The sequence below is a fragment of the Saccostrea echinata genome, unplaced genomic scaffold (assembly GCF_033153115.1).
Source record: "Saccostrea echinata isolate AGI-Se365-2 ecotype Australia unplaced genomic scaffold, CSIRO_AGI_Sech_v1 ptg000059l, whole genome shotgun sequence".
NCBI classification, from domain to species: domain Eukaryota; kingdom Metazoa; phylum Mollusca; class Bivalvia; order Ostreida; family Ostreidae; genus Saccostrea; species Saccostrea echinata.
This window is the reverse complement of record NW_026889808.1, coordinates 1,502,501-1,757,500: the sequence shown is the minus strand read 5'-3', so window position 1 is coordinate 1,757,500 and position 255,000 is coordinate 1,502,501. Positions and strand designations below refer to the sequence as shown.

Below are 255,000 nucleotides of genomic sequence, written 5' to 3'. Positions count from 1 at the left end.
AGGGAAACAACTGTAAATTTTACTATATTTTCTGGCAACATTATTGCATTATTTGCATTACATTATGGAATTGTATTATTTGGAGAAGGATCGATCAGTTTGCTAAAATGTATTCTAGAGATACTTTACTTTGAATAAAGCCGCCTTATCTTGCTCAGTGTCACGTGATACGGCGAGCTACTTATAGAACATAAATTTCTTGGTTATATATATATTTCAACACATTAAAGAGGTTTTTTTTAAATTTCTTTTTGTTTAAGTTTATGCAATTTTCCAAATTGTTTTAAAACTGTTGTTAACTCTAAAATAAAGTTCCTGAAGTTTTCCATTTATCATGTTCATCAATCGATGTGATTGTAACGGTTTGGCCTAATGATGTTAGCTGCAACTGATAATTCCTGCATTAAGGCTGTGTGAAAATTAACTGAAATGTCTGAAAAATTTTGAAATCCGTGAAATATGGGAGAAAAATATAAACAAACAAAAATTTCAAACAAACAAGTATTTAAATATAAAGCAATTTACAATTTTACATGAATCAAACTACTGTGCATATTTGAGTGACATGTAAGGTGTTTGACTTGTTTCTTTTATAAGTCTTTATTTTTTACTTGTCTCATCAACATGATCAAGTATCTCAAAAATACTTCAGCAATCAAAGTGTAGCACCTGACTAGTAATGCAGGGGTCCCAGGTTCGATTCCTGGTCCAGTCATATATTTTCTTGATGCATTTCTCCTTTCTTTCTACATTTGGTGGCCATTGTGTGTGTGTGTGTGGGGGGGGGGGGGGGGGTTGTTCAATTTATTTGTGAATAAGTAATTCCTGACAGGGCCTGTGAACTTGTGTCTTCGAGGTCAAAGACTGTTTAAGGAGGGAGGAATGTAGCAGTTCAGGCTATACGGACTGTGGATATCGGCCTGGGTAGCTCAGTGGTAGAGCACCTGTCTTGTAATGCAGGGGTCGTCCCGGGTTTTATTCTTGGTCCAGCCATATATTATCTTGATGCATTTCTCCTTTCCTTCTACATTTAGTACATGTATGCAGATAGCTTAGTTGGTAGAGCACCTGACTGGAGATTCAGGGGGCCTGGGTCTAGTCCATCACATTTTTCTCCTCTCTTGCTACATTTGGTGCTGTGCCATGCCCTGGAAGTGACAGGTGAAAGACCTGCTAGGGAAGAGCCTGAGTTGGTGTCTTTGGGGGCCGATGACCTTTAAGGAAGGAGGAATGTGGCGGTCAGACAGGTTTGAGATAGTTCAGTTGGTAGAGCACCTGACTGGAGATTCATGGGGCCTGGGTCTGGTCCATCACATTTTTCTCCTCTCCTGCTACGTTTGGTGCTTTGCCATGCCCTGGAAGTGACAGGTGAGAGGCCTGCCAGGGAAGAGCCTGAGTTGGTGTCTTTGGTGGCCAATGACCTTTAAGGAGGGAGGAATGTTGCGGTCAGAGAGGTTTGATCGCTGGTGGCCAGATAGCTCAGTTGGTACAGCACCTGACTGGAGATTCTGAGGTTCTAATCCCTGTCGGGTCCATAGCATTTTTTTTCTCTCCCATTACAAAAGATCCTAATTTAAAATGTTTTCTTTGAATTCCCTATATTGGCTATAAAATTTGATTTCTAGTTGCCTAAATAGAAGCAAACTAGAAATTAAAAATATTAATCAAAATTATATAACTTTTCAATATGGACTAAGACAATTTCTGAAAATCCATGCATTATGAATACTGACCAAAGAAATTTACATTTATTTGCAAGCACATACTGATTCAATCCTTTAACTGGTTAGACAGTGACTGGCAATATTCCCTGTCCAGTGAAGACACTTAGATCCTGTGTAATGTTAGGCCTACATCGCTTTCAATCAGAATGCAGTATGTAGTGGACTGTTTTTTTCCTCATTTTTAAATAATGAATTATTTGACTGTTTAAATATTAACACCGACATCTTTATCAATGATTATTGACTTATTATAATAGTTTACTGATTATCCTGTAGGGTAAGCAAGTATTTTATTTGTAATTGTCTTGGGTTTGGTGAATGAGTTTCTTCTACAAAGGCAGACTAATTTACATTTGGATTGATGTCATTTGCTAGCTTGCTGATCTGTATCATTCTTTTTCAGATATGAGGATGACAAATATACACAGAAACTGGTAACAAAAAACAGAAAATGTCACAGACCTGAAACAGCATCAGTGCCCAACACCTTATCTACAGTGCCACTGGCAGATTTTCAACTGTAAGTCTGATCAATGTTATGTTATGTCCGTCTTCCGTCCTTCCTTCCATCACGCTTTGCGTTTAGCTCAGTTCAAAGCTTAGTTTCAAAGAAACCATACAAGATATTGTTGTCAAACTTTATATGTGGATACATACTGATGTAAACTATTCAACTGCATCAACAATTTTTGACCTTGATCTTTTCTTTGACCTTGCATTTACTTTTTGTGCCCCGCTTTCACTGAAAGTGGGGGATATTAATTTGGGTCTGTCTGTCTGTCCATCCGTCTGTATTTTGTCTGTCTGTAACATTTTCGTTTCCGCGCGATATCTCGAGAACCCTTTGAGTTTTTGTGATGAAATTTTGAATAGAAAATTCCTGTGGCCCAAAGAAGAAAACTATTTTTTTTTAGGTCAAAAGGTCAAAGGTCAAGGTCATAAATTCTGTCTGTTTTAACACTTTCGTTTCCATGCGATATCTCGAGAATCCTTTGAGCTTTTGCAATGAAATTTTACATAACAACTCTCTGTGGCCTCTATTGATTTTGAGGTCAAAAGGTCAGAGTTCAAGGTCGTACATTTATACATTCCGTCTGTGGGTAACACTTTCATTTCCGGGCGATATCTCAAGAAGCTTTTGAGCTTTTGCAATGAAATTTTATACCATAACTCCCTAGGGCCTCTTTCACCCCTCTCGAAGTGTCCCGCCCCGTTTTTTAATTATTATCTATTTACATGTATTGTATTAAAAGTCGCATCAATCTAATTAAAATTAGATGTTCCGAATCCGCTAACAACCTGTATTATAGGTAATAACTCTCCACATGCCCCTGTGTTAAAAATAGTGCCATGCGACTTCAATCTTATTAAAAATAGATGTTCTGAATCCGCTACCGCTTCTCAAACATCGTACAACATCCCATTAGGGGTCACGTCAGAATGACCTTTTGATTATGAATAAACATAAAAATTTTAGCCAATCAGATTCAACCTTCTGTATACGATTCTAAAATTAGTTCCACGGCTACATCTTTACATTATTGATGCTCAGTAGACTGTCTTACATTGAATTAAAGTAATTTTGGTATAAATTAAATGTATAGTCTGCCAATCTGGCATTCTTACCTGAATAACGCAAACGAAAATGCACAAACTACTATATATCCTGCACGTCACATTCATATATAGCACAGTCTTTACCATGCATATTTTGTTTACTACGAAACCCCTCGGGCATTTAGGTTTGGCAGTAAAAAAAGAAACGCATCCGAAATATAAGCCAAGATTTCTGAGACGGCAATTTCATTGGGTAATCAAAAGGTCGCTCTGGCGTGACCCCTAATGGGATGTTGTTAGATGTTTGAGAAGCGGTAGCGGATTCGGAACATCTAATTTTAATTAGATTGTTTTAAAGATACCATTCAATATAGTGTTATCAAACTTCATATGCTGATACATACTGATTAGAGCTATTCAACTGCATCAACTTTTTTTGACCTTGATCTTGCCTTTGACCTTGACCTCACTTTTCTTAAATTAGTGTCAAACTTCATATGCTGATACATACTGATGTAAGCTATTCAACTGCGTAATTTTTTTTTTTTTTACCTTGAACTTATCTTTGACCTTGATGTCAATTCTCTCAATTTGTGTTTAACTCAGTTTTAAAGAAACCATTCATAATATTTTTATCAAATTTAATATGCTGATACGTATTAGTGAGAGCTATTCAACTGCATCAAAAACGTTTGACCTTGAACTTTCCTGTGACCTTGACCTCACTTTTCTTAAATTTGCATTTTGCTTAATTTAAAGAAACCATTTAAGATATATTTATGTAAGCTTATGCACTTGTCCATAACTTGATGAGAATTTATCATCTATGTCTAACTTTTTAGATTTCAATTTCAGTTTTAAAGAAACTATTCAAGATACTCTCATCAAATTTCATACACTAATACAGATTCATGTTGCATTACTAATATGCCCTCGGTGGGGCATTCATGTCCTATGGACATATTTCTAGTTTGTCTAGCTGTCCAGCTGTTGTACAATCTCATCCTATCTATTCTATTAATGAAACATCATTGAAAGTCCATGCCTCACACATAGTTTGCTTAAAGCTTTAAGGAATGTCCTGACCTAGGCACAAGGCATTTAAATAAGTTGATTCAGAAGGTCACTTAAAGATAAATATGTAATTCCTGTCTTGATTATATTTTGCAGTGGAGAACATAAGTTTAAAGGTTCTTATTACAAATATTACTTTTGACCTTGAGGAATGTGTTGACCGTGATTCAGTGTCATACCAAGGGCACGGGAAGAAAAGGCAAATTATTTGTGTCTGGTCAATAAATTTCAACTAGTATCCAATTAGAAGTTGATACTTGATACAAAAATTATGATTAAGACATGATGATCTGACCCAAGCTAAATTTGGCAAGTTCAAGGTCAATGACTGGAAAATTGTCAAATAAAGACTCAAATTAGTGTCCAATCTTAATTTTTTGATGGAAAATCATTGAAAGTTTATGCTACCAATATGCTACAAATATCACTTATTTCTTGATGGCGTGTTTTTACCTTGATCCAATGTTAACTCGACAAGCTCAAAGTAATGGTCAGGAAAAGTATAAATTCTCTGTGGTGTACATTATTCCCATATAGTTAAGTATTTAAGTATTGGAGATTGAAACTTTCAAACAGAAATTCTTGAACTGAAAAATAACCTTGACCCAAGTTCACTGTGGCAAGTTCAAGGTTACTGGAAGACAAAAACATAAAATTTATGTCTAGTCCATTATTTTCTGATACATATTGGAGGTTGGTAAGTTAATCAAAGACTATTATTTATTAAGGTAGGTCCGGGTTTTCAAAAATTTCTGTCAAATTAATATTTTTTTTGATTTAAATATCTTAAATGCGTGTCTAAGAGAAAACCATGCAAAATCCAAATTTTATTATGAAAGGCATTGTGATCATTTTGACTGATTTTATTGTTTCTGATTAGCATCATGTGTCCTCTAATAAATCCCAGTATCAAAACTGTCAGGTACCTTTGGGGATCCCTATTATAGCCCTATATTCTATTTTTAGCACATTTTATGAAAATATTTTGAAAAACACCCATAGATTAAGAGAAAAAAATTGCAGGAAAAAATGCACTTTTATTCAAATGTTACATATTAAATAAATTTAAAGGAAGTGCTCTAACTAGAAATATTTTATTTAATTTCATTTATCAACACTGATTCTGTAAAAGTGGGGTCTAAAATTAGATTAAATCAATGTGTTTAAAATACCACTATCTTTAGAATGCTGTAAAAACCCAAGAAACGCTTAAAACATTATAAATATCAGTTTAATTGCAAAAATCCTTCTAAATCAATATATAGTTAAAAGGAATTTGGTTGCAAATGGCATTATGCTAATTTAAAAATAGATTGAAGTTGGCTGAAACTATTAGAAAAATTATCTCCCTTAGTGGAACTCTCCTTATTTAAAGGAATTAAAAGTGTGATGTCTTAATGGCAGACGAAAAGATGAAGTGTTGATTTGAGGACAATATTATGATAAAAGATCTCTAGCTTTGTTGAAAGATTGTAAAATAGATTCAGCTGAATATACAAGGTATTTTAAATGCAGCACATAAGACATTTCTGTCCGTGAAACGCTTCTTATCGTTAACCATCTTGAACCATACAGCTGTTATGGGACTTGGACATTCTAATTTCTGTAAACATACCTACATGTACATGTATGTGTCAAACACAGAAATATACTTGGTCTACACTGGAAAAGGAAAAAAGAACATGTTGTCACCCATACCTGATAGGGGAGACGCTATTATGCAAACCCGTTAACCGAGAGGGTCAAGCTGAATGAGGTTTTGCCTGTTGGAACTGGTAAGAACATTATGCAGTTTAAAAACTTAAGGAATTTTGCTAAACCATTGAAATTAACTTAATTTCTGACCTTAAAGTTTTCAGAGAGACACTGTACATGATATTTGGGTTGTCAATAAGAAATGAAACAGATTTATAAAAAAAAAAAGCATGTTGGGGGTTCCTCCCCTTAGTGAGGGTTGAGAGGGCAATACCAGAGTAATTGGGGAATTATGTCATTATAGGTGAAGAAATTCCCCAGTCCCACAGGTCTTAAGGACAACCCTATACATGTAAATATAATATCACAAAGTGATATCATAATTGGAAATATTTACTGACTTTGTGTTTATAGTTGTGAAAACCTATTGATATCAAGTTTATACAACTTACATGTCCAATCTATAATGATTTATATCTATCAACTAATTTGATTCCTAATTGTTACAGGTATATGCAAAAGATGTATAGAAACACACTTTAAAAAATCAGTATGGAAGTAAAGCTGAAGGAAGAGCTTAAAGGTACATATACATATACTGTGTGTTTATAATTATATGTAAAAGTTTTATCAAATTATTTCTAAAATTTACTCAGTAGCTTATACATCAAGTTTCACTTATGAAGCAAAATTACCTGCTTTTATTATGTTATAGCTGAAATACATGTAAAAAGTGAAAACTCTTGAGCAGCAGTCCACTTGCTAATTCTTGTTCTCATTCGAGTATATTTAGTACTCACATAAATTAAGGATTCTACAGTAAATGTTGATGAATGGCTTTTACACTCAATAGTTTCATAATATTGATCATTTCACATGTAAATGATCCAATCCTGTTTGGAAATAAAATTTCAATTGCATATTGTTTTGAATTAGTTCTAAAAATAAAATCTCAAGTGTGATTTCTGTTTCATTTTATGTGTACATAACTGGTTATAAGTATTCATGTAACTATGAGGATTATTAAGTATTGTATAGTTAATATTAAAATTAATGTTTATTCTTTAGCAGAAATGTGTTCCTATTGACAAGGCAACAATTGAATCAAACCAAACAGGTGATCACTTACTGTAATATAATATAATATTTTTAAGGTACTACATAATAATAAAGATAATGTCAATGTTTAATATCTCAAAAAATAAAATTAACAAATATGTTTCATTTCCACACTGAAAAATATAACCAAGTGGACATTGTTCTCATGCAGTTCAATGACATGAACCAGAGTTTGTACATGTGGTTAACATTTTATAATGTATACATACAAGTTACTATAATCATGATAATATACATGTAACTGCTCATTCACATTACTGATAAGTAAAGTAACAAAGAACAATTTATGTGAAGTTAGGTCTAAATGGTGAAGATGCCTGAATATGTGACTGATAAACTGAAAAGTCCAGTTCATATAGTTCAAGTTTTGAGCTTTAAAATTATTTAATTATGATTCATTCAAAATGTTTCAGCATTAGCATTTTTAGCATTAACTGTAATGTATAAGGGTATATATACTTCATGGCTTTTTCAATTATTTTACAGAGCAAAGAATGGAGGAAAATGGAAGAAGTCATGGACTTAACAGAAAACATATGACCTAATACCTGCAGGTAACAGCCTCCAACCCCCCAACCCCCCCAATAAATGTTTATTGGTCTGTCCATTGGTCATTCTGTCTGCACATGTATGTACTATAACACTTTAATTTGGGAACAATATCTCTTAAAGCCTTTGAGCTTTTGCAATATCATTTCATATCACAACTCCTTACAGCCTAGAGAAGATCCCTATTGATTTGAGGTCAAAAGGTCAAGGTTGGAAATTCCTACAATACAAAAAAAACTCAAATAATAACTTTAGTTTCCCTTGAGCTTTTTCTGTTAAATTTTATATCATAATTCCCAATGACTTAAAGAAATCCCCTTTGATTTCAAAGTTAAAAGGTTTAGTTGAAAAATTCATATCTTGCAATAAATAATGTCCTGGTGATAACTTTGGTTCTCTTTGAGGTCTTGAATTTATTTCTTTAATAAAAAAAGACACCAATTGACTTTAAGGCCAAAAGCTGAAAGGTTAAGGTTGACCTTTTTCTTTTTCCATCTGCATTTTTTTTTTTGGTCCAGTTCTTCCATCCTCATTTTTTTCCATAATTGGGGGCCACAATTCTCTGAATTAGCTTGTTTTATATTTGGATCATTTGCAGGTTTGCATTAAACTCAATTAGCCATTTAAGGCATTTGGATCTCTTACAAAATAGGAAATAAAGGTGATTCAGGCTAGCATTGCCAAGGTCCCTTTGTTGTAAAATTGAAATTATTCCCTAATTCCCAATGTCATTTAGAACATCAAAATACATGCTCTTTTGCTTTTGGGTATAAATGAAAATTTACTGTACAAAAATGTCTTCTTTGATTATCATAATTATTGCAATATCAATTATGAACTTTAATTCAAACATCAATTTGTCATTGCTTTTACAGATTTTGAATTCATATCATCAGTGCATATAAATTGGTCAAAAGATGAAAGATCTCAGCATAAATTGTTCAATCATGCAAAGCATATCCTGTCAAATGGAGATTACCCTTCCTTAAAGTGTCAAGTATCTCAGAAATTGGACTATTTGCAATACTGTTCAGGAATATTTTACAGTCAGTACATTTAGCAATAGGGCCTGTTGCACCATGCCAAGGTACAGAGTTGATGCTTCAAGCTGTCGACGGCATTCCAAAGGAAAAGGATGAAACTTTTTTTTAGCTCACCTGAGCCGAAGGCTCAAGTGAGCTTTTCTGATCGAAATATGTCCATTGTCTGTCGTCGTCGTTGTCGTGGTTGTAAACTTTTCACATTTTCATCTTCTTCTCAAGAACCACTGTGCCAATTTCAACCAAACTTTCCACAAAGTATCCTTGGGTAAAGGGAATTCAAGTTTGTTCAAATGAAGGGCCACACCTTCTTCCAAGGGGAGATAATCATGAATTTGTGAAAAATTGATGGCATCACCTAAAAACTTGTCAAGAACCACTGTGCTTGAAAATATGAAACTTATATGGAAGCATCCTCAGGTAGTGTAGATCCAAGTTTGTTCAAATCATGACTTCCAGGGGTAGGGTGGGGCCACAATGGGTGATCAAAGTTTTACTTAGGAATACATAGGAAAAAGCCTTTAAAAATCTTCTTCTCAGAAACAGCAAAGCCATGATTGATCATATTTAAAAGGAAGCATCCTCAAGTAGTGTAGGTTCAAATTTGTTCCAATCATGACCCCCGTGAGTAGGGTGGGGCCAGAATGGTCGATAAAAGTTTTGCATATAATACATGTACATAGGAAAAATTTGTAAAAATCTTCTTCTCAAGAACAGCAAAGCCATGATTGGTCATTTTTATATGGGTGCATCCTCAGGTAATGTAGACTCAAATTTTGTTCAAATCATGACACCCCCCCCCCCCACCCAAGAGAATAGGGGGGCCATAACAGGGGATCAAAGTTATACAAAGGAATACAAATGTTATATCAATAAAAATTGTCTTGTTAAGAACAACATAGCCATTATTTGTCATATTAATTCAAATATTATTATTTTGCTTTATTTCAGTGTAGTAGCTTCAAATGAGTTTTTAATTTTTTTGTTGTTTTTTTGTTGTTTTTTTTTTTTTTTGACAATTTAAAATTAGAGATCATCTTAGTAATAAAATTTTTTATAATGTTGCTGTCTTTAAATTTTCTCTGTAAAAGTAACATGTACATGTACATGATACATTTGGTATTTTTCAAATGCAGTTGAAGGAATTTAATTGAGCATTGTCAAATATTTCATTTAAATACTAGTTGTGTTTTTATGACTTTATGGTATTAAAAAAGACATAAACTTTGTTCTGTTCATTCATTTGTATAATTTTAGGGCAAACAAAATCAGCATTTGTATAAAATGTTTTGCATGTTTAAAAACAACTTTTGCAATGAAGAACTGTATGAAATTTGGGCAACACTGTGAAAAAGTGGATTTTATTTACTGATGTGTTCACACTTTTGAACACTCTCTCTGTTAAACTTGCAATTTTATGTATTTGCAGTTTTTGCAATGTGCATTTTCATGCTAAGGGATCCTGTAAAATGAGCCCCATAGCTACATGTATAGCCAGTTCATTGCTATAATACATTAAGCCTTGTCAAAAACTCATGATTTTTAGCTCTACTGGTTAGAGACCAGAAGAGCTTATGCGATAGTAAGGGGTTGGTCGTCTGTCTGTCCGTCAACAAAAGCTACTCCTCCTACAGTTTTGGTCTGATTCCAATATTACTTGGCACACAAGTAAAGTACACTGAGATACATAATTTTTTTTATCGGATTTTGATTTTGATGAACGGTGTTGCTATGGTTACTGAAATAGAAATTTCTGTAAAATTCTTTTAAAATCTACTCCCCCTTTAGTTTTAGTCAGATTTCCATGAAAAGAGACCAAATCAAGGATCATTATTCTATTTATTTCTGTTGCAAAGTTTCAATTCCAACTGCTACTTATCTCTTCCTTTGTTAGAAGTACAAACCAGTAGAGCTACAGTCTCGAAAAAGACTTCTGGTTAAACAAATATTCAAATCATGCATCTTTGTGACATTCTGGATAAATATGAGCTAATTTCAGTCATGAAGATTGAAGGTCATGTGCCTGAAATGATTTAACGTTCAAAATGTAATCACTCTAGTAGTCCAGTATGCCTTTCTACCCAGATATTGTGTAATTTTGCTAGGGTGAAAAAATCAACTAATTCAAATGTGCCACCAAATTGCCTGTTATTTTTACTTAAATATCTTAAAACAAATACTTCTTGATAAAAAATATAATCACTGAAGTGTCTCTTAAAATTCTATGCCTGTTTTTTCTACAGAATATCCCTTAGAATTATTGTGACCTTTTTGCACTTGCAGTTCTGCACTTACAAGAGTGAAAACTCCATTAATTTAAATTTGCAACCAAAATCCCATTAATACTAAATAATATATTTAAAAAACAATCACTTTTTAAAAATATGAAATCAATGGAAGCGTTTCTTGGAATTTTATAGCTGTTTTTCTGCAGACTATTCAAATATCTTTATTTCTTACAATTATCGTGACCTTTTTGCACTCGTAGCTCTTCACATTCAAAAAGGTATGTGGAAAAAATTCTGTAAATATTTTTTTCAAAGGTTTTATTTCCTTAAATCCATTAGTTATGAAGATATTATGGAAATTTTTTATATACTAACAGAATATGTACAAAAGGTGTTATTTTTCCATACTGGGTATAGAAATAGGCTGACGATAAACTAATTCTCCCTGTATCCATGGTAACAAATCAAATGACGTCACCAAACTTACGCAGTAAGTAAGTGACCTTGATCTCACTTTGTATGCAAAGTTTCAAGAAATTTTGAGAAACTTGCTTTCATAGCATTCTGCATGGTTTTCTCGTAGACACGCATTTAAATAACTTATAAACTAACTAAAAAGCTCATAAAACACATGCCTTTGCATGCTTATTTTCATACAACCTGTCTCAGAGTACATACCTCTCAAAATTCAACAGCCAAAATTTAACATAAAGAAGTATGATCTCGTATCTTATTTACTTATGCATCAAAACACATCATATTTAGACTAAAACTTACGTAAATCAAGAATTTTCATTTGCTAAGTGAATTTTTGAAGATTTTCACTGGTAAATATTAACAAATTGATGTTGACTCTGCCCATGTCCTTCAGAAAAAAATGTCAAAATACCCTAATTTTGAATAATTCTCAAAATTCAAACTGATTACATGCCATTTTTTCCTTAAAATTATTAAGAATTATATCTTATATTAACAAAAATACAAATTTTATCATGGTTGACCACATAAATTTTACAAAACAGTCATTTGAACATGTATACTCCCATTTTTAGGATATCAAGTTTTACAATCATTCTTTGCAAAATTTGAAAAAATAGTAAATATGATCCTAAATTCGCTGTCAAGGAATTTTCGTTACGTCTATCTAAAATGCCTTTTATTTCTTTTTCTTTCACAACTTTGATGAATAAACTTATTTAATAATTTTCTGATGCTCATATTTAATAACTAATGATGTTTAAATGATTGTCAAGCGAATAATCAAACTTGTAATGATTGTTTTTGATGCAATTCAGTGGACAATCTCTGTGACATTTTTTCATATGGTCCGAAGAAATGAAGGAATAGCAGCAGTAAATAAAATCATTCCACCTAATTTTCTTGATTCGTTTATTATATACAAATTTATTTATTAAATTTACTGGGTTTGTCAAAAAAATATTGAATATTTTCAAAATTAAACAATGGTTAAATTTTATGCTTGGGGATGTAACATTTCGTGTCAATTTTGTTACGTCTCGCGCACAGCCGCTTTCAGATACAATCGAAGGAAACTTCGATCGATATGTTCTATTTATAGCAATTAGAGACGTCGTAAAAGATTTACGAACTATGGCTGTGTTCAAATGTGACAGTATTATTTCAAAAATAATCATCATAATTTTATCTGTATTTTCGTGTCAAAACGTTACGTCTGTATACACGTGTCATACATCAAATACTCGGGTGACCAGAGTACGACATCCTTTTGTATGACATTTTCTGGTCTCTACTTTCATTTTTGGTGAGACCCGTGCACGTGTTGGATCAGTTCCAAGAAAAAGATGACAGAAGACGCGAGTAGTAGGTAGGTCATTTACATGTTACGTCTCTCATTTTTTGGGGACCTCATCTTTTTCGGCGATTTAAGGATGTATTTTGAAACATATATAATGCCAGATTTGCGTGTTTGCAAAGAAATAAGAATTAATTTTCTAATAAACTGTAAATATTGAACTATGCTACATTAATATAAGAATTATGCTTATTTATTTTCACACTATGGTTGGACTGATTGTGTCCACAGTTACATCACGCCCCCAATCAAGTATTACCTAAATCTTTTAATTCAAAAATGTTAATTTACATGTGATTAAATTTCAACTGATTGAGCTTAATTTAATTGTATCAAGTAATAACCATTGTAAACTCAATTTTAGAAAATTTTAGAAAATATCTGAAAATTTATAAAAGATGTAACTTTGACAAGATTATTAAGCCACAACAGAATGTGTCATTGTTACATCACTATTTATGAATGTGCATATTTTTTTGTTGATTGGCTTCTGACAACAATACCTAATTGGTGTTTTAAGAAGTGCAAAACACACAATAAACTTGAGTGAAATAGTATGTATTTTACATTGTTCTGTCATTCTTTAACTTCATTACATGATGTAACATAGGACACCAGTTTTTGTGTCCAAGTTAAATTTGTGAAAATATCATGAGATCAGTGTTACATCACTATCAAAGTACGAGTATAGATCTTAATATCCTTGTCAAACTACCTTTTCACCATTTTTTTCTTTTCTTTTCAGGTCATAGAAAGGCCACTGATCACTTCTGTGACTCTTTAACTTGGAAAAGATCAAGATTGATCTCTTGACAGAAGATAAAATGACATTTGTGTAGAAAGGGGTATATACAATACAATGTATATTTTTTAAATAAAACTGAAAATTTGTTCAATTGTTGACTTATTTATTAAGTTAAAATTTTCTTAAAGTTTCCTGTGATTTGATTCAAAGTAAAAACTTAACAATTAAGTAAATTAAAAAAAAAAGTTTGTTGGAAGGCTTCAGTGTCCAGTGTTACATCTCTATATGTTGAAATGAGGTATATAATTTTCTTCCTTTGCCATATGATTATGCAAACTTGGCCAAAAATGCCCAAATGTAAGTGCAACTCCTTTAATAAAAAATTTGTTCAATTAATTTTAATTTTGGAGGAAATTTTCTTTTCTGTGTGCTGAAGTTTGTGTCCTGTTACGTCTGAAACAGAAGGTGATCTTTTTATGTATTAGTCTTTAGATTTGAGTGTAAATGAGAACAATGGACAGAAATTTTGTTTATAAAGGGGCAAAAATAAGTGTCACAAGTTAGATATAATTCGGTGGTAATTAATTAATTTGAATTAAACTTGAAGTGTCTCCGTTACATCACTCAATATTAATGAATTAAATTTTAATTGTATTTTAATTGTTTCAAGTGCAACTATCTCGGCCTTCCTAGGTGACTTGGTCCTGATACCAATCTTCAATTTGCAACAATTTTTAGAGTGATAGCTTAAGTCTGAAATATTGGACACAAAGCTTTGAGTGATGTAACAAAAATTCCTTGACAGTGAATTTAAGATCATATAAAAAGATGGAACAGTCTAAAAATCAATAAAAAATAGATATCAAGTCAATTTGTATGAAAAATGCATAATATTTTGATCCATACAGGCAATTAAGAATTTTAAGTCTGTGTGTGTGCATACAGTGACTTATAGATCCATCGGGCAGAGTCCAGTCTTAAGTTCCATAAATAGTGTACATTATATGTCTTGTATGCTCAGTGACACAATAATAAATACATACTTGCTGTATTGTTAACTAACATTTAAGAAAATAATTTCGATAGACAATTGATAAACTGAATTTTAATTATAATTGGTGTATAAAATTAAAACCGGATCTGTAAAAGTATGGACCTTCCTTAATTGAAGTTTACATATTTGAAATACAGCTGAACTTCGGTATCTCGAACACTGTTATCTCAATAACCATGGATATGTCGAATTGATTTGTAAGTCTCCACCACTAATTCTTAAAGTATTTTACCCCTGATATCTCAAATCCTTGGATATTTCGAAGTTTTTTTATTGGTCCCATCGAGTTTTAGACAAGGAGGTTTGACCGTATATAGGAAAAAATCTTTAAATATCTTCTTCTCAAGAACAGCAAAGACATAGACATCGTCAGTCATATTGATAGGGAAGCACCAAAGTAGTGAAGATTCAGTTTTGTTTAAATTTAAAATATCTCCTTGAGGAGATGAGGGATAGAGTATGACCACAATTGGTGATAAAGTTTGTAGCTCTACTGGTCAGAGACCAGAAGAGCTTATGCTGTAGTAAGGTGTTCATCGTCTGTCCAGCTGTCTAGCTGTCCGTCTGTCTATAAACAATTATTCAGTACGCTACTCCTCCTACAGTTTTAGTCTGATTTCAATGTAAATTGGCACAAAGGAAGACTATCCTAAGATACACAATTTATTGCATCAGTTTTTTTAATTTGATGAATGGTGTTGCCATGGTTACTAAAAATAGAAATTTCTGTAAAATTTCTTTTAAGCGCTACTCCTCTTAAATCTGTTTTGGTCTGATTTAAATATAACTTGGCATACACGTAGACTACACTAAGATACATAATTTAATGCATTGGTTTTTGATTTTGATGAACTCTGTTGCCATGGTTACGAAAAATAGAAATTTCTGTGAAATACCTCGAAAACGCAATTCCTCCTACATTTTTAATCTGATTTTAATATAACTTGGCACACAAGTAGAATACACTAAGCTACATGATTAAGTGCTCAGTTTTGGATTTCCATGAACAGTGTTGCCATGGTTATAAAAATTTATAAAAATAAACATTTGAAAAAAACAATTCCTCTTACAGTTTTAATCTGATTTAATTGTAACTTAGCACACAAGTAGACTACACTAAGATACATAATGTGATGCATTGTTTTTAGTGCCATGGTTACTAAAAAGAGACATATCTGTAAAATTCCTTTAAAACATTACTCCTTCTACAGTTTTGGTTTGATTTCAATCTAATTTGGCACACAACTAGACTACTATACGATACATGATATTATTTATCAGTATTTGATTTCAGTGAATGGTGTTGCCATGGTTACTAAAACAAAAGAAATTTCTGTGAAATACTTTCAAAACGCTACCCCTCCTACAGTTTTTGTTTGCTTTCAGTATAACTTGGCAGACAAGTAGACTACATTAAGATACATAATTCTGTTTATTGCTGTATGTTTAGGGCTGTCACGGTTCCAAAATTTATCGGGTCGGTTCTGCAAATTTACAGTTTGGTTTCAGGTTTTTAGGTTCAGTTATTTTTTCATCCATTTTAAACCTTAATTTCATGAATTTAACTTGAAAAATCTTTATTTGTTACATTAAAATCACCTTAAAAACAAGCCCTTACCATGTTAACGTTTTGATATTTGTGTTTAAGACTTCTAGGCCGACTACAACATGTAGCTACATCCAGACCATTCTTGCTGGTTTTGATTGTTAACTAATCCTTTTATGACAAGTGTTTTGTCACAGAATGAAGCAGATTTTAGTTATGATGTTTATTTATCACTGTTAATGTCATCATTCTTTTGATTTCAACGCCATTTTTTGTATAAAACAGATTCTAATATATATACCAGACCCGAACTGAAATCCAGAAAATGGAACCGAAACCGAACTGAACAACTTGGATTGCGGTTTTTGGTTGTTTTTGGAAACCGTGATAGCCCTATGCATGTTGCAAAGTTTCAAATCCAATTGCTACTTTTCCTTTGTTATACATACAGACTGGTAGAGCTACAGTTTCATCAGAGACTTCTGGTTTAGGAATGGTATATACAGGGGGAAAAACTGTTGATGAAGAACAGCAAGGCTATATTGACTCAGCCCTATGAGCTTCTTGTTCTTTAAACTGTGTTATCTCAATTTCTCAGTTATCTCTCAGTTATATTTCTGTCTTGTTGAGTTTGAGATAAGGTTTGAGTGTGTTTGGCTGTGTACATTTAACAGAGTTACAGACTATGTATGTGTCTTTTATAGAAGTCAGAATGAACAGACAGCTGCCCATGAGGGGCTGGAAGGACAACATGGCAAGTTCTCAATTTCTAAGGGTAAGTCCCCATCAATTTCTTGGCATAAGTCTCCATCAAGTTCTAAGTGTAAGTCCCCAACAAGTTCTAAGTGTAAGTCCCCATCAAGTTCTAAGTGTAAGTCCCCATCAAGTTCTTAGTGTAAGTCCCCATCAAGTTCTAAGCATAAGTCTCAATCAAGTTTTAAGTGGGAGTCTCCATCAAGTTCTAAGTGTGTCCCCATCAAGTTCTAAGTGTAAGTCCCCAACAAGTTCTAAGTGTAAGTCCCCATCAAGTTCTAAGTGTAAGTCCCCATCAGGTTCTCGGTGTAAGTCCCAATCAAGTTCTAAGTGTAAGTTCCAATCAAGTTCTAAGTGTAAGTCCCCAACAAGTTCTAAGTGTAAGTCCCCATCAAGTTCTGAGTGTAAGTCCCCATCAAGTTCTAAGTGCAAGTCCCCATCAAGTGCTTAGTGTAAGTCCCCATCAAATTCTAAGTATCAAGTTCTAAGTGCAAGTCCCCATCAAGTTCTATTTTAGTGCAAGTCCTCATCAAGTTCTAAGTACAAGTCCCCATCAAATTTTAAGCATAAGTCCCTATCAAGTTCTAAGCATATTCATATCAAGTTCAAAGTGTAAGTTTCCATCAAGTTCTAAGTGTAAGTCCCCATCAAATTTGAAGCTTAAGTCCCCATCAAGTTCTAAGCATAGGTCTCCATCAAGTTCTAAGCATAAGTCTCGATCAAGTTCTAAGCATAAGTCTCCATCAAGTTCTGAGCATAAGTCCCCATCAAGTTCTAAGCATAAGTCTCCATCAAGTTCTAAGCATAAGTCCCCATCTAATTCTAAGTGTAAATCCCCATCAAGTTTTAAGAGGAAGTCCACATCAAGTTCTAAATGTTGGTCCCCATCAAGTTCTAAGTGCAAGTCCCCATCAAGTTCTAAGCATAAGTCTCCAACAAGTTCTAAGCAGAAGTCCCCATCAAGTTCTAAGTGCAAGTCCGCATTAAATTCAAATGCAAGTCCCCAAACAATCTAAGGCAGCTTTGTGAATCAGAGACTTTCAGTCTGCTTTGCTCTATACAATCTCTTAACAGATTAGGAGACTATACCTTTGGTTTTCAAAGAAGGTTTTAAGCAGACATGTGTTAGCTTCATTAATTTTTTTTACTTTGAAAGTGTTAAGACAGAGGGTAAGTGTTTTTACAAAATGATGATTTGCTATGTCCGCTTGTAAAATGTAAAAATAGTTTAAAGAAAAAGATTCAATCTGTGATATTTTCAGCAAAAGAGGGTCAACTTGGAGTTAAACAAAATAGAAATCAAGTAGAAAAGACCCTTTAAAATCAAAATTAAAATATTTTCAGGAAATTACCCACCAAGAAATCTGTCTTTAAATTGTCCTGTATGTAAAGTCCTCTAGCTATAGGGAGGCCCTCTAGGGATATTGTATTTTGTGATTGACATGTATGTGTACATGTATATCCTACAGAGAAATTGTATTGAAGGAGTAAAGGAATAATCTTTCTTGAAGAAGTTCTTTAAATTCTTTCTTTTCTATTTCAACAGTTAATGATCCATCATTGGACTCTGAAGAAATGAGCAATGGTGTCTCACTTCAGTTAGAAGGTAAATGTAAAGTACATGTATCCATCTCATGGGTGTGCAATTACCATCGCCCGAAGCCCAGGGCTACCAATTTTAGAGGTCGGGCTATCATAAATCTATACTGCGTTAGCCTGTCGGGCTAGTATATCTTAAACGAAATTTTACATATATTTACATCGACTGCATTGATGTACAAATTAACTTTGTTGTTAAATCATAATCTTTAATTCGTTTTAACCTATATGTATTGTGAGTTGCTATCGCCATTTGTTTCAGTGACAATTATAGTCGATAAAAATAGGGAGAAGTACCTGTCAATAACAAAGCACAAACCATTATTTGTTTTATTTATTTCAACTTAAATGTTCTTTTTTTACCTTTTTGTTATACTTATACATGTATTGTTTTCGGTAGTTAATGGGCTAGTGACTGGCAACCTCGGGCTAGTAACTTTGTTACTGCCACTAACCTGACGGGTTAGTAACTAAAGTTTGTAATTGCACACCCCTGCATCTTCAATTTGTAATACCTGAACAGCGATTAGAGCTGAAACCAATTAGTACTTGAGAGTTGGTCATGGTGACCTACTTGTCACTTGTCATTCTCTAAGGACCCAAGATGCATCAACTGACAAAGTTTGATGACTCTAAGCCAATTAATATCTAAAATATTTTTGATCATTACCATAAAATTTTAAAAGTAGGTCACAGTGACCTACTTTTCAGATGACATACTTTGAGGACCCAAGATGCATCAACTGACAAAGTTTGATGATTCTAAGCTAATTAGTTCCTGAAATGTTTAATTAAAGCCATAAATTTTCAAAAGTAGGTCAAGGTGACCTACTTTTCAGTTAGCTTACCACGAAGACCCAGGATGCATCAACTGACAAAGTTTGATGGTTCTAAGCCAATTAGTACTCGAAATATTAAATTATAGTCATATAAATTGAAAAGTAGGTCATGGTTACCTAGTTTTCAGTTGACCTACTAAGAGGACCCAAGATGCATCAACTGACAAAGTTTGATGATTCTAAGCCAATTAGTACCCGAAATATTTAATTAAAGCCTTAAATTTTCAGAAGTAGGTCATGGTGACCAATTAGTACCTGAAATATTTAATTAAAGCCATAAATTTTCAAAAATAGGTCACTGTGACCTACTTTTTAATAAATATGCTTTATGGCCCCAAGATGCATCATCTTACAAGATTTAATGATTCTAAACATTTCAGTATTCGAATTAATGACCTTAATTGTTTTGAAAAAGATTAGACATAAAATTCAAAAAGTAGGTCAAGGTGACCTACTTTTAGTTGAAGTACTCCGAGGACCCAAGATACATCAACTGACAAAGTTTGATGATCATAGGCCTTAAATTGTTCAAAATATGCCTCTAAATCATTTTGAAAAGAATAGCTGCAAAATTTAAAAAAAAGTAGGTCACTGTGACCTACTTTTGAGTCAACATGATATGAGGTCCTTAGATGCATATACTGACAAGATATGATGATCCTAGTCCTTATAGTAAGCAAAATATCAACATTTTAATAAAATGTAATTTTTGGTCAACTTTGAAGTGACCTTGAGACCACACCCTTTGCCCCAGGGTAAATCCCCGTGCAAATTTTAATCTACAAAATATCCTCATCTTTTTGTATAAGGTTGGTGATAATCTGCCCAGTGGTTCTTGAGAAGAAGATTTTTTAGCAACCAGTACTTTTGTTTCTATTTTCCTAATTATCTCCCCTTGTTTAAGGATCACAACCCTAGTTTTAGTAAAAACGGGAGCCCTTGGGCCAAGGACACCCTGTGGCAAATTTGACAATAATTGGCCAATGGGTTCTTGAGTTATGGCCCGTATTCTCAAACGCAAACCGCACACCACACAAATGGCCATAGCATTAGCTCTTTGAGCCTTTGGCTCAGAAGAGCTAAAAATTCAGCATTCGAATATTCAGTCACATGTCTTATACTTAAATGTTTTCTTTGTAGATTGAATTATATTGTTAATAAGGATTTAACGCTACTTTATCGAAAAGATCAGATTCCACTGAACTGTTGACTCACTCTTGGGATTAAATTACCATTAGAAAGTACCAGAAATATGATTAGACATTTTAACAAATATGCAAATAATTTTTTTCTAGTGTAAATCCATTTTAATACACTCAGGGTATTTTATTTTCATATGGAGTTTTATCCAGGCCTACCAGTTTCATCACCAATTGTATGCAAGGCCTTCGTGATTTTCATGCGTTTTTCTAACATGGGTTTCACTAATTATGCAAATGACTACTTTTTATATGTTTTCTTTAAGAAAGAAATAATCCCAAAATCTATTTTTGTTTTACTAAATTTTTTAAAAACATGTTTATTTAAAAAACTGATATCTGGAAACAGGTTCCATTTTAGTAACATGTTCAGTGATGTGTAACGTGGATACCCAATAGCGCACATGGACTTTCGCTTTTCTACAACATGTGTCATTCTGAGATGATTTTTCTGTATTTACCATAGTTAGAATTTTATAAATTGTAGCATGTTAAGAAGGTTCAGTAAACACAGAAAAATACACATTTTTCTACCACAATATGGGCAAATTTCTAATCTTGCATCATTAAAAAAAGGTCTATCCAGGTCAATAAGTGAGATCTAGTTATATAAGGTGAGATATTATTCTAGTCATACAAAATTACTGATGGTCTTCAAATGGTAAAGGTATATTATAACATTAAGAAAAATATACTTTTAATATTTTATTGACGAATGTTCGAATATGAATAGAATAGTTGTCACAAATATTCGAATATTGATTTTTATGCCCTGCCATGAATATGGCCTGGGCATATAGTGTTTGTTATATCCGTCTTCCGTCCTTCCATCTTTCCGTCTGTCCTCCTGCCACACTTTGCATTTAGCTCAGTTCAAAGCCCAGTTTCAAAGAAACTGTCCAAGATATTTTCATCAAACTTCATATGCTGATCGATATTGATGAGAGCTATGAAACTGCATGAACATTTTTTACCTTTCCTTTGACCTTGACCTTTCCTTTGACCTTGACCTCACATTTCCTAAATTAGTGTTTAGCTCAGTTTTAAAGATACCATTCAAGATAGTGTAATCAAACTTCATATGTTGATACATACTGATTTGAGCTATTCAACTGCATCAACATTTTTTGACCTTGACCTTTTCTTTGACCTTGACCTCACTTTTCTTAAATTAGTGTTTAGCTCAGTTTTGAAGAAACCATTCATAATATTTTTATCAAACTTCATATGCTGATACATGCTGATAAGAGCTATTCAACTGCATCAACATTTTTTGACCTTAACCTTTCCTTTGATCTTGACCTTACTTTTCTTAAATTAGTTTCAAACTTCATATGCTGATACATACTGATGTAAGCTATTCAAATGCCTCAATATTTTTGACCTTGACCTTTCATTTGACCTTAACATCACTTTTATCAATTTGTGTTTAACTCAGTTTTAAAGAAATTATTTATAATATTTTTATCAAACTTCATATGCTAATACATACTGATGGAAGCTTTCCAACTGCATCAACATTTTTTGACTTTGACCTTTCCTTTGACCTTAACTTTATTTATTTCAGATTAGTGTTTAGCTCAGTTTAAAATAAATCATTCAAAATATTTTTATCAAACTTAATATGCGGATACGTATTTGTGAGAACTATTCAACTGCATCAAAAAAGTTTGAACTTGAACTTTCCTGTGACATTGACCTCACTTTTCTTGAATTTGCATTTTGCTTAGTTTTAAAGAACCCATAATGATTTAAGGATGTACAACACACCTACCCCAAAAATTTCCTGTCGTTTAATTTTCGCTATTTTTGTATATCTTATACATGACCATATCTACTATGTGTATGTACATTTTGGGCAAAATCGTTCGAGCCGAATTTGGACAGGAAGTTCCTAAAGTTACCCCCCTTTGGCTGATCAAGAGTACAAAAAAAAATCAACAAACTAACTATAAAATCCCTTATTTTAAAATATTTAAGGTTAGCCTAGCTGTCAAAATTTGCTGAATCGTTCGTTTAACTATTAAACACACAAACAAAGTGAATTTGTAGAGGTACACTTCGAGAAAAACGATTTTGAAGAATTTAAACTGAAAAACTATGGTTCATTTTTGCATTGAAAAATGCGTGATTTTCAAATGAAATATTTTTTTATGAAAAAATCTGTCGTTTAATTTTGAAAAAAATTATTACTTCTTGTAACTGATGATCAAAATGTTCTTGATAATTTTTTGAAAATTTTTTAAACGACGAGTTTTGAATTTATAGAGGAAAATCTACGCTTACGCACTTATACATAATTTTGTGAGAATTTATCATCTATATCCAACATTTTAGATTTCAATTTTAAAGAAACTACTCACGATACTCTCATCAAATTTCATACGCTAATACAAATTTTCATGATGCATTACTAATGTACCCTCGGCGGGGCATTCATGTCCTATGGACATATTTCTAGTTGGTATTCGTTTCAGCTCCAACAGTGATTTTACTCTTTATAACATTTTCAACAGTGAGGTACTGAAAATTATTAATGGAATATAAGTGATATTTTGTCACTTGGGGTACCCCGTAGTGACATTTCTTTGAACACTTTATTGATGCTGTAATATACGTCACATCTTTTTCTCTCACTGTAAAATTTTTTTTGACAGTTGATGATGGGGCAGAGCCTATTGATGCTGTAATATATGTCTCATCTCTTTCTCTTACTGTAAATTTGTTTTTGACAGTTGATGATGAGGCAGAGTCTATTGATGCTGTAATATATGTCTCATCTCTTTCTCTCAATGTAAATTTGTTTTTGACAGTTGATTATCATGGGACAGAGTCTATTGATGCTGTAATGTATGTCTCATCTCTTTCTCTCAATGTAAATTTGTTTTTGACAGTTGATTATGGAACAGAGTCTATAGCTGATGATGAGTCTGTTGATGAAGATTCCAGCAGTGACCTTGACCCTGAAGATGAAGTGGTTAGTGTTAGGTATAGTTAACACATTCTCTGTCTTATTTTTGGTAGAATTTCATGATTTAGGTATCGCAACAGTGTTTCAGACATATCATAAAAACTTTTCAAAAATTTCTTTATCTAAAAATAATTTACATTTAAAACTTCTTCGTCCTTGATAAAACTACAAATGATAAAAAAGCCTTGATTTCTTCACAATGCTTTTAGTTCATCAGTAGGTGTGGTTAAATAAAACCAGGTGCTAAGCAGGAGTGAGGGAAAGAGAATTTGGCAGGGCTAGGGTTGAGCAAGTCAATTTACGAAATTGTGTAAATGTCAGATATTTTTGGTTTTATGATGTTGATCAAGGGATTGGTTTGTGTTATAATTTTATGCATGAAAGGATTCAGTGCTTATGCAAATTATCACGCAAGTCAATCGCTTGATCACATCATCAAACCAAAAAACTAGTAATCAATAAAATATAAAGCAAAACAAACAATTTGATGTTGTAAATTCATGCTCAGTGATATAATGTGTTTTGTGATTTTATTTCTGACAGTTTTTCTGACCGGTATCGAGATATTTTTAGCTCACCTGAGCTGAAAGCTCAAGTGAGCTTTTCTGATCACCTGTTGTCTGTTGTCTGTCCGTCTGTCCGTCCGTCCGTCTGTAAACTTTTATCATTTTCAACTTCTTCTCAAGAACCACTGGACCAATTTCAACCAAACTTAGTACCTAGTATCCTTGGGCAAAGGAAAGTTTAATTTGTTAAAATAAAGGGCCAAATCCCGTTACAAGGGGAGATAATCAAGAAAAGACAAAAATAGGGTGGGGTCATTAAAAAATCTTCTTCTCAAGAATCACTGGGCCAAAAAAGCTGAAACTTATGTGGAAGCATCCTGGGATAATGTAGATTGTAAATTGTTCAAATCATGACCCCCGGGGGTGGGGCGGGGCCACAATAGGGAATCCAAGTTTTACATTGAAATATATAGGAAAAATCTTTAAAAATCTTCTTCTCAAGAACCTCAGGATCAGAAAAGCTGAAACTTATGTGGAAACATCCTTGGGTAGTGTAGATTGTAAATTGTTCAAATCATGACCCCCGGGGGTAGGGCGGGGCCACAATAGGGAATCCAAGTTTTACATTGAAATATATAGGAAAAATCTTTGAAAATCTTCTTCTCAAGAACCAGTGAACCAGAAAAGCTGAAACTTATGTGGAAGCATTCTGGGGTAGTGTCGATTGTAAATTGTTCAAATCATGACCCCCGGGGGTAGGGCGGGGCCACAATAGGAATCCAAGTTTTACATTGAAATATATAGGAAAAATCTTTGAAAATCTTCTTCTCAAGAACCAGTGAACCAGAAAAGCTGAAACTTATGTGCACCCTGGGGTAGTGTAGATTGTAAATTGTTTAAATCAGGACCCCCGGGGTTAGGGCGGGGCCACAATAGGGAATCCAAGTTTTACATTGAAATATATAGGAAAAATCTTTGAAAATCTTCTTCTCAAGAACCACTGAACCAGAAAAGCTGAAACTTATGTGGAAGCATTCTGGGGTAGTGTAGATTGTAATTTGTTCAAATCATGACCTCTGGGGGTAGGGCAGGGCCACAATAGTGAATCCAAGTTTTACATTGAAATGTATAGGAAAATTTTTTAAAAAATCTTCACCACTGAACCAGAAAAGCTGAAACTTATGTGGAAGCATCCTCAAGTAGTGTAGATTGTAAATTGTTCAAATCATGACCCCCGGGGGTAGGGCGGGGCCACAATAGGGAATCCAAGTTTTACATTGAAATATATAGGAAAAATCTTTAAAAATCTTCTTCTCAAGAACCAGTGAACCAGAAAAGCTGAAACTTATGTGGAAGCATCATGGGAAAATGTAGATTGTAATTGTTCAAATCAGGACCCCCTGGGGTAGGGCGGCTCCACAATAGGTATTACAAGGGGGGAAATCTGGTAAAGAACAGCATGGCCAAAGTTACTCAGGCGAGCAATGTGGCCCATGGGTCTCTTGTTATCAAACTTCATATGCTGTTGCATTTTGGTGTAGACTGTTAAACTGCATCAAAAGTTTTTGAACTAAACCTTCCCTTTGACCTAGACCTAGTTTTTTTGATAGTTGCATGTAGCTCGAGCTCAGTTTCAAAGAAATCTCAATATAAAGTTTATGCACTGATGCATAATTAAAATTATTAATTTGGCAGGAATTTATGAACTGTGGCATTTTTTTCTTTTAAATCCCAATGACCTTCAAGTTTACTTTTCATTTTGTAAAATTTATGTTTAAAAGAAAATATACAAGATATTTTTTGTCAAACTTCATACACTAAAATAAATTGTCATGTTGCATTATAAATAATTCTTGCGTTGGGTATTCATGCCCTATGAATATATTTCTAGATACCCGTTATTATTTACAAATTTTAATTAATTTACATGATAAATTACCGTAATTAGTGCACACTATTTCAAATTCTTATATTGTAGGAAATGGATATAAAACAGGAACTAAACTCTGAGGATTACACCCCGCAAAACTCTGAATCCACCACTCATTCCGAGAGCAGCACAATCCATACTACAGCCAGAAAATCTGATGAGTCAGGGGGAGATAATCCTTCCTACATGATTACAGAAGTAAAACAAGAACCTGTAGAGTCAGGGGGAGATAATCCCTCCCACATGATTACAGAAGTAAAACAAGAACCTGTAGAGTCAAGGGGAGATAATCCCTCCCACATGATTACAGAAGTAAAACAAGAACTTGTAGAGTCAGGGGGAGATAATCCCTCCTACATGATTACAGAAGTAAAACAAGAACCTGTTGAGTCAGGGGGAGATAATCCCTCCCACATGATTACAGAAGTAAAACAAGAACCTGTAGAGTCAGGGGGAGATAATCCCTCCTACATGATTACAGAAGTAAAACAAGAACCTGTTGAGTCAGGGGGAGATAATCCCTCCCACATGATTACAGAAGTAAAACAAGAATCTGTTGAGTCAGGGGGAGATAATCCCTCCCACATGATTACAGAAGTAAAACAGGAATCTGTTGATAATTACTCTGATTCCCTGGATTCTGTGTTACCAAGTGACACAAGGGAGATAAACAGGGAGGAACTAGAAACAATAAAGACAGAACTAGACAGCACACCTGAGAGCAACAGCAGTGGACCGAAGACTTCAAGTGACCTTTGTGTACCCCATAGCTTAGAATCAATACTCATTGTTAAGAGGAATGACAACAGCTTAGTAATGATGAACTATAATAATTGCATAGGTCCTGGAGACACCACACCGAAAAGGGGTCTAAGCATTTCTTTTGCTTTTCATCCCAGTGATGTTTTTCAATATTTTTTAGGGTTTTGTTTTGTCCTACAACAGTCACATATTTTTTTTTAGATATTGAAATGTATCCAAGTGATGATGATGATGATAAGTCATACGTTCCAGATTCCGAAGCCTATGATTCTAGCTCTTCAGACTCTGTTCTGTACCCAGAGAATGAGGAATTTGTCAAATGTAAGCTCAAGTGTACATAATGAAATTTAAGCATGATAGCTGTACAGTAACTAAGACCAGATTCAATTGCAACTTTTATCCATCCATGTTTTATAAAATGTTTCAGTTTTTAGCTCACCTGAGCCGAAGGCTCAAGTGAGCTTTTCCGATCAAAATTTGTCCGTTGTCCGTCGTTGTCGTTGTTGTTGTTGTCATCGTAAACTTTTCACAATTTCATCTTCTTCTCCAGAACCACTGGGCCAATTTCAACCAAACTTAGCACAGAGCATCCATGGGTGAACGGGATTCAAGTTTGTTCAAATGAAGGGCCACGCCCTCTTTCAAGGGGAGATAATAGAGAATTTGTGAAAAATTAATAGCATCTTTTAAAAATCTTCTCAAGAACCACAGGGCCAGGAAAGATGAAACTCATGTGGAAGCATCCTCAGGAAGTGTAGATTCAAGTTTGTTCAAATCATGACCCCCGGGGATGGGGCGGGGCCACAATGGAGGATCAAAGTTTTACATAGCAATATATAGGAAAAACCTTGAAAAATCTTCTTCTCAAGAACAGCAAAGCCATGACGAGTTATATTTATATGGAAACATCCTCAGGTAGTGTAGATTCAAATTTGTTCAAATCATGACCCCCGGGGGTAGGGTGGGGCCACAATGGAGGATCAAAGTTTTACATAGAAATGTATAGGAAAAATCTTTAGAAATCTTCTTCTCGAGAACAGCAAAGCCATGATGAGTCATATTTATATGGAAGCATCTTCAAATAATGTACATTCAAGCTTGTTCAAATCATGATCCCTGGGGGTAGGGTGGGCCACAATGGAGGATCAAGTTTGTTCAAATGAAAGGCCACGCCCTCTTTCAAGGGGAGATAATAGAGAATTTGTGAAAAAAAATCTTCTCAAGAACCACAGGGACAGGAAAGATGAAACTCATTTGGAAGCATCCTCAGGAAGTGTAGATTCAAGCTTGTTCAAATCATGACCCCCGGGGGTAGGGCGGGGCCACAATGGAGGATCAAAGTTTTACATAGAATTTTAAAGGAAAAATCTTTAAAAATCTTCTCAAGAACAGCAAAGCCATGATGAGTTATATTTATATGGAAGCATCCTCAGGTAGTGTAGATTCAAATTTGTTCAAATCATGACCCCTGGGGGTAGGGTGGGGCCACAATGGACTATCAAAGTTTTACATTGAAATATTTAGGAAAAATCAATTAAAAAAACCTTCTTCTCAGGAACAGGAAAGCCCTGATTGGTCATATTTATATGGAAGCATCTTCAGGTAGTGTATATTCAAATTTATTCAAATTATGACCCCCAGGGTAGGGTGGGGCCACAATGGAGGATCAGAGTCTTACATAGAAATATAAAGGAAAAAATTTTCAAAATCTTCTTCTCAAGAACAGCAAAGCCCTGATTGGTCATATTTATGTGGAAACATCCTCAGGTAGTGTAGATTCTATTTTGTTCAAATCATGACCCCTGGGGGGTAGGGTGAGGCCACAATGGAGGATCAAAGTCTTAAATAGAAATATATATGAAAATATCTTCTCACGAAGAACTGCAAAGCCATGATAAGTCATTTGATATGGAAGCACCCTAAGGTATAGTGTAAACTCAATTTTGTTCAAATGATGACCCCCAAGGGTTGGGTGGGGCCCAATGGGGGATTGAAAATTTTACATAGGAACATATAGGAAAATATCTTCTTATCAAGAACTGAAAATCATGTTTAGTCAATTTGATAAGGAAGCATCTTCAGGTAGTGTAAATTCAATTTTGTTCAAATGATGACCCAGAGCAGTGGTGTATCCAGGAATTTCGGGGTGGGGGGGGGGAAGTAGAGGCATTGGGTCTAGGGGCTGCATTGAAGCCCCCAGTGGGTCTAGAGCAAGGCCCTGCTGGGGGTTCGCGAAGCTGACGAATTCTTACAAAGAAGAGATGTTTTTTCCTTGATTTTAGGATAATGGACATATAAGTTCTACATAAAAAAAATTCAAACGGGGGGCGCACGCCCGGCGTGCCTGCCCTGGATCCGCCTTTGCAGGGGTAGGGTGGGGCCCAATGGGGGATTGAAAGTTTTACTTAAGAACATATAGAAAAAATATTTCTTCTCAAGAACAGAAAAACTATGTTTATTCATATTGTAGATTCAAGTTTGTTCAAATGATGACCCCTGGGATAGGGAGGAGCCACAATGGGGGATCAAATTTTTACAAAGGAATATATGGAAAAATTTTTCTAAAATCTTTTCAAGTACAACAAAGCCATTTGTTAAATTGACATGGAAGGTACCGGTAGTTTAAAATTCAGGCCCCCCCCCCCCCCCCCCCGTAATCTTTTCAATACTGAACTGATTTGTACTTTTGCCTAGGCAATGTGCTCAGGTGAGCGATGTGGCCCATGGGCCTCTTGTTGTATTTGTGGTGTGGTTAACAATCTTTTTCAAGAAATCAATGTATTTAATATGTGATTCTAGGTAAAAAGCCTTCATTAAGGAGTAAAAAGAAACTTAAACTAGAGGTGTCCAAGGGGAGGAGCCATTTTACAAATGGTTCCAAGTCAGTAGTTCATTCCAAGGAAAGTGTGCAGATAAATGAAGAATTGCCAAGTGAAGGCCAATCTAAGGACAGTGTTCAAATAAATGAAAAAACATCAAGTGAAGGTACTGTCTTATCTTTCTATCTCAAAATATTTCATATGCTAACCTAAGCATTGTGGTTCAACACACATATGTTGCCATTATCATTTTAAAATGAATCTTATGATATCTGAATGTGGGACTGGTGCAGCATGTGCTGGGTGAGAAAAGAAAACTTCAAAGACTACTCGTCATCTTATGTGACAACTATGAAGTTCTAACAACTTGTCCCTTTAATTTTAAATTGGTTGCCAGTTATAAAAAAAATTAGTAGACAGGAAAAAAATAGTATTTCTAACAGTAAATTGAGTGTAAAATATTCTATTTACCATATAACAAAATATTTTATCTATTTGATCATAATATGTATACTTTAACCTTGAGTGTATCTATGACCTGAAATAGGAAATATCTATTTCACACTACAATTAAAATTAAAATGAAAATGAAATTCAATCAATGGATTAAACGGAAGTGACATCACATTTTGATAGTAAAAATGTTACGGGCTGTAGAAAACGATTGCTTTTTACTTTTAATGAAACACCATACACGGTGTATACATTGTAAAGGAAATCAACATCTGACCCAAAGACCATAAAGTGAGAACAGACTTTTAAGTCATAATTTTTATTTTGAAGTCTTAAAATTTTGTCAAAATTATGTTTGATACCCAAGCTGTCCATTAATGCTGTTTAATAACAACATAATGACTAGTGTTGTACCGATAATCAGAAAACATCGATTGTCGACGAAAAAATGCTACCAATTCCCATGATCGATTATAATTTTTCATAATCGATCATCGGAAACATACTTCTAATACAATACATTCCGGAATTATCCATTTCTGGTTTAAAATTTATTTCTTCTTAATGAAAGAAAAGGGCGTCTGCATCTGATACTAGCCAACTAGCATGAAGCAGAGGTGATTAAGAACCAAATGGTGCATATATAGGGCCTAAAAAAATTATGTTTGTTTACTGTAACGACCCATTCATTTTAACCCCGAGTGGATTTTTTTCTGCCAAATCTGTGTTTCCTCTTTGGTTTGATCAATCAGCTGATTCTTTTTATTCAAAAAATATTAATTGTACCTTTTATTTGAGATATAAAATATGCAACTTAGTCAACATTTACCTTAAATATAAAGAGTAATCAATTCCCCCTACAACTTTTTGAAGTTCGTTTTCTGCCGCTAGGCAGCCATGTTTGGTGTCCACTGTAAATATGACACCTGGATAATTCAGTCCCAAGATGTTTGACCCCATTATTCATAAGCAAAAAAAAAATTCGGGGACCTACCGACCCTTGATTTTTTGGAATATTACAGAAAACAAACAAACATAATTTTTTTAGGCCTAGAAAGTGTAAAAGAAGCAAAACAACAAAGAAAATAATATATTATATATTCATGTTAAAGAAATAATATGAAATAATTGTAATAGTCTGCTTTTTGTATACAAAAATATGAAATCCGATTATAATTGGTAAAATCGCATCGGAAGCAGTAACCGATTCCAACCGATGATCGATTATGAAAATTAACCGATGTCCCATCACTAATAATTACACAACAGGCTTAATGTACTCTAAATGTATGAAAACAACAATTTATTAAACCTTCCCAAAATATTGTTAGAAGAGGGGTATAAAGAAATCACCTTGTCCTTATACAGGGTTCTAAGTGACCAAAAAAATTTAGGCGCCAGGTGGCTCCTTATTAAAAAATTTAGTTGCCATTGCAGTTGCCAGGCAAATTTTTCCGAGGCGCCAATTTAAAAACATATATTGGTCAATATATGAAGACATGTCCATTGCTAACTTCAATACTTCTCTTCTGCTCTTTATAAAAAAAAAATGTTGAAAATTTTTATAGTTCAGTAATTTGATGATCACCAAGTCAATTTAAAAATGGTCGCCAATTTGGTGACTTACAGAGAAATTTTAGGTGCCTATTAAAATTTTAAGGCACCATGGAAGATCAATTAGTCACCTGCTATGTTTGTCTGTTCAATCTTGTACAGCTATAACTTTTGATGGGGGAATCTTTGGAAGCCCATTCTTAGTACAAAGATTGTTTATGACATGAGGTGCCTCTTGATCTCGACCCAAGGCCATTCCTGCAAGTTTAAGGTCACTGGCAGAAAAAGTACATTTTTGCCTGGGCTTAATCATTTAAATGGAGTATCATTTGAATTTCATACTTCGTAAGAAAACTTTTTTACTTATGGATTTGTCATAACCTTGACCCAAAGCCATTCTGGCAAGTTCATTTCTATTTTTCTTGTATATCAGTTTGACTTGCTTGGTACTTTGTTTTAAAAGGTTTGAAATATGTATATTGACAAGGCACATGCATCACAGATCTTGTAGTTGAAGTCAAAATATGTAGGCTGAAGATAATTTTCCCACAGAAAATAGGTACAATAAGATTTACAATTGCTTTGTAGTAATTCATCTGCATCTCAAAGCATTGCCAAAGCCTGGGTGCAAAAAAAGATATGACAAGATTAACTTCTGTACTTTCTGCGGTAAGGAAATACATTCTAAAATATCCAGACATTTGCTTAGCCATAAGAATGAACTGAAAATAATGGAAATTCAGATGCTGCCAAAAAAGTCAGAGAAGAGAGGAATGCTGTTCCTGGAATTGATCAATGAGGGAAACTATAAACATAATATCGAAGTTTTGAAAAACGGTGGTCTTTTTATAACAGCAAGACGAGAAAGTCCAGATTCATCAAATCATTCACCTGATGAATATCTCCCTTGTGAGTTTTGTAAGGGTTTCTTCCTGAAGAATTTATTGTGGCACCATGCCAAAATTTGCAAATTAGCCTCGGTTAAAAACAATGAAGATGGTGATGAGGATGAAAAGTTGGGAAAGTCTTTTGTTAGGAAAGGAAGAACATTACTATATGGTTCACTGTTTGATGAAAATGAAAGTAATGTTATGCATTTGTTAGAGAGAATGAATGATGGAGAAGAAAAAGAAATCATTAAGAAGGATCTTATAATTAAAAACTTTGCTTCAATTCAAGTTCAAGCTTTGGGAGAAGGAAGAATTCAGAAAAAAAATGACATGCATAGAGTGAGTTCAAATTGCAGAATCCTTGCACGTTTAGTAATTATGGCCCGTAAAGACATACCACTACCATCATTGAATAAGCTACTGTCCCCAGATCATTTTGATAAAATTGTGAAGTATGCAAATGACCTGTCCTCTGAGGTGCCATCTCTTGGCCCAAGAGTGGGCCATCTTATAGGTCATTGTGTAATGGTAAAGAATGGCTATGCAGTAAGGAAAAATGACGAGACAATGTTGGATACATCAAAAAACTTCAAGCATCTCTTCGATTCTGAATGGGGTTTTAGAGTCAATGCACCGTCAAGGAAAAGAAACAGAGTGGCCAATTTAAACAACCCTTCCAAGATACCTAACACAAGCGACTTGGTAAAATTCAGGGATTTCCTCATCTTCGAAATGAACGAATCTGAGCAAATTTTGGAAAGTAATCAAGATCAATTACATTTAGCATGGAATCGGCTTGCCAAGGCCACAATGTGCCGTTTGATACTATTCAACAAACGGAGGGCTGCAGAAGTGGAAGATTTACCTGTGGAGTACTTTCAGAAACATCCAAAATGGACTTCAACTGAGGAATTTGAAGAGTCTCTGACAGATATGGAAAAAACTTTGCAAAAAGGTAGGGGGAAAAATCTGATAAAATTTAAAAAAAAAAATTGAATTCTTGAATTTATCGCAGCACAAACTTAAGGTCACAATCTAATTGGTAAATCAATTTTACACATATACATTATTATGAAAGAAAGACAAAAATGCACACAAAAAGGATACAAGTGAGTTTCCATATGCCTCCATAAGTGTTTATAGTACTTATGGGATATTTTTTATGGTTTATAGATTTTTATAAGAGAGCTGTTCAACTGCATCAACATTTTTGACCTTGATCTTTCCTTTTACCTTGACATCACTTTTCTTAAATTTGCATTTAACACAATTTTAAAGAAACCATTCAAAATAATTTTATCAAACTTAATTTGCTGATAAATATTAGTGAGAGCTATTCAATTGCATCAAAAACTTTTGACTTTGAACTTTCCTGTGACTTTGACATCACTTTTCTTTAAATTTGCATTTTGCTTAGTTTTTAAGAAACCCTTTAAGATATTTTTATTTAAGCTTATGCACTTGTACAAAATTTGGTTATCATTTATCATCTATATCCATTTTTTTTTAGATTTCAATTTCAATTTTGAAGAAACTATTCAAGATATTCTCATCAAACGTCATACACTAATACAAATTATCATGTTGCATTACTTATACCCGCGGCGGGCATTCATGTCCTTTGGACATATTTCTAGTTTATTCATCCATTTATATCTTATGCTTTTAGATTGTAAAATGTAAGCAACATCTGACTTTGTCTACAGTGTACTTGTTATATTTGTAAGGAGTAGCCAAAGCAGATAACAATTGTGCACAGAATTTTATTTTATTTTTTGCACATAGGTTATTAAAAATCTTTCTATTCTTGTAGGATGGATTTAGTCGAAGGTTTTGGGAAATCAAAAAAAAATATGAAGGCATATATTCTTTTGACCCCTGATTCAAAAAGAGCATTAGAAGTTCTCACAAGACTCAGATCTGCTGTTGGAGTTAGCCCAACAAACAAATATATGTTTGCTAGACTGAATTCCAATACACCATTATCTGGGACAACAGCAATGAAGGAGTTGTTGGGAAAATGTGAAGGTTTAAAAAATCCAGAAAATATTACATCAACATCATTGAGAAAATACATTGCAACTGTATCCCAAGTAAGTACATAGCACTTGGTGTTCTCGTCAAATATTATTTGTCTTTTTTCTTGCTTTTTCCAGTTTAAAAAGTTAGGTAAATTGATGATTTATTTAATTACAATGATTTTTCAATAGATATTGGATATGACACAGGGAGAACTAAAACTACTCGCTAAACATCTTGGACATGATGTAAAAACAAACAAGGAATACTATCAGTTGTCATCATCAGTGCTTGAGCTATCCAAGGTAAGAATGTTTTAGTTGTGACAACATTTTAAGAGCTCATGTGCATATTTGTATGTCATAAGATGACCATGCTATCTAAATTTTCACCATGTACTAGAGTGTAAATCTCTTAGCATTTTACCAACAAAGGAGAGTTCACTCAGGTGGTAGAATTATAATGCTCCCCTGCACAGGAAAATGAAAACCTGTGCAACATATATACCTATTATTGTGTAATAGGTATCCTAGTCATGTTTTTACATACCAGTATTACAACAGGTGAAAATGGTACTGTATACAGGGAAATTTTTGCCCCTTTCACCCTCATCACAAGTAGGTGAATTTTAAATGGTCGAATTGAAAGAAGATGGCATTATCTCTTTAATACAACTCTCTTTGGGCAAATTTAAAGGGGCAAAATTGTTTATAGGTATGAATGGGCGAAAATAAAAGGGTGCCAAAAAGAAAAACTGTATATAATAGTCATTTTAGGTCAAACTTCCAAACAGGAAAATTTTCTCCTCCAGAGCAAAAGCTTTATCAATCCTAGAAGATTATGAAATTTAAAGATCAAAAAAAGTGGTGGCTAGTATGCAATAATTAATCATACTCTAGTTGTAATTAATAGAGCATCTATTTTGCCTGTGCTGATAAGTAATGCTAGGCCATTAACAAATCTCTTGCAAGGTCTTTATAAAATACATGTATCTTTAAATGTTTTAGGTTGCTAGGATGCTTTATGCTGTGGAGAATGGTCAAGTCAATGAATGGGCAGGAAAGAAAATGAAAGACATACAGCTGGAAGGTAATTATTTTGTAAATTTTTTTCATGCCTTCTTGTCTTTATTTACTAAGGGCAATTCCAGTGAAAATAATCTACGAGGGATGGATCCCTATTTTTTGTATGGGGGAAGGGAGGTATGGGGGTATTTTTGTGTTCTAAAGAGTTGAGGAAGAGATGCACCCCCAAAGTTGGGGGGAAAATCCTGGGAAAAACGCATTTACTATAGATAAAACGCACCCCCAAAATGCAAATATGGATGTATCTCTTATTTTCACAGCACAACTAATTCAAAGAAAAAGTTTAAAAAGTTAAAATATTCGTATCATTTCAAAAACGAAAGTAGGATACAACTTTAAATTTTCTTGGCAAATTCAGTTTACATATAAGCTTTATTTACATGTATTTAAGTTTAGTTTGTATTTTAATTGTTATTTGATTGGGATAGATTAAAAGCAATGTCCCTAATTCTTTTTTTCTGTAACCCCAAGCATGTAGCGATATTGTGTTGACAATGCATTCCAAGCACATGTCTCTGTTTACTTAAACAAATCATCCCAAGTGTAATTAGTGTCACACTGATGTATATAAGTGATACCAGGTAATTAAAAAGGTGTGTAAAACATTTATTGTTAAATAAACTTTACTGATTACGAGTGTATTGTTTAAAATGGCAGTTGTTTCGAAACCAACTGGCCAGAAATTGTTATATAAAAAAAAATATGATCTACATTAGGGTTGAGTGGAGTTAAATTTGGCGGTGATGATATACATTTTAGAAAAAGATAAATAAGGTTATTTTTATACGCCCGTCTTAAGCTGGGACGTATTAAGTTATGGTGTTCATGTCCGTCTGTCCATCCGTCTCTTAGCTTTTTTGTGTATGGCTCATAACTTAAATACTATTAGGCCTAGAATTACCAAACTTTGGCAGCTGATTCTTCTTGGGTAGAAGGTGTGTTGCACATTAAAAGTAGGTCCCTCTGACTTTAAATTAAGTTGCTATGGCCAAATATGGAAAAATCATGTCCGGCTCATAACTAGAAAACTATTGGTTCCATTTTAGTTTGAAATTTTTCTTCAATATGGTTTTATGTACTGGTTAAAAAATCCAAACAGACCTTTCCTTATACAAGTTAAGTTCAATCTACACATAAGTCCAGTCATTTGTTTAAGATTTGCTCCATTAGAAAAAAAAAATGTTGGACACAAAAGAAAAGATTGTAGTAATGAGAAGGTTCCTTTGTTTTGAAAGATCTTATTTTTTTGAGTGTGTGAAAGATACAGTCATATATATACATACAAGATTTCTAATCATTTGAAGTTTACATTGAAATCAACCCTATAGTTTGGTATTTGTATGTTTAATTTAATATATACTTTTTTGACCCAATAATTTTTAAAATCTGTTTTGCACATGTGCAGGAAGGAAGTTATCAGCCATATTTAATCATCCAAAAATCTTCCCAGATATGATACAAAACATGGCAGATGAGTTTGCATTTGGTTTCCTTGCCTTCAATGACAATTTTCAATTTTCTGAAGCATGCTCCTTTTGTTCTGATTTAAATTTGGATGTTCTGGACTTGTTGCTTATGGAATAGATATTTTGTGCTTTTTTAAATGTGATGAATTTTTCATATGTAAATTTTTTTGTGAGCTGAATGGCTTTGATATAAAGAAGTATGTACTTTAAGCTTAATTTTTTCCCCTCACATTACCAATATAAGAGAGTGCATTTTTTTAAATATCCATTTACTTGACAACAGGCTATGGAGATGCAGTTTTATGTGCATCCGCTAAGTATTTTAAAAACTTCCAAAAATTTAAGATGCACACAAAAATTGCTGGGATACCCTTGCTTATTTACAAGTAAGTACCAATGTTATGTCATAAATTCACACATGATAAGAAGTTTAATTAGTTTCAGAAAGTATTTCAGGAATTTTAATGCTGTTTGACAAGGTCTCCAAGATGCATATTTTGGGGAAGATTTTTCGCAACTAGAATTAGATCACTGGCCTCAATTTGGAATTGTATGACTATGCATTGTCAGAATCAACATGGTCAAGGTCTTATCTTGCACACTGTGTGGCCTGGGGCCATCAAATGACCAGTCGATGCATCTTTGGAAATGTTGGTTGCAAACCAAAGTATTTCACAATTGTCTTATTTAGGAATTTTATGGTTCTACTTTCTATGCATATTCAAGCCATGTTCACATTTTGCACTCTGTGAGACTCAATTAATAAAGGTAGTCCTCTGACATAGGCAACATAAAAAAAAAAAGGACTATAAAAATGAACTATCGATACTTCCAAGACAATTTGATTTTTCAGTTTCCACTGTATCTGTCTTTGCAATATATGATATAATGCATAATACATGTAATATGTAAAATTAGACGTTTTCTTTAATTCACAGAACTTCCTGAACCTTTACCAAAGGAAGGTGATCTGGATTATGAATTGGCGGGGAAGGAGTATCAATCTAGTTCCACAGTAGCTCAGGCATCTAGTTCCACAGAAGCTCAGGCATCTAGTTCCACAGTAGATCAGGCATCTAGTTCCAAAGCAGATCAGACATCTAGTTCCACAGTAGATCAGGCATCTAGTTCCACAGTAGATCTGGCATCTAGTTCCACAGCAGATAAACCATCTTGTTCAGATCATGAACAGTCCTCAAATTCAGATAGTGAACAGCCACAGTATATTAGATCAAAAGGTAAATAAGTCCTTGGTTTCAAGAATTTGCAATAGTATATCACTTTAAAACAAAATTTAAAAAAATGTTACTTTAAAGTGGTTTTTGATCCTTGTTATTATGGATGAAATATATCAAATAAAGAAAAATTTAGCTCACCTGAGCCAGAGACTCAAATGAGCTTATCTGATAAAAATGTGTCCATTGTTTGACATCTTTGTTGTTATGGTTGTCATTTGTAAACTTTTAATAGTGTCATCTTCTTATTCAGAACCACTGGACAATTTCAGACTGAACACAGAGTATCCCTGGATGAAGGAGATTCATGTTTGTTCAAATTAAAGTGTCACTTCATCTTCTAAGGGGAGATAGTGAAGAAATAGTAAAAATTGGGTTGTGTCATTTAAAATTTGAAAAATCTCAATAACCACTAAGCCAGAGAAGATGATACTTATGTGAAAACTTTCTTGTGGTCCATGGGCCTTTTGTTCAATGATTACTTTGAATGTTTGTAATGAGTCTATGAGGTTCTCTAGTATTATGGTGATGTCAGAAATAATCATAATTCCTAGTGACCTGAAAATGTTTATAATTTTCTCAATTTGATTAGGACTATTGCAGCTTAATACAGGTATATCATTAAGTCAAATTAAGATGATATAACATAATCCTACCTTAGGTTTTATGAGGCAGTGGCATTTCAACTTCTGTCATGAATGATGTACTGTTTTTTTCTAGTAAATAACTACAGCATAGGAGATCAACATCAAACATTAGAAATAGATAAATCATTTAAATCTATATAAAAAGGTTGACATGATTTTATTCTATGCACATTCATTTCTGGCTTGCCATGTGCCATTGTGATGCACTTGAGTCTCGTATTCATAACCAATTTAGTTCCAAGCTATACCCAGATAAAAAGCATGCAGTTTATTTGCTATGCATTTATGGCCACATTCTTTCTGATTTTAGGTTGTAAAAGAAGATGGACAGATGAAGAGGAAGAAGAACTGATGGAAGCATTTGGGATACAGATTAAGAAAAAAATGAATGTGTCCACCAAAGCAATCCGATATGCACAGTCAAAATATAAAACATTACATAGCCAGTCAGAAGCGGTAATAAGATCCAAAATGAACAACATCATTTTAGGAAAAGTCCAAAAAAAGAGATAGACTACAAATGAAGTCTTTTGCAGGATTCATTATGTTTTAGAATTATTTAGTGAAGTTACATTTCCTGATCAACATTTGTCCATTGTCTTCTGTTGATTTTTAATCCATATAAAGCACAGTCAGCATCAGATTTTCATTTAACCACTTGAATTTCTCATGACCAAATTATTTCCAATATAAAACATGTGCTACAAATTTGTAATGTCTTTAAAAGGATTAACTAAGGGGGGAAACAGCTTGTATTATCTCTGGGCACATGAGATTAAATTGTTTTTGTCTCTGTTTTTTGTCCATTAAACTGTTTAAAATTTTGAAAATGTTTCCCTTTTTACATCATGTGACTTTAAAATTTTGTGAAATACATCAGCACCATTTTTAAAGATGTGAGGATCTTGTTACTTTTATGCAAGAGGACTATAGAATTAAATAGCTCATGAACACATCTACGTAATTGGTTGAATAGTCTTTTTTACCTTGTACAGATCTACCTTTATAAACATGTTCACATACTTTTTGTCAGGCTCCTTTATTATTTTCATGAAAAATGAGAGTGAATCAGAGAGATAAAAAGGGTTTTAAAAAGTCTTTGAACTCTTTTCTTCATGCATGTTTATAATATGAGGATATACTTGATATTTTTTAAGATATGATGAATGTAGAGGAATTATTGCATCATCCTGAATCTTTGTGCAGTTGTTGAAGATTTGCATGTTAATGGGATGCAAGGATCCAATTACCGAGTCCCAATCTAGTTGGTCTGCACATACATTTTCACACAACTTCGTTTCAGATGCTTCACAGTAGCCTTGATTGCCGTCATAATTTAATACAATAACGTCACAGTAAAAATTATGTTTAATTGTGCTAAAATATATCGCTATTTGTGTGTGTTGACTGTGTGTGTTAAAAGCTCAAAATTTTGTTTTAATGAAACATTTTGATTAACATGATTAAAGAAAACAACTTAGTAAAAAAAAAATTATTATGAGATATTGTGAATTTTTAAGTAGATATTCATAAGTTTATCTTATTTTATTTTAATTTTTGTGTTTAAAAAATGCAAAAAAAAAAAAAGAAAAAGAAAAAAAAGAAGCATGTAGTCTTTCTCCTTGAAAATCTTATTTTACCAATTCTGTTGATAAATTAAAATATGCGTGCAGTAGATTAATTTTTTTTTAAATTCTATTGGTCATTGAAATGCAACCAAAAAGAAATACTTTAGTTTCCCTCATATTAACACAACTTTGTAATTTTATGGCCTTTATTGCAAAAAAGATATGTAAACAAAATATTTCACCGAATAGTTTTTTATAAGATATCAATTTGGCATATAATTGTGTGTAAAACCACAAAAAATTGTCCATATTTTGAAATTGCCCCCATTTGACTACAATCAAGGCAACAAAATTTCAATCCAATTTTTCTTAGCATGTTACATACAAAAATTAAAAAAAAAAATTCAAAAATATTTGCCTGTCCATTTTAATGATTTCTAACTAGATTGGACCTCGTTAACACAATCTGAAAGAAGTGGTGGATAAAGAATGTCATCTTTATAGCTGTATTCCTGTTATTAATGTCCCTATTTTGCTTATGATATGAAATATTAGAGTGAAGGTTAGTTTTATACACTTGAAATATTGAATTCTTTAAAATAATTAAGTGAAGTTTTCTGCTTATACATATTAATATATGTATAGGTTTAGTTTTACTTTTAAGCACCAAGTAGTAATAAATGAAATTATCATTCATGTTTTAATTTTATTTTTGATGAAGACAACAGGCATGTAATCCAGATATCCCCCCTTTTTTTCTTAGCAAACATATCTGTGTCACATGTACCTGCAGTGCACAGGGGATACTAAGAGAGACAAGCGCCCAGAAATAAATAATTTCAGAATTATTTGACTGTACGCTTTTGGAATAATATTTACCTCTTAATAGTACTGGCCATGGAACTAAAGAGTCAAGGTTGAAATTTTTGCGGACAGACCTGCAGAGGGATGGATGGTTGGGGAAAAAACTATATGCCCCAAAATTTTCGATTACTGAGGCATATACATGTATAAGAACTGTTGAATTTATGGAAAATTATCCAATAAAGATGAAAATGTCAGGTCACATTTTCATATAGTGGACAATGAGGGTACAAATTTTCAGAAAAACTTGGAACTTAATTTAGTGTCATCAATGAGACGCTGGTGTATCTCCTTCCAAGTACCAGTGTCTTTCTAACGTCCTACAAGTGACGTTTTATGACTTAAACACAAATTGATTTCGCGAATTTGTAAACAATACATTTGTGAATCATGCTACTGAATTAAATGTACCTTCATTTGTATTTTATTCTTATGTTTTATGCTCTAAGTAATGCACAGTTTCTTTTTTTCCGCTAGACAAGTATAGTATATTTTTAATAATTGGGTCTAAGACACAATAACATGAATGCAAAGCCATATATACAGCTGTAAATTAATCTATTTCTCAAACAATATAATCATAGCTTTCAAGAGTAGCAGAAAGACAAAGCCTTCACAAATTACCGGAAATACTAATCGATATAATCGATCATAACTGATTAGACCCAACAGTTAATCTCGGAATATATATACGTTTTTCAATAATAGGGTCCAAGACCCAATTCCACAGTTTAAATGGAGTAGGTATATATACAGTTGGTAATCAATTTAGTCTCTTTTTTATGGTATATATAGCTTCCTGACGTGATATTGATATTATCAATCTGATCCCGTCTTCGCATAACAACAGATAACATTTGGCCCAATAATTCATAAATAGAGAGCAGACCCGATAAATAAGCAAGTTTGAGTATATATATATATATATATATATATATATATATATATATATATATATGAAAATTAAAAATAACAAGGCAACAATGTTAGTAAAACGTAAGCGCTTTCATTATACTTCTTCAGACGTTTTACCTGTCAGAACCTTAAATTGTTCTTTAAAACAATCATTATTCATTTGGTACACGTACAATCATTATGGGTACATTTTTATTTCATCTCTATCAGCAAAAAGAGTTTTATATTAAAATCTTTTGATGTTTTAGATGATATTTTATGCAAGTGCAGGTAATAACGTCAAAACTCTTTATTTTTACGTCTGTGACGTAACATGTTAACATTTATTTTTTGTGTAAATTTTGTCCCCATTTTATTGAAATTATATCAATTGCTGACTGACTTTTTCATAGACATTGTTAGGCCATTATTTACACACTGAATTGTCGACGAATTTTCCCGTTATTTCCCGATCATGACAAGGAGCACACAGCGGGTGTGACCGGTTGACAAGGGATGCTCACTCCTCCATGGCACCTGATCCCACTTCTGATGTCTTAGAGGTCCTTGTTTGCTCTGCTCCTATTTTGTAATGTTTAATGGACTTTTGAGCTCGAATACTATATTTCACTAACAACATTTTGAAGAGTTGAACATTTGCTAAAAATCCCTTAATTTTCAAGCTGTCTCTATTTAATGACTACAAATATGATTTATCCAACCACAGTTGTACCATAATTATTAGATTGATTAGTTTTGGACAATGTGTGACATTCAATATTGACTTCTTTTAAGAATCAATTCACTTTTACATCTCAATGAAGTTCTATATTTTGCACACTTTGTATTTAATTTGTTTCGTGCCAAATAAGAAAAAAAATAATCCTAAAAATGAAAGCAATTTATTGAGTGTCATATTTAAATATGACTTTTTGGGCCTCAAATTTCATTGTGAAACATAGCTACATGTTGTACATATATGTGACACGGTAATTATTCTTAACATTTACGACATCTCAAGTTAAAATTCTTTATAGATATGTTTATCTTAATAACATGACAACAGTATTATAGAATTTGAAAAATATTTAACTTTCAATTGATTTTTCACTCCGTATTACAAAATTAGCCATCCTACGGATCTTAAAAACTTTTTGTCACTGAACTTCCAAACTTTGTGACACACCATCTTATTCAATATCCTCCTAGTGAAACTTCTAAATATCAGGTACCCAACATACATACCAACACAAAATATCATTTTATTCTAAAATAAAGTTCTTTACGCACAAAAAGGATTATCGAGATGTAATTTCAAAATTTTATTTAGCTTATTTAATATTTTTCTAACTACCCAAATACATTTCATGTCCATTCCATATTTCTTCGGTTAACGCTTATTTACATCTCTGTCTTGCATTTTGAGCGACGCGTTCACCGCATACGGATTGAATTACATCTCAATTGTAAGAATTTACATCATATTTTGAATTTTATCTTGGTATTATTTGTTTTATGGAAGTTATTAACATTTTGTTATATTTGCATGTGCCACGCTCCCGTTACCTATATACCTGCGTTTTGGACATAATTGACGGAATAGTCGAATTACATGTAAAATATTTGATGAATGGATTTTTTTTTACCAATATTAATTATAAAATGTATTTAGTATTCAATTACCGACCAAATGATATTTAGTTTTCATACAGTTAATTGTTTCAAAACAAAAAAAAAAAAAAAAAAAAAAAAAAAAACCAAAAAAAAAAAAAACAGCGCAAATGCTGCCGCAATGGAAATGTTGACTTCTTGACACCAACATCGTGCGTGACGTCTTAGCAATCTCCTGTGTACTTGTGAGATTCTTCAGTGTATTTATATTATATATACCTTATTTACCTTAATAATTTCTTGTAAGATTTTCATGCCTCTGTATATGTCTATATACACACACTCTAGTGTTCTGCAATGATCCGACCGAGAGAAGATGAGATTTGTGATTATAGTTCAGACAGTGTGGATCTTCTATACCTTCTTTTTTCTGTCAGTATCACTAAAAGAAACTCTCCATCCTTGTCAATCATCTGTACTGTCTTGCAGGTACTATGAAGAAATAACGGGTACTCCAGTGTGTATCTTTTATCAAACAACCAAAATGAATTTGAATTACCATATTTATATTGGATTCCGAAACTTCATAAAAATCCTTACAAACAAAGATACACAGCGGGTTCCAGTAAATTTTCAACCAAGCCTCTATCTTTACTCCTCACTAAGATATTAACAGTGGTGAAGGAGAAACTTCAAGAGTACTGTGCAACAATATATTCGAGAAGTGGTGTAAATCAGATGTGGATACTTAGAAATTCCAAGGAACTTTTGGAAAATTTGAAATCACAAGATTTTACCAAAATCAACAGCTTAAAAACTTACGACTTTTCAACTTTGTACACAACCATTCCCCACGATAAATTAAAGTCCAGGCTTTTTGATATCATTGACAGCTGCTTTTTCAATAAAAATGGAACTCGTAAATATACTTACCTTGTCATTGGTCATTTGCAAAATTATTTTGTTAAAAAACATTCTGATTGTTCACACAAGTACTCTGAAGTTGACATTAAAAAGATGCTTGAGTTTCTGATTGACAATATCTATGTGGTTTTTGGAGACCAGGTCTTCCTACAATCTATTGGAATTCCCATGGGTACCAATTGCGCCCCGTTATAAGCAGACCTTTTTTTGTATTCATATGAAGCAGAATTTGTCCAAAATCTTGTACGTAAAAGAAGAACACACTTGCTGTGGGCTTCAACTCGACATTTAGATATATCGACGACGTATTGTCAATTAACAATGGCTATTTCCATTCTTATGTCGATACGATATATCCTTGTGAACTTGAGATAAAAGATACCACAGAGTCTGACACTTCTGTTTCATATTTGGATATTTTACTTGAAAAAGACGTTAATGGTAATCTAACAACCAAGTTTTATGATAAACGTGATGACTTTAACTTTTCAATCGTCAATTTCCCTTACTTATGCAGCAATATACCTTCATCACCTGCATACGTGGTATATATCTCTCAGTTGATTCGATACACAAGAGCATGCTCTACGTATGTACAATTTCTAAAACGAGGTAAATTATTGACAAATAAGTTGATGAAACAAGAATATCAGCTGTCTCGTTTAAAGTCATCATTTCGTAAGTTCTATGGTCGATACAATGACCTTGTCAGCAAATACAATTTATCATTGAGTCAAATGCTGACTGACGTTTTTCATACTAATTGTTAGGCCACTGTTTACACACCGAATTGTCGACGAATTTTCCCGTTATTTCCCGATCATGACAAGGAGCACACGGCGGTTGTGACCGGTCGGCAGGGGATGCTCACTCCTCCATGGTACCTGATTCCACCTCTGATGTTTGGAGGTCCGTGTTTGCTCTGCTCCTATTTTGTATTGATTAATGGACTTTCGAGCTTGAATACTGTTCGTTATCTCCATATATTTCATTAGTCAATGAGCTCAACCAGGATTTTAAACTTTTTTGTTATTTCTTTTTTATGTCCACTATGTGCAATAATCGAATAATAAAAATGTGAATTTTACAAATGAATTGTTTCTACAGTTTTTTTTCCTAATAAAACTCTGAGGTATGTAAAATTTTCACGGCTAAGAGGGTTTTACCTTTAACAATCTTTTTTTCTTCATCTAGAGGGGAAAATGGACAAAAGAAGAACACAACAATTTTTATTGGGCTACAGTTGTCAAGATTTAGAAACGTTCACAATATGTGCATTTCGTGTATATTGTCCCATGAAGGAAAAAATGTGTTTTATCCAGCTGTCTTCTTCAATTTTTTTTTTTCAAAGAGTACATATGATATATTCACCCTGTGGGGAAAATTTTGTGACAGTTATCTTTCTTTTTATAATAATTAAAGGAGTGCTGACTTGGTAACATATTGGGATTGATAAATAAATATAGACTTTGGCCTTCATTTGTTTTTAACTTCTTTTAAAAGGTGTTGGCTTAGTATGCATTATTTCTACCCAGAAGTCCGTATTTCAGAGCATAATAATCATTTATTAGCAGGCTTATTTAATTCTACTTATTTTTTGGGATCGAAAACAAAATAAATGCTCGCCTATATTACTTTATTAAATTATTTGCTATATATTTTTTTATCATGCAACGTCCACTTACATGGTTAATCACTAAATCTTTGTGGAAATCTTTCAATTTCTCATGGAAATAACATTTTTTCTTATTAAAAATGTTTAATCTCAAAATGGCTCGAGACATTGCTTTAATTTATTCAATGAATGGAATGGAAATTTTAGCTAGCGATTTCCATTTTTACCTTCCTTTTTAATTTCAGCACTGTAGTTTAACCTCCCAAAGCGATGGAAGGGGCCACAATGCCCAGTCAGATAGCCCTTACATATATAAGTACTTTGGGAGAAACTAAAACTACTGTTTGCGTTTCAGACAAGATTTATTTTTTAAGATACTTTGTTGCATTTTAAGGACACTGAATTGAAATGCTATACCCTTGTTAGCTCAGATTTAATCATTTTTTCTAGGCTGTATTTAAAGTTACATAATTTTTTGTTCCATATATGAATATGTGTTCTTTTGAGAAAAAGAAGAAAAGAACAAGTCGTCGAAACGAGCTAAAAGATGCCACCTAGGATAGAGATAAATTTGACTTGTCTTCTGTGACCTTATTTTTTTTTCTATTTAAGTGAAATCTAATACCAATTGTGCTACAATATGCAAAAAAAATAGGTATACTGATGTTGTGCAGATGTAGTTTTTGTACTTAATTTCATAAATTTACGTAAAAGAAGTTTAAATATTCCAGTTCTACAAATATTTTAATTTGTAACTGTGTGTTTTGTATTCTCATAATGTCATTTACTAACAAAAGCAGGCTCTTTGTCAATTATAAAACATTTAAATGTTATAGGATGTAACTGGATTTGTAAAATTAATCCATGCTTGTAGAACTTCATTATTTCGATGTTCTGATAAAAAAGGATCATGATATCTTGACAATTTTCCTTTTGGACGGTAGGTTTTACCATAACCCGAGATGAAGCATTCACCTTCAATTTAAAAGCCATTCATGTATCAGAATGAAAAGGGTGTAGATAACGAACAGTGATCGATTTAAAAAAAAAATAAACAATGCAAATCTGTGAAAAGGACATTAAACAGACCCCTTTGGAAGTCCAGAAGGGATATCAGGAGCCTAGAAGAAGTAAGCATCACCTGTTGACTGGTCACACCCGGCGTGAGCCCTATGTATTGAAAAGGTAGATGGGATATGCCGAAGTCAAATTCAGTATTAAACACACTTAAGGTCTAACTATTGGATATGAAAAACGTCAGACAAAATATGACCGAATGATAGGTTAAATTTGCTAACAAGATCATTAAAACGACCACAGAATTTACTAAACGACTTTATTCATGTAACGTAGGTTATACGGCTTCGGTTTGAATCAGTATCTTATGTAGTTATAAGCTGGAAAAGAAGCTTATTAAAGTTCATTCAATTTTTTTAAATATTAGTCTGTATTTTTCGGAAATATTGGAGTCAATTCGATTCTTAGTCTTGAAAAGAAATTTAAGCTTGTCGTTTCATATAAATGCAAAGGTGTTAAATGCTTTTGACATGATTAAAGTCCCTTTAAATAAAGATTACAACGTGTTACACATTCTTTTTCATTTATGCATCAGTATTTACATACAAGGTAATCTGTATCATCTGTACTTTTATTGTTACATCGAAGATATCAAATCTGGCTTTTTACGAAAGGTTCCTATATTTTCCTTTTGTCCTGGTCTCCAACGGGGCGCGATTAGTATCCATGGGAATTCCATCAGATTGTTGGAAGACCTGGTCCCCCAAAACCACATGGATATTGTCAATCAGAAACTCAAGCATATTTTTAATGTCATCCTCTGAGTAATTGTGTCTAAAATCAGAATGTTTTCAACAAAATGATTTTGCAAATGACCAATGACAAGGTAAATAAATTTTACGAGTTCCAATCTACTAAAACAGACGTTGTCAATGATGTCAAATGTCTGGACTTCAATTTACCGTGGAATATGGTTGAATAAAATTTTGAAAACTCGTACGTTTTGATGCTAGTGATTTCGGTAAAATTTCGTGGTTTTAAATTTTCCAAAAGTTCCATGGAATTTTTAAGTATCAACATCTGACTTACACCACTTCTCAAATATATTGTTGCACAGTACTTCTGAAGGTTCTCCTTTGCTGCTGTTGATATCTTAGTGAGGGGTAAAGAAAGAAACTTAACTTGGAAGAACATTTACTGGAACCCGCTATGTATCTTTTCTTTGTAAGGATTTTTATAAATTTTCGGAATCCAATATAGGTATGGTAAATCAGATCCATTTTGGTTGTTCGGAATATTAAAAATATTAAAAACTGACATAGGATTTTGAAAAATGTTCTACTTAGAAAGAGACCTATGGGTAAAAGTTGGATTACCACTTAATCACAGTTTTTTTGAAATACAATTAAAATATTGCATCTTACAAACAAAGACTGTGTTGTTAACAGCTTTGCCAGCTGGGACCAGTACATACTGATCATGTAATATATCTGTCTTCTTTTTACTTCTGTATTATTGAACACAGAGGGATACATAGTTTTCGTATTGCCCGCAATCGCTTAATGCGAGAATTTAACATACATCTGATACATTCTGAAAAGTGTCAAGGTCTTCTTTTTCATGTCTGGCAGATAGTTTGGTGTAAACTTCAATGTTATGAAAGATAGACAGAAATATTTTGACCGGAAGATTAACATTAAAAATAGCTAGGTGTTATGAATCTGATGGGCATTAGATTTATAAAAAGAAATATAATTCAATAGCGAAAGACATAAGGCTGCTATGATTAAACTCCAATATCATGTGTAAGATTGTTTTTACAAACAGGTATTTGCTCTTTAACATGAGAGAAAATAATTTTTTTTCGTCAACTAGAAGTTGAATGAACTGTACATCTTCTTTTACATTCCAAAATTTTATCTGTTTTGGTCCCTTTAGTATTAAAAGAATGTTGTTTAATATATGTTATCAATAAACTGTATGTACAGTTATAATTAGTCTTCCTGAAGATGACAAAATTGTAAATCTCTCAACATTACTCGTGAAACAACATATTCTCAAATAATCAAGGTGAAATTAATTAAGCTTATTTATAGAGTTTGTATTCCCTTAAGGAAATGAAAAGAGGTTGGAATATTTTAGTTTTTGGCCTTAATATCAACAAGGGTCTGTCTTTTTTTAATTTTTAGAAATTCATCCCCTTTAAATTTCATTATCAAAGGTTATAACTAATATGTCATCTGAAAACTAAGTACATGTATTCAATATATAAATTTCTGACCTTGACTTCTGACCTTTTGACCTCAAAATCATTGGAGGTACTTTTTATGTCACTGGAAGTTAAGATATCATATGTCATTGAACAAGCTCAACGAGATCTTAAGTTATCATCTAGAAACTTTTTTTTTTGCAATATATGAATTTTTGACATCGACCGTTGAGTACTTGACCTCAAGATCAATAGAGACGTACTTAACGTCATAGAGATTATATATTAAAATATCATTTCAAAAACCTTAAAGGCTTTTTGAAATATCGTCCGGAAAGGAAAGTGTTACACACAGACAGAATGACAGACAGACCTAAATTATCATCCTTCACTTCCAGTAGAAGCAGTGAACAAATATATCAATCCAGAGACTACTAAAAACTTTTATATATATTATATATTTAATCAAAAAAATTTATAAAATTAAAAATGAAATTTATTTGTATAAAATGGAATGGCTAAACTGCAGCTGCGTATATGAAAATATAGAGACAAGGATATATGTTAATCATAACTTTTCGTCATCTGTAGATATCAATTGAAATGTACATACGAGGGCTGTTCGAAAAGTCTGAAGGCTTTTGTCACATTGTCAACAAATTTTGTAAATAACTTTCAATTCGAATGGTTTGAATTTAAAAATTCCAATAATTTATATCATGATAAGTTTCAATCTCATTAAAAGTTTAAAGCTGTAAAAATGGAATCATGGAGCAGGTCAAATTAAAAGACAATACTATTTATTAATTTCTTAATAGGTATAAGTAGTCACATCTCTGTAAAATTGCTCAAAAACGAAGACATATTCAGACGTTTATAGTGAAATTTGCTACAACATTGATATGTTAAGTTGTGAGTTGAAAGTTTGCTTAGTTAATGAGAAATGAATTTCAGAAGATGGGTAGCCATCACTGAAAAGTAACAAGCAATACAACTTTGTCCTGCACTTGGGAAATAGAATAAGAAATAAATATTAAATATAAAAGACTTAACTCCAAAAATGCAGGATAAAGCTAATAATATGTTAAAAGTAAGCCGTGCATTGTTTATATATGACAAAGACGTTTTTATAATAGTAGAGACTAGAGACTCTTTATCAGACGATAAATGGTCTATGAGCAAAAAGGGTATCAGTAAAAATTTGATCAAAAGAGGTGCAATTAATGTATCAAGATGGGCGCTTCACTGTTACAGAGAGCTACGCTATTAAAAAAACTGACAAACGGACTTAATACATGTATGATACTAAACCAGATATTAGACAAGTGGTATAGAAAGTTTTTGATAAGTGGGTATGATGTCAGACTTCTTTGAAATGTAAAGATAAATTATTTAAGAGAGAGTTTTTGAAGTTGGAATGTTGTTAAATGTGCTCCTTCGTATCAAAACATTCATCTTAGAAATTGGTAACATTAGTTCCATTGAATATTTATAAAATGAAACACACCATCAAAGTCAATATATTTTTTTTTTTTACATATAATTATGTTTTATCTTGATTGTCTTGAATATACAATAACAAATTTTAACACTTTCTGTAAATTTTTTTGAACAGCCCTCGTTTTTCTAAAAATATTTAAGCCTTCCAGTTGCGATAATCGAATGTTTGTATGTTACAAATGTACGTGTTTAAAGGTGACTAAAATGAAATTAAAAAATATGTGAAGGAGCGTGTTATACAATTTAGTTGAACTACAGACAAGTAAAGCAAAGATTACAGAAAATACAATATTGAAAAAACACTTCAAATTATAAAATTTACAAAATATAGACTAAAAATGAAGACAAATTTAATAATTGAAACAATAATTAAATTAATACGTAATTAAATATATACAATAAGAGGAAATAAATTTTAAATGAGAACACTGGTACTAGATCTTGATAGACGACAGGATGCGGATAGAAAACACACTGGTTTTGTTCTCATGCATCCACATTTTTTTTCACGTCTGGTCTGGGATAAAACTTTGTATCTAATCACTGATTCAGGTACTCATCCATATCTTTTCACGCCTGGTCTGAGATAAAACTTTGTATACAATCACTGATTCAGTAGTATTCATCCATATCTTTTCACGCCTGGTCTGGGATAAAACTTTGTATACAATCACTGATTCAGTAGTACTCATCCATATCTTTTCACGTCTGGTCTGGGATAAAACTTTGTATCTAACCACTGATCCGGTAGTACTCAGAGGTACAGCTTTAAATAATGGATATCTTGACAGCATTATTAACAGAATTTAATTTTGAAATCAAGAAGTTGAATCTTTCAAAGAAAGAAAATTTACTAGTTACAATATATATAAACTTTCACAACATATTGGTATTTAATAAAGTCAAGAACAAACCTGGTACAGAAGTACATGTAGATTGAATGCCAAATAGGATTATTGAGATGTGTCTCTTGGCTTCTAAAGTACAATCCTGCATGTCTGGGTAGATTTACCTCAATTTTAAGCGGTTGAATCTCATCAAAGCTGAAAGTAAATTTAATGCTTGATATTTGTACAAGTATTTCTAGATTGCATTCAGGATTCTATACAATATGAAATTTCAGCGGAGAAGAGAGGCAAAGACCCTTGGCAAAAATAAATATATTTGAAACAACTCCTCGTAAATTTAACCAATCAAACATTAGTTAAAATGGAACAAGAAAAAGGTTTTTAAAATACTTGATATGTTTCTAAGTCCTTGTCAATGGTAGAATAAGGGATAACGACCAAGTCTGCTCCTCACTAATTTCCTAGATTTGTGCATGAATTTGTTTTTACAAAAGCTGAGGCTGGACACATTTTGAAAAGAGGAATTAAAGTGTTTCTCTTGTTTCATGCTGTCAGATATTGATCATTTGATTCGAGACTAGATGAATGAAAAAAAAAATGTCATGAAAGAATGGAGGCGTACAAGGCGAGGACATCCTCCTGCTCTGAGAAAAAAACATTTCTCACTTTTGAAAGCTGATTAATGGTAAAAAAAGTAAAATTTTATTGTCAATATCATCTTTTAATTTACAAACTTAGTTCCTTTATCATATTGAACAACCTTACTAAAAATAATCTATTTTTCACATATTTTTTTTAAATCATCACTTTTTATGGTTTCAATAGACACATTTACCGCAAAATTTGCTTAACTGTTTACGTAAAAAAACAATATATCAGTCAATAAGTAATTTTAAAAAATGAATCAAAATTGTTAAAAGAAGACAGTTCTTGCAACAAAATAAAAAATAATAAAAAAAAATAAAAAATAATAATTTTTCTATGAACTTATCTTGAAAATTTATAAATATTTAGTATTAGAGCGCCTTGTACGCCCCTTTTTTATATATACGTCAATGACGGAATGATTGTATAATAGCACAATGTCGTTTCTTATTTATTTTACGCAGTCTGTAATAAGTTTGGTAGATGTAGGAGTCGATATTAAGGTCAAGATCTAGTAAATGACTTGAGACCATCTTTTTTGTGCTAGATTTAAGCTTTTATTTTCCCTTTCTATACGGCCGTAATAAAATTATGCATAAAATGAAGTATTTTCGTTGTATTCAATTTGAAATCATATCAAAAGTAACCCCAATATCTACATTGAATTTAATATCATTTTTAAGTAGATATAAGGAAGAAATGAAAAACCGTTTTTTGAGAGACTGTAGGCACTATTGATATATTTCTTTTATCTTAGATGAAAATTTTCATTAAACATTATAGTTTAAAATATTATTTTTCGTATAGTTTATCAAAAAAAAAAAAAAAAAAAAAAAAAAAAAAAAAAATTCCGAAACACCTTATTTCAACAAGTTATATTTTTAAAGGATAATTTAAAAAATTTTAAAAATTCGTTTCTTAAATTTGGAGAATCTGTAGGCATCTTTCATTTACAAGATCTTGACCTTAAAGCATCGTATTTTTGTGAGGGAAAAGGGAGCAATTATTATTTTTCAATCATTTTTCAATTGATTTTTGAATCATATTCATTTATCTTTCTATTGTGAACATATATGAAACAATAAATGACTCATTTATTTGATACATGTTTTAAGAAAATATAAACCTTATACTCACTTGACTGAAATTTTACCTCGTTACCTAATTGCTTTTCTCAAAGAAACCCTATAAACAAAATGCATGCAGTCAGACTCATTAATTGATTTAGAAAAATAAACCTTAGCCACATTTCTCACTCGACTGAATTTTTTACCTCATTCGCCTTTTCTTCTCAAAAAATTGTATAAACAAAAGTTACATGTATGCAGTCAAATTACTTTTAAATCTGTTTTTGATATTATATAAAGCTAGACATTTCAAATAGCCTGTAAATGCCTTTTTTTGATGAATCATTGTGGATACATTTTGAAAAATGATTATGCAGTTCGGCGGAATAATAAACAGATAAACAACTGGCCATATAGATAACATGATCAGTAGTACGAAAATCTTAGTCCAGAATTTTTGTTTTATACACATTTTCTCTTATACACATTTTCTCAAAGAGCGTCAAGTAAAAAATGATGTACACTCTTAAGGCACTTTGAAACAAATCAAAGTGTGTTTATTTTGTCTCAATTTCAACGCAGTTTGAATTATTTTTTCAGAGTGCGTTGCCACAATGGTGACGTCCATATGAGTGAAGAATTCTTAAATGGAGTGTAAAACAACATACAATACAGTACAATATATATACATACCTCATGTGAATCGAGACGGCTGAATACATCGAAAAAGTACATGTGAGAACAGCACTGATCAATATCATGATGTATAAAATACATTCAAGTTTATTATAAATAAGGAAAAAAAACGATTCTGTACCTTTAAATTTGATTCCTGCATTAAAAATGTTTTCAACGGCTACAAAAAAGTCTTTAAAATTAAAATCAGTATTCTAAAGATGCATTGTATCATAATAATGACATTAAAACAATACTTACACAGTAAGGAATCTTCAGTTGAAAAAAATCCTATCAATAACCTTATGATTACCATTGAAATAAAATCAAATAAATTTTGTAAAGCAAACTCTTTTTATTTTACCTCTTAAATTTTATATCAGATGAGTAATTGTAAAAAACAAAAAAACTTCTTCAAAGTTGAAGGCTCACAAGTAAATGTTACGTTGAAAAGTTATTGTTGAAAAAAGCAATATTAATTCTGTGCAAACTAAATGCCTGTTAATAAATACATGAACATTTTCAGAATGAATGCTGCATCCAAAAATTAAATTAGAACTAATAAAAATTAATCACACAAAACAAAAAGCTGGTGCTAGCATGCAAGACATCATGCATCTGTATATACTAGACAAAATTACAAAGTTATTTATATTAGACAAAATTGTTAACGGAACACAATATACTTTACAAAATTACAAAGTCATTTATATTAGACAAAATTGTGAACGGAACACAACAAAATAAATATTTTACTTTTCAAAAGTTACTTATGATGAACTTTACATATAAAATTGTTACTAAACTAAAAAGCAAATCATTTTAATGTTTAAACCGATAAATACATGCAATTCTAACTGAGTCGTATCTATTTCATTGCAAAATGAAAATTGTGCTCACTGTTTTTTGAAGGATTAAATATCCTTTTTCTTCTTTTCTTGCTATGCTTGAACTAACAATAGACTCAATTAATAAAAAAACCCATCAGGTTTACAAGAGTTATCTCGAAGTTTTGTTCTATAATTCAATTTGTGTGAATTCATATTTGCCATCGTCGAGACAATCCTCGCGAATATACATTTCAGCTCAGTGGATAAGGCAAATATAAAATAAATATAAAATCATACAATATAGATATCCCCCTACACCATCTGTCTCTTTTTCTTTTTTTCTCTCTCTCTCTCTCGATATATATATATATATATATATATATATATATATATATATATATATATATATATATATATATATATATATATATATATATATATATATATATATATATATATATATATAACACAATCCAAATCAAAAAGAGAGAATCAAAATTCCTTTTTTTACCCAGTCTTAACAATCTGAAGTCGTTTTGGTCTGAAAAACCTTATATGTGTCTCTACAAGTTCACTTTTTGGTGATTTTTTAGGTTTTTGAGGAACATTCCTCTTTATACATTTCAAGTTATTTGTTACAATAAGGCATTTGAGGAACGTTCTTCTCTCTTATAAACTCGTATTTTTAAAAACCACGAATCTTACCACATCAGGCAGAGAGAGGAACGTTCCTCTCTCTTATAAACTTGTATTTTTAAATACCTCATGATTCTTAACACATCCGGCATTTGAGGAACGTTCCTCTCTTAAGTTCACATATCTGTATACACTTCATGAATGATCAAACATAAGGCATTCGAGGAACGTTCCTCTCTGAAATTTACCTATATCTAAACATCTTAATTATAGACATTCACATGCGAGGAACGTTCCTCTCTCAGATTTCTATCTGTTGATACCTTATTCATAAAGATTATTACAGCAGGCATTTGAGGAACGTTCCTCTCACAAATGATTGCATTGCTGTTGAGTACTATATCTTGTGAAGCTTAAGACTTGCATTTGAGGAACGTTCCTCTCTCAAATTCACATATCTGTAGACAACTCATGCATGATCAAACATCATGCATTTGAGGAACGTTCCTCTCTCAAATTTTCCTATATCTTTAAACATCTTACACTGCATGTTTACATATGACACATTGCACGTTTCTCTCTATGCATACATAAAGCATTGAAGGAACGTTCCTTTTTTAGTACATGAAATGCGGTACATATTTGTGAAACTTTTTTTTGTTTTTTATCCGTAAACACTATAAAAAATATATATATGAAAAGTCATTTTGACATTTTAAAAAAGTATATATTTCAATAAAGCAATATTTGACTTAAGTACAAGTATGTGCAATGTACAATATATATATCAACACGAATTCAAAGGACTTGGATGACATATGATGCATTTGAGATTAGTTCTAGGAAAATTAATTGCAGAACAAATGAAAGGGCTTCCATATTTAATATATTAAAACTCCAAAATCCCCAAAATAATCTTCCTCTCTGAATAATTGTTTTGTCATTGCACACATTTTCAAGAACATTTAAAATTCAACATGATGTTAAAACTTATTACAAGAATTCCAATGTTTTGTTGTACTTGATTTTATTGTATGTTAAAACTATTCAATGTTGTAACAAAAACTCTTGCCTAGTACATACTAGTATATTAGGAAGTTTAAAGTGCCATAGTTACAAAATACAATTCAGGAACTTCAAAATTTTCATTACTACTTCTAGAAAGCATTTCAAACAATATGCTACCCTTTTCACTGAATGGCATTCACATTACTTCCTGCAATGTCTACTTGGGTTAACACCCATGGTTTTTCAATTTTAAACCACGAAACTAAACCATATCATTGAGGATCACCATGGTTCTTTCTCAGTTACATCTTCCTTTATACCGGTAATAGGGAGAAAACCTGTATCCAATTCCACGGTCTCCAAAGGTTCATAACTGCTTTTTTCATCAACAAATTCTTTTGTGTCATCATCTGTTGGGAAAATGTCACATTCAGTATCACATTTTAGAATTTAAATAAAGTAATAAATTAAGGGCCCTCTAGATTTTCAAAATTGTGATTTAAAGATAAAGTAGCAGAGATAAAATATTAGAAAATATTTATATAGTGGTATTAAGAAGATTATGTATGATGTCTCATCAAAAATTAGATTTAAAAAAAAAACAGTGAAAAATGGAGAACTTGGATTAAAATTTTGAAATTTTATTTGCTAAGAATTATGAAAATACATGTATAATCTTGAAAAACAAAAGGTAATGTTCCCAGAGAAGTATTTATTTTGTGACGTCTTAATTGAGACCCATATTCCTCACATAAATTATCTTTATTCATCCTTTCTTTGAAATAGATATTGTATATTAAACATCACATTAGAATCTCTCTCACAAGTTTTAATTTGTTATCTGTTATATATGATAATAATTATAAGGTCATAATTTGGAAAATTTTCATTTATCCTTTTCCAAAGAAAAGTGCAGCTGTCAAATTTATTTCATGAGTTTTATATATGTATTCTCCTTTAATCTACAAGAACTTACTTTAATTCTGATTCTTATTTTTACTTTGCATTAGTAACCTTTCAGATAAACTTCAAAAACTGAAATCTGTGTCTTTATAAAAATGAAGTATTGACTCTATAGTGATTTGTCTATTAACACCCTCCCCCCTCTCCAGATCATTCTTTATACAACTGACTTTGACATATATTGCTCATGCCCTGTTCACAGATTACTTGATATCAATCACTGCCAATCATATATGCTAGGGAAACATTATGAGATTTGCCTTAAACCAGCTCTTGCAACTATATCCCCTATCTATCCCTTGAGACTGCAGGGGGACAGGCTTCATGGACAGTGAAGACCAGTGCTGATGATATGATGATATCTGATTACTTGCTGAAAGTTTATATCAGTCAGGGTCTAATAAAAGATACAGATCTGCAGTTAGAAGATCGAAGCAATTAATTGAGAGAATTTAACATTCTGTAATTGAACTGATTAGACAATTTCGATTCCAACTCCTTAAAAATTAGGATAATGTCAATATAATTAAAAAGACAAAAGGAATGTAGGTAATGTAGCTTACAATTGCAAGTCATTAAGGCAAAATTTAATTGTTTTAACTAACTAGAGTTTTTTTTTTTTTTTTTGAAAATTATTTTTCCCACTTAAATTCTTAATCAGAAACTATATTTTCACACTGCTGTTTTAATTGTCCTTTGACACGAAGCAATCCCAGTATACCATATTGTATCGCTAGTAGAACTTATTTAAAAAAATAACCTGCTAAGCACAGATAATATATATATATTAAGGCCCATAGGTGGCAGTTATCCAAAAACACGAAATCAAATTGCCAACTGGTGACAAAAAGTAAAGCACTGCAGCTATTCTTAGCTATGCATAGCACTTTAAAAAATTGAAGTATTTCTAGATAGCAAATCAAACAGCATTCTATGGTCAATGTATAGAAGTATATATTCCCAGTCCCTTAGGTTAATAATGCTCTTATTGGTAAAACATTACACACTTCAGATCAATCTTTAAAAATAAAATAGATATAAAATTCATAGATAGCATAAGAATACTTATCATTTGGCCTCAAAAAAGTGTTTTACATTTTACATTATCTTAACCTTGTAAGTGTGGTAGATGTAAATGTTAATGACTACAATGATCTAATTAGGTAATAAGGTCTTGACTGCAAATCAAGTTGGCTGGATTGGGAGAGGGTATCAAGTTTTGACATTTATTGCTGAGTTTCAGAACAGGATAAATATCGGAATAAATTGACAATGTTCACTGCCAGTTATTAGAAGTCAGCAAGTTGAGCAGTTCCAATACTGAGTGCAGAATTTTATGTTCAATTAATTGTTTCTAAGTCAGGTCCTTTATGTAAACTGTTACATGGTAATACAAAATTAAACTTTGTAAGAAACTCTGGACATCATTTTTGTGTTGCCTGCAGAGCAGAGAGGCACTTAGGGATCACTTTACCCAGCGTCTGTTTGTCTGTCCATCCGTCTGTCCGTCTGTCACACCTTATATCTCGAGAACTGTAAAAGGTATGGATTTCATATTTTGCACATGTATAGCTTTGCACGATGGCTTTTGTATTTTACAATGGTACCGACCTCCTGACCCTTGAACTTTTTAAAATAGTTCACAGTGCCGATATTCAACTTATTTTTGACATTTAAGAGCTGAGTCTAGGCTATTTAGCATAAGCACTGTTTGTAATAAAATATTTTGAAAAAAATACCAGTGTAACAGTCCACTTGACCTTGACCTTTGACTTTCTTTGCAAAATATACTGCAGACAGTTTAAATTTACTTATGTCTTTTGAATTTAGAGAGGCAGGGATTTGATAATTAGCATTTATACATGTTGACAATGTACTTTGACACTGTATGATATACACTAACCACAAAAACTGAAATTTTTAAAGTACTATGAAAATACATCGGGATCGGTATTCCAAAATGGATGATGTAATCTGACAATTGCGGTAATGACAGACTGAAGTCTCTTTTGAAGGACACGGTGTTGTTCGAAATAACTAATGATAAATAATTATTTCTAATAATTTAATTTTTTCTAATATTCATTTTAGCTTTGAGGGGTTGGAGATTTATATTTCTATTTGATTGTTAGACTTAACGAGGTTCGCCCCTGAGCTTTTGAGCAAATTTTTATCTTAACCTATATTTCCAAAATTCTGCATAATGTTTTAATTCTTACAATAAATTTGGATTCTACAATGCCAATTTAACTATATTCAGTTAAAACTCCATGAATAAATTCCATACTAAAAGCATTAAGTGAGGAACTATATTTTGTGGCGGAAGGTTTTTTTTTAGAAGAAAATGATCATTTTTTTCTCTTTCGAAGTGTTTAGAGTATGTTTAGTTTGGATTCCTATTTTTACATGCAGTCTGCACACATAGTTATTTTGTGCAGTGGACTGTTTTATATTGGTCCTAAATTATCTATTAAATAAACTGTCATGAATTCTATCATCATACATGATAAATATAGGAAATATATTGTGAACATGAAGAAAAAAATAGCCCTAATTTAAGCTTAAAATTAGTACTGTTTTAGTAATATCTAAAAAATAACATCACAGACCCCCACTTTTGATTTTCTTTTCTGAATATATACGATACTTTTAACCATTCTTCTTAAATTCAGTAAAACGTCATTACTTTCAAATGATTTTTTTGCTTGTTAAATTTTTAATGCCAGAAAAATGAAAATGTTTGGGTGCAAAAAGGTCAAATCATTGAACACGCGGAGTAATTTGAAAATTTCATCGTTGTCACAAATTTTAATGTGTCTATTTAAGATGAAATAAGACTGTTTTTGTCCCCAATATTTATTTGAACAAAAATTTTTGGAGTAGAAGCTTTAAAAATTGATTTATGTGTAAGACGTATTTACAGTGCAAAAAGGTCAAACTAAATGCTCTGTAGCGCCAAAAGAAGCGCATTGACCCCCATTTTTTGTTTTGATTTTTAATAAAGCTATTTGTATAAGTTCTAAAAATATACTTGATAAAAAATTCTCATTACTTTTGATGGCAGGATCCAACCTCCTTAATGGCAATCCGGTTTACTATCCGTGGATTTTTTCTTTGCCGCCAAATGCATGAACTATAATCGCAGCTATAGTAGCAAATAAATAGCTGACCACTCTTACATTTATTAACATCTTCAATGAAGCTAAAAGCAGGCGACACATGCGTTCCTTAGAACAATCTAGTCTAAAAAAAAACAAAAAAAACATAAACATATGTATATCAGTCATTTGTATATGACTAAATAATGATTATTTAAAAAAAAAAAATAAGGACCATTTAAGTAACTTTAGATGTAACATATATACTAACTATCATCACTAAAATCATCACAAAAAAAATAGCAAGAGGAGAATGATATATGGTCTACATGTTTGTTTGTTTGTTTGTATGTTGTTTAACGTCCCTCTCAATAATTTTTCACTCATATAAGAATGCCTGTACTAAATACACATGCAAAGCAACATGAAAAATTAATATTTGTAAAACGTGAAAACAACATCGCCTGATCCAGAGGGGCAAGAAAAAAATCCATATTTCCTCTGGAACACTTTAAAAAATATGTATTGATTTAAAAGATTCTATAAAATTAAACATTTAAAGAATATTTTGTACTTTGTAATACAATCATTCTGTTTTATTAACTGGATATCGATCTAGCACCCCCCCCCCCCCCTTCACCTATTTCGCTAGATCCGATTCTGTCTCTGTGATTTATTGGCAAGTTTGCAGAAACAAGCAAAATCAGAATTTCACAGATACACTGTATCTAGGATTGCAGAGTGGGTCATTTGGGATTGATAATCTAGTGATCAGCTACAGCAAGATTAACAGCCCATGTCATCTGTAAAATTACAGGTCAATTTATAAAGCCTCTGTCTTTTCAGCTTTCCTCATGGAGAAATAATATAGGAAGATTTTCTTTAACTCTTTTAAATCATCAATTAAGAAATCTCTTTATGGCTTGACAAGTGCTATAAGAATAAATTAAGATATTTAATCAATGGTCATAAGAACCTTTGTATGCATATCAAGCATGTGATGTAAGCATGAGCCTCTTCAATTATTTTTTTTTACTCCGTTTTTACATAATGAATAAATAAATACAAAATCGTGGTTATAAGCATCGAATGTTGTGAGTATCGATTTGTGAAATTGTTACTCAGAATTGAATATTCAATTAGAAAAAACATTATTATTATTTTTATCAGGTACTGGTAACACATATTTAATTTTTTTTAATTATTCAATTTTGATTTTTTAGCATTTATGATGTCTCTCAAACATATAATATACTTAGTTGAGAATTATGATGTTGTTAGTGTGAGTGATAAAAACAATTATTTTACACAATCTTGTGAAGTATCCCTTATGTATGCTACCTGCATGCAGCAGACTTTTTTCAAAGAGTACACTATTGAAGATTTAATTGGATTTGTCTTTTTTCCAAAATATTTCAAGTTAACATTTAGCAAAACTATCAAGAACAAGTTTCTATATGGCTGAGTATGATCTTTGACAAGGTCACTGTTGCTGGTAATTAAAGAACACTTGATTCCAATCTAAGTACTAATTCATACACAGATAAGCTTAATTAAATACAAAATGGGAAAGTATAAACAATTGACCAGTGAACACAATGTGAAGCCGTGAAGCCATTTAGTATCGGGGATGTATAAACAAACTACAGGGCTCTGTTTAGTTTAAACACATTACTCCCCTGAGCCTGGGTGAATTGGCATGCTCTGCTCTCTAACGTCATTGAAATTAACAATGCTGAGCACCTAGTGAAGCAGGGATGACATATTGATGGAACTGGGTGAATCAGAGCTTTAGCATTTTCTTTATCAAATCAATGTCTGATAAAAGAAAGCAAATACAGCTTAACATTAAAAATACTGGATCTTTCCAAATAATTCAAAATGCAAGGAAAAAACTTGAAAAATCTTTTGGAAATAATGTACCTCTTCAATACATGTACATGTCAAGTCATTCCATTTTACAAAAATATTATATGAAGAAAAAACTCTACTATGTATATTATAAACATTATTAAAATGTTATATAGGAGTTCAGTGTTTTTAATGGGAGATGGTCAAATTTTTTAAGGAGAAAAATATCAATAAGAATTATTATCAATTTCACTTTTGGAAAACAAATGTCAAAAGTGGTGTCCCAACACAAAAACTCCTACTAATTTACATGGGTTAGGTATTTTGACTGCATAACATTATCATGAACAACATGAACAAGGAATGTTATTTCCCAAAAACTTTTATTGCTTAGGCATCAGTTTTCTTATTAAAATTATGTGTGTGTGTGTGTGATGTCTTTTTTTACGTGTATGTGTTTTTTAGGGCTGTATCAATATATCGAATAATCAATACGTATCAATAATTAAGAATATATCGTATCGAAAAAAGAACTTCCAATACGTATCGGACAGGCAGATTTTTTTTAAATTCTGTGAAAAAGTTGGGAATTTCAATCACCAAATGTTATATTTTTTCACTGTTTTGAATTAAAATTGATCAATAATGATATAATCATTAAGGAGATAGCACATCTTAGATAAATATATTACAAAATACATAGACAACTTTATTTAACATGTTTTTTTTCACATTCATTAAAAGTTTGAATTTGAAGTGTAATTTGTTATGACAGTGAGACAAGAACTTCGAAATGGGATATAAAACAATTAGTTTTTATAAAATTCATGCATTAAATGAATTATAAGACTTTTTTTATAGACTTGTTAAAGAATCCAATACATCGGATATCACATATTAAAATATCGCATCGTATCAATTTTTTGTGCTCAATACACAGCCCTAGTGTGTTTGTTAAATCATGGACATGGACCCCCCCCTCCACCCCAACAAAATAAATGAATAAAATAAAAAAAAGCAGTCTCATTGCTGCTATGCACAACATTTGAAAACATACACTGGTTGTCATAGAATTTCTAATTTTCTCAATGATAATTATGACTACATACTTGATTTGTTTAGGATCCTTCTTTCAGTAATGAACTGCTGCTGCAACAGGTGTCATGACCAGATAGATTACACTGAAATCAAAGGCACATTAGTTTATTTATCAAAACAATAAATTTCTCATTCATAATTTACTGTTATTTAGATCTAGCATTAATCTAGCATTTCAATAGGCTATAATAACTTTGACAAAGTTATTGATTAAATCTTTTATTTCCATTTTTTATGCAAACAATACATGGTTTACATAAAGATTTATCATACATTTAAATAAATATTTGCTTATGTACCTTGATACATCCTTAATAGTGAGGGACTGCAACATCCTGTTTTTTATCCAGCCAAGTAGTTTTTCTGTTTCACGACTATACTCTAAGTTGACATCGAGAACATGGGTTTGCTATGTTTGAGAGATCCACATGCCCAAAGTCTGATAACACACCCACAATCATTTCAGTGTGGAGTGTCTTGATTGACATTTCTTCAAATAGTGGCACCGTGTTTCCATTCAGTAGGTCAATTGCACATGAAGAGCTTGCTTTAATTGACTAGCAGGAATAGTATTCATCAGAAGACATTGTACTGTAGTTTGATTGAAATGGAGAAATTGACAATGATATATTACATGTACCTGTGTATTATACTGTGATACGGACAAATAATTATTCTTGTTCAAGCACTTGATGTATGCGATGAAGAATTGTATGAACAAAGTGGGCCGGGATACATATCAGTAGAGACGCATCTCTGTAATATTATTTGATTTTCCATTAAATGAGTGGATGTTCAACCGAATAGAATTGATTGGTCATTTACATTTGAATCTCGGATGAAATAAACTAGAAAAGCTAAGGGAAAGGATACTTAGTTTCAATTTTTATCATTTCATATAGATAATAAATACAAGATTAAATATTTAAGAAAATTGTCATTGTTACATTTCTTATTATTTTAATTTCTACATGTATGTTTTAATGGCAGCTTTATATCAAATCGGTGGTTAATTTATATGTGTTCAGGAGAATACAGTATAACTTTTTGATTGATTGTTGTAGTTCTGTATGTCTCTTGGAGGAAAATATCACTTGTATGAGAGGTCACCTGATGCTGGTGAAGGCTTCAAATTTAGACCTTTACTTATTCGCCTGATACTCAGGGCAATTGAGCAGTGAAGGTTCTCTGGCGTGCAAACACCTCAGACATAGTGCGCCCGTTCGAGGTCTCATTTGAAAGACCTGCAACTTAAACTTCAAAGTACCAAACATTTTGTGAAGGAACAGTTTCTACCTATATTCCATTTATCATTTTTGCAACCAATCCACGGACCCGAGATCACAGAGAGACTTATCGAGCTACATGACAGTACTTTACACACACTGTATTCTCTCCCAGTTCCCTTTACCATATGAAATTAAGGCTCATAAATCATGACCGCATTTTGCTTTACTTAAGTTGCAGGTTTGCATCTTTAAAATAATGATTAAATGATATTGATATTTACAAGCTATATGTGCAAATCCAGGATTTTTTTTCAAGGGGGGGGGGGGGGGGGGTTGTTCCACACCTTTACACAAGAATGTACATGTAGGCCTAAACATAGCTCTTTTTCAGTGTTCCCTTTCCTGTAAGAAAATATCTATTAATTCATAAGTTAACGTGAATCTTTAGTGATAGATGGAAACGAATCATATGATTGACACATCACTCGAATAATGATATACATTTAAAATATTTCTTTATACTTGATCCAGAAGAATTACCAAATGAATGGTGAACCATGAATGAAACATGTCATGCTGTACAGGAAATGCAAATTGATTATGAATCTTTGCACTCTGTTGCTTTAAAATTATTGTGGTTAAAATGCATAAAAACCACCACATTTACAAAAAGGGTTACAAATTTGACCAACATCTTTTTCTCAGTTTCCTACAAACTATAATTTTTTCTTATAAATTTTAAGCAGACAATATCTTTCTTTGTCCAGAGAAGTTTCATCCTTGATGTGTGATCTTGTGATCTTAAAATCAACAGGAGTCATCTACTCCTTAGGGGATACCAGCGTACTTTCCTCAGATCCTCTGTTTTCATGTATAAAGAGTTAAAATTTAAAATGGGAAGAGGAACATTTCTCAGATATGTTATGTGTTCAGGCTTATGAAGCCAGTGTCTACAGATAGGAGAGGAACGTTCCTCTTATGAAGCCAGTGTGACCAAATAGGAGAGGAACGTTCCTCTTATGAAGCCAGTGTCAACAGATGGGAGAGGAACGTTCCTCTTGTGAAGCCAGTGTCAACAAATAGGAGAAGAACGTTCCTCTATGAAACCAGTGCCAACAAATAGGAGAGGAACGTTCCTCTATGAAACCAGTGCCAACAAATAGGAGAGGAACGTTTCCTTATGAAGCCAGTGCCAACAGTCAGGAGAGGAATGTTCCTCTTATGAAGCCAGTGTCAATAGGAGAGGAACGTTCCTCTTATGAAGCCAGTGACATTAGGAGAGGAACGTTCCTCTTATGAAGCCAGTGCCAACAAATAGGAGAGGAACGTTCCTCTTATGAAACCAGTGCCAACATTTAGAAGAGGAACGTTCCTCATATTCATTGGGTTCAGATTCATGTATATATTGTTAATATTTTAAAATGAGAAGAGGAACGTTCCTCAAATGTTCAGTGTATTTAGATTGATGTTTGTTGTATCATTGATTAGAATTGGTAGAGGAACGTTCCTCAAATATAATCTGTATTAAGGTTCATGGATATAGTATGTATTATCAATTGAAATTGATAGAGGAACGTTCCTCGTATAGCATTGTATATACAAACACACATATTTATTATAAGCAATCTGAAATAAAAGAGGAACGTTCCTCAAATACAGTTTTTGTGCATAGAACTAAGGAGACAACGAGCAAGATTTCTTATGAAGAGGAACGTTCCTCTCTTAAATTGCACTTAAAGTGGCGAATTTCTCGAAAAGCTCCCTTATAGCGGCTCACTTATTGACTTTTAGACCATTTTCGACTTAAGATTTGAAAAATCAGGTTTAAAAAAGGAATTTTGATTTTCTCTTTTTGATTTGGATTGTGTTATATATAACAGTAACACTAAAAAATACTATTGCGTGCAAAATAAAAATAAAATTAATTTCCAATTTCTATAACTAACTCGGTCTGTAATGTGCATGAGCAATATCAAATGCAATTGAATATATAAAATTCTTACCTGTTCAAGTTCTTTCGTTTATCACAAAATTTGTTAAAAGTTGTGACTGAGCAAATATGTATCGAGGCGGGTCGTTTTTACAGACGATTAATTCGACAAATTATATTAAGTTTACAAGGAGATGTTATTCCAGTTGTAAACTTGAGGAATTTTTTTTGCTCTTTGATCTATCAGCTTTTGTGAAAAACAAAGCGACCCGTTTCCATAAAACGTTTTATGTGATTGATTGTAGAAGGAACTCTCTCTCTCTCTCTTTCTCTCCAACCTTGAAATATCTTTCGTGATATCCATTTTAATAAAGATTTTCTTTTTTCTTTCTTACCTGTTACACAGGATTAAAATGACATTTCCGTCATTTTCTTTACAACAATTAATCAATCAGGCTGTAGCATTGATCAATGGCGAAAAACACCGTAAAGTTACTTACATGTATTTCCATTGGGTCAAAATCCGCGGAATTAACGTTTTCACTTTAGGATACGCATGTGAGTTAAAGCCAGGTATAGGCGTTTCTATGCAAATGAGCTAATAAAAACGCATAAGAAGTATATTAATTATTCAGAGAAAGTTTTGATTCATTTTCTTATGCATATTTAGTACCCACGATATAACATAGCCAGTACACATTATGACGTCATATTATGACGTCACTGATCTTTCCTGCTGGAGGTAATAAAACACCTCAACAAAACAGCTTCGATGCAAGGATTACCCTATTTATTTTTACATAAAAAGTTTATAATACTAAGAAGAATATTCTATAGATTAATAAAACTACTGCACAAATCCTAGGCATTTTCTCATTTAATCGAAATTTGAGGAAACTTATACCGGACTGTACATTTATACCATGATTCAACTTAAAACTTTACAAATAGAAATTATACAACTGAGCTGTTGATATTTGTGCAGCAATACCAGCAAACTTTGGAATATTTTACTTCTAAATATACCTTGTTTCTGTTAAATAAAATAGAGCATGCCCTTGCGCCGAAGCATTTTTGTTGATGTTTCTTATAATCTTGTGTAGTAAAGAACAATGACGTCATTATATTACGTCATAATGTGTAGTGGCTATCTCATGTCGTGGGTACCAAGTATGTATTAGACTATAAGCTTTAACTTTCTTTGCATAATAGATATAGTCCTTAGGCATTTTGATTAGATTATTTGCATAGAAATGCCTATGCCTAGCCTTAACTCACCTGCGTACACAATTCTGCGCATTTTCCTGCAGCACACGAGGTTCATAATCATGATAAAAGTCAGACATACACTGACATTTGTTTTATTATTTTTATTACCATAAAATGTAATCATTAGCCACAGTCACCACCATATATTGTGTATAACTCAATTTCAATTGACAGTCAACGATATCATACAGCCAAAATAGGGACAGAAATCCGTTTCGAATTGGATAGGGGTAGCTCGACTCCTTATGAGATAGATTCGGACCATCGGACAGGCATAATATCGCACACTATCGGGTAAACCTAATTATTATTATTATATTTTATTTCATTTCCATCCCTGCTTCACCAAGAGAAAATCTAAATAAATAAATAAGTTAATCAAAATAATAATAATAATAATAATAATAATAATAATAATAATAATAATAATAATAATAATAATAATAATAAAATTTAAAAAAAATTAAAAAAAATAAAACATAAATAAAATTTTAAAAAAAAGCGCTCGCTCATGTGAAACTTTAATATTTTTTATTTGATTAAATGAATTATGTTTTCTTTTTTCTTTCATTTTGGATTCGTCTTGTAAAGTGACCATATAACTGATATCAATTTAAAAAAAAATGGAATTTTAAGCGCTCACATTTTGTTTTGTTTTTTTAATTTTGTAATGGAACGCTCTCCTTTCCTATTAGGTCCGTTTATATCCGCATTGTAAGTTTTATCACGATGTTTGTACTTGACTGTATATGTGTTTCTACAATCAGGCAGTCTAGCGCCAAGTTCTTTAAAGCATTGTCTTGCCCATTTTTTGTCATATTTGTTGCACTTTAATGCCCTTACAGTGTAAGTAATTTAGTATGAATAACTTAAAGAAACCTTTTTTTATTACGTTTCTTCAGTTTAAGTGAATTTATTGCAGAATTATTTCGATAAATAACCAATGTTTACATCTGCGCATTCACATGTGTGTACATTCAGTTTGTTTGATATCGCACTTTTTAATGTTTGTTTGTTTCTTGTTTGTAGCTTTTACGGATTGTAATAAACCGTTATCTATCTGCTGAAACTTATAATTATTCGAAGTGAGCGGCAAAATATACTTGCTGACAAACATTAAGTATCTTTATCAGAAATACTCACGTACGTCATAATTGATCCAGAAAATTAATTAAAAAAAATAGTTGTTTTGTATGTGAAATCTGTTTCAAGATTGATTCTGGATCTAATAAAACGAATAACACACTTGGTTGATCAAATAAAAAAAAGTCTGCGATACCTTTGTAGATTCACTTCTCGATGAACCAAATAATATTGATAACCAATGATTTTAATTCATATTAAGCGACCGAAAAAACCTTTACTTTTTAAAATTAATTTTAATTATTTTACAAACATAAGGAATATAACGCGCACTGAAAACTTAACACACCCTAACCCTGAAGTCTTTTTTCTTCTAAGCTATAGAATGTTTTTCATGTTTTACAAAGTATACCAGGCTTCCAGGAAGCAATTTCTGCCTGGAAGCTCAACCCAACAAAAAAAAAATGAAAAGCAAATTAAATTTCGATATCAGTGATTATAAAAATTCCCTTTTCAGATTTTCCTTGAGGATGGACCTTCCTCAGCCATTTTCATACATTATGGCGCATTATTTACCTGTTTGGAAACATCAACAGTATTCTTACCTTGCTGGATAACTATGAAGCTTAGTTAACTCTAAGTTCTGTTGGTAAGTATTCATACATAAAAGTATGAATGATATTTACAAATACACATAAGTAAAGTAGGTAACATAGACGCATTTATTTTATTCCTATGTTTTACTTCCTTTGTCTCCCCTATCAAAATAGATGAATACCTTCCCGACCTTTCTAGTTCAGTTGAGTCCACAAAGATTTGTCTATTACTGGATGTCTATGAGGATACGCAGACAAATCAAAAGAAGAAAAGATCATTCTACCTGACGTTTCCAGTGCTGTTGTTGTTGCTGTGGTGAGATAACAATCCATTTCTTCTAATGAGAGATTCCGTAACAATACTCCTGTCAGATTACTGGGAGTTGAACATCTCGGTTCTTTGTTATACTTCAATTTCAAGTTTCTTGATTTGGCAAAACTGACAAATTCTGCTAAGATGCAGTCACAGTGCAGAGGATTGTCTTCTACTGCTCTATAAGAAATGCATTAATTATGCATATATCTTTAGTGACTTTGATATTCGACCATATAAATATGACTTCTAATGATTTTATTTGTATTGCACTAGAGATATGTTAGAAAAACGAGGACAGGTGTACTTTATTAATTTCAGTATGATAGTATTGCGTTAAAAAAAATCTAAGTGAAACGCCGTTGCCCCCATTTTGAAAGCTCAAGTCCAAGGCCAAATGTAGGACAAACTCCAAGATCTAGGACAAGAGTTAAAATAATTGGTATCGAAAATAAGTATTGTCAAAAGAATTATACATGTGACATATGAAAGCCGTAACCAAGCTATTAAAAAATAAGCAATGTTTTGAAAAAGAATGTCATACTCCAAAGTCTAAATTATTGTTATCAAAAAAGGCCTTGTCACAAGAAATACATCAGTGAAATATGCAATCCCTAGCACAAACTGTTCAAAAGATATGGCCAAGTTAATGTTTTTTTCAAAGGTAGTTCAAACCCCAAGGTCAAGGTAGAAAGACAAAAAAGTCCATATCAAGGTCTTGGCACATGATATACATATGTGGAATATAGAAGCCAAACACAAACCGTTCCAAAGTTAGGCCAAGATTGAAGTTTGGTTTTACTTTGCAAAAGTAATTCAAATGCCCAGGGCATAAGGTCATGTTGGTACCAAAAACTTATCTAGATATAGACATATGAAAAATGAAAGTCCTAGCTTCAACCATTCAAAAGATATGGATATGTTTTTTATTTTTATTTATTTTTTTTTAACGAACAGATTAACAGAAAAACAGACAGAGAGACGAGCAGACCAAAATCGACCGATCCAGAATCTTCGACTACAGGGGTATTAAAATATAATTTGATGTATTCGCCATATTATTATAGTTGAAATATAAATATTAAAATGTATACTTACAATCTTTTTAATTTCGGAAGATCCTTGAAAAATCTTTTGTCTAATACAGTTATTTTATTTCTATCCATGTCCCTATGGTTAAAGCAAAAATATTTTTAAAACATTATGTTACGTATTGAATACTCAAAGAAATATGAAGATAACGAACAGTATTCAATCTCAAAAGTCCAATGAAACGATACCAATTTGGAGCAGAGCAAACACGGACCTCAAAATTTAGAGGTGGGAACGGGTGCCATGGAAGAGTGAGCATCCCCTGCCGACAGGTTACACCCGCCGTGTGCTCCTTGTTATGATCGGGAAACAAAAACCGGAAATATCCGTAGACAGCTCAGTGTATAAATAATGGCCTAACAATCAGTATGAAAAACGTCAGTCAGCATTTTACTCAATGAGAGGCTGTATGTGCTGACAAGGTCATTGTATCGACCGAAAAACTTGCGAAAAGATGACTTCAAACGAGACTGTTGATATCCTTGTTTCGGCAACTTGTTTGTCAATTGCCTGCCTCGTTTTAGAAATTGTTCATACGTAAAGCATGCTCTTGCGTATTGAATCAACTGAGAGATATAAACCCTATGTGCAGGTGATAAGGGTATATTGCTACATAAGTAAAGGAAGTTGACGATTGAAAAGTTGAAGTCGTCACGTTTATCATAAAGCTTTGATGTTAGGTTACCATTAACGTCTTTTTCTAGTTAAATATCTAATTATGAAACAGATGTGTTAGAATGTTTGGTATCTTTTATTTCAAGCTCACTGGGATATATCGAGTCGACATATGAATGAAGGTAAATATTGTTAATTGATGTTACGTCGTCGTATAATTTAAATGAAAGTGCTTTATATAAACACATGACCAATGAGTTGCAAAGAGTCTATCTCCCCGAGTTGGTAAACTGTTTAAGTCTTTCATTTCAATGCAAATTAATGATTGATTGTATGCATGTTGTTTGACGTCCCGTTCAAGAATTTTTCACTTATACATAGACGTCACAATATACCACAATATATGCCAACGCCTACCGTGACACAGGGCCTCAGTTTTTAAGGTCTCATCCGAAAGCCCCGCAACTTTCAATTCGGAGTACCGAGCGCTTGGCGAAGGAACAGTTGCTACAATTTTTTGAATCGATTTATGTCAGTCATGGGTGTGATTAGAACACACGATCTTCCGATCACGGAGCAAGCGCTCTATCGACTGATCTACTGTAACGGCTACAAGGTTAATTAAGATCCATTCTCTGAAATGTACTTTTATAAAGGAACTATGACACACATAGTCTCAGAATTTCTCCAAACTCTTTATGACTAAAGTTTTTCATACCTTAAACTCTAATCAAAGATAAATGCATCCGGTTACATGTACCATGGCAATATGCCCTAAAGTTTGAAAAATGGCATTTTTGAACATGTTCTTAATCCATTGTTAACGTTTGCAGCAGTGCAAACAAGTGGGAATGACTGTTTCGAAAAGGTTGAAGGCCCGATGACACTACGGAAACAAAATATTCAAATGTATTGATTTCATACTTCATTTTTATAAAGTCATGCACTCAAAAATACCCTATATATAGTCGGTCCGCCTATAAGTCGGTTGATTTTTTAAGTTAATATTAGGGGTTTGATCCTCTAAAATACCAATCTTTTGAAACCCGCCTATAAGTCGGACAAAGGTTTTGGACCAAAGCTTAACCCCCCCCCCCCAATTAAAAACGACTTGTAGGCGAGTATATACGGTAATAGTAGCTATAGGTTGAAATGTAACCAAATAGGAGAGAAAAATCCCTGTAACATATACCAAGGACAGAATGTGATATGTATTACTGGTTGGCAAGGGTTGCCATGGTTAAATTACAGCAAAGAGATTTTAAAATTTATTCTTGGTATGTTATAATCTGATCTTATTCTTTATGAAAAGGACATTTTTTGAGAACTGATGATCAATTTTCAAAGGCATTGGTGAGATCCTAATTTTCAAATTTCAAATAATTCATATTTAATTCCCTTGAAAGAGCTTTGCTATGGAACTTATAGGAGAAAATGTATAAAAAGCTGAAACATATTTTTATTTCCCTAGGATATGTGCCACTGTATGAAGATTTCCAAAACTTATGAATTATATTTCTACAAGATAAGTGCAATTTAAGGTGAGTGAATGAAATATATGGAGTTAAAGAACTGTAATCAAGCTCAAAAGTCCAATCAAACAATATCAAATCAGGAGCAGAGCAAACTTGGCCATCTAAACATCAGCTGTGGGATCAGGTACCATGGACGAGTAAGAATCTTTGCCGACCTGTCACACCTGCCGTGTATCGACCATATATATAACTTAATTGCGAAATAATTACTTTAAACGAGACAGCTGAGATTTTTGTTTCATCAACTTCTTTGTCAAAAAATTACCTCGTTTTAGGAATTGTTCGTACGTAGAGAATGCTCTTGTGTATCGAATAAACTGAGAGACATAAACCCCATATGCAGGTAATAATGGCATTTTACTACATGAGTAAGGGAGTTGACGATTAAAAAGTTGAAGTCATTACGTTTATCATAAAACAATAGTTTTTTTTAGTTAACCATTAATGTCTTTTTCAAGTGAAATATCCAATTATGAAGCAGATGTGTCAGCCTCTGTGATATCTTTTATTTTGAGCTCACTGGGATATATCGAGTCGACATACTATTGGAAGTAACTATTTTTAGTTCATAATACTTCGTCGATATATCTAAATGTACAGTCGAAGGCCACAGCAAGTGTTTTCTTCTTCTTCTCATTTATACTAATCATATATTTTGAAAGAAAAAATGCTTAATGAATACAAAAAATGTTGGATAAACAAACTAAAATTTAAAAGAAAAACTAGTAAAAATTTAAAATATATCTTATTCGACATAAAAAGAAAAAAAAGGCTTGCAACTCTTTTCTCGTCATCCACCTCATCTCACTTTAACTTCGTGTGAATGTTTATCGAAAGCGGAATAATAAAACATCGAATATGCATACATAAATAGATTTGTTACACAAGTTTCTTCCTTTTTATCTTTCCATTTAATTTTTAAGTGCTACCGATTTGTGAATTAAATCACCTTCATCTATGGTAATTTTTTGTTTGGTGTTCCTAAGCTTGTCTCGGAAGTGAAATAACGATAACTATGACTGCTTATCAAGATTAAAGGGGTTACCATATAGATATTATATGCATAGATATTTTAGTTTATATTAGAACACCAAAATAAGAAGGTGTGTCAATCCCGTATTTAAAAAAAATACAGTGAAAAATGGGGCTCTATCCAAAAATAGCCTATGGCAACCATGGCAAACAAGACACATAGCAACCATATATAAATTCAACAAAGTTAATAAAATAATCTAGAAAAATTTGTACGTTTTACAAATAAAGGCACTTTGAGTTTTAAATATCATTGATCATTCCGATACATATATTCAATAAAGATTTTGGAATAACGTAAACGTTGTTAAGTATTGCTTGTCCAGAAAGGTGTTTTTGAATTTAAAATAAGAGTTTCAAGGAATGATGATTTTTTGGCAATGAATAGGGGATGGGGGTCAAACTTTTTGCATTGTAAAAGATCTTCCATTCTTGTAATTGATAGCCCTTACTTAATTGCTGTCTAAATTAATTAGGGTGAAATAGTCTGTAATAAAATTAATATTTCTGATGTTTGAGGTGTTAAATACCCCAAATTACCTATATTTCTAGAATGACCTGATCAATTCTTGTTTATGCACATGCTAAAATAAGAAGCACACTCTGTCCACCAGATGATGATGAATGCTACAAATGTATCTATAAAAGAATCAATCTTTCTCAATTAAAAAGAATATCAGTTATGATCCTTCATATAAAATGAGAATTGATTTTGAGTGATGCCATAAACAATATCAAAGTAATGTCAGTTAAGGACATACGCAACGTAGTTTGTACTTTATTGTCTTTTCCCCTGGAGTTGAAGAGTTCCAATAGTTAAAGGAACTGTGTGCTACATTTTTATGTCTAAATATGCTGTTGTACACTTCTTCTAAAACAAGTTTGGATAAACAAAATATCTGGAATATATGTTCAGTAATTTTTGTGCATTTTTCTTTGAATTATACAAGAATTTTCATTAATTGATATCTTTTCAAAACCTCTGGTAATGCATGCTGATTTTTTGTCTACGAACATCTGATGGCACAATAATCTTTAATTAAGAATATCTTGAAAAATTATCAGTAGGTAAGGTACGTTGCGTATGTCCTTAAATGAAAATAAGAATATCTTTTTGTTCAATTTTTCATCAGTTGTGAAACACACTTTAATTAAATGAAAAAGTAGATCAAACGCCTGCCTACTTACAAAATTTATATTTTTTTTATGGATAAATATGAGATACACCCTGTGCATCTAAATTCACTGAAAGTCAAGCCTGTGCTTAATGCTTTCAAAGGAAAAAATAAAATATGCATGTCGCAATAGCATCAGAATTGAAGAAATTTAGTAAAATAATTAACTTTGTCACCCTCTCGTGCTACATGTAAGGTTTCAATCAAATGAATGCTGGTTATAAACAAGCATCATTATTGTTCTAGATTGCCAACTATCATAAGTGAAACGTATTTCTGTTTCTCAATATTAAAGAAAAGGTTCCGAAATTCAACCTTTACCATACCTTGTCCTATGGCACAGTTATGTATTATCGTATCTTTGAATTCAATTGCTAACTGGATGCTATACGTTCATATTACAGGATTTGGTTTCTTTACACCCACAATAGAAATAGATAATATTTTGGGGTTCCGTCACGTCGCGTGGTCATAACATTGCTTGAGAAAATATGTATAAATTTTTAATTATAATAATGTTGAGCTCGAATACGTTTTGTTTAATTATAATAATTTTGAGCTCGAATACTGTTTATTATCTCTACATATTTCATTTGAAGATAATCCGTATCTATTATAGTTTACTCTGTAAAAAAGAAAATTTTACTTTGGATAAATGTAAAAACACTCATTGATGTACCTTAGTCTGTTTTTATTTTAGGCGTTAGTCCACAAACTATTTAATAAGCTCTTCTAATTACATAAAAGAACAATATCCATATGATTTTCTCGGATATAACTCTTGAAAGTTAATTTCGGGAGAGATTCCATTTAAGGTCTTGTTTCATAAGCATGTGTGTATTAAATCCTAATCTTTACGAGGGTCGTTCAGTAAAAAATGCACTATTCAGTATATCATAATAAATGTATATTCAATTCATTATTTCACAGTTGAAAATTTCAAAGAGCTCCTAAAGACAGAATACCCCATGATTTTTTCTATTGTCTTTGCAAAGAAATTCACTTTTAAAGCAAGCATGGTCACTACACGAAGCTTAAAACTGTTTATTAATGGTCGCTGTCAAGAAGATGGAAATGAGAGCGTATGTGAAAATTGTGCTTTTTTACGTGAATCGCCTAAGAACTAATATTAAAGATATAATTTTTATTTGTGGAAAAAATAATCTTTAAAGCTGTATAGGTTTCAGATGGATTAAAAAAATCGAAAGAATAAAAAGGAGATTTGAAATATAGCAGTCAAACTGATCAATGAAATCAGTGGGAACACCAAAAAATATCGATGCTGTGCGCCACGTGATATCTTAAAATGCTAGGTTTACACTGAAAAACATTTTTAAGACATAAACATTTCGTCATCACAACGTTCTATAGAATTCTGACAAAAGAAAAAAAATATAATAATATTTCTATCAGTTAGGTGCGATATTTTCTTACAAAAGCCTTAGAGAAAACACGCGTTCAATGAGCCAACGGTCTATTTAAAAATATTTTTAAACAAAATAGAAGATTTGATAAACTTGCTTGATGGATGACGAAACCTAGGTGCACTTTTTGTAACCGAAATATAACATCAAAAATAAAATTTGGAACCAAAGAAACAGCTGTCATTTTATTATGGTAAACAGAAGCAAGGACTCCAATCATGTTTTAATAGTTTTTATTTTTTTTTTTCAAGAGGTCCAGTAAAAAATGTACATACATCCAAATGAAGGACTAGCAATGGTAACTTTCATATTCACACTGCACTAAGGATATTAAACAGATTCCCTGCAAAGGAAGTCCAAATACTGGCCCCCAAGATAATTTTCCTATACCTGACAACACAGCTGCAAATAAGCATTGAGAAATAAACTAAGATTTTGAAAAAAAAAGTATACAGAGCTTTTTCATCACCCATATTCGCTAGATCTCAGCCATTGTAAGATCTTTTTACTCCAAAACCACATGAAAACAATCAAAGGAAGATTTTACAATATCAGACATGTTATAAGAAGTGATTATCATCAGTGTCTTTAGGGCATCCCTAAAGATGAGTATGCTTAGGTTTTCTTGTCATGGGTACAAAGAATTAAGACGTATGAAGGGTAATGGTTTGAGGGATTGAAACTAGTAAGTATGTGTATTACACACTTTCTTATTTTTAGATGACATTTTTGCATTATTTATTGAACGACCCTCGTATGTAAGAAAAACAAGAACAGCAGTCATGTAAGGCAAGTACTTTTGTCTTTGTTTGAGTTTGAATATGTTCCTGAAAGACTTCATGCAGCACTTCACCTGTCACTCCTCAAATATGACAAGCCTAGAAGAAACTATCGAGCCTGATGTTTTTAATCAAGTCTGAAGAAATCTTAAGTAAAAAGTAATTTTTTTCATTCTTGGCTATAAGCCTCTAGAGACACTGCATCATGCATTCCATAGCGTCAAATAATCAACTCATTACCTACTGGTTTTGTTTGTGTGAGGTCGACGAGGGCATACGTCGAGATAGAGAAAAAACAACCATTGTCCTATACACCAACCACTGACTTTGGGCACTCAAATTTGTACCCTTTTCTAAAGATTCAGCGTAAAAAATTGTAGGCAAATCGCCTGATACATTTAATTTCTAATTGCTAACAAATAACGTTTTTCTATCTGACACATAAAAAGTTTAAAAACATTCAGTGTCTGTAAATTTGGCATTCGTTTAAAGACACTATTACAACACACAATGTAATGACACAATTTTTAGCTTTTTTGCGCTATTACATTTTGCGTTTGGATTAAAGCAAAATGTAATAAGGTACTTTTTCGTTGTTACATTTTGCGTTGTTTAATTTTTTCGTCGAGGACAACACAAAATGTAATAAAACAAAATGTGATTAAAACTATATATTTTGGGGGGTGGGGGTGGGATTGTGTTCAACGTAAAACATCACAAAATTGATTTAAACATATAACCATGGGGAAATTCACTTTACAAAATAGACATAGAGAACTATGACTATGAGGCAAACGTTACGGCATTTACGGACATTTTCTTTATCTAAATTTATCTTTTTTCTTACTCTGTTTCTAATACGAGGGCTGTTCGGAAATTATTGAGACAATATGGTTGTTCTTCTTACTAACAAACGCCTTTTGGTGAAAATCGGCTTATACGTTTGACAGACACCAAAAATTAAAAAAAAGGGCAAGAAATGTTTTCAAATATTTTATACCCGCTTTTTGATTGCAAGTAAATTTGCCAATGGTAGGCGTACCCAGCGCAGTCACGAAATCAGATATTGAAAATATGTAGCACCTACGTTCGACCTCCTGGTTCACTCAAAGTAAGAGAAAAATAATTCAAATTATGTACTAGGGTTGTCTCAAAAAGTCGTAGACAGGGAAAATAATTTAGTTTCTCTTTGCTGAATTAAATTTCTGTTCTTGTCACAGTAAAAGGCAACATTTTATGATCATGAATTTCAAGTTTCATGATGATAACACACTTAATAAGAAAAAAAAAAATGTGAAAATGAAAGAAGCATGTAAGTGTACATCGGCGCACGAAACCAAGCATAATTTACGCGTTTCTCATAACGTCATGATCATTTTTAAGTACAGTTCCGTGTGCTTAACTCTCGATTCTTAAGCATCCAATTATTTTTTAAAGGAACAAAAAAAAAAAAAAAAAACCACTTTTGACTGACGGACTCATTAAAATTTACTATAGTCTATAGTCTTTTTTCTTTCAAATTTCAATCGAAATTTAGTCGAAAGGTCTTCCTACGTAGTGGGTAGCAGAGAACCACAAAGGTCGACGTCGATCGTGGCCAGTAACTTTCCTCACCGTCTGATTTTAACAAACTGTACTCTACTTCTTATATGCGTTACTATTTTCGGTACGAAAGTGAAAAGTCAGAAAAACCATCCATGACTCTCATACCATTCAAAAACAACTTCTCTAGTGTGTAATGTCACTTCTGTATTCTTTTTTCCGTCTCTGAAGTGGACAAACTGCATTTAGAACAATTTTATAATATCTCCGTGCGCCGTCAGTGCATTTGACGACGTCATTTGCAGCAAACTCAATTCGAACAACACTTTAAAAATTATGACACCAATCCTTTGTCTTTGATGCTATTTAATTGAAAACTTGATAAGTTATTAAGATTTTGTTTCTAATTTCATTGATATAAGTTTGAGTTTGATGTTTTACTTATTACCAGAGAAACAAATGTAATAGCCATTTATTGATGTTTGAATTTTTGCGCCACTAGGTCAGCGTATTGCATCACAGATTTTTGAGTAAACATATTTTTCTTGAGTACTGCACGAGCAGTGACATTCACTGGAAAGCTGTTGTACAGTTTTAACGTTCTCTGGTCTGTACTGAACTTAATGCATCTTTGGTAACGTGGAGAAATTACTTATTCGGTAAGCATTTATTTAAACACAGTCATATGTATATGTATGCATTTTGTGTCTAATTTATAAAACTGAATAATGGTTTACATAGTTGAGAATATTCGTTAATCATTACCTTATTATGTCAATTACCTTTATAAATTTATTACATTGAACACAGTAATTTTTACATTCATTAACTATTCATTGATAGGTCTACTTATGTAATGTTTAAGATAGGTGTTAAATGCATTTGGCTTAAATGGTGTATCTCAAGGGCAATAACTCTCATATTTGGTTGAAAACACAAATTATGATAGTTGGATATTTTTATGCATACTCAGTCATATAATAGTACGTAAACTTATAAAGTATTACTTTTTGGTTATTATAATCTGTGATAATGATGGCATATATTTTGGTGTGTATCACTAGTTTGAATTATTTTGGCGTTGCCAATTTGCTAGTGCGAATTGTCTCTGTTTATTTGTATTGCATTGTGTCACAAGAATTTTTTGTTTTCAATATTTTATTTTATTTACAGTAAATCGTATGAATATGAATGTATGTGTCAATTGGATGTCACTCGTATTATGTTTCCTATGCAGTCAATCGTATGATGTGAATGTTGGAGTTGAATAAAGACATACGCATTTACATATTTCTCTTTCCCTGGGCATTGATCAGTACAACAAATACAACTGGAATAGTTACATACGTAAATTATTCAGGATTTTGTTCGTGCGCCGAAAGACCATATCGTCCTTCTTATAAATCGTCATTATATTTTTTACTCTGAGAGTTATATATTTCAGATTTCACTATTTTAAGGAAAATGAATAATTTATGGCTATGCAAAATTTGATAACTGTTGGTTGAATGTTTAAAAAGTTGTAAACATTGTTTACGACTTTTTGGTAAAACTCTCGTATATATATATTCAATTTTATTTTGACTTCATTTTGTGCAAGTCTATTTTAATTTCGATCAGAAATACGGAGATCCTCAAAAACTTGAGCACTGTATTGAACTCTTGTTCAGACTTAATGACCTGCTAAATCAATAAAAATGGGGAAAAAAATGTCTGAAAATTTGTTTCTTTTCATCCGTATATTGTTTTTTTCTAAACAAAAAAAAAAAAAAATCAACCAGAGTAAAAATCAAAGGCTCAATTATCACGGACTAAATAACGTTGGCCCACTGTGCAAAAATCGGAACAGCATAATATCAAGTCACACTTCATGTAATTTTACATTGGGGTCGCAACAACATACATTTCATTTTGTTAAAGAATTGTTTAAGTAAAGATAGAATTTGATTTCCAAAAAAGTGTTGTAAGTGATGATAGAGAAAGAGCAGTTTACTCTTCCCCATCGTTTTAACATGAGAAAAGATCTAATGCTGGAGTGACGTTAAAATGAAATAGCGATGCCGCTCCAGATCAAGAAACAAATGCAAGTTTATAATTTTAGCGCGACTTACCTAATTATCTTATTAATTTGAAATTTTGCACATTTCCTTTGTTTGTTCTTGCTAAAATGTTGACGAATTTAATGATTTTCTCTCTTTTCTTTATGGAGTAAAAGTAAATGTCGCAATAATTTCAGTACAACCCTTGTATTTTTATTGAATACGTATTTACCATACTTAACTTAACTTTGATTGACACATGTCAATTTATTAATCAGTCTGTATAAGATATCCATTCAATGACAATTTAATTACGAAAGACTATATGCATGATGAAGATGACTAGGAAGATAGAGATCTTATTTTGTTTTAACTGGGTGACAGTATTTCTGTATCTTTTAAACTGATTTTAAGAGGGCTGGGTGGTTGTAGCCATTTTTAGACTATATTGATCTCCTTTAGAAGAAGAGCTCCATATAAAGATATACAAAAATGATCAAATTTTAAAACTAAAATGTATGAATTTTTTCTTTGCCAAATGATAGTTGACAGCTTAAGATATCATATCTAAAAAAATAAGTTATATCTGATGGCTAATTTGTTGACCCCCCAGCCTCCTTAAATAGAAAAAAAAAATTCAATATCTTATAAAATCCGATCTAATGTAATTTTTTAATGGCTGTCTTACTAGCTATTGCCTTGCCACTACACCGGTACGTAGTTCTGGCAAATTATCTTTGAACCCAACATGGCACCATCCTCCAATCGAGGTATGCCTACACTAGTATTATTTATAGACTTAGTCACCATCTTTGCACCATACAAGTTCTAGCCCTAAGCTTTTTTTACTTATCTTCTTCAAAGTTCCTTATTTTATTACTTTTAGTCAATAAACTTAATTATAACTTTGCATTTTCAATGAAATTTTATTATAAGTATCGATGATTATGATTTGTCTATCCCGATCAGTACTATTGGAAAATTATAGTTCATTGTACCAACAACAAAATTAAATTTGTTCTAACAAGATAAATATAGTTCATGGAATTTAAGTCCCTTTTTCAACTATAAAGTCAATGCTTTTGTTATACTATTAATTTCCATCCTTGTTTAATAAACATTTATTTTACTTACACTAATAAGGTATGAGTATATTCCAAGTTTAAAATGTTCAAATAAAATGTCCGTTTTAAACCCTATAGGTTTAGGTTTACACTTGTTAATAAGTACATGTCTAATAAATCCAAGCATTTTAGTCAGAAAAAAACATGTTCAGCAAGCACGTAGGGAAAATACTTTTATCTTTGTTTGAGTTTAAGCATGTTCCTGAAAGACTTAATGCAGCACTACACCTGTCACTCATCAAATATGACAAGCCCCAATAAAAACCTATCGTGCCTGATTTTTTCAGTCTGAAATATTAAGTAGGAAGTAAATATTTCACCCTTGGCAATAAGCCTTCGGAACACTTCATCATGCATTCTATAGCGTCAAATAATCTACTCATTATCCACCAACAGTAGTTAGGCTCAAAAGTCCATCAAACAATACAAAATAGGAGCAGAGAGCAAACACGGACCTCCAAACATCAGAGGTGGGATCAGGTGCCATGGAGGAGTGAGCATCTTCTGCCGACCGGTCACACCCGCCGTGTACTCCTTGTCATGATCGGGAAATTACGGAAAAATCCGTCGACAATTCAGTGTGTAAATAATGGCCTAAAAATTTGAATGAAAAACGTCAGTCAGCATTTGACTCAATGATAAATTGTATTTGCTGACAAGGTCATTCTATCGACCATAGAACTTACGAAATGATCACTTTAAACGAGACAGCTGATATTCTTGTTTCATCAACTTGTTTGTCAATAATTTACCTCGTTTTAGGAATTGTACATACGTAGAGCATGATCTTGCGTATCGAATCAACTGAGAGATATATACCCCCTATGCAGGTGATGAAGGTATATTGCTGCATAAGTAAGGGAAGTTGACGATTGAAAAGTTAAAGTCATCACGTTTATCATAAAGCTTGGTTGTTAGATTACCATTAACGTCTCTTTCAAATAAAATATTCAAATATGAAACAGATGTGTCAGACTCTGTGGTATCTTTTATCTCAAGCTTACAAGGATATATTGTATCGACATAAGAATGGAAATAGCCATTGTTAATTGACAATACATCGTCGATATATCTAAATGTCGAGTTGAAGGCCACAGCAAGTGTTTTCTTCTTTTCACGTACAAGATATTGGACAAATTCTGCTTCATATGAATACAAAAAGAGGTCTGCTAATAACGGGGCGCAATTGGAAACTAATAGATTGTTGGAAGACCTGGTCTCCAAAATCACATAGATATTGTCAATCAGAAACTAAAGCATCTTTTTAATGTCAACATCAGAGTACTTGTGTGTACAATCAGAATGTTTTTTTAACAAAATAATTTTGGAAATGACCAATGACAAGGTTAGTTAATTTACGAGTTCCATTTTTATTGAAAAAGCAGCTGTCAATGATGTCAAAAAGCCTGGATTTTAATTTATCGTGGGGAATGGTTGTGCATAAAGTTGGAAAGTCGTAAGTTTTTAAGCTGTTGATTTTGGTAAAAATCTTGTGATTTCAAATTTTCCAAAAGTTCCTTGGAATTTTTAAGTAAAAAAAGTGTCATTCTTCTAAATAAAATAGATATCACTTTTTAATTTGAAAAACACACAGCAAGCATATGTTTTCAAAGGAAATAAGTTATTATTTATAAAAGACAAAATAATAACCTTTATGTGACATGTATTATTCATATCCAATGTTTGTCAATTTTATTTAGGAGTTTATGCTCCTAGTTTTACACATACCTAGTTTTATGTAACCTTGTTATGTATCTAGCTTTACCCAAACCACAGTTTGGCCTTTTTAGCCAATCATTGTGGCTGCTCACCATCAAGTGATCATTGTTTATTATTTTACTGAAAGGATAAGCCACGCAAATTTTTCAACGCAAATTATCATTAATATCGACTATTTCTATGGATTAACTGTACTTTCTTCGTGTGCATTATGTGAAACTTAGGAATACAACTATTCCTTGAAGGAAAGAAGATTAGACATCCTGATATATTGAAACAGTGAGTTTGTTTTGTATGTACGTGTTTGTGTTTAGACTGAGTGCGCGATCCGGTTAGAACCGGTTACGGAGATGGGTCACAACATGGACAATCCGAATTTTCTTCATTGTTGTTTGATTGGACATTCATTTATAACTCGTTTACAACGCTGCATGGATTCTCGAATGGACTTAAGGGATTTAAATTTAGATGCTGAACGTTTTCACTTTGAAGTTCGTGCCCGAGGAGGTCTAAAGATAGCCCACTTAGCCCGGTCAGCAGAGATGCTACGGGTTTGTGTCTGTATCACATGTCTGCTTTATTCAGTTGGGAAAAAATGACATTGCACGAGGGAAGGTCGAGCAGATAACACGAGGCATTATCTCCCTAGCGTATTCTTTTAATCAAAGTACTCTTGTTTTACCAAATAAGCAATGCTGATCACAAGACAGTTCAGAAGTTGTCTGCTGCCTTTGTGCTTTATTTTTAACAAAAATTTACCATGTAGATATTCATTTTAATTGTTTTAAAAATTTCTTGTTATCAATATCTGATTACAAGGGGTTTGCCTTGCTGGTGGTCACACTGTGTAGACTGAAAAGTACTAAGTCATTGAGAAACATGATTTTTGTCTCATATTTATGATGTATATAATGCATATATTAATTTCTGTATTGTGAAAAGTTTTGAATACTAGTTAATAATGCCAATTATAGGTACTTCTGGATTGTTCCCAAACACTTTGGTTTCTTTTCATTTTTGATAGTTTCATATTTTATCTCGTAAGGAAATAGATAATTATTTCTCTCTCCGAGTCGCCTTTGGGTGGGCGGATCCAATATCCTATTGGATATCTGGCCTTTATTTTTTAGATAACCCACCTTTTTGGTGGACAGGCAGGTTGTGTTTTGTAGGTAATTGAGAAGTTGATTCTCATGTAGTTGTATGTTATGTTTGTTGGGGGTCAGATTGCATTATACTTATTGAAGATACTCTTTGTCAATATTTTCTAGTCTTTTCTGACCCCATTATTTGTACAAGTTTTATATTCGTCATTTTTGATTAAATGACTTTTTTTTCAATTCAACACTGTGTTACTGGTTCTGCCTTTCTGGTCAAATACAAGCTTAGTCCACTCGGCAAAGTATTTAGGAAATCAATGGAACATAAAAAAATAGAATATATATGACACAATACCACCAGAATTGAAGAAATTAGGAAAAATATCTAACTTTGTAACCCTTTGTAAAATTGTATGTTTTATAGTTTACATGTACTCTGTAAAAAGTGAATAGTACGTTGAATAAAGGTAGAAATATTCATAATTGTACATTTATCGGTTGTAATTTTAGGGGTCAGCCCAAGATCTATTTGATTAGCCCTTCTAATTACATAAAAGAACAATATCCATATGATTTCAGACCCCTTTTTGACTTCTTGACTGGATTTATCTTAAAAATGCATTACTTCTCAATAAAAAAAGAAATAGCTGTTATCTCATCATTCTTTTTGTCAAGGGTGTTAACTTTTTTAATTAACAGTTCTTGGATAAGAGAAACTCCGGGCAACCGTTTGCAATTTTACTTTATTTATTGTCCATTGACATGATGGTATTTGATAAAGTAATTTATGTTATATCATCAATGATATGGTGATCTACAGTAAATATGAAAACTTACGTACCGTCCATTCACACATTAAATATTTAAATGAAATTTACTAGTATATCAAATATTTAATTCATAAATCAATTTACTGAAAATATAAAATAGTTTTATTAAAATATCTTACCATGTAGACAGAATTTAAGCTCCTAATTATAAAGCTAAGTTACGGACAATGACAGTCATCCTAACGTCCGTACGCGTCTATATCAGAGGGTTTTCATCAAGTGATTTAAAATAATATTACTGCTGCAAAGGTTAATAAAATTCGCACCAGCCATGTGCAATGACTGGAGAAACAAGTCAAACACACCCATACACATCCCAAACTCACCGTATGACATCAGAGGTAATGAACTTACAAACCATGAATGAATGAATGAATGAATGAATGAATGAATGAGATGACGGATGCGCAAATTATCATACATAGTAACATATGGTAAATACTAATCCTTTGACATTATAAAATGGGTATTGAATCTAAGTGATGACATACACAATATCACAGAAAGGTGAATTTGATGAAACTACGAATATCCTTCATTTTGTTCAATTTTTCATGAATTGTAAAACACTTTTAAACAAAAACAGAGCAAAAGCCTGCCTATCTACAAAATTTATATATTTCATTGATCAGTATGAGATACATCTTGTGTATCCAAAATCTCGGATACGCAAGTTTGAGCTTTATGTTTTCAAAGGAAAAAAAAAAAAAAAAAAAGATGGCACCATTCCATAAAAATTAAATAAATTTTGTAAAATATTTAAATTTGTCTTCCCCTTGTGACCCCCGTGTTTTTCAATAATAAAAAAAAAACATAGAATAAACGCCTGTCCATCTACAAAATTTATATTTTTCATGGATTAGTCTGAAGTATACATGGTGTATCCAAAATCTCTGATAGGCAAACTTACGCTTTACGTTTTCAAAGGAAAAATAAGATATAAATGACTCCATTCCATCGAAATTTAGGAAATTTGTTAAAAAAAAAAGAATTAAATTTCTCACCTTTTTGTGGCCCCCGTGAACGTTTTGAAACAAAATGAATGCTGCTTATAAAACAAGCATCATTTATGATCTTGATTACAAACTATCACCAGTGAAATGTTTTTCTCTTTTTTAATATCAAAAAAAGGTGCCTAAATTTGACCTTTACCATACCTTGTCCTTCGGCACAGTTATGTCATAACGTATTATTTAATACAAATGATAATTGTTTGACCAAGTAATTCCATATATTCTTTTTAGGCGAGTATGGAACTCACTTTTATAAACTTACAAGGAGTGATCAAAAAGATTGCAAACTATCTCTATATTTACAAAACCACAATTCAGATCAGAATGACATTTGACACTCATATAGTCATACACATATTCTATAAATACCAGGTGTTATATAATGTTTTGCTCCGTGTCTGTGACATCACAATGTGAAAATGACGTCAATATGTAGATGACTTGTGAGAAAAAAATGTTTGACTCAGTCGTACTCGAGCAACGAGCGCCTGTAAAGTTTAACGTATATCTTGGGGATTCCTTTGCAGTAGAATATGATAATTTGTACAAGGTTTATGTAGACAAAAGACTTACCAGAAGTTCAATCATTAATTGGATTGATTGTTCTAGTGAAGTCAGGGAGATGGTTAAAAATGATGTTTGTTCTATTGCCCTGCGAAATCAAGCCGAGTAAAAGATGCGTCCCTGGTTGAGCAATTTGTTATGAAATATCGCAAAGTTACAATTAGAGAAATAGTTGAATATCTTAACATTAATATAATTATTAACTCCCTAAAATATAGTTTATTTTAGACTTTAGATATATGAGATATGATAAAAAGAGTTCGTCCATACTTTATCCACAATGGATAAACGACGTCCCCGAGACAGAGGACTGGGGTTTTGATGATCACCATGCTAATTATGGGAAGGGATGTCCTTATCCTCCCATCCTATTGCCGAGATTTGGCCATTTCTGACAGATGGGCTGTTCTTGTTATAAAAAATAACTTGCATGTTAAGAATTCCTTTAGCTTCTGTGAACAGAACGCTTCGGAGCATGTCACGTGACCGCCTGAATCAAGTGATTCGCGCCTGGCCAGAACAATGGCAGATATACATTATAATCGGAGAGGACTATTTTAAAAGAAAAATGAGCACTGAAACCTCATTTCATTTCTTTTAAGGAAGTAATTCAATTAGTTCGCAAACTTTTTGATCACCCCTCGTATTTCATATTCGATGATTTGAATCAAGTCAGTCAGATTCCAGCTTATAGCTATAGTTAACTATGGTAATTTTTTTTTAGGGTAGACGTCAGCTACGAGTTTTTTGATTAGCTCTTCTAATTACCTACATATAAAAAAAAACATTATGAATATGATTTCCTCGGGGATATTACTCTTGAAAGTTAATTCCGTATAATCTCCATTTAAGGTCTTGTGTAAGAAAATAAAAATGTATCTCTTTCAAAAGTTTAATTCCACGTGATCGTATGGAGATTGTATATATTTCTGGGATTTCATCAGAATAGAACAGCGCCATTGGTACAAGCATCATTAATGTTCTTGATTGCAAACTATCACCAGTCAAATATGTATCTATTTTCTAATATCAAACTAGGGGGCGAACTTCGGCCTTCACCATACATTGTCTTTCGGCACAATTAAGTGGTATCGTGATTTCAATTCAATAATTGGATGATAGATGTTCATATTAGAGGACTTGTTTTCTTTAGACCCATTATAGAAATAGTCGTGTTTTGCGGTTTCGCTGCGTGGTCCTAACATTGCTTGATGTAACATTTACAATTTATTCAAAGATAAACCGTATGTTTTAAAGTTTTTTAGTAGTCCTAAGCTTTTTTACTTTTCTACTTCAGAATTCCCAATTTTATTGCTCTTAGTCAATAATCTTAATAGTAACTTTACATTGTCGATATTTTATTACTAAGTATCGATAATTATGACTTGTCTATCCTGATCAATACCATTGCAAAATTTTAGTTCATTGTACCAACAACAAAATCAAATTTGTTCTTACAAGATAAATACAGTTCATGAAGTTTATGTCCCTTTTTCCATTATGAAGTCACTGCATATGGTACACTATTAATGTCCATCCTTGTTTAATAAACTTTTATTTTACTTACACTTATAAGTTCACTTTTAATATTCAAAATGATTATGATATGAATATATACCAAGTTTAAAATGTTCAAAAAAATCGTCCTTTCTACACCCTACAGGTTTACAATTGTTTCATAAGTGCGTGTCTACTAAATCCAAGCATTTAAGTCAGAAAAACAGGTGGAGCAGTCACGTTAGGAAAATACTTCTATCTTTGAGTTTGAACATGTTCCTGAAAGACTTAATGCAGCACTTCACCTTTCACTCTTTTAATTTGACACCAAAAAAAAATGTTCAAAAACTTACAGTCTCTGTAAATTTGGCATTCCACTAAAGGCATTGTCCGGAATGGTGGTTATCTCATTGTTATATAGCGATCTGAAATAATTTTTGTCATAAATTCATTCAAGATCTCTTCTACGACCATTCAGTTTATTTCCATCTAACTGAGTTTACCGACTTTTTTTTTTAAAAATTGAACTCTTGGTATTAGATAACACATATATAAAATTATAATTGAATCATACTCAAAAAATATTGAACGAGTTTCGCCTAAATGTATTTTTACGACATTGAAAATTTCAACAATTGACTGTGGTCCATAAAATAAAAAGTATAAATCAAGAAAAGAAATTATGACTGAGTTCAAAAAACGTTCTTTGTTTATGTAGTTTTACAACTTTATTCAATGTGTTTGAAGATAGGCTAAAACCCTTTCTGACCCCTTGTTTGGATGAATCATAAGAAAGGTGCAATACTTTTCAATAATAATAAAAAAAAATATCTGTTTTCATCCTTCTTATAAAATGGGTATTGATTCTAAGTGATATCATACACAATGTCACAGGAAGGTCAAGTTGATGAAAATACGAATATTCTTAATTACAGCTGTAGTTTTTCATCAGTTGTAAAACATTTTTAATTAAAAAAAATACAGCAAGCATATGTTTTCAAAGGAAAATACAGTCAGAATTGAAGACATTTGGTAAAATATCTAAATTTGCTAACCTTTGTATAACTGTATGTTTCAGTTTACATATACTCTGTAAAAACTGAATAGTACGTTGAATAAAGATAGAACTATTCATAGATGTACATTAGTCGGTTGTAATTTTAGGCGTCGGCCCAAGATCTATTTGATAAGCCCTTCTTATTACATACAAGAACAATATCCGTATGATTTCAGGCCCCCTTTTGACTTCTTGATTGGATTTACTTAAAAGGTGCAAAACTTCGCAATAAAAAAAAGAAATATCTGTTATCTCATCATTCTTATAAAATGGGTATTGAATCTAAGTGATGACATACACAATCACTGCTTGAAAAAAAAAACACCTTTACAAAACGTTACTTGCAAAGTAAATTTCATTAAAGGCGCTTCCAAAAAAGCAAGGTTACCTTTGTATTATCTTTAGACAAATATAGTTCATGGAGTTTATGTCCCTTTTTCCATTATGAAGTCACTGCATATGGTACACAATTGATGTCCATCCTTGTTTAATAAACTTTTATTTTACTTACACTTATACGTTCACTTTTAATATTCAAAATGATTATGATATGAATATATACCAGGTTTAAAGTGTTCAAAGAAATCGTCCGTTCTACACCCTACAGGTTTACAATTATTTCATATGTGCGTGTCTACTAAATCCAAGCATTTAAGTCAGAAAAACAGGTAGAGCAGTCACGTAAGGAAAATACTTCTATCTTTGAGTTTGAACATGTTCCTGAAAGACTTAATGCAGCACTTCACCTATCACTCTTTTATTTTGATACAAGAAAAAAAAAATGTTCAAAAACTTACAGTGTCTGTAAATTTGGCATTCCTCTAAAGGCATTGTCCGGAATGGTGGTTATCTTGTTCCAATATAGCGATCTGAAATATATTTTGTCATAAATTCATTCAAGATCTATTCCACGACCATTCAGTTTATTTCCATCTAACTGAGTTTACCGACATTTTTTAAAAATTGAACTCTTGGTATTAGATAACACATATATAAAATTATAATTGAATCATACTCAAAAAATATTGAACGAGTTTCGCCGAAATGTATTTTTACGACATTGAAAATTTCAACAATTGACTGTGGTCCATGAAATAAATCGTATAAATCAAGAAAAGAAATTATGACTGAGTTCAAAAAACGTTCTTTGTTAGTTTATATGTAATTTTACAGCTTTATTCAATGTGTTTGAAGATAGGCTAAAACCCTTTCTGACCAGCTTTATTCAATGTGTTTGAAGATAGGCTAAAACCCTTTCTGACCCCTTGTTTGGATGAATCATAAGAAAGGTGCAATACTTTTCAATAATAAACAAGAGGCCCAGGGGCCACATCGCTCACCTGAGCACTGTGGCCAGGAAAAAAGGAAAAATCAGTTTAGTATTGAAAAGCTTAAATGCATAAATGGTCCCAACCTACCCCTAAAAGGGATTGGGGGGGGGGTATGACTTGAACAAAATTAAATCTACACTGCTTACATAATTTTTTGACTAACTGTGACTTTTTTTCTCTACAAGTTTGAACTTTCATTGTGACCCCACCCTACCCCTGGAGGTCATGATTTGAACAAATTTGAATCTACACTATCTGAGGATGCTTCCATATAAATATTACAAACCGTGGCTTTGCTGTTCTTGAGATTTTTTAAGGTTTTTCTTATATATTCCTATATAAAACTTTGAACGTTCATTGTGGCCCCACCCTACCCCCGGGGGTAATGATTTGAACAAACTTGAATCTACACTACCTGAGGATGCTTTCAAAAAATATATCCAATCAAAGCTTTGCTGTTCTTCAGAAGAAGATTTTTGAAGATTTTTCCTATGTACACCTCTGTTAAACTTTGATTGTCCATTGTGGCCCCACCCTTACCCTGGGGGTCATGATTTGAACAAACTTGAATCTACACCACCTGAGGATGCTTCCAATATAAATATGACCACTCATAGCTTTGCTGTTCTTGGGAAGAAGATTTTTCCTATATATTCCTATGTAAAACTTTGATCGTCCATTGTGGCCCCACCCTACCCCAGGGGTCATAATTTGAACAAATTTAAATCTACACCACCTGCAGATGCTTCCATATAAATTTGACCAATCATGGCTGTGCTGTTCTTGATAAGAAGATTTTTCCTATATTCTTCTATGTATGTTAAACTTTAATTGTCGTCCATTGTGGCCCCACCCTACCCCCGATGGTCATGATTTGAACAAACTTGAACCCACACCACCTGAGGATGTTTCCAAATAAATATTACCAATCATTGCTTTGCTAATCTTGAGAAGAAGATTTTTTAAGATTTTTCCTATATATTCCTATGTCAAACTTTGATCGTCCATTGTGGCCGCACCCTACCCCCGGGGTCATGATTTGAACAAACTTGAATCTACACCACATGAGGATGCTTCCATATAAATATGACCACTCATAGCTTTGCTGTACTTGAGAAGAAGATTTTTTAAGATTTTTCCTATATATTCCTATGTCAAACTTTGATCGTCCATTGTGGCCCCACCCTACCCCCAGGGGTCATGATTTGAACAAACTTGAATCTACACCACATGAGGATGCTTCCATATAAATATGACCACTCATAGCTTTGCTGTTCTTGAGAAGAAGATTTTTGAAGATTTTTCCTATATATTCCTACGTAAAACTTTGATCGTCCATTGTGGCCCCACCCTACCCCCCGGGGTCATGATTTGAACAAACGTGAATCTACACTACCTGACAATAATTCCATATGAGTTTCATCTTTCCTGGCCCATTGGTTCTTGAGAAGAAGATTTTTCAATAATGCCATTAATTTTTGCTATTTCGTAATTATCTCCCCTTTGAGGAGGGAGTGGCACTTCATTTGAACAAACTTGAATCCCCTTTACCCAAGGATACTTTGTGCCAAGTTTGATTGAAATTGGCCCAGTAGTTCTGGAGAAGAAGATGAAAATGTGAAAAGTTTACGAAAAAAAGACGCCGACGACGACAGACAACGGACAAATTTTGATCAAAAAAGCTCACTTGAGCCTTCGGCTCAGGTGAACTAAAAAAATCTGTTTTCATCCTTCTTATAAAATGGGTATTGATTCTAAGTGATGTCATACACAATGTCACAGGAAGGTCAAGTTGATGAAAATACGAATATTCTTAATTACAGCTGTAATTTTTCATCAGTTGTAAAACACTTTTTAATTAAAAAAAATACAGCAAGCATATGTTTTCAAAGGAAAATACAGTCAGAATTGAAAACATTTGGTAAAATATCTAAATTTGCTAACCTTTGTATAACTGTATGTTTTTAGTTTACATATACTCTGTAAAAACTGAATAGTACGTTGAATAAAGATAGAACTATTCATAGATGTACATTAGTCGATTGTAATTTTAGGCGTCGGCCCAAGATCTATTTGATTAGCCCTTCTTATTACATACAAGAACAATATCCGTATGATTTCAGGCCCCCTTTTGACTTCCTGATTGGTGCAATACTTCGCAATAAAAAAAGAAATATCTGTTATCTCATCATTCTTATAAAATGGGTATTGAATCTCAGTGATGACATACACAATCACTGCTTGATAAAAAAAAACACCTTTACAAAACTTTACTTGCAAAGTAAATCTCATTAAAGGCGCTCCGAAAAGCAAGGTTACCTTTGTATTATCTTTAGACAAATATAGTTCATGGAGTTTATGTCCCTTTTTCCATTATGAAGTCACTGCATATGGTACACAATTGATGTCCATCCTTGTTTAATAAACTTTTATTTTACTTACACTAATAAGTTTCACTTTTAATATTCAAACTGATTATGATATGAATATATACCAAGTTTAAGTTTGATAATTTATCAAAGTCGCCGATAAAACCTAAACTATTATTAACTATTGCATAAAGACAATAGAGTGTCTGAGGCCAAGAGGTGCACCACCACGACGTCATCACATGATTGTTATTAAAGGCAGAATATTCCTTAATAAAAAAAAAGGTTAACAGAACAACATATTCGCACGAAACCTTGCCTGATGTTTTGCATTATATACATATAACCCGAAATATTTCTTAAAATCATGTTTACCTCACGATTCTAGCAGCAGTTTCCAAGTATTATAGAACACAAGCTTTCGATATGTACAAATCTTATGTTTTGAAGTATCCAGCTTAGTGTTGTTCTTTTGCATTATTGTTGTCACGAATGACAGAGGAAAGTCCGACCGGTTTACGTAAATAGCTGACTGTCTTTTATAGAAGATATAATTGATGGAAATAAATAAGCATGCCTGATTAACAAACCTGAACTTCACATGAATCACACACAATATCTATAGTATTTGTTTCTAAATCCCATTTTACGTATCTTTTTACATGCCTTCTTAGCCAAAGTCTCGTTACACAGCATAGTCAATTCTCAAGTTATTTGTTGAACAGTTATGACGTCATCGGTCGTATATTTTAATTCAAGTGACAGATACAGCATAATAGAATAAAAACATTGAGGTTTTGTTAATATTTGCAAGTTTGTATTCATTTTCAGGAGTTAAATTAAAATAAATAAAATAATAAAATAAATAACAATATTAAGAACACTTGTGTTCTAAAATTGACGTCATCTCGCCTACTATGACGTCATATCGTATCACTGATTTAGTCAAGTCAGATTATCTGAGTGCTTCCTTAACACACCTGCGTGTAACAACGCAAAATGTAAAAATCCCAAAATCGTGTTATTATATTTTGCGTTATTACATTTTGCGTTGATGTGGACACGAAATGTAATAACGCAAAATGTAATAAACCTAAAAATTTTGTTGTGACATTTTGCGGTATAGCATTCTGCGTTGATCTCGATGTAAAATGTTATATCGCAAAATGCAATAATCCCGGCTTATTACATTTTGCGTTGCTATTACATTTCCCGTTGAAACAAGGCATTGTTTGGAATATTGGTTATCTTGTTGGAATATAGGGATTTAAATAATTTTTGTAATAAATTCAAACAAGTATCTATGGTACAACAATCAAATTATTTCCATCCAACTGAGTTTCCAGACTTTGTAAAAATTAGACTCTTGGTAGAAAATTACACGTATATAATCATATTATTGAACCATACTCTAAAAATAATTGAATGTGGTTCGTCGAAATGTATTTTTACGACCTTGAGAATCTCAACAATTGACTATGGACCAGAAAACAAAAAGCATAATTAAAGAAAAGAAATCTTGACTGTGTTCAAAATAATGTCTTGTGTTTGTTTGCTTAGTATTACAGCTTTATTGAATGTGCTAAGACACTTTTCTGATCCCCTGTTTGGATGTATCTTTTAAAGATGCAATACATATCAATAAAAAATCTGTTTTGATCCTTCTTATAAAATGGGTATTGATTCTGAGTGATATCATACACAATGTCATGGAGAGGTCAATTTGATAAAAATACGAATATTCTTAATTTTGTTCAATTTTTCATCAGTTTTAAAACACTTTTTATTCCACAAAAGATAGAGCAAACGCTTGCCTATCTACAAAATATATATTTTTCATGGAACAGTATTAAATATACCTTGCTTATCCAAAATTTCTCAAAGGCAAGCTTGTACTTTATGTTTTCAAAGGGAAAAAAATAAAATATAAATCACTCCATTCCATCAAAATTGAGGAAATTTGGTAAAAAATTTAACTTTGTCACCCTCTTGTGGCCCCCAGGAACGCTTTGAAACAAAATGAATGCTGCTTATAAAACAATCATCATTTATGGTCTTGATTGCAAACTACAGTGCCGGGAATTAATTTTGTTACATTATCAGCATCAGCATGAGCAACAAAAGCATCAGTATCAAATTAGCATCAGGATCAGCATTTACAAAACAGCATTGCCAAGATCAGCATTAACAAGCAAAGGATAAAATTAGCATTGGCCTACTTAAAATCAACATTGACCTACTATCATTAGAATATCAATGAGGTTCTATTCAGTAAAAAAAGAAATAAAACAGAGAAGGAAAAATTGTTGCAGTATTCAAATTATTAATACATAATGAAATATTATAATCAAATGATTATATAAGGCCCTTTTACTGTTGAAACGGCAATGCTGAAATTCAATTATCTACCTCTGGCAGCATGATGCTGCTACCGGTAGCATTAATTATACAACAGCATCAGTATAACGATTACTAGCATTAAATCAGCAAGCAAAGGAAGCATTGAAATTGGATAAAAGATGTTCATATAAGGGGACTTGGTTTCCCTAGACCCACTATAGAAATAGGTTGTGTTTTGCGGTTTCGCTGCGTGGTCCTAACATTGCTTGATGTAACATTTATAATTTATTCGAAGATAAACTGTATGTTTGGAAGTTTATTGTGTAGAAAGAAAAAAAAAGTTTGTTGAATTTCATTGACGTATCATGACGTATTTTTTTTTTGGGGGGGGGGGGGGCTAAAGAACTAAGTACGTTACGTATTATTCGAAGGCCCGGAATTTTTTCTTATTTTGATATACACGTTTGCAAAAATATAACTACTGTGTACATGTAGAAGAAGATTGGTAGTTTTGATATATGCATGACAAAATTTTGCAAGTACGTTGATTAGAGGTATTCACAGGTTTTAAATATTCGTTTATTCCGGAAATTGCTATTTTTTCCATTATTTTTACAACAAATTCCCAAAATTGAAGTAGTGCACACCCCTAGAGCAAAATAAAACATATATTTGAAAATAATTTGATGAAAGACAATCAAAAATAAGGGTAAGACTTTGCTCGAGATATGTGCAGTATGTTTATTTTAACATTTCATGACTATTTCCTGTGGCAGATTCTGAGTTAGTCGAGAGGCGAATTCTTATCTAGGAGTAATAATAATTGTGTATTTCGTGTAATAATGATAAAAAAAAATATCATTTATTGACCATATTCATATTGCTTACACAAATATATTTGTCATGAAAATAGCAAAAAAAAACTACAAAAATATTTTATAGAAATGACAAATTGTGATAATATTTTATACAGATAAGCCTTACACTTGATAAATGTTGCCAGCAAGAAGGGAAGGGATCAATTTTATATACTAAATTTAAAGCAATAAAATAAAAATGTTTAGCTGACAAATGAAATCACTAAAAGTATTATTGCAGAAAAGAAAATGCTTAAATCCTAGACTTTATTTTATTTTGCTACCGAAACGGCCTAGTTGACGTCTGCAAATGTAAATAAATTACGCAATAAACTCAAAGATGACGTCATAATAGGTCCCCTTGCAACATTTGTTTTCGTTAGGGGGAAAAATTCCCAATCTTTTGGATGCCTTTGGTCAGGATTGATCAAATTATTTAATATTCTGAAGTCTTGTTTTTTCAGTCATTTATACAAGTGCACGGTTGATGTTTCAATATATTTTCAGATTTTAAAATTTCAGGCACAATATAAGCTTGTTGCATCTGCATAAGTTTATATTGTAGACATTGCTGTTATTATTATGCATATAAAAACAAAGGCTCATATTTCACCTAGTGAAATTTAATTTTTTTACCCGTATATTCTGCTTAAGATCATTCCACACATAACAGAGTTGTAATTTCTTATCTGTCGAGGATCCAGTGAAGTTAAAAGAAGCCGGACTGGATCGAATGAGAAAGCGACAGAAAGGTCCAAAAAAGAATTTCGGACAAAAAAAAAAATAAAAAGCTGTATCGGATGAGGGGTTCACTTTTAAGCAAGGTTACCTGTCACTCAATTCTTCACCCCATTACGGCGGTGTATGTGTATCACACAATTTAATATAAGTACTGTGGAACAAAATTATCTGTCAGTGTGGACAATTGCAAGTCTGAAAACAAGTTATTTATCAGGCACGAAGAATCAGGGGAGCAGGGCCCCATCACACGTTTTTCCAAACTTTGAAAATGTTCATTGAAATGCTGCCCCCCCCCCCAACCCTCTATCTGCTGTAGCATAGGTAGAGTTTAGGAATTTAGTATATTGGGGGAGGGGGGGGGGGGTCGGTTGTGAAAAAAACGTGTGGAAAAATGTTTGAACCTACCGTGACACGGGGCCTTGGTTTTTAAGGTCTCATCCGAAAGACCCGCAACTTTCACTTCAAGGTACCCCGCGCTTGACGAAGGAACAGTTGCTTCCTATTTTTTTTTATCGACTTAGGTCGGTCGCGGCCGTCATTCGAACACATGACCTTCCGATCTCGGAGCGAGCGCTCTACCTGTAATGGATTGCAAAGCAGGCATAAAGGACTATGATTTCTCTCTCCATAGGTTTGGTATCGAATGCTTACAATTCTTACTTAAAGATAGGCTCTCATATTAACTTCAAGCAACAAAGTCGAAACTTCAAGCTATTGTATTTATCTATAATTTTAAGTACGTATTGTAAAAAAAAAAAAAAAAAAAAAGATCGTAAAAGTGTTCTTTAAAGAAATAGTTTATTTTATTTTATTTATTTATTTTTATTTTTTTTTATTTTCTTTTTCTTTTTCTTTCTTTTTTTTTTTTTTTGAAAAGCTATACTTAGGTGATAAAAAAGCTTCAATTGGTTGAAGAAAATACGCTAGAAAGTTGCCTATGTGTGATAGTATGGAAAATAAGGGGGTACCATTTATTTTTTTATGTATAACACTTTAGCAATGTTGCAGTACAGTCGGATTGTTGTCGACGATTCTTGGTACGACCTAATTTTTGTATTCAAGAGTCGGCGCCAATAAACAAACTTCAGCTAACTTTGTCTCCTCCTTTTCCAGGTAATTAACAGATTATTTTATATTTTATCTGATTGATTTTGTACAAGGTGACATGTTAGATACTTTGCTAATTGTGTACATGTTTATTTAGATGCATTTGAGGTTAATTGTGCATATTTTGTTATTGAAGCGATCAGTGCAAATCCATGTGCTTTAAGATCACGTAATGAATAGTTTATAGTGAAGTAGCCAAAATTCGTACAGTTAGGCCTGTTCATGTTTTAGTTCATGATTTATAAAACACATGTAGAAAATGTTATTCATAGCATAATATTTAGTTGAGTCAGGTAGTAGTTGATGTCAAAGCAACAAGTCATGATTCCCGCACTTTCTACATCTGGGCATTTCTAATATGACTGCGCCCATACAGATTTTATTGTTTACATTTCCATTAGTATAACTATGTTAATGTAAAAGTCTAATTGGCTATTGTATGATGTCTGATTGTTATCCAAGAGTTGTGTTTATTAGTTTAGCATATTACTATTAATATTATTTCAGTTTAAATTCAGTATTAAGTTTAAGGTACTACTTTGTGGTTTTGAACTTTGTGTCATAAAATGGCAGTATTATTATGTCAGTCATATTACTTCAATCAATCAAGTCTCATTAGTTAAAGTCTCAGGATAACCAGGATTAATTCAAAGATCTAGTCATTTTGTTTACATTGCCATTATAAGTTACTGTTGAAAGTTCTACATACAAGTATCAGTATTGTTCCTTGATTATATAAATGCATCTGTTTCGAGTCATACATGTTACTGTGTTCAAGAATGTGTATTTTTTTATTGTACAGTTGTTCAACCTAATTTTTGTATTCGAGAGTCGGCGCCAATAAACAAACATCAGCTAACTTTGTCTCCTCCTTTTTCCAGACTCGCTCCATTTGAAACCGGTTACATATGCCAACTATCCAATAGAAATGCTGCATCTCTACCAGCTTGTAAAGGGGGGGATACTTGATCCGTGCATTTGAGAAGGGCCATCCATTGACATATAAAATTATGAATCGAATGACAGTCCTTTTTTCATTTTTTTTTTGGGGGGGGGGGGGGCGGCGACTCGTTAGAAAGGATTGGCGGGGGAATTTGCCCTTTCAATGTTATCTATTGATCAAAATCTCAAATACTTTTCGAAAATATCTGATCTTTAATACTTTCTCATAAAAATCTGACACTCTGTAAAATAGTGTTAAAAGTTTTAATGCAATCTTAAAAACAAACCGAGTAATTCGCATAAGAAATATTGTCTAGCTTTTAAAAATTAAAAAAAATATTGCTTGAATTAGAATAATCGATACTTAAAATAAACATACTATTAAATATGCTTTACTCATCTCTCTCTCTCTCTCTCTCTCTCTCTCTCTCTCTCTCTCTCTCTCTCTCTCTAAAATCATATAAATTAATCTGCCATTTGTACGCATATTGTCAGACCCAAATGTCTGAGGCAATTATTTAACTGATCGACGGGCCGAAAAAACGCATTTTGCCCGAGAACATAGTCAATGAATGTTTTGTTATACTTTTGTATCTTTTGCTGGCTTTCATGATATAAATATACTTAAATCACACTGCGGGTAAACTTGGTCAATTTCGTCAATGTCAAACGCCAACGAATGCAAATGATATTTAGCTGATCCCGCCCAGAATTTTGACGTAAGCGGTCCATTTCCCATCGACAGGTCAAATATCTTACTTGCGGTCAAACATAGATTTTTTTTATGACCGCTCAGTACAGCATTGGAAATGTGTATAGATTTATACAGAAACCAATTTTTAAAGGTATATTAAAATTTTGTGTTGTACTCTGGAAATCTTCAGAATAAACTCTCAAAATATTGTAGGGAGCAAAGTCAAAAGTGATTTGTACATATGTGTATAAATGATAGAGGCTGTGTTCGATTGATTAAAACTCTGTATCAGACAGGGTGGTCTGTGAGAAAATGGATTATATGTAAAAAACTAAACAGAAACTTTGAGTTGGTAAAGTCATGGAAAGAGAAAGGCGCTTCACAGTTGCTGACCCTGTAAATGCACAGTTACGCGGTAAAATAATTAAAAAATAAATATGGACAAACAAAATTATGCTACTGGTACGATTGTTAGCAAAATAAATTAAAATTGATAGAGAAAGGTTTTTAGTAAGTGGCCATTGGACCAAACTGTGTGAAATGTAAAGGGAGATTTTTTTAAAACACCATGACGCAATGTTTTTGACCTAATAATGTAGCTCAGGGGTTACCAAACATGTTGGTTTTAAAATGAAGTACATTGGTTTCTGTTAAATCGAATGGAATGAAACTTCACACATCAACAAAATAAATATTTTTATATAAGAAAATATTATCTTTTCTAATATTTCTTGAAAGTAATATAACAAACTTTCCAACAACCCTCGTATTTGCTTAGCGTCGTTAGGTTGACATCATAACGTCATAGTGTTATTTTCAAAAAGAAACTATCTATATTCAGATAGCTTTGTAGGAAAATTGATTTGAGATAATTAAAAAAATTAAGCTGAATTAAAAAGAAGACATCTTAGACATGTTTAAAAAAATCTTCATCAGATTTTGGGACAGGGCGGATTTTGGTACATAACGTACCTTCTTCTTTAGCTTTAACATTTTTTGTCTAATTTATATGCGAATCCTCAAAAGACTGCATTTTTCTGGACGACGAAACAACAGCAACGATTATCGTTGACAAAAGATCGGATATATAATATTATTTATGTATTTAAAAAAAAAAATGCAAAAAAATGCTAGTACTTATTTCTTTTCTAAGTTTTATTTTATTTTATTATTAAAATTCAAGACTTATTCTCTCAGTAAATTGTGTCTTATTGTCAATCTATCAATTATCGGTTAAATTGAATTGCGAACCCGACTAAAGCCTGTTTGACATTTTTGACATGAATAATAATGAACTTTTCATGTGCGCCATCTAAAAGAGTTTAGATCAATTAAGCATTAAATATTGCTAAAAAATAAATCAGAATATTTCTTGACTGTTCTGAAAATCCGCTTTGTAAGAGATTCTTTTTTGGTAAACATGTTTTCAGGTAAGGAATAGGGGTAATTTAAAGACGAAAATCTTATAGGTAAACGAATGAAAACTTAATCATGATAACTCTTATTAATAAAGTACCGACCGGACACAACCTAACACCAGAGCGAACCCAAAGCGCACCCTGGGTTCGCTTCCTGGGTTCGTTCGGGGTCCGCTGCGGGTCCGCTTTCAGAAAATTTGGGACCGCTCTGGGTGCGCTTCGGGTTCGCTCTGCGATCGCTCAGGGTCATTTCTGGGTCCGCTAGAACGAACCCAGCGTTCGCTTTCCGGGTTCGCTTTACGCACTCATGCGTGAAGCGGACCCCGCTTTAATCTTGCCGCCAGTAAGCCAAGCCCCTTGTATATTCCAAATACAGTAGTGAAATCGATCATTACTGTTTTTATGGCGATCGAAACATGTAACTGACAATATGGAGAACGTTGATATTTTTTCAAGAATTTCACCGTACATTCGACGTAGAATTATCACTTTTATTTTTCTTAACTTACAAGCTAATTATATCTCGAAAGAAAAAGAAGAAAAGGTGTTAAATTTATTTTCGATGTATCGGATGGATTGAAATTGATAAGAGTGTCTTAATCAAAAAAGCTTTCAAATTCATTTGTTTACATTATTCATGCGTTTTAAAATACTGTGGAATCATCATTGTTCGTGGGGGATCAATGTTCGTGGATTTCGTGGGTAACCCTTACCCACGAATTTACATCCCCACGAACATTTTTTGTTAACGTACTGATTAATTCAATCTACCAAATAAACGAGCTGCCCAAGAAATTACATCCCCACGAACCAATAAAATTTTGCTTGCCCACGAACATTGACCCCCACGAATTTAAATGATTCCACAGTAAGTTGGAACTTCCAATTGTAATTGCAATTGCTAAATTGTAATTTAAATGTTTGAAAGACAAACAACTGAATTATGATCTTACCTATGAAATAACTGAGACATACTGTACACGTAAAATGCTAAGTTTTCATATATAGCAGTTTATATTAAAGCTAGTTGTCGTCCATTACATGTATATGTAGGTCTTGATAATCACTAAAAATTCTCATACAGTATATCTTGAGTTTCGTTTTACAGATCATTTATAATTTACTTCCATGCTATAAATCATTGTTTTATAAGGCAAGTTTAACGGCAGAAGTATATATTTAAAAAACAAACAAACAAACAAACAAACAAAAACAACAACAATCAAAAAAACCAAAACAAACAAAAACTAATAACTGGTCCACTGAAAAGAATATATTATTTTTTTTTTATAAGTTGTTCTCAAATACATGTAAATGATCACTTGAATAGTTTGTGTTCTTTACTGGTTCCTGATCTCCCCCCCCCCCCTCCCCCACGCCCCACTACATACACGTACATACCGGAGCGGCATGGTAACAAACAAAATTCTAAATGTTTAAAAATAAATAAAAACAAGAAAGGAAACAAACGAAACAAGAATTCGATAACTGTTAACTCGCTTGATTAAGTAGATGAAATTAAGATTATACCGCCCGATGTTTTTTTTTTTTTTTTTTTTTTTTTTTTTTCTTGTTTTATTTCGAAGAGCCTCCACCCCTCTCCGTACTCGAATTGTTTTCTATAGGCCGGTTGTAGCGATTTTAATTTCAAATATTTACATTTGCAAATGTTTTCTTTTATATTACACTATTAAAAGCAATGAGTATCTATATCCGTATAAACACGGGTTAATCGCGTCACAAACGTTCGACGTAATTTCTCAGTGACGTCATAAAGGGTCGACGTGCAATCTACAGATCAAATACGTGCCGTTGAGTTTGGAAAATAAAAACATTTCACACGTTAAAGATTTTAATTAGGAAAATATAAAATGTGAATAAGTCATAAATGTAAATATAAGTAATAATGTATCATTTTTGAACATCTATCGGGATATAAATACGTGTTGGTACGAGATCAAATTTACCATAAATGGCCCTTCGGGCCCAACCCGTGTCCCACCCGTATTTATATCCCGATAGATGTTCAAAAATGATACATTATTTCTTAAATACTATACAGTGCTCTCTCTCTCTCTCTCTCTCTCTCTCTCTCTCTCTCTCGTAAAGCTATTTTACTGATTTTCAGCATTCAGGTGGCAGCAAATTACATGAACATGTACTTTCATGCAACGTACCAAAGAACTATGACGTTTCATAAATAAAAAAAATAAGAATAGTAATTGAATTTCTCATTGATAACGTGCCCAGACGAGGTACATGTAACTTAAGGGGCATCGAATGTAGGGGGAGTATATACTCAGGTATACCGTGACCATGGAGACAGTATACATCCACCTAGCAAGTGTCAATTAAAAAAACCACCGCAATAGCTCTTAGCACCCGCAATATCTTCGAAACAGGTGGATGATTACCGACACGTGATGACCTTGGCTTCACTTTGAAAGTATAATTATTATAGTATTAAAATTAAATAATTATGACAATTACAAAGTTCAAATACAGGTACCTATGTAATGAAAAAATATATGTACGTTTTCGTATTAAGGTATCTTTGCAAGTTCAATTTACTAATGTTGGAATTACTTTTCATGCACAAGTACAAAACGTACTCTCTAGTATTTTATTTATATCCATATAAAGTATTTCGAAAATTACATGTAGTACATGTAAGAGGTTCGTGAACATGTAAACCTGTATAATCATATATATCGACGCGAAGGAAAGTGATAAGCATTTTTTTTTTTTTTTTTTTTTTTTTGACTGAGTTGCAAGTAGTTACAAAAATTCAAAAACATACATTGTAAGGTCTACTTGTAGGATAATTAAAATTGACAAAATAATCTTTCCCTATATACATGTACATGTATTTAGATCAAGCTATTTATTAAATTTTGGTAAAGGATTAATTAAAAAAATATCATAGTAGTTAAAAAAATGAGATATTTTTCTCTCCAATTTACGCATTGACATAATGCACATTTATACTGTACAATGTACATTTAACTTTTTTTTTTCATGATCTGTTATTAAGATCGATAATTTTGATTTTGATCTGGATAAATTTAAACGTGCATGTAAATTGAAATAATGAATAGAAAATAATTAAATTAAAGCACGTACATGTTTTTATACTGTATCTTGAGAAAATAAAATTCTATAATTAATCGAAGATCAGTTTTTTTTTTTCTTTTTCTTTTAGTAACATTTGTTATAACCATTATTATCTTCTTTTTTTCTACTATGAATTAAAGTACTTATTGTCTAATAAATTTACGCAATGCATATTTATATATTAATGGATTTTAAAAATATAAAGAAAATAAATATGTAACTATACATTAACGTGCTATCTGGATAATAAAAATATATAATGTATTAATAGATTTTAAAAACAAAAAATAAATGAAAATAGATGTGTAAATATGGTATGTTGTCTGGAGAATTAAAATATATAAATGTAAAATCATGTTTAAAAACCATATTAATAATATTTTTACACTGTACATTCACACGCTTTGCTTGTACAATGTTTAGATTACAAACTGGCATGTTGACTGGTCGATGCACTGATGGTCAACGCATTTTATCACTAATCCTGATTGACAGACCTGTTCGGCATGTTGATTGGTCGACGCGCTGATGAGTTAATCGCTAATCCTGATTGACAGCTCTGTTACGCAACACCGAACGCGCGTTCGCTTTCTGGGACCGCTACTGAATTTGGGGTTCGCTTTCAGCGTTCGCTCTGGGTCCGCTCTGGGTTCGCTACGGGTACGCTCCGGGTTCGCTCGGGGTCAACACTAGCGGACCCCTAGCGAGCCCGAAGCGAACCCAGAGAGCGAACCCGGGGTGCGCTCTGGGTTCGCTTTCTGTTAGGTTGTGTCTGGTCGGTACTGTAGATCAAATAACATTTGTAATTTATTAAAACAGATATGGCTTGGACAAATAGTAATATAAAATTTCGGCCTCATTTTGTCAAAATATTATCTGAAACAAAGATGAATTCATAAGAGCATGGATCTGAAATTGTCAACCGATTTTGGCAAAAAGTTGTACCGATTTATAAAAGGATCAACAGTAAATCTCTCCAATATAAGTTAAGAAAAATACATCCGACTTAAGTGTATAAGCGGACAGACTTATAAGCGAGTATAGATGGTACTTTTAAAAACAGATTTTATATATTTCATTTTAAGTCTTGTTTTATGAACAATTTTTAATCAGATTTAAACATTTAAGTTATTAAAACACGCACAACAGTCAGGAAAGGTTAATGTGGAGGTAAATCGATATTTATAGTATGATAACTATCATATATTCAAAATCTAAACACGATACAAACTTTTCATTTATAATCACCTGACAGCACATAAGGGCACCTACAATATTTGGGTGTCTGGATTCAAATCAGGTATTCGACCTTAACCCATGACCATGAACTGAGAACAGACGTATGTGAAATTAGATTTTGAAGATGTTAAATAACTTGACTTTGACAAACATGTTTGAGAAGTTGTACTCCTATTTTATTTGATACTCACATACAAACTCATGATGAAATGAACATTTCATACAAGTATAACGTTTTTAAAAAAATAATCTTGAAGAAAGTACAAAATTCTTATCATGCATTTGTAATTGAGTAATATACAATTTTTAAAGATGTTCATTGAATAAGTGTCAAAATATCCCGAATCTAAATTTTGATTAATCTCTCCCCAGTCTATAATTTTGGCTTATTTTCTTGGCGTTCGCTTCGTGCTCTTGATTTGTGAGGCCTGGGTTCAATTCTCTTTCGCCGCCCCGCGAATCCTAAGACGTAAATATAGGAAGTAACTGTTCGTTTGCCAAGCGTCCGGCACTAGAAGTGAAAGTCGCGGGAAAATAATCAAAAGTTTTCAAGATTACTGATTTTTTTTTCTATTTTTCTATTTTAAGTTCAATGTTAAAAAGATAAATAAATAAACAAAATGCAGTTGAACATGACTGTATTTTATTACATTGTTGGAGCTCAGCCAATCAGAGAAATGGGAATTATTATAGGATTAAACGTTCTTTTTTCAGAATTTATCGACTTGTAAACTCATGCCCTTATACTCACAATAAAATGCGAAGCACTTTTATGCTAATTTTGTGAGTTTAATTCTTATAATTCCAATTACGAAGTATTAAAATTATTTCTCTTTGAACATTCCATACAATCTTTTATTTATGTACAGCGTAGGAATACTTTATCCCGTGATGTGGAAATGAATTGCAATTGAAATGAACGTTGATAAAGTTCAACTTTAATTGTCAAAATATTTAATAAAAAAAAAAAACTTACCGGGGTATAAAAACTCTTCGAATAGTGTTTAAGTCAACAAATATCGCAAATACAAGTAGATTTCAAAAGAATTCATCCTTGACCAAGTTGACAATAACTACAAACGCTCTAAAACGAAAGTAGCAGACCGACGAAACCCTTGATTTGCTCTGGTTTGTTCAAAGACGGGACAGAAAATAGGATGTAGAAAAATGGATTTGATGCTAATAAGGCAAAAGTCACAGTGCTGCCGAGAACTGAGCTGATTTGTTTTGTAGGCTTATTAAAAACGTCGAGGATTTAAAATTCACATTCGTGATTTGACAGTGACAAAAGCATACTACTCCCGTCCATCAGTCCTTTGTGTCGTCAGTTTTGTTTTTATTTAATTTCAAGTTTCTGACATCGCTTAGCTAAAACAGACTAGAAGTAACTATTTTTTCAGTTTTTTTTACAATAAAAGTTAGGCCAAGAAAGTAGTTCTGATTGATAAATTTATCGATGTGTTAACTTTTTCTTGAATTTGTTCTCCTCAAATCAAAACACAGTAAAAGAATAATCAATAAATAAAATTAAGATTGGAATTATTAACAGTTATAAGGATTGTTCTAGAACTATTTGTTTGCCAGAGCAACACGTTTTATTTTTTTAATTAACATATTTTTTAATGTAAGTGAAATGTCAAATATAAAAATAATGTAATCTATTCTATTTAAGAATAACTTTAGTCATGTAATGAGACCATAGTTTTTTTGCAAAATGATAACATCAATAATTATATTTTGCCATAGCAACGTATTTTTTATTATTATTATTTATGATCTTTTTTTTTGAGACAGAAATGTATTATTTTTTATGGGGTAGCAAAATTCATAAGGTAAAGAAAAGTGTTATAATCCAGGACTATAAATATGGAGGTCTTAAAATGATTGATTATACAGAATTCATTTCTGCTCTCAAATCAAGTTAGATCAGAAGACTTATTCACTCAGATGCAAACTGGGTAAAACTATTTGAAGCTGAAATAAAACTAGACATAAAAAATCTTTGGATAAGGGGTTTTGATTACATTCTGAATCTTTCAATAAGATTAAATAATGTTTTTTGGAAAGAAGTTCTGTCAAGCATGGCAAGGCTAATTAGGATGAATCAAGAAAACAACAGACATGTGCTCTTTGAACATGTATGGAATAATCCAAAGATTAAAATTAACAATAAATCTTTCTTTTGGAAAAAAAACTATTTTAATGAAGACATTGTTTTTCTTGTTGACCTCTTTAACGATGATGGCAGTTTTATAAGTTTTGACTCCTTAATAAACTTGAAAGTGAAAACAAATTTTATTGAATATAATGGTCTTTGGGCTGCAGTGTTAGATAGACTGAAAAATATAAACAATAATGAAATTAAAAAAATATAAAGTCAATTGGACCACATATTCCAAATTCCATTTATGTGTATTATAAACATGATAAAGGTTGTAAGGACATGTACAATATATCTATAAGTAAAAAGAAAGAGCCAGTCAACTCGCTCAAAAAATGGAAAGAAAACAGTGTTTCCCTTTGTGAAGCAGACTGGAATAAAATATTTGAACTTCCTTTTAAAATATCAAAAGAATCTAAATTTCAATGGCTACAGTTTCAACTATTACATAGAATCATCCCAACTAATTATTATCTATTTAGACTTAAATTGATTGATTCTCCAGCATGTACTTTCTGCAGAAGTGATATAGAAACAATTGATCATCTATTTGTAAAATGTTTTATGTAAAAGAACTCTGGTGTACCATTGAAGAATGGATTCTCAATAAGTTTAACATCCATTGTAGTTTTGATAGACAAGCAATACTATTTGGTAAATTTGAAAATATGAATGTTTATAAATTTCAGAATCTTTTAACACTTATTGTAAAACAATTTATTTTTGCTAGTAAATATAAGAAGGTCCCAAAAATAAATGTTGACGCTGTACTAAAGGGGATCACAGATAGAATTTTTATTGAAAAAGTTTTGTTGTTTAAAAGTTGTAGATATGAGGAATATGAAAGGCATTGGCAAAATGTTTGTGATGCACTGTAATTAATACAGATATATATACTTCCTATTACCTATTTGATTCAGAAGAAAAAATTAAATTGATTATTTATCATTTTGTATTATTTGTAATATAGAATAATTGTTTTCTTTGCTGAACCCCACCCCCCTTTTTTTGTTTCCGTTTGTTTTGTTTTTTTTTTTCTCTCTCTCTAAACAACTTTAATAGTGTATATAAGTAGATCTGTGTAAATATGATTAAGACAAGACAGAATATGTGTAATCAGATGTAAACTTGTACCAAATGATGAAATTTATGTTTTATACATATACCTATGAAAGTGTTATAACAATAAAAAAAAATTATAATGAAAGTGATATGACAAAGTTTACTAGTTTGATTTATTTAACTAATGACAGCGGTCATGAGAAAAGGACCCTTATCTTTTGAAGTTACAATGCTGAAGTGACTTTTGTTGACTGCATTTTGTGTAGATAGAATTAAATAAAATTGGGTTTCCAGCTGTAAAAAAAATCAAATTAAACAAAATTTGAAGCATTTTTTTTTAATAAAGAACACTATTACTAATTTAGTACATGTAATTTTTTCACAATTTGGTGTAAGTATTCAACATCACAAAATTCAAATGATAAATTGAACAAATTGTCATGTACAGCGATAAATAGCAATGTCTATATAATATGCATATATTTGTTCTTTGAGAAGTTTGCAAATGCTTATATTTGACTCATACATTAATGTATTAATCAGTCTAACATGTACAGTCCCTGAAACGTTCTACTTTCTCACTTGAACGGTGAGAGAACGCTGAACGAACGGTGAACGAACGCTGAACGAACGCAGAGCAAACGGTAAATGAACGATGTGTGAACGCTGAACGCAACTTGGTGAACGATGTGTGAACGCTGAACGGTGAGCGAACGCAGAACTCGAACGGAGCGCAAACGCGAACGCAAAGTGAACGGTGAACGAACGGTGAACGCAAGATGAACGATATATTCGGAATGCCTCTGATCGTTTCCTTGCATTGAAACTATTTTATTGTTTTATTATGTCAAGTGCCAATAAATAAATAAATAAATAAATAATAAATAAGTAAACCAATAAATGAATGAATAAATAAGTCAATAAAATAAATTCTCCAAAATTGTCCTGAGAAAGACGATGCATCTACATTGAAGTTTTAATCACACGATTTTTATCGCATTAAAACATTGCAATTGTTGCCGAACGCTGAAGTATAAGAGATATTTTTTAGTTGGAAAATAAAAATGTTTATTCTTATAATGTTTATTCTTATTTGATAACAAATCAGAGAAAACTTCTGACTTATAAAATGAATTAAAGTGGTTGTAACATCCATTTGTATATATCCGTGTTAAGGCGAGTTCGTGTAAAGTAATGAAAAAAAAAATAATTACATAGGTCAGTGGACGTTTTCCATTTATACTCTCGTATTTTAAATTTTTAGTACAATAATATATTATGTGTCATTTCTATTTTACATGATGATTTATCAGGCCCGTAGGAAGCAATTTCGGTTGGGGGGGGGGGGGCACAGCCATACATTTTCAGTTGATAGTTGAGGGGGCACTACCAAAAATTTCCTGACAAGCAAAAAAAAAATCAGACTTTTTATTGCGGGGGCACAAGCATATAGTTTCTATGTTTACTATAATAATCTATATATCGGCAAAATTATTGGGGAGGGGGGCACGCCCCCCCCCCCTTGCCCCCCCCCCCTCGTTTCCTACGGCCATGTTTACTGAGCAGACTTCTACATTTATCTGTAGATGGCCGTGATTATACTCGGACAAGATAATACAAAGATACATATTCATATTATTTGTTATAAATTCAATTTTCAGAACTTGATATTCAAGTAATATGCTGTTATAGTTTTTATTAAACAGACAAATGAGAGAGAGAGAGAGAGAGAGAGAGAGAGAGAGAGAGAGAGAGAGAGAGAGAAATATTCCGTTTTAGCTACCCCCTCCCATTTCAGGCTTCACTACATGTTTGTACCTATATCAAACAAAAACTCTGGAATTTTTTTTCTAAGTATATCAGACAGTGAAAGTAACTTTTTTTAATCAACAAATCAAATCCATTTGTTTGACAGTCATACTCGTTTTTATCTTCCTGCTTCAAGTTCACACGAAGTCCACGTGCTTGTCCTGTCAATCAAAATCATTCGACACTGTGCAGGTGTGAAAGTTTCGTCACATCGAAGACGAAGTGCGAGTATTTCCAACAAGTTATAACATTTATTTTTATTATTTCTAGATTTGATTCCAACATTTGAATAATAATTGAATAAAATATAAGGACATTAACACTTGAATTTGAAACATACTCTCTGCCAATTCCAAATACCATCACCGACACGTGTACATTTTGAACTACTATTGTTTTGTGACTTTTTTAGATGCCTGTTTGTTTTGAGACTGAAATTTTTGTTCTAAAAAAGACCTTAACTTTTTTTTAAATGTTAATTAAAATATTCTGGAAATACAATACTGACTAAGTAACCGGTTTAGTGGGAAAAGGGGGGTATTAATCAAATCGAATGACAAACATATAAAGTTACGGTGGAGAAAGATTTTTTTTTCTCTATAACTATAGACTTTACATATTATAGTAGAGAAAATTCTGTAGTGCATTACATTTTAAATAAATATTTCCTTTAACCACACCATCAATTTAATTCGCTCTAAAGATAATAAATTAATACGATATCCGCAGTACTATGTATAACTCTCAGAACTAGTTCTATCATATTTTCTGTAGTAATTGAAAAAAAAAAAACGTGTTATAAATAAATATTTTCGTAATTTTGCTGTGTAATTATTTGACTTGGATAAGTATATCTCCATTAACGATTTGTCGTCTTTAACAAAACAACAAAATGTTGCAGTGCTTGAAGTACTTGCACATTGCCTTTAGTTAAATTTAATATTTCAGCATCGTTCTACATAGGTAAAGAATGTGCTTATAACAACATTTATTTTCCAGAGTAATTTAATAAATAACCTAACAGCTAAGTTAGAATAATAAAAATATATATCGTAGATATTTTCCCCCATGAAAAATGATTCTTCAAACACGATATGTAAGTTATTAAATTAAAAAAACCTGTAACTCTTAACCTACAAAAAGATAAGTCCTTTCACTTCGGAATGACAATGAAAACTGAACGATAGGTGAACGCTGAACGCAAGGTGAACGCAAAGTGAACGGAACGAAGAGCGAACGCTGAACGCTTTGTGAACGGTGAACGCGAGCGCACGGTGAACGGTGAACGCAAAACTGTGAAGAGAGAGCGAACGGTGAACGCACGATGAACAAACGGTGAACGCACGCTGAACGAACGGTGAACGAACGGTGAGCGAACGGAAAAATGGGAAAGTAGAACGTTTCAGGGACTGTAATATTAAAAGGTAGTCTATAAATTTGAATATTTTTTTTTCAGAGAGAGAGAGAGGGGGGGGGGGGAGAGCATTCAAAGTATATACATGTATACGCGTTGTTTTACTTTTTATTCTGAAGAAATACCTTTAAAAATGCAAAGAAATGTTTAAATTTTATTCCATGGTTTAATATTTCAATATGCACAGTTAGAACATTTTAGGCGTGTAGCGTCGTTACCAAATTGGGCGGGGGGGGGGGGGGGGGCTATAATTGACTAGCAAAAAAAATCTCCAAATAAAGGGTCATCTATTCAAACTTCTTACCAAAAAAAAAAACGAAAAAGAGAACCCCTCTTTGTTTTGGAGGTATAGATACTGTAACATTGGGGATTTGAACCTGCTATAACAACATTTAAAGGGGAAGGGGTGGCAAACATCCTTTATATAAACAATTTTATAGTAAATTAACAACAAGGGAATATTCTCGGGAAAAAATGGGGGGGGGGGGCGTCTTGATTCTACTACTTACATGTAATTACATATAATTGATGTTACGAAAAGTATTGTGCATATGTCTGTGACAAAAATGTAGATTTGGAAATCGCGCTTTATAAATTCTTACATGTGAATGCAGCTTAAAAACCTAAACTTAAATGTTTTCAAAAATCTTTTTATTGTATCCTTTTTTGCTGATTGCGTAGATCCTGAGGCTCATGCAGAAAATATATAAGTGGGGTTAAACCGGATGCCATGGGCTTACGTCAGGTAACGCGTAAGCCAGAATGCTTTAGACTGTTCGACCCTAAGACAACTTTCCTTTAGGACGATTTGCCCTCTTCGAATTAGAACTCGCCAATCATTGGCAAACCTCGCTTAAAATCTGTGCATTGTATTAATTTCTATATCAGCGTTTCCAAGATCCGAATCTTTTCTTTTATACATTATATAGAAAGAAAAAAAAATCAACTGAATTTACTATAGTTTTGTATATGGATTGTTAAATTAAGTAGGGGTTCTATGGTGCAAGCCATACCGACAAAACGTCAGAGATACTCAAGTTGTAGAAAGCCAACTAAGAAGTGTTATAAATATCCTAAAATGATATAAGATGTAGGATTTTGGGTTTCATTTTCTGTTGAATAAAATACATGTACTAGGAAATAAAATGCATATGAAATATGTGGAGATAACGCACAGTATCCGAGCGCAAAAGTCCATTAAACAATACAAAATAGGAGCAAAGCAACCACAGACATCCAAAACATCAGAGGTGGGATCAGGTGCCATGGAGAAGTGGGCATCCCGTGCCGAGCGGTCACACCCGCCTTGTGTTCCTTTAAATGTTCGGGAAAAAAAGGAAAAATAAATATAAATATGCCTGTAGTGGCTTTATTACGAAGCTGCACATGCCTGAAATAGATTTAATTTATTTTTAATCTAAAAATCATATATATACAGTATCGACCAGACACAACCTAACAGAAAGCGAACCCAGAGCGCACCCCGAGTTTGCTCTCTGGGTTCCCTTCTGGTTCGCTTGGGGTCCGCTAGTGCTGACCCCGAGCGAACCCGGAGCGCACCCGTAGCGAACCCGCAGCGAACCCAGAGCGGACCCAGAGCATACGCTGAAAGCGAACCCCAAATTCAGTAGCGGTCGCAGAAAGCGAACGCGCGTTCGGTGTTGCGTAACAGAGCTGTCAATCAGGAATAGCGATTAACTCATCAGCACGTCGACCAATCAACATGCCGAACAGGTCTATTAATCAGGATAAGTGATAAAATGCGTTGACCGTCAGCGCATCGACCAGTCAACATGCAAGTTTGTAATCTAAACATTGTACAAGGAAAGCTTGTGAATGTACAGTGTAAAAATATTATTGAGAAGATTTTTCAGCATGATTTTATACATATATATATATATATATATATATATATATATATATATATATATATATATATATATATATATATATATATATATATATATATATAAAGTTTCTCCAGACAACATGCCATATTTACACATCTTTTTTCTTGATTTTATATTTTTAAAATCTATTTATATATTATATATTTTTATTATCCAGGTAGCATTTTACATGTATAGTTACATATTTCTTTTCTTTATATTTTTAAAAACCATTAATATATATATATATATATATATATATATATATATATATATATATATATATATATATATATATATATATATATATATATATATATATATATATATATATATATATATATATACATTGCGTAAATTGATCAGACAATAAGTACTTTAATTCGTTATAGAAAAAAAAAAGAAGATAATATAATGATTATAACAATTGTTACTAAAAAGAAAAAAAGAATTAAAAAAACTGGTCTTCGATAAATTATAGAATTTTAATTTATCTCAAGATACAGTATAAGAACATGTACAATGTACGTGCTTTAATTTAATTATTTTTTTTATTTATTATTTCAATTTACATGCACGTTTTAATTTATCCAGATTAACATCGAAATTATCAATCTTAATAACAGATCATGAAAAAAAGATTAAATGTACATTGTACAATATAAATGTACATTATGTCAATACGTAAATTGGAGAAAAAAAAATCTCTCTTTTTCATTAACTACTATGATATTTTTTTAATTAGTCTTTTACTAAAATTTAATAAATAGCTTGATTTAAATACCTGTATATAGTGAAAGATTATTTTGTCAATTCTAATTATCCTACATGAAGACCTTACATTGTATATTTCTGAATTTTTGTAACTACTTGCAACTCAGTCAAAAAAAAACAAAACAAGACAACAAAAACAAAACAAACCAAAAAAACAAAAACAAAACAAAACACACACCCACACACCCAGACACACACACACACACACACACAAATGCTTATCACTGTCCTTCGTGTCGATATATATATATATATATATATATATATATATATATATATATATATATATATATATATATATATATATGTAAATGTATATATATATATATATATATATATATATATATATATATATATATATATATATATATATATATATATATATATATATATATATATATATATACAGGTTTACATCTTCACGAGCCTCTTACATGTACTACATGTAATTTTCGAAATACTTTATATGGATAAAAAAAAAAAAAACTAGACGGGTGCGTTTTGTATTTGTGCATGAAAAGTACACGTAATTCCAACATTAGTAAATTGGAATTGCAAAGATACTTAAATACGAAAACGTACTCATGCGAGTTTACAGTTATTGAATTCTTGCTTTGTTTGTTTTCTTTCTTGTTTTTATTTATTTTTAAGCATTTAGAATTTTGTTTGTTAACATGCCGCTCCAGTATGTACATGTATGTAGTGGGGCGGGGGGGGGGGGGGTATGAACCAGTAAGGAACACAAACTATTCAAATGATCATTTTCATGTATTTGAAAACCAAAAAAAATAATATATTCTTCTCAGTGGACCAGTTATAAGTTTATGATTGGTGTTTTGGTTGTTGTAGTTGTTTTTTTTTTTTTTTTTTTTTTTTTGTTTTTTGTTTTTGTTTTGTTTTGTTTTGTTTTTGTTTTTTTTTATGTCTTCAGTTAAACTCGCCTTATAAAACAATGATTTATAGCATGGAAGTAAATTATAAATGATCTGTAAAACGAAACTCAAGTTACACTGTATGAGAATTTTTAGTGATTATCAAGACCTACATATACGTCATGTAATGGACGACAACCTAGCTAAAATGTAAACTACTAAATATGAAAACTTAGCATTTTACGTGTACAGTATGTCTCAGTAATTTCATAGATAGGATCATAATTCAGTTGTTTGTCTTCAAACATTTTAAATTACGATTTAGCAATTGCAATTACAATTGGAAGTTCCAACTTATTTTAAAACGCATGAATAATGTAAACAAATGAATTTGAAAGCTTTTTTTGTTAAGATACTCAATTTCACTCCATCCGATACATCGAAAATAAATTTAACACCTTTTCTTCTTTTTCTTTCGAGATATAATTAGCTTGTAAGTTAAGAAAAATAAAAGTGATAATTCTACGTCGAATGTACGGTGAAATTCTTGAAAATTTATCAACGTTCTCCATATTGTCACTTACGTGTACATGTTTCGATCGCCATTAACACAATAATGATCGATTTCACTACTGTATTTGGAATATACAATGGGCGTGGCTTACTGGCGGCAAGATTAAAGCGGGGTCCGCTTTACGCATGAGTGCGTAAAGCGAACCCGGAAAGCGAACGCCGGCTTCACTCTAGCGGACCCAGAGCTGACCCCGAGCGAACGTGGAGTGAACCCGAAGCGCACCCAGAGCGGTCCCAAATTTTCTGAAAGCGGACCAGCAGCGGACCCCGAGCGAACCCAGGAAGCGAACCCGGGGTGCGCTTTGGGTTCGCTCTGATGTTAGGTTGTGTCCGGTCGGTACTGTAACTTATAATTGATATAATTTATCGTACTACTTTCAAAAATGAACTGTATTCAATACATTTGTTTATTCCAGGAATATTTAATGAAGCTTAGTGGCTGTTGTTTCTATATTGATTGATTTCTATATTGATTGATTTCTATATATATTGATTGAAATATTGTCCATATATACGTACTTAATATACTTAATACTACATGTATTTATTTGCACATGTATTACTTTTCACTAAATGACATCGCAACATTTGATATACAGCAATCAAAATCCTAAATCATAGTTTTTCAAAGTCGAAGGGGGGGGGGGGGCGAAAAAATCCTGCGTGACTACTGGTCGATCTGTGCTACATGAGTATCTTTCCAATGATAGAATCTTCAGTACAAATCCCAAACAAGTCCCAGCCGTTAAAGGTTATCCAAGATAGCCCTCTAAAAATAAAAAGCTATATAGACCTATAAGGGATAGATTTTAACATTAATTTTTGCTATTAAACTACTATAACTCAAAGTAGGCAGACCATTGTAGAAAGTGTTAACGATCGGCTAATCTTTCAGAGTAACCAATGAACTCGTCCAAGGATGCATTGACGGCCGTTGTAAAACTTACATGAGAAAAGTGCGGAATGTATGTAAAGAAACTGTTACGGCTGCGGAGCATCACACATTATTCCTTCGTCATAGAATAGAATCCGACATTTAACATTTAATATAAATTAATATACAGACATTTTAAAGAAACTTCACTTTTGTTACTACAAATTATTTTATATAGAAAAATAATATATTTCAAGTCAATGTATAGACTTTAAGAGATATGAAAAATTTCATCGGTATCAGTTTTCTGCATCCAGGCACTCGTCGGACATATTTTCAGTTTTTTTTTTTTTTTTTTTTTTTGGGGGGGGGGGGTGTTACCCAGATATTTGACTTTTAATTTACTCGAATTTTCACTGTGCCTAGATGAATTTCTAACTGAAAAAAAAAATGCACTTGTTATGAAACTGGTGTATAGTTCTTCATGTCCGTAGCATATACTCACACTAGTATAAACGTCACTAGCAAACAGAGCACACACCTTGCTTTTAAGACCAAATACCCTAGGTCTGCACACGTGCGATGAGATTGTCAATCGAATCTTCTCAGACCTTTCCGGCGAGCTCGGAAAAACTCATTGTTTTGCCAAGGTTACGATAGCGGGTGTTGTATATCCATTCCGTTATTTAAAAAAAAAGAAAGAAAATAAACATACACACACACACAAACCCTCACATACACATGCACACACAAACACAATTCACAGGATGAATTTACACCATTCAGTCGACGGAATGGTAACTAAATGGCCACTGAATGGCAACTGAAAGGTCACTGAAAAGATCCTTTCCCGTGACTTTTCCGTGGTCTTTCAGTTACCATTCAGTCGACTGAATGGCAAATACATTTCAGTGGCCTTTCAGTTGTTTCTTTTTATTGAATAATCGCTTCTTTTTTTTACTTAGAAATTTTATTCCACGTTTTCTTATTATAATAGTATTAAATTAATCTATTTTCGAATTTAAAAAAAAATGAAAAAAAGTGAATATAAGAAAAACATTTTCTTGCAGAAAGCCGGGCTCGAACCGCGGCCTCCCGCTTGAAAGTCTGTAATTTTATCCATAACCCACGGCGTCTTGCTGAATTCCCAAAGGAAATCTTCACCTCGTAAATTCTTAAAACGATATCTTTTAACAAGCTAAATTATCATGCGAGAAATAAAATTTACAATATAAAGGTTCTTTCACAAGAGGCATAAATAATTAATTCTGTTTATGTAAAATAACTTTAATACGATATCTTTTAAAATCTAAAATATCATGCGATGTTAACAACTAAGAAACAAAATTTAAAATATTATTTTTTTTTTTTCCAGAAAAGGCATACCTTATTAATTCTGTCTAGTCTTTTATAACCAGACTAGATGAAATCCCGCGCAAGCGCGGGGAATTGAATTTATACCACTACCGACAGAAAATATATTGTAGTTCTCTACTGACAGCCTACAGGCTTATAGCAGGAACAAATACTTTGTTCAAATCCCGCAGGAAGTAGATTTACCTATCCACCCCAACCCCCGTTTGTTGTGTTTGTTTTGTTTTATTATTTTTTTTTAACTTGAAAAATAGCAATTTCATTAATTGACGTTTATTGTGAAACCTGTTATACTATGTTATGGATATTGTACTTCAGATGCTCTTATTTCATTTCCGTCAAGGATAAAAGCAACGAATATGCACATTTTACTAATAAATTGATGGGGGGGGGGGGGTAAAAATTCACAGGTACTTGGGTCTTGGTTTATAAATATGTTTGTACCTTATTGATATGTAAAAATGTATTTTACTTTTTTACCTATCAATAATAGGTACATACATATTTATAAACCAAGACCCAAGTACCTGTGTAAAAATTAGCTTTTAACGCCCTATGAATAGGCTGAGTATTTGATACAAAAGAGTAAGCTGCAATAATGTAGCTCTCTCCGATTTTTGTTTTGTTTTTTTTTTTGATCTGATATTTTCTGGCCTCTCTCTCTCTCTCTGCCCCCCCCCCCTTTCAAAAAAGGAGAGGGCTACATTATTGCAGCTATAAAAGATTGTATTCAGAAATTAACTGTGCATTGATTAAAGCGGAAAATATTACATCTTTAATTGTATTTGAACAATACCTTTTTCATTAATTAATCATGGCCGTAGGAACCGGGGGGCACGTGGGGGGGGGGGGGCAATAATTTTGCCGATATATAAATTACTATTGCTTCCTACGGGCCTGAATTTTCTCTTTTCATGTAAGCAAGTTTATTACGAAGAACAAATTGTACTTCGGGTTCGTTGCCACGATGCTCTCAGTAAGGAATATCTACAAATTTTACCGATAGATTTATTAGGAAAACCTACTACATACATGTATATGTAATAGTCTTTCGACATATAATCATATTCACAACTTATAGTGTTATCAGTGATTTACCATTATTTCAATTATGACCATTTACACAAAAGCTTTTTTTATGGTCATGTAGCTATAAGCGCCTCGTTTTTTCTTAACATCGGGCTCGATGCTATATGATGTTCTAGAAGCTTCCGTCAATATAAAGATCGGTGAATGACGAAAATATTTTGCACATTTCCCTTTTTAATCGGTTATCACAACTTATTTCTTTTATATAATTTAAATCGAGTTTTGATTGAATAATTCAGTGATGACGTTTTCTGTAATAAATAAACGATTGCTTGTTGTCAGTTTCATTAAAAATTGCCAGTAACTTAGATCCGCCAACCGGAAACGCCACCTTACTCACGTTTTAGCTATTTCATGGCTGTTTATAGAAAATGAAAGTAGACTTTTAATTTAATGTACGATACTTACTATGCGAGTGAAATCTAAATATAGTTTACGGACATCAGCTTGTAGCTAGTGTATTGTGAGAGGAGTAAGTAAGAACTCTGGTGCACCCGTTTCGGAGTTTATTTGCAAAATTTATTAATTTATAAGTATAGATATATCCATGAAAACTATCCGCATTATACACTGTGTTGGATGGATATAAGAATAATGAAAAACTATTTTAGAGCTGAAAAAAAAAGATTTTTTTTTCTTGTTTATATTAAGAGCATTTTGTCCAATATCCTCGATTTTTTTTTTTTTTACAGATTGACTGATTGTTTATTAATTTAAAGACTTATTAAATTGAATAAGCTTGTGATTTAGAGATTTTACAGAAAGAAAAAATAAGACAATTCTATTTCCGTTCATAAAATTCTGATACGAATATTATTTTTCATCATTTGAAAAATTTTATTTTTCTAAATCAATTTTAATGCAACAAATTAGAAATTCAAAAATCATTTTGAATTTTATGAATCCACAGTGAATTTTAATCTTTAATGTTAATAAAATTATAATTAGACATAAATGTTATTATGTGCTCTTAAATACTGAAACGGATGAACAATTAAGTTCATATGAACCTGAAGCACATTTGCAGCTCTGTTCTGCAGCAAGTCAAATAATAAAGAGGGGGGTGTGTATAGAGCATTTATTACAAATGCTAAATGAAAATACAAATTTTACAATTTCAGAATGCAGCAGAAGGTGGGGCCCAAAAAATATCCCACACCTTATACAAAGGAAAACTAGCATATGTATTTTCTACAACAATAACAATATGCGTGGAGGATTGAAGGGGTGGAGGTGGGTAAAATTTGTAAACCACCTTTTCGGAGCCAAAAGTTATTTTGATAAGGATGAGGCTAATAGCCGTAACTAGATGGCGCTTAAATATAAAACCCGGAAAAACCCCTCAAGACCAATGAATTGACACAAAATAGTAAAAATAAAAATAACACAATCTTGTATGTATTTAGATCACATAAATTCATTTATATACATAAATACACTTATGTGCTCTTAAATACTGAAACGGATGAACAGTTAAGTTCATTGAACCTGAAGCACATTGCAGCTCTGTTCTGCAGCAAGTCAAATAATAAAGAGGGGGTCTGTGTATAGAGCATTTATTACAAATGCTAAATGAGAATACAAATTTTACATTTTCAGAATGCAGCAGAAGGTGGGGCCCAAAAAATTTCCCTCAAGAGGGACAATGAACTTACAGAGAAGGGTCCCTCGCCCCACCCAAAAATGTGCTTCAATTACTTAATGTATACAGCGTGATAATGATGTAAATACTAACAAAACTATTCACAATAGAGATCAATGGAATTCTAAAGATGGACGATAAATGATTCAGTTTTCAAAATTAATAATTCAAAGGTTGTTGATAAAAATGTGTCTCATATGGATTTTACACAATACGCATTACAACTTAAATATTACTAAAGTATCCAGCTACACAGCATTGAAACATTATTTACAGTCATAATGAAATTCTATTTCTATGCTACATTCACTCCTTGTTTTGTCCTGCTACGTACAACAATGACATATTCAGAAGAACGATTTCTTTTTCTTGTCCGTCATCAAAACATCAAAACATCATGTAACATGAATCTGCACAGCCTGTTACGCACTGGAGGGATAATGGAAATGTTCCAAATGTTCATGCACATATCATTAGTTCTCACAAATTAACACACTATGCTTAGTGCGTTATAGTTCTTCCGTCCATACACAACTCGAAAGTCATTAACTTACGCACCAGGACAGAAATATTACATATCTTGACAAAAGCATTTAAATATTTCAAAGTGATATGAAATATTAATACAAATCCTCAATATCATACTCAACAACGATTTTTTTCGGTGCCACCTCAGATAGTCACCGAATACTTCGTGTACATGTATGTAAGTGTAGTATATAGTAAAGACATATAAATTAAGCAATGTCAAGCTCTCTAATGCATTATTCCTGATATTTACAGCATGAAATTGACATCAAAACAAGCATACATGTTTATGAGATTATTATATTAGGACTCTAATTCTAAAAAGGAAGCAGAAAAATAGAGGATACCGCCTCAGACAGAATCCCCTTCATTAGACTACATTTAAATAATACAGAATCAGAATAAAGGATACTTTCTCAGCCATTTTTCTTTTACAATCGGACTTTCTGCCACCTTAAATGAAAACGTCTATGTTCTAAATAAAAGGCTGGGAATATTGCGACCCTAATGTATCTCTGGAATGACACCAGATGCAACCATCCCATGTGTATTTTGTGAATGTTAAAAACCCTGTAATGTGCCACAGTTGTTGCTGTAGCAAAAACAAAGGGGTCCTTTCCAACTAACTTCACATAGCTTGCCCTGCACCAAAGCTGCAATTGGGTTGGGAATTTATTTCTAAATAGACTCTATTTTACCTAAATTGTATCAAAGACTCGTTTTAGTCATGCCTGAAAAGAAATATTTCTTCAAAGCAGCAAGTTTGGGCTTGATCTGAATAAACCACAATTTCCTTTACTCTCAGCAAAGCATAAAATACTGAAAGGAACATAACCATGTACAAACATGCCTGTTACTTAGAATTGGCTGCCTATGGTATTGCAACTAATGTTTGTTTGTTGTTTTTTTTTTTTTAGAATATCCAAAATAATAGTTTGTCACACATAAGCTGACCTGGCAAGCTGTTTTGTCCCACTTAACATTTTCCTAATAAACAATTGGTGTAAAAGATCTGGGGTGTTTGGCATTTAAAAACAGTATGTCCATGCTGCCAGGTGAGATAGATCTTGGTGATTTTCCTAAATTGAATAGGTACATGTAAGACACAAGACATAACATGTCCCAGGAAGACCACTTTAATGCAGTTGATCTCTTAATACTTCTGAATAAAACCCTTAAAACAATTAAGAGCATGCCTGTACACTTCTTTGGGTTAGGAGCTAACAAAATACAGGCTTTGTTTGGAGAGTTGTAAAAGATAGATTGGTATGCTTAAATATCCACAAGCAATTCTTTGAATATCTTGTTCTTAAGCATGAATGTAAATCTGGTAAATTTTTTACATTCCTGGGATGTGTCATAAAAGCCAAAATTAATCATGTTGGTGAATTTTCCAATGTTTGTAAGTTTACAATATGCAAACAAACAACAGCTGCGCCATCAGAATGGAATATGACACATGAATTCTTTAAATGAAAGTCCCATAACTCAACAGCTAAAACAACTGGGATTAATTCCTGAGGGTAATATTGTAATCCATCAGATTTTTTTTTCTTTTTGGCCAAGACCCATAGAACTATATAAATTCTTTTTCTTTTACAGACAATAACTTTGAGCCCTGAAGACCAAGCTGCATTTGTTTTGAAGTAACCTGTATATGTTCAAATAATAATGACTTCTCATTGATCTATAAATAATGACCATGAACCCAAATCCTATCTACTCTCTCTGACCATGTCCTTGTGTTGGTGAGGTTTTGAAAGGCATTTTGTTAGGTCAATAGGCTGTCTTAAGAATGTATACCCTCGCACAACCACCAACATGGAAAATTTAGGATTTCCATTTCTTGGATGGCAACGAAATTTCCATTGCCAATGTGTCAAATTCAGTTTCAAGAAATACCAACTTTGTAGCTGCCCAAGAGTTTTTCATACATCTAGAGTTTCACAGAGAAGTTTAAAAACTTGAAAACTTTTATTATATATACCTGATGCCAGTGGATCAATAAATAAAAAAAAAATCATCCAACACATGAGCAATAAAGAAAATATGTCCCTTGACTTTTCCAATCCATTATAAGTCCATGGAAAAAATTTCAAAAAATAGCACAAGAACTTGACAACCCAAGTGTAAAACTTATCAGAGAATAAGACTCTCCCATAGAAAGCCCAATAGTTCATGATCCTCTTTGTGAATGGGTATTATATGAAAAGCTGATTATTTAGCATCTGTTTTGGCAAAAAGGCAATCTTTCTCCATTGAAACAATAATATTTACAGCATGATCCACAATATATCCAGAACATTATCATTGCTTTATATATATATATATATATATATATATATATATATATATATATATATATATATATATATATATATATATATATATATATATATATATATATATATATATATATATATATATATATATATATATATATATATATATATATTTATATATATATATATATATATATATATATATAAAGATTAGCAGTGTTTGAGTCTAAATTGATTGTGTTCTTTCTTTGGCACAATACCAATTGGGGAAATTTGAATGTTTCAAAGGGGGATGAAAGAAAAAATGCCCAGCAATTTTATGAGCATTAGCTCTTTCTGTAGCTTGGTGCAAACAATGACTGGGTTGTGTAAAGCAGACATGCCATCCTCAAATGATTTGAAAGATCTAGCACCCTGATATTGTAAATCAAATCCATACATAAATTCTGAAACCAATAATCATAAATAATGACATCAAAGCCTCAAATATATATTGTAGGACATTGGGGATAATATGGGTCAAAACATAACTGCCTTACCTGCGGGATAATGTCAATCGTTTGTGCTTTGCAATCTGATCCAACACTCTGCACAAATGCACTGAAATTTGCAGTTTTCAAACTTGCATACCCCTTTCCTATTACATGGCCAGCAAATTTCTCTGGAGATTCTTTTTTTTTTTTATTTTAATTTTAATTTTTTTTTTTCAGTCTTTGTCCAAACTTTGATCAAAAGGGGGAGACTCTGTAGTTTCCTCTCCGGATCTCTGTGCCTTAAACACAAATTACACACTAACCTTTCCCCAAGACGTACCCAAAACCTGCCTATACATCCTAATTTGTTTATCGAAAGTTTGGCAAGATATACTTATAGATGATGCCATATCAGGAAATGTCTCTGAATGTTTCATTCGGGAATTTTTCAGTATAGACAGCAATCAAATGCAAAATTGCTGTGTTCCATTGAAATATAGTGTTAATTGTTTGTTCTGTCTTTTTGGGTGCTACTGAAATGTTAAGAGTTCTACCATAATTTAAATGTGTACCCATTATTTTTGGTGGTCGATACAAGATTGTTAAAAGGTGGTGCTCCCAAGGTCAATATATTGCTCTTCCCAAATCTTCTGTAATTAGAAGGGCTAATCAAATAGATCGCTAGCTGAAGCCTAAATTTACAATCGACTAATGTACATCTATGAAGATTTCTACCTTTATTCAACATACAATTCTCTTTTTACAGAGTACTTGTGAGCTATAAAATATACAATTTTACAAAGGTTTACAAAGTTAGATATTTTACTTAATTTCTCCAATTCTGGTGGCATTGCCCCATGTATATATTTTTTTCCCTTTGAAACATATGCTTGATGTATGTTTTTGAAATTAGTATTTTACAACTGATGAAAAACTACAATTGGAATTAAGAATATTTTTATTTTCATCAAATTGACCTTCCTGTGACATTGTATTTGATATCACTTAGAATCAATACTCATTTTATAAGAAGGGTGAAAACAGATTTTTTTATTGAGAAATATTACACCTTTTTTAAGATTCATCCAAACAAGGTGTCAGAAAAGGGTTTTAGCCTAACATCAAAGATATTGAATAAAGCTGTAACACTACATAAATAAACAAAAGAAAGTTTTTTTGAACTCAGTCATTATTTCTTTTCTTGATTTTTACTTTTTGTTTCATGGTCCATAGTCAATTGTTGAGATTTTCAAGGTCGTAAAAATACATTTCGACGAAACATGCACGTTCAATATTTTTTTACGTATGATTCAATAATAACGCAGCTATGTTAAGGTTGTCCGAAGGCTTAATATGCTTAAAAATATACATTTTAATTTGAGCTAGATTTCAATTTCAATTTGTAATCTATGTATGAATTTGCAGTCAACTTGTGACGAGAGTGTAATTAGGTATTATAATGATGCATTTTTGTGATGTTACTTGACTTTGTTGATCATGACGGACACTTATAAATTCCTAAATGTTGCACAAAAATCGCATCGGCACAAGTGAAAAAAAAACATTATTGAGAAAAAATTGTCACATAAGTCAATTCATCGTGATCTTTGGTGAATTTGCTAATAAATAACTTTTTTTAAAATCTGACACATGAAAAAAATGTTCAAAAAATTACAGTTTCTGTAAATTTGGCATTCCATTAAAGGCATTGTCCTGAATGGTAGTTAACTTGTTGTTATATAGCAATCTGAAATAATTTTTATCAAAAATTCAATCACGTATCTATTTTACAAAAAAAAATCAGTTGTAAAAATTGAACTTTTGCAGTATATTACACATATATAAAATTCGCGGATAGGATAAGGCTCTCCGTAAAATATCAAATTGTTCCAACTGTAGTAACTTCTCTGAATTACCTAGAAATGACGTCATAATAGCATATAACGTCAAGACACTGCAACTTGAGCTGACATAACTGGGAAAGTGTCATAACTTTTACATTCCTTTCACGTGATATGTAAAGATTTTTTAGCGTTGTTGTTTGATCCAAGCGTCTGGATTAATCTTTAAGCTCACGTGTGCTGTTATGATGATAAACATTAGCAATTTAATATCGTTCTTCCTTTAACTTGTCCGATATGCATGTATTCAAACAATATCAAACATTTACTGTGAAAAACACCCCCTTACACGTCTGTGGACAGAGTTAGAATTTATAAATCCTGTATATATTTGACTGGCATTAGTGATTAATAAGGATAGATTGAAGATATTCTGTGGGAATTTACAAGAGAAGTATGTCCTCTAACTGAATTTTGCTGCGGGAGTGTATGTAATTTATCCTATTTTGTATAAATTGCGATAAAGAGTAAACAATGTCCCTTTGTGTATGGCTAAGTTAAATTTCTCGTGGAACATTTTCTCAGGAAATAAAATTCAGTCTCGCCCCCAGCACTTTATATGTACCAAAGATCACGATGAATTGACTTATGTGACAATTTTTTCTCAATAATGTTTTTTTTTTCACTTGTGCCGATGCGATTTTTGTGCAACATTTAGGAATTTATAAGTGTCCGTCACGTGATCAACAAAGTCATGTAACATCACAAAAATGCATCATTATAATACCTAATTACACTCTCGTCACAAGTTGACTGTAAATTCATACATAGATTACAAATTGAAATTGAAATCTAGCTCAAATTAAAATGTATATTTTAATGCATATTAAGCCTTCGAAAAGCCTTAACATAGCTGCGTTATTATTGAATCATACGTAAAAAAAATATTGAACGTGCATGTTTCGTCGAAATGTATTTTTACGACCTTGAAAATCTCAACAATTGACTATGGACCATGAAACAAAAAGTAAAAATCAAATAAAGAAATGATGACTGAGTTCAAAAAAACTTTCTTTTGTTTGTTTATGTAGTGTTACAGCTTTATTCAATATCTTTGATGATAGGCTAAAACCCTTTTCTGACACCTTGTTTGGATGAATCTTAAAAAAGGTGTAATATTTCTCAATAAAAAAAAATCTGTTTTCATCCTTCTTATAAAATGAGTATTGATTCTAAGTGATATCAAATAAAATGTCACAGGAAGGTCAATTTGATGAAAATAAAAATATTCTTAATTCCAATTGTAGTTTTTCATCAGTTGTAAAATACTAATTTCAAAAACATACATCAAGCATATGTTTCAAAGGAAAAAAAATATACATGGGGCAATGCCACCAGAATTGGAGAAATTAAGTAAAATATCTAACTTTGTTAACCTTTGTAAAATTGTATATTTTATAGTTCACAAGTACTCTGTAAAAAGAGAATTGTATGTTGAATAAAGGTAGAAATCTTCATAGATGTACATTAGTCGATTGTAATTTTAGGCTTCAGCCAGCGATCTATTTGATTAGCCCTTCTAATTACATCAAAGAAAAATATCCATATGATTTCAGGCCCCTTTTGACTTCTTGATTGCATTTATCTTAAAAAATGCAATACTTCTCTATAAAAAAAGAAATAACTGTTATCCCATCATTCTTATAAAATGGGTATTGATTCTAAGTGATGTCATACACAATGTCACAGAAAGGTGAATATGATAAAATACGAATATCATTAATTTTGTTCAAGTTTTCATTAATTGTAAAACACTGTTAAAAACTTTATATATTTCATGGATCAGTATGAGACGCATATTGTGTATCCAAAAGCTCGGATAGGCAAGTTTGAGCTTTATGTTTTCAAAGGAAAAGAATAAATTATAAATGACGCCATTCCATCAGAATTGAGGAAATTTGGTAAAATATTTAACTTTGTCTTCCTCTTGTGACCCCCGTGTACGCTTTGAAAGAAAATAAATGCTGGTTATAAAACAAGAATCATTAATGTTGTTGATTGCAAACTATCACCAGTGAAATGTGTATCTATTTTCTAATATCAAACTAGGGGGCCGAACTTCGGCCTTTTTACTATGCCTTGTCTTTCGGCACAGTTAAGTGATATCGTGAATTCAATTGATAATTGGATGATAGATGTTCATATCAGAGGACTTGGTTTCTTTAGACCTACTATGGAAATAGGTCGTATTTTGCGGTTTTGCTGCATAGTCCTAACATTGCTTGATGAAACATTTTATAATTTTCTCGAAGATCAACCGTAAGTTTTAAAGCTTATTCTGTAGAAAGAAAACATATTTTGTTGAATTTCATTCACGTACCTTTTCTTAGGAGTGGATGGGTGGGTTAAATTTTACTTTAAAATTCGTTGTCCAATTTTTATGCGAATCCTGAAAAGAGTGCATTTTCTGGACGGCGAAACCACTCCGATGATTATCATTAACAAAAGTCTGGATATATAATATTATTTATGTATTCTAAAAGAATGTATAAAATACTAGTAGCTATGTATTTTATAAATCTTATTTTATCTTAAGTGTGCATTATTTATTTTCTTATTTACGTTACTTATTCTTTCAGTAAATTTTGACTTATTGTCAATCTATCGTTTATCGTTTATATTGAATTGAGAACCCAACTTAATGCCTGATTGACATTTTTGACATTAATAATATTGAAATTTTCATGTGTACCGTCTAAAAGAGGTTTTGATAAATTAAAGATTAAATATTGTTAAAACATAAATTAGAATATTTCTTGACTCTACTGAAAATCCGCTTTGTAAGAGAATTTTGTTTTTTCTTTTTTGGTATACATGTTTTCAGGTAAGGGATACTGGTAATTAAAAGACGAAAATTGTATACGTAAAAGAATGAAAACTTAATCATGATAATTGTTAATAATAGATCAAGTGACATTTATAATTCAAAAACAACAGATATGGCTTTGACATTGAGCAAGTCGTAATTATACAATTTCGGCGTCATTTTTCAAAATATTATTTGAAACAAATGTAAAATCATTAGAGAATTGATTTGAAATTGTCAATCGATTTTGGCAAAAGCTTGTTCCGATTTATAAGCGGATTATTAGTAAATCTCTTCAATGTAAGTTAAGAAAAATACAAAAAACTTACATGTATAGGCGGTCTGACTTATAGGCGAGTATAGATGGTACTCTTCAAAAAAGACTCACCGTTCACGGTAGCTCAGTCGGTAGAGCGCTCGCTTCGTAATCGGGAGGTCGTGAGTTCGGATCTCGGCCGCGACTGACCTAAGTCGATAAAAAAAAAATGGGTAGCAACTGTTCCTTCGCCATGCGCTCGGCACTTTGAAGTGAAAGTTGCGGGTCCTTGGGATGAGACCTTAAAAACCGAGGCCCCGTGTCACGGCAGGCGTTGGCACGTTAAAGATCCCTCACTGCTCCATGGCCCTGAGTGTCTAGTAAAGGTCAAAATTTGAAGCCCTTCACCGGTATATGGTGACGTCTCTATATGAGTGAAAAATTCTCGAATGGGACGTAAAACAACATACAATCAATCAATCAATCAAAAAAGACTCTCAGTAGATATTTCATTTCAAATCTTGTTTTATGAGCATTTTTTTAATTAGATTCAAACATTTTAGTAATAAAAACAAGCATAGCAGTCAGGAAAGGTAAATGTGGAGGTAAGTTAATATTTATAGCATGATAACTATCATTTATTCATAATCTACAACACGATACTAACTTTTCATTTATAATCACCTGACAGCACATAAGGGCACCTACGATATTTGGGTGTCTGGATTCAAATCAGGTATTTGACATTACCCAGGACCAAGAACTGAGAACAGACTTCTGTGAAAATTAGATTTTGAAGATTTCAAATAACTTGACTTTTATTTGACAAACATGTTTGAGAAGTTGTACTCGTATTATATATGATACTCAAGTACAAACTCGATGAAATGAACATTTCCTACAAGTATTACCTTTTTAAAAGATAATCTTGAAGATAGTACAAAATTGTTATCATGCATTTGTAATTGAGTAATATACAATTCTTAAAGATGTTCATTAAATAAAAGTCAAAATATTCCGAATCTAAATTTTGACTTATCTCTCCCCAGTCTAAAATTTTGGCTTATTTTCTTGGCGTTCGCTTCGTGCTCCTGATTTGTGAGGCCTGGGTTTAATTCTCTTTCGCCGCCCCGCGAATCCTAAGACGTAAATATAGGAAGTAACTGTTCGTTTGCCAAGCGTCCGGCACTAGAAGTGAAAGTCGCGGGAAAATAATCAAAAGTTTTCAAGATTACAGATTTTTTTTTCTATTTTTTTCTATTTTAAGTCCAATGTTAAAAAGATAAATAAATAAACAAAATGCAGGTGAACATGACTTTGTATTTTATTACATTGTTGGAGCTCAGCCAATCAGAGAAATGGGAATTGTTATAGGATTAAACGTTCTTTTTTTCAGAATTTATCGACGTGTAAACTCATGCCCTTGTACTCACAAACCGAATAAAATGCGAAGCACTTTTATGCTAAGTTTGTGAGTTTAATTCTTATAATTCTAATTACGAAGTATTAAAATTATTTTTCTTTGAAGCTTCCATACAATCTTTTATTTATGTACAGCGTAGGAATACTTTATGCCGTGATGTGGAAATGAATTGCAATTGAAATGAACGTCGATAAAGTTCAACTTTAATTGTCAAAACATTTAATAAAATAAACTTACCGGGGTATGGAAACTCTTCGAATAGTGTTTAAGTCAACAAATATCGTAAATACAAGTAGATTTCAAAAGAATTCATCCTTGACCAAGTTGACAATAACTACAAACGCTCTAAAACGAAAGTAGCAGACCGACGAAACCCTTGATTTGCTCTGGTTTGTTCAAAGACGGGACAGAAAATAGGATGTAGAAAAATGGATTTGATGCTAATAAGGCAAAAGTCTGAGGTACGTTTCTCTTTCCTATCACAGAGCTACCGAGAACTGAGCTGATTTGTTTTGTAGGCTTATTAAAAATGTCGAGGATTTAAAATTCACATTCGTGATTTGACAGTGACAAAAGCATAATACTCCCGTCCATCAGTCCATTGTGTCGTCAGTTTTGTTTTTATTTAATTTCAAGTTTCTGAAATCGTTTAGCTAAAGCAGACTAGAAGTAACGATTTGTTTCATTTTTTTTTACAATAAAAGCTAGGCCAGGAAAGAGTTCTGATTGACAAATTGATTGATGTGTTAACTTTTTCTTGAATTTGTTCTCGTCCAATCAAAACACAGTAGATCAATAAATAAAATTAAGATTGGAATTATAAACAGTTATAAGGATTGTTCTGGAACTATTTGTTTGCCAGAGCAACATGCTTTATTTTTTGAATAAACATATTTTTAATGTAAGTCTAATATAAAAAAAATGTAATCTATTTTATTTAAGAACCACTTTAGTCATGTAATGAGACCATAGTTTTTTGCAAAATGATAACATCAATAATTATATTTTGCCATAGCAACGTATTTTGTATTATTTATGAATTTTACTTTTTTTATAATGAAAGTGATATGACAAAGTTTACTAGTTTGATTTATTTAACTAATGACAGCGGTCATGAGAAAAGGACCCTTATCTTTTGAAGTTACAATGCTGAAGTGACTTTTGTTGACTGCATTTTGTGTAGATAGAATGAAATAAAATTGGGTTTCCAGTTGTAAAAAAAAATCAAATTAAACAAAATTTGAAGCAGGTTTTTTATAATAAATAACACTATTACTTATTTAGTACATGTAATTTTTCATAATTTGGTGTAAGTATTCAACATCACAAAATTCAAATGATAAATTGTACAAATTGTCATGTACAACGATAAATAGCAATGTCTATAGGGTGAATTCACCATGCATCGGACACCCTCGCACTTCAGCAAGTTCTAGCGATATCGCTACCGACCGAATATTATCAAAATGGAACTTAATATGTAGTATGTGGTTAAAATATAAATTTTTGACACAACTGTGCCCTATTTATTGAGAAAATATCACTAAAAATCGATTTTTTCGTAATAAGTCAGAATTCACCATGGATCGGACAAAATTCACCGTGCATCGGACATCAGATATTTAAACCAGAAAAATATATTATACCTTGATCTCGGTGCTTTAAAATGAGTAATATCAACACATTTTTATCTTTTATTTAAAAATTAACCTTCTAATTAGATTTGAATGACTATTTCAATCCACAAATGTGAAGTGATTTTAGTTGCATCACATCGCCTTAGAAAGGCTTTACAGTACTAGTAATATGGCAACTGGCGCCTTTGTCTCGTGGGTTATCATCATCTAGTTTAAAGAAATAAATTGAGTCCACTTCTAGTCGTCATATATCGATTATTTGTATTTTCACTTAAAATTTAGAGTTTCTATTTTCTATTTCCGTAAAAAACAGCTGTCATTTGTTTTTTATCTGAAAATGGAAGTGATTACCCATGCATCGGAAAGTGTCCGATGCATGGTTAATTTGTGTCCGATGTACGGTGAAATAAACATACTAGTTAAAAACAACTCTAAGAAATATCACAAAAACATTGAAGTAAAATTTTTGAAAATTTCTGTAAAATTATCAATTATTGATAAAATTTACCTAGGTCCGACCCGTTCCATTGACGTCCATTTAAAAGAACGACAACTCTAAAAATTGCAAAATCGTAAATTTCTGGTTACTCCCTTTTGATGATGCAAAATATGACATAATTTCAAGGCCATTCTTCTGGTATTTTTATCACAACATGAAAATAAAAATCGGCATCATTAAAAAGTTTAAATCTTCACCTTTAAGACAGAAACAAGTAAAAACACGGGGAGACTTGGGTTCAATGAAAGTTTATTGCTTAAAGTTGTCCGAAGCAAGGTATGTGTCCGATGCATGGTTAACTCACCCTATATTATGCATATATTTGTTCTTTGAGAAGTTTGCAAATGCTTATATTTGACTCATACATTAATTTATTAATCAGTCTAACATGTAATATTAAAAGGTAGTCTACAAATTTGAATATTTTTTTCATAGAGAGAGAGAGGGGGGTGGGGTGGGGGGGAGCATTCAAAGCATATATACGCGTCGTTTTATTTTTCTTATTCTAAAGATATACCTTTAAAAATGCAAAGAAATGTTTAAATTTTATTCCATAGTTTATTACATCAATATGCACAATTAGAACATTTTAGGCGTGTGGCGTCGTTTCCAAATTGGGAGTGGGGGTCTATAATTTACCAGCACAAAAACTCCAAATAAAGGGTCATCTGTTCAAACTTCATACTAAAAAAACGAAAAAGAGAACCCCTCTTTGTTTGGAGTTATAGATACTGTAACATTGGAGATTTGAACCTACTATAACAACATTTGAACGGGTGGGGTGGCAAACAGCCTAAATATAAACAATTTTATACTAAATTAACAACAAGGGAATATTCTCAGGAAAAAAATGGGGGGGGGGGGGGTCTCCCTCTCCGCCTTGATTCTACTACTTACATGTAATTACATAGAATTGATGTTACGAAAATTATTGTACATATGTCTGTGATAAAAATGTAAATTTGGAAATCGAACTTTATAAACTATTACATATGAATGCAGCTTAAAAACCTAAACTTAAACTTTTTCAAAAATCTGTTTATTGTATCCTTTTTTTTTTTTTTTTTTTTTTTTTTTTTTTTTTGGCTCATTGCGTAGATCCTGAGGTTCATGCAGAAAATATATAAGTGGAGTTAAACCGGATGCCATTAGCATATGTCAGCTAACGCGTGAACCAGAATGCTTTAGACTGTTCGCCCCTAAGAAAACTTGCCTTTAGGACAATTTGCCCTCTTCGAATTAGAACTCACCAATCATTGGCAAACCTCGCTTAAAATCTGTGCATTGTATTGATTTATATATCAGCGTATCCAAGATCCGAATCTTTTCTATACATTATATAGAAAGAAAAAAAAAACAACTGAATTTACTATAGTTTGGATATGGATTGTTAAATTAAGTAGGGGTTCTATGGTGCAAGCCATACAGACAAAACGTCAGAGATACTCAAGCTGTAGAAAGTCAACTTAGAAGTGTTATAAATATACTAAAATGACATAAGATGTAGGATTTGGGGTTTCATCTTCTGTTGAATAAAATACATGTACTAGGAAAAAAAATGCATATGAAATATGTGGAGATAACGCACAGTATTCGAGCACAAACGTCCATTAAACATTACAAAATAGGAGCGGAGCAAACACAGACATCCAAAACATCAGAGGTGGGATCAGGTGCCATGGAGGAGTGAACATCCCGTGCCGACCGGTCACACCCGCCTTGTGTTCCTTGACATGTTCGGGAAAAACGGAAAAATAAATATATATATATGCCTGTAGTGGCTTTATTACGAAGCTGCACATGTCTGAAATAGATTTAACTTATTTTTAATCTAAAAATCATATATATAACTTAAAATTGATATAATTTATCGTAATACTTCAAAAATGAACTGTATTCAATACATTTGTTTATTCCAGGTATATTAAATGAAGCTTAGTGGCTGTTGTTTCTATATTGATTGATTTCTATATTGATTGAAATGTTGTCCATATATACGTACTTAATATACTTAAAACTACATGCATTTATTTGTACATGTATTACTTTTTACTAAATGACATCGTATCATTTGATATACTGCAATCAAAATCCTGTATCATACTTTTTCAAAGTCGAATGGGGGGGGGGGGGGCAAAAAATCCCGCTTGACTACAGGTCGATCTGTGCTACATGAGTATCTTTCCAATGATAGAATCTTCCGTACAAATCCCATACAAGTCCTAGCCGTTAAAGGTTATCCAAGATAGCCCGATTTTTAAAAATAAAAATCTATATAGACCTATCAGGGATAGATTTTAACATTAATTTTTGCTATTAAACTACTATAACTCAAAGTAGGCAGACCATTGTAGAAAGTGTTAACGATCGGCTAATCTTTCAGAGTAACCAATGAACTCGTCCAAGGATGCATTGACGGCCGTTGTAAAACTTACATGAGAAAAGTGCAGAATCTATGTAAAGAAACTGTTACGGCTGCGGAGCATCACACATTATTCCTTCGGTATAGAAAAGAATCCGACATTTTACATTTAATATATTTTAATATACAGACATTTTTAGAGAAACTTCACTTTTGTTACTACAAATTATTTTATATAGAAAAATAATATATTTTAAATCAATGTATAGACTTTAAGAGATATGACAAATTTCATCGGCATCAGTTTTCTGCATCCAGGCACTCGTCGGACACATTTTCAATATGGGGGGGGGGGGGGTGTTACCCAGATATTTGACTTTTAATTTACTTGAATTTTCACTGTGCCCAGATGAATTTCTAACGGAAGAAACTGCACTTGTTATGAAACTGGTGTATAGTTCTTCATTTCCGTAGCAAATAATCTCACCAGTCTAAACGTCACTAGCAAACAGAGCACACACCTGTGCTTTCAAGACCAAATACCCTAGGTCTGCACATGTGCTATGAGATTGTCAATCGCATCTTCTCAGACCTTTCCGGCGAGCTCGGTAAAACTCATTGTTTTGCCAAGGTTACGATAGCGGGTGTTGTATATCCATTCCGTTATTTAGAAAAAGAAAGAAAATAAACACACGCACAGAGACACACAAACACACACACACAAACACAATTCACAGGATGAATTTACACCATTCAGTCGACGGAATGGTAACTGAATGCTCACTGAATGGGCACTGAAAGGTCACTGAAAAGATCCTTTCCCGTGACTTTTCCGGGAACTTTCAGTTACCATTCAGTCGACTGAATGGCAAATACATTTCAGTGGCCCTTCAGTTATCTTTCAGTTGTGTCTTTTTATTGAATAATCGCTTATTTTTTTATTTAGAAATTTTATTTCACGTTTTCTTATTAAAAAGGTATCAAATTAATCTATTTTCGAATTAAAAAACTGAAAAAAAAAATTGAATATAAGAAAATCATTTTCTTGCAGAAAGCCGTGCTCGAACCGCGGCTTCCCGCTTGAAAGTCTGTAATTTTATCCATAACGCCAGGGCGTCTTGCTGAATTCTACGTGATTTAAAATCAATGAATTTGTAGAAATCGAATTTGGACACCCTGTTCACCTGTTGTATCGAGGAGCTGGGCAATGAGTATGTATCTTATATACATTTTGTATGTTCTATGTTGATTGCGCGGATTTTTGGGGCAGACTTATTAATTACACATCTCGAATCGAGTTGATGACAATTATCGGCGACGGGTACGGTTTTTTTTGTTTTTTTTGTTTTTTGTTTTTTTTTTTTTTTTTTTTTGTTTTTTTTTTTTTTTTTAATTTCCAAGGAAATCTTCACCTCGTAAATTCTTAAAACGATATCTTTTAACAAGCTAAAATATCATGCGATTTTAACAACTAAGAAACAAAATTTAAAATATTAAATATAATATATTACGATAGCGGGTGTTGTATATCCATTCCGTTATTTAAAAAAAAAGAAAGAAAATAAACATACACACACACACAAACCCTCACATACACATGCACACACAAACACAATTCACAGGATGAATTTACACCATTCAGTCGACGGAATGGTAACTAAATGGCCACTGAATGGCAACTGAAAGGTCACTGAAAAGATCCTTTCCCGTGACTTTTCCGTGGTCTTTCAGTTACCATTCAGTCGACTGAATGGCAAATACATTTCAGTGGCCTTTCAGTTGTTTCTTTTTATTGAATAATCGCTTCTTTTTTTTACTTAGAAATTTTATTCCACGTTTTCTTATTATAATAGTATTAAATTAATCTATTTTCGAATTTAAAAAAAAAATGAAAAAAAGTGAATATAAGAAAAACATTTTCTTGCAGAAAGCCGGGCTCGAACCGCGGCCTCCCGCTTGAAAGTCTGTAATTTTATCCATAACCCACGGCGTCTTGCTGAATTCCCAAAGGAAATCTTCACCTCGTAAATTCTTAAAACGATATCTTTTAACAAGCTAAATTATCATGCGAGAAATAAAATTTACAATATAAAGGTTCTTTCACAAGAGGCATAAATAATTAATTCTGTTTATGTAAAATAACTTTAATACGATATCTTTTAAAATCTAAAATATCATGCGATGTTAACAACTAAGAAACAAAATTTAAAATATTATTTTTTTTTCTTCCAGAAAAGGCATAACTAATTAATTCTGTCTCGTCTTTTATAACCAGATATATCCATGAAAACTAATCGCATTATACACTGTGTTAGATGGATATAAGAATAATAAAAAAACTATTTTAGAGCTGAAAAAAATAAGAAAAAAAAATTTCTTGTTTATATTAAGAGAATTTAGTCCAATATCCTCGATTTTTTTTCCAGATTGACTGATTGTTTATTAATTTAAAAACTTATTAAATTGAATAAGCTTGTGATTTAGAGATTTTACAGAAAGGAAAAAAAAGACAATTCTATTTCCGTTAATAAAATTCTGATACGAATATTATTTTTCATCATTTGAATAATCTTATTTTTCTAAATCAATTTTCATGCAACAAATTAGAAATTCAAAAATCATTTTGAATTTTATGAATCCACAGTTGAATTCTAATCTTTAATGTTAATAAAATTATATTTAGAAATAAATGCTATAGTTAATAATCACAATTTAACATTTTAGTAAACAATTTAAAGACAATTGAACATCTAACCATTACCAGTTCTACGTACCTGAATATCACAATAAGCAAAACAAAAACACATTTTAAGATGTGAATAATTTTACTTAAAATTTTAAGGAATAATTACTGATAAACTAATGAAAAGCCGATGAAAAGGTCGTTGAATTACGACTGAATGGTCAGTGAAAGTTGTTGGAAAGGTCACTGAAAGGCGACTGAAAGGTCACTGAAAGATAACTGAAATGTGTCCTCTGAATTTTGACTGAAAGGTACCTGAATCGTGACTGAAAGGTACCTGAAAGGTCACTGAAATGTCCCTTCCATTCAGTGTCTGAATGGCCACTGAAAAGTCACTGAAAGCAGCCTTTCAGTTTTAACTGAAAGGTCTTTTTTTTCCCTGTGATTCATGATTAACATTCTCTCTCAGAAGAAAATGTACGACAATTAACGAACAATAATCATGAAAGTAATATAATTAGTGAAGATTTCCTTATCAATTGAAGAATGGCCTAAATATTTTCGTGAAAAAGACTGCGGAGGAAGCTAGCGTAGGAATATGAATATTTTTTATATGCATTTCTGGGGAAAAGTGATTTTCTTAAAACCTTTTATGTTAATTTTGTTTTCTCTCATGTATTACATACACACTATTTTGTTGTAATGTTGTATCTGCTGATCATGAATTCAACTAAAATTTTCAGAGCAATTGTGTTAAGAGTGCCAGACCTTAGTAATACATTTTGTATCTTGAATAGTATGTACTAGTATGTACTAATTAAATATATTAATAAGGTTATCCGGTGTTTCTTGAGAAGGGTACGAAGGTAAATGAGCTTAGATTGAATACTTAATACCCCATTCCCGCGTCCTACAGATCTGGCATGTAATCTTTAAAATAGATGTCTTCTCTTTTGAAGGAGAACAGTAGAACTGGTAAAAACAGGACAATATTATAAAATCCGAACACTAGCAAAATAGTTTACATATGTGGGGTATTTATGATAAATAGATGTCTCCATTTAAAGGCCAAGGCTACATACAATAATCAATAGATACCTTGATCAGGACGTGTTTCTTTCATTCGTTATTAAAGTTTTAGCGATTAGATCATAAAGTTAAATTAAAATTTAAAATTTACATGTTTAAAGATTGAAGCAATCTTTTTTGTTAAACGTCTTTAATTAAAACCCAGAACTTCTTTTAAATGCAAACCTATGGTCCACATATTGCAGTTCTATTTTAAAGGACAGCAACTTGTTATTTTTCTTTTTTTCCCCAAGAGCAGTACTCAGTGTAAAAGAAAATAACCACTAAATCGATAATGGTATTATTCTTGAAAATTTGTGTGAAACAGAAGAAACAATAGATTAGGCCGTCAGGAATTTATGAACTTCCGATAAATGATGATCACATGACATGGAGACAACTTATGAGAGATGAAAATGTACTATTAACAAGTGGTTAAGGGTGTCATTCAAAATTTCAAAAAAAAAAAAAAAAAAATACATCATGAAAAAATAAAAAATAATAATAAACTCCCTGTCCTGATTTGAGCGGAAAAAAAGAGACGGAGATTCACGTGCAGCTTTAATTTATATAGTTGCTGATCTGTGGCTCAATGGTCTGCATGAGGAATTTGGAATGGACGATTAAAAAGAATCCGTGCCACCCATTAAAAAAATGTATATTTAATGCACAAAAAAATTGGATGTTTCTCGATTTATTTATCCGTATATTTAAGCTGCCGTCTCAAAATATTACAAACCGTGTATTCATCGCCTACATTTATTGCGTAGTCGTCTGGGAAATATGAGGATTTCTTCAGCCAAGAAAAAAAAATCGTTTTTCTTCTGGGCTTCGAGGGGATATGATTTTTGTTGGCTGAACAAATCTTTTTATTTCTCCGAACTTTAAAAAAAAATGAATTTATGAGTACATCATTTTTAACATTAAAAAAACTATGCATTCTTTGTCTTGTAATAGAATTTTTTCTTCTAATTAATTGACAGAATTGCATGGCGACTTCTGCAGGATGGGTAATGCCGTGAACTAGTGGGTTGAAAATCTGATAGCCATCTATACTTGGCTGCGCAGGGTTGTTTTGTGTAACGTGGAATAGAGAAAGTTATTGTAAAGGATACGTTTTTGAACTAAAATAGAATGACCTTGACTATGACAATCGCAATCATCTCGGACATTTCCGGCATAATTGATTGTCGAAAATATCTGCTAAGTAACCATTCTGTTCTTTGAAAATTTTCATAAATAATTCTGCCTATATGTGCAGTGTTTAAATGTTCAATTATTAAAATTAATCACAAAAAATGTTACCATAAGACGTTAGATGAGATTAATACTCGAAAACACACTCGAGAAATTCCCTTTTTTGTTCTTTCTACTTATCAATTGTACGATTGCCGATATGAGCCTGTTTAAAATAATGGTACACGACCTCTTCTATGTTTACCTGTAGTTTTATTCTTTTTATACATGTACATTTCTCTTAATCTGTACATATACACAGGTACATGTATACAAAGTATAACGTGTTATAATTTCGGAAAAAAAAGACATGAAAAAGATAAAAATATAAACAACAGAAGTAGATAGATTTCGTCACTGTAATTATGGTACATGAAAAAATCTTGTTTAATTTTTTTTGTCTATCATTCTTTCATTAATTTTTGCACTCGACATCCGATATTCCGCAAAGAATACAGCTAGCAAAGGTAGACACCGGCATATAGAAAGCAATTAGAAGGTGGATATTTTTTTCTTTACATTTTTTTTCACATCTTTGAAAGCACATATTTAGTAAAGTAATAATAACTGCCACATGAATAGATGATGCATATGCAACTGCAGTAGAGTATATGTAAAATGTCACCAAGTTTTAAGGAGGGCTACCTGTGCTTTTTATAGATCAAGACATGGATGCTGGGAAAATGTAGAAATTATTTTAACTTAGGTCAGATTTATGACATGACCGTAATGCTATCTAATAAAAGGGTTGACTAACAACTGGAATTCACGCAGCGGAAGAGTAAATAGTAAAGTGAGGAGAAACAGATCACCTAATTTTTTTTTCTTGCAACCACCCATTGATAGATTCAATCATTTTCCTTGAAAGCAATGTGTCCGTTTCCCTGCAATATACACTACATAACTGAAGCTGAAATGTTAGACTTTAAACAACATTTAGGTTGCAGTAAAACTGTCTGCATATGCTATCAGTTACCTCTCTCACTTCCCCTTAAAAACGTCCATGATGGGCCTAGAGGGCATCAGTAATAAATGTACAGTACGAATACACTACTATATTAAGCGCATTTAACTTTTTTTGATGATCTGCTCTAGTGTGCAATATTAAACCAGTCATATCTGTCATGAAATCATATATAAATGCCTAAGGCTTTGGAAAATTGAAGATTATGAGACTTAAAATTTTCATCCATAGGTCGACTATGGATTGGTCAGAATATGGTTGCCAGATTCCCTTTGGAAAATGCACTCTACAATTTGTCTATTGTATCAGCCAAGAGAAAAGCATAGTAGTGGAATTTCGGTCAAAGATAGTAAAGGAGGACGCTGTTTAAATAAAGAAAGTGTAACGGGACACAAAGAAATCTTATACCTTTAACAGAGAAAGAAAGATGTCAGAGTTTTTTGTTTTTTTTTCCGCAAGTTTTTTTTTTTTTTTTTCCGTAAGTTATCCGCTGTTCCAGCTTGCATGATATTTAATAAAAGTATCGTTTGTGATATAAAAAAAATAATATATTATTAATATTCTTTGGTATGAAATTTACCCCGAGTCTTTTTGTCATCAAGATGTAATGTATGCTTTTTCTGTAAACAATATATACAGAATTAGTTTATTTTATGAGATGAATTTACCTTGAAAAGTTCTGCTTTTTTTCAAAAAGTAATATTTGTTTTATTCTGTGAATTAAATAAACTGCATCATTGATAGCTGCAATAATGTAGCCCTCTCCGATTTTTTTTAATCTAATATTTTCTGGAGAGGGCTACAATTCCACTGCATCTCCGTAATGGTGCAAATATATTTTTTAGATACGGGCGACTGCAGGCAAAATAAATTGTTTTTGCATTCAACTTACTTCCAATAAGACGGAATTTTTATTCACTATCAACATCATAGCCCTTTATGAGCGAAAACCAAGTAAAATAAATCTGCGTGTTTATCAGTCGTTCTCTTCAGCAGCCATGACAGTTCTCGCGTGATGTACAGAGACTTGCGCTTGAATTTTAGAATCACTTGATAAAGTAAATGTCGGTGTTGATAAATGTTTGTGTGGTATGATATCACTAAACGTCGATAAATAAAAGCATTCCATGTTATTTTTTTTCATAAACAGTGATATTTATGCTTAAAATAAGGGAAATCCTAATGATCCGCTCCCCTAGATCCCGATTTCTCATTGGTTGTCCCAAAATAAAATCGATCAAGGTCAGTAAACATGGCGGATAAATTCAAGTTGTGATGTTGACATACACGAAAAATAACCGATATACGGCTTGTTCTGTATATATTTGGATCAATTCATGTCTTGCATAACTACATTTTATGAGTTCAGGTAAGATATGCTAATAAAATACCCACTTACTGATAATTTGAGCCGAAATCTGTGCGGTAGTGAATCACTCCCGCACTTGCACCATTACGGAGATCCTAAGGAGTTGTAGCCCTCTCCAAAAAAAAAAAAAAAAAAAAAAAAAAAAAAAAAAAAAAAAAAAAATCGGGAGAGGGCTACATTATTGCAGCTATATCAGTGATATTCTTTTTTTTTGGGGGGGGGGGGGGGCATTTACCCCGTAAAGTCTTGCAATCATCGAGTTGCAGTGTTTGTTCATGCTTTTAATAATATAAACTGTATTATTGATACTCTTTGGGAGGGAGAGGTTTACACCGTACATACTTGCTATTTTCAAAGTTTAATGTTTGTTTTTTCTAAGTATGATGTAAACTGTATCAGTAATATTTTTTAGAGAAAATTTACCCCTCCAAGATATTGCAAAGCATAAATTCTGTATCAGTGATATTCTTTGGGGGGAAATTTGACCCGTAATGTCTTGCTTAACTGTATATAAACTCTATCAATGTCATTTTTAAGAGGAAAATGACCTTTTAGATTGTTGCCATCTTATAGATGTTTTCGAATCATAAATACTGTATCAATGATTTACTCTAGGGGGAAATTTACCCCGTAAAGTCTTGCTATCTTAAAGATGGGTGTTTTTGCTTTGAAATACTGTATATAAACTGTATCAATGTCATTTTTAAGAGGAAAATTACCTTATAGATTGTTACAATCTTATAGATGTTTGCGAATCAAAAATACCGTATCAGTGATACCTTCTTTGGGGGGAAATTTACCCCGTAAAGTCTTGCTATCATGAAGATGGTTGTCTTTGCTTTCACCACTGTATATAAACTGAATGTCATTTTTGAGAGGAAATTCACCCTGTAGAGCTCTGCAATTTTCAAAGTGTAATGTTCGCTTTTATAAGCGTAGTGAATACTGTATCAATGATATTCTTTGGGGGGAAATTTACCCCGTAAAGTCTTGCTATCTAAAAGATAATTGCTTTTGTTTTGAATTACTGTAGATACATTGTTTCAATGTCATTTTTGAGAGGAAATTTACCCTGTAGGTTTTTTTTTATCTTTAAGATGTGATTCAGTGATTTTCTTTCAGGGGAAATTTACCCCGTAAAGTCTAGCTAAATTGTCAATAGTTCCTCCAAATATTTAAATTTCAGTTTATTTGTGGCACTAGATCGTGTTTCCATTAGAAAAATGCTGATTTTCTTTGAATTTCTTATGAATAAATATCTTATAAAACTGTGGGTTTTGTTGTTGTTGTTGTTGTTTTTCGTTAGATTTTGTCAATACCTGAGGACAAAATGCCAAAAACAGAAAAAAAAGATTTTCTGTTTTGATTTTGGAATGCGTTACATACAGAATGTCAAACTGAGTTAAACTAAGATATACTAACAGTGAAGAAAGGTTTTGTAAACCGTTAAAGGCATTGACCTGTGATACGATAATTTCGTTATTGGAAAGATCCCTACAAAAAATAAAGAAAATCTATTGTATTCAGTCTTTTTTCCAATCATTTTTATCGGCAAAAAAGGATTGAATGAAGCCTGCATCAATGCAGAAGGGTATAGGCATTTCTTTTCAATTAATTTTGAATGTAATCAATTGTAGACATGTTATTGATGATTAAATGGTTTACAAATGTAATTAATTAAATTAATGATTGCATTAGAAATATAACCAACATCACATTAATCAATACAACTGATAATTTTTCACAAATTTCTTCAATGTATAAAGAGAGAAGTCATAGCCATGAATATTACACTATATATACTAAAATATATTGTTTGCGTGAAAATATAAAATATTTTTTCACATTTCCATAGTCAATAAATAGAACTGGATAAGAAGGGAACATACACTACTCACAATTGCGTTTTTTAAGAATCTTATATTTTCTATTTTCATTTTCAAAATATATTCAGTTCACTGACTTAAGCTATCATAAAAAGCTGTGTTTGTACATATGATTGAGCTCTGTTGTTGTTTATGTTTTAGTTTTATCATGTGTGCTCGATTTGCTAACACAGTTCACTTAAAGGCCGAGGTTTTCAAGCGGTTGGTTTCCTCAGGCAAGTTTGGCGTTTGGAGGAGCTTGATTGAAGCGGCTGTGATGCCCCTAGGGAACAATGCTGGCTTGTGTATACCTACCTACATACACTGGATGTTACCTGCATTACATGGATAATTTTTCCTTCAACAAAGTAAATAATGTCATTGTTTTTCTGATGTAGATCAATCGACATGTTGATCGTCAAATTGCTAAATTTTTGTTGGGGACAGATTTCTAGTTCAATGTCTTTCTTCTAAATTTGATATTTGTGAATAATTAGACAATATTAATCTGACTGTGTGTTTGTTAATATTTTCAAATGTTATAATGTATATTGGACCGAATAGTCTGTTGTCGTAAGTTGGCGACACAAAGGGAAGCAACACGAATTATACGTCGTGTCCACAAAACGAATGTAGAAAGGGGGTCATGAATAAGTCTCCAGGTAAATGACCTAGAAACCCTCTTTTTTTTGGGGGGGGGGGGTTAAATTTCGTTAAATTCTATAGACTAAGTCATAATTTTTTAAAAGATAATGCATACGTGATATTCCCATGGCGCATGGTCTGTAAAAATGGTCAGGACTTCGGCTCGGGGGTGGTTTCCGAACAGCTAGGCGAAACAGGAATTGAATCACCTGTACAGTGTATCCTACTTTTGGGATTCGAAATTTTGAAGATTATATGCAAAGCAAACTGTTATAAGTAGATTAAGTTCTCTTCCTAAACTAGTTATTTTATCGTAACTTTCGTCACCATGTCTCGAAGAAAAGCAACGTAATATAATACTTGTCTTATAAAATTTCACTTGAACAATCACTATTGGACGAAAAAAGTTCTGAGAATCCCAAATAATACTGAAAATGTTTGATAATTACTGATACTGTGCCGTTCTTGTTGATAAATACTGATATTTATTGTTACTTTTACTCTTGTTGCTGATAATTTTAGTTGTTTCTGATAAATACTGATTTTTACTTTCGTCTTTAATGTTGAGTCTGATCAATAATCTTGATGTGCTGTCGATGCTGAGAACTACTGAGAATTACTGTGGTCATTGTTCGTAAACTAAAATAAAACTAGGGGCTTCAATTTCTTTTTTTAAATTAATTATCACAACAAATCCACTGCTTGAGACAAAAATTATGGCACTGATCTAACTTGCAATATGGATATCTAGAAAAAAAATACCATTGAAAGAAATTGTCAGCGTGTACTAGGTAAGTGTTTCCTCAGAATCTATGAAAAAAATTAAGCAGAATGAATGTAATTTTCTTTTTGCGTAAAGATGTCATTTTAAAATACAGTAATACTACGTAATGACTTTTAGACCTTTTTTGTTTTAAAAAATGAAGATTGCTTGCTCTTTTTCGATTCAAAGAAATTTCGGTAGGAGGTAGGGGATTTTTTTTTTTTAATTCAAAAGCATGAAGTAGAAATACATTTAGTAATTAATAGGTGGAAAAATCTTCGGACTGAATTTTAAAAAAAAAATGTTCTGCAGGTTAAACAAAGCTTTGATTCGGGCTGTTAATAGTCACTCAGTCGAGAGAGGACAATTAAACAATTTTTGAAGACTGCCTTGCATTAATATTTTTTACCTTTCATTAAGATATGCATAATTACTTTTTTTTAATATAAAATTCGTTTTTTATTCTTTCGTTCTTTCTTTCTTTCTTTCTTTATTTATTTATCAATTTTATTTATTTATTTATTTGATGAATGATGTATCAAGAGATAACAATAGGGTAGAATATGCTCAGCCTGAAGGGGTGTAGAAACTTTTCTTTTGTTTAAAGAACGTGCGTTTGTAGATCGTAAAGGACCCAGAATATGTGTTACCGGTAGTTGATTAAAAATATTAAGTGGTCAGAGTCCCAAGTATGAGTGCAATAATATATGCATGTATTTTGCTGTTGATCTTTTCAAATTTCACAAGGCAGCACACAAAACTTCAATGATTTTTAAAAATCTCATTCATTTTATTCAGTTTTGTAATGTTCAGATTATAATTTTAGACGGAATTGGAATTAAGGAACGACATCTAATAAATAAACTAGATGATTAAATTGATCGATTTTAGTCTTGAAATTTTAAATTGATTTCTTTTGATCGATATTCGAAGGTCAGCCTGAGATTTGATTTATTGTGTACGAGTCTTAGCCACTAGGGCAGAACGGGGTACAACTTGTATATTCCATGTAGGATGCAGTGGTAATTGTAACAATGGGCACTAATTACCTATTCTTCTTTGCTGCCACCGATGTTAATTATAGTAAACAGATTACCTACTTGTCACTTTGAGCAGAAACCTGTCAGTCGTCAAGGATGCACACAAGATTTACCTTGTTATTGATTTTGTGTACAACTCAAACTGATAGGGAAAAAATCTATATTAAAATAGGAGACAGTAGTAAAATAAAGAAAAAGAAGATATATGCAGCTAGGTTAAGGACTCCCATATATACGTCAGCCTATGCCGAGGCTCGGGAAAGCTATTATGACGTCACATTAACACAATACAAATGAATCTCGATGAATAAATACTATATGTTCTTTTTAAAGCACACTGAATACTTTCGTTTCTAATAAATATTATAAAGATAAATGGATGTGCAACTTATCTTGCCATAAAAGCACTTAGCATATGTAGAATGTAAGCCAGCTTGATCTCGCTGTACTTACTGAGATGACGTTATTTCTTAGTTTGACACGCAGTTTCTCTGTACTTGAGGCGTGGATCAAGCTTTTATCGTAGCATGTAAAAATAAAAATAAATACGAAACACGCGTAATCCGACCAAAAGAAAGACATATTCTGAAATATATCAATCCACATTTAATTGTCAAACTAAATTGATAATGTGTAGACTTTATATAAAGCCGAAGGGAGCACATTTGTACAGTAACGTGCTAGAATGACAGGTTCAGCCCCTCGAAAATATCAAAAGTTCAACGATATCCGCTTCACTATGAATACTGAATTTTAAACACGTGTAGGTATTATTTCTACAATTCTGAAAAGTGCTGGGAGCTGGTTGTGCATTGTGTATTTATTCCGTAATGTAACATTATTTCAATGCGTATTACATTTTTGTCTGGAGTTTATGGAAAGACGGTTTAATTTCAGACAATTCCCGATCATGAGGAAGTTGCTCCCAGCACTTTTCGTGTTAAGGAATTTGTCTCAAAGAAAACAGAATAAATTTTATAGCGAAAAGATGCCCGTATATCGTTGAACTTTTACGATCTTTGTAACAGTACATATATGTTCTAATTTTAATCCTGTCACGTGACAAACAGCTGATGTAAGCGATGTCGCTTTGGCCGAACTTAGCAGAGACCCGATATATATAAGTGCAAACACCACAATTCACATTTATGAAATCTAATGCTGTTAAAAAAATATTAAAATTGTATTCATTTTCCCTGAATATATTAAGGCGTATATTTCATGGGCGTCCTTAACCTAGCTGCGTATACAAATTTATTTAAACAAATGAAATAGTCAATTTATTTTAATTCACACAGATCTAGACACAGTATTATTCATTTGCTTGTTTTACTTTTATTTCTTGACTGAGATAAAGTATGAAAGAATAAGCCTGGGGAGAAGGGGGTTACTATGATTCGGAATCTCTATTTAATACCCGTAAATTGGAGACAAGAAATTGAAAATTAAGAATTTTATGCAACAAGTATATATGTACTTATAAATAAAGATGGCTTAATGAAAGCAATCTGTAATGATATTAGTATCAGCTGTTCACACAGATTCAGTGATGGGGAAACTATACATCGCTTAATCAGAGAAAAAATCCTGTTATAAATTATATATGAGTTTCAGGTAACAGGTTGATCGCTCTCATGAATAAATGTCACAGTTCTGAATTTTGAGCAGCTCATCGATTCTCTTAAATAATTTAATTTTATTTATTTAATAAGTATTTATTATAACATAAGTACCAAAGAATCAACCTTGCACCGATCAACTAAGCTTACAGCATTTCACCCACCCCACCCCATACCACCCCCACCTTTATGCTACTGTTCGAATCACTAATCGAATCATGTCAATTAGCGCCCAGTGTGTATTTTTTGTACAGACAGAAGGTAAGAACAAATAGAAATGGAAAATTGAAAACAATTTATACTTTCTGTACAAGGTCATTTCTAATTTTACTAAACGCGTGCTGTACGAAATGCAGTTACAATTTTACATTTTACGGCGTGTCTGAATGTTTTTTTTTTCATTATAATTTATCAGTGATACAGAGAATGCAAGCGGTTTTATTTGGGTTGGATCTCCGCTTTCTCCGGGACATCTGTGTAGTAGAGCTTCATATATTTTATTAACTGAGCTAGAATATCAAATATAATACGAATGCCTAGTGTGGAATTGCACAGGTACGTGCATTACATTTTAGACTGAAGATAATCTGTTCCTAGATCCTGTCTACACCCAGTCCAACCCTCCCGTTTCGAAATCACAGTATCTGCCTTTAGAATTGAACACATGTAAGAAACGTAATCTTTCCTTCGGGGTATATATTGACAATTTACTAGCTTCGACGGAGAAACCAAATTCTGTCTCAAGTCTATATGTTTTATCGATGTTATTTGAATAGTTAGTTTTAAGATAGATTTCTTGTAAAATAAATATATAGAAAATCAATCAAATCATTGCCTATACTTATAATAGGAAATTACATAACGATAAGGTTTTTCTTAAAATTGTAGGTCACAACAAAATGGGACTTTCACTAGGTAGACACATTTTCAGCAAGAAATTCTCACATCAAACAAATGTTATCTGTCTGTGAAAAGAGACTTTCTAGGAGTATACCATGCCAGTAGTACCTATTCAACGCAGCGAGAAGATAAACAGGAATTATATTTTTATCTGATAAAGGAGAATGCTCTGTAGAAATATTGAAGTCAGTGCATGCTATCAAAGTTACTCCTGCTTATTGATTACCTTCATGCTTTTTTCACAGTTTTAGTCAAAAGTAGTGAAGTTAATTAGATTGACTGCCATTAATTTCAAATGTATTGAAGATTGTGGGGGAAACAAAACAATTTTCAAAGCACATTGTAGGGTTTGTATATAGAATGAAATTATTTAGTATTTCTCAAAATCTGTCATTCAAATTTGAAAACTTACTCCCAGAATTAACTTTTTATGTATAATCTTTCATTAAATGACAATACACATGATGCTTTTTTAAAAAAAAAAGATGTATTGGCATGACCACAACATGTAGATGATGTATTCAGCTCAACAAAATTAGTGGTTAAAATTTAGATTTCTATAAAAGACCTACACGTAGAAACTTTGTGGAAACAGTAGAAACTCTCATGATGGAACTTTAAATTTACTTTCTGAACAGAAAGAACATTTGATTGTCAGGAGATGGCTATTTTTGTCATCTTAAAACTTCAGCATATTTTATGCAATAAATGATCACATATCCTCACAATGCCACGGGTCCTGGTTCAATACGTTGCCGTGGGACCACTGGCCAATTCTATTCCATATTTCACCTTCTGGCTGTAGCTATCAACATCGGGCGGGAAATTTGCAAATCTAGATTTTTTTTAATCTCTCAACCAGTCACAATCAGTCATTTTAGGATCAACAACTTGTAACACGTGCATTTGAGATGTCAACTGACACCTTTTTGTTTACATTCATCTTTACAATACCAAGTTTTCTTGTGATATTGTTCTACAATATCCCTTCACAAATGTCGCTATTTAAAAGTTAAGCTAGAAAGCTATTATTTCATTTGTTCCTGGTCTAGGACTGAAACCAATCAAAAACAGCTTTTATTGTAGGTAAGTTTTGCAAACGAATATAACTCGTCTTTAAAATGGAAAGTGCCAATTTTGTAGGATTTTTGACTATTTGCCTCAATTAAAACTCTGACAATAAACATTTGAAACACCCTCCTCCTTACAATCACATATGTTGTCTAGCTAAGGACCATTTAAAAACGACGGATTTGAATGATATATTCTTACTGGTTGGTTTAAAATTAACCATTACGTCATGTTTAACCGAAAGCCCAATTTTAAAAAAGCGTTTTCTGCCAAGGGTTTATGTAGAGGAACGACATCACAAAATCTTGCATTGTGATGATGGTTTACATTATCTATTATGAAAAGTTCAATTTGATTAGTGCTTTTTAAAGAAAGAAGCAATATTGAATGAAATTGGCCAGGGGTATTGCGGCAAGGTATTGACTCAAAACCCATGGCATTGCAAGGATCACGATCGCATTGAGGCGTTTTATTTATTTTTGATGGAAAAGATACTGTTTATTTATACTGCGTGTCGATATATATTTGTTACAAAACTCAGTCAATAAATATCAAATATATTCCTGGGACCTATATTATTACACGCATAGGAATGTATTAGTCCCTCTGATATTTACATATTAAACACTGAATGTCAATATCATATGGCATGTTTATTGCACTATGCATGTATATTTAAGAATGTCTTATAAATAATTAATTGATATGTTATCTAGTGTATGAATATTTTATTTATAATTTTTCTCATACTTTTTTTGTAAATTTTATTAATTATTCTTGGTTTTATTCAAGGTTCAGTTGCTTTAAATTAATCTTATTTGTACATGTGAAAAATATTTTTGATAATTTTCTTTATCTGCCACTAGAAATTTGTTGAACTTTATAAAATTTTCAAATATAACTTATTCATTAAGAAAAAATAAAACAAAGGAAATTCGGAATGAATGTTTTAAATTAGTGTTAAATACAAATAAAATGAAATGTATTCCTTTTATAAATAAATTATAAATATCCCAATTACCCCAACTTGCTTTATGTGGGGTTAAAAATATTTTTGTAGATATTAAAAACATTTTGTAAATTAAGAATTTTAGAAAATGTAGAGTAAATTTGGGTTAATTTTTTTTAATGATTTTTCCGATTACCTAGTCTTATTTTTACCTCGTAAATCAATATTGAACCTTGAAATAATCATCAGACAGAAATCTGAATATTTTTCTTTATAAAGTCAATTGCAAAAAAAATTGAGATGAAATTTCATGTGAATTCATGAAAACTGAGAAATTTGAATAAAAAAATATCAAGGAAACTCGGATTTAATATATTAATTGAATATAAAGGACGCGGGTATGTTAAGGTTACACCCAGAGATATCCTATTTGCCTTTACAATATGACGTCATAGTAAGCTGAATGACGTGAACATAAGAAATAATGATCTCTTTATATCTATATTTAAAGTTTAATTTCAGGTCCAAGAAATGAATGGAATTATTCAAAACATAATATAAACTAAATCTTGTCGTTTTTGGTTGGTATAAATAGCTAATTATTTAGCACGGGGGTTAAATACCAAACCCATGACGTCAAAACTGTTTATCAAATATTTGCCGAGTGAAATTAAAGGTAACGAGAATTCATGTAAACAAATATATGAAATGTGAGTTTTAAAACATATACCGTGAATGTTATGTGTGATTCATAAGGAATTAAAGATTAAGAATCAGGTACGCTGATATATTCTTATCATGTTTTCTTATAACGAACACAGGCAGTGCTTTGAAATCCCGATCAGCATTTCCTCTGTCGTTCTATAACAACAAAGATGCAAAAGTTCAACTCTACGCCGAATACTTTGAAACATAATTTTTGTTTGTATCGAAAGCTTGTATTCAATAGTACTTGGAAAGTGCTGCAAGAATCATGTGGTTAGCATGAATTAATAACAATTCCTTGATCGTATGTAAAAAATGTAAAAATTTCATGCGAAACTTTCGAATATCTTTTTATGTGTCGGGAGAGTAGGATTCTAGCAGCACTTTTCATGACCCAGTGATGTTTTTACATAATCATTTCACTCAAAGAAATGAATCATCTCCGGGGTAGTGTTGAACGTTTTACTTTTTCATTAAGGCAATTTTTCTATTGATAAACGTCACGTGATGACGTCGTGGTGGAGTGCTTCTTTTAGCATAAGACTCAATGACCTCTATACAATTGATAATAATAGTAAATGTTTTTATCTATGGCTTTTCCGATTTATCAATGTTACATTTTACGAAAAAAAAGTCTAAAATCGCCGAAATTTTATCTGGTTACTGCCTTAACACACCTGCGGATTTCTTGTTTTCTTTTCACCAGCTCATTTCATGTTAATTAGTGTTTAATAATAAGTAACAACTTTAAATTGATGGTGAAAGAATTTTTTTCAGTCTGAAGAATTTATTCATACACATAAATTTCAAAACCTCCATGTGTAAAAGTACTGGTGTTAGGAGTGACTTTTAAATGACCTTGACTGAGAATCAAAACCGATGATATCAAAGTTTTGCGATGTTAAAATATTCTAAACCTTCAAATATATGGGGAAAAAACAAACAGTTTTCAAACTCAAAAGTCCATTTAAACAATACAAATATGGAGTAGGCAAATATGGACCTCTAAATCAACAGATGTGGGATCAGCTGCCATGAAGGATTGAGCATTCCCTGCTGACCGGTCACTCTCGCCGTGTGCTCCTAGTCATAATCGGGAAATAACGAAAAATCCGTCCACAAATGAGAGTGTAAATAATGGCTTAACAATTACTATGAATAAATATCCGTCATCATTTGACTTAATGTATGTCACTCGTGAAATTAGTTATATCAAGTATTTATGAGAAGTATATTTAAGATAAGTACTCACATAGCATGACTCAAAATGGCAAAGAAAATGAGGGGTACATTTTAGTGAGCTAGAGTACAATTAAATAGACCTTTTTGCACTTAAATTGTAACTTTTTGGTTAATCACTTTAATCTTTATCATATTTAATCAGATGTAATTATTGCCTTAAATATAATCTTATTTTAAAATAGTTTGAATAATATGTATCATTGAAAAAAAAATCATGCAAATTAATGCGCATAAATTATTGTGTGACCTTTTTCCACTTAAAAAAGTATCAAATTTGGGGTATAAAAATGTCATTAGGCAATAAAATATTTTCTTGTATCAATTTTTTTTATGACTTAAGTCTGATTGGTAGGAAGTATCGAGTTGTTTAAAATAATGAAATAAAAACTTGGGGTCAGTGATGTAAATTTTGAGACATTGGTCAAATTCTGCGATTTTCAGGCAAAAAGGTGGAAATTTTATCTTGACTTCTTTAATATATCTTCATTTCTTAGCATAGTCTATTGAGTGGATGTGTAATATTTGTTCTAAAAATATACATTGAGACCTATAGTTAATATTCCTAGCATATCATAACGGAAAATGTTGTCTAAGTAAAATTATGTGGGGCTAAAATTCCAAGATATCAAATTTAACACATGCATAGATTAGAAGAATTTTCTTCTAAATATCCTTCCACCACAAGAAATAGTTCTCCATAAATATTGATTCTTTATGAATTCGTAAGTAGTGTTTTAATTTAGTATTGAATATTTTGTATTGTTTAATTTAAATATGTTATAAAAATTTAATTATAATAAAGGGTTTTGAAGTTAAAGGTTCTGACTGAACTTTTCTTAAAAGCTGAAGAGTGACATACCTTAATGATAGATTGTATTTGCTGACAAGGTCATTGTATCGACCATAGAACTTCCGAAATGATGACTTTAAACGAGACTCTTCATATACTTGTTTCCTCAACGTCTTTTTTTAACCTCGTTTAAGAAATTGTTCATATGCCCTTGCGTATCGAATCAACTAAGAGATATAAACTCCGTATGCAGGTGATAAAATTACATTGCTACATAAGTAAGGGAAGTTGACGATTGAAAAGTTAAAGTCATCATGTTTATCAAAAAGCTTTCTTGTTGTTAGCTTACCATTAACGTCTTTTTTTAGGATAAAATCCAAATATGAAACAGTTGTGGTAAAAAAGACTCTATGGTGTCTTTTATTTCAAGCTCATCGGAATATATCGTTTTCGACATCAGAATGGAAATAAGCATTATTAGTTGACAATACGTTGTCGATATATCTAAATGTCGAGTTGAAGGCCACAACAAGTATTTTTCTTCTTTTCACAGTATAAGAATTTAATAAGATCTGCTTCATATGGATAGAAAAATAGGTCTGAATAAAGTGTTTGCAGAAAATAAAATATCTGACATTATAAGATAAATGTCAAGAACCGATCCTTAACAAATACAGAAGAATCCTTCTATGGAATATTTAAATTCATGCAAGTGTGGAGACTTAAATCCTCGTAAATTACGTAAGTCAGCAATTTTTTTTTTTTTTTTTTTTTTGGTATTTCTTGGACTTATTATATTTACAGAAAAACAGATTGCAGATTTACAGAGGAACAGATAATTTGTTTGATAACAATATTTTTTAATTGATTTTTTTCTATATTGATATTTATAATTATCTTAATCGATCAGTTGTTTAGAAACTACATCGTGGATTGTGATGAAATGGTCTACTCTAATACTAGTAAATTATCTATGTTCCGAAAAAACAATGTCTTTTATTTTTTCCTGGGAATAACTAATTGCTTATACAATCGCATGAAGGGGACAAGGGTATATCTACATCTTACTATTCGATAATTGTTATTTTAATGTAATAAATGACTTATTTTGATGTTAACATCTAAATAAGACACTGGCCTTATGGGAATAAGGGCTTGTGACCATATTCGAAAAAAAGAAATAATCATTGTTTTGTATTCTTATACACATAAATCTTAGTAGATGAACACAGAAATAAATTATTTTACTCTAGTCTGTAAAAGGGCTACCTGGTACTACTTATGGTGTGGAAACTATTTTTTGTTGTAGAATTTATTGTGTTCATAGTTCATAGTTCTTCTAAAAACACAAGATGGAGGCACAAGATGGAGGTACATTGTTATATCTCTCACATGTTTTATTGCTTAAAAAGTTTACTTGTTTTTGTCTTAAAAAGTTTACTTGTTAATGTCATTTCAAGCTTAAGCAAAAAAAAGAGCATTTTGTAGAATTTACGCATGAAATTTAGATATTTATTACATGCAATAAGAGAAAGCTTTCATTTTGGTTCATTCTTTTTTGTCTAAACCCAAACAAAGTTCTCGCTGCATTTGGATTAAATTCTGTTTCACAACATTTCATATCATAAATTTATCTAAGCATTTAGCATGGCAGAAAGGTATTTTGTGCTTCAATTCTAATTTGTTATTTAAGAATTGGGCAAAATGGTTATTTCACTGCAGGCACCCTCATTCTTCCGAGGTGCATTGTCTCTAAAGCATTCCCCAGTCAAGTTCATTGACTTTTTTATTGCCAACCATCAAAACTCAAAAGGTTTTCCTTATCCTGTTTCTGATGACTTATGTAAGAAATTATTTGTTTGATTGAAAATAAACTTTTGCGAGAAGCATAAATGTTTACAATCGACGCCTTACTTTGACATTTAAACCCCTGTTATGTACGGAGGTACGGAATTGATAATGGATGAGAAAACAGATGACGGGAGACAGAATAACATATTAACTAAAAATACCTTACTTGTGAGGCGAAGTATCTTCTTCATATCTTATTTTTGAAGGAATTAAATAAAGAAAAAAACATTCCGCATGGAAAACTACAGTGCAGGGAACTAATTTTATTACATAAACCAGCATCAGCATAAGCATTAGTAGCATCAGGATCGAACTAGCATCAGCATCAGCATTTAAAAAACAGCATTACCAGGATCAGCATCAGCAAGCAAATGATAAAACCAGCATTGACCTACATAAAATCAGCATTATCCTACCAGCATCAGAAAATCAATGAGTTTTAATTCAGTAAAAAATTAAAAAAGAAAGAAAGAATATTGGTTAAAGTATTCACATTATTGATACATAGTGAGATATTATGATCAAATAATTGTAAAAGGCACTTTTATTGCTTTAAACGGCAATGCTGAAATTCATTATCTACTTCCGGTAGCATGATGCTACTTCCGGTAGCATTGACCTAATTATAAAACAGCATCAGGATAAGGATTACTAGCATTAAATCAGCAAGCAAAGGAAGCATTCAAATCAGCAAGCTAAGGAAGCATTCAAATCAGCATCGATGCTGTAACAAAATTAGCTTCCTGCACTGTAGGCAGGAGTTGGTCAAGGAGGGAAGGTAGGGGGATGAAGATAGAGTGGCTGTTGTTCACTCCCTAGACGACTTATTATGTGCTTTGAAATAACTCATCGTTATGTTTTAATTACCTTTAAGCTAAATATTTATATCACAAAAGAGCATCCCTATATTGTCCTGGTGTAAAAGTAAACTGTCGACTGTAAAAGTCAGCGCTCGTGAAAAAGTCCTATCATCCTTTAAATAAACCAACTAACATGTAAATAAATGTAATACAATTAAAGATCTAATAACAAGCTGCATGAGAAGCACCTACATGTATGATACTTTGCCCAGGAAAATTTTATTTGTTGATTTTATGCACATGATTTTTTTCATGATTTCATGAGTTACTTATTTGATACAATGAAGACAGTTTTTTTTTTTTCATTCATGTCATCTTCATTTTTTATATTAAAACAGAGAAAAATAGTGTCTATGTATTTGAATAATTTAAATTTCTATTTCATTTTTTTTCTCTACAAAATTGCATGCATGTTAAAAATTAAAAGAAGATAAATTGAAAATTTTAAAGAATATAAACTTCAAAACTATGTCTATGCCACTTGAAATTGGGTACTACAGCATTCACAGGAATGTGTCATTTGTATGAAACTCCTCATTGTATATGTCTTATACACAATCTGTTGTTGTTTAACAAAATATTGATTGCTCGAATATTTAAGATGAAAGAGCAGTATATCGTGGGCATGTGATTCAAACGCATGGTCGATTGATAATGCTTTATTTCTTCATGAAATGACAAAATAGGCAAAAATCTGCCGTCAGCACGAAATAAATACAAAAATTAAGTACTTCTAAAATTTTCCTGCCGTGATTTGCGGCCGTTATTGGTCAGTCGGTAATATTTCATCCTTTCCGAAGACATGCACAGATTTTTTTTTTTTTTATGTTCGTTAATGTTTTGTCTTTCTGATCATTTATCCCTGAAAATTTGAAAATCTGCCCGAAACTGCTAATTTTTACACTTGCTATATTTTTTTCAAAATATGAAAGATGTATCAAAAAGTCACAACATTGGGGATATGTTCATCATTGGGGTGCAGAAACTTTTTTGAACGTAAGGTGAGCGTTTGTACATCGTAAAGATCCCAGAATATAACTCTGCTACATGTACAACCGGTCGATGGGGTGCTGATTTTAAATATTGGTAGTCAGTGTCCCTTGTTTGAGTGCAATAATACAAACATGTATTTTTATGTAGGTCTCGTAAAGTTTCACAAGTCAGCACACAAATCTCCATTGAATTTTAAAAAAATCTCATTCATTTAATTCAATTTCAAATTTTTCGGAAGATAATATTGGACGAGATAGGAAATAAGGAATGACACCTAATACCTAAACTAGATGGTTAAAATGACCGATTTTAATATTGTAAAATCAAAGATATAAATGAAATAAATACACTTATAAATTGATTTCTGTTGATCGAAAATCGATGGTCAGCCTGTGATTTCGCTTGATTGCATCTTGAGCACTAGGACAGAACAGGGTACAACCTGTAAATTCCATGTAAGTTGTAGTGGTCACTGTAACACTGAGCACTAATTACATTTGTTTTTTTTTTTCGTCTGTGACCAGCGGTGTTAATAGTAAATAAAAGTACATACTTGACACTTGGAGAATAAACAAACTTCATGGACGCACAATAGATTAAACCTGTATTGTTTTTGTTTACAAATCAAATTGAAAGAGCAAAAAATCTAGCAAAATAGGAGACTAAGATTTAAAAAAAAAACAGAAACAAAAAAACGAGTTATATACAAATTTGATTAAACAAATGATGTAACTTAGAGGTCCTTTTTTAATTCACAAAGATCTTTGCTCAGTATTTTATACTCATTTGCTAGTTTTATTTATATTTCTTGAGATGATGTATAAAGTATAAGCGTGGGGTGGGAGGGGGTGGGGATAACTTCGATTCGGAATCTCTGTTAAAGGCCCATGAAACGGAGACAGGAAATTAATAAAGAAAAGGTTTGGACTTCATCTTATAAATTATATTATGCAACAAGTATATGTGTATTTATAAATAAAGATGGCTTAGTGAAAGCAATCTGTAATGATATAAGTATCAGCTGTTCACACTGATTCACAATTGGGGAAACTCCACATTGCTAAATCCGATAAAAAAAATGTTATAAAGTAACATTTTGATCGCACATATGAATACATGTCAAAGTTCTGAATTTTCTCCAGCTCATTGAATCTCTAAGATAATTTATTTCATGTATATAATGAAAAATAGATAATTATTGTTAAAAAAATCAACCTTGCACCAATCAGCCAAGTTAACAGTATTTCATCCTTCCCCCTCTTTTTGGGCTACTGTCTGAATCACGAATCGAATCATGTCGGTAAACGTTCAACGTGTACATGTACTTCTTGTACAGAGATAGTGTAAGGACAAATAGAGATGAAATTAAAAACTAATGATACTCTGGTGTACTTGGCCATTTCTTTTTTTTTAACTGAATGCTTGTTGTAAGAAATACAGGTATTCACTGAATGCACTATATGACCCAACTCTCTCAAAACGAAAGTAGCAACATGTACTCGTGGTGTAGATTTATGTACGTACATGTAAATATTTTACACGAAGTTTCATAATAACCAACATGACGACACAAATGGCAAGATTTTCAAAACTTATTAATCATGTAAGTGGGTAATTTATTTTTTCTGTACTATAGCTGTAACCGGTAATTATCGGACTGAAAAAGAAAGAAAGACATTGCAGATTTCATTTATTGAAAATCACACTTCATAATTTGACTTACTGATCGCTTAAAAAACAAATAAAAATCTTTACAAAAGAAAAAAAAAAACGGAAGCTTGATATCACACAATTTAAAAAAAATGCGTGGAGGATATAAAATAAAACACTACAGTGCACTATATTATGTATTTCGTAGCTCAAAGGTCCCATTTCAATTCAATTAATCAAATATGATGAAATTTTATTAATTAAACCTGTCACATTATAAGCACAATCTTCAATAAAAGGTCATGGTTTATATTACATGAATAGATTTTGTATGACATATTCAATAATGCCTTTTTCAGATAGAATTGGGGGGGGGGGGGGTAAACTATACATGTAATTTTCAAATATTCAGTCATTTCTACATGAAAATATAAATCAATATTTACATTCAACATGTATTTTGCTTATAAAGGGTAACGAAAGCTACGGCATTCAAAAGGCCATAACACGGATAAGGGGTCAATAGGTTACAGTATGCGTTTTATTTTGACGTCACAAACGTTTAAACGCCGTGGAAGTGCAACGTCATAAGAGAAAATCAAAATTCACGCTCACATCGAACAGAAGATTTCAAAATATAAGAGAAGATAATCAGTAAATATTTTAAGAGTAACCAACTGGATTATATTTTGTAATAAAACAGCAAATGACATTAATATCCCCTTATCATACGGTTGACATCTGAAGTAAAAATAGTGATCATTGTTTTTGATTTCTTTATTATATAAAGAATATATACGTCGTGCAGAATCCTCAACGTGTTCCTCAGAAGAAATGTCAATAGACCCATAGGGTTTCCGGTGGGTTTGAGGGGTCGACAAGGGAAGCTTACTTCTCCTAGTCACATGATCCCACTATTAGAAACTTTAGGGGAGCGGTGTTTTATGCCCTGTATGCTCACAGATTTCTATTGTTTGTGGGATCTTTGTCGTCCAGCATTATCAGATTTTGAAAAAGTATGGGAAAAAAGACAGTTTTGCATAAGTAATGGTGACTTATACATGCACATACATGTATGTACATGTAACTACCTAGTACGTGAAATAAGTACACATATAGAATGTCAAACTGAGTAAAACTAAGATATACTTACAGCATAGAAAGGATTTCTAAACCGTTAAAGGCATTGTCCTGTACTATGGTAATTTCGTTCGAGGAAAGATCTCTACAAAAAGAAGGAAAATCCGTGGTATTTAGTTGTTTTTCATTCTTTTTTATCGGCAAAATAGGAATGAATGAAGCCTTCATAAATGTATTAGGGTCCAATTTTTTTATTAACTTTGAACTGTAGATCTAGACATGTTATTAATGATTACATGTTTTAGAAATGTAATTAATTAAAATAATGATTGCATTAGAAAAACAACCTCGTTTGTTTATTACTCTCAGACATTCCAATAGTATATATGGTATATATGGTAGATGAACATATTTACATATATACACAATACAAAGTCAAGTAAGGAAGAGTAGTATAAAATGGCAATGTATTACCAAAAATAGGTCAATATCTTTTTAACAAAAAAAAACAGCTTGATCGGTGAGTCAAAATTTGTGGTGGACTTAATGTTCTCAAACTTATAATTATTTACATTGAAACACTACTTCTTACCATTAAGTTTTATATGTAACGAGGAAAAATATGAGCCAACATTACATTAATCATTACAATCGATTAATTTTCATATATTTCTTCTTTGCATAAACTGAAAGAAGTCATAGCTATGAATATTACACAATATATACTAAAATATATTGCTAACGTGAAAATGTATAACATTTTTCACATTTTCATAGTCAATAAATAAACCTGGATTATGAAGGAACATACACACTTACAATTGCGTTTTTTAAGAATCTAATATTTTCTGTGTGTTCACTGACTTAAACTCTCAGCAAAATCCCGTGTTTGTATATGGGATAGAGCTCTGTTATTGTTTATGATTTAGTTTTTTATCATGTGTGCTCGATTTGCTAACACAGTGCACTTAATATAATTTAAAAACATTATTTTAATAATTTCAATCATATCATTACCGAATCTCCAATTTTCTTAAATATTAAAACGGAAAAAAATGCATTAATATGCAAGAATGTATATATGAATCAGGGATGGGGTAATCGTAATCGAGTAATCGTAATCGATTGTAATGATTACTTTTTTTTCAAGTAATCGACAGTAATCTGTAATCGAAGAGATTTTCGATTACTTGTAATCGTAATTTAATCGATTACAGCTAAAATTTTCAATGTAATTATAATTACTTTTTCGATTACTTTCGATTATTTTATGCATAAGTGGATGTTATTTTGGAGAATTATTTCCTGTCATTCACACACAAATATCAAATATAAACAACCTAGTGTACATACTATGTAATGTTTGGATTACCTAACTTTTATTATCATAAGTTTAATAATGTTCTCAATAAAATTTGCATTATAGACCTACTGGTCTAGTATTAAATAAATCAGAAGTGTATTTCAACTATTTATTAATAAAATATATAGATTTTTTGTTTGCATTTTACATTTGACCCATAGTCCTCTTGCTGCATGTCCTTTTTCATATTTCAAATATTGAAAAACTTTGTGGTTGTAATAGAAAATTATAAATAGCAAAAACAGATCTAAGTGCTGTATTAAATATAAATGATTTGGTAAATAAACTACATTGTACTCGAAAAAAAGAAGATGGAAATACTTATTCATATCTGAAAAATGAATGTTTAAACAACTTCAAACTTGTTGTTTTAGTAACTTTAAAATTTGCAAAATCATTCTCATGTTTTCATTCAAAATTGTAAGGTTTCTTTTATATCAGTGAGAGGTTATAAGTGTCTGTAAGAGAGGGAGTAAGTGTCACTGTGTTTTATCTTGGCTAATTAATTGACTGAGACATCCCTGATTTGCAGATAATGAGGTGTAAACTGTGAACTACCTAGTTTTAACTTTTATTATTCATAGTTCTATTGAAGACAAACAATATTATTAAAACAATTAATAGCTCTCAAAACACTTATTTCAATACAGAATGAAATTGTGCTATTAGTTTAATTACTTAAAGACACTGTGACATTTGATTTACATGTTTATTACTAAGAGTTCTAATTTACTTATTTTTTTTAAAAAGACACAAGAATGTTTAATGTGTACTGTCAACATACGGGCAGCCCAAATACTTCTAACGAAGTTATTCACAATAAAATTATTTTATAATAAATAATTTTTGCAACAAGTCAAATCTGAATATGGAGGTTCAGATCCAAGGTTGAAAGGAATAATTAATTCCATGGCATATTTTATTGTAGGAATCATGTCTCCACTTTCCATGGTAGAGAATCCCTCGTTTGGGCATTTAGTGAGAATGTTAGCCAGAATAAAACCTTAAAAGAATCTGCACTGAAACTGCAGGAACACATTCAAACTTCAGTGGATATCATCAACATTACCATTTAAATATTGCTTTGATATTTGAAGGGATAAAAACTTGGGAGTAATCGATTATTAATCGATTACATCTTCCAAAGTAATCGATTACAATCGATTACAGGACAAACATGAGTGTAATCGATTATTAATCGATTACATTTTTCAGTAATCGTGCCCATCCCTGATATGAATTTTTGTAGTCATGATTGTTTTCAGATAATAGTAGTTTCAGTACACACCTTTATTATGTATCAGTCTGGAAACGATCTGGCACCATATACGTTTTATAATTCATTTGAAAATTTTAAAGAATATAAACTTCAAAACTATGTCTATGCCACTTGAAATTGGGTACTACAGTATTCACAGGAATGTGTCATTTGTATGAAACTCCTCATTGTATATGTCTTATACACAATCTGTTGTTGTTTAACAAAATATTGATTGCTCGAATATTTAAGATGAAAGAGCAGTATATCGTGGGCATGTGATTCAAAGGCATGGTCGATTGATAATGCTTTATTTCTTCATGAAATGACAAAATAGGCAAGAATCTGCCATCATTACGAAATAAATACAAAAATAAAATACTTCTAAAATTTTCCCGGCCGTGATTTGCGGCCGTTATTGGTCAGTCGGTAATATTTTATCCTTTCCGAAGACATGCACAGATTTTTTTTTTTATGTTTGTTAATGTTTTGTCTTTCTGATCATTTATCCTTGAAAATTTGAAAATCTGCCCGAAACTGCTAATTTTTACACTTTCTATATTTTTTTCAAAATATGAAAGATGTATCAAAAAGTCTCAACATTGGAATATGTTCATCCTTGGGGTGCAGAAACTTTTTTGAACGTACGGTGAGCGTTTGTACATCGTAAAGATCCCAGAATATAACTCTGCTACATGTACAACCGGTCGATGAGGTGCTGATTTTAAATATTAGTAGTCAGTGTCCCTTGTCTGAGTGCAATAATACAAACATGTATTTTTATGTAGGTCTCGTAAAGTTCCACTAGTCAGCACACAAATCTCCATTGAATTTTAAAAAATCTCATTCATTTAATTCAATTTCAAATTTTTCAGAAGATAATATTGGACGAGATAGGAAATAAGGAATGACACCTAATACCTAAACTAGATGGTTAAAATAACCGATTTTAATATTGTAAATTCAAAGATATAAATGAAATAAATACACTTATAAATTGATTTCTGTTGATCAAAAATCGATGGTCAGCCTGTGATTTCGCTTGATTGCGTCTTGAGCGCTAGGACAGAACAGGGTACAACCTGTAAATTCCATGTAAGTTGTAGTGGTCACTGTAACACTGAGCACTAATTACATTTTTTTTTTCGTCTGTGACCACCGGTGTTCATAGTAAATAAAAGTACATACTTGACACTTGGAGAATAAACAATCTTCATGGACGCACAATAGATTAAACCTCTATTGTTTTTGTTTACAAATCAAATTGAAAGAACAAAAAATCTAGCAAAATAGGAGACTAAGATTTAAAAAAAAAAACAGAAACAAAAAAATCGAGTTATTTACAAATTTGATTAAACAAATGATGTAACTTAGAGGTCCTTTTTTAATTCACAAAGATCTTTGCTCAGTATTTAATACTCATTTGCTAGTTTTACTTATATTTCTTGAGATGATGTATAAAGTATAAGCGTGGGGTGGGAGGGGGTGGGGATAACTTCGATTCGGAATCTCTGTTAAAGGCCCATGAAACGGAGACAGGAAATTAATAAAGAAAAGGTTTGGACTTCATCTTAGAAATTATATTATGCAACAAGTATATGTGTATTTATAAATAAAGATGGCTTAGTGAAAGCAATCTGTAATGATATAAGTATCAGCTGTTCACACTGATTCACAATTGGGGAAACCCCACATTGCTAAAACCGATAAAAAAAATGATATAAAGTAACATTTTGATCGCACATATGAATAAATATCAAAGTTCTGAATTTTCTCCAGCTCATTGAATCTCTAAGATAATTTATTTCATGTATATAATGAAAAATAGATAATTATTGTTAAAAAAATCAACCTTGCACCAATCAGTCAAGTTAACAGTATTTCACCCTTCACCCTCTTTTGGGGCTACTGTCTGAATCACGAATTGAATCATGTCGGTAAACGCTCAACGTGTACATGTACTTCTTGTACAGAGATAGTGTAAGGACAAATAGAGATGAAATTAAAAACTAATGATACTCTGGTGTACTTGGCCATTTCTTTTTTTTTAACTGAATGCTTGTTGTAAGAAATACAGGTATTCACTGAATGCACTATATGACCCAACTCTCTCAAAACGAAAGTAGCAACATGTACTCGTGGTGTAGATTTATGTACGTACATGTAAATATTTTACACGAAGTTTCATAATAACCAACATGACGACACAAATGGCAAGATTTTCAAAACTTATTAATCATGTAAGTGGGTAATTTATTTTTTCTGTACTATAGCTGTAACCGGTAATTATCGGACTGAAAAAGAAAGAAAGACATTGCAGATTTCATTTATTGAAAATCACACTTCATAATTTGACTTACTGATCGCTTAAAAAACAAATAAAAATCTTTACAAAAGAAAAAAAAAAACGGAAGCTTGATATCACACAATTTAAAAAAAATGCGTGGAGGATATAAAATAAAACACTACAGTGCACTATATTATGTATTTCGTAGCTCAAAGGTCCCATTTCAATTCAATTAATCAAATATGATGAAATTTTATTAATTAAACCTGTCACATTATAAGCACAATCTTCAATAAAAGGTCATGGTTTATATTACATGAATAGATTTTGTATGACATATTCAATAATGCCTTTTTCAGATAGAATGGGGGGGGGGGGGGGGGGGGTAAACTATACATGTAATTTTCAAATATTCAGTCATTTCTACATGAAAATATAAATCAATATTTACATTCAACATGTATTTTGCTTATAAAGGGTAACGAAAGCTACGGCATTCAAAAGGCCATAACACGGATAAGGGGTCAATAGGTTACAGTATGCGTTTTATTTTGACGTCACAAACGTTTAAACGCCGTGGAAGTGCAACGTCATAAGAGAAAATCAAAATTCACGCTCACATCGAACAGAAGATTTCAAAATATAAGAGAAGATAATCAGTAAATATTTTAAGAGTAACCAACTGGATTATATTTTGTAATAAAACAGCAAATGACATTAATATCCCCTTATCATACGGTTGACATCTGAAGTAAAAATAGTGATCATTGTTTTTGATTTCTTTATTATATAAAGAATATATACGTCGTGCAGAATCCTCAACGTGTTCCTCAGAAGAAATGTCAATAGACCCATAGGGTTTCCGGTGGGTTTGAGGGGTCGACAAGGGAAGCTTACTTCTCCTAGTCACATGATCCCACTATTAGAAACTTTAGGGGAGCGGTGTTTTATGCCCTGTATGCTCACAGATTTCTATTGTTTGTGGGATCTTTGTCGTCCAGCATTATCAGATTTTGAAAAAGTATGGGAAAAAAGACAGTTTTGCATAAGTAATGGTGACTTATACATGCACATACATGTATGTACATGTAACTACCTAGTACGTGAAATAAGTACACATATAGAATGTCAAACTGAGTAAAACTAAGATATACTTACAGTATAGAAAGGTTTCCTAAACCGTTGAAGGCATTGTCCTGTACTATGGTAATTTTGTTCCTGGAAAGATTTCTACAAAAAAGAAGGAAAATCCGTGGTATTTAGTTGTTTTTCAATTATTTTTATCGGCAAAAAAGGAATGCATGAAGCCTTCATAAATGTATTAGGGTCCAATTTTTTTTATTAAGTTTGAACTGTAGATCTAGACATGTTATTAATGATTACATGTTTTAGAAATGTAATCGATTGAAATAATGATTGCATTAGAAACACAACCTCGTTTGCTTATTACACTCAGACATTCCAATGGTATATATGGTATATATGGTAGATGAACATATTAACATACATACAAAATACAAAGTCAAGTAAGGAAGAGTAGTATAAAATGGCAATGTATTACCAAAAATAGGCCAATATCTTTTTAACAAACAAAAACAGCTTGATCGCTGTAAATTCCATGTAAGTTGTAGTGGTCACTGAACACTGAGCACTAATTACATTTTTTTTTTCGTCTGTGACCACCGGTGTTCATAGTAAATAAAAGTACATACTTGACACTTGGAGAATAAACAATCTTCATGGACGCACAATAGATTAAACCTCTATTGTTTTTGTTTACAAATCAAATTGAAAGAACAAAAAATCTAGCAAAATAGGAGACTAAGATTTAAAAAAAAAACAGAAACAAAAAAATCGAGTTATTTACAAATTTGATTAAACAAATGATGTAACTTAGAGGTCCTTTTTTAATTCACAAAGATCTTTGCTCAGTATTTAATACTCATTTGCTAGTTTTACTTATATTTCTTGAGATGATGTATAAAGTATAAGCGTGGGGTGGGAGGGGGTGGGGATAACTTCGATTCGGAATCTCTGTTAAAGGCCCATGAAACGGAGACAGGAAATTAATAAAGAAAAGGTTTGGACTTCATCTTAGAAATTATATTATGCAACAAGTATATGTGTATTTATAAATAAAGATGGCTTAGTGAAAGCAATCTGTAATGATATAAGTATCAGCTGTTCACACTGATTCACAATTGGGGAAACCCCACATTGCTAAAACCGATAAAAAAAAATGATATAAAGTAACATTTTGATCGCACATATGAATAAATATCAAAGTTCTGAATTTTCTCCAGCTCATTGAATCTCTAAGATAATTTATTTCATGTATATAATGAAAAATAGATAATTATTGTTAAAAAAATCAACCTTGCACCAATCAGTCAAGTTAACAGTATTTCACGCTTCCCCCTCTTTTTGGGCTACTGTCTGAATCACGAATTGAATCATGTCGGTAAACACTCAACGTGTACATGTACTTCTTGTACAGAGATAGTGTAAGGACAAATAGAGATGAAATTAAAAACTAATGATACTCTGGTGTACTTGGCCATTTCTTTTTTTTTACTTTATGCTTGTTGTAAGAAATACAGGTATTCACTGAATGCACTATATGACCCAACTCTCTCAAAACGAAAGTAGCAACATGTACTCGTGGTGTAGATTTATGTACGTACATGTAAATATTTTACACGAAGTTTCATAATAACCAACATGACGACACAAATGGCAAGATTTTCAAAACTTATTAATCATGTAAGTGGGTAATTTATTTTTTCTGTACTATAGCTGTAACCGGTAATTATCGGACTAAAAAAGAAAGAAAGACATTGCAGATTTCATTTACGGAAAATCACACTTCATGATGTGACTTACTGATCGCTTAAAAAATCAAATAAAAAACTGGAAAAAAAAACGAACGACATAAAGCTTGATAGCACACGATTTAAAAAAAATAAATTGAGTGGAGTATATAAAGTACAATAATAGAGTGCACTACATATGTATTCTGTAGCTCAATGAACCCACTTCAATTCAATAAATTAAATATTATAAAATTTTATTAATTGAACCCATCACGTTATAAGCACAATCTTCAATAAAAGGTAATAGTATATATTACATGAATGGATTTTGTGTGAGATATTTAATAATGCCTTTTCAAAAGGAGAATTGTAGGGGGGACTTAACTATAAGAGCCAACGGATCCCTTTTATACATGTAACTTTTCAAATATTCAGCCATTTTCTACATGAAAATATTAATCGATATCTGCAACTATTGACTGAACTAAAGAAAAATAAACAGGATGTGTTAGTGAAACTTTATGCCCCCGATGGTAACACAATTCTGGAGTGGGACGAAGAATATAGTGCAATAGTTATAGCCAATGTTAAAGTTTTTCAAATGTAGGTCAAAGGTCACAGTTGAGGTCACATGATCAAATATTTCTGTACCAATGGAAAGGTCTTGTCATAATGTACACTCATGTCAAATATCAAAGCCTTATCCTTGACAGCGCAATAGTTATGGGCTAGGTTAAAGTTGACAACAGACAGACAGACAAACAGACAGACAGGACAAAACAATATACCTCCGGGATCTTTCGATCCGGGGGCATAAAAATAAATAAATGATGATATTTAAAAAATATATATATACAATGTGATCTTATTCAGAAGTTTCCTTGTAAGTAGACTGTAATGAATATTCTTAGAAAATATATTCTTTTTCACCCTAGAAACAATGACCACGGTAATTCTCAGCATCGGTAGCACAGCAACAGCATTTGTCAGTATTGATCAGACCTATCAGTAAAGACGACAATAAATGTCAGTAATTATCAGAAACAACTAAACTTATCAGCAACAGCAGCAACAATAACAGTAAAGATCAGTATTTATAGGCAAGAACAGCACAGTTTCAGCAATTATCAAACGCTGTAAGAAAACTTTGAAAATTCTAACCACTTTTCCAATCCAGTAGTGTCTGCAACGATCCAATAACCTATGCGGGGATTTGTATAATTTCCACCCTTAGGCATACGTTAAGAAGTTCATATTCTGTAGTGACAAATATAGTAGTCCATGCTTACTAGATTAGCCTCAAAAGATATTCTTTATCATTGAGTTTGGCATCAAATAATAAACTAATACACTACTGGCTTTCAAAACCCCTGTCAGTATGATAATCCCTCGTCTTTCTCTGTAACCCTCAGCATTTCCACAGCTATCTACTGTATATCTACAGTGTGGAACGGTTTGCCTCCTCTGTGTTATACAGTAATTCTCAGTATGCCATCGTATATACCCCCAGCATGATACAGTAACCTACAGTCTTATGATCCAGTATGCCCCTGTATGGCTCACCGAAGCAGAAAGCTGATCTTATGCAATATTTTTCAAGCAAATAAATCATGATATGAATAACAATAAAAAGATTAGATGAAATTAACTTTTAAAATTAATTTTTGTGTTTTTAAAAAAAGTTGTTTCCATATAATAGCTAAGAGATTAGTATGTGATTTAAAATAAATATTCATTGTAAAGAAACATTAATATGTTAAATAAATAATAAAGTAAATATTAATATTTAAAAAAAAAAAAAATAGATAAAAGAATACATAAATTTATTTCCTAATTAATTAATTAATTAATTAAAATATTTGTGACCTTATCAGTCTCTGGGTATTGTACAAAGGCTAGGGCGTTAATAAATTTTGTTATTTTCCCCAAGAACTATTAAAACATCTCTAAGTCCGAATCCTACTTTTAAATTAACTCACAAGAAAACTGTGGGAGAAAGTCAAACGTCATAAATAATAAGCGTAAATGAGAATTTTAAGTTATAAACAGTCTAATATTTCAAATTTAAAAAAAAATACTTGCAATGTTTGCAACGACTATATCTTGTTCTAACGTCAAATTAATTTTATTCATATATATATATATATATATATATATATATATATATATATATATATATATATATATATATATATATATATATATATATATATATATATATATATATATATATATATTGGTATGACTTTTTACATTTCCATGAAATATAATACATTTAAGATTTATTTTTAGGGGGTATGATTTATTTAACTGTTTATATACTTTCATTTTATGCCTTTATTCAAAAAGGGGGCATTATGAAAGATTGGATATTTGTACAGCCCCATCGAATAAATTGAAAATATCCATCACGACTGTGTTTTACTGTTCATTTTAGGAAATCTCATACTGTAGGAAACAAGGAAGACTAGTAGATGTAGCAAACCTTCTTTTTTTAAGGAAAAAATGTGATTATGAAAGCCAGCTTAAAATTGCTTTGTCCAAAGCATATCTTAACACATTCAATTCTTCTTTTTGATTTCTATTTAATTATTATTACTTGTAACACACACACACACACACAGAGAGAGAGAGAGAGAGAGAGAGAGAGAGAGAGAGAGACAGACAGACAGACAAAGAAGATATTTCCGAATCCATGTGTCCCTTCAATGTTGTGTGATTGCACGTTTGCCATATCCGGCGCGTGTCCACGATATATACTCGTCAAAATTATCAGTACCTCCCATAGAGCACAAACTAGCTCCCAGTACTTTTCGGGTAGACGACAAGAGTTACTTTTAGGCCCACACTCGATGACAACTTCGGAATTCTGAAGTGCCTTTTGCCTTTGTCGACCTCTATCAGACTACAGTGCCATTCGATTGACGTTTCTGATGTCCTGAGTTCTAAGTTCAACTACCAGTTAACAAGTGTATTCGCCAAATACTTAAGTTTAGTTTACGTTCAACGACAACGCAACGGACATCTGTGTTCCAAACAACGCCCACTGAGGTGACAAAAAAACTTTTACCTCTTTATAACTGTGCACTTAAACAATAAGAATTGTGTAAATATAACTGTGTATTAGTGTATCAATCCACTCTTTCAAAAATGTCTACTACGAGGGAAAACAAAGAACTTCTTGTACTTGAAAAACAAAAATCAGAAGAGTTAGAAAATAAAACATCAACACAAACCAAATAAAACTGTGTTTGTTGCGAGAAAAAAAAAATTGCAAGGTTGTGTGGTAGGCCTGTGAAAGAGAGTGACCCCGATGTAGCAGAATCGTAAGATGATGCTAGGAAACATTTAAAAGCTATTGATGATCAAGATGCAAAGATAGATTTTTTGATGGATAATTTAGGTGGTCAGGCAAAAGATGAAATAAGATTATGACCTAGAATGGAAAGAAATACACGAGAAAATATATAGTTATAGTTATATATATATATATCATTAAAGATGTTTTTGCAAGTACAGAAATTTTGGGAGCGTTGCAACAATTCTGTCAAAGAGATCAGAAACATGGCGAGTCGTTGCAAAATTACTCTTTAGCATTAATGAAATTACTCGACAAGATCGTGGCAAAAGATTAAAAAGCTGTAAGCGATTTTGATAAAATGTTAAATGAGCGGTTCGTTGAAGACATTCGTGATTCATCTTAATGTTTGAACGGAAATCAATGCCTTTCTGTGAATTTAGACAAACGGTTTTGCAATCGTCTGAAGATTATAAGAATGAGTCACTAGGCAAGTCATGCTCAGCAAATGAAACTGGCATTCAACAGAGTATGAAAACAAAGATTACAAAATCACATCATGACGGGCAGTTATCAGAAATTCTTTATATTCTTAAATTGCAACAAAGGCAAATAGATGAAAATCGAAAAGAGTTAAGAAATTATCAGAAGAGGTTAAGGAAAGAATAAATCCACAGTTTGAAAATAAACTTATGCAAGGAAGACAATTTCCTAAAATCAGACAATTCCTTTAAACATGTTTCCGTTGTGGCGGAAAGGGACACAAAGAACAAGACTGTAGTACTCAGAAAACAACAATCCTCCACGTAAAGGTAAGTCACAAATGGCACCTGTCTCTAATTTTCCGTTAAATGCGAAGCAGACGAAAGAGAAAGGATAAAAGAGAATCATAGACAGAGCTATAAGACAATGTCCTGTCGTAACAGTAAGGATTGAAGGTAAGCCAATTTCGTGTCTGATTGACACTAAATCACAAGTATCTACTGTCACTGAAACTTACTAGTACTTTCAAGAACTGTTGAAAGCAGAACCTAAATTAATTGACTTAACAGGAAAGTGTCTGGCGCCAATCACTTGCCGATACCATACATTGGTTATATTGAGGTAGTGAAAGACACTGCTCATGGTTCTGTACCAAATGTTGGAATGCTCGTGGTTAAAGATACAACAGACCAATATGGTAAGCACAAAAAGTTACAAGTTTCTGGAGTACTCGGAAGTAATTTCTTCCATATCGTAAAGGAACAAGTGAAACAAAATTCATATTCAGTCACGGTAAATAATGATCAGTTGTTGAATACATTGTCGATTTTTGAAATGAATACGTCAGTTTCAGGTTCTCAAAGATCTAGTTTTGTCAAAGTTGCGGGTCAAGATCCCATAAAAATTCCTGCAAACTCAATAAGGGTTGTTTTAGGTACTGCACTTCAGACTTCCAAAAACTACAGTGGTTTGGTTCAAGTTGTCCATAGTAATTATGGTACTCCACCGAAAAACTTCTTGGTGTTACGCAGCTATATTAAGGCTTCCCAAAGCTTTAAAATGCGCTCAAAACATAATATGTCATTGCGAGGTCGGTTTTGGTTTTAATTTATAAGTATTGAACCTAAGTACTTTGCTGATCACGTGACGGTCATTTATAATTTTTAGAAGTGTTTCATATAAATCGCTTCGGCGCAGCTGATTTACACAATAATTATTAACATTTTGTTATATAAATAAACTCATCGTATCATTGTGTATCCGAAATGTGCTTGGGAAAAGTCATAGTATTACTTAGATACAAAATATTTCCTGAGAAATTCAACTTACCTACAAATTTGAGGGTATTTTCCACACAATAACGTAATCTGCATTAAAACAAAGCCAACACACATTTTTCCCAAGCAAGATTCAGTAAGAGAACAACTTCTTCTTACAGATTTCCACAAAAATTCTCAGATTAATCCTCATTAATCACCTGCGCCAGACTCTTTTATACACACAAATTAAATCCCACCTCCAACCACGGGTATGAAACAGAGCACATTTCAAAAGTATATTTTTCCTAAGCATTTCGAACATGCTGAATTTCAATCAAGGGTAAGTAAGTTGTGTATTTTTAAAATATTCGGACATATACGACTTTAAAAAACCTTTAACGACCCGTGAATTTTGCAATAGCTATCTAGCATTTTACATGCAGTTTGAAATAAAGTGTAAAATTCATGACACTCTCCCCGTCATAACACCCCAAGTTTGCAGGGACTTGACGTCATTTTCCAATATGACGTCATATTTTGGTAGTTCAGAGATGTGAAGGCACAGAGTGCACTGTGATATTCTACGGGAAGCCTTAACCTACCTGCGTAGATACCTACGCAGATGTAGAGAATGGTATGATTCCAGTTCGAGTCGTGAACATTGGAGATGAAGATGTTTGGCTAAATCCAAAAACCAGGATTGGTATCCTTCATGATGTAAAGGTTAAGTATGCTGCCAAGCCTAACTGTCAAGCAGAAATAGAGGTAAGTAACCAAGAAATCCAGGTATATATAGAAATTATTCGTAAGAACTTGGTAAGAGTAAATGATGTCAAAAAGTAGTCAGCACAAATAAAGCTATTCCGATTCATGGCGTAGAAGTAAATGTTTGAGAAATGTTATCGAATAAAGAGACAGAAAGGTTAGTATCAGTTCTAAATAAACATCAGGATGATTTCTCCAAAAACAGTGATGATCTAGGTTCTACCGATACTGTCAAACATAAGATACTTACAACAGATGAAGTTCATATCAAATTGCCACACAAACGTATACCTCCTTAACAAATCAAGGAAGTTCAAACTCTTTTGAAACAAGGTATTATTCGACCTAGTACAAATCCTTATGGTGCTGCTGTTGTCTTAGTCCGCAAGAAAGACGGTATCTTACGTCTCTGCGTCGACTATCGACGGCTAAATCTGAAATCAATTAAAGATGCATTTCCAGTTCCTGGGATTGAGGAAGCACTTGATGACCTTCATGGTGCAAAATTTTCTTCCAGCTTAGATCTGGCACAAGGGTTTTATCAGGTACAGATGGATGAGCACGATTGCCACAAAACAACGTTTAGAGTTGGTCATGGGGGTTTGTATGAGTTTGTTCGCATGCTCTTTAGTCTTTGCAATAGCCCAGGTACTTTTCAAAGGTTAATGGAAGCTTGTTTTTGACGATAAAAATTCCGAAATCCTTCTCTTATATCTAAATGACATTCTTGTCTTTTCTTTTCTCGATCATTTGATGACCATTTAGAACGACTTGAATTTGTATTCAACAGATTAGATCTCACAATCTAAAAATAAAACCCTCAAAGTGTCGTTTTTTTCCGAAAAGAGGTGAAATATTTAGGTCATGTTGTTAGCGAAGAAGGTTTTAAAGTTGACCCGGAGAAAATTTCTGTAATTAAAGACCGGAAAAAAAGAATTACGTTCTTTTTAGGCCTAACTGGGTATTATCGTAAATCTATAAAATGGTTAAGTGAAATTGCCGCTCCTCTTCGTGCTGTTTTATCTAAACAAGAGAAAAAGACAAGGTAGGAAAAAAATCGTAACAAGGCAAATTCCTTTCAAACATAAATGGAATTAGAGTGTGACACTGCCTTTAAAGAACTGAAATCACGTCTTACAAGCACTCCAATTTTCAGTTTTCCAAGCTTCAAGCTTCTCCATTTATCCTAGAAACAGATGCCAGTTTCGATCGATTGGTGCAGTTTTGAGTCAACAGCAAGAAACTGGAAGAGTAGTAATCGCTTATGCATCGAGAAGCCTTAGATCAGGTGAGAGAAACATGTTGAATTACAGCCCATGAAATTGAAATTACTTGCTCTAAAATGGGCGGTGACTGAAAAGTTTCGAGACTATTTGGTAGGTAGCACTTTTATCGTATACATTGACAACAATCCTCTTAGTTATTTCAAAACAATATAAGCAGCCAATGAATTGAGTTGGGCTTCGGAGTTGGCACAGTTCAATTTTGATATCAAATACAGATCCGGAAAGTGAAACAAAAACGCAGATAGTCTTAGCAGAATGTATATAGAAAGTAATTCAGAGAAAATTTAAGCAGAATGGTCACACTCTACTTCTTTGATAGAGTTTATTACAGAATGTCAGAGAATTACTAGCTTAGGGACAAGAATCATTAAGAAGATGAGGCAAACGAACTAACTCCCATGTTTCCAGCATATATACTTCAGATGATATGCGAAAACTTCAGTTGGAGGATCCAAAGATCAATAGAAAACTTCACTGGCTGGAGATTGGCTACAAACCAGCATCACGTCAAATTTCAAGAGAAAACGGAGAGGTGAGGAAATATCTAAAGAAGTGTCATTTGTTACAGTTCAAGAACGGTGTCTCTTGTACATGACAAGTAAGGGATTGGATGGTGAGTATTTGCAGTTAGTGTTATCAGAATGTCTTAGACCACAATGGAATGTAATGGAGTCTCTACATAATTCTTCTGGACACCAGGGCCGAATTAGAACATTTGCGCTTGTGAGGAAGAGATGCCACTTGCCAAGAATGCAAGCAGACGTAATAAAATGGATCGAAAGATGTGAAAGATGCAAGATTGCTAAGACACCAGTTCCTACAATTCGACCATAAATACATTGTAGGTAACTTGATAGCAAAACAATCTTTATATATTTTAGCGATAGATTTTTCATTATTAAAAACTTCTTCTGATGGGTTTGAGAATGTTCTTGTTCTTACTGATGTTATTACGAAATTTAGCATGGCAAATCCTACAAAAAACAAAAATCCTGTACAGTCGCTAAACAGTTGCACAGCGACGAAGGTAGGAATTTTGAGGGTGAGGTTGTCAAAGAGTTATGCAAGTTGTATGGTATAAAAAAGTCACGCCCTATCATCCTGAGGGTAATTCGCAATGTGAGAGATTTAAGAAGACTATACACGATAGGTTAAGAACGTTTGATTCACAGGAAAAAAGAAAATGGACGGCGTATTTGTCAGAACTTGTATACGTATACAATGTTTCACCACATTCCACTACGAGATTGACGCAGTATTTCCTCCTTTATGGAAGGGAACCACGATTACCTGTAGATTACTTAGTAGGCACCAACAAGGATGAGGAATGTTACCAGGTAGACGATTGTTTGAAGTCCCACAAAGAGCATCTTAAATACGCTTGGATTGTTGCAGGTACGAACACTGAAAAAGTGCAGAAAAACGACAGGCGTTGCATTAAAGAAATCTGCACCTTGTTCTATTGATGTGGGAACAAAGATTCTGATCAAAAACCACGTACAAGGAAGGAATCAGATACAAGATGTGTGGAAATCAGATCCTTATATTGTCACTGGTAAGCTACAGGAAAATGTTTACGAAGTAAAGTCAGCAGATGGTAGTAATAATAAAAAAGTTCTACACAGAAACGCGCCCCATTTTTTTCAATTTGCTACAAAATTTTCTATTATGAATTCTGTCAAAGTGTTTTGCCAGACGTTGGGCTAAATATGAAGAAAAAGAAGAATTGAACACTTTGTCAGAATGGAATTAAGTTTCTTAAGAGAAATAGTACTAATTTTTTAAGACAATATAAGAACCACCTATCCTTTTGTTTTCACTAAATCCGAGGTACTAAAAGAATTAGAAAGACTTCATGCACAATATGTTATGGTTCCAGCAGAGAAGGCTTGTAAAAATATTGTCTTGTTTGTAAGGAGTATTAGTTTGATTATATCTTAGAAGAAATTGGCTTTAATGCTACGTCTGGAAATCCATCTTATACTCACAGTTCACTTTCTGACGATGAAATTCTTCAAAATAATATTTCAGTGTTTAATACTTTTAACATTCCAGTCAACCAGGGTGACATCGAGCTGCCCTATCTATACTCGATTCCTAAACTTAACAAAAAACCCTTACAAAAAGATACATTGCCGGATCAAGTATTTATGCCCTACAAGCCCCGTATCTTTACTCCTTGCAAAAATAATAACTGCTGTAAATGAGAAACTTCAGACGCTTTATGCTAAGGCATATTCCAGAGTCGATGAATTATTATCATAGACAACTGCTTCTTCAATAAAAATGGAACTCGAACTATTTCATATCTTGTGGTTGGTCATCAACAAAATTCCATTGTTAAAAATCACTCTGACTCTAAACAAAGGTATTCTGAAGTTGAAATAAAAAGAATGATGAAGTTCGTCATTGACAACATTTGAGTAGTCTTCGAAAACCATGTCTTCCAAAAATCTGTTTGAATTTCGATGAACACTAATTGCGCTCCTTCATTTGCCGACCTGTTTTATATTCTTGCAAAGCAGAATTTATTCAAAAACTTAAACATGAGAAGAAGAAGAGAGATAGAAAGAAACACTTGTTGTGGCCTTAATACGACATTCAGATATATTGACGATGTCTTATCAATTAACAATAGAGATTTCCATTCAGAAGTCGACTAGATATTTTTCAGTAAACTCGACTTAAAAGACATCACATAGTCTGTCATACCTATTTCATATTTGTATGTTTTAATGACTATAGATGAAAAGGGTCAAGTAATAACAAAATTGTATGTCAATCGAGATGGCTTAAGTTTTCCATCGTCAACTTCCCTTATTGTCCCCCGCTTTTGCAAAAGCGATGGGACATTAAATCTCATTTGTCTGTCAGTCTGTGCGCCCGTCACAAAAATATTAACCTTGGTCATAACCTTTGAATGAGAAGAGATAGGACTTTCATATCTCACAGGTACATTACCGGTGACAAGACCTTACAAAATATACCATGGCTTTTGACCCTGTGATCTTGAAGTTTAACCTACTTTTCATAAATGTTATCTTTCCTTATAACGTTCATATTTGACATGTGCATTACCTGTGAACAGATGTTTCCGAGCATACTTTGATTGTTGATCCTTGACCTTCATGTTTGACCTAATTTTCAAAAATTTAACTGTACTGATTACTTTTGAATGACATATGATAGGGCGTTCATATTTTACACAATATGTCATAAATAATGGTATCCCATCCACTAAGACTCCGAAAGCGGGGACCTCAATTCTTTGAATTTGCTTGTTTATGTAGAAATATTCCGCTTTCATCTGAATATTGAGTTTACGTCTTATTCGATACTCAAGAACATTCTCTGAGTGCGATCAATTTTTAAACCGATGCAGGCTACTGAGAAGTAGAGTAATGTTACAAAGATTTCATCAACTTCGAATTCATTTAAAGTCAACAATTCGTAAATTTTATAGTTGTCATAATGACCTTGTTAGCAAAATTAACCTATTATTTGGTTTTGCTTGTCGTTTTTCTTACCGATTGTTAAACCTTTGTATTTATCTTAAATTTTACAACAGATTGTTCCGAGTACCTGAACAATACATAGGTCTTAGGGCGGAAGTGAACCTATCAACATAGGATACGTACTCCTCCTAGGCACCTAATATCATCTCTGTAATTTTTCGAGGTCTGTGTTTTATGCCCTGTTCACAGTTTTGTATTTGTTTGTGGATTTTTTTTAAACTGATAATTGTCCATTATTTTGTTTTTCCCCCCTCTTTTGTAAAAGCGAGGGGACATTTAATCCCATTCGCCTGTCAATCTGTCCGTCTATCTATCTGTCAGTCAGTCTTCCTGTCTGTCACAAAAACTCTAACTTTGGTCATAACTTTTGAAAGAGACGAGATAGGGCTTTCATATTTCACATATGCATTGCCTGTGACAAGAACTTCCCGAATATAGTATGACTTTTGACCCTCTGTCCTTGACCTTGAAGAACCTACTTTTAACAAATGTTTTCTTTCCTTATAACGTTTGATTGAGAAGAAATAGGGCTTTCATATTTGACACGTGCATTACCTGTGACCAGATGTTTCCGAGCATGCTCTGATTTTTGAAACCTTGAACTTCATTCTTGACCTAATTTTCATAAATTTTAGCTTTGCTGATTACTTTTGAATGACACATGATATGACCTTTATATTTGATACAATATGTCATAAATAATGGCATCCAATCTACTAAGACTTTGAAAGCGGGAGACCAAAAATCTTTAAATTTGCTTGTTACTTTCAAAATAACAAGTTTCTGTATTACAAGCATTTAGAGTTTTTCCCCGATCAAAGTGAGATATAATAAGGGTAATTGTTTACAAAATGATAACCTTACTCATCAGTTGGATTCTCAGTATTATTTTTGCATGCATGATGATAATGTTATTCCAGGAAAGAATAAAATCCTGAATTGTATCTCAGCGATATGTTCTATACGGTCTTAAAAAGATAGCCAATGGATTATTGACTATCCAATTAAATGCAGTAAAATGCATAATTCAGGAAATATTCCCAATGACTGTGATGACTGTAATTCAAATTTCTAGATGCTGTCTATAATCAACACATTACTGTACACAATGATATAAAAGGGTTTAAATGAAATATTTTTTTATGAATACGAGCCCACATACTGCAGTAGGTCAACATAGAAGATATATTTCGAACAGCAAATCCAGAATGCATCTGTATTTATATTTCAGCTGATGCATGTATACTCTGTTTATTCTTTGGTGGAGAACGTGGCAGGTTCCTGCAAATTCAAGTGCTTTAAGTAAATTGCTGAGAATTTTTTTTTTTTTTTTTTTTTTTTTTTTTTTTTTTTTGGTTGAGTTTTCAACATGTCATTTTTGTTCTTGGTGATTTTCTTTACAATTATTTAGATTTTAATCTACAAAACCTCACATTTCGGACAAATAAGCTTTATTCATTTAATAAATTAACCCACGAGGTTACCTACTCTTTTTCATTTTTATAATGAGTGAAAACGTTTCATGTTTCTGGTGTCAAAAACGACGAGATGTTTATTTTATTGTTACAAATGTATCGCAAATTACGTTTTTCCATCAGCATGTACTAGTTATACTCTTGTAATAATTAAATTATGATGCATTTTGTCGTAGAGTACCGACCAGACACAACCTAAAAGAAAGTGGACTCCAACCGAAACCCCGGGGTCACTTTCCGTGTTAGCTTTGGGTCCGCTAGGGCTGACCCCGTGCGAACCCGGAGAGCACCCAAAGCGAAACTGCAGCGGACCCAGCGCGAATACCGATAGCGAACCCGGATTTCAGAAGCGCACCCAGAAAGCGCACCCGGCGTTCAATATTACGTAATAGAGTTGTAAATCAAGTTAAAGCGTTGACTATCAGCGCTTCGACCAATCAGAATGCCTGTTGGCATCTGAAGTTAATCATGACATTTGTATACGTATAGTTGTAAGTGTATAATCATTGTGTGTTTATAAATGTGTGTAGATTTACTTAAATCTGTTTATGTAATTTTTATAAATTATATAATTCTCCAGGTTACATTAATTAATAAGAATTTTCCAATTTATTTTTAGTAATGAACTATTTCTTTTAAAATATTTAAAAAATACATTGCGTCAATTTTTCAGGCTGCATGAAATAGATAAAGACAATTGTGAGTAACACAGAAGATAATCACTATCAACTTTTCTCCTCTTTTTTTTTTTTTTTTTTTTTTTTTTTTTTTTTTTTTTTTTTGAGAAACGTGTTTTCATTAAATAATCTGTAAAAAGAATTCTTTTATTTTTTATGTTTCAAATTCATATTTATGACAAATCGATTTTTTTTCTTCAATGACAAAAAACCGTTTTTATTTATGTATATACACGTACGTAAATTTAAGAAAAACATTAAATGAATTATAATTTGTAATTCGTATTTGTTCTATCCTTATAAAAATACATGACCTGTATTTGGAGCAGAGCATATTTTTGCATAACGTTGCAGTCTTTTTGTTCTATGCCTTGACATTCATTTCTAAATTGCCTCAATTAATCTATTGATCTATAAGCATAAAACGTAATCTATAAGCATAAACATCCATTGTTTGTAAGAATTTCAATGACTATCTATAACATGACCCTGTTAAAGAGCTATTTAGTGATGCAATTGTATAATTCAAAGTTCTTTTTTTTTTTTTTGTTTTATCGACACCTGCTTGAAGGATATATCCCGTCATCATGGTCACGGTGTATCTAAGAAGTATACACTCCCCGTACATGCAAACCTTTCCCAACCCTCTAGTCTCTTACCCCTTAGATTATCTCTCACACGTACCTTTCGAATATTTAAAATTGTAACGCCGTTTAGAATATTAAAATTAAACAGTCCCGAAAAAAACGTTGACACCATCACGCCAAGAATAGATAAAAGAATAACATGCATATGTACAATGAAATTGTTTTGTCATATGTAAGAGCGAAGAGGGGGTTTATAAAATGTATGTAGCTCGATACTTTCATTGAATACATGTACGATGATAAAACTAGTTTACATGTATTTATATTATCCCTAAAACGATTTTTAGTCGCTTGACCTGTATATATCAATATTGAAAATAACATAATCGATAAAAAGCGAGGTACATGAGTCTGTAATTATTATACAGAAACGATCAATCCATATGCTAGCCCTCGTCAAACTATAGAATTACATTCCCTTGCATTTCAGACATCTTTAATCTTTATCTTAATCTTTATTAATTCATTATAAATGTGCTTATTGGATTTAAAACAAAAAAAAAAAAAAAAAAAAAAAAAAAAAAATTAGAACTCTGATGGATCGCGTACTGATAATAAATTAAACCAGCGATAATATTCCTGTTTATTATTAAAGTCCTTCTGTTCTTTTTCAACTATATATATATATATATATATATATATATATATATATATATATATATATATATATATATATATATATATATATATATATATATATATATATATATATATTTATATTTAAGAAATGAATTTCATTTTTACAGATTCATGAGGTTATGAACTATGACGCTTCACGCCGGCATATTTCATGAAGCGCGTTAGCGCTTCCTGAAAAATATGCCGGCGTGAAGCGTCGTAGTTCATAACCTCATGAATCTGTAAAAATGAAATTCATTTCTTATATTTACATTCTAACTTTCTTCTTAATCGAAACCCCCCTCTTTGTTATAAATAATCGTAAATTGATATCGTCTAGTGCTTGATCCCGTGGTGAGCCTCAAACTACGTCGTTGTGAAAAATATAGTGCGGTTCAAAATATACAATATACAACACACAACAATGATAATTAATTTCAAAATTTAATCAGTAGACTTCAAGTAACAAATACAAATAAAGAATATTCAACAAAACTTGGTTTATACACGAAAAATGTTTCCGGAAGGCGAATGTGTAAATATTACAACGTTAGTGATCAGGCCGTCAGCATGGTCAGTCATTTTGAAATGAAGTGGAATGTGCACCCGTGAAGTGTTGAATGTGTCATGATTCCTTGAGTTTGTACTGTTTCGTTAACCGATGAGCTTGAGTGTTGCATATTTATCATCATTTGTTTAGCATGTTTAGGATCTTCAACTGAGGAAGGTTGTAGAATTCCATAGGAAACAACATCAGAGGAAAGAGGTGCTGACAGAACCGAGCTATAATCGAGAACTGGCTCAGCATTTGATGTCTCTTGTCTTGGTAAGTTTTCATCTGTCATTTTTGAAAGTGTAGCACTCAGTGCTTTTTTCTGCTGTGTTGAACAGTGTCTATTGTATGATCTTATGGAAGATTCATTTCTGTGCCCTGACATGAACATAATGTGTCTTGTTTCATGACCAGCGTTGTTCATGTGTTGTATTGAGGTTGCCCTCAAACAATGTGGAGTATAGATTTTACTGGTTTTGGCAAATTTGCAGATTTCGGACAAAAAGTTAGTAAATGTTCTTTTTGCTAAGGGTTTGTTTAGAAACCATGTGGATGTGATACTTGGGAAATCAACTGCAACCTTGTTGTATTGGTTAAAAAGGTGAGTTGAAGTGACATCAGTTTTCTTAATCAACAGCTTTAACATTTTTATGGGGCATGTTTCTGATCCTGTCGCATACATGCGTTTGTCGCTTGGAGCTTCCTCTGTACCCAAACCACCCTGGAAGTTTTTTTTGTTTTACTTCATGATTCAAAACTGCATACTCGCCAAAATTATCAGTTCTGAACGTGAATGATTTAATTTTTAATTGATGGTGAAACTCAGCTCCTCTTGTAACAAATTGTGTAGCAAGGTTGAACCAAACACATTGTCTAAGGATGATGGGGTTTGTTTCAGCATTTTTAAAATAAGTGGCAATTAATTTTAGATCATCATCACTAATGATATCCTTATGAACAGTTGGGCGAGAAAGACCCTCTTGCATACGTTGCTTCAAAAGACCTTTAAGAATTCTGTTGGCAATTTTAAATTCTGTGGCATTCACAATATGTTTCGTCCCAAGTCCTGGAGATGGCGGTTGGGGGCTCCACGGATGTTCTTCAGGGTGTTTTTATGATATTCCCCTGCTAGTTCTGATGGAAGGGAGTTTTGTCTAGCATTTGTTTCTTTTGGTTTTGCTTCACAATAAAACTTTGTCAGTAATGTGGCCAGTTCATCAGGATTTATGGACATGAAATCTACTGCATGGCCCTGAGACTCCACACACCACTCTGAAAAGGACAAGCAAGGTTGAAATCTAGGTTTCTTTGCATGTCAGTCAGATTTTCTACTGATTGTTCTATTATTTAAAAACATCAGGGATAATTTTGACTGAATATTATTTTTATGCAAAGAATCATTATCAACAGAATCTGCAAGAAATTTGTAAAAGTGACAACTCATACCTTGGAAGACTTTTATTCCCCATTTTGTTTTTTTTCTGGTATTTTTTGACTGGTTACTCTCATAAAATTTTAAGAGTTCTTCATTTGTAACATTTCCAAATCTTGTTTTCTGTGGATTTATCTGTTTGTAATCTAATGTTGAATGCAGATTCCCTTCCTCATCAAGCTTCAATTTTTCATTCATTTCCTTTGTGTTTTCAATGGATGATACTCCAATGTTTGGCATATTTAAATCATTTAAAGGAAGATCAAGGTCATCATCAAACAGAAAATCCATATTTTGAAGATCAGGATAAAGTTCATCAATTGTTGGCATTTCAAAATTGCCTAATTTAGTATCTGATTCATCAGCAGAAGCCATTTCTTTGATGCTGGGATCAAAGCAGACGTAACATGTATCACGTGTATTTATTTATTTTTTTATATATATATTTATTGTAGGAATATTAAAAACTATTTCATGAAATTATTTTGTATAGTCAAGCAGGGTTGTTTTCTCTTTTTTTAATTTATCTATTTATTTGTTGTGAAACACAACTTTGTTGTTATTTTTTTCTGCATTGGAATTTCCCTTAAAAGTAGTTCTGTATTCATGCGCTGCTAATTAGCATACAAGAAATATTCAAGCGCTTTGTGCAAGTTCATGAGAAAATGAACAAAATTTTAATTTGTAAGGAATGTTAAAGACAAATAAAAGGAAATGTATATATATATATATATATATATATATATATATATATATATATATATATATAACAAAATATTTTTCCTTGGTATTGGGGTAAAATAAAATTCAAATTTAAATGAAAAACTCAAACTTTAATCTATAGCGCTTTCGCCCCATGCGGACTCATCAGTAGATTTGGAATTATAAACAAGTTACATTATGACGTCATTCCCGTGACGTTATGAAAGCAACGTTAAGCATAATGTGATTGTGACGTTATAATAATCACAATTGAATGAGGCGCTGAGATAAAGACTTACTGTTCATCTGCTAAAGTTTGAGCGAATATTTCTTATGCACAGTAATAGAGACATTCTATGTAAAATGTACTTAATAAAATAATTTGAAATAAAATTAATTTAACAGTTAAGTTTTGGTTTAAACAGTTTTATGAAGTAATGCTCTTTGGCTTTCCGTAATTGTTCATTTTCCTCTTTTACTTTGTAAAAAGGGAATATATCGCAGGTACGTTGAGGCTTCTCAGAGAATATCGCAGTGTACTCTGTGCCTTCACTTCTCTGAACTACAGATGTATGACTCATAATTGAAAATGACGTCAAGTCACTGCAAACTGGAGCTTTTATGCTGGGGAGAGTGTCATAAACTTTACACCTTATTTGAATCTGCATATAAAGTGTTAGAAGGCTAGTGTAAAATAAACGTTTTTTAATCTTTTTTATTAATCTTATAAATCCGAATATTTTAGATAACTTTGCTTTATTACTCTTGTTTAAAAGTCATGCAGCATGTTTTCAAAATGTATACGAAAAATATACCTTTGATATTTACCCTTTTTATACCCATGTATAGAGGTGGAATTTATAATATGTGCATAAAAGAGCCTGACGCATGTGATTAATGAGGATTTATTTGAGATCTTATGTGATAATCCGAAAGAGAAGTTTCTCCTCTAACTGAATCTTGCTTGGGAAAAATGTGTGATGGCTTTGTTTTAATACAGATGACAATATTGAGTTGAAAATACCCTCAAATTTATCTGTGAGTTGAATTTAATATGAAATATTTTGTACCAGAGTTATAGTATAACTTTTCTCAAGCACATTCCTGGTTCACAAGGTTGCGACGAGTTTATTAATGCGATAAAAAGTTAATAGTAATTGTGTTAATCAGCTGGGCCGAAGCGAATAATGTGAAAAACATCAAAAATTATAAATTACCGTCACGTGATCAAAGAAGTCACGTGACATCATAACATGTTTTTACATAGCTAAAGAACTTTTTTATATAAATTGGCCGTACTTAAGTACATAACTTACAAATAAAAATCAAAACCGACCTTTGCAATGCAGTGTTATGTTTTGAACGCATTTAAAGCTTCGGGAAGCCTTAACATTGCTGCGATAAAAATCGCCTTTGCCGCAGGATTGAAAGTGTTCACTACACGGAGTGTTTCTTATGGTCGAGTCCTTAATCTGTTGCTTATGCACGCGAACGCGGTCGGCTAATTTGGTTCCGGTTTGTCCTTTATAATTTTCCTCGCACGTAGGGCATGTCATGCAATATATAAGGTTTGTAGATTTACATGTCATAGAAGATTTTATGTCGAACTTCATTCCGTTTTTAAAGAAATCATGGATTGGCCGGTTTTAGAACTTGACAGGTTCCGCATTGAGGATCCTCGCACTCTGAAACTTCGCAGGTATATTAAGGATGTGCCCAGATCATTTTTCGGCGAATTTAGACTTTTTTTTCGTAAAATGTAACATTGATAACTTGGAAAAGCCATAAGTAAAACATTTACTATTATCATCATTTGTATAGACGTCATTGAGTATTAGGCTAAGAGAAGCACTCCACTACGACGTCATCACGTGACGTCTATAATTAGAAAAATTGCCTTAACGAAAGTGAAAAGTTCAACACTACCCCGGGGATAAAAAATAATTATGTAAATACATCACTGGGCCATGAAAAGTGCTGCTAGAATCCTACTCTCCCGAAACAAGAAAAAATTATTCCAAAGTTTCGCATGAAACCTTACCAAAATTTTCACATTTTGTACATGCGATTAAGGAATTGTCATCAATTCATGTTAACCACACGGTTCTAGCAGCACTTTTCAAGTACTATATAATACAAGCTTTCGATACAAACAAAAAAATATGTTTCAAAGTATGCGGCGTAGTGTTGGACTTTTGCATCTTTGTTGTAAGAACGGCAGAGGAAAAACTGATCGGGATTTCAAAACACTACCTGTGTTCGTTACAAGAAAAAATGATAAGTATAAATCAGCATACCTGATTCTTAATCTTTAATTCCTTAGGAATCACGCCTGACATTCACAGTATATGCTTTAAAACTCCCATTTCATGTATTTGTTTACATGAATTCTCGTCACGTTTAATTTTCACTCGGAAAATATTTCATCAATACTTATGACGTCATGGGTGTGATATTTAACACCCGTGATAAATACTAAATTTCTACTTATTTACACCACCCAAAAACGACAAGATTTAGTTTATATTATGTTTTTGAATGATTCCATTCACTTCCTGGACCTGAAATTAAGCTTTAAATATAGATATTAAGAAATCATTATCTCTGCGTTTCGGTTTTTCATGGTTTGATGTAAATTTGGCTGTAGTAAGAATTTTTTTTTTTTTTTTTTTTTTTTTTCAAATTAAAAAAGTGGTTGACGTCTACTATGTAGTATATCTTTAGGTTTAATAAGGCCCCTTAATGTTTCTGATTGTTGAAGAATAGGGAAATATTTCTTGGCGGTTTTAAATATGTTGTGATTTCTTGGGTTGTGAGTAAGAACAAAAGGGATCTTTTCGTTGCTTTCCTCCTCGTGCTGTCGAATAGTTCGTAATTCATTGACGGGTGTTTCCTTCGCCTTTTGTATTGCAGCTTCAATTAAGTTAGATGGGTATTTTTGTCTGGACAGAAATACTCTAAGTTCGGATAGTCTTGTATTTCTGCTTTCCTCATCTATGACGATAGTACATATTCACCGGGCCTTATTAAATTGGATGTTTCGTTTGGTATGGGAGGGATGGTATGATTTGAAAATCAAATATTGATGGGAATCTGTGCTCTTATAGTAGAGATCCGTTATGATTTTTCTTCCCTCTTTTATAATAAGAATGTCTAAAATTGGTGATTTTTTCCGTTGATTTCCATTGTAAAATGCAAACTTTTATGAAGCCGATTTAAAATGTTCCTAAAATGTTGTAGATCTTGTAGAAATTTCGTTCAAAAAATAAAACAGTCATATAAAAAACGTTTCCAGTTTCTTTCAATGTATAGACTTAAATCTTCTCCAAAAAATGTCTTTCATTCAGAAAAAAGTTTTACCTCCAGAAAGCCTAGAACTGTCCCTTTTGTTTGTAGAAAAAAAAACGTCATCAAAAAAGAAATGATTATTTTGTAAAACTATTTTTAATCCTTCAAGGATAAATTCCTTAGAAAATCTCGGCTGGATGCTTGTCAATCCAAAGGGAAAGGGCGTCTATCCCTAAGTTGTGAGGAATATTTGTTTATAAACTAGTGACATCAAAACTAACTAATTTCGTATTTTCTTCAACGTTTTCTGGAATATGGTTAAGAAAATCCATGTGGTCCCGAATAAAACTGGGTACTAATTTGCAGATAGGTTGAAGTAGAATATCTAGAAATACTTAGCCTTTGCGTAGGACAAGAATATATATATATATATATATATATATATATATATATATATATATATATATATATATATATATATATATATATATATATATATATATATATTTACATTTCCAATAATAATTTTCCTCTACGATTTTTTACAAAATAGAACACAAATCATTTTCTCATGAACCACCATGAATGGGCATGAATATCTCCATTGTTACGTCATAATACCCTACTTGACGTCAAAACTACAGTGCAAACTGTTTTGCTTTAACATTTTTTGTCCCGCAGGCCTATTTTTGGCCTATTCTTAAAAACTACTTTGAGTGCCATGGGCCTATTTTGGGCCTACTGTAAACTCATTACGTCACAAGTAAAACTGATTATGACGTTCCGTCATCCTTCTGATTTTCGCGCGATTTTGGCTTCTTGTTAAAGAAAACAATCAATCATTTTACCATTCTATTGCTGAAAAATTATCTGAAAGAAAAGGGAATTTTAAACGGGTATCTCATCTGTCTTTATCTTTAGAAAATTTAAACAATGCATTCTGGTTTGAAATTAAGCAATTTTAATTTTATCAACGTTTTCAATCCTTGTTTGAACGATACAAGCAATCAAAGTTCCAGTGTCAGAAAAAAAAATATTTATCTCAAACACGGGAATAATTTACCATTACTTACAAGAACTTAAAGTTTTGATCGTGGAAATACTAGCAATGCAATATCATATTGTAATTTCTGTAAATATTTTTTAAATCTTAAATCAGCATTATATGTTGTACAGTTTAACAATGTAACATATAAGCATTGAAGAGCTTTTTGACCACCTATAAAAAGTTTTAACCTCAGGAGCATATCAAATAGTTTATTTTATACAGAGAAATGCAGTTTACAACAGATTACATGTCAAATAATCAAAGAAATTCGGCAAAGATACAAGGAACTTTACAGATAAACCTTCAATTCTGGAAACCGTCACGGTAGCTCAGTCGGTACAGCGCTCGCTCCGTGATCGGAAGGTCGTGTGTTCGAATCTCGGCAACGACTGACCTAAGTCGAAAAAACATGTTCCTTCGCCAAGCGCTTGGCACTTTGAAGTGAACGTTGCGGATCTTTCGAATGAGACCTTAAAAACCCGTGTCACGGTAGGCGTTGGCACGATAAAGAACCCTCACTGCTCAATGGCCGGGATGCCGAGTAAAGGTCTAAATTTAAAGCCCTTCACCGGTCTATGTTGATGTCTCAATATGAGTGAAAAATTTTCGAACGGGACGTAAAAGAACATACAATCAATCAATCAATTCTGGAATACATGTAGTCAGTGCATTGCCGGAGAAGACTGCTTATGTCTGTTGAGCAATTACGGCTCGTATTTCTGCACGAAACGACTGTGACATAGACCTCTGCATGTTAATATGTTCCCATGATCCTATTCTATCCATTCTGTTTGTTCAAATGACCAATACAGCCTTCTTATAGGCACGGATTATTGATTTTAACTGCCGGAGGAGGGGGGTATTAGCTGCGGTTATAATTTTTTCGCATGCTTCTCGTGTCAGTTTTTTTTTCACTATTAAATCAATGCAAGAATTATGGTAGGTATTTATAATCAGAGGGTAATCAAAATATTTTGTCGGTCGAAATTGGGGCAAGTAACCCCCCTCCCCGGGAAAATACCCCTAATATCTTGATTTCCTCCCAACGCTACTTAAATTAGTAGTAATATATTACTTTATTTTCTAACAGCAATGCGATGCATTTCTAATGAATTAGATATGTCAATTAACGTTTCCCCTTGCTTAATGGTTCCTCACCTCTCTGTTGTAATTTTGAAAAATCATAACATACTAGATCAACATATAAAACGTTTGAACAAATATAAATACTAATTTAAAACAATACAAGTGGTTCAGGGAAAGATGTGAGTGTGAAAAGGCCCGTATAACGCGCCGGGAAGGGGGGGGGGGGGCAAATTTTTTTCTGAGTAAAATTTTTTAATATTAAATCTTTATTTGATTCCCCCCCCCCCCACACACACACACACAACACACACACACTTTTGTTGCTGTAAGGTCAAGAACTGGCGAGTTCAATTTTTTTTTTTTTTTTTTTTTTTTTTTTTTTTTTTTTTTAAATGTGTACCAAAAAGTAACAAAGAAAAATCCCCCCCCCCCCCTTCACACACACATACGAAAAAAGATTTTTGCGTTCGGAACAATGTTTTTGTTTTTGGCATGTCAGATTTTTTTTTTGAGGATCCCCACCCCCCTCCCGACTTCTTAGCTATTGCTACGGGTCTGGTCCATGTGATAATATGTAAGGTCAACTTTCAAAAATATGTATAAAGTATATGCGAACAGAAATTAAACTTTTTTAATTAAGTCCGATAGAATTTTCATGTTTTAGAACACTGACTGGTAGATTCCTAAAACTTATAAATAGTTACTTATGAATCACTGTGTTTCAATTACAATGCATTTGTATATTTTTAACTTTACTCGTGTTGCGTTCATTATATGCAGTTTATACTTGATCCACGGGTACTTGACGTTACATATTTTTCTTATTGAAGGTATTCAATGTGTAATGACCATTTTTTGTATCTAATAAATGAACAATCCTATATTTGTAATTATGGTATCATTTTGAAGGTGTTATGAAATAAAAATACTCCACCAAAGAAATTTACAAAATTTTAATTGCACCTTGAAGTTTACATTGAAATCTATGGGCAATGCATGTGTTATTAAGATATTGTAAAAAGTCAATTGAATTTCATAAAAAGCTCTTGGTGAAAATATGCATATACTCTCTCTCTATTAAAATATGAAATAAAATAATCATTTACTACAGATATTTTGACGAAATTAAAATTTTCTTCTTTGCATCAAGGGCAGATAACTCTTCAAAAACGTTTAAAGTGCAAAATGACCAATTTCTTTTATGTTATCAGTCATGTGATTTTGGTTCATTTCACTTTAATCGTTATCTGCATGTAGCAATGCATTTTTAACTATTTTGAAATGATGCAAAATTGTTCAAATCCCTTTATAAAACCTTGAAAAAAATATAACCCCTACCTAATCTACTAAAATATTATTTGAGCATAAATTTTGTGTATTCATATATTAAATGTATTTTTTCGGAGAGGCATGTCGTTGTGAAATTTGTTCTTTATTGTCTCTATTTTAATGATTTTCTACAAAGACAAAAAGCATTTATACCTTTACCTACATTGTTTGTGACGTCACAGTAACGTTACATCATAGATTCAACGTAATAGAAAATTGTCACGGCACTGTACGTAATTTGAACTGGATATATGTACAGCAGCAAAAGGGTTAAAAATGACAGTTGAATGGCCTTATTTGTGGCAAATCATCAGAAAAATAATGTAAATATAAGAAATGCACTTCATGAAATATGCCGGCGTGAAGCGTCGTAGTTCATGTCCTCATAAATCTTCAAAAATTAAATTCATTTCTTAAATATATCAGTTTTAATACGGTTGGAGCGACGTAAGATTTATATCTCTGTGTAAAGAAGGCCAGTATTGAAAATAAACAGAGAAGAGTTTAAAAAAAAAGTGTTTTTGTGTGCAAAATAAAGATTCAAAGAATAAAAGCATACTATATCAATGTATTGTGCAATTGATAAGTGCATTTTTTTAAAAGACTGAAGACAAATATCTGATTGTTCACGAATTGTTATCAACACAGTGATAAAATTATGCAGCTAATGCGTAAAATGTTCGCCTTACAATTGCTGTTTACTCCACAAAATATCATTATTGAGGGCAAAACAGCTCCAGATATTTTTTTTTCAGAAATAAATTCTAGCGCACAATAAACTTTCAACCATTTTTAATTTGTTCAAGCTAAAGCTAGAAAACTAGCTCGTTATTACGAGAAAATAAATTCTTTGTAACGAAATAAAATATATATCATTAGGTCATCTTTAAAGATTGTTTGGTTGCCCTCTCCCGACCGACTGGCTAAAAATGGCCCGACTCAAAACTTTTTTAATCTCCTGGAAGCAATTTTTTATGCAGTCCGGTAAATATATTTTCAAAATTCAGCACTGATGTTGAATTTTTTAGGAAAAAAATTCCCCACCTACCTACCATCCAAAATTTTTCATCCTGGGTCGTTAGAAGGCAAGCAAAAATTATTTTAAAGTTGGCCTTATAATGAAATTACTACCTACTCGTTATACCGTAAATATCTCGAGATAATAAATCTTTCTTACTAGAAATTAAGTTGATGTAACAAGATTTATACTTGGTAATAACTAGAGAATTTACTCGCTATAATAGAAAATTAATTCGCTTAAACGAAATATGAAATTGTTTTAACGCATATAACACATATAAGGGCCTTTAAATTGTTACTTACAAGACACATGTAGGTATTTGAGTCAATCCTCTAAAGCGACACTGGCTTTAATGTTGATGTACATTAACATTTTCGATCTGATGATTGTGTCTTACCATTTTCCCATACTAGTGCCGTATATTATTGTCAGTTTATAACGGTTTGGTAGAGTTAGGGTTAAGTTTGGGTTAGTTTGGTAGACATCATCTATGTTTTTTTTCATGTTTTAGCACAATATCATAATTACAGTACAGTCAACACGGTTTATATATTTACCGCGCACCCCCGCGGTGGGAATCTCATCGCTGATAGTACAGGTGTCTCAGCTAAAAACGCGTGCCCCCGAGGTTCGGCCATCCAGGTATTTTGCTACGCCGCGGTGCAACCTACCGATCATAGTGAAAACAGTATAGGTCTAAAACGCGAGATATCTCTCTTTGAAATTATAAATCAAAACAAAATGAAACGAAATCAAATAGAAAAAAAAAATTAAAAATGTAACAGTATTGATACTAAAAATATAGAAGCTGAAATATTAGAATGTTTTAAGTTCAAAATGAAAATTAATTTTCTAATGGAAGGGGGGTGTCTATGAATGAAGTTTTTTTTATTATTAAAATTCCGATATAAGATAAAAATAAGCAGAAGATTTTGGGATCTATGACTGTAATTATCATTCTAGTAGTAATCTGTGAAACGACATTCCTATCTAAATGTATTCCAGGCTTAGTTCTTGAAATCAGTAGGAATGGGATGTGTGTGCGTAATTTGATGGCCTACCAGTCCGTAGAGGAAAATAAATTGTGTAAAATTACATGAGAGCTTATGACGTTGTACTGCCTTGATGTTCAACGTTTGTGACGTCAAATAAAACGCATACTTTAACCTTTTGACCCCCTGTCCGTGTTATGGTGTTTTGAATGCCATAGCTTTCCACACACTCTATAAGCAAAATACATGTGTAATGTAAATATGTAGATATATTGTTTGATAAAGTAAAATCTTTTAGAACAAAATGTTTGTACACAGTGTAAGCAAGAATTTACTGAAAAAGAATTCAAAAAGTTCCACCAAAACAATGTCGGAACTGTGTGCAGTTAGTGAACCTATTCTGTCTTCGGTAGATCCTCAGTAGATCTAATATATATAGTTGAGCAGATAGTTGAAAAAAAAGTTCACTTGGTCATACAAGCTTCAAGTTCGGTATGAAGGTTCCTTGTCTATTACTCGAATAGGAAAAATTGTTGGCCACTCAAGTTTCGGCCATTTTCGAAATGGCCGCCATGATTTTCAAAATGGTTTTATTTCTTATATTGCATATTTAGCATTTTCATTTTTTTGTCAAACATTTTTTAAATCTTTAAAATATTCGATCAAAATTTTGTTAAACTAAGACGAATGAAGTTTCATTACACGTATATATATCCAGTGAGCATGCGATAAAGTACAGGTTATTGTTATTTTATAGTACTTATAAGACCAGATCTTTATAGAGTAGTTACAGTTGCATAGAGCGGTACAAGGTAATTCTACCTAAAACATTTACAGGAAACCAAACCAGTAATTCTACACTTATGCAAGTACTTCTTGCTATAAGGCTGTCATTGGCGCCAAAAGAGTACTGTATGGGACCCCAACTCCGCAATTTTTTCACATATTACTTTAAAAATGACATTCATATCGTTGCCTTCATGTATGCTCTGCTTCCAAGACAGATCATTGGTATGCTCATAAGCAGAAGTGCTATCAAGGGAACTTTGTTTAGAATAAAAGATGTCAAGAAAGATGGATTTCATGTTGGTGTATAATATTCTTATATTAGCCTTCTCTGAGGTTGTTGTAGACTTCTATGATCTTAGCATTGCAAAACCCTGCATTCTTGTGCTTAAGATAACTTAAATATTTACATCAGTTTACCTGTTTTGTAACTACTAAGATAAGATAATTGATTGACTTCTTCTATGTCATCTTCAAAGTTACCTTACCTCTTTTCTTGGTCATAACTCTTATTAACTTTATATATTTAGCCTCTTTGTCCGTCTCAAATGTCTTATCTCGTCTCTTATGTCTGTCAGAGTGTGAGATAGAAGTTAAATGTCTTCTTTAACCACTTCTGTGCCACAGGGCCGATTTTGGGCCGATCACACAGTTGCATAGAGTGCCACGGGGCCGATTTTGGGCCGATTTTATTGAAATGAATTGTGACTATGTATTTCTTTTACTTCTATTCACCGTAAATAATTATTGAACTTTTGCATCTTTTCATTGCATAACATTAAGGTTTTTTGGCTTATTTGTAGAATATCATGAAAATTTCAGGCAAATATATGGATAAACAAAGTGAATTTCATACCAGCGTTGACGCCACGAATTTTTCAAATAAATGAGTTGTTACTTATAATACCGGTATTATTACTATTGAATATGCTCAATGAACACGATTGCATTTCAAAAGTATATTTTCATACTATTATAAATTCAGTATATTGAGGAACTGCTCGTCCATTTAGCAGCAACGTTAACGGTTAGAATCAACGTCATTTTACGTAAATGACGTCATAATAACAAGTACATGTAAGCCAAACCTTGAGAAAACGTTCCGAGTTTATAGATTACCAGTAATTCCAGGCATTTAGATTATAATACCGGTATTATTACTATTGAATATGCTCAATGAACACGATTGCATTTCAAAAGTATATTTTCATACTATTATAAATTCAGTATATTGAGGAACTGCTCGTCCATTTAGCAGCAACGTTTAACGGTTAGAATCAACGTCATTTTACGTAAATGACGTCATAATAACAAGTACGTGTAAGCCAAACCTTGAGAAAACGTTCCGAGTTTATAGATTACCAGTAATTCCAGGCATTTAGATTGAATGACTGATTGTTTAATTCCGTGATTTAATATTGTCAAGTTCATTTATTTTATTTTGTTGCGTATGAAGACATTGCACATGTCATATTTTCTAAAGAACAAATTAAAATTTATTTCCTGTTTCGTTTTGTTTCCTGTGTTTGATGTATTTTTCGTAGGGATGTCAAAATATTTATTTTCCTTAGTCGATTATTCGATTGCATTATTCGAACGATAGTCGACTATTCGGAACATTTTCTGAAAAAAAAAATATTTTCAAACTTCACTGCTTCATGACGTATTTATAACTCAAAAACCCTTTTACTTAAATATATTTAAAAAGTACCATCAAAAGTAATACAACGTAACGCGTGGATAGCATGATTATATGAAATAAATTTAGAAACCTAATTCTCCAAAATGTATGATTTCAGCAGAAATCAGTAATCGGTCTGCACAGTCATGCAGTCAGTTTTTATTTTAGTAAGCATTAAAAAATTGACAGCCGATATTTTTTAAAGCTTATTTTGAAATAAAAGGGGGAGGGGTTTAACCTCACACTTTTTACACGTCAGGTGCCTATGAAATTGTTAAACAGTTAGATACTGCTTATTCAATTATTCATTGCTCTGGTTATCAAAATGTCCTTAAACAGTTTAAAATGTAAGCGAATTGTTTTAATAATAATTGTAATAATTATCGAAGTGTCAAAACATGTCACAGCTATGGTTTGTTCCTTGCATTTGAGCAATCTTAAGATAACAAAAGATAATTGGTACATGGTATACGTCCATTTAAAATTCTTACAAACAAAGCCCAGTATATTAGTAATTTATTACAAAAACAACACAGGCCGTTACTGGCAAATACTTCTCGCATTAGTGAAGCACTTATAAGTACATAACAGTATTTCTACACGTACTGGGAAAATCAACCGCTTTTTTGTTTAGAAAAATTATCTTATCGCCTGTCTCTGAGGAAAGATATTTTCTCGGTTTTGTGATGAGAATTCCATCTTGTTATTACCCATTTATTGCATTTATTGCTAGCGCTCGAGAGCGCTAGCAACTACGTTATAGTCTATATTTCTGAAATACGCATGCTCGACTTCACGGGCATTCTGGGAAAACTACTGTAGATAGACTGTACGATAACAATTTCGTTTTGTCATACAAAAATAGAAATGATCCGAATTTACACTGGCCTTTCCTGTCCGATATGCGCGATATACATTTCGTAGGTTAGAGACAGTCAATACCAGTCTAGATCCGGATTCTCAATTTTTTTTTAAATTTATTGTCTAACCTACACATAAAAGTACAAGAAAAAAATTGGCCATATAATACCAAGATTCTAAACATCTAGCTTTCCTTACAGTTTTACCATCTTAGTGGATAATTCCGGCAAGCTCGGAAAAAACAACAACAAAAACAAAAATCTTTTTCAGAGTATGTCGGAAAGACATGGCAATTTAGTGTTTATCATCTGAAAATACATATGATCTGAAGTTTCGTGTTCTGTTGTCTAACCTGCACGTAAATGAACAAAAAGTAACAGTAACTCGGGTCTTATAAAACCAAGACTGTTATTTCTAAAGTTGTAATGAATACATAGCTTTTCTAATCTACCTTCATAGATCTTTCCGGCAAGCTCGAAAAAGCGCGGCAACCTCGGATATGTTTTCCGAGCTTGCCGGAAAGGCCAGAAGGTGCTCATTGGTTCTACTGACCTTTTATTTTTCACCTCGAAATTGAAATTACAGTAAAATACAGAATGCTTAAAGCACAGTTAGAAGTTGTGCCATTGCCGACGTGAAGCACACTCTTAGATCCACCATTCTGAATGGTGACACCCCCCCCCCCCCAAACTCAACCACCAATCTGCCTTCCTATTAATAATTAATCGATTCAGCAAATTTAACAAATGGTTGGGATATCTTCTTCTGTATTTTATTATGCTACAGCGCTAGCTCACCAATCTTTTTAAAAGATAAGCTTGTTTAATTATAATAATATTCGAATGTCGTTTCATTATTCGATGTCGGTCCGTTCGACTGATGGTCGAATAGTCGACTATTCGTTGACATCCCTAATTTTTCGTAAGTTTCCTAAATGCAGATATTACATGCTGCTACTCAACTAAAAGCACCTAATAATTAAACATATTGAAAAGATAACGAAAGCTAATAAGTCCAAATGTTTGATTTTGCTTTAATTGTATTCCGAAATTTTAATTTTAATCAATATTTATTTATCACTATTTATTTTTTATTTGTTCCGTATTGACTTTATTTATTACATATCGGTATAACTTTTAATATTTCATAGATTTTATTAACAAGACACATGAATTCAATGTATTACAGTGAAAGGGGTAATCATGATCAGTTTGATATGTTTGATATGATCATTTTTCTTCCAGAATTTTAATGGAAAATAATGACGCAATTTTATTGAAATCTCTAATGAGTAAATATACATGTACGGCAAATGGATGCAATTCTTTGTATGACAATCTATTTTCGAAAAAGATTGTTAATTTGTTGGGGTTTTTTTTAATTTTATTTTGTTATAAGGCTATTGATCCTTCTATTTTCATCGTGTAGGATATATCCTAAATATATTCCTTACACTAGTGTGTCAATTTGACCGGAAGTACAGATTATTTAGATTTTTGCAAAGGAAGTAAAAATTGCACCTCTCTCTGATGATGACTATACAAAATCAAGGCGTGTACAAATTACAAAGTGTTGCTATATATTTTTCTGATTTTTCCCTTTGAATTAATGCTAATCATGCATCAGGTAAATGATATATTGGGGACTATGTAAATATAAAACAATTATTTAAAATCCATTTAAAACTGCAGTAGAAATTTGCCTAAAGCACAGAATGGGGAAAGGGGGGGGGAGAGAAAAATGAAAAACAAGAAGCAAAAAAAAAAAACAACAATATATTAAAGGTGATTATTTTGATAATTCTCACTATTGTTTACGGCTTCAAGAAGAAAGAAAAACGGCAAGGGGACAGCCGTCTTTGAGTTTAAAAAAATAAAAACTAAATACATGTATTATATTATAGCAAATGACTATTTCTTTAAAAAAAAAATGGGTGAAACTCGATCCATCCCCACCCCAACCCCCATCCGTTAGAGTACGTACGTGCTACGAAATATGCGATTTTTCTAAATATCGACCTTTTCCTTACTAACTCGTGTGAGTTCCATTTACATTACATGTACATGTGTGTAGTTGTTCCTTTGAAGACATTATATATATATAGACAAATACAATTTCAGAGAGAGAGAGAGAGAGAGAGAGAGAGAGAGAGAGAGAGAGAGAGAATAAAAACACAGTTACTAGAATAGCGATTTAGTTTGAATCGTTTTGAATACATTATTATAATGCTTTAAACTTATTGATTGACTTTTTCAGTAATTCTCAAGTGTTGATTTTCTCAGTTAAATTAGTATAGCATAAAGTGACCGAGCATTTTTTTGGTGTGTGTGTGTGTATATTTTTCTTTAATTCAGGGGGGATGTTAAATCTGAATTTATTAAATAATTAACTGTTCATGTTTTTATTTTAGCTGCAATAATGTAGCCCTCTCCGATATTTTTTATCTGATATTTTTTGGAGAGGATCCCCCCCCCCCCAAAAAAAGGGAGGGGGCTACATTATTGCAGCTAGTTTTATTAAACCACCAATCCTTTTTAATTATGTTACCATGAATATTTTTTAAGATACAAAATACGAAAAAAAAGGTGGAATTTTGTGAAGTCTCTTTACTAGGGTGAGTTTACGTACATGTATGCTTAAAATATTTAAATCATAATACGATCGGTATATTTATTTAAAATTTTGATAACGCCCGATATTCGGACACTCGGAATGGGATTGAGCCGTGAAGAACCGGGTCTAAAAAATTAATACACTGTATATTTTTTGTTTCCTATTAAAAGATCGCAAGTGGACTGGTGTAATTGAAAAATATATTAAAAGATTAATGGGCTTCGTTCAAGTATTGCAAGTTGATAATAAATCAACAGGAAGGATTAATTGCCAAAAATTAAGGCGATATATACTAGTATATGAATCTTTAACTTTAGTGATCTAATGGAGGGCGATTTTCATAATTTGTGGTTGATCTATGCTTGAGTAGACCATCCATCAAAAAAAGCAGTTTTTGTTTAATCTTGTATCAAAAGAAGCATGGAATCGGATACAAAGCTTACGGACTGCAGGTAACGCGGGATGTTAAGTTTTAAAAACTATGTACGATTCATGAGGCGAGTTGGGGGGGGGGGTTCCTTCATTTTGAAATGTTCCATTTGAGTTATTAAATATCTATATGTAAAAGTAACGAAAAACTAACCTTAGGAAATACAAAGCCCACTTAAAAAGTATGAGGAGAGAGTCGTGTATTTGAAAAAAAAACTTAACCAAGCCCCCTCCCCCTTTCCCCTTCATTCATATACATGTTTATACCCGATACACAAAATATATTTTTCAAGTTTGAGCTGGTTGCTTCTGACTCATATCCCACTAAAAAAATTTTGAACTCGCCACCGATTTCTGAAAATACTGTAAATTGTATACAAGGGCAAACCGCTGTTTGAGGCCGGAGAGGGCGTTAAATGTTTTAAAAATGAAAAAAAAATTACGCTTTAATACCATTATTCATTTTTTTTTTCAAGTTAATCGAAAGAACATCGGTCACTGCACACGTTTAATCTAGAATGTGCATCCACTTCCTATAACTATGTAATTGTTGCATAATGCTTCAATATTGGCAATTCTAGCAAAAAGCAATGTACATGTATATATTCATTTACGTTTAATATGTACTCTATACAGAATGAAAATAAAGTAACAGTACTTATAAGGGTTGAGGTAAATCATTCACAATTTACTTAGGAAAAGAATAGAGGCATACAAAGTGAGGACTATTCTATTTCCGACTCTCAGTTTTCAAAGTTCGTACATGTACTAGAAAACAATTATTTTCAAAAAATAGGTAATCAGAAATGTCTTTGACACATTTGATTTTTTTTATTTCATGTATTTAATGGCATAAAGGTTTGGCGTGTCAGGAAGACAAAAATATCCTAACAGTATTTGAATTCTCAAAACAACAATTAAGATATAGCAATAAAATACGCGCGATATGTTTTAGGTTTTTAATTTCATGATAAAGGCGTTAACCTCTTTATTACACGGTCTCCTAATCAGTGTAGATTTTCAGACTAGCTGGTTTATAAGTAAACGAGTTTGTTGGGGTATATCTTTTTTTTTCTTTAGGAAGAAAAACCCATAAAATTTCATACAGAATGCGTTCAGAATACTTTTATTTTTAAACAATGTATTTATCTTCCGTACATTGTAAATACATACCAGTATGCAAAATGGAAAGTTTACCAATGTCTCTTTCTTTTAAAAAAATGACTTTGTCCCAGATCATGCGCTGAAACAGAATCTTCCTCGCCTTGTTAAAATTTGTTGAAATTATACATAAAGCAGGTGCGATTTACGTCATTGATACAACGTAAACCCGCAATTTTTAATAACGTCACAACTATTGTAACGTCATTTACGTGTGACGTTACGTTTTTTGGCAATTCAAAAATTTACTTTGGCAGCGAAAGGGTTAAAGTCTAGTTCGTATATTATCTAACCGAAGGGGGACTTAATTCCCCGTGCACTTTCGTAAAATACCCAGTCGACAACTATCAGCGAAAGTGTTGGTAATCGGAGACAATGTTGTAAACGTTTTGTTTTTTTTTCAGTTTTACAATAAATGGTTCTATCATTCGGAGTTATTTTTATTAATTATTTGTACCTTTGATTTTGCACAATTTCTTTATCATTTCAGACTAGGATTTCATAATGTCTCAGTAATTTCCCTAAAACAGTCTATAGATGAAATCAAAGGGATTTCATGTTGGTGGTGATTATTCCAATTTTGGCATTCTCTGAGGTTTCTTTAGACTTCAATGCTGATCTTAGCATTGAAAAAGTTTGCATTCTTTCGCTTTAGATTAAATGTTTACGTGAGTTCCCTGTTTGATTTATGATGCTACCAAGCTAAGAAAATTGATTGATCTCTTTTATAAAATCTTCTTTGAATGTTACAATTCTTTCAGGTCTGATCAGGTCTCTCATTTTTCCTTGTTATAGATCTTAAGCTTCTATTTCCACGTTTCATCTGTTATTTCATGTCTCCTATGCCTATTAGAGTGTGAGAAAAATGGGGAAGGCTTTTCTGCACAATCTAGATTGTATATTTTCTAACCGAAAGGGAATTGATTCCTCTTGCGCTTTTGTGCAAATTCTAATCAATGTAAATCTGGTTCCTTCGTCTCTTAATACTTTACATATTGCCTCTTTCAATATATTCCAAATAACACTGTTTAAAATCCTAAGCAGGCAGCAGTTCTTTCTTGGTACATGTCTGTTCGTCCGTCCGTTACGCTTTGGGATACCAATCTCTTATCTGCAACGCCTATTGTACCACTGAATTAAACTTAATGAGACTTTCACAGAATCTTTGCTCCATAGTGCCATTGTGACCTCCAATTTTATTTTTTGATCGGGTACATATCTTGGGTTTCACATAGCAAAACATGGACACTGCCATTCTTTCTATATTATTGAGGCATACCCATCTCTTATCCGTTATTACTTCTATGCCACTAAATAGAATTAAATGCTACTTTCACAGATTTTTTTATTACATGGTGCCATTGTGCACTTCCTATTTTACTTTTTGATTTTACACCTATTTCGGGTCTCAAATAGCAAAACGTGGACTTTGCCATTATAATCAAATGGGAGGTAGGTAGTATCAGTTTGTGAGCTCAGTGCTCATAGCACCTCTAGTTTAGTTATACAATCAATCTTTCTTTCGCTTGTTAGGGATTCTGTCTGTTTTCATAATTTGTTTAACACATACACACATTCTCTTTTCATATCATAAAGTCATCCTTGCTTCAGTTAGTATTTTGTCAATTCCCGCTGTTCTTTTTTTTTAATATTATATAGAAAAGATTTAACACTAGTAGCTGTTGTCATCCCCCTCTCGCTTCTTCCAGCTATTTCTACATTCAGGTCTTTCCCATGGTTAATCGTATTGGTCATCCAGATTTTGGTCTATTTAGTACTTCATTAATGTGTTTGTTTCATCCATGTAGTTGTTTATTTAGACCTAGCTTTAGAAACACTTTTGACCGGGTTGGCTACACCAGATCGTCTCTTTTTCAAAGTTTTGTAATGTTATGTGATATTTTATTACTTCAGATCTCCTCTTTGGGCTGCCAGCTTAGCTTTCTAAGCAAGCTCATTCATAAAGTCTCTTGTTCTTGCCTGCAGTTATGATCGACATCTTTGTCTAGCTCCTGATATTTAGTTTGGAGCTAACGTCTTTGCAAATTTGTTTTTGTATCTTTCTTAGCTTCCTGCCAATTGTTTTAGTCATATCAAATCTTCATTCAATTTAATATCTTTTTTTTGAAAAATATCCTTGTCTGTATCCATTTTACAGTCTTCTGTTGTATCTAGATTTTGAATTTTGATTTCATTGTAGGATTGGTAATTCTGTCTTTCTTTTTTTTTTTTTTTCAACATTTTCTTTTTACATGATTGAGGTCCGAGCTTTTTATCTCTATTTTATCATTACAAAATCAGCTGGTTTTTCATTAATCCATCTTTCAATTACAATATAGAAACAATATACATGTATCGCGGAATTGAATTGCGTTATAAACCGTCATTCAGCTTTTGTTTTACAAAATGATTTTTAAGATGTCTTTAGCAAATTTATTCATAACCAAAATATATCACAAAACGGTCAAGTATGACAAATATCACGGTAAATCGATCGTTTATAAGTCCAAATAGTGTAGATACGTCGCCATTTTGTTTTAGGGACGGCCATCGTGAAAATGGCGGAAATTGCAATGGCCAACAATGATTTTAGAAACAGTATTATCTTAGGGATAATTGCGCGAAATTTCATGCTGGAATCCACAAGTGAAATATTTTGGTGAAATTTTGCTCTAAGCAGCAACACCTATATAGTTGCAACTACATGGACTAATCATGGTCTCTTTAGCAACTGTTGAATACGTGTGTATTATGCGCGTTCAAGTGGAGAGGGATTACCTGTCACTGTGTTAGATATATATTTCACACATTTATGAAAGATAGGGTTTTATTTTTTTCCAACATTTGACAGTTGTAAAATATAAAATAATTTTAGACCGGGGAATTATGATTTCCCAACCCCCACCCTCACTCCTGAATCCTCCACTGCCGTCTGAACTTCATATTTTTTTTTCTAAAAACATAAGATTGCATATTTTGATTACAATTACAGTTGGATTCAAATCACAAATGTCTGATCTTAATGAATTCGAATGATTTCCCCGTATTTGCTCTATTAAAAAAAGGTTGGGATGTTAACGCTTAGGGCTAATTTACCTCCAAAATTACGCAAGATATTTTATTGTGTAGTTAATCAACGGGCACTTGTTTTTGTAATATTTTTTAACCCAAAGTTTAATAATAACACAAGGTATCCAACTCCGAACTACATAGATTACCCCCTCCCAAGAATCGCTCTCATTTACACTTTCAGAGGAAATCCACTGGCAAGCTGTTTATTACCATTGTCTTCTATACTTTATCTACACAACGATAATTTATCTACACAACCATTTATGGCATGCTTATCTTTATTTTCTTTTATCTCCGCAAACAGCGTCAAAACGCTGCTCGCCGAGTGGAAAAGTCGACTTACATCATAAAACTGTATGTGTTAATCCCGGGCAGAGAGCAAAATCAAAAAAAAAAAAAAATGAGTGATTTAAAAATTCAATCCCAGTGTTTAAATATTACAGTAAATAAATAAAATTGCTTACGTCTCATTTTCCATAAAACACTACGATATTATTTTAGAAACAGATTTTTATCCAATCAAAATTTCTGCCCGGGATCAACATATATACCATTTTATGGTGTAAGTCGATTTTTGTTTGATTATAATTATTAGTAGTATAAATATCTAAAAAAGAAATGATTCAGTAAAATAAAGCTTGCTTGTGTATACTAACTTTTGTTAAAAAAAAAACAATATTCGATTCAAAGTACAATTTGGTTAGTACATGTATATAGGTGACTGAAAACTTACGATAAAATTTAAGAAGAAAAAAAGCTGCTAACATGACGCTTTCTGCGTGTAATGGATAGCGAGGATGAAAACAACTTTACCTGGACGAGGTATTCAGGGTTTCTTTTATATATTTTATCTAGTACCTGGCTACAGCCTGTGTCAGATCAACGTGACACAGCCCTCTAGTGATATGGCATACAGGACAGATCCTTGAGACACGTAATCGGGACAGATACCCAAGAATAAAGCCCTGAGATAACTTCTGAATTTTTTATAATAAAGGAGTAGATAGCTCTAGACATATATGTATATATTGACTTGTTGTTTTCATATTAGCCTTTGTATTTAATTTTTGTAAATATATCATTTGTATACATTCCCCAGAATGGTCCGAATCATCCGACCCAGAATACTTTACACGATGAAAAGGTTCTTGAGGTCATAGAAGTGTGAATGCCTCTAGGCTAGAAAAAAATCTAATTCTTTTACATACGAAAAGGCCGATAAATTACGCACAGCCGAATAAACTGGTGAAATCTGCCAACGTGACAAGTCTGTTTGATTTTAACACCAATAACTCACACGAAACTACACAAAAATCCTTAATTATGTTATGTGGAAAGCACAAGCTTTCTCCTATTTGTCCCCTACCGGTGAAACCGGAGGGGACTATAAGTTTCCTCAACGTCTTTCTAGCTGTCTGTCTGTCTGTCCCTCCGTCTGTCTCTCTGTCTGTCCCACTTGTTTGGATTTCGTTCCGCTTCAATTGTTTTTAAAGGAATTATGGCCTTTTTATATTTAAAGGTTTTTCGCTCTTTTTTTCTGAACGTTTGCATATATTGAGCTGTTTTTTGGTTTGTGAGTCTACCTTGGCAAGTTATAGATCCGCTTCAATTGTTTTTACTAAATTACGGCATTTTTAAGTTTTAATGGGAACCAGACTAGTATTGCTAATGCACTACTACCCAGTGTTTTCAGCCAACACATGCTTAAATTTTCATGACCATCGTTACATACATGTAGTTACCAGGGTAATGCATTCGTTCAAGCGAAAATGCGTACCAATATAAATTGAACTGAACAGGGGTTTTTTTTTGAGCCATCATTAATACGAGAAAGGAAAAGACATTAACAGTATGTTGCCTAAACATATTTCAGAATATTTTAACTTTTCCATCTATGGAATATTTATTGAAATATGTACGTGTTTCATTAAAAAAATACGATACGGAATTATGAATAATAAATTTAGGCTAATGATTAGGAATTAAATATTTTAAAAAATATTTCAACACATTGATCAAACACAGAATATAAGATCTTACACTACTAAACTTGAATAAGATATTCTTTGGTAGTAATAACATAGTATACATATTTGTTTTTTTTTAATAAAATAACCCTTTATACTCAAAATCTGCAATATAGACCGAATAAGAAGAGGTTATTTAGATAAATAGGGTCGAACAGTTAGAACAAAACCCGATGTGCACCACAATTTAAGTCACACCCCCGCATTTTATACCTGACTACAGGCAGAATCGCGATGACCTAGCCGCGGTGGTGTATCACGTTTAGAATTAACGCACCAAGAGGGAGCGCGGTTTAATGCATAATCCGTATTGCCCCTACGGTATGTTTAATAAAAAGCTTAAAGATAACATATATTGCATCAATTTGAAAAAAACAAAAATCATTCCTAAAGGCGAAACCATGAAAACATCTTTCTTTCTTTTTTTAATTCTGTTTAAGACATACTCTTAATTAAACATTTACTTACAAGTCACATGTGTCTTTGGGGATGCTGTTAGGTACTTCAGTTAATCCACTACAATATACATAGGTCCCATCACAGAAGTAACCACTTACACAGCTACAATGACCAGGACAGGCCTCAGTCATAGGTTTGTACATCAGAAAACAGAAAACTAACGTCCACGAAATCAGATACATTCTTTTAAATCAAGGATATGAATATATCATTCAACAAATCTACAAGTCAGTCATGAAAAACATCTTTTCTCTGTGTTCGCATGTACTGAAATGAGGAAGCATTTCAGTTGTGACACTTGCTCACACAGGCACTTAAGGTGAAGACACCCCTCCCCTTTTCCTTTTTTTTAACCAGGGATCGACATACTGTTTCCTTTTTGTGATTGTAATATGCATCGCATATTATCGATAATGCACGCTTTGTTTCTATGTGCTGTTGATGCATAAAAAGAGATCTAGAGAAAGCATGCAACTTTTTTTCCGTCTTCTGTATCACCTAGCGTGATTGTTTTTAAACACATATAAAAACACATTTAAAAATTGGATATGCAATGAATTAGTGACGCATTGTTAATTTTCATTCTTCAATTTCGTTTCTAAATACTACCGATTTGTATAGATTTCAGATTAATAACATGAAAATTTATGGATGTGCAAATCCGTATATCACTTATGATTATAAATGAAATGGAAAATTTAAATAAGAGCAATGTGTAACAATTTATTGATATATTCACATTCTTTGTTAAATCATGTTTTAGATATACAAATCAATCTCACAATGTTTAAACGAGGTGAGGCAGACAACAAAAAAAAAAAGAGTTGCATTCATTCTCTCTCAGTCTCCGATGCAGGGTCGACGTTCCTTTCTCTTTCAGATACTTCTACAGTGGGGTTGTTTTACGATTTTTGACATTAAGTAAAAATATATCCCAATAATTGATTCATTGATTGTAGTATGTTTTTTGTTCCATTTGAGAATGTTAAACTCATATAGAGACGTTGCCATATACCGGTGAAAAGCTTCATATTTAGACCTTAAATGGCACTCAGGGCAATTGAGCATTGACATCTTTGTCATGCATTCGCCTGTTGTGACTTGGGGCCTCGGTTTTAATGTCTCATCTGCATCTCCCACTTCAGAGTGCCGAGCGCAAGGCGAAGAAATAGTTGCTACCTATTTTTTATCGACTTAGGTCAGTTGCAGCCAGGGTTTAAACCGACGACCTTCCGTTCACAGAGTTAGCACTCTACTGACCGACACCGTGTCAGTTATTTCAAGGATTTCTTGAAATTAAACGAAGATCAAGATTTGAATTTTAGTAAGTAAATATCAATTTTAAAAGACAGATATTTCGGCAAGCATTTTATTGTAATAATTTTAAACAAACATACATGTACTATATTTATCGTGCAAATCACCGTGATATTTGCTCGAGCCACCGACAGAGATGAATATTAGAGCCAATGGTAAAGGGTAATGGATTAGCCAAAACGAAATGTATTTTTACAGCTCATACGAACAATGAAGAAGGCTATTTTATAGCCTAATATACAAAAACGGAAAAAGTGTGTCTATTCCAGATATAAAGAGAAAAAAATAGCAACAGTGGGGTGTCTTTATACAAAGTGCCTATGCTTGTTCACTGTATAGTGATGCTTATTCATATACACGTATATCTTTTGTCCCCCGCTTTCGCTAAATCGAGGGGACATTAAATTTCATTCGACTGTCCGTCTATCAGTCTGTAAGTCTGTCAATCTGTCCGTTTGTCTCAAAAACTTTAATCTTGGTCATAATTATTGAATCAGAAGAGATAGGGCTTTCATATTACATATGTGAATTACCTGTTACGAGAACTTCTAAATACACTATGATTTTTGACCTTTTGACCTTGACCTTGAAGATCGAACTACTTTTAAAAAAATTAAATATTACTTTAAATTGGTCATAACTTTTAAAAGAGAAAAGTTAGGGGTTTGATATTACACATGTGTATTACCTGTGCAAGACAAGACCTTTCTAAATACACTATGATTTTTGACCTCGTGACCTTCACCCTTGAAGTTTGACCTACTTTTCAAAAACTTTAAGCTTGGTCATAACTTTTGAATGAGAAGAGATAGGGCTTTCATATTTTACATGTATATTATCTCTGAAAAGACCTTTCTAAATACACTATGATTTTTGACCATGTAACCTTGATCTTGAAGTTTGATCTACTTATCAAAAACGTTATCTTTCCTTATAACTTTGAATGAGAAGAGATAGAGCTTTCATATTTGACTTGTGCATTGCCTGTAAGAAGATGTTTCCGAGCATCCTTTAATTTTTGACCCCTTGACCTTGACCTTCATGCTTGACCTAATATTCAAAAAATTTAATTCTGGTGATTACTTCTGCATGATTATGACAAGGCGTACATATTTAACACAATATATCATAAATAATAATCAAAGAATGTTTTGATTATAAGCTATATGTATCAATTTGAAAGTAAGTAAACAACACAAAATGTTACAACATATTTTGGTCGTGGTTGCATTTTGTTTAATCTCGATGCAAAATGTAACAACACAAAATGTAATAATCCAAAAATCGTGTTATTACATTTTGCGATTTTACTTTTTGCGTTGATTTCGACGCAAAATGTAATAAGGCAAAATGTAATTATCCTAAAAAGTCTGTTTTTTTTACATTTTGCGTTATTACATTCTGCGTTGATATTGACGCAAAATGTAATAACGCAAAATGCAATAATCCGGGTTTATTACATTTTGCGTTATTACATTTCGCGGTGTAACAATGCAAAAACAATATTCCAAGCGTTTGTTGAATCTCATAATTCTACTTTCTTCAGAAGGTCAGAACATTAATTGTCCTTTTGAATCTCACAAACCTGATTTTATGAAAGGTTGAGAATACGAACAGTGCTCCTTCTCATTAATCTAGTAAACAAGTTGCTGTCCTTTAAAAAAAGGACATCAATATGTGGACCGTAAGTCTTTGTTTCGACAGAAATTTAAGAGAAGCTATGGGTTTTAATTAAATACGTTTTACAAAACAAAAAACAAATCAAAAACAAAAAAAAAATTCTTCCATCTTGAAGCATGTAAATTTGAAATTTTAATTTATAATTTAAATGTATGGTCTACTAACGAAAACTGTTATAACGAATGAAAGAAGCACGTCCTGATCAAGGTATCCATTGTTTACATCTATTGCTAACTGTATGTAACCTTGACCTTTAAAGGGGACTTCCATTTATCACAAATACCCCACATGTAAACTGTTTTGCTGGTGTTCAGATTTTATAATATTGTCCAATTTTTACCAGTGTTGTTCTCCTTGAAAGAGAGAACTTCTCTGTTATAGATTGAATATGATGCCAGATCTGTAGCATCCGGTAATCCCTAACAAAAAATTTACTATAGTTAAATATAGTTTGCTATAGTTAACTATAGTAAAAACTTTGATACTTTGATTTACTATGAAACTTTACTCTGGAACATTTTTTTGAGACTTCAAAGATTAAAACCTCTTAAATTCGGTAACAGTGACATAAAATTTGGAAATGGTTTGTGAATAAAGAAATAATAGTTTCATTTAATATTAAAAAAAACATACATGTACAAGTTATGTACATGTACAAGAACAAAAAATATAACAATCTGAAATCCATGATAAAAATACCTTGATTTACTATAGCAAAAAAAAAACTTTGATACTATAGTAAAACATAGTTAACTATAGTAAAGCATAGTTAACTATAGAATTTTGTTATAGATGAGGTATTAAGTATTCAATCTAAGCTCATTTACGGTCGTACTCCCTCAAGACTTTTTTTTATGTCAGGTCTTCAACCCCCCATCCCCCTCCCTTCAACTGAAATGCGTCCTTACGAGTGCCTTGATGCAGAAAACCGATGCCGGTAAAATTCTTTCTTTCTTTTAAAGTCTAATCATGGAATTGAAATAAATTATTTTTGTAGTTAAAACATTTTTAGAAACAAAAGTGAAGTTTAGCCTTAAAATGTGTGTATATTCAAAGATGTTAAGTGTTAATTAGTCAGCCCGCGGTCTGACTATTAACGTTGGGATGAAACTGCAAGTGCGTTTGCGTAATGAAAAGGATTTATACGACTTGTACTTAAGAATAACATACTGTTTACTCCAATCAACGTGCTTCTTCACGCACACTCTCTGAATAAAGACTGGGATCTCGATCTATTTATAGACTGTATTGTTCTTTGTCGTTCTCGAGGAAAAATTAAAGTCATTGATTGTTCTAAGTGAGATGTTTTTACTATTTTTTATGATACTATAAAAATATGCCATTGTTTCTCGGGAGGGACGTTAAAAATAAACAAACAAACAAACAAACAAAAAACTTACTATGTACAGCATTATGTTACAAATAAGAAAACTATTACTAGGCGAATTTAACTTAGTTTACGCTAATGTTTAACATGTGTTTAAGGAACAGAAATTGATGGATAAAACAAATCATATACCATCACAAAACAAGAAAGAAGCGTTCTGTATTCCAGTGGCTGACTCTCAGCTTTTTTTCAAAAAGCTGTGATGCTCCGCAGCCGCAACATGTTAACATTTTCTATACAGAGACTTTGCACTTTCCTTTGCGTAGTTTTAAAACGGCCTTCAATGCATCCTTGGACGAGTTCATTGGTAACTTTGAAAGGTGACACAGGTTAACCCATTATTAACATTTTCTACAATGAGTGATATCATAAGTTTAATTTCACAAAATTTAAATTATTGATAAATTCAATCCCTGATAGGTCTTTAGTTTTTTTAACTTAAAATAATCGGGCTATCTTCGGAAGCACATGTTTGGGATTCTATCATCGGAAAGATACACACGCCGCACAGATCAACTCGTAGTCACGCGGGATTTTTTCGGAGCATTCCCCCCTTCTCCACTTTGATAAACTTTACTAGAGGCCTATAACAAGGTATCTGGGTTGCTGCATATCAAATGTTGCGATGCCATTTATTAAATATTAATATAAATAAATACATAAAGTATTAAGTACGTTTATATAGACAAATATCTCAATTAAAATAAAGCAAACGGCACTATGCTTCATAAAATATCCCTGAAACCGAGTAACGTATTGAATGGAATTCATTTTTAAAAATAGTACGATTAATTATACTAATTTAAGGTTCTTTATATGAATTTTAGATTAAAATGAAATTAAAACTATTTCAGGCATGTGCAACGTCGTGATAAAGCCACTACAATCAAGGAGATATGCACATGCATTTTGTTTCCGAGTACATGTATTTTATTCAACAGATGAAACTCAAAAGCCTACATCTTATGTCATTTTGGGTTATTTATGACACTTCTTAGTTGATTTTCTACAGCCCGAGTTTCTGACGTTTTGTCAGTATATGCTTTGCATCATAGAAACCCCGAATTTAATATAACAATCCATATACAAAGCTATCGTAAAACATGTTTTGTTTTGTTTTGTTTGTGTGTCTGTGTGTGTGCCACTATGCTTCCTAAAATATTCCTAAAAAGAGTGAACTTATTGAAGACAATTCGTTTTTTAAAGTAGTACGATTAGTTATATTAATTTTAAGTTCTATACATGAATTTTAGATTAAAATGAAATTTAAACTATTTCAGGCATGTGCAACGTCGTGATAAAGCCACTACAATCAAGGAGATATGCACATGCATTTTGTTTCCGAGTACATGTATTTTATTCAACAAAAGATGAAACTCAATAGCCTATATCTTATGTCATTTTTGGATATTTATGACACTTCTTATTTGCGTTTCTGCAGTTTAAGTATCATTGACGTTTTGTCAGTATATCCTTTGCATCATAGAAACCCCGAACTTAATTTAACAATCCATACACGAAGCTATCGTAAAACATGTTTTGTTTTGTTTTGTTTGTATGTCTGTGTGTGTGTGGTTTTTTTTTTTACATATAAGGATATATGTATAAAAAAGGACATGTAGATTCGGATCTTGGATACTTTCATTAATAAATAAATATGATGTACAGATTTTTAGCGAAGTTTGCCAATGATTGGTGAGTTGTAATTCGATGAGGGCGAAGTATCCTTAAGGCAAGTTATCTTAGGAGTGAACTGTCTAAAGCATTCTAGCGCGCGCGTAATCGGACGTAAGCCCATGGCATCCGATTTAACCCCGCTTATGTATTTTCTGCGTGGACCTCAGGGTCCACGCAATAAAGCATAATAGATTCATTTACTGCTTCTTTAACATCTTAGTCGACCGTAATTTTTCAAAACATTACTTTAAGAAAAGGGATTAACAACACAAATACCATTCAGCTTTATTAGTTAAAACGTGACACATGAATTATATACGTTTTTCCTGTCTTTACTCCATAACTAAGGCCGGCGAAAAATTGGAATTGTATGAGCAATGGAGACATATTCAAACAATTTTTTTCAGCATATTCTAAAGAAAATGCGCTAGGAAAAAGAAAGCAGATGTCTTTAAATCATTATTTTTTTTAAGTATGGGGGGAAAAAAAATTCAGACAATTTTACACATCACGGCGTGTCTGAATGTATTTTTCCGATTAAAATTCAACAGTGATACAGAGAATACATGGGTATTTATTTAGGTTGGATCACTGTTTTCTAAGGGACATATGTGTAGTTTTAATATTTTTAATGCACAGGTGCTTTATGTATTTTATTAATTGAGCTATAATATCAAATATTATATATTTCATTCATTGAGTTAGGATATCAAATGTAATACGAATGCCTAGTGCAGAATTGCAGAGGTACATGTATTATATTTCCGACTGAATATACTAGTAATCCGTTCCTAGATGCTGTCTAGACCCAGCCCTAACCTCTCTTTCCGAAGAGTAACACGATCTGCCTCTACAACTGAACACTTATAAGAACAAAGGCATCTTTCTGTCAAGGTACATATTGACAATTTAGTAGCTTGGAAGGAGAAATCAAATATTGTCTCAAATTTATATGTATTATCTATGTTATTTAAATAGTTTTATATCTTATAAAAGATGAAGGGAAACTTTCAATCAGTTCATTGCCCATGATTATATTAGGAAATTACATAACAATCAGTCCATTGCGTATACAAGTATGGAAAACTACATAACAAACAATCAGTTCATTGCCCACTCAAAAGGGAAGTCTACACAATACCATCAGTTCATTGTGTATGATAGCGGGAAACGACAAAAAATAATCAGCTCAGTGTCTTCTCAAAAAAACAGCCTACAGTCTAGTCAGTGTTTGTTGATATAGAAGAGCATGTTTTAAGGATTACAAATTTATCCTATTTAAAGGCACAAACCCCTTTCAAAGAAATCCCTGCTGACGCTTCTTTCCAAGTACATGTAAAACAATGTCGAACTATTAAACATAAAAATTCAGCTTTGTGAAAGCATACAAACACAACAGCAATCTGTTAAAAAATATTGTAAAAGGCATTATTTCAGAGAAACAAACAAGAAACTTTTATTCATGTTTTGGACCGGATGTATGTATAAACATGTTAAAGGCGATTCTTTGTAATGACTTGAAATTTTATATAGGAGCTCTGACACTCATAGTATCAGGATTTCTCCAAACTCTCTTTCATAAAAGTCTTTGATATCACAATCTCAAATCAGGCAAAAAATTGGTCGCTATGTATCATGGTCTTTTACGTATCGTCACTATCAAATTAAAGGAAACGATACGCAAAATCCTTTACGACTGGTAATAAAGTATTCGCTGGAAAACACCAGAGGATTAAAATGCTGCATAAATAATTCTAAGTTATCATAGGACATTTTCGGTTGGGTGAACTTTTGCAGCTATCAGCTAAGAAAGCCCATTGAACACATTTTCGTAGGTTATAGAAATATTTTTTTCGCGTTATAACGGGAAACTTTCGCGAATGAACGCGTAACTTTCGTGTTATAAGGCAAAACTTTTGATGTGTAACTGAGATATTTGCATAAGTCTCAATTTTCATTTGATTTTATGATCTAGTTTATTCATGACAATGAAAAACGAAAGGCTATTTTGAACTTAGACCATAACAGATGCAATTTTGATTTTTCTTGTCCCTGAATGTTTTCTCCCCTCTTTCTCTATCCTTTTTATCTTTACATTTTGTCTTTTTCAAAGCTGTTCAACCAATTCAAATTCTATGTGAGTTTTCCCAAAGTGAAACTTTATAAGTATGAATTTAGGGAAAAAGATCATCCCTTTGCGGTGTAAAGACGAATAATGACCCCCATAGAATAATGACCGGGGGTCAATTTTCGACGTCGAATAATGGCCCCCGGTCATTATTTAACGGCGAAAAATAACCCCCGATCATTATTCGACGTCGAAAAATGACACTTTTGCCCGTAGAAAAAGTGTCACCACCCTGAAAACCTGGATACCCCACATGATGAAAAATGACCCCCGTAGAATAATGACCCCTTGTGAATTAAAGCGGATTAAAGTTGAAACTTTTGGGGGGCAAAATAAAAATAATAAATCAAGAGACCTGTTGGCCAAAATGCTCACTTGAGCTTCATTGGGAATAAATCGATGATATATTGATCTCATTACATTATAAAACCATTGCTGATTTTAAGGTCAATTTAATGATTCAGAATCTAGTGAAGTTAAAAATATATCGAGTCCAAAGGGCGAGGAGAGCATTGTTTTTCGATGGTGGAAAATCACTGATCGTCCTGACATAAAAAAAAAACAGGAATAATTGTTTTATTATATGATTCAAGGATTAAATTGATACAAACTGATTAAGCAGACATGTCAAGTTTCTTGTTTACATTTGCTCAAGTCCTAACCAAACACAGTGAAAGAATAGGAATTAACATAAGCATAACCAGTATTAAGTTTGCATTTGAAATCTATTTTTGGTGCAATGTAGAAAAAATAAATGTCAGGCATAGCATCGAAAAGGGGAAATGGCGCAAAATAAGAGGCAAAAAATACTTTTAGTTTAAAATATCTTTGATGAACCCCTCAAAAAGTTTATTGATGTAATTGGAATTTTCTTTTACTCTACTGTATCAAAAAGTTGGGGGTAGGACAACCAGACTTGCAATGACCATTTTCAAGCGAAAAAAAAAATAAAAAAAATATACGTTCATGGAAATGGAAGGGGGTGGACACCCCATCTCTGCTTCTATGTGCCTGAATGTTATGTTCGTCTTGTTCACTCAAGTAGGAGAATTTTTTTTAACTATACTGTATAAGAAAGAGGGGGTGGTTACAAGACTTTCAATGAACATTTTCAAATTATAAACGGCTAAAATTTACATTCAGAAAAGGGCGAACAATCCCTTCCTCTTCTCCGATTCTTTGTGCCTGAATAGTATGTTCACATGAGTAGAATTCAGATGCAGGTGAAATAACTTTTCAGAATTATTTTCAATCCATTTTTAGTTCAATGTAGGAAAAATAGATCCTTATACATGCATTCACCTTGAAGGTCAATAAAATAGTCTGTCTTTAATTATAAATTGAAAACATTAATCTACTTCAATATACACTGTATTGAAAATGTTTCCATATTGATTTGACAAATGTATCACTGTTTTAAAGTGGATTAAAAAATATTCGTTTTACATGTATGTATCCTATTATCAGACGACCATGTTAACAGACTTGAATGTTCATTTTACTGGGATTCTCCTGTATTACTTCTATATACTTGAAAAGAAATTCCCTTGAGTAGACCACTGTTTATAAATAAAATTGAATGCACATTATAAGATTGTATATATTTCAGACATGCAGAAAGTTTATGTCCATCTTATGTTTGTCACGTCTGCTTCATATTTGGACGTTCTACTGACTTTAGACGATAACGACCAACTAACAACTAAATTGTCTGACAAACGGGATTACTTCAGCCTTTTCTATTGTCAATTTTCCTTATTTATGAATTAATATTCTGCAATCATTTGCATATAATGTTTACGTCTACCAACTTATTCTCTACCGAAAAGCACAATTAATTTTTAAATCGAGGCAGGCTACTGACAGATACATGTAAGTTGATGTTACAGGGGTTTCAACAACCTCGTTTAAAGTCAGCATTTCGTGGATTTAATGGTCGTATCAATGACCCTGTCAACAAATATAACCTATAATTGGGTCAATTGTTTGACCCTTGTTTTTATACTAAATTCGACAACGGAATGTCCCGTTTACCTGATTTTTTCATAGCGCTCACCGCGGCTGTGACGGGACAACTGGAAATGTTTAAATTATTCTAGACAACTGTCCCCACCTCTGCAATTTTCGGGGGTCTTTTCTTATGCCCTGTTAACAAAATTGTATTGCTTGTGGATATTTTAAAATCATCACTATTCGTTTTCTTCACCATTTCTTTCATTAAGAAATATATATATCCACAGAATGTCGTTCGCACGAGTTATTACGTCATTTTCGATACATTACCTCATTTGTACGTTTTGTATGTCATTCAAAATATACATACATATTACATTGCATAACTTTCCGTATTTATTTCTGAAAACTTATCTCATTCTTTTTTTTCCTTCATTTTTTTTTTAAAGTTGATCCTACTCAAAGCATGCTGATTACTATGGGAGACATGTTTACCAATGAAAAGCCAGAACATCCTGCTTGTCTGTTATTTAGCTATGAATGTCTATAATCAGTCAAATATCCAAATATGAAACAAACGGAAGACAGTCATAAAGGGAAATTACGTTAACAGTTATAACCAATAGTAGCCATTTTGCGATTTTCAATATGTGCTGAGAACACAATAGGCTTAAAAGATAGAAATATGCAGGTAAATGTAATGCGGTTTTATTGCATTTTAATTGCGCGTTCGTCCAGTGTTGGTCAAAAAGGGCATAAAGTAGACTGTCAAACATTGAGGTTCAAACCTTGGCATCAATCACCCGTTATAAATTTTGTATCATGCACTCTGTTGGAAAGGAGGTCATTTTTCAACGGGGGTCATTTTTTTATAGGACGCACACGTAAAAAAAAAAATGACCCCTAGGTCTTTTTTCTACATTTTTTTTTTCTACGGCTGGGGGGTCATTTTTTGTCGTTGAAATATGACCCCTCAGTCATTATTCTATGGAGGTCATTATTCGTCTTTACACCGGCATCTTTTTCTAACACTCTTTATACATTTTGAAATAAAATTTAGATCTCAGTAAATTGACAAAATGAGGTGAATTTGGCACGTTAAGCTCATAAAATGATACATTGTTCCCTCACTTTTAAGCCTGGTTTCTACAGTGTAAAAGTTTTAGTCCGAAATGACGGATTGCTTAATTTACTAGTGGTACAGTTGCAGTGACTTTTAATGATATAAACAGCTTGGAAAAAGTGACGAATGGATACCTTCCTGAAAAAAAAATCAGTCTAAAGAATTTCTTAAATTTAACAAGTGGGAAAACAAGAAAATCTTTAAAGGAATATTTATTTTATTAATTAATAGGGTTTTGAAATAAAATGCGAAATTCTGAAGACTAATCTATCCTATTCTCGCATCATTTCTCCTTTACATCTTCTTAGGAAATGCCATTTATAAATTCATAAAAGTCCCTGTCTGCGTTTGTTTCTTATCTGTCTGTCAAAGGTTCCTGAGTAAATATGTACATAAAACCTTGCGATATAACGCGAAAGTTATCGTTTATTCTCGAAAGTTTCGCGTTTATTCGCAAAAGTGTTCGAATTCGCGTTATAACGCGAAAAATTTGTTTTTTTAACCTACGAAAATGAGCTCAATGGGCTTTCGTAATCATCGACTATGGGTAAAGAAGTGTAGAAACCATGTTGTTACAATGTAATAAATGAAATAACTAATACAAACAAATGATATAATTTAGTCAACCAAAATGATTATTGGATACATTCATTCGATAATGCATTTTTAATGGTTCAAAACAAGAAGTATTCCATAAAGTATCATGATACATTTGCGAAAAATACCAAACGCCAAATCGTAATACTACTAAATGATACATGTATGTACTTGGCTTCAAATTCTGACTCTGAAGTTTGAAGTCAAGCACGTGCTCGAAATATAAGTTATAAAACTTGCGAATAAGAAACACATGTGATGGTAAAAGCTGGATTAAGCTTTGCATAAAGTAAGCTAGATACTGGGAATGCATTCCGCAAAAAAATTAAGATAGAGCCAATGTCGGATAAGGGATGTAAGGAATAAAAATATTAAGATTTGCATATGAAATTCATGGTTGTATGAACCTAAAAAAATCGGAAGTGGACCCCTCCTCCTTAAATAATTTTGCACTGTATAATAAACTACAAAACATAAAGCTACTTTATGGATATCTGCCCCCCCCCTCCCCAAATAAATAAGTCTGATGACCTTTTTTTGCCTTGCTAAGGAACAAGCAAGTAGCATCAGGGGGCCGGTGGGGGCAACTATTTCTAAACAAAACATTTACTATTGAAAATGTTTATTGAACATCTCCCTTCCCCAAATTTTTTTTTGCAGCATTGTCAAATATGGGTAACGTAGTAGTTAATGATTAAAATTTAGAAAATTGGAACCTGTTTTGCTTGTCAAGTTTTTTCGGGTAAGTTGATTTTTTTCTGACCCCCCCCCCCTTTCACTTTAAAACACAATGCTACGTTTCTGATTAAATGCTTGCTTGTGCCCTCAAGCTGAAATAGTTCTTAAGGGCCTTAAAATCTTGGACCTATTAAGATTTTATGAACGAAACTTAATAAATTTTATATCTTTAAAGAAAGCAAGATTGTTTGATACATGTATGTACTACATCTTGTATGATATGTAGTTCATGCTGTGAAGTAATTTTGTCGAATCATTTTTTGACTAAACGTATTCACTTTGAATTAAAGAAGGATATTCGCAGAATGAGGACCGTTCTCGGGGATTGAATATAGAAATTCGCATTTACCAGAAAATGAATAAAGCTTTTTTTTTAAATGTTTGAAGTATTGAAGATGAAAATCATGTTTTTTGCTTGATTTTTTGCAATAGTCCTGTACTTGCGTCAGTAAAAAAAATTAAATCAAACCGCACTATTTTAGGTCTCCAACTACACTCAGACTTATGCAGCTGTCTGCTCTGCAGCTCATAATATCGGTGTTTCGATTGATCATGGGAATTTAAATTTAATTTATAGAAATTTTTCAGTAATGGGTTAGAAATAGTAAGAAGTGTCCTGAAAAGACTCTGTTCTCGGCCGACTTAAAATTTAGAATTCAAAAGCTTTCAGGGGATTCGCCCTTAGGGGCATATGTATCTCAAGGCACCCCAGACCCCCTGCTTTATGGATAAAGAAGTGTGCTTTATCAGCTCGTCTCACCCCACTTTAAATCCTCTATACACCCATAATTGTATAAGATGCACATGTCAGAGCTTTGGTAACTTGAATCATAAAATGTTTCAAAAGTTAAAAAGCCCTAAGCGATGTTTTCCCGTCACAGATATAAAAAGCAGTTTAAAATACTACGAAATATTTTAGTGCATAATGCTCTCCAGACGGAAGATCCATAGTCGCTATTTTTCAAATGTTCACCCAATCAAAAAAAAAATGTCCATTAGGACGATTTGGGAAAGTGTTATTCAAAGTGCATTGCAATTTACAAAATGTTTGTCAGAACCTTAGATAGAAAAGAGCAGATAAAGTACATGCAGAGGGGAAAAGACATCTTATAAAAATAAACTCAGTAAAATTCTTCACAAATAATTGTTTATAATGTTTAAGATGAAAAATATGACGAACAATTATATGAAATTTCTTTTGTGGATTTCACATATATGTTTAATTATAAAAAAAAAAATAATACAATGAAATTACTAATTTTATCAATTTAATGGTATGAAGAGACCCACGAATTCATATCCCCAAGAAATGTAAATTTAATGCATTTGTCCAGTGACCAGGTACATTGTGTATCTCGAAGTGAAGGTGACTAAAGGTAGCGGTTCCTGACCCATCGGGAATTTTACAAGAGAGACAGTGGCAACAAGACCAGAACATATCGTTATGGCATCCAATGTAAGAGAATTGCAGTAAATAAGCACAAAACACACAAGCACAGCAAATAAGAGTGCTCACTTCCAAACGTGACCGACATCACATGGTCACGCATGCAAACTCTAGGTCAATGAAACTATTGTTCACTATTCAGCGTTTCAAAGCATTGACTGGGGAGCAGTAATTGTTTGTAAAATGAAAGAAAAAATACAATATTTGCATAAAAGATGTACTTGGTTCATTAATTTCATAAGATTGATTGATTGATTGTATGTTGTTTTACGTCCTATTCGAGAATTTTTCACTCATATAGAGACGTCACCATATACCGGTGAAGGGCTTCAAATTTTGACCTTTACTCGGCACTCAGGGCCATTGAGCAGTGAGGGGTCTTTATCTTGCCAACGCCTGCCGTGACACAGGGCCTCGGTTTTTGAGGTCTCATCCGAAGGACCCGCAACTTTTACTTCAATGTGCCGAGAGCATGGCGAAGGAACAGTTGCTTCCCATTTTTGATTGACTTAGGTCAGTTGATTTCATAAGAAAACAATGTATAATTCTCCCAATAAAAAAAAAACCAAAACCAATAAAAAAGAAAAGAAAAAAAAACATGTATCTGCATTGCATATGTACAGTTTAAAACATAAAGGGGAAGGGGGGGGGGGGGTACACATTCTCTATGATGGCTAAAAATGCAGCCATTTTTAATTGATTTTACAGAGGTCAAAACTTACTGTAAATTAACATTTTAAAGAATACCAATACCGTTTCTTCATTTATTTCTTTACTTGAAGTGTATAGTTGTGTGCCAAGTACAAAAAAATTAGGTAATAACATTTCCTATTTATTTTAATCATACATATGCCACATGCATCTTAGAAGTTTTGAGGCCCAATTCGCATAAGAAGAATTGCCGTTTTGAATACTAGTAGAAAAGTAATTACTTGCACATATTCAGTAGTTAGTTTGGCGGCCTACTTATGCAATTAATACTGCTCCTCAAGATCTTTGATCAGTTGATATGAACTTTTCCTGAACTTTAGAGATATTTTTATAGATTTTCTTGGTTGTGTCCACCAAAAATGCTAGATTGTGCCCCCAAACTGAAATAGTTCTTAAGGGCCTGGAATTCTTCCTGAACTTAAGAACATAGTTTTATTCCAGTTATTAAAAAGCAAGTTAATAAAAATACAGCAAACCTTTTTTTCTGTATCTTTATTACAGAAGTTAAAAAACAAACAAACAAACAAACAAACAATGTGCCCATTGTTTTTGGCAATGAAAAAAAAATTCTCACCCATAAATGATGCTCATAATATCTCCTGACTATTTATTTTCATCTATACCTGAACAGTTCCACAGAAAGTGTCAAGATGATTAAAATGTTAGGTAATTGACGGTAAATTGAAATTTCTTCACTAAAAAAAAGGGTACTGTGTGTTCATAAAAATGATTCTCAATTCAATTCAGAACGTTTAATACAAAAAACAAGTTGAAATATTCATGTACATCTGTTTACAAAATTGATTTCATATACATGTATACAATTCCAGACCACGTATTTGAAAATTTACGATTTTTCATATTTTACCAAAATCTCAACAAGGAAACATGCATATTTCAATAATTCTGACAACTTGAAAGTAATTTTAAAAATGTATCAATAATGAAAATATTAAGTACTATATATAAATTTTAAAAGTCAACAGAACCTATGAAAACTGAAGCATTATAAAAATTTACATTTAACAGTGCTGTCCATGTGAAAACAGAGACTAATGTAAAAATTGTCCATGCAAAAGAGGTAGTTCCGATTGCCGAAATCCCTGAAGTCAATTCAAGGAAAACTCAAGTACACAGGAAGTAAGTATGATGGATTGTTATCCTACACAAAGGAGTGTTGGTCATCTGTTAATGTTATGATGTTCACCCTTCCTTCATGATGAGGTCCTCCTAAAACAAAATTGGTAATAATGTACTTCTTAGGTCTCACAATAATAATTACTGTTGTAGTCTGCTCGTTAGCATTATTACGCTAGCCAGAGAATACGCAATATCAGCAGGGGACACCTTCCCAGGAGAAATGATTTGCTAGAGGCAGCAGCAAGTCCTGAAAATAGAAAGGACAGTCAGTTGGTGTCGACATTGCAAGTATGTACAAAAAATAAGTAATGTTTATCAAATGTTTAATACTTCTCGACAATTTGAAAAATTATTAAAAGGGTTAAAGAATCATAAATTATATATTTACTGAGAAATAATTCTCATCTAAATATATTATACAAATGTACATTCATCTCTTATGTTTCATTTTTCTCACTCTTAATACTTTTATTACAATACTTGTAGGATATTGGAACACAAATGGATGAACACCAAATGCGCCAGGTATTGAAAATAGCTGTAGAGGTAGAACCGGATTTCATGAAATCTTATATACAAGGTTCATTACAGTATGAAAACTCCAGTTCAGAAATTGCGTTGTATTTATGTGGAGGATGCAAAGTATTTGAGGATCCTCGCATGAACCTATGCTGTTGTCAATCTCCATGTATTACCACAAAACCAGAGTTTAGATTTCTGTGTTTGCGGCATGATGTGCTCGAGATTGCCAACATTCTGAACTGAAGTTTTCATGCTAAACTTGAACCTTCGTTTGCCCCCTCTACTTTCCGGAACCAGGTATATCACAATATTTTTTGTGGCAGCATAGTCCTCTTGGAGCAGGGAAGATATGTCATGATCGGGAAATAACGTAAAAATCCGTCGACAATTCAGTGTGTAAATAATGGTCTAACAACTAGTATGAAAAAAGTCAGTCAGCATTTAATTTAATGATAGATTGTATTCGCTGACAAGGTCATTGTATCGACAATAAAACTTACGAAATGATGGCTATAAATGAGACTGTTGATATTCATGTTTCATCAGCTTGTTTGTTAATAACTTACCTAGTTTTAGAAATTGTTCATACGTAGAGCATGCTCTTCCGTATCGAATCAACTGAGAGAAATAAACCCCGTATGCAGGTGACAAGGGTATATTGCTGCATAAGTAAGGGAAGTTGACTTTTCATGTATAAGATTTTGAACAAAATCTGCTTCATATGAATACAAAAATAGGTCTGCTAATAACGGGGCGCAATTGGTACCCAGGGGAATTTCAATAAATTGTTGGAAGACCTGGTCCCCAAAAACCACATATATATTGTCAATCAGAAACTCGAGCATCTTTTTAATGTCAACTTCAGAGTACTTGTGTGTACAATCAGATTGTTTTTTAACGAAGTAATTTTGCAAATGATGAATGACAAACTAAGTAAATTTACGAGTTCCATTTTTATTTAAAAAGTAGCTGTCAACGATTTCAGAAAGTCTCTACTTTAATTTATCGTGGGGAATAGTTGTATATAAAGTTAAAAAGTCGTAAGTTTTTATGTTGTTGATTTTGGTAAAATATTGTGATTTCAAATGTTTAAAAAGTTCCTTGGAAATTTTTAGTATCTACATCTGATTTACACCACTTCTCGAATATACTGTTGCACAGTACTCTTGAGGTTTCTCCTTCACTACTGTGTTTATATCTTAGTGAGGAGAAAAGAAATAGTGGAGGCTTGGTTTTTAGTTTGTTTGTTTAATGTTTAACGTCCCTCTCGAGAATTTTTCACTCATGTAGAGACGCTACACCTTGCCGGTGGAGAGCTACAAATTTTGACCTATACTCGGAACTTGGGCCATTGAGCAGTGAGGGATCTTTTTCGTGCCAGCACCTACTGCGACACGGGACCTCGGTTTATACGATCTCATCCGAAGGACCGTTCTCCACGTCCCACAGTGGGATTCGAAACCGCGACGAAAGGATCAACTCCTTACGTGAAGGCTTGGTAGAACATTAACTGGAACCCGCTATGTATCTTTATAAGGGTTTTTATGAAGTTTCGGAATCCAATATGGATATGGTTATTCAAATTCATTTTGGTTGTTGAGGATAATAAAAATACTCACAAATAACATATGATTTCAAAGAATTTCCTCCTTAGAAAGGGAGCTATGGGTATAAGTTGGATTACCACTTGTAGAATTAAATCCCAGTTCCTCTAAAATACAATTTATATAATGAGCCCTACAAACAAAGACAATGTTGTTATCTCCTTCTAATATTCATCATTAATAATTAATGTTTATCATCTGGCCACCACTGGTTCCAAAGAAATTGGCCAGATTAGAATATATTCCGGATTAGACAATATTTTAAACAACTGAAGTTACTGAACGGGACTTGAAGTTTAAATCATATTAGACAAAATTTCGGAATGCACACCATCAAGATTAAACAGGTTTTACTGTAATAAGATAAAAAATCAAAGTTTGAATGAAATTTTTAGCAATATTTCATTGATTTTTTTTTTTGTTTTGTTTTTATGTAATATTTTTAAATTACTAAAATGCACTTACGCATCATGCAAATAATATTTCTACTCGCATCTGAAATGATTCCCCACACTACATATTGTGAAGCATTTACAATATAATTGAGACACCTCTAAATTAGGAGTCTCGCCATTTTGGACTGTGTCGTCCAACCTCACGAGAATCTCCAGTTTCCATATGTACAATGTTTCTGGAATGTATGTCCATAAAAACTGCCGCAGACTTGCTGGCAAAGAAACCTTCAAAATTTTCTTCATTGTTAGTGTTTTAAAAAATCTACCTAATAAGAAATGTGGTGCAAGTATTTCAATCAGCATCCTTCCTCCATAAAATGGAGTAGAAATCCATTTTCCTACATGACCACTCTGACGCACAAATGAAGTGGAAAATGTGAAAATTTGTTCACTATTACATGAAAAAGTGTATACCTATATATATTTCTTACGTTCAATTATGCTTCTCACTTTGTAAAATTTCTTTTTCGGGAAACACATTCTTGATACATTTATTTTCATTCTGCCTCCTTATAATATTTATAGCTTATAATGTATGTGGTCATTTTTTCTTAAATAATCTTTTTTTTTTGAAATCACGAATTTCACTACCTGTTTATCATTTTTTTTTAAAGCATGTGACTTCATTATATCAATACAATTAATGAAAAAGATATGAATATGCTGAAGAAAAGTAGGATTGTAGTTATCCTCAATACCTCTTAGTCAAAATGTTCTTTTCATTAAACTTTTGAAATTAGCTTCTAAGTGGTATGCAATATTTACTGTGCGGGTAAATTTATATACTTCAGTTCTGTAGCTATTTTCTCTGCTTTAACAACAGAAGAGGGGAGTATTGGACCACCACACTCTTTGTAAGTGCTCCTTTTAAGAAAGTCCAAAACTTCCCTCTCTCCAACAATAAATCTTCTATCTGAAAGGATTTCCATCTCCTCCTTGTCATATTCATCAGTATTCCTTGAAAGAAAATTTAAAATGCAATTTTATAAGAGAAAATAATCAAATTTAAGTTTTAAATTTTTGAGGTTATATGTTACATGTACAAGCAATCTGTGAATTAGAAAAAAAACAACACTGCAATTTTACATGCCTTTTTAACATTAAGGGGAACAAATCACTACATCCAGTTCCAAAGTGTTTGAGACATCTTAATCAGGTCAAAAGACAGTACAATTTTAAAATGATACCATTGTGAAGTAAATCGTATACACAATATCCATGTAGTAATCACATATATACATGTAGAGCAATACAGTCATGCATGTAAATGTATGTGACATTTCATACCAATGATTTTCACTGTGGGGTAAAAAATGAATGTAACATATTTTTTTCCTATCTTAGTATAAATTCATTTAAAGCAGATGCTACTCTTTATTATAAAAGTTCCTTAATTTGTTACTTATTTTGCATTACAGTCCGTGCCTGGTTCACAAACCTTGATATATCTTTCCACATTTCATACTCATCTTCTTCCCCCTCTTCTCCATCACTGTCACCATTGTCATCATTATAATCACTGTCACCATTGTCATCATTATAATCACTGTCATCATTGTCATCATCTTCATCACTGTCACCATTGTCATCATCATCATCACTGTCACCGTTGTCATCATCTTCATCACTGTCACCATTGTCATCATCTTCATCACTGTCACCATTGTCATCATCATCATCATTATCATTACTGTCACCATTGTCATCATCATCATCACTGTCACCATTGTCATCATCACCATCATCACTGTCACCATTGTCATCATCTTCATCACCGTCACCATTGTCATCATCATCATCACTGTCAACATTGTCATCATCATCATCATCATCACTATCGTCTCTATATGAGAAAAAAATTCTCGAATGGGGCGTAAAACAACATACAATCAATCAATCGAGTCGCTTCACCCTATTTCCATTAAATAAATCAATTGATTTTCATATAAACTTTAAGCCAAAATATTGTTGATATGATTTAAGCATTGTTAAAAGAAATCCTACCATGAGAAGAAAGACGGAGAAAATCTGGCTCTTGGGTGAGATTTCCCCTCGGGGTACAGATTCCGGGAGAAAAACCTGGCTATGGGGAAATCTTGTTCTACAGCTTCTGAAGTACGGCTTTGCTGTCTGCCTGAATCACATTTTCCAGCATCAATATGGTGTTGTATGAATATGTATTTATGATTGCTCAAATTCAATCAATCTTTTATTGAAAAAGAAGATCGTAAAATTCTTTAACAGATAAATGCCGTCTCATGTTCCTTCTGGAAAGTTAAAGAAAGAAAATGTTGTATAATGTTTTTAAGGATTATTATCCAATGGAAGTGCATATCTACACAACATAGACTGATAGTTTTTTTTTTTTTTGTTTTTTTTTGTTTTTTTTTTTTTTTTTTTTTTTTGCTTAACTTCGATTCGTCATTATTTTAGCCATGCAGGATGCAGGAAGGATATCAATATCTCCTATACCTGATTCATGTACAAGTCTTAAAATGTTTTATATGAAATATAAGAGGATAACGAGCAGTCTTCAAGCTCAAAATTCCATTAAAAAAAACAAGGTGGAATTAGGTGCCACGGAGGAGTGAGCATCCCCTGCCGACCGGTCAAGCCCGCTGTGTGCTCCTTGTCATGATCGGGAAATAACTAAAAAAAATCCTTCGACAATTAAGTGTGTAAATAATGGTTTATCAATTGCTATGAAAAAACGTCAGTCAGCATTTGACTTAATGATAGTTTGTATTTGCTGACAAGGTCAATGTATCGACCATTGAACGTACGAAATGATGACTTTAAACTAGACTTCTAATATTCTTGTTTTATCAACTTGTTTGTCATCAACGTACCTCGTTTTAGAAATTGTTAATACGTAGAGCATGCTCTTGCGTATCGCATCAACTGAGAGATATAAACCCCGCATGCAGGTGATGAAGGTATTTTGTTGCATAAGTAAGGGAAGTTGACAATTGAAAAGTTAAATTCATCACGTTTATTATAAATCATTTAATTGTTAGATTACCATTAACGTTTTTTTTTCTAGTAAAATATCCAAATATGAAACAGATGTGTCAGAAAGGGTATTCTGAATCAAAATCAATTCTTGTATGTACATTTAGAGGTACACATCACATGTTGTAAGTTTATTTGAAGTATTGAATGTCATGTATCAATGTCAGAAATGGCATCCCTTTGTTTGAGTTTCTTCTTCTTCTTGCCCTTTTTTAAAATATTTTGCCTGTGTTTATACTCTCAAATAATTCAACAAGTTACGATTAGTCATGTAGTATAAGGACTGATTTATAAATATTTTCCTATCAAAAAAAAAGTCTGACCCCCCTTTCCCGTGACAATTTACCTTGTTTTCTTTGTCATAAAGGACCATCCTTTCCCTATTTATTTTCCCCTCGCAACGAGGTTAAAGGCAGTTATAATAACGCACTTGTGATTGAGTGAGTGAGAGAGTGAGCAAATGCGTGCAAGAGAATTAAAAGAAGTAATAAAATCAATATTCATTTCCTGGCTTGCTATTAAAATCTTGTTTTATTTAGACTTGCTTTCTATATTTTTGTATAGCAACCATATTGTAGTGTTATCGTCTTTGAGTTGTATACAACTGGATTCAAAATTTATATATACCCTTCTCGAAAACAGTCAAAACGTCAGCAGTAAATACATGTACACCAAAATTTGAATTGTTATAAAAGAAAAGGGAAAATGGAGTGGGGTCTTGTAAAAATTTTCTCAAGAACAATTGTAGACCACAAAAGATTAAACTTTATTCATTTTATACCTTTTATACCCAGTGTAGACACTAGCAGAAACATGTGTATAAACATGTAAGCCTGTCGATTATTATTCATCTCGGTACTTCAATCTGTTTTTTTTTTTTTTTTTTTTTTTTTTTTTTTTTTTTTTTTTTTTTTTTTTTTTTTGTATTTTATTTCTTTTTAGTAGAGCTGGCCCTGCTTTTTAAATCAATTTGTAATTTTCTAGATTTCAAGTGATAGAAGTAGAATGGAAGTAGAATGGAAACGGATTTTCAAAACTTACTTGCTGACATATATCACATATGTTTTCGAGTAAAATCATATGAATATGTTGTATCCCTTAGATTTACTTACATGTATTGCGAATTTAGCAGTTCATTGAAGGTGTTTTCTGTATTGCTGGTATTGTGTTTAACCCAAATTATGAATTAATACAGGTATTTCTGCTATGGGAATGTAAAATGTGTGATACATTTAAGGTAAAGTGAACAATATCATAAATACAGTAAACAAACTAGAGGTGAACAGTGCAAAAACACGGACCACTGGAAGCATCAGAGGTGGGATCATTTACTGATACAGAGAAAGCATCCCCTGTTGATCTGTCACACTCACCATGAGGAATATGTTTTGATCAGGAGGACAGAGTACTCCGTACTCAAATTAAGCATAAAAGCAATGACCTTACAAATGATATGAAACTTGTCAGACAAAATTCGACCCAAAGATGGATTGCATTTATTAACAAGATCAATCCCCAACAAAAAAGTACTATTAATACATGTAGTTTACTATAGTTTACTATAGTAATTCAAAGTTTTCACTTTAGTAAATCAAAGTATTTTTACTTTTAATTTCAGATGGATCTATTTTATTTTTTTTTAAATTCCTACAAAAAAATTTCTGATATTAAAAAGAAGTATTTCTTGTATATTTACATATATTTTCATACAATTACATAATTTGTATGTAATTTAAGAAATATTAAGGTTTTAAATCTTCAAAAAAGTTCTAAAGTAAAGTTTCATAGTAAATCAAAGTATCAAAGTATTTACTACAGTTAACTACAGTAAACTATTGTTAACTATAGTACATTTTTGTAAGGGTTATAACGATGGTAGAAACTGCAAAAAAAAAAAAATTAAAACAAAATAATTTGAACAAGGTTGTTGGAGTTCTTGTTAAAATCAATTTATTTATTAGTAGTTTGCATCGGTTTAAAATTAAATCACACTTAGAGCATGCTTTAAGTTCCGACTCAGTTGGAAGACATAAACATTATGTGCTGGTAATATTGGGATACTACTACGTAACGTACAGTGACGTGCCACATTGGATGCAAGTTTTCCCCGAAGTTTTTGTTGTTTGTTTTTAAATCATTGACTCGGTTATGATTTCCCCTTGCAAGCAATATCAGTAGCTTCCCTTGTTTTAACGATCTAGTGTTTGCATTATAAACAATGGAGAGCATGCGACAAAAAATAACAGAGGAGCAAAGAAAATTGGCTAAAAATGTGGATCTACGTAGTGAACAACAAAGTAGTCTGGTAGAAATATTTTCTGTGAATAAATCAAAAGTTTTAGGCTTGTGAAGAAATATAAAATGAGGAAAGTATGGAAAAGAGATCCAATCGAGGTAGGAAGAGTCTGATAGATGTGAGAAGTGACAGAATCATGATTCGGACAGTGGAAAAGAATAGAAGACAGACTTTGAGTGAGATTGTAGGAAATTTAACCAACATGCTTCTCATATAGTGTCTTTAAGGGGAAGAAGGACCTTGAGCTGAAAAAATACTTGTCATTCAATTTTTTTCATATTTTGTATATTTCCAATTAAATATGTCCCACATATCTTAAAGCAGTTTTATCATTAGGTTTCTTACCTTATTTTAGAGATATTGATTGACAAATACTATGCCGTACAGTATCTAAGTGGAGTTTTAATTCTCCATGTTTCCGGGCTCATTACTCCGTCCATAAAGGGATTTTTTAAGCATATATATAAAATATGTAAGTGGACATGTTTCTTTTAAAATATATCAGAGTATGAATAGGGTTTAAAATTCGAAAAAGCAAGTTTCTTCTATCACACTGCATCTGGATAGGGAAAAATACGTATTTTTTAAGACAACTTAAACAACAAAAAGCGTAATTTACAAAAAATTCTATCATTCAATATTTTAAAATTTACGTTGAAATGCAAGTTCTTCAAAATATTGATTAACTGTAAAAATTTCAAATGGTGAAGCTGACTTCAATATTGCACAGAACATCGTTAAAGAGGACATAAGCATGACAAAAACGTGTCATGTTTACATTTCTCGAGTACGGGAAAACCCAACTATGACGTCACATGTAAGCTAACAAAACGAAATAAGATATACCTACATAAGATATCAGTCATCAGCCATGCAAAAATAATCTTTGTATTCCCCGTTTCTCAAAATATTTCATCATATACTGATTATGACCTGTTTTTACAAAATAATACCACCACTGTATTCACCGAGTATGATCTTGCTGTACTAACAGATCGTGTATGACGTCACCGACTTGTTGGACGCGCAGTTTAGAGAAACAGAGGAGTGGATCAATCTTTTTCATAATTTGTTATTGTTTACAAGGATGTTAAAACTTTTTTATTTTTTTAATACAAGATGGTAATTAAATATAAAGAATTGTCAAAAATTTATACAAGAACTGATGCTTTACACGTTTTGCACTTATATAAAAGGAGACTATGACGTAGTTAAACAGAGTCATGTGACCATGTGTCCTTCATCCCCTTAAGGGCTATTCAGAAAAAACACCATTCTCGAGGAATTCACGGAAAAAAATAAGGAAGACCCTCACTGTATCATATGTCTACCAAAAACGCTGTGTTCAGTGGTGAATTCTTTCAATATTTTGACAATTAAGGACCTATACTGCTACAGCATTATGACTTACTAATATCTTTTTGATACTTACATGGACTGCACATGCTGAATCATTCATAAAAACATTTGTTTCAATTCAAAATTCTCCACTTTCTTAAAAACATACACCGACACACTTTTTTTAAAATTCAAATCTAGATTGTTGTAAAAATTATGGAAACTCGATCTATAATATTGTCATTCCAATATATTTTTGTAATGCACTTCACACATGAAAAACAAAATGTGCACCATTACTACCATTATATTCAATAGTTAAATAAACGTTGAATTCTACTGTCCCTTATCCAATCATACAAGGCGGCTATATGATTCTTTTGTTTGAACAAATGTCAGGTCGATTCTCTGGCAAAGACAAAAGACGTAGGTATGCACGCGTAATTTAATGTAATAAACCTGTGTTGGCAATTTTAAGTTTGAACATGAAATATGAAGATAACGAACAGTATCCAAGCTCATAGTCCATTTAAACAATACAAACGGGGAGCAGAACAAACATGGACCTCCAAAACCACCAGAGGCGCATATGGATAAAGGCTGTACACTTTAATCATGAATTAATGATCCCGTGACCGTTACTAATCAATAATCAATATTATTGTGATCCCCATAATATAATTATAAATGTTCTTTTTTGAAATTAAAGAAATATAAATTTGATCATACTTTATCATGGTATGTCAACAATCAAGTGTTATATTTTCCCCTGCTAAAAACAACTGTGTTCTCCAAACTCGGAGGCTCATTCATGACATAAATGTGCTTTTCAAGCTCAAATGGAACCTTCTTATCAATTTTTAATGTAATGATTTATTTTTTGAAACTAAAAGTACAACTTACACACTTTCACGTCGTATGAGGAGCAACTCAGACCCCCTCAGACAGAAAATGGCAAATATTTCTAAATTTTCTTGACAAAAGCGTTCCTAGCCCTTTCAACACAATTTTTTCTATACCAAACTAATGAAGCTTCGCTTTAGATGATCAAACTGAAAAGGAACCATCAACTTTTCGTCATTTTGTATACAAAAGACTGCAATCCGATCCTGGACACAATAAAAGATAGAACCATATGAGGAAGAAATTATTCAGAATTGATGGAAATTTTTTTTTCTGTTTTCCAAATGTTTCCTTTTATATTGCATTGAACAGAAATCTGCCATATCAAATACAATATGATCGCTATGCAAATTAGCAAAATGTAAACCATTTCACCATATGGGGATCAGGTGTCATGGAGGAGTAACCTTTCACCTGTCCACCGGTCACATCTGTTGTGTGCTCTTTGTCATGATCGGGTGAACGTAACAATCCTTATAAATTTCATTGTGTAAATAATTGTCTTAATAATAGTATGAAAAACGTCAGTCAGCATATGACCTAATGATAGATTGTATTTGCTGATAAGGTCATTGTATCAACCATAGAATTTGCAAAATTTAATTCCAAACGAGACTGTTGATATCCTTGTTTCTTCAACTTGTTGATTAATAATTTGCCTCGTTTTAAAAAAAAAATTGGTCGTACGTGCTCTTGCATATCGAATCAACTGGGAGACATAAACCAAAATGCAAGAGATATGGGTTTATTGGTACATAAGAAAGGGAAGTTGACGATAGAAAAGTTTAAGTCATCAGTTTAAATGAAACAATGAAATTATTTCCAATAATGTTTATGGCAGTCCTTTTAATATCGCATCGTAGACTGACCTGAACCAAGGGCTTTAATTAATATGCTAGCATGTAGTAAACTAGCATACTTTGCTATTTATTCAACAAATTGGACAATGTTCGTATTAAAAGCCACTGTGAGCATTAACATCAATAGCAACATTAGTTAAACAAAGTTTCTAATAGTAGCAGATAATGCATTTTTTTCTAACGTAAGGGGAGACTAAAGTGATATAGTTACTAATGTGCTCCAAACTTCACCGTACATGACCACAAAAGCCCAGTTTCAATTGCACTACCCCTCCCTTGTTTACAAAATAAAAATCTATCGAAAATTCTAGTCACATCTTTTTTCATGGTATTGAAAAGAAATAGATTTGAACAATGTCCTGTTTACTGCCATTATAATATTTTGGGAATTGTGGAAGTGTAATGTTGCGGGTGCAACTGATTATATATAATTCATGGAATGAAAGTGAACAATAAATCATAATTTGAGGAGATTTTCCTTTGGATTAACGATGTTAGATATTCTTTATTTAATTTTTTGGTTAATTAATACCAATAAACATATTGGATATTGTACTTCCCATTCCAATTTCTAAATCCTGTCCATTTTAAAAAGAATGGACAGCATTAAACAAGAATGGTTGTTTAATTCCTAGTTACTTTTTAGAAAGATATATGAGTTATAACAACAATAAACTATGGAATGGACAATACAAGGATGATCTCTTTATCCTTGCTTGTGATATGTATTAATTGTATTTTCAAAGAGTTTTACCTATCGGGACACTTTCCTCTACCAATATGGCAATCGGTGCGCTCTAATAGGACAATTTAATTTTGGTACTAGATAACTAGCTCGCACGGGAAGTGTATTTGCACTCACTAAAAGCATACTTGAATAATGCTTAAATGATCGCTGAAATTCAATCTGATAATTCAGCATTGGTGATTACTACAAAATCAACACTTTTTTCAATCATCGTTAAGCTTGATTTGAATTTCTTTCGCAATCGTTACCTTCTCAGTGTAAATACGAGCTATCTAGTAACAAAATTTAACCGCCATATTGGCAGAGGAAAGTGTCTCGATAGGTAAAACTCTACAAAAATGCTCTAAAAGCCGAATAAAGGTTTCCTACTAAAAGGCGATCATTTTAAAGGGTCCTCTATAGGGAGCAGATATCTTTCAATTGGCGAAGAAACGTCATTTCTATTATGAACTTTATCGAAGATTATGCCAAACGTTTGACGAAATATGAAGGGGAAAACCTGAACACTTTGTCAGAATTGATTAAGTGTATTAGAAAAATAATAAAGAATCATAGTTAAAAGTTAAAAAAATAAGGCAATATGAAAATTATATATATCCTTCCTTTTCTCTTAATCGGATGTGATGAATGAATTTAAAAAGACTATACATGAACAATATGTAAAGGTTCTGGCAGACAAGGCTAGCAACAATACCGCCTTTGCTTGTTAATCTCATTATATTAACAGTATTTTATAACTTTTTTAATTCTTTGTCTGGAACTCCAACTTTTACTCGAAGTTAGCACCTTATAATAAACTGAGTTCTTTAATAAAGAAAATAAGTATATATAAACCATACACAGAGACGTAAGTGTAGTCATGGGCATCGGTCTTACAATAAACCTTTAATACACGATGTCTCTTTTGATTCATTACTACCTTAAGTAAATCAACAGTTAGGTCTACATCATATTCGCACCAAACTTTACTCTGTCCCTTTGAAACTTTTAAATAGTCTTCTTGAAAAGGTCAAGGAAAGTCCATTTTTTTATTCCTCGACACCAGAATATAGGCTCGGATCTGTAGTTATGGATATTGCCAATCATAGGGTTTTTAAACCCCCGCGTTTTACTGAAGAAAATGCAGCTAAAACAATCCGTTTTTTCCTTAAATTCAATATGCCAACAAAGGAATTGACGCGGTTAATATAAGTAATATTCTTAATCACAAAAGGGTCCAGTCTTGTATTCCACCATATTTCAAGTTAAAGACTACACCTTGTATTTCCTACATATATACAACGACTATTGCTTCTTAACTTTTTAATTACAAGAAAACTTTACAGGGCCTGGATATGGAATATCTGGAACATAATCCTCCATCGTGTTCATGCTCTTCTTCGCCCTATAACTATAGTCATGCTGGACACGTTATTACTGGTGACGTAAATATAGTTAATAATGAAGACCTTAGATCACTAATTTTAAAAGGTCATAAATTAAGGGAACCCAGATCCTTCAACTGGCGTAAGAATTTCATAAAAATTATGGATTCTGTAGAGGACTACCCCAGGCGATGGGCCAAACATGAAAAAGAAGACCTTGACACTTTGTCAGAATGGATTAAATGTATCGGATGTATGTTTAAATCGCGCATTAAAAGATTGAGAGGCAATATGAAAACCATCTATCCTTCTGTATTCAATAATCCAGAAGTGAAAAAAGAATTAGATAGATTACATGATCAGTACGTACTGGTCCCTGCTGACAAAGCAGGTAACAACATTGTCTTTGTCTGTAAGGCTCATTATATTAAATGTATGTGGTAGTTGTACTTAGTTTTATTTTATTTCAATTATAATAATGCTATATATTTTATTTCAGGAATTAATCATTCATTCATTCATCCATACATCTATACAAGCGCTGCGCCTGCATTACTAATATATTATTTATTTATATGTTTAAATCATAAACATCCCTATTTAAATAATGGTTTAACCCAAAGACTATGGGTTAAGGTAGATATAAGGATTAGTCCATTTATAAATAAGGATATTGTCTGTTTCCTACATTCTATTGGTCAGTTGGTATTGTTTGGTCAAAGTTGTCCATTCAGGCGGGAAACCTTTGTTTTATTATTCCATTCAAAGATATTGTCTGAGAAGGGTGTAGCTAGAGATTTGTGATTGCTTAAAATTTATATTTGATATTTTGGAGTATATTAAACACCCATAAACTGTAAGTAAACCTTTTATAAACACATCTAATGATCATAAACTAAAATTAAAGATAATGAATGAAAATAAAGTATTTTAATATAAACTTGCTAAATGAGTATGAATGTGCTAGAGTGAAAGTTCTAAAGTTATTAAAATTAAGATCGATATTGTAAAGTAAGAGCAAGTTATATGTTTTTAATCTAATTCATGTAGATCTTTGGATTAAGATCTGGGTTTGAATTATTATGATTTTATAATTTATTAATCCATTAGGTCATCATGTAATAACTTTTTAAAGTCATCCTGATCAAGAGATAAATCACTCAGTTCCATACACTGGTATGTTAAACTCATATTTTTAAAGTATTGTAAATATTTCAGTATAGAGAAATATAATTTACATCATTAATTCAGTAAGAGTTTCAAAGAGTTATCGCCCTTTGAATGCGTTTATATAAAGTGTAAAGTAATGGCCTAAATGAATGTTTTATGTGTTTAAATTGTGATCGTTTTGTGTTGTAAAGTGAATGTGCTTGTTTATATGTTGTCTATGTATTTATATGTTGTTATTGTTATTTTAGGGTTGATTTAAAACATTTAATTCATCTTGAAATCAACTATATATCTCCACGGAATAAATACTAAGAATCCAATCCTATATACCATCTTGCAGTCATTTTTTAATTTCTACAAGAACCGGTTACATGTACTTTAGAGGAACTTGGATTTAATTCTACAAGTGGTAATCCAACTTATACTCATAGTTCCCTTTCTAAGGAAGAAATTCTTCAAAATCATATGTCAGTTTTGAATATTTTTAATATTCCAAACAACCAAAATGAATTCGAATTACCATATTTATATTGGATTCCGAAACTTCATAAAAATCCTTACAAACAAAGATACATAGCGGGTTCCAGTAAATGTTCAACCAAGCCTCTGTCTTTACTCCTCATTAAGATATTAACAGTGGTGAAGGAGAAACTTCAAGAGTACTGTGCAACAATATATTCGAGAAATGGTGTAAATCAGATGTGGATACTTAAAAATTCCAAGGAACTTTTGGAAAATTTGAAATCACAAGATTTTACCAAAATCAACAGCTTAAAAACTTACGACTTTTCAACTTTATACACAACCATTCCCCACGATAAATTAAAGTCCAGGCTTTTTGATATCATTGACAGCTGCTTAATTTTTCAATAAAAATTAAACTCGTAAATATTGGTCATTTGCAAAATTATTTTGTTAAAAAACATTCTGATTGTACACACAAGTACTCTGAAGTTGACATTAAAAAGATGCTTGAGTTTCTGATTGACAATATCTATGTGGTTTTTGGAGACCAGGTCTTCCAACAATGTATTGGAATTCCCATGGGTACCAATTGCGCCCCGTTATTAGCAGACCTTTTTTTGTATTCATATGAAGCAGAATTTGTCCAATTTGTACGTGAAAAGAAGAAAACACTTGCTGTGGCCTTAAACTCGACATTTAGATATATCGACGACGCATTGTCAATTAACAATGGCTATTTCTACTTCTAGACGTTAGGTGCTACTTCTCGACGTTAGGTGCTACTTCTCGGTGTTAGGTGCTACTCGGTGTTCTTGCTATATAGTGCTACAGAGTACTCCGCTTTCACTAGGTTCTACTATTCAGGCACACTCTGGAACGTGACACTATGATCAGGGTCCCGCACCGATTGCAACCGATAGCCATATTGGTAAAAGAACCTACGACTAATACCAAAATATAATTCTGCAAATCTGCTTGTTACTTTTTAATTTGCACTTATTTGAAAATGGTTTTAATCTTTTTAAAAAGAAATTATCAAGACATTTTTATGCTAGCAATTTCTAGCAGAATCATAAATTTTGCAATATTTTACAATTAACTAAACTTTTTGGTCTTAGTCGTAAGTTCTTTTGTAAAACGGGCCCAAGGACTCTATCTGAAATCCAAACTCATTCGAATTCTAAACCCACAAAATGTCCCCGCTTTTCTTATGCATAGATGGAAAAGCTAAACTTGTTATATTCTTGTGCTAATGCCAACTATCAATATTGACCTTTGCAACTTAAAATGATTCAAGATCTGAATCTGCACTCGGTGCTACTTGGTGCTTGGTGCGACCAGGTGTACGGTGCTTTCATGTGCCCGGTGTCGCCGGTGCCAATACCGTGAATTAATGTTAACGTTAGCTAAACTCTCAAGAAAAAATGAAAAGAATTATTCTATTCTTTTACACCAATAAATCAAGAAAGAAACTTTGGTTCAAAATCCCGCATCTAGTAGTCAATATCTAAATACATTCAACCGTATAAAAAATCATAAAAAAAAAACATATAAAAAATATTTTCTAAAGATTTAAATTGCTGACCATCTATATGAATAGTGTCACATCGAATGCCATGATTTAGAAGTAGATCACAATAGTAATTGTCACTAATTCTAAATAGGCTAAAAAGTTCTAAAACTAACTTTTCTGACTTAACTAGAATATAAAATTATTTTAATCCTGTCTTGCAACGACTGTCAGTGACTTTGACGTTCTCACAACTTTTTTTTCTGGAGGGGATCTGACGAAGCGAAGACAGAATAAAGTCTGCCCAATCTGTTTCATATTTGGATGTTTTGCTGACTAAAGACGATAACGGCCAACTTATAACTAAACTGTATGATAAATGGCATGACATTAACTTCTCCATATTCAACTCTCCTTTTTTATTATAGCATTATGTAGCATTATTTCATCATCTGAATATGGTGCAACTGTTTATGTCTTCCAAATCATTCGATACGCAAGAGCATATGCTTTAAATACGATTAATTCTTAAACCGAGACAAGCTACTTACAATTAAGTTGATGTGACAATGATTTCAACAAATCCGTTTACAGTCAGCTTTTAGCAAATTCTACGGTCGCTCTTATGACCTTGTTTGTAAATATAACCAATTAGTGGGTATTATTTTTCTGACATGTTTCATACCATTCCTTAGGTCATTACTTTTATACTAAATCAGACAATAAAGCACTCCGTCTACCTGAGCAATACACGTGACATTAGATGCTTACTCCTCCTAAGCAAATGTTCTCACTTCTGGTTTTACCAGGGGTCAGTATTTTTGCCCTGTTCACTTTGTTTTATTCACTGGATTTGAGATTTTTTTTACCTTTTGTTAGCTTCATTTTTCATAAGTGATGATGTACTGCTTTACAAAATAAAATTTTTAAAAAATATATATGTATTTTTGCAATTGGACTTATATTCCGTTCCTTTATTCATTGAACACTGGTTATCTTTAATAAACTGTATTAAAACTTCAAATGCAGCATAGCATTGATGAACTCCATAAACTAAGAGGGCCTTCAAAAATTAGGCGGACTCCGCTATTATTTTTTTTTATGTGCAGCAAGTTGAACGACCCTTGTATATATAAAAAAAGAAATTTTATCAAACAAAGGTGTCCATTTATTTTATTCAGATTCCCCCCATATTACACATATACATAGGGTAATATATTCAAAGATCTTCACGTTATTTTTTCTTAAGCAGCTATAGCAACACTGTTAAGTAGAATAATCTGTTCTTAATTTAGTTCACTTGAAATATGAAGATAACGAACAGTATTCAATCTCGAAAGTCTAATGAAACAATACAAATTTGGAGCAGAGCAAACACTGACTCAGAATTCTCTTGTATAACAAATTTCATTAAATCAGACCGAATGGTAAAAAGAAATTGTGAACAGAAAAACAGACTGACAGAAAACATGACAAACACTTTTTCATCATATTTTTGTTCTAAGACCTAATCTTATAGGAGTGTTTTACTGTGTCTTTGTCTAATCCAATCATCTCACAGAAGTTCCCTCCTTATTTATATCAATGTTTAAAATTGAGACAGGTTATCATCACACAACTTAGGTAAGTGTCAAGTCACATTTAATGTGTCAAATGCATCATAGATACTACTAAGTTTTTTTACTCTAAATGCCAAATTTATCCATTAACTTACAATATCACAATCAGAGATTTCTTTATTCTGAATCTCAAACATGTTACAACGACATGGTTGGTCTCATGAAATGGGAAGATAAGAAAGAATAATCAACACATCAATAGGTTACTCTATTTAATTTTATATTTGATCATACCTCTCATTAATAATAAATATTTTGAGTTATACTAAAGTCTTTAGCCTATATTCAATTATTTAGTGTACAGTTGTGAGAGGCCAGTTGTAAGATACGTCTGAGTCTGTAGGGCACATATACCTGTTTTAACCCCCTCTAATTGCCTTTAATATATCCATGTCTCTGTATATGTCTGTATATACAGATTGTAGTGTTCCTTAATGATCCTGCCCAGAGAAGATGAGATCTGTAATCATAGCTCAGACTGTACGGATATTCTATCCCTTGTTGTTCTGTCAGCAGCAATGCCAGGAACTGACCATCCTTGTCTATCATCTGTACAGTCTTGGTGTAAGCATCACAAACTAGAATGTGTGACAGAGCATCTGTACAAATTCCATGTGGTTTAAATTCTGATGCTTGTGGATTTCCTGTGTATGAGAAGCGATGTAATCCAATAGAGTCTGTCACCACTATAACACCTAAGTCAAAGACATTATCAATCAAGTCAGAAATAATCACATCTCTATTTTGGTTTTCTGTGATATATCTGGGATTAACATACAGTCCCTGACCTGGGTTGTGTTGGAGTTCCTGTCCTTCACTGTTGCACCTGCCAACCTTGGCGATATATTTATCCTGCCTCATCATCCCAATGAGAAAATCTCCATTTGATGGAGAACAGTAAAGACAGTATGGTTTCCAAGGTTCTGCTATTCTCATCACTGTAGACTTACTTTCATTGTCTGAGAGTGTGTTGATGTTATAATCCCTATCTATGTACACAAGATTGCCTTCTCTAGTCACTGTGTGTACACCATTGTTATTACATTTATCCCTCAGAAAAAGTATATTGTCACCCACTGTGTCTGTCAAGTTTAAATTGTTCCAACTGCTGACCCAGGCAATGTCTGGTGTCATACAAGAGATATGACGACTGACATTATCTAGAACCCATGTAGGCTTCACTGTGAAAGTTTTCTTTAAAACTGGTGGAGACATCACTTTAAATAACTGTTCATTTCTTACTTGTCTTTTTCCAGGCTCTATGATAGAAATTCCTCCAAGACAATTAAAAACATTATCTTTGTTGATTTGCTTTTTGACAGAATGAACTTTTACTATCGATGTACTTGGAGTGTCATTTATTCTCAAAACACTGGTTTTCTTAAAGAATAAAAGAAACTGTGTTGCTCTGTTTACCAAATGTTCAGATCTGTATACATGTTTTTGCATGGATCTTATGTGATTCATTTGCTTTTTCTGTTTAGAGTTTAAGTAACATTTCAGTTTTTTGATGTCCTCCACAAAGACATTAATCTGATCCTTAAGCCTTTCAGCTTTGATAATCATATTTTTCTGGAGTCTGGAGATTTCATTTTGACAAGATCTGAAATCAGAAATGATTCCTGCCCGAATGCAGTAATTATGCAGCATAATTTCACTTTTTACATGAAAAATTATTTCCTGATGTTGTTTCTGCTGATTTTTATACACTGCCTTTATGTCCTGAGTTTCATGTTTTATGTGCTCTACACAGTTAGAACAAATAGGAAGCTTACACACCAGGCACCACATTTCACAGAGCATGTTATGGTGCCTCTTACAAGTCTCTAGTATTATAATGTCTCCATACTTTAAGCGGTCAATCACTACATTATGGTGTTTAGTGTCAAAGTCTACCACATGTTCCTTCTTACAGGGAACACATAAATCTTGTTTACATGTCCTGCAGTAGTATTCTGCACTGTTCTTACACTGAGAACATTCTGGTGGTTTTAACTGTGTTGGGAATGCTGTACTCATAACGCTTTCATGATAATAAATGTAGTAAGTTTATCATCCTTTTATGGTTGTTAAAATTTTCTTCCTTTACTTTTTCATATTTGTGGAGCAACCTACAAAGAAACAGGAATATCAGTGAAGTGAATATGTTTTAATAATTTTTTTTATGAATTTAATTACAATACTGTACAATTCATTATGTGTATTGTGCAGAACCATTACTGATTTAATGAGCCATTCACGGTTTTACTGTGCAAGTGTTTGATATGCATGTTTTAGTCTCTGAGACAAGCATATGACTACTGGCAGGATCATTTATCATGGAGCCCAAAGATTTCATTGTAGGCCTGTAAATCTTTGATCTGAATGTCCAGCTTTTACCTGCTACTCTACATTGATTCCCAGTATAATCATTACTTTTGAAATGATACCTTTCCCACTGCACATGGTGATATACATGTATCTGTATCGTTATTAATATTTCTTTTATTATTACATATCCTCTTCTAAAAGTTCTATGGATGCAAAAGAGTCATCATGTACGGGTAACTCATACCTAAATTATTGCTGAATAATTGTCCAACAATATTTAAAAAAAACAATAAAAAAAACAACCGCTTGGTACCTTGGAACATGTACCTACATGTAGTATTTTTCATGACTGGTTGCACGTGTGAATATCGCAATCATAAGTTAACGCAAGACAAACAAATCGAACAAATCCATGAGAAAAAAAGAAGTAATGATAAAAGGGAAAAAGTGCTTTGAAATTAAATAAAAGGCATTATATAAAAACCTACTGGCACTCTTAAAGGTCGTTAAGACGATTTTAGTAGATACGTTTCCCGAGTTACTCTGACTCTCTTTCTTCTGTTTACATTGTTTAATTTTTAGGGAATGACGAGCCCGATTAGAATTATTACGTCCCAAGATCTAGATTTGGGACAAAGTCATATTTCATACGAACAGAAGAGTTTATTAGCAAAATATTTTCTACTCAATACTTCAGAATAATTGCTAAATGTAATCCCTGCAGCTAGAATTTCTTTTATTCAATTTACCTCTGTCCAGTAGAGTTTACAACATTCGTGCAAGTTTTTGAGGAGCACATTTGTTTGGAAAGTGTAATGGTAATAAATGCACGTTGCATAGGGAACAAACTACCCATAGTCCTCTGCGTCTCCGCACACAGAGGTTTGGTACAAACGAACTCTGGCGGAAGTTTGGCATAGGGAATGTATAACTCAGGCGCGAATCCAGGAATTTTTTCCAGGTGGTGGTGGGGGGGGGGGGGGGTGGGGGGGTGGTGGGGGTTCCACCCCAGTCAAAAAAAATTTCCAACCCAAAAATATCTTGACAAGCAAAAAAAAAAAATAATAATAATAATAAAATAAATGCTAAATTCCCTTCCAAAATGTATTAAAACCATTTATTTGCTTCACTATATACGTTTCAATTCCGGGGTGGGGGTGGGGGGTCCGGACCCCATCCCCACCCCTCTCTAGATCAACGCATGTAACTATTCCCCTTCGTATTCCGTGTTAGATGAACTATTGCAATGGTATTATTGTATTGGGATTGCTTTATTTTTAGAAGAATACTGCGATTTTTATCTCAATAAATTGGTTTTCATTATTTAATCCCCAATATCACATCCTAGCTACCGATAGTAAGTCAAGGAACATGTTCTTTCCCCGTCCTCATACGTAGGTCGAGGTACTATATAAGTAAGTCCTGCGCTTTTACGCTGATGAATGTGATGTACATGTTATAAGGGTTTTGATTTGATTTGACTTGATGTCTGTCAAAACTTAAGAAAGGAATGCAATGAAATCTGTTTAAAAAAATACCTGCACAAGACTTTATTAATAATACACCCTACCCAAACTTGGACTGGACACAAGAAGATAAGAATTATAAGAAGGTTCGATTTGTGTAAAAATAAATATAAAAAATAAATCTAATATTAGTATAATATGATTTTCCAGAAGTTTTGCAGGGCTTTGTTGGGAGGGGGGGGGGGGTATTATCGGTATATATTATATAATTCAGGCCCGTGCAACGGTTTTAAAGCAGGGGTGGGGAAACCTCACCCAGAAATCTGACAAGCCTAAAAAAGCGTAAACAATCCAAACTAGAAATTTCAATTTCGTGGGAAGGGGTGGGGTTGAACATTTCTCATATATTTTTTTATATGTATCTGCAAATGCTGGAATTTACCAATACTCCACAATACACAGCAAAAAGGGGGGGGCATCTAAAGGCTAATTAAACTCAGAAAAAAAGGGACCCCCCTCCCCCTCCGAGTTTTACGGCTCATATTTTATCCGAGGAAAGATACATGTAAACTGGTCATTATAAAATACAATGTCATACAATGTATTGTCGGATTTTCTTCGGGGAAATACCGCTTATTACTATATGCTTCCGGTGGAAGGGGTGGTGTGGAGGCTGGGGCTAGCAAGGCCCGGGATTTTATACAACAAATTCCTGCGCAATAATATCGATATTCCGGTACTTATGTTGCGGGTCGTTGACACTACATAGCGTATTGGTGCGACATGTTTTTATTATACCGCGATATACGAGCAAATTTGAACTGCATGGGATTTCAAAAGCTAAAATGTATGAAAATTGAGATGTCAGAAACGTTTTCAATCGTGTCAGACAGTAGGGTTGCTGTTATATGGTTGCATTTGAATGTACATGTATGTTCGTTCGCTCTGAAACGCGTTCGAACGCCGTTGACGCCGTTCGCCTAGAGTCCGTTTGCTTTAAAACTCGTTCGCCTGAAGTCCGTTTGCCCATAGTATGTTAGGCGGTTTATTTTTCGTAATTTCTTTTGATTTCATTGAATTTCATAAATTTTTATTTAATTATAATTTATTACACTTGAACATTCAGTATAGACGAAGAAATAAAAGAAAAAAAAAACTGTAATGTGGTACTCGTTATGAGTAATGTTATATACAAAAGGCCCAGGGGCCACATCGCTCACCTGAGCACTCTGGCTAGGGAAAAGCAGAAATCAGTTGATTCTTGAAAAGTTTTGATATAAAAGTGGTTCGGGGGGGGGGGGGGGGTAATTTGAACTTGAATCTATACTTCAAAGGGATGCTTTTGAATTAATATGACAAATAATGGCTATGCTGTTCTTAGGAAGACAATTTTTATTGATATATCATTTGTATTTCTTTGTATAACTATGATCCCCTGTTATGGCCCCTCTATTCTCCTGGGGGGGGGGGGGGGTCATGATTTGAACAAAATTTGAATCTACATTACCTGAGGATGCTTGCCTTTAAATATGACTAATTATTGCTTTGCTGTTCTTCAGAAGAAGATTTTTAAAGGCTTGCTTTTTCCTATGTATTCCTATGTAAAACTTTGATCGCCCATTGTGGCCCCACTCTACTCCTGGGGGGTCATGATTTCAACAAACTTGAATCTACACTTCCTGAGGATGCACCCATAAAAAAAAACAATCGTGGCTTTGCTGTTCTTGAGAAAAAGATTTTTACAAATTTTTCCTATGTATTTTATGTAAAACTTTGATCACCCATTGTGGCTCCACCTTACCCCCGGGGGTCATGATTGGAACAAACTTGAACCTGCACTACTTGAGGATGCTTCCATGTAAATATGACCAATCATGGCTTTGTTGTTCTTGTGAAAAAGATTTTTACAGATTTTTCCTATGTATTCTTATTTAAAACTTGGATCGCCCATTGTGGCTCCACCCTACCCCCGGGGGTCATGATTGGAACAAACTTGAATCTACACTACCTGAGGATGCTTTCATAAATATAACCATTCATGGTTTTGCTGTTCTTGAGAAGAAGATCTTTAAAGAGTTTTCCTATATATTCCTATGTAAAACTTTGATCCCCCATTGTGGCCCCACCCTACCCCCGGGGGTCATGATTTGAACAAACTTGAATCTACACTGCCTGAGGATGCTTCCATATAAATATGACCAATCATGGCTTTGCTGTTCTTGAGAAGAAGATTTTTAAAGAGTTTTCCTATATATTCCTATGTAAAACTTGGATCGCCCATTGTGGCCCCACCCTATCCCCGGGGGTCATGATTGGAACAAACTTGAATCTACACTACCTGAGGATGCTTCCATATAAATATGACCAATCATGGCTTTGCTGTTCTTGAGAAGAAGATTTTTAAAGAATTTTCCTATATATTCCTATGTAAAACTTGGATCGCCCATTGTGGCCCCACCCTACCCCCGGGGGTCATGATTTGAACAAATTTGAATCTACACTACCTGAGGATGCTTCCGTATAAGTTTCATCTTTTCAAGCACAGTGGTTTTTGAGAAGAAGATTTTTAAATGATGCCATTAATTTTTCATGAATTCATGATTATCTCCCCTTGGAAGAAGGCGTGGCCTTTCATTTGAACAAACTTGAACCCCCTTCACCCAAGGATACTCTGTGCCAAGTTTGGTTGAAATTGGCCCAGTAGTTCTGGAGAAGAAGATGAAATTGTGAAAAGTTTACAACGACAACAACGCCGACGACGACGATGACGACAGACAACGGACAAATTTTGATCAGAAAAGCTCACTTGAGCCTTCGGTTCAGGTGAGCTAATAACGTTAATTTAAGGTATCCGACCCATAATAGCCTTGAGCAGATTCAATGAATCTGAATGCATAACAGATATATATTGGCTGAATACTCAGTATTGATTATGACGTCATAATGGATCTAGCACCAAAAAGTTAGTCTAAAGTCATTTACTAGATCTTGACCTTAAGGTATCCGACCCATACTAGGACCTAATTTTTTAACCTAAAATATCCATCCTTTTTTAAATACTCTGATATTAACTTTCTTTTCCCGTACTTTATGGTTCTAATAGAATTATATGTAGAAAATAAAGTATTTTCATGGAATTCAATTTGAAATCATGTGAAAAGTAATCCCGATACCTATATTCAATTTGATATTATTTTAAAGAAGAGGCCAAGAAGAAATTATCGTTTTCCGAGAGACTGTAGGCAATCTGGATACATTTCCTTTATCTGATATGGAAAAAAACTCCCGTATTCATGACTGGTTTTTCTTAATTTTTCATTTTTCATCTACAAATTATGCTCCGAAACACCTTATTTGACTAAGCTAAAGTTATAAAGCATCATTAAAGGAATTTATTTCTCAAATTTGAGAAATCTGTAGGCACCTTTCATTTACTAGATCTTGACCTTAAGCTGAGTATAATCGATTCTTCAAAAAATAAATCCCTTTGTTCAGAGGCTGCTCATCCCCAATGAAAATGACCTATTATCACGATCAACGTCACTCTCAATTTCCATAATTATTTAAAAAACAAATATGTTATTATATAATACGAACCTTTAAAAAAGTGTTCCCTAATTAACAGTAAGTACTTAATTAACAGCAATTAAACTGAGATGGTAGATAGGGTGAACGGATATGATACCGTTGCATTTCGGCGCAAAACTGTAGATAGTTAAATCCTCTTTCTTTTTTTTTTAATTTCCTTAAGCCAACCGGCTCATCAGAATAATAATACAATCATGCTATTAAGGAAAAAGAAAACAAAATCATACAGAGAGAGTGAACGTAAAAAAAATAGTCTTATACATCGATATTATTTTTTCTTAACAATGTGCCAGCATTCAAAAATGTGCCCAAATTTAACAGATCTTTAGTATTATAAGAACTTAACAGCTGAATTAATCTAAAGACACTAGGCTTGTTATAATAAAACTTTTTCAAAAAGTTCTCTTTTAAATCAAAATACAAAAGGCATTTCAAAATAAAATGAAATCAGTAAGAACTTGTTTTGTTGAAACGTATTCTCAAAGTTAGATATATATATGTATATATATATATATATATATATATATATATATATATATATATATATATATATATATATATATATATATATATATATATATATATATATATATATATATATATATATATAAAGCACTAAAAATGACCAACGACACGAACAATAATAATTGTCAAATTTTCGGGACAACCTGTCCCTTCCTCAGGACAAAGAAAACAGTTAAGAAGTCATAAAAACAAAGGAAATAGAGAAGCAAAAACAACTAGTATTAATTGTAACGGGGACCGTTACAGATGTTCCCCAAACGCTCCCCAACTTCCTTTTGGTGTCTTATTCCCTGTAAGCTTCATTAAATAAGGCAATCAAGTATATTGGGTTTTTTTACGCATTACACACGCGCGCACAGGCATGCATGTACAAAATGACCATGTCAACTTGTCTACACTTTTAATACATCTTTATATTCAAATTTCATTAAAAGAAAAAAAAATTCGGCTATATTAAGTATATCTGTCATTTTACGCATTGCATGAGCGCGCACGTGCATGCATGTCCACGATGACCGTGTCATCTCGTCAACACTATAAATATATCTACATATTTCGGGTATCAATTCATTTCATCAAAAAGTATAAAAGTTACAGCTATATCAAGTATATTGGTCATTTTAGCATTGCATGCGCGCGCACGTGCATGCCTATGCATGTTGACAATGTCGACTTGTCTACATTTATAATATGTCTATATATTCTGAGTATCAAAGCATAACATCAAAAAATGTAAAAGTTATGGCTATATCAAGTATATTGGTGATTTTACTCATTGCACGCGCACGCACGTGCATGCAAATGCATGCATGTGCGCGCTGATCATGTCATCTCGTCTACACTTCTAATATATACTTATATTCTGAGTTTCAAAGCAATTCATCTAAAAATATACAAGTTAAGTCTATATCATTCGTATAGGTTATTTCAATCATTGCGCATGCGCACACGTGCATGAATGTGCATTTTGACCATGTCGTCTTGTCTACACTATTAATATATCCTGATATCCTGAGTGTCAAAGCATTTCATCAAAAGAGTTGAAAGTTATGGCTATATCAAGTATATTTGTCATTTTACTCATTGCACGCGCACGCGCGTGCACACACGTGCATGCATGTGTGCGCTGATCAAGTCTTCTTGTCTACACTTCTAATATATATTTATATTCTGAGTGTCAAAGCAATTCATCAAAAAATGTACAAGTTAAGTCTATATCAATTGTATTGGTTATTTTAATCAATGCGCATGCGCGCACGTGCATGCATGTGCATTCTGACCATGTCATCTTGTCTACACTATTAATATATTCTTATATTCTGAGTATCAAAGTATTTCATCAAAAGATATAAAAGTTATGGCAATATCAAGTATATTGGTCATTTTACTCATTGCACGCGCACGCACGTGCATGCACGTGCGTGCAAAATGACCTTCGTTCCGCAAATCTACATTACATTCCTATTAACCCTAAAAAGGTTTCAACTCAATCGGATGTATAGTTTCGGAGATCACTCACGGACAAAAAAGTACCCAGGAAGAAAAATAATAATAATAATAATAACTAGATGAGATCTCGTTGCGAGCAACGAGTAGGTCTTCCGTCCGATTTTTCGATAAGATGAGACATGATTTTGACTATGAACTTTGTTAAAAGATAATAATATATAGACTTCCCTAATTAGATTTGATTCTTTTGATTAATATAACCTTATCAAAGAGCTATAGATGACAGGTTTCTGGCCCCTCTGAGCCCCTAATTTGAGGGGTAAGCCCCTTTTTCTTGATATCAAATGAAAGGTCTTCTGATTTTGAACACTTTTTGTTCAACAACTATTCAGAGATGTCTTTTTGTTATGGAGATATGCTGAATGGAAATATTTAGGGGCCACCCCTCCAAGTCCTTAATGGGGCCGTTTGACAAAAATTGAAAGGGTGCATATTGTTTAGAACATTATTCTGACCATCTTTTGTTCAGTATTGCTTATCAAAATATTCCCCCTTTTCGAGATATAAAGCGTCAAAGATTTAGCATTCTGGCCCCTTTTGACCCCTTATTACGTAACATATGATCAGAATCTTATCATATATTGTTGTAAATCGTTAAGTTAAGCATCTTTGCTTCAGTAATGTATTACAAATTACTGATCGTTAAAGAGTTAAAAATGAAACACTTTTGGCCCCTTTGAGCCCCTAATTTGAGGGGTAAGCCCTTTTTTCTTGATATCAAATGAAAGGTCTTGTGATTTTGAACACTTTTTGTTCAACAACTATTCAGAGATTTCTTTTCGTTATGGAGATATGCTGAATGGAAATATTTAGGGGCCACCCCTCCAAGTCCTTAATGGGGCCGTTTGACAAAAATTGAAAGGGTGCATATTGTTTAGAACATTATTCTGACCATCTTTTGTTCAGTATTGCTTATCAAAATATTCCCCCTTTTCGAGATATAAAGCGTCAAAGATTTAGCATTCTGGCCCCTTTTGACCCCTTATTACGTAACATATGATCAGAATTATATCATATATTGTTGTAAATCGTTAAGTTAAGCATCTTTGCTTCAGTAATGTATTACAAATTATTGATCGTTAAAGAGTTAAAGATGGAAGACTTTTGGTCCCTCTGAGCCCCTAATTTGAGGGGTCAGCCCCTTTTTCTTCATATCAAATGAAAGGACGTATCATTCTGCACAACTTTTCTTCTATATCTTTTAACAAATTCTTTACATGTTTGAAGATATAAAAGAAAAGGTGTAAAATTTTGTGAGATGTTTCTGAGACATTTTTTGAGCCCTACCGAGCTTCGGCGCTTTTTGGGCTAGAGAGATTTGGACACCTGCCTGCAAATCTACAAACCTTCCCCTACCTTCACTGAAAATCGTGACTCAATATCCTAAGTCGTTTCGGAGGAGTTTCAAGGACAAGCCGACCCTCTGAAAATCAGAAAATCCTTAATATCTCGAGATAAAAAGTGACGTCATCTACGAAAAAAATTTCCAATAAGGTTCAGATCAATACCTATCAGATGTGAAAGATTTATGAAAATCGGCCAAGACGTTACCGAGAACTCGCGTGCACAAAATCGGTAAGAATAATAATAATAACTAGACTCTTGTTGCCATGGCAACAAAAAAGTCTTCCGTTCTTCTAAATCTGTGAGAATTTGCTTTTTTTTCTGTGTAAAAAACATACATATCATATTTACTGTGAAAGAAAAAAAAAACTGGAAAAAAAGTCCTTTCAGTACTTAAGGTACTTTGATTTTCATTATCAATCTTGCATAATACATTTGGCACCTATAAGAGATATACGTATATCATTACCAATTTAAAAAAAAAATTGTTTGCAATCATTTCTAAGACAAACAAACAGACGAACGAACACCGTACTATCATAAACTTCACTGTGTGTATGTCTTGGCATAATTGTGTTGGTGTTATAAAAAAATATAATGAATTAAGTTAGTATCACATTAAACGTAAAGTCACTGAGTTTTGTAAAGTTATAATATCAAGATTTGACAGCATACCTATAAGACAGATTATTCAATTACAGTAATTCTTCAGCAATCGATTGATTGATTGATTGATTATACGTATGTTGTTTAACGTCCCTCTCCAGAATTTTTCACTCACATGGAGACGCCACCACTCGCCGGTGGAGACTGTAAATTTTTGTCCTATACTTTGGCATTTATCGCAATTGAGCAGTGGGGAATCTTTTTTATGCCAGCATCTTCTGCGACAAGGGACCTCGATTTATACGATCTCATCCAAAAGACCGGTCTCCACGTCCCACAGTCGAAGTTCAAAATACCGAGATATTTTATTTTTTATTTTATTCTATTTTTTTCACAAGTTTGTTGCAGCAGATTTACTTAAAGATCATACTTCAAGATCATTTCGAACTCAGGCTACTTAATTGCAGTGCATACAGCGTCAAGTGATTTTGATTGACAGGTCAACACAGGTGCACTTCGTGTGATACTTTTTAAGCTGAAAAATATACAGGATGTGACCATGACTGACTATGAAATCAGAAAACATCTAATAAAGAATGGGTGTGACCGATAAAGAACTAATTTTTGGTCTGGATCGGGATTAAGAGGGAATCTCTCCTCTCTCTCTCTCTCTCTCTCTCTCTCTCTCTCTCTCTCAGACATGTAAATTGAACATTTCATAATTATAAAATATGAAATTCTGTATACATGTAAATGGTAATGTTATTCACTTGTTCCAGATTTAAATCTAAAACGAATATATAATTCAAATTCAAGACGGGGGGGGGGGGCTTCAAAGGAATTAGATAATTTTATGAATTACAAGGAAAAGTACGGACGTCAGTTGCATGTACATGATTATATATCATTGCATAAAATTGTGTTCATTCAGATATACTTATCCCACATATCAACAGACTTGTACAATTTTTTTATCATGTTTTTTTTTTTTCAAAAGAAACATATAGCGTACCATTATTTCACACACTCTTTAACTCTTTGAGTATTTCACAAGAATCAAAGAGTCGTCTTTTCACATCTTTTATAATTCCTTGGGTATATAGATTATAGATCATGTGTCATAAATAATTTAACCTTTTATCAAATATATATGTAATAACCAAATCTAATCTATACATTGATTTTCTTTCTTTTCAGTGGCAGATATCAATTTATTTATAAAGGCTTTAAAACAGTACTGTATTACAAATTTCTATCGCTTAATTGCTTTTTTGAGTGTATGTAATATTTTTTAATATCGAAAGTAAAACTCGGAAATCGGGATAATTTCGCATTCAGATCATAGAGAATAATAAATCGTCTGCATTATAGAAGGCTTATAACTATCGTATTCTGAACTTAATATACGAAATAGATAAAACTGCATGCCTGTCCATCACTATAAATGTATATTCAGTGCTTATAATATATTTACTTGAATTAGCTACCTAGCATATATATATTAATTTTTTTTTAGATATATTCATGAGTAAATTAACTAACTGTCAATACAGACTTACACTACACTGGCAACTTCAAACTTTACATGCACTGGAAGCGGTAACCAACGTCCTCTTAAATTTTGAAGAGTGAATATAGAACGTCTAAATATTTTGATATGGAGAGTGTATATGTCTCTAACGTCATCGATACTATTTCCGCCTTTATCTCGAAAGTTCTATTCTCACTTACAAGTCAGAGTTATCTTTCTTTGCCCATTGTCTACACACTAGGTAAATAGGGAAAATGAGGGTACCGAAAATCTGCAAAATGTGCAATCTGATTTCAAAACAAATTATATATTTAGTATTTGTAGAATAACCTCTGTTATACATAATAATATCTTGAAAAAATATTAAAAAACAAAAAAGTTGAAAATTGACCAAACACAAAGTTCACTTCCGGTTCGGACAAGAAGTACCGGAAACACACGAAAACAACTTCGAAACAAAGAGAATGTCATGATCTAATACCCCTGTAAATTTCACATCTTTACCTCA

General features: G+C 32.5%; 4 protein-coding genes and 3 long non-coding RNA genes across 8 annotated transcripts; 4 read left to right on the top strand and 3 right to left on the bottom strand.

Moving 5' to 3' along the window:
* The first annotated feature begins 5,924 nt into the window (after window positions 1-5,924).
* Window positions 5,925-7,167, top strand: LOC133174814 (uncharacterized). The gene is made up of 3 exons (XR_009719189.1): window positions 5,925-6,130; window positions 6,560-6,633; window positions 7,119-7,167. It is a non-coding gene; the product is annotated as an uncharacterized LOC133174814 (long non-coding RNA).
* Window positions 7,168-12,588: 5,421 nt separating this feature from the next.
* On the top strand, window positions 12,589-13,711 carry LOC133174813 (uncharacterized). The gene is made up of 2 exons (XR_009719188.1): window positions 12,589-12,832; window positions 13,566-13,711. It is a non-coding gene; the product is annotated as an uncharacterized LOC133174813 (long non-coding RNA).
* Window positions 13,712-18,493: 4,782 nt separating this feature from the next.
* On the top strand, window positions 18,494-34,264 carry LOC133174799 (uncharacterized). The gene is made up of 7 exons (XM_061309897.1): window positions 18,494-18,524; window positions 23,291-23,532; window positions 26,011-26,830; window positions 26,926-27,045; window positions 29,524-29,709; window positions 32,139-33,395; window positions 34,254-34,264. Exons 1-7 carry the CDS (start codon window positions 18,494-18,496, stop codon window positions 34,262-34,264), a joined length of 2,667 nt encoding a protein of 888 aa, XP_061165881.1.
* Window positions 34,258-39,691, top strand: LOC133174766 (uncharacterized). Its single transcript, XM_061309861.1, has 5 exons — window positions 34,258-34,533; window positions 34,651-34,764; window positions 35,467-35,548; window positions 37,949-38,248; window positions 39,203-39,691. Exons 1-5 carry the CDS (start codon window positions 34,294-34,296, stop codon window positions 39,403-39,405), a joined length of 939 nt encoding a protein of 312 aa, XP_061165845.1. The 5' UTR covers window positions 34,258-34,293; the 3' UTR covers window positions 39,406-39,691.
* A 10,420-nt stretch (window positions 39,692-50,111) lies between these two features.
* On the bottom strand, window positions 50,112-52,639 carry LOC133174765 (uncharacterized). The gene is made up of 3 exons (XR_009719185.1): window positions 52,333-52,639; window positions 52,009-52,137; window positions 50,112-51,860 (listed from the first exon to the last, which is right to left on the bottom strand). It is a non-coding gene; the product is annotated as an uncharacterized LOC133174765 (long non-coding RNA).
* Window positions 52,640-70,063: 17,424 nt separating this feature from the next.
* LOC133174743 (slit homolog 2 protein-like) lies at window positions 70,064-208,110 on the bottom strand. Of its 2 annotated transcripts, XM_061309830.1 has the most exons (8): window positions 207,859-208,110; window positions 167,632-167,703; window positions 161,639-161,710; window positions 127,014-127,085; window positions 91,168-91,239; window positions 89,667-89,738; window positions 71,332-71,403; window positions 70,064-70,413 (listed from the first exon to the last, which is right to left on the bottom strand). In XM_061309830.1, the coding sequence occupies exons 1-8, from the start codon at window positions 208,029-208,031 to the stop codon at window positions 70,116-70,118; spliced, it is 903 nt and encodes a 300-aa protein (XP_061165814.1). In that variant the 5' UTR covers window positions 208,032-208,110; the 3' UTR covers window positions 70,064-70,115. The 2 variants fall into 2 exon arrangements, with proteins under 2 accessions (XP_061165814.1, XP_061165815.1); XM_061309831.1 differs by lacking the exon at window positions 71,332-71,403.
* Window positions 208,111-241,982: 33,872 nt separating this feature from the next.
* LOC133174798 (uncharacterized) lies at window positions 241,983-243,632 on the bottom strand. Its single transcript, XM_061309896.1, has one exon. It carries the CDS (start codon window positions 243,630-243,632, stop codon window positions 241,983-241,985), a length of 1,650 nt encoding a protein of 549 aa, XP_061165880.1.
* Between the last annotated feature and the right edge of the window lie 11,368 nt (window positions 243,633-255,000).

Excerpts from the sequence above, each read along its gene's own strand:
- LOC133174799 (XM_061309897.1), top strand. The coding sequence starts at position 18,494 with ATGAGCAATGGTGTCTCACTTCAGTTAGAAG. Across the intron at positions 18,525-23,290 it reads TGTCTCACTTCAGTTAGAAG|TTGATGATGAGGCAGAGTCT; the intron begins GTAAATGTAAAG and ends TGTTTTTGACAG. Across the intron at positions 29,710-32,138 it reads TGAAAAAACATCAAGTGAAG|TAATTCATCTGCATCTCAAA; the intron begins GTACTGTCTTAT and ends ATTGCTTTGTAG.
- LOC133174766 (XM_061309861.1), top strand. The coding sequence starts at position 34,294 with ATGAAGGCATATATTCTTTTGACCCCTGATTCAAAAAGAGCATTAGAA. Across the intron at positions 34,534-34,650 it reads ACATTGCAACTGTATCCCAA|ATATTGGATATGACACAGGG; the intron begins GTAAGTACATAG and ends ATTTTTCAATAG. Across the intron at positions 38,249-39,202 it reads ACAGTATATTAGATCAAAAG|GTTGTAAAAGAAGATGGACA; the intron begins GTAAATAAGTCC and ends TTCTGATTTTAG.
- LOC133174743 (XM_061309830.1), bottom strand. The coding sequence starts at position 208,031 with ATGTATCTGATTTCGTGGACGTTAGTTTTCTGTTTTCTGATGTACAAA. Across the intron at positions 167,704-207,858 it reads CCCAAAGACACATGTGACTT|AAATCTTTCCAGGAACAAAA; the intron begins GTAAGTAAATGT and ends TCTTTTTTGTAG. Across the intron at positions 127,086-161,638 it reads TTAGAAATCCTTTCTATGCT|ATTGCTATATAACAACAAGT; the intron begins GTAAGTATATCT and ends AAATTATTTCAG.
- LOC133174798 (XM_061309896.1), bottom strand. The coding sequence starts at position 243,632 with ATGAGTACAGCATTCCCAACACAGTTAAAACCACCAGAATGTTCTCAG.